The sequence below is a fragment of the Coccinella septempunctata genome, chromosome 3 (assembly GCF_907165205.1).
Source record: "Coccinella septempunctata chromosome 3, icCocSept1.1, whole genome shotgun sequence".
Taxonomy (NCBI): Eukaryota; Metazoa; Arthropoda; class Insecta; order Coleoptera; family Coccinellidae; genus Coccinella; species Coccinella septempunctata.
Genome location: NC_058191.1, coordinates 8,451,698 through 8,740,055, shown reverse-complemented (window position 1 = coordinate 8,740,055; position 288,358 = coordinate 8,451,698). Strand labels below are relative to the sequence as shown.

The window sequence follows — 288,358 nt, the reverse complement described above, 5'->3', positions numbered from 1 at the left end:
CCGCGTATTAATAACAATCACTGCCACCTGGTATTTGGCATGAAATAGACTGCACTAACAAGTGTTACCAGGCGCATGGGTAGAGTGGTGGCAAGAAACGGTGTTTCTGTAGTATCACCCCATGCGCTCACTGGGTTCGAAACCCAGCCGGACCACCTCAAAAAATTATTCAGCTACAATTATAGTCGGAATGATGATTGAGGATGGACTGGGGATCAGTGGTAGTATCTACCGCTGTGGATTGATCACAAAGTAATAATAATAGTCTTAATTAGGGAAAAAAATATACTTGAGGCGGAGTCTAGCATGAGCTACTTCACTCAACCTCCGACTAGTTACAAAAATAAATGAGATTGAAAAAATTAAGAACACAAATGAAAAAACAAAAAAAAAATAACAATTACGGAAAAATGAAAAAATACGAAATATACAATAAACTGAAAATGAACATGTGTACCAGAAAACAGAGAAAAAAAACTGAAAATGAACATGTGTACCAGAAAAAAAGAGAAAAGAGAAAAATTAAGAACACAAATGAAAAAACAAAAAAAAATAACAATTACAGAAAAATGAAAATATACGAAATATACAATAAACTGAAAATGAACATGTGTACCAAAAAAAGAGAAAAAAAAACTGAAAATGAACATGTGTACCAGAAAAAAAGAGAAAAAAAAAGTATGTACGCGATACCGCAGCATGCTGTAATTTGTAATAATAACCTGGCGAAAGTGTGTGTAAGTAATTGACAAAATTGATCAACTTCATCACACACGCCCTAAAAGAACCAAACTAACACCATGGATTAGGCCTACAGGGGACACCATGTAAAAATAAAACGCACCTAGCAATCTACCTCATAGGTGGTGTGGAAAAGATTGCACTTAATAAATCTTATTTTTGAATTTCAATATGAAATTCTTCATCCGTCATCGACTTCGAAAAATAAAAGATATGGTTTAGAATAGACTATGCCTCGACTTTCTTTTTCGGGGGTTGTTATTTATGTATGGATAACTGCCAACACTGGTATTGCCAGGTGAAATCTGCTATTTCAATCTTGCAGTTTGACATTTTTTAGAGTTCACGTATAGTTTCGACGTGGGAGCTTGTTTACAATACACTGCTTCACAAAGGTTAAGGGAGTTCAGAAATTTTGGGAATGTGTAAAAGTATCTTTTTTTTCAGCAATTTCCTTGAAAATGACAAATCTAAATATTAATTCACTTATCTAACTCATTATTTTGCCTTTTTTTTGGTACAGGAAAAACGTGTTTATTTCGATCTCAAGAATCTACTGTTGAAACATTTTTACAACTCGAAGACTAACGGCCGGTTTCATAATCAAATTTAAAGTCACTTTGAGTTTAAAGCTTCTTTCAATGTCATTTTTAGTTGGGTTAAAAGAAGCTTTAAAATTAAAGCGACTTTAGGTTTGATTATGAAACCGGCCGTAACCCCTTATATTCAAAGGTTCCTTCTGTGTACGTTTATTGAAAAAACAAATTGAGAAATGACCAAAAATATAATTCAATAAAATAAAAATACCATACAAACAGTCTCTTCCGCGTATTAATAACAATCACTGCCACCTGGTAATTGGTCAAATAGACTGCACTAACAAGTGTTACCAGGCGCATGGGTAGAGTGGTGGCAAGAAACGGTGTTTCTGTAGTATCACCTCATGCGCTCACTGGGTTCGAAACCCAGCCGGACCACCTCAAAAAATTATTCAGCTACAATTATAGTCGGAATGATGATTGAGGATGGTCTGGGGATCAGTGGTAGTATCTACCGCTGTGGATTGATCACAAAGTAATAATAATAGTCTTAATAAGGGAAAAAAAATATACTTGAGGCGGAGTCTAGCATGAGCTACTTCACTCTACCTCCGACTAGTTACAAAAATAAATGAGATTAAAAAAATTAAGAACACAAATGAAAAAACAAAAAAAACAATAACAATTACGGAAAAATGAAAAAATACGAAATATACAATAAACTGAAAATGAACATGTGTACCAGAAAACAGAGAAAAAAAAACTGAAGATGAACATGTGTACCAGAAAAAAAGAGAAAAGAGAAAAATTAAGAACACAAATGAAAAAACAAAAAAAAAATAACAATTACAGAAAAATGAAAATATACGAAATATACAATAAACTGAAAATGAACATGTGTACCAAAAAAAGAGAAAAAAAACTGAAAATGAACATGTGTACCAGAAAAAAAGAGAAAAAAAAAGTATGTACGCGATACCGCAGCATGCTGTAATTTTTAATAATAACCTGGCGAAAGTGTGTGTAAGTAATTGACAAAATTGATCAACTTCTTCACACACGCCCTAAAAGAACCAAACTAACACCATGGATTAGGCCTACAGGGGACACCATGTAAAAATAAAACGCACCTAGCAATCTACCTCATAGGTGGTGTGGAAAAGATTGCACTTAATAAATCTTATTTTTGAATTTCAATATGAAATTCTTCATCCGTCATCGACTTCGAAAAATAAAAGATATGGTTTAGAATAGACTATGCCTCGACTTTCTTTTTCGGGGGTTGTTATTTATGTATGGATAACTGCCAACACTGGTATTGCCAGGTGAAATCTGCTATTTCAATCTTGCAGTTACGTGGGAGCTTGTTTACAATACACTGCTTCACAAAGGTTAAGGGAGTTCAGAAATTTTGGGAATGTGTAAAAGTATCTTTTTTTTCAGGATTTTCCTTGAAAATGAGAAATCTAAATATTAATTCACTTATCTAACTCATTATTTTGCTTTTTTTTTGGTTCAGGAAAAACGTGTTTATTTCGATCTCAAGAATCTACTGTTGAAACATTTGTACAACTCGAAGACTAACGGCCGGTTTCATAATCAAATTTAAAGTCACTTTGAGTTTAAAGCTTCTTTCAATGTCATTTTTAGTTGGGTTAAAAGAAGCTTTAAAATTAAAGCGACTTTAGCTTTGATTATGAAACCGGCCGTAACCTCTTATATTCAAAGGTTCCTTCTGTGTACGTTTATTGAAAAAACAAATTGAGAAATGACCAATAATATAATTCAATAAAATAAAAATACCATACAAACAGTCTCTTCCGCGTATTAATAACAATCACTGCCACCTGGTATTTGGCATGAAATAGACTGCACTAACAAGTGTTACCAGGCGCATGGGTAGAGCGGTGGCAAGAAACGGAGTTTCTGTAGTGTCACCCCATGCGCTCACTGGGTTCGAAACCCAGCCGGACCACCTCAAAAAATTATTCAGCTACAATTATAGTCGGATTGATGATTGGGGATGGTCCGGGGATCAGTGGTAGTATCTACCGCAAAGGATTGATCACAAAGTAATAATAATAGTCTTCTCCGACTAGTTACAAAAATAAATGAGATTAAAAAAATTAAGAACACAAATGAAAAAACAAAAAAACAATTACAATTACGGAAAAATGAAAAAATACGAAATATACAATAAACTGAAAATGAACATGTGTACCAGAAACAGAGAAAAAAATTTGAAAATGAACATGTGTACCAGAAAAAAAAAGAAAAGAGAAAAATTAAGAACACAAATGAAAAAAACAAAAAAAAATAACAATTACAGAAAAATGAAAATATACGAAATATACAATAAACTGAAAATGAACATGTGTACCAGAAAAAAAGAGAAAAAAAAAGTATGTACGCGATACCGCAGCATGCTGTAATTTGTAATAATAACCTGGCGAAAGTGTGTGTAAGTAATTGACAAAATTGATCAACTTCATCACACACGCCCTAAAAGAACCAAACTAACACCATGGATTAGGCCTACAGGGGACACCATGTAAAAATAAAACGCACCTAGCAATCTACCTCATAGGTGGTGTGGAAAAGATTGCACTTAATAAATCTTATTTTTGAATTTCAATATGAAATTCTTCATCCGTCATCGACTTCGAAAAATAAAAGATATGGTTTAGAATAGACTATGCCTCGACTTTCTTTTTCGGGGGTTGTTATTTATGTATGGATAACTGCCAACACTGGTATTGCCAGGTGAAATCTGCTATTTCAATCTTGCAGTTTGACATTTTTTAGAGTTCACGTATAGTTTCGACGTGGGAGCTTGTTTACAATACACTGCTTCACAAAGGTTAAGGGAGTTCAGAAATTTTGGGAATGTGTAAAAGTATCTTTTTTTTCAGCAATTTCCTTGAAAATGACAAATCTAAATATTAATTCACTTATCTAACTCATTATTTTGCCTTTTTTTTGGTACAGGAAAAACGTGTTTATTTCGATCTCAAGAATCTACTGTTGAAACATTTTTACAACTCGAAGACTAACGGCCGGTTTCATAATCAAATTTAAAGTCACTTTGAGTTTAAAGCTTCTTTCAATGTCATTTTTAGTTGGGTTAAAAGAAGCTTTAAAATTAAAGCGACTTTAGGTTTGATTATGAAACCGGCCGTAACCCCTTATATTCAAAGGTTCCTTCTGTGTACGTTTATTGAAAAAACAAATTGAGAAATGACCAAAAATATAATTCAATAAAATAAAAATACCATACAAACAGTCTCTTCCGCGTATTAATAACAATCACTGCCACCTGGTATTTGGCATGAAATAGACTGCACTAACAAGTGTTACCAGGCGCATGGGTAGAGTGGTGGCAAGAAACGGTGTTTCTGTAGTATCACCTCATGCGCTCACTGGGTTCGAAACCCAGCCGGACCACCTCAAAAAATTATTCAGCTACAATTATAGTCGGAATGATGATTGAGGATGGTCTGGGGATCAGTGGTAGTATCTACCGCTGTGGATTGATCACAAAGTAATAATAATAGTCTTAATAAGGGAAAAAAAATATACTTGAGGCGGAGTCTAGCATGAGCTACTTCACTCTACCTCCGACTAGTTACAAAAATAAATGAGATTAAAAAAATTAAGAACACAAATGAAAAAACAAAAAAAACAATAACAATTACGGAAAAATGAAAAAATACGAAATATACAATAAACTGAAAATGAACATGTGTACCAGAAAACAGAGAAAAAAAAACTGAAGATGAACATGTGTACCAGAAAAAAAGAGAAAAGAGAAAAATTAAGAACACAAATGAAAAAACAAAAAAAAAATAACAATTACAGAAAAATGAAAATATACGAAATATACAATAAACTGAAAATGAACATGTGTACCAAAAAAAGAGAAAAAAAACTGAAAATGAACATGTGTACCAGAAAAAAAGAGAAAAAAAAAGTATGTACGCGATACCGCAGCATGCTGTAATTTTTAATAATAACCTGGCGAAAGTGTGTGTAAGTAATTGACAAAATTGATCAACTTCTTCACACACGCCCTAAAAGAACCAAACTAACACCATGGATTAGGCCTACAGGGGACACCATGTAAAAATAAAACGCACCTAGCAATCTACCTCATAGGTGGTGTGGAAAAGATTGCACTTAATAAATCTTATTTTTGAATTTCAATATGAAATTCTTCATCCGTCATCGACTTCGAAAAATAAAAGATATGGTTTAGAATAGACTATGCCTCGACTTTCTTTTTCGGGGGTTGTTATTTATGTATGGATAACTGCCAACACTGGTATTGCCAGGTGAAATCTGCTATTTCAATCTTGCAGTTACGTGGGAGCTTGTTTACAATACACTGCTTCACAAAGGTTAAGGGAGTTCAGAAATTTTGGGAATGTGTAAAAGTATCTTTTTTTTCAGGATTTTCCTTGAAAATGAGAAATCTAAATATTAATTCACTTATCTAACTCATTATTTTGCTTTTTTTTTGGTTCAGGAAAAACGTGTTTATTTCGATCTCAAGAATCTACTGTTGAAACATTTGTACAACTCGAAGACTAACGGCCGGTTTCATAATCAAATTTAAAGTCACTTTGAGTTTAAAGCTTCTTTCAATGTCATTTTTAGTTGGGTTAAAAGAAGCTTTAAAATTAAAGCGACTTTAGGTTTGATTATGAAACCGGCCGTAACCTCTTATATTCGAAGGTTCCTTCTGTGTACGTTTATTGAAAAAACAAATTGAGAAATGACCAAAAATATAATTCAATAAAATAAAAATACCATACAAACAGTCTCTTCCGCGTATTAATAACAATCACTGCCACCTGGTATTTGGCATGAAATAGACTGCACTAACAAGTGTTACCAGGCGCATGGGTAGAGTGGTGGCAAGAAACGGTGTTTCTGTAGTATCACCCCATGCGCTCACTGGGTTCGAAACCCAGCCGGACCACCTCAAAAAATTATTCAGCTACAATTATAGTCGGAATGATGATTGAGGATGGTCTGGGGATCAGTGGTAGTATCTACCGCTGTGGATTGATCACAAAGTAATAATAATAGTCTTAATTAGGGAAAAAAATATACTTGAGGCGGAGTCTAGCATGAGCTACTTCACTCAACCTCCGACTAGTTACAAAAATAAATGAGATTGAAAAAATTAAGAACACAAATGAAAAAACAAAAAAAAAATAACAATTACGGAAAAATGAAAAAATACGAAATATACAATAAACTGAAAATGAACATGTGTACCAGAAAACAGAGAAAAAAAACTGAAAATGAACATGTGTACCAGAAAAAAAGAGAAAAGAGAAAAATTAAGAACACAAATGAAAAAACAAAAAAAAATAACAATTACAGAAAAATGAAAATATACGAAATATACAATAAACTGAAAATGAACATGTGTACCAAAAAAAGAGAAAAAAAAACTGAAAATGAACATGTGTACCAGAAAAAAAGAGAAAAAAAAAGGATGTACGCGATACCGCAGCATGCTGTAATTTGTAATAATAACCTGGCGAAAGTGTGTGTAAGTAATTGACAAAATTGATCAACTTCATCACACACGCCCTAAAAGAACCAAACTAACACCATGGATTAGGCCTACAGGGGACACCATGTAAAAATAAAACGCACCTAGCAATCTACCTCATAGGTGGTGTGGAAAAGATTGCACTTAATAAATCTTATTTTTGAATTTCAATATGAAATTCTTCATCCGTCATCGACTTCGAAAAATAAAAGATATGGTTTAGAATAGACTATGCCTCGACTTTCTTTTTCGGGGGTTGTTATTTATGTATGGATAACTGCCAACACTGGTATTGCCAGGTGAAATCTGCTATTTCAATCTTGCAGTTTGACATTTTTTAGAGTTCACGTATAGTTTCGACGTGGGAGCTTGTTTACAATACACTGCTTCACAAAGGTTAAGGGAGTTCAGAAATTTTGGGAATGTGTAAAAGTATCTTTTTTTTCAGCAATTTCCTTGAAAATGACAAATCTAAATATTAATTCACTTATCTAACTCATTATTTTGCCTTTTTTTTGGTACAGGAAAAACGTGTTTATTTCGATCTCAAGAATCTACTGTTGAAACATTTTTACAACTCGAAGACTAACGGCCGGTTTCATAATCAAATTTAAAGTCACTTTGAGTTTAAAGCTTCTTTCAATGTCATTTTTAGTTGGGTTAAAAGAAGCTTTAAAATTAAAGCGACTTTAGGTTTGATTATGAAACCGGCCGTAACCCCTTATATTCAAAGGTTCCTTCTGTGTACGTTTATTGAAAAAACAAATTGAGAAATGACCAAAAATATAATTCAATAAAATAAAAATACCATACAAACAGTCTCTTCCGCGTATTAATAACAATCACTGCCACCTGGTATTTGGCATGAAATAGACTGCACTAACAAGTGTTACCAGGCGCATGGGTAGAGTGGTGGCAAGAAACGGTGTTTCTGTAGTATCACCTCATGCGCTCACTGGGTTCGAAACCCAGCCGGACCACCTCAAAAAATTATTCAGCTACAATTATAGTCGGAATGATGATTGAGGATGGTCTGGGGATCAGTGGTAGTATCTACCGCTGTGGATTGATCACAAAGTAATAATAATAGTCTTAATAAGGGAAAAAAAATATACTTGAGGCGGAGTCTAGCATGAGCTACTTCACTCTACCTCCGACTAGTTACAAAAATAAATGAGATTAAAAAAATTAAGAACACAAATGAAAAAACAAAAAAAACAATAACAATTACGGAAAAATGAAAAAATACGAAATATACAATAAACTGAAAATGAACATGTGTACCAGAAAACAGAGAAAAAAAAACTGAAGATGAACATGTGTACCAGAAAAAAAGAGAAAAGAGAAAAATTAAGAACACAAATGAAAAAACAAAAAAAAAATAACAATTACAGAAAAATGAAAATATACGAAATATACAATAAACTGAAAATGAACATGTGTACCAAAAAAAGAGAAAAAAAACTGAAAATGAACATGTGTACCAAAAAAAAAGAGAAAAAAAAAGTATGTACGCGATACCGCAGCATGCTGTAATTTGTAATAATAACCTGGCGAAAGTGTGTGTAAGTAATTGACAAAATTGATCAACTTCATCACACACGCCCTAAAAGAACCAAACTAACACCATGGATTAGGCCTACAGGGGACACCATGTAAAAATAAAACGCACCTAGCAATCTACCTCATAGGTGGTGTGGAAAAGATTGCACTTAATAAATCTTATTTTTGAATTTCAATATGAAATTCTTCATCCGTCATCGACTTCGAAAAATAAAAGATATGGTTTAGAATAGACTATGCCTCGACTTTCTTTTTCGGGGGTTGTTATTTATGTATGGATAACTGCCAACACTGGTATTGCCAGGTGAAATCTGCTATTTCAATCTTGCAGTTTGACATTTTTTAGAGTTCACGTATAGTTTCGACGTGGGAGCTTGTTTACAATACACTGCTTCACAAAGGTTAAGGGAGTTCAGAAATTTTGGGAATGTGTAAAAGTATCTTTTTTTTCAGCAATTTCCTTGAAAATGACAAATCTAAATATTAATTCACTTATCTAACTCATTATTTTGCCTTTTTTTTGGTACAGGAAAAACGTGTTTATTTCGATCTCAAGAATCCACTGTTGAAACATTTTTACAACTCGAAGACTAACGGCCGGTTTCATAATCAAATTTAAAGTCACTTTGAGTTTAAAGCTTCTTTCAATGTCATTTTTAGTTGGGTTAAAAGAAGCTTTAAAATTAAAGCGACTTTAGGTTTGATTATGAAACCGGCCGTAACACCTTATATTCAAAGGTTCCTTCTGTGTACGTTTATTGAAAAAACAAATTGAGAAATGACCAATAATATAATTCAATAAAATAAAAATACCATACAAACAGTCTCTTCCGCGTATTAATAACAATCACTGCCACCTGGTATTTGGCATGAAATAGACTGCACTAACAAGTGTTACCAGGCGCATGGGTAGAGCGGTGGCAAGAAACGGAGTTTCTGTAGTGTCAACCCATGCGCTCACTGGGTTCGAAACCCAGCCGGACCACCTCAAAAAATTATTCAGCTACAATTATAGTCGGATTGATGATTGAGGATGGTCTGGGGATCAGTGGTAGTATCTACCGCAGTGGATTGATCACAAAGTAATAATAATAGTCTTACTAAGGGAAAAAAAATATACTTGAGGCGGAGTCTAGCATGAGCTACTTCACTCTACCTCCGACTAGTTACAAAAATAAATGAGATTAAAAATGAAAAAACAAAAAAAACAATAACAATTACGGAAAAATGAAAAAATACGAAATATACAATAAACTGAAAATGAACATGTGTACCAGAAAACAGAGAAAAAAAACTGAAAATGAACATGTGTACCAGAAAAAAAGGGAAAAGAGAAAAATTAAGAACACAAATGAAAAAACAAAAAAAAATAACAATTACAGAAAAATGAAAATATACGAAATATACAATGAACTGAAAATGAACATGTGTACCAAAAAAAGAAAAAAAAACTGAAAATGAACATGTGTACCAGAAAAAAAGAGAAAAAAAAGTATGTACGCGATACCGCAGCATGCTGTAATTTGTAATAATAACCTGGCGAAAGTGTGTGTAAGTAATTGACAAAATTGATCAACTTCTTCACACACGCCCTAAAAGAACCAAACTAACACCATGGATTAGGCCTACAGGGGACACCATGTAAAAATTAAACGCACCTAGCAATCTACCTCATAGGTGGTGTGGAAAAGATTGCACTTAATAAATCTTATTTTTGAATTTCAATATGAAATTCTTCATCCGTCATCGACTTCGAAAAATAAAAGATATGGTTTAGAATAGACTATGCCTCGACTTTCTTTTTCGGGGGTTGTTATTTATGTATGGATAACTGCCAACACCGGTATTGCCAGGTGAAATCTGCTATTTCAATCTTGCAGTTTGACATTTTTTAGAGTTCACGTATAGTTTCGACGTGGGAGCTTGTTTACAATACACTGCTTCACAAAGGTTAAGGGAGTTCAGAAATTTTGGGAATGTGTAAAAGTATCTTTTTTTTCAGCAATTTCCTTGAAAATGAGAAATCTAAATATTAATTCACTTATCTAACTCATTATTTTGCTTTTTTTTTGGTACAGGAAAAACGTGTTTATTTCGATCTCAAGAATCTACTGTTGAAACATTTGTACAACTCGAAGACTAACGGCCGGTTTCATAATCAAATTTAAAGTCACTTTGAGTTTAAAGCTTCTTTCAATGTCATTTTTAGTTGGGTTAAAAGAAGCTTTAAAATTAAAGCGACTTTAGGTTTGATTATGAAACCGGCCGTAACACCTTATATTCAAAGGTTCCTTCTGTGTACGTTTATTGAAAAAACAAATTGAGAAATGACCAAAAATATAATTCAATAAAATAAAAATACCATACAAACAGTCTCTTCCGCGTATTAATAACAATCACTGCCACCTGGTATTTGGCATGAAATAGACTGCACTAACAAGTGTTACCAGGCGCATGGGTAGAGTGGTGGCAAGAAACGGTGTTTCTGTAGTATCACCTCATGCGCTCACTGGGTTCGAAACCCAGCCGGACCACCTCAAAAAATTATTCAGCTACAATTATAGTCGGAATGATGATTGAGGATGGTCTGGGGATCAGTGGTAGTATCTACCGCTGTGGATTGATCACAAAGTAATAATAATAGTCTTAATAAGGGAAAAAAAATATACTTGAGGCGGAGTCTAGCATGAGCTACTTCACTCTACCTCCGACTAGTTACAAAAATAAATGAGATTAAAAAAATTAAGAACACAAATGAAAAAACAAAAAAAACAATAACAATTACGGAAAAATGAAAAAATACGAAATATACAATAAACTGAAAATGAACATGTGTACCAGAAACAGAGAAAAAAATTTGAAAATGAACATGTGTACCAGAAAAAAAAAGAAAAGAGAAAAATTAAGAACACAAATGAAAAAACAAAAAAAATAACAATTACAGAAAAATTAAAATATACGAAATATACAATAAACTGAAAATGAACATGTGTACCAATAAAAGAGAAAAAAAAACTGAAAATGAACATGTGTACCAGAAAAAAAGAGAAAAAAAAAGTATGTACGCGATACCGCAGCATGCTGTAATTTGTAATAATAACCTGGCGAAAGTGTGTGTAAGTAATTGACAAAATTGATCAACTTCATCACACACGCCCTAAAAGAACCAAACTAACACCATGGATTAGGCCTACAGGGGACACCATGTAAAAATAAAACGCACCTAGCAATCTACCTCATAGGTGGTGTGGAAAAGATTGCACTTAATAAATCTTATTTTTGAATTTCAATATGAAATTCTTCATCCGTCATCGACTTCGAAAAATAAAAGATATGGTTTAGAATAGACTATGCCTCGACTTTCTTTTTCGGGGGTTGTTATTTATGTATGGATAACTGCCAACACTGGTATTGCCAGGTGAAATCTGCTATTTCAATCTTGCAGTTTGACATTTTTTAGAGTTCACGTATAGTTTCGACGTGGGAGCTTGTTTACAATACACTGCTTCACAAAGGTTAAGGGAGTTCGGAAATTTTGGGAATGTGTAAAAGTATCTTTTTTTTCAGCAATTTCCTTGAAAATGACAAATCTAAATATTAATTCACTTATCTAACTCATTATTTTGCCTTTTTTTTGGTACAGGAAAAACGTGTTTATTTCGATCTCAAGAATCTACTGTTGAAACATTTGTACAACTCGAAGACTAACGGCCGGTTTCATAATCAAATTTAAAGTCACTTTGAGTTTAAAGCTTCTTTCAATGTCATTTTTAGTTGGGTTAAAAGAAGCTTTAAAATTAAAGCGACTTTAGGTTTGATTATGAAACCGGCCGTAACCCCTTATATTCAAAGGTTCCTTCTGTGTACGTTTATTGAAAAAACAAATTGAGAAATGACCAAAAATATAATTCAATAAAATAAAAATACCATACAAACAGTCTCTTCCGCGTATTAATAACAATCACTGCCACCTGGTATTTGGCATGAAATAGACTGCACTAACAAGTGTTACCAGGCGCATGGGTAGAGTGGTGGCAAGAAACGGTGTTTCTGTAGTATCACCCCATGCGCTCACTGGGTTCGAAACCCAGCCGGACCACCTCAAAAAATTATTCAGCTACAATTATAGTCGGAATGATGATTGAGGATGGTCTGGGGATCAATGGTAGTATCTACCGCTGTGGATTGATCACAAAGTAATAATAATAGTCTTAATTAGGGAAAAAAATATACTTGAGGCGGAGTCTAGCATGAGCTACTTCACTCAACCTCCGACTAGTTACAAAAATAAATGAGATTAAAAAAAATTAAGAACACAAATGAAAAAACAAAACAAAAATAACAATTACGGAAAAATGAAAAAATACGAAATATACAATAAACTGAAAATGAACATGTGTACCAGAAAACAGAGAAAAAAAAACTGAAGATGAACATGTGTACCAGAAAAAAAGAGAAAAGAGAAAAATTAAGAACACAAATGAAAAAACAAAAAAAAAAATAACAATTACAGAAAAATGAAAATATACGAAATATACAATAAACTGAAAATGAACATGTGTACCAAAAAAAGAGAAAAAAAACTGAAAATGAACATGTGTACCAGAAAAAAAGAGAAAAAAAAAGAATGTACGCGATACCGCAGCATGCTGTAATTTGTAATAATAACCTGGCGAAAGTGTGTGTAAGTAATTGACAAAATTGATCAACTTCTTCACACACGCCCTAAAAGAACCAAACTAACACCATGGATTAGGCCTACAGGGGACACCATGTAAAAATAAAACGCACCTAGCAATCTACCTCATAGGTGGTGTGGAAAAGATTGCACTTAATAAATCTTATTTTTGAATTTCAATATGAAATTCTTCATCCGTCATCGACTTCGAAAAATAAAAGATATGGTTTAGAATAGACTATGCCTCGACTTTCTTTTTCGGGGGTTGTTATTTATGTATGGATAACTGCCAACACTGGTATTGCCAGGTGAAATCTGCTATTTCAATCTTGCAGTTACGTGGGAGCTTGTTTACAATACACTGCTTCACAAAGGTTAAGGGAGTTCAGAAATTTTGGGAATGTGTAAAAGTATCTTTTTTTTCAGGATTTTCCTTGAAAATGAGAAATCTAAATATTAATTCACTTATCTAACTCATTATTTTGCTTTTTTTTTGGTTCAGGAAAAACGTGTTTATTTCGATCTCAAGAATCTACTGTTGAAACATTTGTACAACTCGAAGACTAACGGCCGGTTTCATAATCAAATTTAAAGTCACTTTGAGTTTAAAGCTTCTTTCAATGTCATTTTTAGTTGGGTTAAAAGAAGCTTTAAAATTAAAGCGACTTTAGGTTTGATTATGAAACCGGCCGTAACCTCTTATATTCGAAGGTTCCTTCTGTGTACGTTTATTGAAAAAACAAATTGAGAAATGACCAATAATATAATTCAATAAAATGAAAATACCATACAAACAGTCTCTTCCGCGTATTAATAACAATCACTGCCACCTGGTATTTGGCATGAAATAGACTGCACTAACAAGTGTTACCAGGCGCATGGGTAGAGCGGTGGCAAGAATCGGAGTTTCTGTAGTGTCACCCCATGCGCTCACTGGGTTCGAAACCCAGCCGGACCACCTCAAAAAATTATTCAGCTACAATTATAGTCGGATTGATGATTGAGGATGGTCTGGGGATCAGTGGTAGTATCTACCGCAGTGGATTGATCACAAAGTAATAATAATAGTCTTAATAAGGGAAAAAAAATATACTTGAGGCGGAGTCTAGCATGAGCTACTTCACTCTACCTCCGACTAGTTACAAAAATAAACGAGATTAAAAAAATTAAGAACACAAATAAAAAAACAAAAAAAACAATAACAATTACGGAAAAATGAAAAAATACGAAATATACAATAAACTGAAAATGAACATGTGTACCAGAAACAGAGAAAAAAATTTGAAAATGAACATGTGTACCAGAAAAAAAAAGAAAAGAGAAAAATTAAGAACACAAATGAAAAAACAAAAAAAAATAACAATTACAGAAAAATTAAAATATACGAAATATACAATAAACTGAAAATGAACATGTGTACCAAAAAAAGAGAAAAAAAAACTGAAAATGAACATGTGTACCAAAAAAAAAGAGAAAAAAAAAGTATGTACGCGATACCGCAGCATGCTGTAATTTGTAATAATAACCTGGCGAAAGTGTGTGTAAGTAATTGACAAAATTGATCAACTTCATCACACACGCCCTAAAAGAACCAAACTAACACCATGGATTAGGCCTACAGGGGACACCATGTAAAAATAAAACGCACCTAGCAATCTACCTCATAGGTGGTGTGGAAAAGATTGCACTTAATAAATCTTATTTTTGAATTTCAATATGAAATTCTTCATCCGTCATCGACTTCGAAAAATAAAAGATATGGTTTAGAATAGACTATGCCTCGACTTTCTTTTTCGGGGGTTGTTATTTATGTATGGATAACTGCCAACACTGGTATTGCCAGGTGAAATCTGCTATTTCAATCTTGCAGTTTGACATTTTTTAGAGTTCACGTATAGTTTCGACGTGGGAGCTTGTTTACAATACACTGCTTCACAAAGGTTAAGGGAGTTCAGAAATTTTGGGAATGTGTAAAAGTATCTTTTTTTTCAGCAATTTCCTTGAAAATGACAAATCTAAATATTAATTCACTTATCTAACTCATTATTTTGCCTTTTTTTTGGTACAGGAAAAACGTGTTTATTTCGATCTCAAGAATCCACTGTTGAAACATTTTTACAACTCGAAGACTAACGGCCGGTTTCATAATCAAATTTAAAGTCACTTTGAGTTTAAAGCTTCTTTCAATGTCATTTTTAGTTGGGTTAAAAGAAGCTTTAAAATTAAAGCGACTTTAGGTTTGATTATGAAACCGGCCGTAACACCTTATATTCAAAGGTTCCTTCTGTGTACGTTTATTGAAAAAACAAATTGAGAAATGACCAATAATATAATTCAATAAAATAAAAATACCATACAAACAGTCTCTTCCGCGTATTAATAACAATCACTGCCACCTGGTATTTGGCATGAAATAGACTGCACTAACAAGTGTTACCAGGCGCATGGGTAGAGCGGTGGCAAGAAACGGAGTTTCTGTAGTGTCAACCCATGCGCTCACTGGGTTCGAAACCCAGCCGGACCACCTCAAAAAATTATTCAGCTACAATTATAGTCGGATTGATGATTGAGGATGGTCTGGGGATCAGTGGTAGTATCTACCGCAGTGGATTGATCACAAAGTAATAATAATAGTCTTACTAAGGGAAAAAAAATATACTTGAGGCGGAGTCTAGCATGAGCTACTTCACTCTACCTCCGACTAGTTACAAAAATAAATGAGATTAAAAATGAAAAAACAAAAAAAACAATAACAATTACGGAAAAATGAAAAAATACGAAATATACAATAAACTGAAAATGAACATGTGTACCAGAAAACAGAGAAAAAAAACTGAAAATGAACATGTGTACCAGAAAAAAAGGGAAAAGAGAAAAATTAAGAACACAAATGAAAAAACAAAAAAAAATAACAATTACAGAAAAATGAAAATATACGAAATATACAATGAACTGAAAATGAACATGTGTACCAAAAAAAGAAAAAAAAACTGAAAATGAACATGTGTACCAGAAAAAAAGAGAAAAAAAAGTATGTACGCGATACCGCAGCATGCTGTAATTTGTAATAATAACCTGGCGAAAGTGTGTGTAAGTAATTGACAAAATTGATCAACTTCTTCACACACGCCCTAAAAGAACCAAACTAACACCATGGATTAGGCCTACAGGGGACACCATGTAAAAATTAAACGCACCTAGCAATCTACCTCATAGGTGGTGTGGAAAAGATTGCACTTAATAAATCTTATTTTTGAATTTCAATATGAAATTCTTCATCCGTCATCGACTTCGAAAAATAAAAGATATGGTTTAGAATAGACTATGCCTCGACTTTCTTTTTCGGGGGTTGTTATTTATGTATGGATAACTGCCAACACCGGTATTGCCAGGTGAAATCTGCTATTTCAATCTTGCAGTTTGACATTTTTTAGAGTTCACGTATAGTTTCGACGTGGGAGCTTGTTTACAATACACTGCTTCACAAAGGTTAAGGGAGTTCAGAAATTTTGGGAATGTGTAAAAGTATCTTTTTTTTCAGCAATTTCCTTGAAAATGAGAAATCTAAATATTAATTCACTTATCTAACTCATTATTTTGCTTTTTTTTTGGTACAGGAAAAACGTGTTTATTTCGATCTCAAGAATCTACTGTTGAAACATTTGTACAACTCGAAGACTAACGGCCGGTTTCATAATCAAATTTAAAGTCACTTTGAGTTTAAAGCTTCTTTCAATGTCATTTTTAGTTGGGTTAAAAGAAGCTTTAAAATTAAAGCGACTTTAGGTTTGATTATGAAACCGGCCGTAACACCTTATATTCAAAGGTTCCTTCTGTGTACGTTTATTGAAAAAACAAATTGAGAAATGACCAAAAATATAATTCAATAAAATAAAAATACCATACAAACAGTCTCTTCCGCGTATTAATAACAATCACTGCCACCTGGTATTTGGCATGAAATAGACTGCACTAACAAGTGTTACCAGGCGCATGGGTAGAGTGGTGGCAAGAAACGGTGTTTCTGTAGTATCACCTCATGCGCTCACTGGGTTCGAAACCCAGCCGGACCACCTCAAAAAATTATTCAGCTACAATTATAGTCGGAATGATGATTGAGGATGGTCTGGGGATCAGTGGTAGTATCTACCGCTGTGGATTGATCACAAAGTAATAATAATAGTCTTAATAAGGGAAAAAAAATATACTTGAGGCGGAGTCTAGCATGAGCTACTTCACTCTACCTCCGACTAGTTACAAAAATAAATGAGATTAAAAAAATTAAGAACACAAATGAAAAAACAAAAAAAACAATAACAATTACGGAAAAATGAAAAAATACGAAATATACAATAAACTGAAAATGAACATGTGTACCAGAAACAGAGAAAAAAATTTGAAAATGAACATGTGTACCAGAAAAAAAAAGAAAAGAGAAAAATTAAGAACACAAATGAAAAAACAAAAAAAAATAACAATTACAGAAAAATGAAAATATACGAAATATACAATAAACTGAAAATGAACATGTGTACCAAAAAAAGAGAAAAAAAAACTGAAAATGAACATGTGTACCAGAAAAAAAGAGAAAAAAAAAGTATGTACGCGATACCGCAGCATGCTGTAATTTGTAATAATAACCTGGCGAAAGTGTGTGTAAGTAATTGACAAAATTGATCAACTTCATCACACACGCCCTAAAAGAACCAAACTAACACCATGGATTAGGCCTACAGGGGACACCATGTAAAAATTAAACGCACCTAGCAATCTACCTCATAGGTGGTGTGGAAAAGATTGCACTTAATAAATCTTATTTTTGAATTTCAATATGAAATTCTTCATCCGTCATCGACTTCGAAAAATAAAAGATATGGTTTAGAATAGACTATGCCTCGACTTTCTTTTTCGGGGGTTGTTATTTATGTATGGATAACTGCCAACACCGGTATTGCCAGGTGAAATCTGCTATTTCAATCTTGCAGTTTGACATTTTTTAGAGTTCACGTATAGTTTCGACGTGGGAGCTTGTTTACAATACACTGCTTCACAAAGGTTAAGGGAGTTCGGAAATTTTGGGAATGTGTAAAAGTATCTTTTTTTTCAGCAATTTCCTTGAAAATGACAAATCTAAATATTAATTCACTTATCTAACTCATTATTTTGCCTTTTTTTTGGTACAGGAAAAACGTGTTTATTTCGATCTCAAGAATCTACTGTTGAAACATTTGTACAACTCGAAGACTAACGGCCGGTTTCATAATCAAATTTAAAGTCACTTTGAGTTTAAAGCTTCTTTCAATGTCATTTTTAGTTGGGTTAAAAGAAGCTTTAAAATTAAAGCGACTTTAGGTTTGATTATGAAACCGGCCGTAACCCCTTATATTCAAAGGTTCCTTCTGTGTACGTTTATTGAAAAAACAAATTGAGAAATGACCAAAAATATAATTCAATAAAATAAAAATACCATACAAACAGTCTCTTCCGCGTATTAATAACAATCACTGCCACCTGGTATTTGGCATGAAATAGACTGCACTAACAAGTGTTACCAGGCGCATGGGTAGAGTGGTGGCAAGAAACGGTGTTTCTGTAGTATCACCCCATGCGCTCACTGGGTTCGAAACCCAGCCGGACCACCTCAAAAAATTATTCAGCTACAATTATAGTCGGAATGATGATTGAGGATGGTCTGGGGATCAATGGTAGTATCTACCGCTGTGGATTGATCACAAAGTAATAATAATAGTCTTAATTAGGGAAAAAAAATATACTTGAGGCGGAGTCTAGCATGAGCTACTTCACTCAACCTCCGACTAGTTACAAAAATAAATGAGATTAAAAAAAATTAAGAACACAAATGAAAAAACAAAACAAAAATAACAATTACGGAAAAATGAAAAAATACGAAATATACAATAAACTGAAAATGAACATGTGTACCAGAAAACAGAGAAAAAAAAACTGAAGATGAACATGTGTACCAGAAAAAAAGAGAAAAGAGAAAAATTAAGAACACAAATGAAAAAACAAAAAAAAAATAACAATTACAGAAAAATGAAAATATACGAAATATACAATACACTGAAAATGAACATGTGTACCAAAAAAAGAGAAAAAAAACTGAAAATGAACATGTGTACCAGAAAAAAAGAGAAAAAAAAAGTATGTACGCGATACCGCAGCATGCTGTAATTTTTAATAATAACCTGGCGAAAGTGTGTGTAAGTAATTGACAAAATTGATCAACTTCTTCACACACGCCCTAAAAGAACCAAACTAACACCATGGATTAGGCCTACAGGGGACACCATGTAAAAATAAAACGCACCTAGCAATCTACCTCATAGGTGGTGTGGAAAAGATTGCACTTAATAAATCTTATTTTTGAATTTCAATATGAAATTCTTCATCCGTCATCGACTTCGAAAAATAAAAGATATGGTTTAGAACAGACTATGCCTCGACTTTCTTTTTCGGGGGTTGTTATTTATGTATGGATAACTGCCAACACTGGTATTGCCAGGTGAAATCTGCTATTTCAATCTTGCAGTTACGTGGGAGCTTGTTTACAATACACTGCTTCACAAAGGTTAAGGGAGTTCAGAAATTTTGGGAATGTGTAAAAGTATCTTTTTTTTCAGGATTTTCCTTGAAAATGAGAAATCTAAATATTAATTCACTTATCTAACTCATTATTTTGCTTTTTTTTTGGTTCAGGAAAAACGTGTTTATTTCGATCTCAAGAATCTACTGTTGAAACATTTGTACAACTCGAAGACTAACGGCCGGTTTCATAATCAAATTTAAAGTCACTTTGAGTTTAAAGCTTCTTTCAATGTCATTTTTAGTTGGGTTAAAAGAAGCTTTAAAATTAAAGCGACTTTAGGTTTGATTATGAAACCGGCCGTAACCTCTTATATTCGAAGGTTCCTTCTGTGTACGTTTATTGAAAAAACAAATTGAGAAATGACCAATAATATAATTCAATAAAATGAAAATACCATACAAACAGTCTCTTCCGCGTATTAATAACAATCACTGCCACCTGGTATTTGGCATGAAATAGACTGCACTAACAAGTGTTACCAGGCGCATGGGTAGAGCGGTGGCAAGAAACGGAGTTTCTGTAGTGTCACCCCATGCGCTCACTGGGTTCGAAACCCAGCCGGACCACCTCAAAAAATTATTCAGCTACAATTATAGTCGGATTGATGATTGAGGATGGTCTGGGGATCAGTGGTAGTATCTACCGCAGTGGATTGATCACAAAGTAATAATAATAGTCTTAATAAGGGAAAAAAAATATACTTGAGGCGGAGTCTAGCATGAGCTACTTCACTCTACCTCCGACTAGTTACAAAAATAAACGAGATTAAAAAAATTAAGAACACAAATGAAAAAACAAAAAAAACAATAACAATTACGGAAAAATGAAAAAATACGAAATATACAATAAACTGAAAATGAACATGTGTACCAGAAACAGAGAAAAAAATTTGAAAATGAACATGTGTACCAGAAAAAAAAAGAAAAGAGAAAAATTAAGAACACAAATGAAAAAACAAAAAAAAATAACAATTACAGAAAAATTAAAATATACGAAATATACAATAAACTGAAAATGAACATGTGTACCAAAAAAAGAGAAAAAAAAACTGAAAATGAACATGTGTACCAGAAAAAAAGAGAAAAAAAAAGTATGTACGCGATACCGCAGCATGCTGTAATTTGTAATAATAACCTGGCGAAAGTGTGTGTAAGTAATTGACAAAATTGATCAACTTCATCACACACGCCCTAAAAGAACCAAACTAACACCATGGATTAGGCCTACAGGGGACACCATGTAAAAATAAAACGCACCTAGCAATCTACCTCATAGGTGGTGTGGAAAAGATTGCACTTAATAAATCTTATTTTTGAATTTCAATATGAAATTCTTCATCCGTCATCGACTTCGAAAAATAAAAGATATGGTTTAGAATAGACTATGCCTCGACTTTCTTTTTCGGGGGTTGTTATTTATGTATGGATAACTGCCAACACTGGTATTGCCAGGTGAAATCTGCTATTTCAATCTTGCAGTTTGACATTTTTTAGAGTTCACGTATAGTTTCGACGTGGGAGCTTGTTTACAATACACTGCTTCACAAAGGTTAAGGGAGTTCAGAAATTTTGGGAATGTGTAAAAGTATCTTTTTTTTCAGCAATTTCCTTGAAAATGACAAATCTAAATATTAATTCACTTATCTAACTCATTATTTTGCCTTTTTTTTGGTACAGGAAAAACGTGTTTATTTCGATCTCAAGAATCCACTGTTGAAACATTTTTACAACTCGAAGACTAACGGCCGGTTTCATAATCAAATTTAAAGTCACTTTGAGTTTAAAGCTTCTTTCAATGTCATTTTTAGTTGGGTTAAAAGAAGCTTTAAAATTAAAGCGACTTTAGGTTTGATTATGAAACCGGCCGTAACACCTTATATTCAAAGGTTCCTTCTGTGTACGTTTATTGAAAAAACAAATTGAGAAATGACCAATAATATAATTCAATAAAATAAAAATACCATACAAACAGTCTCTTCCGCGTATTAATAACAATCACTGCCACCTGGTATTTGGCATGAAATAGACTGCACTAACAAGTGTTACCAGGCGCATGGGTAGAGCGGTGGCAAGAAACGGAGTTTCTGTAGTGTCAACCCATGCGCTCACTGGGTTCGAAACCCAGCCGGACCACCTCAAAAAATTATTCAGCTACAATTATAGTCGGATTGATGATTGAGGATGGTCTGGGGATCAGTGGTAGTATCTACCGCAGTGGATTGATCACAAAGTAATAATAATAGTCTTAATAAGGGAAAAAAAATATACTTGAGGCGGAGTCTAGCATGAGCTACTTCACTCTACCTCCGACTAGTTACAAAAATAAATGAGATTAAAAATGAAAAAACAAAAAAAACAATAACAATTACGGAAAAATGAAAAAATACGAAATATACAATAAACTGAAAATGAACATGTGTACCAGAAAACAGAGAAAAAAAACTGAAAATGAACATGTGTACCAGAAAAAAAGGGAAAAGAGAAAAATTAAGAACACAAATGAAAAAACAAAAAAAAAATAACAATTACAGAAAAATGAAAATATACGAAATATACAATGAACTGAAAATGAACATGTGTACCAAAAAAAGAAAAAAAAACTGAAAATGAACATGTGTACCAGAAAAAAAGAGAAAAAAAAGTATGTACGCGATACCGCAGCATGCTGTAATTTGTAATAATAACCTGGCGAAAGTGTGTGTAAGTAATTGACAAAATTGATCAACTTCTTCACACACGCCCTAAAAGAACCAAACTAACACCATGGATTAGGCCTACAGGGGACACCATGTAAAAATTAAACGCACCTAGCAATCTACCTCATAGGTGGTGTGGAAAAGATTGCACTTAATAAATCTTATTTTTGAATTTCAATATGAAATTCTTCATCCGTCATCGACTTCGAAAAATAAAAGATATGGTTTAGAATAGACTATGCCTCGACTTTCTTTTTCGGGGGTTGTTATTTATGTATGGATAACTGCCAACACCGGTATTGCCAGGTGAAATCTGCTATTTCAATATTGCAGTTTGACATTTTTTAGAGTTCACGTATAGTTTCGACGTGGGAGCTTGTTTACAATACACTGCTTCACAAAGGTTAAGGGAGTTCAGAAATTTTGGGAATGTGTAAAAGTATCTTTTTTTTCAGCAATTTCCTTGAAAATGAGAAATCTAAATATTAATTCACTTATCTAACTCATTATTTTTTTTTTTTGGTACAGGAAAAACGTGTTTATTTCGATCTCAAGAATCTACTGTTGAAACATTTGTACAACTCGAAGACTAACGGCCGGTTTCATAATCAAATTTAAAGTCACTTTGAGTTTAAAGCTTCTTTCAATGTCATTTTTAGTTGGGTTAAAAGAAGCTTTAAAATTAAAGCGACTTTAGGTTTGATTATGAAACCGGCCGTAACACCTTATATTCAAAGGTTCCTTCTGTGTACGTTTATTGAAAAAACAAATTGAGAAATGACCAATAATATAATTCAATAAAATAAAAATACCATACAAACAGTCTCTTCCGCGTATTAATAACAATCACTGCCACCTGGTATTTGGCATGAAATAGACTGCACTAACAAGTGTTACCAGGCGCATGGGTAGAGCGGTGGCAAGAAACGGAGTTTCTGTAGTGTCACCCCATGCGCTCACTGGGTTCGAAACCCAGCCGGACCACCTCAAAAAATTATTCAGCTACAATTATAGTCGGATTGATGATTGAGGATGATCTGGGGATCAGTGGTAGTATCTACCGCAGTGGATTGATCACAAAGTAATAATAATAGTCTTAATAAGGGAAAAAAAATATACTTGAGGCGGAGTCTAGCATGAGCTACTTCACTCTACCTCCGACTAGTTACAAAAATAAATGAGATTAAAAAAATTAAGAACACAAATGAAAAAACAAAAAAAACAATAACAATTACGGAAAAATGAAAAAATACGAAATATACAATAAACTGAAAATGAACATGTGTACCAGAAACAGAGAAAAAAATTTGAAAATGAACATGTGTACCAGAAAAAAAAAGAAAAGAGAAAAATTAAGAACACAAATGAAAAAACAAAAAAAAATGACAATTACAGAAAAATGAAAATATACGAAATATACAATAAACTGAAAATGAACATGTGTACCAAAAAAAGAGAAAAAAAAACTGAAAATGAAGATGTGTACCAGAAAAAAAGAAAAAAAAAGTATGTACGCGATACCGCAGCATGCTGTAATTTGTAATAATAACCTGGCGAAAGTGTGTGTAAGTAATTGACAAAATTGATCAACTTCATCACACACGCCCTAGAAGAACCAAACTAACACCATGGATTAGGCCTACAGGGGACACCATGTAAAAATAAAACGCACCTAGCAATCTACCTCATAGGTGGTGTGGAAAAGATTGCACTTAATAAATCTTATTTTTGAATTTCAATATGAAATTCTTTATCTGTCATCGACTTCGAAAAGTAAAAGATATGGTTTAGAATAGACTATGCCTCGACTTTCTTTTTCGGGGGTTGTTATAATGGGCGCCCGCAGAAATTTTGCTCAGGGGGGGCAAAATATCATCTACGATTAGTTTTACTGAAAGAAAAATTTCTCTAACGGTGTCTATCAGAATCTCAGGGGGGGCAAAATATCATCTACGATTAGTTTTACTGAAAGAAAAATTTCTCTAACGGTGTCTATCAGAATCTCAGGGGGGGCCGTGGCCCCCCCTGGCCCCCCCCCGCGGGCGCCCATGTTGTTATTTATGTATGGATAACTGCCAACACTGGTATTGCCAGGTGAAATCTGCTATTTCAATCTTGCAGTTTGACATTTTTTAGAGTTCACGTATAGTTTCGACGTGGGAGCTTGTTTACAATACACTGCTTCACAAAGGTTAAGGGAGTTCAGAAATTTTGGGAATGTGTAAAAGTATCTTTTTTTTCAGCAATTTCCTTGAAAATGACAAATCTAAATATTAATTCACTTATCTAACTCATTATTTTGCCTTTTTTTTGGTACAGGAAAAACGTGTTTATTTCGATCTCAAGAATCTACTGTTGAAACATTTGTACAACTCGAAGACTAACGGCCGGTTTCATAATCAAATTTAAAGTCACTTTGAGTTTAAAGCTTCTTTCAATGTCATTTTTAGTTGGGTTAAAAGAAGATAAAATTAAAGCGACTTTAGGTTTGATTATGAAACCGGCCGTAACCTCTTATATTCAAAGGTTCCTTCTGTGTACGTTTATTGAAAAAACAAATTGAGAAATGACCAATAATATAATTCAATAAAATAAAAATACCATACAAACAGTCTCTTCCGCGTATTAATAACAATCACTGCCACCTGGTATTTGGCATGAAATAGACTGCACTAACAAGTGTTACCAGGCGCATGGGTAGAGCGGTGGCAAGAAACGGAGTTTCTGTAGTGTCACCCCATGCGCTCACTGGGTTCGAAACCCAGCCGGACCACCTCAAAAAATTATTCAGCTACAATTATAGTCGGATTGATGATTGAGGATGGTCTGGGGATCAGTGGTAGTATCTACCGCAGTGGATTGATCACAAAGTAATAATAATAGTCTTAATAAGGGAAAAAAAATATACTTGAGGCGGAGTCTAGCATGAGCTACTTCACTCTACCTCCGACTAGTTACAAAAATAAATGAGATTAAAAAAATTAAGAACACAAATGAAAAACAAAAAAAACAATAACAAGTACGGAAAAATGAAAAAATACGAAATATACAATAAACTGAAAATGAACATGTGTACCAGAAACAGAGAAAAAAATTTGAAAATGAACATGTGTACCAGAAAAAAAAAGAAAAGAGAAAAATTAAGAACACAAATGAAAAAACAAAAAAAAATAACAATTACAGAAAAATGAAAATATACGAAATATACAATAAACTGAAACTGAACATGTGTACCAAAAAAAGAGAAAAAAAAACTGAAAATGAAGATGTGTACCAGAAAAAAAGAAAAAAAAAGTATGTACGCGATACCGCAGCATGCTGTAATTTGTAATAATAACCTGGCGAAAGTGTGTGTAAGTAATTGACAAAATTGATCAACTTCATCACACACGCCCTAGAAGAACCAAACTAACACCATGGATTAGGCCTACAGGGGACACCATGTAAAAATAAAACGCACCTAGCAATCTACCTCATAGGTGGTGTGGAAAAGATTGCACTTAATAAATCTTATTTTTGAATTTCAATATGAAATTCTTTATCTGTCATCGACTTCGAAAAGTAAAAGATATGGTTTAGAATAGACTATGCCTCGACTTTCTTTTTCGGGGGTTGTTATAATGGGCGCCCGCAGAAATTTTGCTCAGGGGGGGCAAAATATCATCTACGATTAGTTTTACTGAAAGAAAAATTTCTCTAACGGTGTCTATCAGAATCTCAGGGGGGGCAAAATATCATCTACGATTAGTTTTACTGAAAGAAAAATTTCTCTAACGGTGTCTATCAGAATCTCAGGGGGGGCCGTGGCCCCCCCTGGCCCCCCCCTGCGGGCGCCCATGTTGTTATTTATGTATGGATAACTGCCAACACTGGTATTGCCAGGTGAAATCTGCTATTTCAATCTTGCAGTTTGACATTTTTTAGAGTTCACGTATAGTTTCGACGTGGGAGCTTGTTTACAATACACTGCTTCACAAAGGTTAAGGGAGTTCAGAAATTTTGGGAATGTGTAAAAGTATCTTTTTTTTCAGCAATTTCCTTGAAAATGACAAATCTAAATATTAATTCACTTATCTAACTCATTATTTTGCCTTTTTTTTGGTACAGGAAAAACGTGTTTATTTCGATCTCAAGAATCTACTGTTGAAACATTTGTACAACTCGAAGACTAACGGCCGGTTTCATAATCAAATTTAAAGTCACTTTGAGTTTAAAGCTTCTTTCAATGTCATTTTTAGTTGGGTTAAAAGAAGATAAAATTAAAGCGACTTTAGGTTTGATTATGAAACCGGCCGTAACCTCTTATATTCAAAGGTTCCTTCTGTGTACGTTTATTGAAAAAACAAATTGAGAAATGACCAATAATATAATTCAATAAAATAAAAATACCATACAAACAGTCTCTTCCGCGTATTAATAACAATCACTGCCACCTGGTATTTGGCATGAAATAGACTGCACTAACAAGTGTTACCAGGCGCATGGGTAGAGCGGTGGCAAGAAACGGAGTTTCTGTAGTGTCACCCCATGCGCTCACTGGGTTCGAAACCCAGCCGGACCACCTCAAAAAATTATTCAGCTACAATTATAGTCGGATTGATGATTGAGGATGGTCTGGGGATCAGTGGTAGTATCTACCGCAGTGGATTGATCACAAAGTAATAATAATAGTCTTAATAAGGGAAAAAAAATATACTTGAGGCGGAGTCTAGCATGAGCTACTTCACTCTACCTCCGACTAGTTACAAAAATAAATGAGATTAAAAAAATTAAGAACACAAATGAAAAACAAAAAAAACAATAACAAGTACGGAAAAATGAAAAAATACGAAATATACAATAAACTGAAAATGAACATGTGTACCAGAAACAGAGAAAAAAATTTGAAAATGAACATGTGTACCAGAAAAAAAAAGAAAAGAGAAAAATTAAGAACACAAATGAAAAAACAAAAAAAAATAACAATTACAGAAAAATGAAAATATACGAAATATACAATAAACTGAAACTGAACATGTGTACCAAAAAAAGAGAAAAAAAAACTGAAAATGAACATGTGTACCAGAAAAAAAGAGAAAAAAAAAGTATGTACGCGATACCGCAGCATGCTGTAATTTGTAATAATAACCTGGCGAAAGTGTGTGTAAGTAATTGACAAAATTGATCAACTTCATCACACACGCCCTAAAAGAACCAAACTAACACCATGGATTAGGCCTACAGGGGACACCATGTAAAAATAAAACGCACCTAGCAATCTACCTCATAGGTGGTGTGGAAAAGATTGCACTTAATAAATCTTATTTTTAAATTTCAATATGAAATTCTTTATCTGTCATCGACTTCGAAAAGTAAAAGATATGGTTTAGAATAGACTATGCCTCGACCTTCTTTTTCGGGGGTTGTTATTTATGTATGGATAACTGCCAACACTGATATTGCCAGGTGAAATCTGCTATTTCAATATTGCAGTTTGACATTTTTTTGGGTTCACGTATAGTTTCGACGTGGGAGCTTGTTTACAATACACTGCTTCACAAAGGTTAAGGGAGTTCAGAAATTTTGGGAATGTGTAAAAGTATCTTTTTTTTCAGCAATTTCCTTGAAAATGACAAATCTAAATATTAATTCACTTATCTAACTCATTATTTTGCCTTTTTTTTGGTACAGGAAAAACGTGTTTATTTCGATCTCAAGAATCTACTGTTGAAACATTTGTACAACTCGAAGACTAACGGCCGGTTTCATAATCAAATTTAAAGTCACTTTGAGTTTAAAGCTTCTTTCAATGTCATTTTTAGTTGGGTTAAAAGAAGCTTTAAAATTAAAGCGACTTTAGGTTTGATTATGAAACCGGCCGTAACCTCTTATATTCAAATGTTCCTTCTGTGTACGTTTATTGAAAAAACAAATTGAGAAATGACCAATAATATAATTCAATAAAATAAAAATACCATACAAACAGTCTCTTCCGCGTATTAATAACAATCACTGCCACCTGGTATTTGGCATGAAATAGACTGCACTAACAAGTGTTACCAGGCGCATGGGTAGAGCGGTGGCAAGAAACGGAGTTTCTGTAGTGTCACCCCCATGCGCTCACTGGGTTCGAAACCCAGCCGGACCACCTCAAAAAATTATTCAGCTACAATTATAGTCGGATTGATGATTGAGGATGGTCTGGGGATCAGTGGTAGTATCTACCGCAGTGGATTGATCACAAAGTAATAATAATAGTCTTAATAAGGGAAAAAAAATATACTTGAGGCGGAGTCTAGCATGAGCTACTTCACTCTACCTCCGACTAGTTACAAAAATAAATGAGATTAAAAAAATTAAGAACACAAATGAAAAAACAAAAAAAACAATAACAATTACGGAAAAATGAAAAAATACGAAATATACAATAAACTGAAAATGAACATGTGTACCAGAAAACAGAGAAAAAAAACTGAAAATGAACATGTGTATCAGAAAAAAAAAGAAAAGAGAAAAATTAAGAACACAAATGAAAAAACAAAAAAAAATAACAATTACAGAAAAATGAAAATATACGAAATATACAATAAACTGAAAATGAACATGTGTACCAAAAAAAGAGAAAAAAAAACTGAAAATGAACATGTGTACCAGAAAAAAAGAGAAAAAAAAAGTATGTACGCGATACCGCAGCATGCTGTAATTTGTAATAATAACCTGGCGAAAGTGTGTGTAAGTAATTGACAAAATTGATCAACTTCATCACACACGCCCTAAAAGAACCAAACTAACACCATGGATTAGGCCTACAGGGGACACCATGTAAAAATAAAACGCACCTAGCAATCTACCTCATAGGTGGTGTGGAAAAGATTGCACTTAATAAATCTTATTTTTGAATTTCAATATGAAATTCTTCATCCGTCATCGACTTCGAAAAATAAAAGATATGGTTTAGAATAGACTATGCCTCGACTTTCTTTTTCGGGGGTTGTTATTTATGTATGGATAACTGCCAACACTGGTATTGCCAGGTGAAATCTGCTATTTCAATCTTGCAGTTTGACATTTTTTAGAGTTCACGTATAGTTTCGACGTGGGAGCTTGTTTACAATACACTGCTTCACAAAGGTTAAGGGAGTTCAGAAATTTTGGGAATGTGTAAAAGTATCTTTTTTTTCAGCAATTTCCTTGAAAATGACAAATCTAAATATTAATTCACTTATCTAACTCATTATTTTGCCTTTTTTTTTGTACAGGAAAAACGTGTTTATTTCGATCTCAAGAATCTACTGTTGAAACATTTTTACAACTCGAAGACTAACGGCCGGTTTCATAATCAAATTTAAAGTCACTTTGAGTTTAAAGCTTCTTTCAATGTCATTTTTAGTTGGGTTAAAAGAAGCTTTAAAATTAAAGCGACTTTAGGTTTGATTATGAAACCGGCCGTAACCCCTTATATTCAAAGGTTCCTTCTGTGTACGTTTATTGAAAAAACAAATTGAGAAATGACCAAAAATATAATTCAATAAAATAAAAATACCATACAAACAGTCTCTTCCGCGTATTAATAACAATCACTGCCACCTGGTATTTGGCATGAAATAGACTGCACTAACAAGTGTTACCAGGCGCATGGGTAGAGTGGTGGCAAGAAACGGTGTTTCTGTAGTATCACCTCATGCGCTCACTGGGTTCGAAACCCAGCCGGACCACCTCAAAAAATTATTCAGCTACAATTATAGTCGGAATGATGATTGAGGATGGTCTGGGGATCAGTGGTAGTATCTACCGCTGTGGATTGATCACAAAGTAATAATAATAGTCTTAATTAGGGAAAAAAATATACTTGAGGCGGAGTCTAGCATGAGCTACTTTACTCAACCTCCGACTAGTTACAAAAATAAATGAGATTAAAAAAATTAAGAACACAAATGAAAAAACAAAAAAAAATAACAATTACGGAAAAATGAAAAAATACGAAATATACAATAAACTGAAAATGAATATGTGTACCAGAAAACAGAGAAAAAAAACTGAAAATGAACATGTGTACCAGAAAAAAAGAAAAAAGAGAAAAATTAAGAACACAAATGAAAAAACAAAAAAAAATAACAATTACAGAAAAATGAAAATATACGAAATATACAATAAACTGAAAATGAACATGTGTACCAAAAAAAGAGAAAAAAAAACTGAAAATGAACATGTGTACCAGAAAAAAAGAGAAAAAAAAAGTATGTACGCGATACCGCAGCATGCTGTAATTTGTAATAATAACCTGGCGAAAGTGTGTGTAAGTAATTGACAAAATTGATCAACTTCTTCACACACGCCCTAAAAGAACCAAACTAACACCATGGATTAGGCCTACAGGGGACACCATGTAAAAATAAAACGCACCTAGCAATCTACCTCATAGGTGGTGTGGAAAAGATTGCACTTAATAAATCTTATTTTTGAATTTCAATATGAAATTCTTTATCTGTCATCGACTTCGAAAAGTAAAAGATATGGTTTAGAATAGACTATGCCTCGACTTTCTTTTTCGGGGGTTGTTATTTATGTATGGATAACTGCCAACACTGGTATTGCCAGGTGAAATCTGCTATTTCAATCTTGCAGTTTGACATTTTTTGGAGTTCACGTATAGTTTCGACGTGGGAGCTTGTTTACAATACACTGCTTCACAAAGGTTAAGGGAGTTCAGAAATTTTGGGAATGTGTAAAAGTATCTTTTTTTTCAGCAATTTCCTTGAAAATGACAAATCTAAATATTAATTCACTTATCTAACTCATTATTTTGCCTTTTTTTTGGTACAGGAAAAACGTGTTTATTTCGATCTCAAGAATCTACTGTTGAAACATTTGTACAACTCGAAGACTAACGGCCGGTTTCATAATCAAATTTAAAGTCACTTTGAGTTTAAAGCTTCTTTCAATGTCATTTTTAGTTGGGTTAAAAGAAGCTTTAAAATTAAAGCGACTTTAGGTTTGATTATGAAACCGGCCGTAACCTCTTATATTCAAAGGTTCCTTCTGTGTACGTTTATTGAAAAAACAAATTGAGAAATGACCAATAATATAATTCAATAAAATAAAAATACCATACAAACAGTCTCTTCCGCGTATTAATAACAATCACTGCCACCTGGTATTTGGCATGAAATAGACTGCACTAACAAGTGTTACCAGGCGCATGGGTAGAGCGGTGGCAAGAAACGGAGTTTCTGTAGTGTCACCCCATGCGCTCACTGGGTTCGAAACCCAGCCGGACCACCTCAAAAAATTATTCAGCTACAATTATAGTCGGATTGATGATTGAGGATGGTCTGGGGATCAGTGGTAGTATCTACCGCAGTGGATTGATCACAAAGTAATAATAATAGTCTTAATAAGGGAAAAAAAATATACTTGAGGCGGAGTCTAGCATGAGCTACTTCACTCTACCTCCGACTAGTTACAAAAATAAATGAGATTAAAAAAATTAAGAACACAAATGAAAAACAAAAAAAACAATAACAAGTACGGAAAAATGAAAAAATACGAAATATACAATAAACTGAAAATGAACATGTGTACCAGAAACAGAGAAAAAAATTTGAAAATGAACATGTGTACCAGAAAAAAAAAGAAAAGAGAAAAATTAAGAACACAAATGAAAAAACAAAAAAAAATAACAATTACAGAAAAATGAAAATATACGAAATATACAATAAACTGAAACTGAACATGTGTACCAAAAAAAGAGAAAAAAAAACTGAAAATGAACATGTGTACCAGAAAAAAAGAGAAAAAAAAAGTATGTACGCGATACCGCAGCATGCTGTAATTTGTAATAATAACCTGGCGAAAGTGTGTGTAAGTAATTGACAAAATTGATCAACTTCATCACACACGCCCTAAAAGAACCAAACTAACACCATGGATTAGGCCTACAGGGGACACCATGTAAAAATAAAACGCACCTAGCAATCTACCTCATAGGTGGTGTGGAAAAGATTGCACTTAATAAATCTTATTTTTAAATTTCAATATGAAATTCTTTATCTGTCATCGACTTCGAAAAGTAAAAGATATGGTTTAGAATAGACTATGCCTCGACCTTCTTTTTCGGGGGTTGTTATTTATGTATGGATAACTGCCAACACTGATATTGCCAGGTGAAATCTGCTATTTCAATATTGCAGTTTGACATTTTTTTGGGTTCACGTATAGTTTCGACGTGGGAGCTTGTTTACAATACACTGCTTCACAAAGGTTAAGGGAGTTCAGAAATTTTGGGAATGTGTAAAAGTATCTTTTTTTTCAGCAATTTCCTTGAAAATGACAAATCTAAATATTAATTCACTTATCTAACTCATTATTTTGCCTTTTTTTTGGTACAGGAAAAACGTGTTTATTTCGATCTCAAGAATCTACTGTTGAAACATTTGTACAACTCGAAGACTAACGGCCGGTTTCATAATCAAATTTAAAGTCACTTTGAGTTTAAAGCTTCTTTCAATGTCATTTTTAGTTGGGTTAAAAGAAGCTTTAAAATTAAAGCGACTTTAGGTTTGATTATGAAACCGGCCGTAACCTCTTATATTCAAATGTTCCTTCTGTGTACGTTTATTGAAAAAACAAATTGAGAAATGACCAATAATATAATTCAATAAAATAAAAATACCATACAAACAGTCTCTTCCGCGTATTAATAACAATCACTGCCACCTGGTATTTGGCATGAAATAGACTGCACTAACAAGTGTTACCAGGCGCATGGGTAGAGCGGTGGCAAGAAACGGAGTTTCTGTAGTGTCACCCCCATGCGCTCACTGGGTTCGAAACCCAGCCGGACCACCTCAAAAAATTATTCAGCTACAATTATAGTCGGATTGATGATTGAGGATGGTCTGGGGATCAGTGGTAGTATCTACCGCAGTGGATTGATCACAAAGTAATAATAATAGTCTTAATAAGGGAAAAAAAATATACTTGAGGCGGAGTCTAGCATGAGCTACTTCACTCTACCTCCGACTAGTTACAAAAATAAATGAGATTAAAAAAATTAAGAACACAAATGAAAAAACAAAAAAAACAATAACAATTACGGAAAAATGAAAAAATACGAAATATACAATAAACTGAAAATGAACATGTGTACCAGAAAACAGAGAAAAAAAACTGAAAATGAACATGTGTATCAGAAAAAAAAAGAAAAGAGAAAAATTAAGAACACAAATGAAAAAACAAAAAAAAATAACAATTACAGAAAAATGAAAATATACGAAATATACAATAAACTGAAAATGAACATGTGTACCAAAAAAAGAGAAAAAAAAACTGAAAATGAACATGTGTACCAGAAAAAAAGAGAAAAAAAAAGTATGTACGCGATACCGCAGCATGCTGTAATTTGTAATAATAACCTGGCGAAAGTGTGTGTAAGTAATTGACAAAATTGATCAACTTCATCACACACGCCCTAAAAGAACCAAACTAACACCATGGATTAGGCCTACAGGGGACACCATGTAAAAATAAAACGCACCTAGCAATCTACCTCATAGGTGGTGTGGAAAAGATTGCACTTAATAAATCTTATTTTTGAATTTCAATATGAAATTCTTCATCCGTCATCGACTTCGAAAAATAAAAGATATGGTTTAGAATAGACTATGCCTCGACTTTCTTTTTCGGGGGTTGTTATTTATGTATGGATAACTGCCAACACTGGTATTGCCAGGTGAAATCTGCTATTTCAATCTTGCAGTTTGACATTTTTTAGAGTTCACGTATAGTTTCGACGTGGGAGCTTGTTTACAATACACTGCTTCACAAAGGTTAAGGGAGTTCAGAAATTTTGGGAATGTGTAAAAGTATCTTTTTTTTCAGCAATTTCCTTGAAAATGACAAATCTAAATATTAATTCACTTATCTAACTCATTATTTTGCCTTTTTTTTTGTACAGGAAAAACGTGTTTATTTCGATCTCAAGAATCTACTGTTGAAACATTTTTACAACTCGAAGACTAACGGCCGGTTTCATAATCAAATTTAAAGTCACTTTGAGTTTAAAGCTTCTTTCAATGTCATTTTTAGTTGGGTTAAAAGAAGCTTTAAAATTAAAGCGACTTTAGGTTTGATTATGAAACCGGCCGTAACCCCTTATATTCAAAGGTTCCTTCTGTGTACGTTTATTGAAAAAACAAATTGAGAAATGACCAAAAATATAATTCAATAAAATAAAAATACCATACAAACAGTCTCTTCCGCGTATTAATAACAATCACTGCCACCTGGTATTTGGCATGAAATAGACTGCACTAACAAGTGTTACCAGGCGCATGGGTAGAGTGGTGGCAAGAAACGGTGTTTCTGTAGTATCACCTCATGCGCTCACTGGGTTCGAAACCCAGCCGGACCACCTCAAAAAATTATTCAGCTACAATTATAGTCGGAATGATGATTGAGGATGGTCTGGGGATCAGTGGTAGTATCTACCGCTGTGGATTGATCACAAAGTAATAATAATAGTCTTAATTAGGGAAAAAAATATACTTGAGGCGGAGTCTAGCATGAGCTACTTTACTCAACCTCCGACTAGTTACAAAAATAAATGAGATTAAAAAAATTAAGAACACAAATGAAAAAACAAAAAAAAATAACAATTACGGAAAAATGAAAAAATACGAAATATACAATAAACTGAAAATGAATATGTGTACCAGAAAACAGAGAAAAAAAACTGAAAATGAACATGTGTACCAGAAAAAAAGAAAAAAGAGAAAAATTAAGAACACAAATGAAAAAACAAAAAAAAATAACAATTACAGAAAAATGAAAATATACGAAATATACAATAAACTGAAAATGAACATGTGTACCAAAAAAAGAGAAAAAAAAACTGAAAATGAACATGTGTACCAGAAAAAAAGAGAAAAAAAAAGTATGTACGCGATACCGCAGCATGCTGTAATTTGTAATAATAACCTGGCGAAAGTGTGTGTAAGTAATTGACAAAATTGATCAACTTCTTCACACACGCCCTAAAAGAACCAAACTAACACCATGGATTAGGCCTACAGGGGACACCATGTAAAAATAAAACGCACCTAGCAATCTACCTCATAGGTGGTGTGGAAAAGATTGCACTTAATAAATCTTATTTTTGAATTTCAATATGAAATTCTTTATCTGTCATCGACTTCGAAAAGTAAAAGATATGGTTTAGAATAGACTATGCCTCGACTTTCTTTTTCGGGGGTTGTTATTTATGTATGGATAACTGCCAACACTGGTATTGCCAGGTGAAATCTGCTATTTCAATCTTGCAGTTTGACATTTTTTGGAGTTCACGTATAGTTTCGACGTGGGAGCTTGTTTACAATACACTGCTTCACAAAGGTTAAGGGAGTTCAGAAATTTTGGGAATGTGTAAAAGTATCTTTTTTTTCAGCAATTTCCTTGAAAATGACAAATCTAAATATTAATTCACTTATCTAACTCATTATTTTGCCTTTTTTTTGGTACAGGAAAAACGTGTTTATTTCGATCTCAAGAATCTACTGTTGAAACATTTGTACAACTCGAAGACTAACGGCCGGTTTCATAATCAAATTTAAAGTCACTTTGAGTTTAAAGCTTCTTTCAATGTCATTTTTAGTTGGGTTAAAAGAAGCTTTAAAATTAAAGCGACTTTAGGTTTGATTATGAAACCGGCCGTAACCTCTTATATTCAAAGGTTCCTTCTGTGTACGTTTATTGAAAAAACAAATTGAGAAATGACCAATAATATAATTCAATAAAATAAAAATACCATACAAACAGTCTCTTCCGCGTATTAATAACAATCACTGCCACCTGGTATTTGGCATGAAATAGACTGCACTAACAAGTGTTACCAGGCGCATGGGTAGAGCGGTGGCAAGAAACGGAGTTTCTGTAGTGTCACCCCATGCGCTCACTGGGTTCGAAACCCAGCCGGACCACCTCAAAAAATTATTCAGCTACAATTATAGTCGGATTGATGATTGAGGATGGTCTGGGGATCAGTGGTAGTATCTACCGCAGTGGATTGATCACAAAGTAATAATAATAGTCTTAATAAGGGGAAAAAATATACTTGAGGCGGAGTCTAGCATGAGCTACTTCACTCTACCTCCGACTAGTTACAAAAATAAATGAGATTAAAAAAATTAAGAACACAAATGAAAAACAAAAAAAACAATAACAAGTACGGAAAAATGAAAAAATACGAAATATACAATAAACTGAAAATGAACATGTGTACCAGAAACAGAGAAAAAAATTTGAAAATGAACATGTGTACCAGAAAAAAAAAAGAAAAGAGAAAAATTAAGAACACAAATGAAAAAACAAAAAAAAATAACAATTACAGAAAAATGAAAATATACGAAATATACAATAAACTGAAAATGAACATGTGTACCAAAAAAAGAGAAAAAAAAACTGAAAATGAACATGTGTACCAGAAAAAAAGAGAAAAAAAAAGTATGTACGCGATACCGCAGCATGCTGTAATTTGTAATAATAACCTGGCGAAAGTGTGTGTAAGTAATTGACAAAATTGATCAACTTCTTCACACACGCCCTAAAAGAACCAAACTAACACCATGGATTAGGCCTACAGGGGACACCATGTAAAAATAAAACGCACCTAGCAATCTACCTCATAGGTGGTGTGGAAAAGATTGCACTTAATAAATCTTATTTTTGAATTTCAATATGAAATTCTTTATCTGTCATCGACTTCGAAAAGTAAAAGATATGGTTTAGAATAGACTATGCCTCGACTTTCTTTTTCGGGGGTTGTTATTTATGTATGGATAACTGCCAACACTGGTATTGCCAGGTGAAATCTGCTATTTCAATCTTGCAGTTTGACATTTTTTGGAGTTCACGTATAGTTTCGACGTGGGAGCTTGTTTACAATACACTGCTTCACAAAGGTTAAGGGAGTTCAGAAATTTTGGGAATGTGTAAAAGTATCTTTTTTTTCAGCAATTTCCTTGAAAATGACAAATCTAAATATTAATTCACTTATCTAACTCATTATTTTGCCTTTTTTTTGGTACAGGAAAAACGTGTTTATTTCGATCTCAAGAATCTACTGTTGAAACATTTGTACAACTCGAAGACTAACGGCCGGTTTCATAATCAAATTTAAAGTCACTTTGAGTTTAAAGCTTCTTTCAATGTCATTTTTAGTTGGGTTAAAAGAAGCTTTAAAATTAAAGCGACTTTAGGTTTGATTATGAAACCGGCCGTAACCTCTTATATTCAAAGGTTCCTTCTGTGTACGTTTATTGAAAAAACAAATTGAGAAATGACCAATAATATAATTCAATAAAATAAAAATACCATACAAACAGTCTCTTCCGCGTATTAATAACAATCACTGCCACCTGGTATTTGGCATGAAATAGACTGCACTAACAAGTGTTACCAGGCGCATGGGTAGAGCGGTGGCAAGAAACGGAGTTTCTGTAGTGTCACCCCATGCGCTCACTGGGTTCGAAACCCAGCCGGACCACCTCAAAAAATTATTCAGCTACAATTATAGTCGGATTGATGATTGAGGATGGTCTGGGGATCAGTGGTAGTATCTACCGCAGTGGATTGATCACAAAGTAATAATAATAGTCTTAATAAGGGGAAAAAATATACTTGAGGCGGAGTCTAGCATGAGCTACTTCACTCTACCTCCGACTAGTTACAAAAATAAATGAGATTAAAAAAATTAAGAACACAAATGAAAAACAAAAAAAACAATAACAAGTACGGAAAAATGAAAAAATACGAAATATACAATAAACTGAAAATGAACATGTGTACCAGAAACAGAGAAAAAAATTTGAAAATGAACATGTGTACCAGAAAAAAAAAAGAAAAGAGAAAAATTAAGAACACAAATGAAAAAACAAAAAAAAATAACAATTACAGATAAATGAAAATATACGAAATATACAATAAACTGAAACTGAACATGTGTACCAAAAAAAGAGAAAAAAAAACTGAAAATGAACATGTGTACCAGAAAAAAAGAGAAAAAAAAAGTATGTACGCGATACCGCAGCATGCTGTAATTTGTAATAATAACCTGGCGAAAGTGTGTGTAAGTAATTGACAAAATTGATCAACTTCATCACACACGCCCTAAAAGAACCAAACTAACACCATGGATTAGGCCTACAGGGGACACCATGTAAAAATAAAACGCACCTAGCAATCTACCTCATAGGTGGTGTGGAAAAGATTGCACTTAATAAATCTTATTTTTGAATTTCAATATGAAATTCTTTATCTGTCATCGACTTCGAAAAGTAAAAGATATGGTTTAGAATAGACTATGCCTCGACCTTCTTTTTCGGGGGTTGTTATTTATGTATGGATAACTGCCAACACTGGTATTGCCAGGTGAAATCTGCTATTTCAATATTGCAGTTTGACATTTTTTAGAGTTCACGTATAGTTTCGACGTGGGAGCTTGTTTACAATACACTGCTTCACAAAGGTTAAGGGAGTTCAGAAATTTTGGGAATGTGTAAAAGTATCTTTTTTTTCAGCAATTTCCTTGAAAATGACAAATCTAAATATTAATTCACTTATCTAACTCATTATTTTGCCTTTTTTTTGGTACAGGAAAAACGTGTTCATTTCGATCTCAAGAATCTACTGTTGAAATATTTGTACAACTCGAAGACTAACGGCCGGTTTTATAATCAAATTTAAAGTCACTTTGAGTTTAAAGCTTCTTTCAATGTCATTTTTAGTTGGGTTAAAAGAAGCTTTAAAATTAAAGCGACTTTAGGTTTGATTATGAAACCGGCCGTAACCCCTTATATTCAAAGGTTCCTTCTGTGTACGCGTATTGAAAAAACAAATTGAGAAATGACCAAAAATATAATTCAATAAAATAAAAATACCATGCAAACAGTCTCTTCCGCGTATTAATAACAATCACTGCCACCTGGTATTTGGCATGAAATAGACTGCACTAACAAGTGTTACCAGGCGCATGGGTAGAGCGGTGGCAAGAAACGGAGTTTCTGTAGTGTCACCCCATGCGCTCACTGGGTTCGAAACCCAGCCGGACCACCTCAAAAAATTATTCAGCTACAATTATAGTCGGATTGATGATTGAGGATGGTCTGGGGATCAGTGGTAGTATCTACCGCAGTGGATTGATCACAAAGTAATAATAATAGTCTTAATAAGGGAAAAAAATATACTTGAGGCGGAGTCTAGCATGAGCTACTTCACTCTACCTCCGACTAGTTACAAAAATGAATGAGATTAAAAAAAATTAAGAACACTGTGATGTATTTCGATTTGATAAAAACAAGTGGCTAGCTCGGTGTCTCATTTAATACTGAATTCACAATATGTACAAACATCTGTTATATACATTACATCTCCCTTTTCAACAAAATAAAATTCAATTTAGAATTATAAGAATTTCCCTAAATTTTTTACATCTATATTATCAATTATATTAAAATTATAATAATTTACATTATAATAATTGCCTAAATAGGTTGTCTTATTTTCCTACCATATCTTAAATTATAAATAGTAGTTCTGCGTGAATTTTCTATGTCCTTTGTATTTGAAGTACAAGTATTATTAACTTCATTTTCTTCATCCTCAATATCAATGTCAGATCTATATCTATAACTGTTCACAAAGTATGGTTTTATATGATATCTGTTTCTCCTAATTATAGAATTGGTACTTGCTATTTTAACTAAATAAGATCTTAAATTAATTCTCCTAATTACAATTCCTTTTACCCAAATATTATTCATTTTTATATATATTTTTTCATTTTTATTTAAAATTCTTAAAGTTTTTGACATCCTGTCGTGATATGTCTTCTGTTTGTTTTGTCTTTTCACTAAGAGATTTCTCTGTCGCTTAAAATTTATATTTCTATGATATAACAATTCATTTTTAACAGGTAAAATTGTCCTAGTTTTCCTATTAAAAAACAATTCACTAGGTGAAGGTATGTTTACATCTATTGGAGTATTTCTATAGTCCAATAAAGCTAATTCTAATTCTGTATCTGATTCTGAATTTTTCTTTATTATATTCTTAACAGTTTGAATGGTTCTCTCTACCATACCATTAGAGCGTGGATAATTTGGACTAGAAGTTATATTTTCAAATTGCCAACTTTTTGCAAAACTCTGAAATTCAAAACTGGAGAATTGTGTACCATTATCAGACATGAATATTTGCGGTATGCCTAATCTACTAAATATACATTTCAAATTTTTAATAACAATTTCTGAAGAAATAGAATTCAATTTACAAATTTCAACATATTTTGAAAAATAGTCAATAACAATCATATATTTTTTGCCATCAATTTCAAACAAATCACAACCTACTTTTTGCCATGGATATTCGGGAATGGGATGCGGTATGAGTGACTCTTTGAAGTTATTTCTAGAATACTTTTGACAAATGTCACATGATAATACTACATTTTCTATGTCACGAAACATATTTGGCCAATAAAGCAGTTCTTTTGCTTTTAAATTACACTTAACAATGCCCATGTGGCTTAAATGGATCAGATTCAACATTTCTCTTCTCAATGATTCTGGTACAACCAAGCAATTTCCTTTATAAATTATGTCATCAATAATAACCAATTCTGACCTTACATTGTAATATAATTTTGATAAAGAATTACATTTAACCCGAGAATTCGGCCATCCTTCCTTAATATATTGACTAATAACTTGAAGAGTTGAATCTTTTTTAGTTTCCTCTTTGAACTTTTCTAAGTATTGTGGTGAAATTGGAAAAAACTTTTTCAAATAATTAACTTGTGCTTCATACTCATTTTCAAAAATGTTTGTATCGTCCTTTTGCATATTGATTCGACTCAAGGCATCAGATATATACATTTCCTTTCCAGGCCTGAACTGAACATCCAAATCATACATCTGAACATCCAAAAGCATTCTTTGTAAACGCATCGGACAATCAATTAATGCTTTCTTGAAAATATGAATCAGCGGTTTGTGATCGGTTTCTACAATCACTTTTCTACCATAAATATATTGATGAAATTTCTTTACCCCATACACTATTGCTAACATCTCTTTTTCAATTTGAGCATAGCATTTTTGCGCATTATTTAAAGACCTCGATGCATATGCTATAGGCTTGCTTTCTTGTAATAGTACCGCTCCCAAACCATCTTTTGAAGCATCCACAGATAACACCAACATTTTCTGTGGATCATAAAATTTTAATATTGTTTGCGATGACAAAATTTTCTTTAATTGATCAAAAACTTCCTTTTGTTTCCAACCCCATTCAAAAATTGTATTCTTTTTTAATAAATCCCTCAAAGGGGCAGTTATTTCTGCCACATTCGGAATAAATTTATGCAAATAATTAATAATACCGAGAAATCTTTGCAATTCTTTCACATTCGTTGGTTCTGGATAATTTTTTATTACTGAAATTTTACTTTCATCTGGCTCTATACCATTACTCGTTATTTTATGACCCAAGTAATTCACCTCCGAAACTGAAAATTTACACTTTTCTTTATTAAATTTAATATTATTTTCACGCGCCCTTTTTAGAACGTCGACCAGCCTTTCGTCATGTTCTCTTTGATTTTCACCCCAGACCAGAATATCATCTATATATATGCTGACACCTTGAATTCCTTCAAAACATTGTGAAATTTTTCTCTGAAAAATTTCTGCTGAACATACCAAACCAAAAGGTAATCTTTTAAACCTGTACCTGCCAAATGGAGTGTTGAAAGTACATAATTTCGAACTATATTCATCTAATTCAATATTTCAAAATCCATTATTCGTATCCAACACAGAAAAAACTTTAGCATTATTTAAATTAGCAACAATATCTGTAAAAGTGGGAATTGAAAAATGTTCTCGTTTAATTGCTCTATTCAAATCAGTGGGATCAATACATATTCTGAAATCTCCATTAGGCCTGTCTACAATTACTAGGGAGTTAACCCACTCAGTTGGCTCGAATTCTCTAGCTATAATGTTTTGTTTTTCCAAATTATCTAATTTATTTTTCAATCTCACCAAAATCCCTTGGGGAAAGCGTCTAGCTGCATGGATGCAAGGTTTAACAGTTTCATCTACCTTAATTCTATATTGACCTGGTAAACACCCAATTCCATCAAAAACATCATGAAAATCAAGCATATACCTCTTGGTGTCACTCATTTCCGCTACCATTCTCGCAATATCCAAGTCTTCTATTGAGGTTTTTCCAATTATTGGACGGCCATATCCTTTAGCTATAAAAAATTTTACATTAAATTCGTTATTTCTATAAAAAACTGGGGCTGTAATATATCCTATTATTTCGATTTGATTTCCTGTATATTCTATCAATTTGGTATCATCTCTCATTATTAATTCGGATTTGAAAACTGCATTGTACGAACTGAATGGAATAACATTAACATCAGCGCCAGTATCTACTTTGAAATTTACTATTTCATTATTTATTTTTAAATCGACTGTCCAATTTGATTTTGTAGATGAAGTACTATTTTCCACTGAACCTATATAAAGTTCTTCTTTTCTTGCAATATTATTAACACTTTTACTTTTACAAAATGAAGCAAAATGATTATACAAACCACACTTTCGACAAATTTTTCCGAATGCTTTACAATTTCCCCTGAAATGAATAGTACCACATTTCGTACAATGAAATTCATTATTATTATTTCTTTGTTGTTGAAAATTATTACTATTAAATGACTTGAAACTTATCTGTTTTCTTTGACGACTCCTGGGATGTTGTTGTCCTTGTCCATTAGATACTTCATTCTGTCTCCTTGTGTTCGGCGCCTGCTTCTTCATACCCATGTGAAAATTTTTTGTCTCACTTCCATTAATTCTTGATTATCTCTTCCTCATGCTCGGACCAGGATTTGAACATAAAATTTCCAATTGTTTATTCGTTATCTCTGCAGATTTACATATTTCCACCGCCTTTATCAAGTCCAGATTTTTTGTTCTCAAGAGTCTGTCCTTGACGTTTTTATCTTTGATGCCTAAGACCAATCTGTCCTTTATGAGAGAATCTGTTAATTTTTCGAATTCACAATTTTTACTTAATTGTTTCAACTGAGTTACATATTCATCCACAGTTTCCGATTCTTCCATATCTCTGGTGAAAAATATGTACCTTTCATATGTAACATTAACACTTGGTATGAAGTATGCCTCAAATTTTTCTAGAATATTCTTCAATTTCATTTTTTCTTTTTCATTTCCAAACTCGAAGGTATTGTATATTTTGAGGGCTTTATCACCGATGCAATTCAACAGCAAGGCGGCTTTATATTCTTCGGATTCACTTTCTGCTTTTGTAGCTTGAATGAAAATTTTGAATTTCTGTAGAAAGAATTTCCATTTCACTGCTGGATCTTCTTCTAACTTCATTTCGGATGGTGGCTTGGCTGACATGGATACGTACAACGAATTTTCTTCTGATTTCATCTCGGATGGTGTCTTTGTCATTATTACAATTATAATTCAATATTATTTTTCCACGAAAGGATTTCAATTTTCCACACACGCCTATGTTCGCTTCGACTGCGCCATGTGATGTATTTCGATTTGATAAAAACAAGTGGCTAGCTCGGTGTCTCATTTAATACTGAATTCACAATATGTACAAACATCTGTTATATACATTACAAACACAAATGAAAAAACAAAACAAAAATAACAATTACGGAAAAATGAAAAAATACGAAATATACAATAAACTGAAAATGAACATGTGTACCAGAAAACAGAGAAAAAAAAACTGAAAATGAACATGTGTACCAGAAAAAAGGAGAAAGGAGAAAAATTAAGAACACAAATGAAAAAACAAAAAAAAATAACAATTACGGAAAAATGAAAATATACGAAATATACAATAAACTGAAAATGAACATGTGTACCAAAAAAAGAGAAAAAAAAACTGAAAATGAACATGTGTACCAGAAAAAAACAGAAAAAAAAAAGTATGTACGCGATACCGCAGCATGCTGTAATTTGTAATAATAACCTGGCGAAAGTGTGTGTAAGTAATTGACAAAATTGATCAACTTCATCACACACGCCCTAAAAGAACCAAACTAACACCATGGATTAGGCCTACAGGGGACACCATGTAAAAATAAAAAGCACCTAGCAATCTACCTCATAGGTGGTGTGGAAAAGATTGCACTTAATAAATCTTATTTTTGAATTTCAATATGAAATTCTTCATCCGTCATCGACTTCGAAAAATAAAAGATATGGTTTAGAATAGACTATGCCTCGACTTTCTTTTTCGGGGGTTGTTATAATGGGCGCCCGCAGAAATTTTGCTCAGGGGGGGCAAAATATCATCTACGATTAGTTTTACTGAAAGAAAAATTTCTCTAACGGTGTCTATCAGAATCTCAGGGGGGGCAAAATATCATCTACGATTAGTTTTACTGAAAGAAAAATTTCTCTAACGGTGTCTATCAGAATCTCAGGGGGGGCCGTGGCCCCCCCTGGCCCCCCCCCGCGGGCGCCCATGTTGTTATTTATGTATGGATAACTGCCAACACTGGTATTGCCAGGTGAAATCTGCTATTTCAATCTTGCAGTTTGACATTTTTTAGAGTTCACGTATAGTTTCGACGTGGGAGCTTGTTTACAATACACTGCTTCACAAAGGTTAAGGGAGTTCAGAAATTTTGGGAATGTGTAAAAGTATCTTTTTTTTCAGCAATTTCCTTGAAAATGACAAATCTAAATATTAATTCACTTATCTAACTCATTATTTTGCCTTTTTTTTGGTACAGGAAAAACGTGTTTATTTCGATCTCAAGAATCTACTGTTGAAACATTTGTACAACTCGAAGACTAACGGCCGGTTTCATAATCAAATTTAAAGTCACTTTGAGTTTAAAGCTTCTTTCAATGTCATTTTTAGTTGGGTTAAAAGAAGATAAAATTAAAGCGACTTTAGGTTTGATTATGAAACCGGCCGTAACCTCTTATATTCAAAGGTTCCTTCTGTGTACGTTTATTGAAAAAACAAATTGAGAAATGACCAATAATATAATTCAATAAAATAAAAATACCATACAAACAGTCTCTTCCGCGTATTAATAACAATCACTGCCACCTGGTATTTGGCATGAAATAGACTGCACTAACAAGTGTTACCAGGCGCATGGGTAGAGCGGTGGCAAGAAACGGAGTTTCTGTAGTGTCACCCCATGCGCTCACTGGGTTCGAAACCCAGCCGGACCACCTCAAAAAATTATTCAGCTACAATTATAGTCGGATTGATGATTGAGGATGGTCTGGGGATCAGTGGTAGTATCTACCGCAGTGGATTGATCACAAAGTAATAATAATAGTCTTAATAAGGGAAAAAAAATATACTTGAGGCGGAGTCTAGCATGAGCTACTTCACTCTACCTCCGACTAGTTACAAAAATAAATGAGATTAAAAAAATTAAGAACACAAATGAAAAACAAAAAAAACAATAACAAGTACGGAAAAATGAAAAAATACGAAATATACAATAAACTGAAAATGAACATGTGTACCAGAAACAGAGAAAAAAATTTGAAAATGAACATGTGTACCAGAAAAAAAAAGAAAAGAGAAAAATTAAGAACACAAATGAAAAAACAAAAAAAAATAACAATTACAGAAAAATGAAAATATACGAAATATACAATAAACTGAAACTGAACATGTGTACCAAAAAAAGAGAAAAAAAAACTGAAAATGAACATGTGTACCAGAAAAAAAGAGAAAAAAAAAGTATGTACGCGATACCGCAGCATGCTGTAATTTGTAATAATAACCTGGCGAAAGTGTGTGTAAGTAATTGACAAAATTGATCAACTTCATCACACACGCCCTAAAAGAACCAAACTAACACCATGGATTAGGCCTACAGGGGACACCATGTAAAAATAAAACGCACCTAGCAATCTACCTCATAGGTGGTGTGGAAAAGATTGCACTTAATAAATCTTATTTTTAAATTTCAATATGAAATTCTTTATCTGTCATCGACTTCGAAAAGTAAAAGATATGGTTTAGAATAGACTATGCCTCGACCTTCTTTTTCGCGGGTTGTTATTTATGTATGGATAACTGCCAACACTGGTATTGCCAGGTGAAATCTGCTATTTCAATATTGCAGTTTGACATTTTTTTGGGTTCACGTATAGTTTCGACGTGGGAGCTTGTTTACAATACACTGCTTCACAAAGGTTAAGGGAGTTCAGAAATTTTGGGAATGTGTAAAAGTATCTTTTTTTTCAGCAATTTCCTTGAAAATGACAAATCTAAATATTAATTCACTTATCTAACTCATTATTTTGCCTTTTTTTTGGTACAGGAAAAACGTGTTTATTTCGATCTCAAGAATCTACTGTTGAAACATTTGTACAACTCGAAGACTAACGGCCGGTTTCATAATCAAATTTAAAGTCACTTTGAGTTTAAAGCTTCTTTCAATGTCATTTTTAGTTGGGTTAAAAGAAGCTTTAAAATTAAAGCGACTTTAGGTTTGATTATGAAACCGGCCGTAACCTCTTATATTCAAAGGTTCCTTCTGTGTACGTTTATTGAAAAAACAAATTGAGAAATGACCAATAATATAATTCAATAAAATAAAAATACCATACAAACAGTCTCTTCCGCGTATTAATAACAATCACTGCCACCTGGTATTTGGCATGAAATAGACTGCACTAACAAGTGTTACCAGGCGCATGGGTAGAGCGGTGGCAAGAAACGGAGTTTCTGTAGTGTCACCCCATGCGCTCACTGGGTTCGAAACCCAGCCGGACCACCTCAAAAAATTATTCAGCTACAATTATAGTCGGATTGATGATTGAGGATGGTCTGGGGATCAGTGGTAGTATCTACCGCAGTGGATTGATCACAAAGTAATAATAATAGTCTTAATAAGGGAAAAAAAATATACTTGAGGCGGAGTCTAGCATGAGCTACTTCACTCTACCTCCGACTAGTTACAAAAATAAATGAGATTAAAAAAATTAAGAACACAAATGAAAAAACAAAAAAAACAATAACAATTACGGAAAAATGAAAAAATACGAAATATACAATAAACTGAAAATGAACATGTGTACCAGAAAACAGAGAAAAAAAACTGAAAATGAACATGTGTATCAGAAAAAAAAAGAAAAGAGAAAAATTAAGAACACAAATGAAAAAACAAAAAAAAATAACAATTACAGAAAAATGAAAATATACGAAATATACAATAAACTGAAAATGAACATGTGTACCAAAAAAAGAGAAAAAAAAACTGAAAATGAACATGTGTACCAGAAAAAAAGAGAAAAAAAAAGTATGTACGCGATACCGCAGCATGCTGTAATTTGTAATAATAACCTGGCGAAAGTGTGTGTAAGTAATTGACAAAATTGATCAACTTCATCACACACGCCCTAAAAGAACCAAACTAACACCATGGATTAGGCCTACAGGGGACACCATGTAAAAATAAAACGCACCTAGCAATCTACCTCATAGGTGGTGTGGAAAAGATTGCACTTAATAAATCTTATTTTTGAATTTCAATATGAAATTCTTCATCCGTCATCGACTTCGAAAAATAAAAGATATGGTTTAGAATAGACTATGCCTCGACTTTCTTTTTCGGGGGTTGTTATTTATGTATGGATAACTGCCAACACTGGTATTGCCAGGTGAAATCTGCTATTTCAATCTTGCAGTTTGACATTTTTTAGAGTTCACGTATAGTTTCGACGTAGGAGCTTGTTTACAATACACTGCTTCACAAAGGTTAAGGGAGTTCAGAAATTTTGGGAATGTGTAAAAGTATCTTTTTTTTCAGCAATTTCCTTGAAAATGACAAATCTAAATATTAATTCACTTATCTAACTCATTATTTTGCCTTTTTTTTGGTACAGGAAAAACGTGTTTATTTCGATCTCAAGAATCTACTGTTGAAACATTTTTACAACTCGAAGACTAACGGCCGGTTTCATAATCAAATTTAAAGTCACTTTGAGTTTAAAGCTTCTTTCAATGTCATTTTTAGTTGGGTTAAAAGAAGCTTTAAAATTAAAGCGACTTTAGGTTTGATTATGAAACCGGCCGTAACCCCTTATATTCAAAGGTTCCTTCTGTGTACGTTTATTGAAAAAACAAATTGAGAAATGACCAAAAATATAATTCAATAAAATAAAAATACCATACAAACAGTCTCTTCCGCGTATTAATAACAATCACTGCCACCTGGTATGTGGCATGAAATAGACTGCACTAACAAGTGTTACCAGGCGCATGGGTAGAGTGGTGGCAAGAAACGGTGTTTCTGTAGTATCACCTCATGCGCTCACTGGGTTCGAAACCCAGCCGGACCACCTCAAAAAATTATTCAGCTACAATTATAGTCGGAATGATGATTGAGGATGGTCTGGGGATCAGTGGTAGTATCTACCGCTGTGGATTGATCACAAAGTAATAATAATAGTCTTAATTAGGGAAAAAAATATACTTGAGGCGGAGTCTAGCATGAGGTACTTCACTCTACCTCCGACTAGTTACAAAAATAAATGAGATTAAAAAAATTAAGAACACAAATGAAAAAACAAAAAAAAACAATAACAATTACGGAAAAATGAAAAAATACGAAATATACAATAAACTGAAAATGAACATGTGTACCAGAAACAGAGAAAAAAATTTGAAAATGAACATGTGTACCAGAAAAAAAAAGAAAAGAGAAAAATTAAGAACACAAATGAAAAAACAAAAAAAAATAACAATTACAGAAAAATGAAAATATACGAAATATACAATAAACTGAAAATGAACATGTGTACCAAAAAAAGAGAAAAAAAAACTGAAAATGAACATGTGTATCAGAAAAAAAGAGAAAAAAAAAGTATGTACGCGATACCGCAGCATGCTGTAATTTGTAATAATAACCTGGCGAAAGTGTGTGTAAGTAATTGACAAAATTGATCAACTTCATCACACACGCCCTAAAAGAACCAAACTAACACCATGGATTAGGCCTACAGGGGACACCATGTAAAAATAAAACGCACCTAGCAATCTACCTCATAGGTGGTGTGGAAAAGATTGCACTTAATAAATCTTATTTTTGAATTTCAATATGAAATTCTTCATCCGTCATCGACTTCGAAAAATAAAAGATATGGTTTAGAATAGACTATGCCTCGACTTTCTTTTTCGGGGGTTGTTATTTATGTATGGATAACTGCCAACACTGGTATTGCCAGGTGAAATCTGCTATTTCAATCTTGCAGTTTGACATTTTTTAGAGTTCACGTATAGTTTCGACGTGGGAGCTTGTTTACAATACACTGCTTCACAAAGGTTAAGGGAGTTCAGAAATTTTGGGAATGTGTAAAAGTATCTTTTTTTTCAGCAATTTCCTTGAAAATGACAAATCTAAATATTAATTCACTTATCTAACTCATTATTTTGCCTTTTTTTTGGTACAGGAAAAACGTGTTTATTTCGATCTCAAGAATCTACTGTTGAAACATTTGTACAACTCGAAGACTAACGGCCGGTTTCATAATCAAATTTAAAGTCACTTTGAGTTTAAAGCTTCTTTCAATGTCATTTTTAGTTGGGTTAAAAGAAGCTTTAAAATTAAAGCGACTTTAGGTTTGATTATGAAACCGGCCGTAACCCCTTATATTCAAAGGTTCCTTCTGTGTACGTTTATTGAAAAAACAAATTGAGAAATGACCAAAAATTTAATTCAATAAAATAAAAATACCATACAAACAGTCTCTTCCGCGTATTAATAACAATCACTGCCACCTGGTATTTGGCATGAAATAGACTGCACTAACAAGTGTTACCAGGCGCATGGGTAGAGTGGTGGCAAGAAACGGTGTTTCTGTAGTATCACCCCATGCGCTCACTGGGTTCGAAACCCAGCCGGACCACCTCAAAAAATTATTCAGCTACAATTATAGTCGGAATGATGATTGAGGATGGTCTGGGGATCAGTGGTTGTATCTACCGCAGTGGATTGATCACAAAGTAATAATAATAGTGTAACCAGTCCGGCCCTTGCGGTCGGACCTTTCGAGAACCAGGGCGGTCGCTTCCTCCTAGAAGAATCGCGAAAGGTTCGCGAAGGTACCTGAATGTTTCCGGCGCCTATATAAGCCCAGCGGAGGAGCAGGTAGGGAAGTGAAGTACAAGTACAATAACAGTGCAAGCGACTAGTGGAAATAAACAAGAGTGGAAATAAATAGTAGTGTGATAGTTAGTTTGTGAGTTATAAGTGTATTGAGTGTAAATAAATAATTTTAATCAGTCGGACGTTTTAATCAGGCGAAGAAAACGTTACATTGGTGTCAAGTGTGCGGTTCAACATCGCTCGAATTAAATAAATAATTTTGGATATTTGGAGTTCATGCCAGTGACCACAAGACTGCAGAACGCGATGGAGACTGAAGCGGTAATGGACTTTTTGAGAAAACTAAATGAGAAAATGGACGAGAATTCTTGTAAGTTGAATGAACAAATGGTCCAAAATGAAGAAAATTCTCGAAAATTGAATGAGAAAATGGACGAGAACTCTTGTAAATTGAATGAGAAAATGGACCAGATTAAGGAAAATTGTAATGATGTGGTGAGTCAACTTACAGATAAATTGGATAAGAAACTGGAAGCCATAAATGAAAAATTTTATAAAGTAGACGAGAAGTTCGATATAGTAAACGAAAAATTTGACGAAGTTTATGAAAGAGTTGATGAAAAGTTTGACAAGGTTAACGACAAGTTTGAAGAAATGGCAGGAATAATTGAACATCATTCCAAGTTGATAGATTCCTTGAAAAGAATGTCAAACAGAACAGATATTCTGGCTTCAACACCCTACAGCACAGCGAAAGCGGAAAATGACGGCGAAGGTAGTAGAATGAAGATCAAGCCTCCAACGTTTGATGGAAAAATACCCTGGTCGACATATCAGAAACAGTTTGAAGCTGCTGCGCTGGCGAACAATTGGAACGAAAACGAAAAAGCCACGGCATTAATTATAGCTCTACGAGGAGAGGCACTCAACATTTTGCAGACGATCCCGGAGAGTCAACAAGCCTGTTACGAAGTTCTTACATCGAAACTTCAGATGAGATATGGTGATGCTCATCTACAACAAGTATACCATGCACAAATAAAGAACCGAGTGCAGAAAACAGGGGAAAATCTCCAGGAGTTTGAAGCTGATGTGGCGAGATTAGTCAGGCTGGCTTATCCATCTGCTCCAGACAGTTTCCTGGAACAGCTATCAATCCAGACATTCGTGGATGGGATAAAGGATAGTGAAATACAACAAGCCCTGAGACTAGCACGCCCTAGAACCATTGATGATGCCTTAGCCCAGGCTTTAGAAATTGAGGCAGCAAAGCAAGCGTCACATAGAGGACACCTTCGTGTAAGACAAGTCCAAGAAACAGACCGATCTATTCAGGACATTGTCAGAGAAGAAATCCGCAGAATATCACAAGTTAGGAAAAAGGATGCTGTGTGCTGGAACTGCAACAAAAGTGGGCATTTTAAGCGAAACTGTCCAGAATTGGAAAAAGAGTCTCAGCAGGGAAACTAAAAGGGGTCGTTGATAAGGGGCATAAATCGACCCAAGACAAAAATGCCCCCGAAGTGATAATCCGAGGAATAATGTCTAAGGATTTATCAAGCATAGTTATCCCAGGAAAGATAAATGATAGAAGTGTGAAAATACTGGTAGACACTGGCTCGACTAAAACCATTGTGCGTCCAGAAATTGCTGAAGGATTCAAGATTCGCCCAGTTAGGATCAAACTTCGAACTGCATCTGGACAGGAAATACCGACTTATGGATCGATCGTCTCCACTATTGAATTGGGAAACACAACAGTTAGCCACGAAGTTCTGGTAGCTGGAATCACGGAAGAAGTTATTCTGGGATTGGACCTTGTTAAGAAGCTTGGATGCCAATTGGATATGAAGAGTGATGTACTTCGGCTAGGAAGTGAAGAGATTCCATTCAATGATGTGGACGACAAGATATATCGGATTCGACTGACCGAGGACATCACGTTGCCGGGCCGAACTGAAGGCATAGTGACTGGTAGATGTGAGGATGTAACGAGGAGTGGCTGCGTGAGAGTAATTGAGCCCTCTGACGATACAACCTTAGCTAAAGGACTATTACTTGGGAAGACCTTGGTAAGGGTAAGAGACAACATTCCCATCCGATTGCTCAATGTCAACATGTTTCCAGTCACCCTGAAGAAGGATACCTTGATTGGACGTGGTGTACCTGTGTACCATATTTCGGGTGGGATAAGTACTGCAGAAGTCTCAAAATCGCAAAGCAATTCTGAAGAACTGGTGTCCCTCCTCACTTCAAAATGTCAAGAGCTCGACCGATACCAACTACTCGAAGTGAGAAAATTGGTTCAAACGTTCTCCGACGTTTTTGCTACGGACGGAAAAGCAGGGAAGACTGATGTTGTGCAGCATAAAATCAATACTGGTGATGCACAACCTATCCGACAGCATCCTAGACGTCTTCCTCTGGCAAAAAGAGAAGAAGCTGAAAGGATTATTGAAGACATGGCGAGAGAAGGTGTAATCGAACCGTCAGATAGCCCCTGGACATCGCCCGTAGTATTAGTGAAGAAGAAGGATGGAACTACTAGATTCTGCGTAGACTATAGGCAGCTCAATCAGGCCACGAAAAAGGACAGCTATCCCTTACCGAGAATTGATGATACCCTGGATACACTCTCGGGATCACGTTGGTTTTCCACCTTGGATCTGAAGAGTGGATATTGGCAGGTTGGCTTGGATCCAAAAGACAAAGAAAAGACTGCCTTCAGTATTGGAACGGGTCTGTGGCAGTTTAAAGTTATGCCTTTCGGTCTATGCAATGCTCCTGCCACATTTGAACGTCTGATGGAGACAATATTGAGAGGGCTCTCCTGGAAAACTTGTCTGGTGTATCTGGATGATGTGATAGTAGTGGGAAAATCATTTCAAGATCACTTACGCAACCTATCCGAGGTTTTCCAGCGACTTCGTGATGCCAACCTAAAGCTAAGTCCTAAAAAATGTAATCTGTTTCGAACAGAAGTGAAATATTTAGGACACGTAGTTTCACGTAGAGGTGTCAAGGTTGATCCGGATAAGATCAAGGCAGTGCAGGAATTGCCTATACCGAAAGACAAGAGTGAGTTGCGGAGTTTCTTAGGCCTTTGCACTTATTATAGAAGATTTGTATCTGGTTTTGCCAACGTTGCCAAGCCGCTGACGAAATTGACGGAAGATGGACAGGAGTACATATGGTCCGATGATTGCACTGAAGCCTTCGAACGATTGAAAAAGGCTCTGGTCACAGCTCCAGTTCTGAGTTACGCAAGGGCTGAAGGTAAATTTGTGCTCGACACCGACGCCAGTAATACAGCCATTGGCGGCGTTCTATCGCAAGTCCAGGATGGACAGGAAAGAGTCATCGGGTACTTCAGCTTTGGGCACAGACTGGGCATTCTTAGATACCCACAATGATGTCAACTCAGCAGTAGAATCATTCTACAATACCCTTTTCAATATTTTCAACGAGTGTGTTCCCCTCAAGCAAAATTTCAATAGCAAATATCCTGCCTGGTACACCAAAGAAATAATTAACCTCATCAAAGAGAAAAGTAGAGTATTCAAAAAACTGAAAACTTACAACAACGATTCTTTGAAAGCCCGGTTTAAATCACTGAGAAGTTTGGTAAAGAGCAAGGTTGCGGCTGCCTATGAAGATTATAAGCGCAAGTCTGAAAATTCTATAAAAAGTGATCCATCTGCGTTTTGGAGTTATTTCCACAATAAAAAGAGAACCTCGAGAATTCCGGGAATATTGCGTTTGAACGATGTCGAATACAACAATCCTCCTGAGATAGTTAATGCTTTTGCTGATTTTTTTTGTAGAGCATATACTGATCGATCAGCTGGTGATCCTTCCCAACATTCGTATCCTATCTCAGATAACAGTCAAATTATTTCACTGAGGTCCTTTGATGAATATGAGGTCCTGTACTGCCTGAGGGCGCTCAAGCCTAATTTTACCAGTGGCTTTGATGGTATACCAGCTTTTATTCTGAGGGACTGTGCTCATGTGTTTTCCAGGCCTCTGCAGACAATCTATAATTTGGCTTTGAAGAGTAGTTGCTTCCCAGATATATGGAAAACTTCCGTGATATGTCCAGTTTTTAAATCCGGAAAAATAAATGACATCTCGAATTACAGACCTATTACTCTTCTATCCAACTTTGCAAAGATATTCGAGATGTGTATATATAACAGAATCTTTCCCCTTGTCAGGAACCTCATATCGGATAGACAACATGGTTTTATTAACAAAAGATCTACGTCTACTAATTTAGCAATGTTTACACAATTTGTTTGTGAGGCTGTGGACAATCAGTTGCAAGAGGATGCTATATACACCGACTTTTCGAAGGCCTTTGACAGAGTAGATCACACAATTCTATTGCAGAAGCTGGAAGGCTTTGGCTTCGACCGTCAGTTGCTCCTGCTGTTTCTTTCTTACCTCACCAATCGTATTTTATATGTGGAATTTAGAGGTCATAAATCTCGTTCCTTCCCTGCACTCAGCGGCGTTCCTCAGGGCAGTAATTTGGCACCCCTACTATTCCTAATTTTTATAAATGATATTGGTGACCAATTGCGCTGTTACTTTTTGTTGTTTGCGGATGACTTCAAGCTTTTCAGGACTATATCATCTTTGAATGACTGTAGGTTACTCCAACAAGATCTGGATGTGCTGGACCAATGGTGCACTGTAAATAAACTACCACTAAATATTAATAAGTGCAAAACCATGAGCTACACTCTAAAGAGCACATTGGTTGAACATGTCTACACTATAAGCCAGGTAGTATTGGAAAGAGTGCAGCAGATTAGGGATTTGGGAGTTGAGTTTGACCATAAATTAACATTTCTTCACCATTATAACTCTATCACAACAGCTGCAAAGCGAATGCTTGGCCTCATTTTTAGGGCGTGTCGTGATTTTGAGGATCCCAACTGTTTTACTGTCCTCTTCAATTCGTTTGTTCGCTCCAGGCTTGAGTATGGATGTATTGTCTGGGGTCCAATATACAACGTTCACGTCGATCGACTGGAATCTGTTCAGAGGCAATTATTAAAGTTCTTGGCATTTAGGTTGGATGGAGTTTACCCTCCTCGGGGTTTTGACCATAACACGCTTCTGAATAGGTTCTCGTTTTTGTCTTTAGAGAACAGAAGGATCTACTGCCAATGTCTTGTCCTCTTCAAGCTGCTCAATTTCTATATGGATTGCCCTGATTTGCTGGCCAAGCTAAATTTTCGTATTCCGCGCAATGGTAGTAGACTTCAGCAGGTGATGTACCTTCCTAAACCCAGGACTAATATGATGATTAAATCACCTCTATATGCTATATGTCGACAATTCAATGGTATATGTGCTGATGTTGATGTTTTCAATGATAGTGTGCGTGCCTTTAAGCTAAAACTGAGGGAATTGCTGCATCTTGGGCAGATGCATCATTAGCCTGTAAATTTTTAATTTTTTTTTTTTTTTGTAAATGTAACTCTGTTGTATTAGTTATATCAACCTTGTACTTGTATGGTCTTTATAATTGGGAGAACCTCCTGTTTAGACGAATAAACCTTTTTTTTTTTTTTTTTTTTTTTTTTTTTTTTTTTCAGCAAGGTGTTGTCCAAACCAGAACGAAATTATTGCGTGACCAGGAGAGAACTTTTAGCAGTCATCAAGTCCGTAGAACATTTCTACAAATATTTGTACGGAAGGAAATTCTTACTAAGAACGGACCATGCTGCTTTAAAATGGCTCCTGAGTTTCAAGAACCCGGAAGGACAAGTGGCTAGATGGATTGAGAGGCTGCAAGAGTATGACTTTGACACTGAACACAGAGCGGGGACTAGCCATCGCAATGCAGACGCGTTATCAAGAAGACCTTGTCCCGAGAATTGCAGCCATTGTTCGCGCCTGGAAGAAAAGATCGATTTAAGGCGGACCGCCGTAATCGAAGACGACTGGCTACCTGAAGAAATTCAAAGAGCACAAGAGGAAGATAACGACTTGAAAGTAATCCTGAGTTGGAAGAAGAGCGGTAGACGACCTACTTGGGAAGAAGTATCCAGACTGAGCCAGAATATAAAGTCGTATTGGGCACAATGGGAAATGCTGAAGATTGATGGAGGTCTTCTGAAACGTTGTTGGGAAAATGAAGATGGAACTGAGCAGAGACTTCAGTTGATTGTGCCGAAGAGCCGTATGACAGACATTCTGACCAGACTACATAATGGAACTTCAGGTGGACATTTCGGGATAACCAAGACATTGGAAAAAGTCAGGCAGCGATTCTATTGGCCAAATTGTAAGAGGGACGTTAAAGATTGGTGTAGAAGATGCAAGGTTTGCGCTGCTGCTAACGGACCTTATGGTAGAGGAAAAGCACCAATGAAGCAATATAACGTCGGATCCCCCATGGAACGAGTAGCTATCGACATCGCTGGCCCCTTTCCCGAAACAGACCATGGAAACAAGTACATTTTGGTAGCGATGGACTATTTCACGAAATGGGTGGAAGCCTACGGTATTCCTAATCAAGAGGCAAGTACGGTAGCTGATAAATTGGTCAGAGAATTCTTCTGCAGATTTGGAATACCTCTGGAGCTGCATTGTGATCAAGGCCGAAATTTTGAATCGAAGTTATTCCAAGAAGTATGCAGCAAATTGGGAATTCACAAAACAAGGACTACACCTCTTCATCCACAATCAGACGGCATGGTCGAACGAATGAATCGGACCATGGGAAAACATCTAGCCAAAGTAGTTTCTGATCACCAGCGGGATTGGGATGAATATTTACATCTATTCACCATGGCATATAGATCTTCGGTTCAAGAATCTACCAAGGAAACTCCATCCAGTATAATGTTCGGCCGAGAAATAAGACTGCCTTGCGACTTAGAGTTTGGATGTAAGCCTGGAGAAGACGTAGCTGGGGAGGACTACGTTAGTAAATTAAGGAACAAGCTGGATTACATTCATGACAAGGTACGCAATCAAATGCAGCAAGCAAGTGACCGAATGAAAATGCGCTACGACATCAAGGCTACTGAAGGTGGATTCACCACTGGAGATCTGGTGTGGCTACATAATCCACAAAGGAGGAAAGGTTTTTCACCAAAGCTGCAGAGACAGTGGGAGGGACCGTATGAAATAATCAAGAGGATAAATGATGTAGTTTACCGGATAAGGAAGCTCCCCAGAGGAAAACCAAAGGTTGTCCATTTCAACCGATTAGCCCCGTACGCGCAGGACAAAGAAGAAGTACGTCTTGTGGAAGCCCCGATGCAAGGTAGTAGCGATTACCAGAAGTTTATGGATCGTTATGGTAAGACACGCGTTGCACGGTTCGGCGCTACACAGGAAGTACATCAAGATCTCTTTACCGTGTCTGAGGAATACTCTCTCGCTCATTGCGTAGCGGAGGACCTTCGTATGAGCAAAGGAATAGCCAGAGTATTCAGAAATAAATTTGGACGTCAGGAACAACTATTGCGACAACAGCCAAGAATCGGAAAAGTTTTGAAATTGAAGGCTGAAGGTCGGTTCATTTATTACCTAGTCACCAAGCGACATTTCTATCAGAAGACAACCTATCAGAATCTATGGACGGCACTGCATAGCTTGAAAGAAGACCTTCAACGCTTTGGAGTTAGGAAATTAGCTGTTCCCAAGCTCGGTTGTGGATTGGACCAGCTGAATTGGCGAGTTGTGCGAAGCATGCTGGAGGTGGTATTTCAGGGGACTGGTATACGGATCCTGGTGTGCAGTTTCAACCCAAAGCAGGCCAGGGAGCCTGGAAAAACTGTGGAGTGCTACTTTCATCAGAATGGCTACTGTAGGAATGGTGATGACTGCAAGTTTCGCCACGGTCCTCGGAGAAATTCACTAAATCTGTTCTGGGACAGAACAGGCTTAAGGAGGGGACAGTGTAACCAGTCCGGCCCTTGCGGTCGGACCTTTCGAGAACCAGGGCGGTCGCTTCCTTCTAGAAGAATCGCGAAAGGTTCGCGGAGGTACCTGAATGTTTCCGGCGCCTATATAAGCCCAGCGGAGGAGCAGGTAGGGAAGTGAAGTACAAGTACAATAACAGTGCAAGCGACTAGTGGAAATAAACAAGAGTGGAAATAAATAGTAGTGTGATAGTTAGTTTGTGAGTTATAAGTGTATTGAGTGTAAATAAATAATTTTAATCAGTCGGACGTTTTAATCAGGCGAAGAAAACGTTACAATAGTCTTAATTAGGGAAAAAAAATATACTGGAGGCGGAGTCTAGCATGAGCTACTTCACTCTACCTCCGACTAGTTACAAAAATAAATGAGATTAAAAAAAATTACGAACACAAATGAGAAAACAAAAAAAAAATAACAATTACGGAAAAATGAAAAAATACGATATATACAATAAACTGAAAATGAACATGTGTACCAGAAAACAGAGAAAAAAAACTGAAAATGAACAGGTGTACCAGAAAAAAAGAGAGAAGAGAAAAATTAGGAACACAAATGAAAAAGCAAAAAAAAATAACAATTACAGAAAAATGAAAATATACGAAATATACAATAAACTGAAAATGAACATGTATACCAAAAAAAGAGAAAAAAAAACTGAAAATGAACATGTGTATCAGAAAAAAGAGAAAAAAAAAAGTATGTACGCGATACCGCAGCATGCTGTAATTTGTAATAATAACCTGGCGAAAGTGTGTGTAAGTAATTGACAAAATTGATCAACTTCATCACACACGCCCTAAAAGAACCAAACTAACACCATGGATTAGTCCTACAGGGGACACCATGTAAAAATAAAACGCACCTAGCAATCTACCTCATAGGTGGTGTGGAAAAGATTGCACTTAATAAATCTTATTTTTGAATTTCAATATGAAATTCTTTATCCGTCATCGATTTCGAAAAATAAAAGATATGGTTTAGAATAGACTATGCCTCGACTTTCTTTTTCGGGGGTTGTTATTTATGTATGGATAACTGCCAACACTGGTATTGCCAGGTGAAATCTGCTATTTCAATCTTGCAATTTGACATTTTTTAGAGTTCACGTATAGTTTCGACGTGGGAGCTTGTTTACAATACACTGCTTCACAAAGGTTAAGGGAGTTCAGAAATTTTGGGAATGTGTAAAAGTATCTTTTTTTCAGCAATTTCCTTGAAAATGAGAAATCTAAATATTAATTCACTTATCTAACTCATTATTTTGCCTTTTTTTTGGTACAGGAAAAACGTGTTTATTTCGATCTCAAGAATCTACTGTTGAAATATTTGTACAACTCGAAGACTAACGGCCGGTTTCATAATCAAATTTAAAGTCACTTTGAGTTTAAAGCTTCTTTCAATGTCATTTTTAGTTGTTTTAAAAGAAGCTTTAAAATTAAAGCGACTTTAGGTTTGATTATGAAACCGGCCGTAACCCCTTATATTCAAAGGTTCCTTCTGTGTACGTTTATTGAAAAAACAAATTGAGAAATGACCAAAAATATAATTCAATAAAATAAAAATACCATACAAACAGTCCCTTCCGCGTATTAATAACAATCACTGCCACCTGGTATTTGGCATGAAATAGACTGCACTAACAAGTGTTACCAGGCGCATGGGTAGAGCGGTGGCAAGAAACGGAGTTTCTGTAGTGTCACCCCATGCGCTCACTGGGTTCGAAACCCAGCCGGACCACCTCAAAAAATTATTCAGCTACAATTATAGTCGGATTGATGATTGAGGATGGTCTGGGGATCAGTGGTAGTATATACCGCAGTGGATTGATCACAAAGTAATAATAATAGTCTTAATAAGGGAAAAAAATATACTTGAGGCGGAGTCTAGCATGAGCTACTTCACTCTACCTCCGACTAGTTACAAAAATAAATGAGATTAAAAAAATTAAGAACACAAATGAAAAAACAAAAAAAACAATAACAATTACGGAAAAATGAAAAAATACGAAATATACAATAAACTGAAAATGAACATGTGTACCAGAAACAGAGAAAAAAATTTGAAAATGAACATGTGTACCAGAAAAAAAAAGAAAAGAGAAAAATTAAGGACACAAATGAAAAAACAAAAAAAAATAACAATTACAGAAAAATGAAAATATACGAAATATACAATAAAATGAAAATGAACATGTGTACCAAAAAAAGAGAAAAAAAAACTGAAAATGAAGATGTGTACCAGAAAAAAAGAAAAAAAAAGTATGTACGCGATACCGCAGCATGCTGTAATTTGTAATAATAACCTGGCGAAAGTGTGTGTAAGTAATTGACAAAATTGATCAACTTCATCACACACGCCCTAAAAGAACCAAACTAACACCATGGATTAGGCCTACAGGGGACACCATGTAAAAATAAAACGCACCTAGCAATCTACCTCATAGGTGGTGTGGAAAAGATTGCACTTAATAAATCTTATTTTTGAATTTCAATATGAAATTCTTCATCCGTCATCGACTTCGAAAAATAAAAGATATGGTTTAGAATAGACTATGCCTCGACTTTCTTTTTCGGGGGTTGTTATTTATGTATGGATAACTGCCAACACTGGTATTGCCAGGTGAAATCTGCTATTTCAATCTTGCAGTTTGACATTTTTTAGAGTTCACGTATAGTTTCGACGTGGGAGCTTGTTTACAATACACTGCTTCACAAAGGTTAAGGGAGTTCAGAAATTTTGGGAATGTGTAAAAGTATCTTTTTTTCAGCAATTTCCGTGAAAATGAGAAATCTAAATATTAATTCACTTATCTAACTCATTATTTTGCCTTTTTTTTGGTACAGGAAAAACGTGTTTATTTCGATCTCAAGAATCTACTGTTGAAATATTTGTACAACTCGAAGACTAACGGCCGGTTTCATAATCAAATTTAAAGTCACTTTGAGTTTAAAGCTTCTTTCAATGTCATTTTTAGTTGGGTTAAAAGAAGCTTTAAAATTAAAGCGACTTTAGGTTTGATTATGAAACCGGCCGTAACCCCTTATATTCAAAGGTTCCTTCTGTGTACGTTTATTGAAAAAACAAATTGAGAAATGACCAAAAATATAATTCAATAAAATAAAAATACCATACAAACAGTCCCTTCCGCGTATTAATAACAATCACTGCCACCTGGTATTTGGCATGAAATAGACTGCACTAACAAGTGTTACCAGGCGCATGGGTAGAGCGGTGGCAAGAAACGGAGTTTCTGTAGTGTCACCCCATGCGCTCACTGGGTTCGAAACCCAGCCGGACCACCTCAAAAAATTATTCAGCTACAATTATAGTCGGATTGATGATTGAGGATGGTCTGGGGATCAGTGGTAGTATATACCGCAGTGGATTGATCACAAAGTAATAATAATAGTCTTAATAAGGGAAAAAAATATACTTGAGGCGGAGTCTAGCATGAGCTACTTCACTCTACCTCCGACTAGTTACAAAAATAAATGAGATTAAAAAAATTAAGAACACAAATGAAAAAACAAAAAAAACAATAACAATTACGGAAAAATGAAAAAATACGAAATATACAATAAACTGAAAATGAACATGTGTACCAGAAACAGAGAAAAAAAAATGAAAATGAACAGGTGTACCAGAAAAAAAGAGAGAAGAGAAAAATTAGGAACACAAATGAAAAAACAAAAAAAAATAACAATTACAGAAAAATGAAAATATACGAAATATACAATAAACTGAAAATGAACATGTATACCAAAAAAAGAGAAAAAAAAACTGAAAATGAACATGTGTATCAGAAAAAAAGAGAAAAAAAAAAGTATGTACGCGATACCGCAGCATGCTGTAATTTGTAATAATAACCTGGCGAAAGTGTGTGTAAGTAATTGACAAAATTGATCAACTTCATCACACACGCCCTAAAAGAACCAAACTAACACCATGGATTAGTCCTACAGGGGACACCATGTAAAAATAAAACGCACCTAGCAATCTACCTCATAGGTGGTGTGGAAAAGATTGCACTTAATAAATCTTATTTTTGAATTTCAATATGGAATTCTTTATCCGTCATCGATTTCGAAAAATAAAAGATATGGTTTAAAATAGACTATGCCTCGACTTTCTTTTTCGGGGGTTGTTATTTATGTATGGATAACTGCCAACACTGGTATTGCCAGGTGAAATCTGCTATTTCAATCTTGCAGTTTGACATTTTTTAGAGTTCACGTATAGTTTCGACGTGGGAGCTTGTTTACAATACACTGCTTCACAAAGGTTAAGGGAGTTCAGAAATTTTGGGAATGTGTAAAAGTATCTTTTTTTCAGCAATTTCCTTGAAAATGAGAAATCTAAATATTAATTCACTTATCTAACTCATTATTTTGCCTTTTTTTTGGTACAGGAAAAACGTGTTTATTTCGATCTCAAGAATCTACTGTTCAAATATTTGTACAATTCGAAGACTAACGGCCGGTTTCATAATCAAATTTAAAGTCACTTTGAGTTTAAAGCTTCTTTCAATGTCATTTTTAGTTGGGTTAAAAGAAGCTTTAAAATTAAAGCGACTTTAGGTTTGATTATGAAACCGGCCGTAACCCCTTATATTCAAAGGTTCCTTCTGTGTACGTTTATTGAAAAAACAAATTGAGAAATGACCAAAAATATAATTCAATAAAATAAAAATACCATACAAACAGTCCCTTCCGCGTATTAATAACAATCGTTTTTCCGTACCACATTTTATGAATAATGCATAATTTAATTTTTGATCATCACTCCCTATTATTTTCGAATAGTCAATATTTGAAATAAAAACGATTGAAAATAAGTATTATGAAATCATTGAATGAATAAATTAGTATGTTCGAATATTTATTGATTATCTTGCGAGTAAAATTGATAAAAAATCATGTAAAATACTCACTGTGATATCACACTTAGTTTGCAAAACGTATAGTTTTTTACGTATACTTCAAAAACTTTAACACTTTCACAATTAGAATGTCACTTATCCAAACACAATGATAACACTAAATTTTTCTGAATCCGTTCGCAGCTCACCCTCTCACACGGCCTACTATCAAAACACTGTTCAAATATAAGAGACATCACAACAAAGTCGCGCAGTAAGGCCTGGCGTATTCAGGTAGTTTCCGTCCAGAGGCCAATCGAGGGTAGTTCACAGTTGTAAATAAGACCGTTTGACCAATAAAATATCAGGTTTAAGCAAAATAAACCGATTTGGTTTGTTTGTTTGCATTCTCTTATATTTGAACAGAGTATAACATATTTATGTCCAAATATCGGCAATTTGGTTGAGTTCCGGCAAAAACCCTCTTTGCAATGACACATTTTTATTGCCCCTAGCCCGACGGCGACGCACGTTTGTATTTAGTGAAATGTGCAAACAAAGAGCAATAAAACGAATGCAGATTTCAGAACAGACCCAAGATTCGTTTGAAGAAGAAATGCCGAAGTATGGAAAAACCTTCAATTTGTACCAGTTAACATTGGGGCACAATAGGCCACTCCAACAAAACAATTAAATATGGCCGCTGGGGACGTGCAGGTCGCAAAACAAAGGATAACAGGAATTCACACTCGTAATCTACCACACAAAACAACTAAAATATGCCTATATTGTTTGAAAATCAATAAAATATCTGCGATGGTATTGATTCCAAGCCTCTGTGAAGACTTAGAAATCGGTTTGTTTACTCGGTCCACAAGGCTCAGCAGGCAATCAGCTAACCGTGACAGATAAAGAAGAACTATTATCACGTACACCTCACAGCTAAACAGCTTCATGAAAAAAGGATAAAACACGCCAAATATTAAATTAGGTCCTCTATCTCTCCACTTTTTTCCAATAAAATAGGAAATCAATGCGATACGATATTAGACAAAAAAAAAACTGATATCTTTCCGTACGGGAAGCGGGTATTTGTGTGATGAATAGCTTATTTATTTGAATCAGGATCGATACCGTATTCATAAAAACCTCCTCTGAAATATTTTGGTAAAATTTTTATTACATTCAGAGGGTTTTTTTCAGTTAACCTTGAGAGATAGACAAACGCTCTCGCGGACTTTTTTGTAGAACTGTTGAAGAGCCACATTTTTGTCATACATTGTATCAATGTTAGTCATATGGTTTTCGCAGCGTACGCAACAAAAGCTTGAAAATTGCAAATTTTCTTACATTTTTGGAATTTTTGTAGATGTCTGAATTTTTTTCAGTGAAAAATATAGCATATGCCACCCGCGAATGATAAAGCATTCTGAGAGTGAAAAAATTTATGAAATCGGTCCAGTAGTTTTTGAATTTACTAACAAAAAATTAATTTTTCCCCTTTAAAGTATAAAATTTCCAAGAAAAATATTTTCCAGTGGACTAAATTGTGATTCTAAACCATCCTCGAATTCATTGGAATATACACAAAAAATTTCATCAAAATCGGCCCAGCCGTTTTGGAGTTGTATGACAAAGCCACGAACAGAAAAATTATATATATATTAAGATAAGATAAGATTAAGAAGATTAAGAAGATTTGAATAATTCGAAAATTCGAATAAATTCGAATATTCGAAAAAAGCATGAAACGAATATTCGAATTGACTCATCCCGAAAATTCTGAGCCCTAGTCTGTAGCCGGTTTCTCACTGACGTCTACTACGGCAGCATCATTATTTGATGCGGGATACGGCTTTATCTTCAACCTACGATATCTTCTAAAGTATTGATCTGAATCAAATTATGTAGAGGGCAATTTTGTTTTTTATTAAATAATTGTGATGAATAGCGTATTTATTTGAATCAGGATCGATACCGTATTCATAAAAACATCCTCTGAAATAAGGCAATATTTTGGTAAAATTTTATTACATTTAAAGGGTTTTTTTCAGTTAACCTTGAGAGATAGACATATGCTCTCGCGGACTTCTTTGTAGAACTGTTGAAGAGCCACATTTTTGTCATACATTGTATCAATGTAAGTCATCAGGTTTTCGCAGCGTACGCAACAATAGCTTGAAAATTGCAAATTTTCGTACATTTTTGGAATTTTTGTAGATGTCTGGATTTTTTTCAGTGAAAAATATAGCATATGCCACTCGGGAATGATGAAGCATTCTGAGAGTGAAAAAATTTCTGAAATCGGTCCAGTAGTTTTTGAATTAACTAACAAAAATATAAAATTTTCCCCTTTAAAGTATAAAATTTCCAAGAAAAATATTTTCCAGTGAACTAAATTAAGATTCTAAACCATCCTCGAGTTCACTGGAATATACACAAAAAATTTCATCAAAATCGGCCCAGCCGTTTAGGAGTTGTGTGACAAAGCCACGAACAGAAGAATTATATATAATTCAATAAAATGAAAATACCATACAAACAGTCTCTTTCGCGTATTAATAACAATCACTACCACTTGGTATTTGGCATAAAATAGACTGCACTAACAAGTGTTACCAGGCGCATGAGTAGAGCGGTGGCAAGAAACAGAGTTTCTGTAGTGTCACCCCATGCGCTCACTTGGTTCGAAACCCAGCCGGACCACCTCAAAAAATTATTCAGCTACAATTAGAGTCGGATTGATGATTGAGGATGGTCTGGGGATCAGTGGTAGTATCTACCGCAGTGGATTGATCACAAAGTAATAATAATAGTCTTAATTAGGGAAAAAAATATACTTGAGGCGGAGTCTAGCATGAGCTACTTCACTCAACCTCCGACTAATTACAAAAATAAATGAAATTAAAAAAAATTATGAACACAAATGAAAAAACAAAAAAAAATAACAATTTCAGAAAAATGAAAAAAAAGGAATATGCAATAAACTGAAAATGAACATGTGTACCAGAAAACAGACAAAAAAAAACTGAAAATGAACATGTGTACCAAAAAAAAAGAGAAAAGGGAAAAATTAAAAACACAAATGAAAAAACAAAAAAAAATAACAATTACAGAAAAATGAAAAAATACGAAATATACAATAAACTGAAAATGAACATGTGTACCAGAAAAAAGAGAAAAAAAAACTGAAAATGAACAAGTGTACCAGAAAAAAAGAGAAAAAAAAAAGTATATACGCGATACCGCAGCATGCTGTAATTTGTAATAATAACCTGGCGAAAGTGTGTGTGAGTAATTGACAAAATTGGTCAGTTTCATCACACACGCCCTAAAAGAACCAAACTAACACCATGGATTAGGCCTACAGGGGACACCATGTAAAAATAAAACGCACCTAGCAATCTACCTCATAGGTGGTGTGGAAAAGATTGCACTTAATAAATCTTTTTTTTTGAATTTCAATATGAAATTCTTTATCCGTCATCGACTTCGAAAAATAAAAGATATGGTTTAGAATAGACTATGCCTCGACTTTCTTTTTCGGGGGTTGTTATTTATGTATAGATAACTGCCAACACTGGTATTGCCAGGTGAAATCTGCCATTTCAATCTTGCAGTTTGACATTTTTTAGAGTTTACGTATAGTTTCGACGTGGGAGCTTGTTTACAATACACTGCTTCACAAAGGTTAAGGGAGTTCAGAAATTTTGGGAATGTGTAAAAGTATCTTTTTTTTCAGCAATACCCTTGAAAATGAGAAATCTAAATATTAATTCACTTATCTAACTCATTATTTTGCCTTTTTTTTGGTATAGGAAAAACGTGTTTATTTCGATCTCAAGAATCTACTGTTGAAATATTTGTACAACTCGAAGACTAACGGCCGGTTTCATAATAAAATTTGAAGTCACTTTGAGTTTAAAGCTTCTTTCAATGTCATTTTTAGTTGGGTTAAAAGAAGCTTTAAAATTAAAGCGACTTTAGGTTTGATTATGAAACCGGCCGTAACCCCTTATATTCAAAGGTTCCTTCTGTGTACGTTTATTGAAAAAACAAATTGAGAAATGACCAAAAATATAATTCAATAAAATAAAAATACCATACAAACAATCTCTTCCGCGTATTACTAACTATCACTGCCACTTGGTATTTGGCAAAAAATAGACTGCACTAACAAGTGTTACCAGGCGCATGGGTAGAGCGGTGGCAAGAAACGGAGTTTCTGTAGTGTCACCTCATGCGCTCACTGGGTTCGAAACCCAGCCTGACCACCTCAAAAAATTATTCAGCTACAATTATGATCGGATTGATGATTGAGGATGGTCTGGAGATCAGTGGTAGTATCTACCGCTGTTGATTGATCACAAAGTAATAATAATAGTCTTAATTAGGAAAAAAAATAAACTTGAGGCGGAGTCTAGCATGAGCTACTTCACTCAACCTCCGACTAGTTACAAAAATAAATGAAATTAAAAAGAATTAAGAACACAAATGAAAAAACAAAAAAAAATAACAATTACAGAAGAATGAAAAAATACGAAATATACAATAGACTGAAAATGAACACGTGTACCAGAAAACAGAGAAAAAAAAACTGAAAATGAACATGTGTACCAGAAAAAAAGAGAAAAGAGAAAAATTAAGAACACAAATGAAAAAACAAAAAAAAATAACAATTACAGAAAAATGAAAAAATACGAAATTTACAATAAACTGAAAATGAACATGTGTACCAGAAAAAAGAGAAAAAAAAACTGAAAATGAACAAGTATACCAGAAAAAAAAAGAAAAATAAGTATGTACGCGATACCGCAGCATGCTGTAATTTGTAATAATAACCTGGCGAAAGTGTGTGTAAGTAATTCAGAAAATTGTTCAACTTCATCACACACGCCCTAAAAGAACCAAACTAACACCATGGATTAGGCCTACAGGGGACACCATGTGAAAATAAAACGCACCTAGCAATCTACCTCGTAGGTGGTGTGGAAAAGATTGCACTTAATGAATCTTTTTTTTTGAATTTCAATATGAAATTCTTTATCCGTCATCGACTTCGAAAAATAAAAGATATGGTTTAGAATAGACTATGCCTCGACTTTCTTTTTCGGGTGTTGTTATTTATGTATTGATAACTGCCAACACTGGTATTGCCAGGTGAAATCTGCCATTTCAATCATGCAGTTTGACATTTTTCAGAGTTCACGTATAGTTTCGACGTGGCAGCTTGTTTACAATACACTGCTTCACAAAGGTTAAGGGAGTTCAGAAATTTTGGGAATGTGTAAAAGTATCTTTTTTTTCAACAATATCCTTGAAAATGAGAAATCTAAATATTAATTCACTTATCTAACTCATTATTTTGCCTTTTTTTTGGTACAGGAAAAACGTGTTTATTTCGATCTCAAGAATCTACTGTTCAAATATTTGTACAACTCGAAGACTAACGGCCGGTTTCATAATCAAATTTAAAGTCACTTTGAGTTTACAGCTTCTTTCAATGTCATTTTAAGTTGGGTTGAAGGAAGCTTTAAAATTAAAGCGACTTTAGGTTTGATTATGAAACCGGCCGTAACCCCTTATATTCAAATGTTCCTTCTGTGTACGTTTATTGAAAAAACAAATTGGGAAATGACCAAAAATATAATTCAATAAAATGAAAATACCATACAAACAGTCTCTTCCGCCCATTAATAACAATCACTGCCACCTGGTATTTTGCATAAAATAGACTGCACTAACAAGTGTTACCAGGCGCATGAGTAGAGCGGTGGCAAAGTGTCACCCCATGCGCTCACTGGGTTCGAAACCCAGCCGGACCACCTCAAAAAATTATTCAGCTACAATGGGGGCTACCGTTTTTTTGCTCACCAGTTGGCGCCTTTGTAGAGTGAGGTCCTGATAGTCAAGTGTTACCAGGCGCAAGGGAAGAGCGGTGGCAAGAAACGGAGTTTCTGTAGTGTCACCCTATGCGCTCACTGGGTTCGAAACCCAGCCGGACCACCTCAAAAAATTATTCAGCTACAATTATAATCGGATTGATGATTGAGGATGGTCTGGAGATCAGTGGTTGTATCTACCGCTGTGTATTGATCACGAAGTAATAATAATAGTCTCAATTAGGGAAAAAAAATATACTTGAGGCGGAGTCTAGCATGAGCTACTCCACTCAACCTCCGACTAGTTACAAAAATAAATGAAATTAAAAAAAATTAAGAACACAGATGAAAAAATAAGAAAAAATAACAATTACAGAAAAATGAAAAAATACGAAATATAAAATAAACTGAAAAAGAACATGTGTACCTGAAAAAACAGAAAAAAACACTGAAAATGAACATGAACATGTGTACCAGAAAAAAAGAGAAAAAAAAAGTATGTACGCGATACCGCAGCATGCTGTAATTTGTAATAATAACCTGGCGAAAGTGTGTGTAAGTAATTGACAAAATTGGTCAACTTCATCACACACGCCCTAAAAGAACCAAACTAACACCATGGATTAGGCCTACAGGGGATACCATGTAAAAATAAAACGCACCTAGCAATCTACCTCGTAGGTGGTGTGGAAAAGATTGCACTCCATAAATCTTTTTTTTTGAATTTCAATATGAAATTCTTTATCCGTCATCGACTTCGAAAAATAAAAGATATGGTTTAGAATAGACTATGCCTCGACTTTCTTTTTCGGGTGTTGTTATTTATGTATTGATTTTTTTTGGTACAGGAAAAACGTGTTTATTTCGATCTCAAGAATCTACTGTTCAAATATTTGTACAACTCGAAGACTAACGGCCGGTTTCATAATCAAATTTAAAGTCACTTTGAGTTTACAGCTTCTTTCAATGTCATTTTAAGTTGGGTTGAAGGAAGCTTTAAAATTAAAGCGACTTTAGGTTTGATTATGAAACCGGCCGTAACCCCTTATATTCAAATGTTCCTTCTGTGTACGTTAATTGAAAAAACAAATTGGGAAATGACCAAAAATATAATTCAATAAAATGAAAATACCATACAAACAGTCTCTTCCGCCCATTAATAACAATCACTGCCACCTGGTATTTTGCATAAAATAGACTGCACTAACAAGTGTTACCAGGCGCATGAGTAGAGCGGTGGCAAAGTGTCACCCCATGCGCTCACTGGGTTCGAAACCCAGCCGGACCACCTCAAAAAATTATTCAGCTACAATGGGGGCTACCGTTTTTTTGCTCACCAGTTGGCGCCTTTGTAGAGTGAGGTCCTGATAGTCAAGTGTTACCAGGCGCAAGGGAAGAGCGGTGGCAAGAAACGGAGTTTCTGTAGTGTCACCCTATGCGCTCACTGGGTTCGAAACCCAGCCGGACCACCTCAAAAAATTATTCAGCTACAATTATAATCGGATTGATGATTGAGGATGGTCTGGAGATCAGTGGTTGTATCTACCGCTGTGTATTGATCACGAAGTAATAATTATAGTCTCAATTAGGGAAAAAAATATACTTGAGGCGGAGTCTAGCATGAGCTACTCCACTCAACCCCTGAAAAGTTACAAAAATAAATGAAATGAAAAAAAAATGAAGAACACAAATAATAATAATAATAATAATCTCGAGGAACAAACCAGGAGACAGTGGAAGCTGAAAGATATCAAGACCATACCTATTGTTATTCCATCTACAGGCCTGATACCGAAGAAACTACTGGAGAACTTGAGGAAGCTTCAGTTGGACGAAAATATCTATAGAGTCATACAGAAGGCGGTACTGCTCGAAACGGCGAGAACTGTACGCAAGTACATGGGGAATGCAGAGGAACACTGTCTGCGCCGACAGGAAGTGCAGGTGGAGCAGGAATCCAACCTACAGCAGGGAGGCGAGAAGCGACCCGGACCCGACCACCACCACGAGCCCGAAAACCTGGAAAGGGCTTAATCCTTTTGATATCTGAGATATCTGGGATAAGTGAATTTTCCTCTGGAGAGGAGTGTGAAAGCCGCAAGGCTAAAGTCATAATATTTATTCACCATAAATTATTTGCAATATAAATGAAAAGAGAGCAAAATGCATGAATAAATAGATGATATCACAGAAGCTCCGGCTCAGGAAGCCTTCGCTTGTACGTGATGTTGTAGAAAATTCGCCCCTGATGATGAGTGAACAAATGATTCACGCAATTTATCCAAAAAATAGTTATACTACTATTATACTTGAAATGAATACCGATTTTTCTTTTCGTTTATTTATGTAATCGTTTGGTATACTTTTTTTCATGTTTTTTTTCGTATATATAACTTTCATTTTTTTTATCCACACCGCCATCTGTGGTTAATGAAGTCGTGTAGTCTCTCCCTTCCTTAGGATATAATCCATTTTTCACACCTCTTTCTGAACAATTCGACATTGTTTATCCATAAGATGTCAGCAGGAAGCTGATTGAAGAGTTTCGGCGCAAGATAGTCACAGTGACGCTGTCCTATAGTTTCTGCACACCTAGGTATGCTCAAGGAAACCATCTTAGTTCGGGTATTGTGACAGTGTATAATGGGCTCAAAATCAATTCTGGACTTTTTAATATTCACCAGCATACTCAAGGAGAATAGTTGTCTCACATCGAATATTCCGGAATCCCCATGCAACCTAGCGTTAGAGAAGGTGAGTGGTTTACTATAGATTACCCGTAGAATCCATCTTTGAATCAACACTCAATTCCTCCAAGTGAGTATCACTAACACCCCCCCAACCCACAATTCCATATGTCAGCTGCGATTGGACCAACTCAAAGTAGAGCAGTTTAAGGTGTTTCAAATCTAGGTATTCCTTCAAATATTTTATTTTATACAGCACTCCTCTCAATTTATTCACTATATTTTTTATTTGTAGGTCCCACCTCATATGTCGGTCAATGATCACACCCAAATATTTGACCGATTCTGCTTCCAACATGCGAGAGTCAGTTCCGGGCGACAAACACCCTATGGATGGCAGTCCACTGGAGTATGAGCAAAAGGATAAGTATTTCGTTTTTTTCTAGGTTGAGGGTGAGCGTGTTGTAACTGAACCAATCCTCTAGAATTGCAAGGTCAGCCTCGGTTTCTGATTTCAAAGTTTCCCACGAGTCGGACTCACATAGTAGTGCAATATCGTCCGCAAAACTAATAACTTTCTCTTTGATTCCGAGATTCAATAAGCTGTTAATATATATTGTAAATAACAGTGGCCCAAGTACAGTACCCTGTGGTACTCCATAGCTCACATACCTGGGTCCACTCAGCTCACCACCGATATCCACCCTCTGCTCTCGATCAGTCAGATAACTTCTAAGTAAATCATATACTTTCCCTCTCAAACCATAGTTGTCCTACTTCTTTATTAGTTTCTTATGATCGACAGTATCGAAAGCCTCAGAGAGGTCAACGAAGACGCATAAGGATGGTTTACACTTGTCTAGTGAACTGTAGATGTGTCAAGTGATAGAGCGCATCTTTCGTTGATTTTTCTCCATGAATCCATATTGACGCTGTGAAATAATCTTATATTTGAGACAGAAATCTGTCATTCTCTTTTTCAATATTTTTTTATGATTTTTGCAATGTTTGATATTAGAGAGATTGGTCTATAGTTCTTCATTTCCAGTTTATTTCCACTCTTGAACAGAGGTTTCACAATACCAATTTTCAGCCTCTTCGGAAAGTACCCCTCACTAAAACAACAGTTTATCAAGTGGGCCAGAGGGATTTTTACCTCATCAGATATGTTCTTTAAGGTTTCCGATCTTTTGTTATCATGGCCGGGGGATTTTTTTTGTTTTAGTTGCATTATTGTCTTATGCACTTCTTCGATGTCCGTATGCATTAAGCACATGGAGTTCTGCAAAGTCTTATCATTCTCTTTATAGTTTTCAGCGATTTTGATTTTTTTTTGCGTTTTTTTGGCCTAGTGAGCTATAATAATTATTGAAGTTGTCCGAAATTTCCGAAATAATGTACCATCCATCGATCTAATTTTGTCAATTTTTGTTTAAGGCCTGGACCGTGTACATATATAATCCACGCCATCCCAAAGAGCCTTGGACTGGTTGACGTTATCTCTTATCAATTTTGTGCAAAAGTTCTTTTCGCGACATTTATTAGTTTAGTTAATTTATTTTTATATTTCACATATTCCATCCTCAAAGGTGAATTGCTGGGATCCATCTGTACGGCTCTATATAATCGTTTTTTTTTCGTTTAGTAACCATTTTTTCCTTTTAATGTTATATTTTTTCAATCTTACGTTTCTTGTATTTTCGGCTATATGTTTGTTAATTTTCTTAATGAACTCATCAGTCATAGCATCTATATTTTGTGAACAATAGAATTCTTCCCATTTTTCCATTCCCAATGCTGGATAAACAATACCGGGTGTCCCAGAGCTTTTAGGCCAGCAGATATCTCAGTTATATATATATATATCGGTTTTAAAACGTTTTTCTTCGTTGTCCGATGCCTAACTTCCATTCTCGACGGTTGTTCCACTGGTCTTCTCTCAGATCTCGGGCACTCATGGCTTTCCCGATTTCTTCCTTCCAAGTTTTCTTCGGTCTTCCAGGCTTTCTACGGTGTGTTGGTGTCCACATCATTGCAATCTTGGGCAGTCTAGTTCCTTCCATTCTTTGAACGTGACCGTACCATATGAGCTGTCTTCGTTCTATATCGGTCATTATCGAGCCATCTATTCCCATCTGTTGTCTCACGTCGTCGTTTCTCACTCTATCTCTACGAGATATACCCAGTGATCTTCGAAATACGTCCATTTCAGCAGCTTCAAGTTTTCTTCGATTGTGTTGTGTTATTCTCCACGTCTCTGCTCCATAAATCAAGCTACTCTTGATGAATGATTCGTAGATATTATATTTACGTTTCTTTCCGATGCTGTTACTCCAGAGCACACCATTTAGACATCCTATAGTTCTTTTAGCCTGTGTAACTCTCTTCTGTATTTCTTTATCATCCTTTCCAGACGTGTCGAATTCCACCCCGAGATAGGTGTATACGCTGCAGCATGCTACTTCACCTTCGTCTAGTTGGATGTTAGACTGCTCTGCTCCTATAGGAAGATATTTCGTTTTTTCTGTATTGAGTTCCAATCCCCAGTGCCTATACTCCTCTTGTAGTTTTCTGGCCATGTATTGCAAGTCATCTTTATCGTTTGCTATGACGACTTGATCGTCAGCAAATTGTAGGGTGTAAAGGCACGTTTCACCGATATCGATGCCCATTCCGCCACATTTCCTTTTCCATTGGTATAATGCCCGCGCTACATAGATCTTGAATAATGTAGGCGATATACAGCATCCTTGGCGAAGACCCTTATCTACCAGGAACTTTTCTGATAACCTGCTACCGACCTTTATTCTTGATGACGTGCCCTCATACAGATTTTTTAGAGCTCTTATGAGGGTATGGTTGAGATTGGTTTCCTCTAAAACTCGCCATAGTTTTTTCACTGGGATAGTATCGTAGGCTTTTTTCAGATCTATGAACATTAGGTGAGTTTCCTGACCAACGGCGGTTCTCTTCTCTATAATTTGTTTTAAACAAAAATGTTATCAGTGCATGTTCTTCCAGCCCGAAATCCAGATTGTTCTTCCTCTTCTAAGTTCTTATATTCTTCCTCTATCATGTCACGGATGAGTCTTCCATACAAACGGCTCAGAGTACTGGTTACGGATATTCCTCTGTAGTTCGAACAATCCAGTTTGTTTCCTTTCTTATGGACAGACGAAATATATGCCTCCTTCCATTCCTCAGGAACCGGCTCGCCATTCAAGTACTGATTAATACACCATGTAAGTTGTTCAAATAGTTGTTCCGACCCACACTTGATGAGTTCAGCTGGGATTCCTTCTGGACCTGCTGCACGACCATTCTTCAATTTTTGCGCCGCATTCTTCACTTGCTCAACTGAAACTGTTATTTCGTCACCCTCTACGAGAACCCCCAGTGGAGAATTCAACAAATATTGTTCTCTGTTCTCAGTCAACAACCCTCTATAGTAGTCGAGCCATTTTTCCGTTGGTATAATTTGAATATTTGTCTTATTTTTTGCGTCAGATTTCCGGTTCCCGATGAATTTCCATGATTCGGAGGACTTTTTTCCACCCAGATATGTGTTGATCTCACTACACTTTTGGTCCCACATCTCTCTCTCGGCTTTATTTCTCAATCTTCTGGTTGTTCTCTTTATTTCCAAATATTGATCTCTGTCTTCCTGGTCCTTTGTATTTAACCATCTTTGATATAATTTCTTCTTCTGACGCACCAATTCTTCGATTTCCTCGTTCCACCATAAGTTCTTACTGTCTCGTTTTGTTTTGGTCCCGATTGCTTCCTCTGCAGCCTTTTTCATACCTTCTACTATGTTTCTATAAACTAGTTCTACGGGTTGCTGGTCCACTGTCTGCAGAAGTTTTTCATCCAATCTATTCTGGTATAATCTTCGAGTACTTTCATTTGTCAGACTGTTGACATTATATTCCTTATTTGTTGGAACGTTTTCTTCTTTGCTGTTGTCTGAGAGTTTCTGGGATCTATAAGGTATTATCATCTTTGCTCTGACTAGATAATGATCCGAACCGCATGTGACGCCTCGATACGATCTCACATCGTGTATTATAAAACTTGTGTTCTGTCTGGTTATCACATAGTCGATGACTGATCTCAAATTCCTTGTATGTTGTATCCATGTATATGTATGTATATCTTTATGTCTGAAGTAGCCGTTTGTTATTCTCAATTGATGTTGTTGACATATTTCAATGAGTCTCTCTCCGTTGTCGTTTGTATTCACTTCTCCGAAAGGACCTACAACGGCATCGTTAATTCTTCGTCCTACTCTACTATTTAGATCACCTAGTAGAAGAATCTCTCTTGTTTTTCCAATTTTCATAATCTCGTCGCTAACTTGTTCAAAAAACACATCCTTTTTCATTTGCGGTTCATCATCTGATATTGCGTATATTCCAAGGATCGCGATGGGATTTTGATTTATTGTGATATTGACCCTAATTATATTTTCGTTGATTGTCTCGAAATCCGTTATTTTGTTTTTATGTCTTTTGTGTATCATGATGGAAACACCTCTTTTTGCCCTTTCATGTTTTGGAACTCCAGTAAATATATGAACATAATTTTCGAAGAGTTCCGAGCCCGTACCCTTTTTCTTTGTTTCCGTTAATGCCGCTATTTCAACACCCAAGCTGAGGAGTTCTTTCGTCACTTCTTCCATCTTTCCTCTGATTCCCTGGACATTCCAAGTACCCACATTCAAAATCCTTTTCCGTAGCTTATGTCGTTGACCATGTAATCCATCCTTTCCGAGGCAATTGTTAGGCTTTTTAGTAAGTTGAGGTTTTACAAGTGACAGGGAACTAACCTGACGCCTTAACCCCCAACCGGGAGGGCCAGAATGTTTGTTCGAGGTTTTTTCCTCTAGATTAGTTGCCTTGCAGGGCTATGGAGACTAATCCTCCCCTTTTGGTTCAATACTAACCCTCGAGACCCGGGTTGCCACTTCCGCCGGATCAACCTTACCGAAGAACTTGTTCACCGCCGTTGTGGTCTTCGTCCGTCTCCCTGGACAAGGGGGCTGCGTTATACCCCGCAGTACTAGGTCCCCAGCAGAACTTAGCCTCCGACTGAATGAGTCGGGCCCACCCCCGCGACTTGGACGCGCCTGCTGAGATTTATCTAAGTGGGATCAGAGAATGTGTCTCTGGTTCCCCTTAGATCGGGTTAATCATCGTGTATGTTGCCACGACGAAAGGCAGATATCTCAGTTACCTGCTGAAAAAAAAAATTGAAAAAAATACTTGTCGTAGGAGACCATACGCTCTTTCATGCAGCATAGCAAAATCCACCCCCTGACAAACAACCCCCGAGAAACCACCCCTAACTTTTGTTTTTCAAATGGCACCCCCATGTTTGTTTGGCTTCAACTGACAGCTCTTTTTAATTCTCAATCAATGATATATCATAATATAGTTGTAAAGATAGTCACTCGATAAAATTGAATTCGTTAGTGGGTACTGTTAATTGGACTGATCGAATTAGTCCACATTGTAGAGACAAGAAAAAGTGGATGTTGAAAAAAAAGAGTCAATAAAATGTTAGAACTTTTTGTTTATTATAATTTATGTTATAAAACATTTTCTTTAGTATAATGTTGCAGTAACAATACAGCTGAGCGTATAAATTCGTATTTCATTTGTATTTTTATTTTCCATAATTCTGCATGCCATTCTAGCTACCATGATACATCATTGAATGAGAAATGAAAAAAACTTTAACTTGAAGCACAACAAACATGGGGGTGCCATTTGAAAAACAAAAGTTAGGGGTGGTTTCTCGGGGGTTGTTTGTCAGGGGGTGGATTTTGCTATGCTGCATGAAAGAGCGTATGGTCTCCTACGACAAGTATTTTTTTCAATTTTTTTTTTCCGCAGGTAACTGAGATATTTGCTGGCCTAAAAGCTCTGGGACACCCGGTATATTGTCTGCAACCATCATCCACTTTAGACGTATCTGCCGACTTTCGACTCAAATCCACTGTCAAATCTATTGGATAGTGGTCCGTAGTGGTTTTCTTACGTGAAAGTGATCAATGCAAGTTTGACACTGTGGTCGAGTGACCTCATTGATATATGATTCATAACCAAACGCGCTCAAGATGTTCTTATACTCCTCGCTGACATCCGAATCAAACAATAAATCTATGTTTATATCTCCCGTTATTATATGCATGCCACTTCCTTTTACAGTTTGTATATACTCTTGTAGGTCTACGTTGGAGATCTTTATATAGCTGAAAGGGTTATTTGTTGTGATTCAATCTCCGTAGAGACTTCTCATAACTTAAGATCTCCTAGGTTTCTCACTTCATGGGTGAAATGGATGTCATCTTTGATATATACTATAACCCCATCATTCCTGTTTAATACGCCTTCATTATATAATGTGGTAAAACCATCAATCTTCAGTACGTGCAAGTCATGTACGAGATATGTTTCAGATAGAACAATAATCTGAAACTCCTACTTCCTATGTTCAACTGCAGGATGTTAAGTGGTGTTCGTTTCTGTGGTGCAAAGTTTTTTAAATCAGTTATAATCTTTGCTAGAATTGGTTTGTTATGATATTCTCTTATAAATGGATCCATTTGAAAGGAACAACCACAAGGGATAAGTTAGAGACTATAGAATATACAACATACAAAAACATATACACATGGGTAGAAAATTTAATTATATGTTTTTTTTTTCCTTTTTTTTTTCAATCTTCTATTTAATAATTTGACAATGGGAGGGACAGACAAAAGGTTATGTGTAGAGTGAACTCCGCCGACTACTTCAGGAGACCCTTCTGCGAGTTAGAACGCAAACGTGTACTGGACTATCTTCTGTAGTTTGTTTAATAGTTACTGTATCAGTTACCGGTGTATTACGCAGTGGAGCGAGTTCCGAAATCTCTGCCCTCGCCTCAATCTGATGAACTCGAGTCTGCTCCTGGATGTTTTCTAGCCGCACTATTAGGGCTTGGGTCGGGGTCGCCGGCGTACTGTCAGACTTGGCGTTTTCTCACCGGAATTCTTGCAGTTCGTGAATTGAAAACTCTCTATTGTTGACAACTAGTTTACCTCCTTTAATGTAGCAAGTCTTACCCTTCTTTCTTTCCTCAATCAAAAATTTCTTCAGCACCTGATACTCGCCTCGCTGCTGCTCCGTTAAATCGTCTGCAATCGCAACACCAGTTCCTCTGAGTTTTTTTGCGCTTCTAGGAACCTCAATCTTTTTCAGGTACGAAACGAACTCAATCCTAACCGGCCGGTTTGATTTCCTGCCTAAACAAAAGAAATCATTTATGTCTTCACCGTGAATTTCAATCCCCAGCAGTTTATTGAGCTCAAACAAATACCGAATCAATATCCTCATTCGACGCAGTCCACCCAAAAACAATAATGTCATTTCCCCTAGACCTCCTCTCAAATTGCTCAATTTTTTCCTTCAGAAGTGCATTTTCCGACTCGAGCTGACGAAAAACGGTGCTTCAGATCCTCGAGCTCCAGTAATATGTTAGATTCGGAAGCTTGGATACTATTTTTTAATTCGGTCTTAACAGTATCAATTTTTCCCAGTATATGTTGAACCGCTTTCTCATCCATAGCACTTAATTATTTTTTCTTAAAAGTTGCTTCGTGATTAATTAAACCGTAGTTATGAAACTACCTAACACAAGAAAGGATATCAGGAGGACAAACTTCACTTCCCTGGGCCCTTAAGGAAGACTCAGGACAGATAAGGCAGGCCACGGAACGGAGGAATCGGGGAATTCGATGCGATTACATAACATTGCTGTATCCCGTTACCGGGAATAAATCTACAAAAAGAAGAAAAAAAGAAAGAAAAAATCGAACAGACTTGTAATTTCTTAGTGCTAGTTGCGACTGTGTGCCCTCCTGTGACTAAAGAGACCCAACCGTGACCTGCAGATCCTTTCACACTCAGGGCATGGATAGTCACCAACCAGATCTGGCCGCCGCTGTATCCTTCTCGATTCTCCATTATAACTGTGTATCAAAGACCTCCACTGTGACCTGTCTAACGCTAGTTGTTCCCAGTTATGATTGGCATTAACTGATTTTAGGGATTGATGTAGTGTATCCTTAAACCGCTTATACTGGCCTCCTGGTTTCCGGGCTCCCTCATTGAATTCGCCATATAGAGCCATTTTGGTGAGTCTTGTGTCTTGCATCCTCAGAATGTGGCCGCTCCATCTGAGTCGGGCCCTCGTTACTTGAGTCTCAATTGTTGTACAACTCTGATGTGCATTATCTGTCTTAGATGACGTTGTTGCGTTTGTTCAAGCTGTTTAATATGTCGCCTGTAGGGCGTCCAGCTTTCGCTTCCGTAAAGAAGCGTTGGGAGGACCACTGCTCTGTAAACAGCTGTCTTGGTCTTCAGATTGAGGTCGTGATTTTGAAACACTCTGTCCTTCAGCTTCCGGAATGCCCGTGATGCCGAATTGATACGGTTGTGTATTTCCGTGTCAAGGTTAGCCCTAGTATTTATGAAGCTTCCCAAGTATTTGAACTGCTCGACCTGTTCTAGAGTTTCATTGTCCAGGCTTATATCTGTTTGAAGGCTTTCTGGCGGACTTACCAGGATTTTGGTCTTGTCAATATTGAGTCTAAGGCCTAAAGCTTCATATATATGTTTATAGGTGTCCATCATTATCTGTAGATCCTCTGAGCTGCTAGCGATGAGTGAACAGTCGTCTGCATATTGAAGTTCCGTGATAAACTTGGTACGGGTTTTTGCTCTGAGGCGCTTCAGGTTAAACAGGCCTCCATCAAATCTGAATCTTAATCCCAACACCTCTTACGGGCATGCTCATGTCAGCAATTATCGATACAGCTATGGCGAAAATATTGAACAGTAAAGGTGCTATGATATGAAAGGTCAAATTATCGCAATTGCTTTCCGAGAATGAATCACGCAAGAAATGTGTTAAATCGTAGTCCACCTGGCAGCGTATGCCGTTCACCGATACCGACGAGAAAAGAAGCGATATTAAACGAACAAAAACATTGACTTCTCAGCGAGATCGACCGGACAAATTAATCTTCAAACACATACCCATGTACTCAAAGAATTATTCCTTCAAAACTCAAAGTCAAAATCAACCAATAACCCACTGCAACTTTATATTTAATCGGAGCGATAAAGAATACGTGTTCACACATCAACATCAACAACAGAACAACAAATGAAAAAACAAAAAAAATAAAAAATTACAGGAAAATGAAAAATTACGAAATATATGTACAATGAACTGAAAATGAAGGTATGTACCAAAAAAAGGAGAAAAAAAAACTGAAAATGAACTTGTGTACCAGAAAAAAGAGAAAAAACAAATGTATGCGATACCGCAGCATGCTGTAATTTGTAATAATAACCTGGCGAAAGTGTGTGTAAGTAATTGACAAAATTGGTCAACTTCACCACATACGCCCTAAAAGAACCAAACTAACACCATGGATTAGGCCTACAGGGGACACCATGTAAAAATAAAACACACCTAGCAATCTACCTCATAGGTGGTGTGGAAAAGATTGCACTTAATAAATCTTTTTTTTTTCAATATGAAATTCTTTATCCGTCATCGACTTCGAAAAATAAAAGATATAGTTTAGAATAGACTATGCCTCGACTTTCTATTTCGGGGGTTCTTATTTATGTATTGATAACTGAGTAGTCTAACGTCAGATAGAATATACACTGAACTCTTGTGATGAAAACGTTTTTGGAATAAGTATTCGATATACATTTTTGTGAAATTCTATTATATAGCTAATTTAAGCAATGTTTTGTAATTTTAAAATAAAAGTCTTTCTTCCATCGCTCATTTTTTATTTATCTACATTACAAGAGACGATTGCTCTGAAATTGCTAGAAACATAGAACGAAAATTTTTTCACTTTTTCATGATGTACGAAATAGACAATTTCTAAATGAAACTCCCATCTACTCAATGATGAAAACATATCCTTTCAATGAAACAAAATCCTCATTATCTGTTTTAAAGCCACGGTAGATTCTTTTTAGATGCCGCAGGTTTAGAACTGGAAGGTCTCGGTACTTCAGAAACGGTGGTTGCCTTGCAGGTGAATTCGACTCCCTTTTTTTCATCCTTTTTAACTTCTTCTTTAATTTCTTCCTTCTCGGTCCGTTTCACCGTAGGCGTTTCGTTTTTATTCGTGGTCTGTTGGTTTTTGCTACCGACGGATGTTGTGACTTTTACTGAGGGTTCAGTCGTGCCTTCCATCGTAATGACAGTGTCAGATTTCTTATTGACAGAGGTCGTGGGTGTTGGTGTTCTGGACGTTGCAGGTGTTACCGAGGGAGATTTTGAGGGTATTGGACTAAGGGAAGGTTTCTGGCTTGTCGTAATTTTGAGTGAATTATTGATTGGATCTGCTTTCTTATCCGGATCAGGTTTGATCTGCAAGTGTGCTGCTGCAGCTGCTGATTCCATTTGACCCAATTTGATTACCTCAGAAAGTGGCGGGAACTTCCTCGCTGAAAAGTAAAAATTTGTTTAGAATGGTGAGAAATATTTGAAGATGAAAGGACTAGTTGTCACTTTATATTCACCATCGTTGATATAATAGTTTATTACTCAGAAATTCTTGAATAGAGAGTATAATCATATTGAAACGCTATAGGGAACGATTTGTCATTTTGTCAAAATGACCGTTCGTTGCCGTGGGACACACAAAGTGTTTTGTCCACGACTACCCTATATCCGTACCTTACGGATGAGCTTTCAGAAGCATTATGATAGTCATATTACAACCCTTGTATAATAGGTGTTAAATAATGAATCATTATTCAACAGGTTGAAGTCTATCAAACGATTTGAAATGAATGTCATAAAATTCACGGATGAGCTTTCAGAAGCATTATGATAGTCATATTACAACCCGTGTATAACAGGTGTTTAATAATGAATCATTATTGGTTGATGTCTATCAAACGATTTGAAATAAATGTTATAAAATTTTTTATCCAATAAATCTCGTCCGGGATTCGCACCCGGGACCACCGTGTGGATGGCAAGGACTTTCACCACACACCGACCTGGCGATGTGGGACTTAACCGAATAGATCCATATGATGTGTTTTCTATGATGTTTCTTATTCGATTTAGTTTGATAGATTGAAAAAAATTTGAAACGTCTGTTTGAAAAAAATTTCGTCTCATAAATTGTAATTGTTCTTGAATTCATCACGGAATTCGAAAGTGATGAAGAAATGTTGTGTACACCACCGGAAATAAGAGATATTTCAAAAATTACAACATTGAATCCATTTCCGGAAAAATCAAGCAATCTCTATCTAAAAGTGTTTAACAATTTCATGAACTGGAGAGCAGCGAATAAAATCCAATCGTTTTCTGAGGCAGTTTTATTGACATATTTCGCGAAATTATCAGCTAACTAGTAACCATCCACATTATGGTTCCATTATTCCATGCTGAAGACTACTCTCAACATAAATGAAGGCATCAAAATCGAAAATTATAAAAACTTGTAATGAACCCCAGTTTTCTGAGGAAAATTGGAGTTCATTTTAGTGCATTCCTTTCGTTTTACATTTTCCGCCTTTAAAAATATTTGATTCTCAGATATTCCGTGCGTTCATTCCGATAGGCAGAGTAAGTGTAAAAAAATGTTTTTCTTACATGCCGTTGAAGATTTCGACGTTTTTCTGATGTTGATATGCGATAAACCAGAGCTGACGACGTTTTTCATTCTTGTCGCATTCTGGAATTTTCAGATTTTTAACGTGTGGGGGGATTTGCCTATAAAAGCAAATTTTCCCCACGACGGTGACTTTTTGCTCTTTTACTTCAGTCTTTCACGTGGTGACTTCTACTTTTGATTCTGTTACTTCAGTCGTTTTTACTTCAGTTAATTTTATGCTTCGCACTTTCTACGATTCGCCGTTTAAGAATAATTTTGTGTTGCATCAGTGATATTGAAAATTGATTTTTAGTTTTTTTTCTTCCCTTTGATTTTCGCGAGTGCCTGAAACAAAGGAGGTAGGTCCCCGCCTTTACCGTTCAGTTTCTTTGTTGGACCTACACCGGTTACTTCTTTGACTTTGACACTGCTGTACTGTATCGCTTTCTGTTATATTTTATTGTTCTTTACCCTGTTTTGCGAGTCTGACTTTTCCCTTCGCTATCAGTCATGGTGCGTAAGCCCTTGGGGTACTGAAGGGAAAGTCCCGTCAACCCCCTGTCCGCGTTATAAGTGTTGAATCCGAAATCTCTTCTTTTCTATCAGTCATGGCGCGCTATAGCTCTTGGGGTAGAGAATAAAAGATACCGCTCGTCGTCAGTGAAATCCCGAAGTTGCGCTAAAATAGACCTTTTCTTCGCTATCAGTCATGGTGCGTTATAGCCCTTGGGGTAGCGAATAAAAGTCTCGAGTAGATCCGCCCTGGTTGTGTTTCATTTCTGGAGAAATACAATTACATCCCGATACCGTATAGCAAGTCCTTAGTATTCATTCCGTCAGTTCTGGTTGGCGCATTTTATTGAACCTTTGATTTTTCACTGCACCCGGTGTAAACTTTATAAAGTGCTCGTGACCGGATGGAATTTCCCGAATTTATGTTCGCTTATAGATTCTCTCATATTTCATACCTGCACATGTCTCCCTTGTACATATAATCAGTTTCCGAAGGTGTGAATAAACTTTTACATAATTTGATTTTGACTACTTCGTTATCGCTACCACCCTAGATAACAGCGAACTCTGTCTCCGACTAGCAGCTACTCTGGTAGGTTTGCTATTCTTCCTAGTGAAAAGAATAGCTGGCGCTCGAGATAAGTTTTCTCCGAGGTAACCACGTTACAAGCTGCGTTCACTTTAGGAAAGGAAATCAGAAGGTTTTCGGCCGAAAAAAGCTGGAGTGTTTTCTTGCCAAGAAATTAAAAAAATTATTTCTGAAGCATGGGATGAAAAGTATCTTGCAATGAAGGTAAAAAACTGGCCCTATTGAAGGAGCCGTTCCATTTATATTCATGAAATATCATTCTTTTTATTAGGTTACAATGATAATGGGTGCATGCCGAGCAAATGAATTGTATAACATGAAAATACAAAACCTAAAAGACATTGGATCAGCTTTCTTGGTGCATGTGCCTAATACCAAAACAAAAATCAGTAGGAAATTCACTCTAAATGAGGATTTTTACCCGATTTGTAAAAAAAAAACATAGACCTGCGTCCAGCACATGTAACTTCTGATGTATTTTTTCTTAACTATCAAAATGGAAAATGCACTTCACAAAGGATTGGTACAAACAAATTCACGAAAATGGGAAAGCAAATAGCTGAGTTTCTGAAGCTGCCAAATTGCAATGAATATTCTGGACATAGCTTTCGCAGATCTTCGGCAACCATACTTGTCGATGCTGGTGGAGACATAACAACACTGAAGCGACACGGGGGCTGGAAATCCACGATGGTTGCCGAAGGATATATAGAAGATTCAATGAAGAACAAATTAGACACAGCCCAGAAAATATCAACCTTGATACAAGAAGCAACAACTGAATTCCAAATTGGAAATCTAAATCTAAGATTCTAAGATTTATGCAACTTATATACGCCCTATTCTTGAGTTCGCCGGACCAGCTTGGTTTCCCAATCTCAAGTCCAATATTGAACAATTGGAGGGAGTTCAGAGATGGGCGACTCCTATACCGTAAGGTGCACTGCACCCTAGTTATGAGGAAAGAATAAAAATTTATGGAATAACATCCTTCCAGGATCGCCGTCTGAGGGGTGACCTGATCGCGACCTTCAGAATACTGAATATGACCTTCGGCACCGATTTATCAGCCTTCTTCGTTTACAATAGAAATAACTTGAGGGGCCACGAGTATAAGTTGAGTGAGGCGAACTTCAAAACAACCCCTCGGCAGCATTTTTTATCAAATCGAGTATTCTCCATCTGGAACAACTTACCCGCTGATGTTGTGGAGGCAGCAAATGTGAATGCGTTCAAGAACAGACTGGACCGACATAGAAGCCATTCGACCGTAACCTGACTGATCTTAATTTTTGTTTTTTTTTTGACTGAATCACTATTTATTTTCCATTGTTCAATTCTTGTTTACGTTTTGTTTCGCATACTTTTGATTTTTCTTTTTCTATTTTGAGCTTATACAGGCTTTGCATCAGCTCTAAACATCATTGTAATAATAATAAATAGGAACGACCGACCAAAACTTCGATTTATCTATAAATTCAATGCCTTCCTTCATTTTCGATAATTGTTCTGTTAATATTAATATAAATAAAGAAATGCAAAATTATATATTTCATTTTTGTCAGTGTGAAAGAAAGGAATGGAATTGAAGTCAAGTGAAATACCTAGTTGACGTTTACGTGAGTATGCAGTTTTCAGTGAACACAGAAAATGTTGAGTCAACGCTTTTGATAACTATTTTTATTGTTGAAAATGCAGATTATTACTAATTTTTTCGAGGAAGTCGTGGACAAAGTATAGTATTCTACTCGCACAAAATAACAATTTTTCACTCGGGTGAATTGCGACACTCACCTGCGGCTCGTGTCGCAAACTTCACAGCAATCATTTTGTGCTCGTTGAATAATATACTATTTTATTGAATCGGGGTGTGTTAAAGTTTTTGATTTTAATAAATTGATAACTGTATTTTGCGGGATAAGGACAAACTCTCAAAAGATCTTAAAGTATATTCAGCAACGTTTCGCAAACTCTCGTTTGCTTCATCAGGCCTAAAATCATTATAAAATGTCATACAAAACACTTACAGTAAAGTATAAATAAATACCTCTATACTATAAATAAGACATTCAGATGTAAAAACTTCAAAAAATCGACGGCATCAACTGTATATTCCACGTCAAATCACAAAAAAACAGCTTAAAATACTAAAAGTTTGGCTCAAATTCATTTGGAAAATTCCAGAATATTTACATCTAAAATAAATCACAGGAAAACATAACCTGAAAACACAACAGAACAAACCAATACAGTAAAACAATATCAAGGTTGTCAAACACAGAATTATCTTCATTTTCTTTCAATGAAATACCGTACATTAATTAGTTTCCACCAAGCTCGCACAGCACTATAAATGCACATATTTGGTCAAGACAGAATTGTAAAGTTTGCTTAAATGTTCAGTATCAGATCTAAAATTAACAGTGTTGTTAATGTTAATATGTATCATTTCTAAAATGTTCCTTCTTCTAAAATGTTGTTCATTGTCTAATATTTTTACATTCGAAAAATCGAACCTGTGATCGTCTTTGAAAAAATGTGAACACAAGGCTGTCCTTTCTCTATTTTTCACATCTCTGACATCGTATGCATGTTGTTTAATCCTATTTTGTAAATACTGTCTCGTCTGTCCTATATACATTTTATCACAATCCAAACATGGAATCCCATATATCACTCCTGATCTATGATCTTTATTTATTGGATCTTTTATTTTGCTGTATAACGACCCAACTGTTTTCATGTTGTAAAACATCAGCTCACTATTTTCCGTTTTAAGGGTTCTTTTGATTTTTTGGGACAGTTCTGGGACATACGGAAATTTGAAGTAAGCTTTACTCATTGTGGTTGTATTGACAGTTTTGTCATTGTTTCGTTTACGTAGAAGTTCTGAAACAATTCTATCAACGAAAGGTTTGGGGTATTTATTATCTCGTAATATGTGTTTCACTTTTTTTATGTTTAGGTCATGATACACGGGGCTGCTCAAGTTGATTGCTCTGTGAAGTAAGTTGTTAATAGCACTGATCTTATAGCTGGTAGCATGGTTTGATAAATAGTTAAGTATGATACCTGAGCTGGTGGGTTTAGTATACCAATTCGTTATAATTTTTTGTTCTTCCGTACGGTGTAAGCAGACGTCCAAAAAGGGTAAAGAACCTCCAGCTTCAACTTCAAACGTGAACTGTATCTTGTCATGGTAGCTATTGAAAATTTTTACCGTTTCATCAATCATGTCAAATGGTAAAGCCATGACAGAGTCATCAACATAGAACTTGACAAAAGGCACAGGAAAGGGTAGTTGGGACACAACTGTTATCACCAAGTCATTCATTACAAATTTTCCAAAAATGGGACTCGCAATGCCACCCATAGTTGTTCCCTCAATTTGTAGGTACGTTTCTCCATTGAACATAAAATAACTGGATTCAAACAGAAAGTCAACCAACATCAGGAAAGTTTTTCTATCCAGGCATGTATAGGCTGATATTGTCTGCCAATTCTTTTTAATGATCTGTACAGTGAGGGCATGTGTGATATTAGTGAACAAAGAAGTGACGTTTTTGATTTTTATACTTTCGCAGCTAATCAGAAAATGCCTGTTCTTGTTGTGTAGTTAAGTGAGGAATTAGAAGTGAGAGGGACAATATAAAGTTTTGTATTATACAATACCGGCTGTCCGAAATGTTAAGAAAAAACTCGATTAAATGAACTGTGCATGATTAGGAGATCGAAGTGTTTATCTGTGATAAATGGAAAAGATTTCAGTGAAACAATCACGAAACATGAAAGAATTTTTTCTAAACATTTAATTTTTTCATTACAGGCATATAACTCGATATATTTTATTGGAAGAAGTGTAATTTTCAATAAATTAATAGAAATGTATGCTGATCTGGAGGATCACATACATCCAAATTCGGCTCCTCCATTGGAAATGCGATATCCAGGATCGGCAGAAGAATTTGGAATATCGAAAAATGGACAGGCTCACCAGAATACAAAGGAGGTCTGAAATTCAGGTAGGTACTTTACATATACAGGGTGTGACGTAATGAATGGATAATGTAGTGCCTGCGGGTAGAGGACCTCATGGCGGTTCAGAAAAATATTTTGTGTTCAGTAAAAGTCCCTTGGTTTTCGAGATATTGGAGATTTTCGAGAATTCAAGAAAATCACACCCTTCGCCACTCGTTTTGCAGGCAAAACTCCAACTGAAGGAGTTTTTTCAAACTGTTTTTTGGATAGTATTCCTGGATATATGCGCTATCGAATGTAAATTATTATTTTTGGGGTGCATGAATAGTCATAAAAAAAAGATCTAACTCAAATTTTCCATTTTGCTTATTTTTTTTCCCAAGTTCAACCCAGTGTGGTGTGAAAAATAATATGGTTACCTGAGTGCCAAAGCAAGAGGAAACATGCCTGTTTCACTGAGATTCTGAAATAGTACAACTCGCTCTATTTCCAGCATTAAATACGAAATTAATTTATATTACAATAAGTCAAGGCTGAGTTTGCTGTAAGCGTTTTTCTTTAATTTTTAGCAACTGAAATGAGACTTGCAAGCAGAATAAAGCAATTATTCATAAGAAGTTGTAAAGTATCTAGTAGAGCTCCTGATGCCCACTTTGAACACTTTTTGTAAAACTCGATTCAATTAAACGATATTTTAAAATTCTCTCGTATTCTTTCATTATTGAGTTTTTAAGCGAATTTCAAATAACGAAATGAATTTTTGTAATTAAGAAAAAAAGCTAAAAATTAATTTTTATTAAATTGAGTCAAGACCTTCGTCACAAAACTGCTGAAATTTAATTCATAACTTGAAAATATTAATTTCACAAAGTTGGGGTTCAATAATTAAAAAACGAGAAAAAATAACAATTATAAAATATCGTTTCATTGAATAAAGTTTCACAAATGATGTTTAAATTGGCCACCATGAGTTCTGATACAACATGCTTTATAGTCTACACTTTCTAATGAATCATAGCTTTATTGCATATCAACAATTTTAAAATGAGTATCATTTCATTGAAATAAATTTCACAAAAGTGCTCTAAGAGGCCACCATGAGCTTCAATACATGCTCTATACCTTTTTATAGCTGATTGCTTTATTCTGCTTGCATTTCTCATTTTAGCTGCTAAAAATTTTAGAAACAGTGTTCACATTAAACAAGGCCTCAACTGATCTCAATAGGAATTTATTTTGTATTAAATGCTGAAAATACAGAGAGTTATACCATTTCGGAATCTCAATGAAACAGGCATGATTTTTTTCTTGCATTGGCTCTCAGGTAACCATATTATTTTTTACACCGCGCTAGGTTGAACCTATGATAAAAATAAGCAAAACGGAAAAGTTGAGCTAGATCTTTTTTTCATGAATAACTATTTATGCACCTCAAAAATAAATTACATTCGATAGAGCATCTATCCAGGAATACTATCCAAAAAACAGTTTGAAAAAATTCCTTCATTTGGAGTCTCGCCTGCAAAACGAGTGGCGAAGGGTGTAAGTCTCTCGAATTTTCAAAAATCTCCAATATTTCGAAAACCAAGGCACTTTTACTGAACGTAAAATATATTTTTTCTACAAGCGTGCGCGTTCAACCTTTTTCCCGCACGCATTCCAAGTTGCAAAGAGTCACTTTCCCAAAACGTGCGGGAAAAACGCCTGCTATTTCAAATGCGTGCGGGAATGGATTAGCAGGGGTTTTTCCCGCACGCAAATATTATAGAGTAAATTAAATTCTATCATGTTTCTATGCATAGAACGTCAACGATGAGAAACCCATAGTAATGACATGCAGAATTACGTCTGTCATTATATATGAATTAATCAAATGAGATATGATCTGTTTCGTGAAATGGATATATTTATATATTTCAAGCGCTTGTAGAAAAAATATTGTTCCTAACTCTTGCGGAAAGTGTCTTGCCCGCACTCAACTGCTTACCCGAACTCTGCTTCGCATCGTTCGGGCAACGGCAGTTTCGTGCGGGCAAGTATCACTTTCCGCACTTGATAGGAAAATAACTATTTTCTACAAGCTTGCGCGTTCAACCTTTTTCCCGCACGCATTCCAAGTTGCAAAGAGTCACTTTCACAAAAGGTGCGGGAAAAACTCCTGCTATTTCTTTCCCGCACGCATTTGCGTGCGGGAATAGTTTAGCAGGGGTTTTTCCCGCACGCAAATATTATAGAGTAAATTAAATTCTGTCATGTTTCTATTATATTATTATGCACAGAACGTCAACGATGAGAAACCCATAGTAACGACATGCAGAATTACGTCTGTCATTATATATGAATTAATCAAATGAGATATGATCTGTTTCGTGAAATGCATACATTTATATATTTCAAGCGCTAGTAGAAAAAATATTGTTCCTAACTCTTGCGGAAAGTGTCACTTTCCGCACTTGATAGGAAAATAACTATTTCCGAACTGCCATAGAGTCCTCTACACGCAGGCTCCATATTATCCATTCATTACTCCACACCCTTTATGTACAAACCTAAAGAGTGTTCTAAAGATAAGACGAAATTTCCAAAATGTTTTTGCGAGGATGGACAATATTTTGAATATCTTGTTCAGGATTAATTGAATAAAATATGAATAATTATTATAATTTTGTCTTGTTCTGCTCCTCACAAAAAAGGACTGCCCAAATATGCATGCAGGGTAATCCAAAACTTAACCTAAGTAAATTTTATTAGTTATCAAGAATTCAAGGTCAAATTCTGCTATTTCATTCGGCTGTTTTCACATCGGTGGTTGTCCCATTAATAATGTTGAATCTGATCTCACGTGACCGACAACAAAAAGTTCATTGGGTAATATAAAAGCTTATTGGGTAACATAATATAGAAAAAACAGCTGCACTTATTGGTTTTATTGCATCCCCAGAATTACAGAACACTCTGTATAATTGTGAATGAATTCAGTAGTGCGTGAAAATTTTTCCACTGTATGAACTGTTGAATTTAATTCAATAGTCTGAGGGACCTGTTCCTAATAGTCAAATAATGAGCCGCATGATGGAAATCATATTGCTGGTTCATAGGAACTCAAGGCTCACATTTATGATCAATATTTGATTGCAAAGAAGAAGAGCTTTCCGTATAAATAGAAACAGTGTTAATATGAGACTAAATTTAAAACATCAACGAAGCATGCTTGTATATATTATAATTACATTGGTGGTGATGCTGTATAAACATACTTAAATTTGAAACATTTCGACGGATGCCACTGGCTTATGGATTTATTTATGTCAGATTCGAAGTTCCTGTTATGAATTTCACATCTATTCTGTTCCGCATTTCTTGTATGAAACATTTTGTGTCGGTCGACATCAAGAAAGTTTTTGATTCTCTTGTGCTATTTTCTGTTTGGTAAGAAGAAAATTATTCCTTATTCAAATAGATCCGATTAAATTTTACAAAATATATGGTTCCAAGTTTGTTTTTCGCGGCAAATCGTATGCGAATATGGTAATATTTTCCACTCAAATGGACCGACATCCGTTGATAGGTTATTAGAATGGGTTATTACAAATAAACAAAATAACTATACCTTCTCAAGTTCAGATTGGCGTTAATCAGAATCAAAATGACATAAGTCAAAATCAAATTGGCAACATCAATTTCAAACTGTCATTAATCAGAAGCAAATTGGCAATAATCAATTTCAAACTGGCATTTATCGATCTTAAATTGACAATAAACAAAATAAAATTGCACCTGTAAAAATTGAACATCAAAGTTCGAATGGAGCTGAATCAGTTGATCACACAGATCAATATACCTTCCCAGCTCTTTTTTACTGTCTCTTTCGTTCCAAAAATTATAAGTTTTTCTGGTTGAAACACTTTGAAAGTATTAGGTATACTAAGGCCTGTTTGTTCAGTGCAGGATTTAAGTTAATCCTAGATTAATTTTGACATTTCCGTTCAATTCTGTCCATTAATCTAGGATCAGCTTAAATCTCGGCTTAATCCTGCTCTGAACAACCGGGCCTAAGTGTATTTTGAGGCTCCCAAATCTTAGCATATATAGTTTGCGAAATGAAATAAACAATATTCAAACAACAGTGAACAGTAATAGACGTTGATTCTGAAACACAATAAGGAGCTGAAATCGTCTCTTTTTATGATAACTCATTGAGAAAACGCACGATAGTGGTTATCTTCTGTTTCGACTTGGAATTTGCAAAGATTAGAGAAAATTTTTCATAACAATATTGGGAAGCCAACTTTCCGAATTGGTTATAAATGTTTGAGAAAATTTTGTTTTCCCGAATGGTTTTAATTAATTACGATATTTATTGTGTATATTATTCACTGAAAATTTTTCATTTAAATTTTTTATTCCAATAGAGAATTCAAATTCAGAACTCCCAATTTGAATTTGTGTAAGTATTGTCAATTTGCAATTGATTAATGCCAAATTGAAATTGATTATTGCCAATTTGCTTCTGATCAATGCCAGTGTGAAATTGATGTTGCCAATTTGATTTTGACTAATTTTTTTTTGATTCTGATTAGCGCCAATTCGAACTTGAAAATATATAGAGTCTTTTGTTCACATGGTACTTTATGTGACTATTTATGGGCATAATTCAATTTCATTCTTTCAACAACCGTTCGTTAGATTTTTCTGCATTTCCTCACATAAAAATTTATAACTGAAAACTGTTGTTCAACACCATCTTGAGGGTACGTACATGGAATGTATTCATGCAAAAATAAACGTGAATTTCCGTGAATTATTATAATCAGTAACTGAGCCAAAAGGAAAATGTTAATTTTGTTGATGAGAGTATGTTTCCAGAAGGCATCAAATACAGGGTCTTCATAAATGGTTGTAATATCGCAGTGGGCATTAATTTTGAAACTCTAAATTGACGATTCAGTTTGTCAATTCGGTTCCAAATTCATGATGAGCATAAAAACTTTTTAAATGTTAAATGATGGTAGGTTTAATCTATCGCTATTTACTGAGCGGTAAACAACGTGAATCTATTCCAGCCCTCCAAAACGCATATTAATTGTGTGGGCACTGTTTATCTTCGTTAGATGCATTCCTGAATGAAAATGCAAAGGTCTGGAAGTAATGGGTTGAAACGATTTGTAACTTTATTGGTCGCTGGCTAATTGGAGTGAAACATTCGATGAATTATGTAATTTATTCAGTAGCGGCACGATAAGCGGCAGAAAGATTAAAACTGATATATCTGTGCGGGAAAGATGGTAGTTTTAACTCAGAACGTTCGGTGTGAAGTGTAACATGTGGTGTGACTTGAAGTAGTACCAGTTAACTTCTTATATCGGAACCAGAGATATACATCAACGATGCGCAATTGCGCAAACAGCACTGAAGACGTGGATGCTAATTTTTCGGCGCATTGAAACAATCGTTAACACTGTACCCTATATGTAGTCCAAACCTACACAAAGGGACGTTCCTGGAACCTGGAACTATGTTGTGCAATCAATTCGCAGACCGAAGTGCACTACGGCACGAAAGCTAAGCAGATGACATCTCTGTTACCATTCGTGATGAAATTTAATTCTATCACGGAATTCGAAGTCGGCAAAATTTCTTGCAAGCTGCAAACTATCACTTCGGCAAGGAATTTCATGCCGGCTATAGATAACGTGCAATGCTCATGTTGTGGTCAGTTACATGTCTAAGACCCGTTTGCACCAAACATACTTAGCGTTAAGTGTCCCTTAAAATGAACTCATAACTTAAATTACGTTGCACCAACTGTCAAGTGACATTTAAATGTCCAAAGATAACCTTAAATTTAAGTGCTCCTGTAATGACCACCTAAATATTTGAGTGTGGGATTCTAACCTAGAATAATTTGTTGAACTGGTTGCAGAACTTCATTTTTGATGGATTTTGAAAATTGAATGAATTCATTATTGAATATCAAGCCTTTTCTTTTGCCTTTATTGTTATGCCATCAGTCTTTCAATTTTCAATTATGTGTCACAAATCATACTATAGTTAGCAACAAACTCTTTTCTTCTGTTGAGAAGTTGAGTGCCCTTTGTAGATTACCACCACTTGCTTGGCAATCATTAATCGTATTCGTACTAACAAGGACAATAAGGACATTTTCTTCACGTTCCTCTTCAACATTAATAAAACAAATTCACACAAGACCTTACAAAGAAAGTGTTGTACTTATATAACTTAGGTACCCTTTATTTGACAATCCTTATCATTATCAATAATAATACTAACTCAACAACAAAAAGTTGTTACTCTTTGATAATAATATAATAATTTACTTGAAACTGACCGACAGGACAATTAAGTTAGGTTAATGAAATGACAACGATCATCGGTAACCGGCCAACCAATGAAATAGCTTTATTGGACTAGGATGAAGTTGCACCAAAATAAAAAACAGAAATATCACTAGATATAAAAACATAAGGGCCCCTTACTTGAGATTCTGTTAAACTACAGTCATGCAACTGGGAATAAAATTAAGCGTCCATTAACTTTAAACGACACTTAAGTTAAGTACTCGTTTTAAGGGGTTTTGGTGCAAACGGGCCTAACTCATTTGAGTATTTTGTCCGAAGTTAATTGAAAATGGTGCCAACTTTTGTGCCGAAGTGTATTTCGTCCCACGAATTGATTACGAATGCAGCTTAAGGCATAGGGTTCACGATGAAGTTTATTATTATATTTTCCTACAATAGACAGAGAAAATACCACCTTATTTGTTTTACTTTGATAAACCCAAACAATTCACCAGAACTGTTCGAAGGTAGAAATGTAGATGGTTTGACGAGAACATCGCCAATTTCCCAACAGAAAATCAGCAAAATTGTGTAGTGTGTTTTATACCTATAGCGAAATCATCATTTACTTATTCTATTTCTTGTGAATGGTTCCATTTAGAATATTTACAGGTGAAAAATGTAGTACTGATTGGTCCGAAAGTAAGATTACAAACTATGCGTTCAAGTTTCTCTAGTAGCTTTATTTGATATTGCAAGCCGCAGCCGCCCCTGTATTTATATGTTGGCTGAACTAGGAAGTTTCTGAATGAAATGTGTTAATTCAAGGTGTTGAGGTGCTAGCGTGGGTTTCGTATCTGTTTTTAACTCGTTTTTATATACTCGCTTTCGTTCCTGTTCGATAAAAATTCATGAATCCGATATTCGAGTATTCGCTTATTTTTGATTGGACTGAAGTTTGTCGGGTATTTTTATTGTTGAAATAATATGAAGTGTCGGGTTAGAAATTGATGATCAGTTCGAATTCAGTAGATAAGAGGTGGATGAAAAGAATTTATTTTCATTTTATCTAAAATTTAGGATGTTGTCTTGCAGACGATAAGTTCGTGATGAATCAGTCAAAAAATAAATGGGAGTCTGATCCGATTCGATTAGGGTTAAATTGTAATGGATTTTGCATTAATAGGCGGGATGAATTTTAGGATTCTGGTTGAATTTTATTCGTAGGCATAGTGGAAGATCTTGGATTTTTTTGTTGAGTTCAGTCAAGCGACAGAGATGTGGGAGGTTCAATACATCAATATGACTTTATTTCATCGGAAATAAGCTAACAAGTGATATGAAAGATAATCCACTTATTCGCGTTGATAAACCTTAATAATTATCATTATTAAGGTGGACGCAATTCATATATAAATTCAATCAAGATAATAAGTAAATGATATCCCTATTATCAGGGCTAACTGGGCTTCAATCTTGAGGCGAAGCCCTTTGGGGTCACAAGTCATTCTTCCTATCATTCAATGTTTTTTGATTCTGATGATTTCATTCGGAATGCCACAGAAAAAAACGTGTCAGATTAATGTAAAGGGAGATACCTTGGCCGGACCCTGTAGAGTACCTCTCCCAAGTTAGATCTGCTTATGGGGGGGTTGTCTAGGACAGCAAAAATCAAACGATCATTGTACATACTGGAGCGTGTCAGATCAAGATACAAGGTGTATTTGAAAGTGAGGCTTTTTTTTCAACAGAAGGTAGAACTGGTCAAAATAAAGCGTTTCGCCAAAACTCACCTATACAAAAGTCAAAAAATTGAAAATGATTACTGAAAAGATCCTAATACGATCCTAGACCGTTTGTTAGCTGAATTATCGCAAAGCAGTGGGAAAAAACTTATCCCCTGATTCGACCATGTGATTTCGTTTAGAATATTGGCTCGTTCGATATTTACGTGGTAATGAAAATGGAAACTTAGGATTGCCGAATTGACAATATAAAAAATGAACATACACAAATAATGATACTTGGAGACTTCAATATTGACGTGCTAAAAGAAACAAGAAAGAAGAATGAATGGCTGAATCTTCTCAGCACCTATAACATTAAGCAGAATATTTTTGAACCTACCAGAATTACGTCAACAACTGCATCTTCGATTGATGCTATATACACCCGACTTGAAGTCCCCTTTTCCACTGAGGTACTTCATACACACATATCAGACCACAGTGCACAAATGATATCGCTCAGACAAGCTAGATCAATTCCCAAATTCAGTTATAGAAGAATTTACTCCCCAGAAAATTTGAAGAAGTTCAAAGCAAGTTTGAGAGATCAAGACTGGTTGGAACTGTACAAAATGGAAACACATAAAGTAGATGAACAGTTGGATCTTTTTTATAAAATATATAATGAACATCTAAATATGGCCTGTCCTAATGTGAAAATACCAACGAAATGTAAACAAAAGAAAATCATCAGAGATCCACATATTATGCACCTTAAAAATCAGCTAGATGTACTACTTCTGCTCAGCATGAAAGATGATAAACTCAAAGAAAAATATAAAGAAGTGAAGAAACAATATGATCAGCTATTGATAAAACAAAAATCTAAATTATATGAGGAAATGATTCAGAAGTCAGACAACAAGAATAAAACTGTGTGGACAATAATTAATTCCCTGAAGAATGGAAATAATGATACCAAATTTCCCATGGAGGGTTCCCCTGAGGTTGCGGATAAACTAAACGATTTCTTTGTCAATGCAGCATCGAACTTGATAAACACTAAGGGAAATAAGCAAGAAAGACATGGCACCACACCAGAGAACCAACACACCACAGAAATGTCAACTGTTTCAATTACTGAAGAACAACTTATGTTAATAATAAAATCGTTAAAAAACCAGCAAACAAGAGGATATGATGGAATATCTAATAACATTGTTAGAGAAACGAGGGATGAAATATTAAAACCACTGAACTTCATAGTGAATAACTCCTTGAGGCATGGAATATTTCCAGAAGCTTTGAAGATTGCTATAGTCAAGCCTATCCATAAGAAAGGAGATATAAATGATTATAAGAACTACAGACCTATAAGTATTTTGTCATCTTTCTCCAAGATTTTTGAGCTGGCATTCTGTAACCAACTTGTCCAATACTTTATAGAGAATAACTTGTTTTCCAAGAATCAGCATGGTTTTCTAAAAGGAAAATCCATACAGACAGCTGTGTTTCAGTTTCTCTTGAGGATAGTGGATGCTTTTGAGGAAGGAGACTTAGCGTTGGGATTGTTCTTAGATCTTGCCAAGGCCTTTGATAGTTTGAGTGTCGACATTTTATTGAAGAAGTTGGAGAAGTATGGTATTGCTGGCCCAGCGATGGAATGGATCCGGTCATATTTCAGAGGAAGAACACAACTTGTGGAAATTTCTACCAACAATGGTTATGTAAGATCTCAACCACTCGAATTGAAATTAGGAGTTCCGCAGGGAAGTATTGCTGGTCCTATTTTTTTCATTATTTATATTAATGATTTCATACAGAATTCACAATGTTACACAAATGAAGTGAATACAGTAAATTATGCAGATGACTCAAACCTCCTGCTGATAAAGTCCTTGTGGCCAGAGCTGAGGCAGCTGCTTGAGGATGTATTCCTGCAAGCTGAGATGTGGTTCGACCAAAATAACCTCATTTTGAATAAAATTAAAACAGGTATTGTACTGTTTCATCCTGTAAATTCTGGAATACAACCACCAGAGAGTATCTCGTTACAAAATCAAGAATACGCAGTATCAAGATGTGTTAAATTCCTTGGCCTCCATGTAGATGAGGAACTGAGCTGGCACTCACACATACAGCAACTTTGTAATAAGGCTAGTTCTTCAGTTTATGCTCTAAGGATTCTCTCAAGGTATGTTGACTCCACAACACTAAGAACTGCATATTATGGAACAATTGAGTCACAGCTTAGATTCGGAATAACCTTTTACGGCAGTGGTAATGTTTCATCTCTATTTGTCCTGCAGAAAAAGGCACTCAGAATAATGTGTAAACTGAGTTATAGGGAATCATGTCGCGGTTATTTCAGACGAAAAGGAATCTTGACGATCTATGGGATATATATTCAGGAATGCCTCCTATTTTTTCATAAGAACCAAGAATTGTTCAGCAAGTATAGGAACCTTAAGGAAAGATATAATACAAGAACCTCATCATATAACCTTCCTAAATATAGATTGACGACAAGTCAAAATCAAATGCAATACAGATGCCTAAAACTTTTCAATAGTCTACCTGGGGTAATACAGAGGGAAAACAACTTCAACTTGTTCAAGAAGAAGATTTTCAAGCTTCTACTGAGTCTGGAACCTTACTGTCTTGATGATTTCATCAATTAAAACTGCTTATTTGACACTATTTCATTTCATTTGCTATCAGTATTTATTATTGTAACCATTGATTTGAAATAAAGACTGTTTGTTGTTGTTGTTGTTGTTGTTCTCATTTTTTTTTAGTAACTTATACGATTTTATTAAATGGCTCACACTTTTTCAAAATAACTAACATCAGCACATTTCAAGAAACTGCCTCGATTTTCTACTTTTTTTTTCACCATAAATGGCACGATAAAACGATTATGATTCTCTCAAAAGTGACCTGATGCATCTAATCCGATGAACTTGATACTGAACCATTTATTGTCCAGCCTCATGTTTATGTTTTGTTTCGTTTTTGCGATGCTGGAGTCACCTTCCACAATCCCGTACTTGAAATTAAATGAAGTTTTGTCGAACTTTTAGGGGTTTCATCTCAGCCGTCTTGGATATTTTATAGGGACAATTTTTGGTTGTTAAACGACTTTTTTTGATGAGTTATACCTCACTTTTGAAATCACCAATATATGTGGTTATTTACATGTATAAGCGTATAAACATATTCTCTTAATCTGACAACCAATAAACTTGCAAAAAAAAAAGTCAGCAAGCCGATAAATAAAAATTGGCCATAAAGGTCACAAAAATCAGGTTTTTTGAATTATCTCCTCTCCTGTGCTTCATTAAAAAAATTGTAGACCATAACGTTTTCTACAAATATTGTTCGAAGCAATTTTTCATACGTTTAGACGTTTTTGAGATATATGGCGATGAATGAATGAGTACATTAGACTAGGTTTCTACATTGATCTTGGCCTTTCGCATGTGTGGCTAATTGTCTGAGCTCCTGACACTCCTCACCCTCTAGACCGAAAACGGTTAAAAGTATGTAAAATTGCTTCAGACAAAAGTTGTAAAGCATTTTATTATCTACAACTTTCATAATAAATACAGAAACGATTAGAGATACAGGAAGGGAGATATTTCAAAAAAATTCTTTGTAATCATCTTCAAGCTGTCAGATTGAGAAAACCCCGCCTTAGTAGTGTGTCAGATTAATGGGTCAACACATCTGCAACACCGAGATTTACCATCTGTATGAAAATCTGACACGCTAGGAGTCAAGTAAAGATTTTTTTTACATTTTCAAAGGTCCGCTGTGACCTTGTGTCACTTCGGAATTGTCACCCCCCAAACAACAAACTTCCGTCTAAATGACATCTCATTTATGTCAAAAGGGATCTAAAATGATCTTGCTCTGAATTATGATCAAAATTAGATTATCTAAATAAGACGTTTTCTATGAATGATGTTTTTGAAATATCTTTCAGATGCCTAGTCTTATGCCTGGCAAAATTCTTATGTCCCTAAAATATCTGAAAATAGATTAGTTTCCAAATATACATCTGAAAAACGTTTATCTTATATCTAATTGTATTAATCGCGAAAGAATCACTGAGCAGACAACTAATAGATATGATATACCATACCAATATTAGACATCAATATCTGACTTTATTAAGACATCTAGATTACATATGGAGAACATCTAACTGAAATGGTCGAAAACCAGTGACCAGATGAATATCTTTCATATATATCATTTTGTATGGTCTAGGAACATTAGAATTCAAATTGTACCAAATATGTCGATTAATATTTTCAAAGAAGATCATATATTGAAAAAACATTTATTGGATATCTTAATTTTATAATCATGATGAAATTAATTTTGAGACGGGAAATAGATATCATATACTATATCGATATGACACATCAATATCTGACTTTGTTTAGACGCCTAGGTTACATATATAAAACATTTTTGAGTAAAATGGTCGAAAAACACTGAACAAATAAATTTCTTCTAGATTTGTCATTGCTAGATCGTCTTTAAACTTCACGATTCCAAGTGTTCCAAATAATAATAAGAAGTCAATGTCATCTATTGAAGTGACTTCCGAAATTAATTTATTCATAAACCATATTTCTACGATAGTCAAAAAATTTTGGACTAATCAACATCTTCCTAGTGTATTTTTCAAATTCATATTGTGTTTTATCATCTAAGTATCAATGTTAAGAAGCACATGTAAGTATTCGTATTCTTACTGATGGGGATGTTTTTCTAGGAGACTTAGTATCAGGATATTGAAATTCGTTAAAATTTTCATATGATAAAACTGATTGGACAATTTTTTTAATATAAATCGAAAATCGAGTATGAATATTGGTACCTATTTCACTTATTTCAGAAACAATAATGGTGAAGAATGATTGACTCCTAAATTCAATATGTTAAATATGAATTTCGAACGAAATTATTGATTAACCCAAGATACTTTTGAGAGTCTTGAGGAAAAAGGATATTTTTCCGAGTTTGCAGAAAATAGGTGTTTGGTTGAAGGATCGAGAGATATGCGATGAGAAGGACTAGACACGAACTACGATCGGGTTGGATCGCTTGGTGGCGAACTCGCAATTCGCAAGAAGCCGCGAACCGGCCATGGGCCAATAGAGTTTAAGTTCATAGTGCATAGCCATTTGAACTTGAACATTCAACATTTCCGTTAGTATACAACCCTTCTTTGTAAGAAGGTCAAGTCGGCTAGTGATTGTGTTCGTTTTTTGATTAGTGATTTGTGCTGAAATAATTGAACAAGGTGAGTGCAATTTCTACTTAGGGTAGTTACAGCAGGTAATCCCTTCACACATTAATCAAATTGCTTGAACATAGGAAAATACTATTTACTTCGATATGGTATTAGTTTGGATTTGTGCTCTCTGTTGAAAATGATATCCAGTTATCGTTTTCAAATACTTACCTGAATTTTTGGCTACAATAAATTGAAATATAGGTAGATTTAAAATAGAAATATCTTTCATAGATCAATCGTCTAATAAAGTCTATTAAATGATATTCTTTAGATAACCATTGACAAGTCAATACTATTTTGTTAGATAGGTACTATTAATGGTATATATTATATCTAAAATGCGGTCCTCTGAGGAATATCAATCGGAAATTTGACGAATAATCGAATATACACAGAGCTTGAAATCTTCGAGGAAATGTTTAGATGTTTTTTAGATCATTTAGGAATTCGAATATTTTTTCGTATTTCGATGTTCGAATTGAAAATTTTGTATCAATTAATCCATAGGAGCTCATTATACGGCAGCGTTTTCTATTTCTATGTAAAATTTACTTGGTGAAGACGGTTATCTGAAAAAGTCTATTGATAGACATCTTCTAGACATCGATTCAGAAGTGAATTTTGAATCACTTCACTCAGGAAACTCTTGCTGAATAATGTAACCCTTATTATAAGTACTAACAAAACAGGATTCAATCTGAAATTTGACGAATAATTGAATATACGGAGTTTGAAATCTTCGAGAAAATGTTCAGATGTTTTTTAGATCATTTAAGAATTCGGATATTTTTTCGTATTTCGATGTTCGAATTGAAAATTTTATATCAATTAATCCATAGGAGTTCATTACCGCAGCGTTTTCTATTTCTATGTAAAATTTATTTGGTGAAGAGGGTTATCTGAAAAAGTCTATTGATAGACATCTTCAGACATCGATTCAGAAGTGAATTTTGAATCACTTCACTCAACACTTGCTGAATAATGTAACCCTTATTATTATAAGTAGTTACTTACAAAACAGGATTCAATCTGAAATTTGACGAATAATTGAATATACGGAGTTTGAAATCTTCGAGGAAATGTTTAGATGTTTTTTAGATCATTTAGGAATTCGAATGTTTTTTCTTATTTCGATGTTCGAATTGAAAATTCTGTATCAATTAATCCATAGGAGTTCATTAGAGCAGCGTTTTTTATTTATAAAAAATACTCAGGGTATCTAAAGAGTACGGAAATTGAATCCTATTGATTTATAATTTGTATCTCCAGGTTCTGGTTCATCGCTTTCTTTTGTTCAAAAGAATATTTTTTTGCATATTTTCTCAACTTGTAATTGATATTCAATCAAAAAACATTTAGCCATTTGTAATTTATGTTGCTTCCAGAGGCTGTATATGTTCTCTTCGAAAGTGAAACGCCAGCAGACTTAAATGATGCTGTCATAAAACGGGCCATTCAAGACTGGTTACGACTAGCCAATCAACGGTACGAATATGAGAGGAATAAAAACAAATAGTACAATAATCTCATCTATTTATATTATGTTTTTTCCAATTTTATGAATTTGTGTTATGTTTTTGAATTATATTTATTTTTGTTTTTTTTTTTTATTATAAATATATTTATTCATCAGAACCTGTTTTTTCTCTTCCAACTCCCATACGAACTGTCAACCATTCCGTATAAATATGAACTCGCCCATCACTAATCTGTAGATTTTCAAGTGGTCAAATTTTATGGATATGATTCGAAGATGTGGATCTTGAATCTACGGAACGTCCATTTTCTTTCACATGGACCCTTTTTCGAAACATATCTTGTGAAATAAATATGTCTAGTTAAGAGGCCATTAATATCACGTTTTTTAAATTAACCTAATATAATTCTAAAGTTGACAACAATTAGAGGACAAAAACTGTATATACAATACAGGGTCATTCTAGAAATATCTAACAAACGTTCATCTTTGATCATCTAAAATAGAAGAATACTAACACCATCTTTTTCAATAAATAATCTTTCCTCTAATAGACATCCGATTTCTTCAACGATAAAGACAATGCTCCAAAGTCTAAAGAAGATCTTTGGTGCTACATGATTTAGATGTCCTGATGGCCATGTTTTTCAGATCATCTATATATTATCAGATTGTTGATCGAAGAAAAATGTCAAAAATCTAATTATATATAAACGATATCGAATGATTTTAATAAAGTACATCCTCAAACGTCTATTATATATCAAACAAAATACCAAATCAGGATAATCTCGAGAATATCAGAAATCGTACTTGTTATAGAGATCATTAGAATTACGTCGAATAGACTTCTAAAGAAGTGATACTTTTCAACATAAATCTCGCGGACATTTTTCCGTCGAATCTAGGTTAGAGATTCGATACTTTCTGATGTTTTATAGATCATCTAAAAGTCTATGAGCTATGGTTTATAAAATGTTTTAAAGATGTATGTGTGTTGTTTGGGCCTCTTGAAAAAAAGCTTCCTTTGGGTCAACACGCTCGAGTATGTACCTACACCTGAGGTTTTTTTTACAACTTTGAAAACGTGCAGACGCTTTCCCCACCACTGAAAGTGCATGTATAATAAAACTTTTTTTCAAATGCAATGAACTTTCTCTCCCAAATAATTTTAGATCTCCGCACCTTCCGGTTATACATCTACTACATTTTTCATTTCAAATAAAATAAGATATATACCCAGTATATATTTGCATCGTAAGATAGCTGAATTGTTGATATTCTCGTTATATTAATAGATATTATAACACTATGTGTTGTTTGTATCTAAAATGTATAGGTGTTTATGAGAAGATCATCAATTTGGATGAATCGAATCCAAAAAAACTCAAGATTTTCAAATAACGACTTATTTTTCAGTACTTTGGTCGATTGTGTACGTAGAAAAAGAGGGGAGTCAAATAAATAAACCCCATACCTTAAAATAGAAATTATCAAGGGAAAAAAGTCATTTGGAATTGTTTGACTTCGCGACATGCGAATTGTCAGCACAGAACTATGATCAGTGCACTATAAACGTCTAATACGCCATCTCGGTGAATCACCCTGTATATAACAGACATTTGAGATTACTCAACAAAAGGTAAAAATTAAGAGAAATTATAAGTGATCCATATCAATTCTTGAGTAGTGTATATGAGTACTCACCTCTCTTCTGTTTGCCTTCTCCATCTTGAGATCGTCTTCTCAAACTCTGTCTCTTCTGTCTTGCTTTCTCCTCCACATCCACTGATCCTATCTGATCGTCTGTTAGAGTTTTGTTCTTCACAATTTCGTTCCAATTCTTAGACTTCCTCTTTATAGTCTTCTTTGCTATCACTTTAGCCAGCTGGCCGAATACATCTTTGGTGTCTTTTCCTGCATCAAAAGATAAATCTATGAGAAAACGGATTACCACCTTTCCATTTAGGGATTCAGCTTCCGACACCGTCATTAATAATTCATGTCAATCTTACTGACAACCCTGAGATTTTTTTAAACATCCTCAGTGCATCGTAGTAAAGATGAAACCCACGTGGAAACCCCCCCCTTGAAAAGGAAAGTTTACTCCATTCACTTGCATTTTAGCACTCGGTTGGCCATGGAAATTTGTAACATTTCACTCTGTATAGTAGGAAATTGTGACACTTGTCAAAACATTTTTGGGTTTTAAATCAACGCTATGTTGCCCGTTCTACGTAAAAGTTTCTGTTTACATATTTTATCACAATGTCGAATCTCTTCGGAAAATATGTGACGAACATAATTGAAGTTTATACAAACTGATTGAAGGCATACCAAATCCAGTTATTTCCATGGAAAATACAAGAGATCAGTATAATATCATAATATGCACCAGCTTGGGGAGAGTTAATGTTCGTTATCTTATTTGGCAAAAGTTTGAATACGTTACATCAGTTGTAGATTTCAAAAATATTAACCCGAAGATGAAATGCATATGATGCAGTGCTTTGGAATTGGTATCTCCCGAAAGAATTAACAAATAATTACAAGAATGTTAAATTCTTCAACAAAAATCATCTTGCATCAATATAAGTGAAAGGAATTGAAGGAAGTTTCAAGTCAAGATGAACTTCACCTTTGAACAAAAATTTCACAAGAATAAACAATTAACAGGACAACTGGCGCGTATTTGTGGCTGTTCATCTTAATACATTGATATAATAATAATAATTAGGTATTTATTGGTACCTTAAGACATTTACAATATATAGGACAAGTCAAATGAAAAATAGAAAAATTAATTTTCGGAACTTATCAACTTATTCTACGATGACATTCATCAAAAAGCCTGTAGTAAGTAAACTTTTCGCATTAATTCACTCAAACATAAAATTCCCAAATGCCACCACTTTTTTGAGTCTCCCAATAGAAGGAAATTCTTTATCATCCTCTTCATTCTCAATCTTTCTGATTGTGGTAGCATTCAGCTAAAATATAAGTCGTTTAGATTCAGATAAATCATTATACAGGGTGTACCAAGTTCGAGTGCCTGAGCTAAAATATTCTTGAAGCGTGAGCACTTTCAGTTATACAGAGATTGGAAATAAATTTTTCAAAAATTTTTTTTTCTATTTTTTCGTTTCTGATATGATAGAGTATTCAATTTGGAATATATTTCTGTTCAAATCATATCAGGAAAGAAAAAGTAAAAAAAAATTTTTTTTTTCAATTTACATTCATTCCCTCTATAACTGAAAGTGCTTATAGGCTTCAAGAATATTTAAGTCTCAATTTCAGCTCAGTTGATAATGTCGAATAATATCATGATTCAAATTTTCAGATTTCAAGAAGTCCAGTTCTCCAGAAACGTCTAAAAGGCCCTCGAACTTGGTACACCTTGTATAAATTCTCTTACATTTTGGAATATCAGGGTATAAATATTTGAATGAGCAGACCTGAATTCTAAATAGCACTTCCTGAAACAATGTCTCTTTTTTCAATTACCTTGGGCATTTTTGTAATAAAAATTGAAGTTAGTTGTGGCAACGGCATTATGACATTAACGACATTTCATGAGTGCCAACCTTACTCCGTTCTAGTTACAAAAACTTGAGAAAATAATTTCATGGCCAACCGACTGCTAAAATAAATGTGAATGGAGTATACATCTAATATTTTTCAAGAGAAACACCTCTAATGAACTAAGTAGCATATGAAGTGGGACAGCTGAAAATTTGCCTAAAGAAGTTTGACTGGGTACAATTTCGACGTCACTTTGATTATGTTTGATTTTTACCCCGAGATGCAAAGCCTTATCTTTCGCCTATATGCCATTGGCAAGGAATATTTTTTTGCGATTTCTTCTTACTGTAGATGGTATGAATGTAAATCAGCCAATTTTTTTTAGATACAAACAGTCACCGTTCGCCAAAAACCTTTTAAATTTCTCAACACTCTTTGTACTGAAAGTGAAAAGACCCTTGCTTGCAGAAAATTTCTTCTCATTTTCATTAGTTGAACTTAAAACTACTTAATAAACTTAATTGCATGCATGTCTAACAAACTTACCGAATGTCTCCATACTTTTCGCTAAACCACCCATCAGACCAATCTGGAAATCTTTGAGAATTCTTCTTTCCATCAGCTTGCATTTCTTGCCAGCCACTAAATATAAATATTGAATTTGATTTTCTTAAGAAAAAAACATTCGTAATACTCACATAGAACTTCGTCTGAAGCAATTTTCGGTGTTGTCATTCCATTTTGACGCAAGATATCAATAAGCTCGTATCTTAAAGATGAAATATCCTGACGAATTTCCATCACGTCGTCCTCGGTTACACCAAAGTCCTCACGGTTTCTTTGTTCGGCAGTGACATATCTTCTGATAAGGAGCTTCATCACCAAATTATATCTTTCTTTACATCTCTCCATAGATTTGTTCTGAGGAAAACATATGATTTTAGAATCGCAAAAATTTAATATCCTCAGCAAAAAAACCGGACAAACAAAATGTTCACCGAATTCATTTTGAAATAATTTTTGAAGGTGTGCATCGATTTTGATCATTTTGTTGTCTATTTGTAGCCCATCTCAACAAGTTCATCACCTGATATCGAGTCTACAGGAATTTCAATTGAATTTGATGATATATAGGGTAGAACTGAAACTAGCAATTTCCTCTAAATTTCTGAACACCCTGTGGAGGTAATTAGTGACGCAATAATGGGTCTTTAAGTGAGTTTTTGAAGCCTGATCTTCTATTAACATTTTCTTGTTTAATTCACGCCAACAGCTCTTTCCTGAAAGGAAATACGATTTTTCAAACAAAACTACGCAATTTATAACATTGACGATAACACATAAAGAATATTCGGATAAAATAAAGAAAAATAAACACATTCTTATATTCTAATATTGAGTATTGCCTCCACGTGCTCTTATCACTGAGCATGCATGTTATAAATTGCATAGTTCCTCTTGAAGAATCGTATTTCCTTAAGTGATTGAACAGAATTATGTTAAGAAAATATCAGGCCTCAAAAATTCATTTGAAGACCCATCATTACGTCACTAATTACCTCCACAAGGTGTTATGAAATTTAGAGGAAATTGCAACTCTCATTTCTACCCTGTACACCATCAAATTCAATTGAAATTTCTGCAGACTCGACATCAGGTGTTAAACTAGATGAAATCTTCTGCAAATGGATAACAAAATGTTTAAAATCGATGCACACCTTAAAAAATTATTTCAAAATGAATTTCGTGAAAAAAAATGTTTGTCCTGTTTTTGTCCAGGAGTGTATATAAAAATCTTGTAATACTTTTACTATTACCCCATATGATTCATACACGAGTTCTTAAACAGAAACAGTGATTTTTTTTTTCTTTTGTTGTGTAAGCATAAATCTTCAGCAGCTTCACCTACTATAAAACTTTTAGACTTCTCCTTATTGCGACATTTTCCAAGGAAGTTCTTCGGCTGAGGCATGAGATTGAACGGGGGTGGAAGGTCATCGTCGTCTTCGAAATAACTCATCCACAATTTACTTCTGGCGAATTTCCATTCAGTGTCAGCCCTTTCCTGTAAATTGAAGAAGATATCAATTTGAGAGAGTGCCGCTGAGACGCGAATGCACTGGGTGCAAAGCATATCCTCTTAAGGGTTGAAATAATATGTGACATCGGGAGTTTTGTCAAAAGTCGTTAACTACAATTTTTATCTAACTCCCTTCCAGGAATATACGGAGTGTATCATTGCTCATTGGAAATATTTCAACCACATAGAATCCAGACCTCAAAATATGGAGATTCAACCCAAACCTCCTAGAATCTAGAACATGTGTCCCCTTTCTGAGTTTCAAGGTGTTATTTTCGAAAATATTTAAACTAGTTCCCCTCTTCTGAAAGTAATTAATTCGCTCCCTCCAACTTGATTGATTTTTCAGGAACACCCTGTAGGTTTCTGGACCAAACAATGTTATAATACTACAAGATCGCAAAGTTGATAGTGGTAAAATATTTTTTTAAAACCTCGCTTGAAGAAATATCAGGAAAAATGTTGCCTTCCGTTTTCACCATTTTTTTTTCGTAACAATCCCAATCAAACAAAAACCATTGAAATCTTGTTCAAGGGACATTGTAATCTAAGGTATGGCATACTATTGAAACTGCCATCAAATCAGCTAGCCAACGACGCAAAGATACACTGCGCATGCCATTTGAAATAAGATCAAGATAAAAATATCGTTCAAAACGAGAATAATTAAAAAAATTGATTTTTTCAAAATCTATTTTATTAAAAATGGTTATTGTTTGGTCATCATTATAGAAATTTCCACAAATTATAGTTCAATAAATTCAAGGGAAAACCCATATTTTCGACTCCCATATCAATTCTACTGAATAATTTAAGATGAGCAAATCGAATATTTTCTGGGTAAAAATTGAATCTGGAAGATCTTAGGAAATGTTTTTTCAACTTCAACCCAGTTAGTAAACAAATAAAAATATTCAAAAACATGATAATTTTTTAAACATGCATAAATGTGCAAAATTCAAGAACGAGCTCTACAGTATAATAGGGGTCTATGTTCTCCAGATTTTTTCAAGTAATGTCGCTTCGGTCAACTAAGTATGTTTCCGCCTTAACCCTCTACTTCAAAAGTGATTCTCCAGACACAGAATCACGCTTCTATTTTTGAGGAGTGAAAACGACAGTATTCAACATATTGTACTGAAGAAAAACATTTGTCAGTATAATTTTGAAAACATAAACATAGACATAGACTATGGAGGTACATGTTGAAGATATAATTTTAAGACTAGAGATACTCAATATAATCGAGAGAAGAAATGTGAAATTTAATATTGAAATTCACTCACCGAAATTATTTGGTAAGAGTTCGACATCATAGCGATCAACATATTCAGAAGCACAATGACATTGATTACCGAATAAGATCCAAACATGAGCAGGGCCCAGAATCTTGTGAATCCCTTTATGCCAGTAAGATCAAAAGACACAAGATCCACTAAACCAAAACTCGCCCAAAAGAGCGATTGTGATGTTTCGAATAAGCTGAAACATATTCATGTGTTGAATAAAATTGCAATAGTATAAATTTCAATGAATTTACTTCGCATATCTTCGCCAGATAGTACAAGCTTTGTCCTGGTTTTCAAAGTCTGGTAGTCCATTGGGAAGATGATAACATTTATCCTTTTCCAATTCTGCATAGTACCACAGCAGCTGATTTAACCCTGTCAAAAATTAAAATATAAAAATTCATATGAAAAAAATATTGTCATCGATAAAAAAGTTGAAGGAATTTTGATGATTTTCCTTACCGGCTTGAGAATCATAATTGACAAGAAGAATGTGTCCCTCAGTTTATTCAGTTGAAATTATTTGAATCAGAGAATAGAGTTATTGGATATTTATTATTGTGGTGAGAGTGAGTCTTGTAAGAGTGGAGGAATTGTTTTTCCGAATTCTGCTCAATTGAAGAGTTTTCGTGTCAGAACCTTTCCCTCTGTTCTATTATACGAATTTAACATATCTTGCACAAAATGCGTTCATTAGTTCAGGTAATATTTTTCAAAAATTTATGTACTTAGGTAAATAAAATGAAAGAAGCACTGATGTGAACCAGGACATTTTGCGCTCATGTAAATTCACAACCGTAGAGGTTTTTTACTGGTCCATCGTTGTTTTGTAGTATCGAATTATATTAAAGTAGTTGACAACAAGAAATAATACAATTTGATGAAAGATAGTTTAACGCCGAAAGGCCATGAAAGATAAGTTTAGATTTCTGCCAGTCCGATTTATTTTGAAATAATAGTAATAATACAATCTCAATGACAAATCAAAATTTATATTCTTGTAACTCAATATGAGTTCTTAGTTAGGTAGTGGTACTTGAAAGCCGTAGGTTTGTTTAAATTCGAGGAGGTTCTCTCGATGTTTTCTTGATATTCCATTAGCTCGTCATATAACTTCTTCTGAACTGAATATAGATAGGCAGGTTTATGTTAAAGCTCATATACATAGAGTCCACTTAAGAATTAAAAACAACAAAGTGTTTGTATCACTGGCAGCGAGAAGGATTATAAATCTTAGTTTGCAGAATCGAAATTTGGCATACCACGAGGAAGTGTTTTAAGCCCTCTTTTGTCCATCTGAAACTAGAGCAGAATAGGCTTTCAAACAGTTAAAATCTTGGTTCGCTGCTTACAAGTTGATGATTAATGATGAACTAAGATAATTTCATTCATCTGTTAAATGTAAAAATGAAAATATTCAAATTGATGCATTAAATTAAACTTGAATAGTCAACAAAATATTTGGGAATTTACATAATATACAGGGCGAGTCGGGAGGAACGGACCAAACTCCAGGTGTGTATTATGCACCTAAAAATAGTTTCAAAACACCCATATGTTCTTATACGATTCTCATTTGTTTTCAAAATATAGCTTAGTTACAAACAAACAAAATTTCCTATATTAACATGATTTTATCAGAGTGCTGTTTCAAGAAATGTTCAAAAATACCTCCATTAGCATCTACACACACGTCTGCGACCGGCTCTTGTTGCTTTTTTAAGTTATTAATGTCTTTCTTTGACAAGCATTTCTAATGCGTCGTATTAGGACCTCTCGATTGTGGACTTTCACTTCAAACACTACATTTTTAAGCCAGCCCCACAAACAATAGTCCAGTGGTGTGAGGTCTGGAGATCTTGGAGGTTAACTAATAGGACCACCGGGACTAATCCTTTGTCCTGGAAACTCTTCGTCGAAATATTGCTTAACCTGACGAGTGAAAGTGCGGGAGCTCCATGGTGCTGATAATACATTTGCATACTGATGTTTAGAGGAACTTCCTCTAATGATGCTTTCAATGCATTTCGCAAGAAAAATAAGTAGTTCTCTCCTGTAAGACGATTTTCTTAAATATGCGGGCCAATTCAACATCCATCGACCGTACCACACCACACCTTAACCGAAAACTTGTGCTGGAAATTAAACTGCTCCACAAGAGTTAAGGATATCGTATCCAATCATTTTTAAAAGTATGTAATCTTCGAGAAAATCGCTGTGAAATCATTTAAAACTCAATATCAACTTGAATCGATCCAATAAAAATCAGTATGAGACATTTCGTCAATCTGGTCGCCCTTTTTTCTGAAGTTTGTTCTTTGAATATGCTTCATGAATGTTCTTATTTTGAAATGAAGTTAGTTTATCAACGGCTTTGATTTGAAACGAGTTTTCTGAAAATGCCAAGACGTAAATTAACAAACGCTGAGGCTAATAGGGCTATCGGAATGCTACAGGGTGGCCGAACTCAGGTTGTTGTAGCGGAAAGGCTCCAAGTCAGCCAAGGTGTGATATCATGACTTTGGAATAGGTTCAGGGAGACAGGTTCCCTGTTGGAAAGACCAAGACAAGGCTTGGTGGGCGACGAAAAACAACACCTGCTCAGGATCGTTTCATCGCCGTTTCGGCGAGAAGAAACCCTACATCTACGTGTAGAATGCTACAGAATACTCTTCAAAATGCAGATGGGGTCCAAATTTCCATCGAAACCACCAGACGACGTTTGAGAGAGGTGAATCTAGGTTCTAGACGTCCATTAAGAGGAGTTCCATTAACGCGTGACCATAAGCGTCAAAGACTGGAATGGGCAAGGCAACATATCAATTGGAACGATCAATGGCGTAGTGTCCTTTTCACTGATGAATCCAGATATGGACGATTTTCAGATTTTCGAAGAATAAGGGTATGGACAATCCCACGCTTACCCCGTAATCATCGCTATGTCCAAGAAGTCCATCCATTCCGAGGGGGTAGTGCTATGGTATGTGCCGGGTCAACAGACCTACACATTTGTCCTCGGAATATGACCGCCTTACACTATAGGGAGCATATTATTGACAATGTTGTGCCAAATTTTCACGCTGCTATTGGTGAAACTTTTCAATATCTAGACGATAACGCTAACCGCACCGTGCAGCCATAGAATCCTTAAATGATCTGAGAGAGCTTCTGCCCCGTTTATGGAAGCAAATTCCTCAAGAAATGTTCAACAACTTCGTGTGTAGGATTCAAAAAAGATGTCAAGCTGTTATTGAAGCCCGTAGAGGCCATACATTGTATTGATAGTCTTAAAATGCTTGAATTCTGTGGGAATAAAATTTCGTTATTTTACTCAATTTTTCTTAACCACCCTGTATACGCTGCAGACCTACAGGCTAAAATTAATTTGCAACTTGAAATCATATTAATATGAATTTTTCATCACAAAAATCTTATTTTAACTATATTGTTCTGCAATTTAAGTCAATATCCCTAACTCATGTGGAGCAGTTTGGTTTCGACTGCTGCGTGTGGATTTTCGTCTGACCATACATGAGAGTTGTGAGTTTTATTGCGTCAAACACACTGACACTAACAAATGTCAGAACAACAAAACGGACCAAACAATCGATAACTACAGCAATCGTGATAAGAAGGGGTAAACTATTTAAAACATTTTAATTACGCTATATTTTGAAAACAAATGAGAATCGTATAAAAATATATGGGTTTTCCGAAATTATTTTCATGTGTATAATACACACCTGGAGTTTGGTCCGTTCCTCCCGACTCATCCTGTATATCAATACTTCAAGTGGACTATGGTCATATTGAATTATTTATCAGGAAAGATCTGTAAAATTGGATATGGCATTCGTTTATTGTCAAATTATTTGAATTAAGAGACTTTGAACATAGTATATCACGCAAACTTTGAGACAGTTCTAAAATTTGGTATTATATGCTGGGCTTCTAGTAGTTCGGAGGTATCTGTGGAAAAAATAAAGAGTTAATCTCCTAAGGCTCGGTTGTTCAATTCTGGTTTAAGCCGAGATTCAAGTTAATCCTGGATTAACGTGATAGATTTGAACGGAAATGTCAAAATTAATCCAGGATTAACTTTAATCACGAATTGAACAACCGGGCCTAACTGATTTATCCATTTTTGTGTTCTGAATTACAGAATTAAATGGTTCTCAATCCAAAGACGGTCCTTGACTGAATTTCTGGGGGGAGGCGGGGTTAATAATTGAATGAAAAATTAAAATTTTAAATTAAGATTTCGAGTAACACCCTGTAAGCATCTCTAGGTAGCATTCGCAGTCCTATACACATGGGCCTTTTCTTCTTAAAATTGTACAAGTAATCTCTCATTTACATTTCATTATTATATCATTTTTTTTATATATAAAATTTAAAAATTAAATTCGTTGTGATTCTCTCGGTAGGGGGTCAATAACCCTCTTTACCCTCCTCCCTCCATAGGACCGCCTTTGACCGAATCTGAATATTTTTTTCTTTACTCAAATTAAGGTGGATTTTGAATTTCAAATTTACATATAACTTTTATGGGCAGTTATGAAAAGTTTAAAATTGAAAACATCCTGTCCTTCGATAATGAAGGTTGAAAAACGAATCAAACATGAATAATTGAGTATATCCTAAGTAACTCCTATCTACATCTAAAAGATTTAACCTTCTCAATGAGAGCCAATTAAATATCGGCAGTAAATCACTAATTTCTACCAAACGTTTTATTGATTGATGGCATGATAAGATGAATAGTTCGCTTCAGCATTCCATTTATCCGTCTCGTTTTTAAAAATCCGCTCGAAACCCACGCTAATCTCAAAACCCTTCAGTTTGACCCTGACGAGGAACGAATAGACAAGTCTTCCAGAATGAGGATAGATCCAGCATCCCCCAGATTAATGGATGTGAATAAATGATGAAGCATAACAAAATAAAGTACTTGTTATAGCTCACAGCTCTTCCGACCTAAAATATTCCCCAAGAAATAAATGATGTTTGTAGTTTTTAAAATTTCTGTAAGGGGAAAATGAGCACTCTCGGCTCGGTGAAAAATTAGTGGAAATCCCGAATTCACCCTACCGAAGAAAACGATTGATGTAAAAAACGAGCACGAAAAGTTCGGTGAAGTGAAAAATTCGTTCAGTCAACTCTTTACAGAGTGGAGCAACAAACTTTTGAAGGGGAGATTGTTTAATTATGTGAAATTTTCAGGCAGTTTTTATGGGCAGGTGAAATCTAGAGAGAAGAGAGAGAAAATCACTTCAATGATTCGAATCAAATGGCTAGTGACCGAGGTCTTCCTGCCAGTGACATACAGTGTTTTGTTAAAGTAAAAAACTTAATTTCAAATATGTGTATAAATTTTATAAGTACTAGAATAATAAAAAAAATCATTCCAGTGTCAGTAGCTGTTCAAAAAGTGAGAGTGCTGGTAATTTGGTCTTTGGTGTACCTTCTCTGTCGTAATGGTAAATCAGTGATTCCATGATATCCTTGTTTGTTTGCTTCCTGATGAATTTCTTGTTTAATTTATACAATCTCGATAATATTGGTTCTACTTCCATTGTCTCGTATAGCAGTTGGTTAGGAGGATTGTGCAACGGGTTGTTGGGGTGTCTCAGTTTGGTTATCTTTCTCCGATTTCTGAATTGTTGAGAGTTGTTTTTGACCTATTCGATAAAATTGGATGTGCGTATTCTAGTAATGTTCTGCATATCATTTTGTAAATCGTGCTAGCAGTCGTGATATTAATTCCAGAGTTCTTATAGTTGAGTGACCTGAAATGTCCGGCTCGTGTGATGACTGCTAAATAGCACAGACACAGAAAATTCTGTGTCTTTGTGTGGTTTTTGAAGCTCAGTGAAATCTACTGGTATAAATCTTTGAAGTATACCCAATGAAATGAAAATTATTGGTCTTAGAAGGAATGATTTCTTCCAGTGACCATTCCTCAATCAACAACCAAAAATTATAGATGGTGAGGATCGCCGAAGTTCCAACAGACCACGCCAAATACAAGGTCAAATAGCCTGTACAAGTTGCAGAAAACGGCTTGTTTGTCTATTATGGAGCGTCACGCTACTGGTCGTCCACCGACATGCAAGTTATCCTGGACCTGCCTACTCTTCACCTCTTCCTAGAATGTAGGGTACCCAGATAATCCCTTCTTATGTAGATAGTCATAATCATAGATAGGTGTTGGTCACTAAACCCAGAGCAGATCTGGAATGCTGGACTGATCATAGGCTGATAATCTCGAGAATGAAGATCTCAATGCACCCAAAATACGAACGCAAGCTAAAGTTACTAAGAGAGCGCCTTCAAAACTCCAAACTACAAAGCCTTCTACAACAGAAAGATTCACACCTGCCGCAAAGCTAGTCTAACACCACTGGATTATAACGACGACTTTGAGAGTCATTGACTCCGCTTCAAATCATCTTTTTCAAATACAGCCAAAGAATTACTGGGCACAGAACACTCCCGAAAATCCCCAGACTGGTTCATTCATTCATTGCTGTATCCCGTTACCGGAAATAAATCTACAAAAAAAACATAAAAAAAGAACAGACTTATAATTTCTAGGGGCTAATTGCGACTGTGTGCCCTCCTGTGACTGAAGAGACCGAACCGTGACCTACAGATCCTTCCATACTCCGGGCATGGATAGTCACCAACCAGATCTGGCCACCGCTGAATTCTTCTCGAGTCTTCATTATAATTGTGCACCATAGATCTCCACTGTGACCTGTCTAACGCTATAAGGTGCGTTCGGCCAGTAGACTCTATCAGCACTTTTTGTTCCGAGTCGTTCGGGCACGCAGTTTCAGAACAAAAAGTGACAATAGTTGTCGTTCGTTCTAGACGGAGTAGAGTTTTCGGAATCAACTCTATGAGCCCCAGCTCCCAAGGTGGGGCGCGAAAGGAGTTTGTGTAGAAGCAGGGTTATGAAACGAGACAAACCATAAAAAAACAACTTATAAACAAACTATTCATAAAACTGTAGAATTTCCGTTTAATCCACACTAAGAATTATCTATTCATATACATTTTCGAACAAATTGCATTCAAATTCAAATTTTTCCCATGATTTTTGTGGTTGACATTTGTCATTCGTTCATTCAAAAATTGCCAATTTGTGCAGGCTCCATTAGCCCTAGCTGATCTGTGATAAAACTCTAGTTCTACTCGCTATGTACCGGTGTTTACTGGCCGAAAGTAGTCATAGTTGTTCCCAGTTATGATTGGCTAATGCCAAAATCAATTAATATTGATTTTAGGGATTGATGTAGTGTATCCTTAAACCGCTTATACTGGCCTCCTGGTTTCCGGGCTCCCTCTGCCAATTCGCCATACAGAGCGATTTTTTATTTTGGGCAGTCTTGTATCTTGCATCCTCAGATTTGGCCGCTCCATCTGAGTCGGGCCCTCGTTAATTGAGTCTCAATTGTTGTACAACTCGCGCGTTGCAAGACTTCTGCATTTGAAACTTTGTGGAACCATCTGATGCATTATCTGTCTTAGATGACGTTGTTGCGTTTGTTCAAGCTGTTTAATATGTCGCCTGTAGGGCGTCCAGCTTTCGCTTCCGTAAAGAAGCGTTGGGAGGACGACTGCTTTGTAAACAGCTGTCTTGGTCTTCAGATTGAGATCGTGATTTTGAAACACTCTGTCCTTTAGCTTCCAGAATGCCCGTGATGCCGAATTGATACGGTTGTGTATTTCCGTGTCTAGGTTAGCCGACAGCGAAACTCACATCGCACCCCTTTTGGTGGCAAAACACAAAGCAATGAAAACAGTAATAAACAAGCCTGTTGATGTTGCAGCCCAAAACAGTCTTATAAATATGAAATGCGAGGTCCGTCAAGAAATAAAAAAAATCAAGGATAGATGGTGAAGAGAGGAAGCTAGGGAAATACAAGCCTACTACCATGAGTACAGGCGTTTTCTCGTAGCTCTTAGAACTGTATATGGTCTAAGCAGAAGAGCTAACTGGATGCTCATGGAACTGTCCTAAATAATGATAGATGGAAGAATCATCACTTTCAGGTCTTGAATCAAAATAACAACTCGGATTTATCCATTTTAGACTGGCTCCCCGCGTGTATTCCGATGACATCGCTTGATGACGAAATCGCAATTTCGGAAATCATAAGTGCGATAAAAAATATGACAAATAATAAGTCACTTGGTATAGACGACCTTCCAGCGGAGATAGTCAAGGCCCTGGATGAAGACATTGTCAATAGTCTGCTAACATTATTCCGCAAGATCTGGGAACAAGGAAATGTGCCACAAGACTTCAGAAACGCTTTAGTTATCAACCTCTATAATAGTCTATAAGAACAAAAGACGATACGTCAAATTGCAACAATTACAGGGGCATATCGTTGCTTAGTGTAGCCGGTGCTCTCGAAGATTATGGCTAATCGTCTGATTCCACTCTCAGAAAAGCTATTACCCGAATCCCAGTGCGGCTTTCGACCCAATCGAGGTACGGTGGTACTAATTTTCATACTGCGACAACTGCAAGAGAAGGCTCGTGAACAACAATCAAGGATCTATACAGCCTATATCGATTTGACTAAGGCCTTCAACTCGGCGAACCGGAGAGCGCTATGGAAAATCATGGGATGCCTTGGAGTACCCGAAAAATTCTTAGCAGTGTATAAAAGCCTTCATACCAACAACACCGCTAGAATACAGCATAATGGCTCTACAACCGACCATTTCTTAACCAACTCTGGAATAAAATAAGACTGCGTGTTAGCGCCTTTACTGTTCAATATTTTCGCCATAGCTGTCTCGATAATTGCTGACATGGGTATACCTGTAACAGGTGTTGGAATAAAATTCAGATTTGTAGGAGGCCTGACACAAGATGCAAGACACAAGATTCCCCAAAATACCTCTGTACGACTCATAACTGGGAATGGAATAATAAGCGTTAGACAGAACACAGTGAAGGTTCTTGGTCCACAGTTATAATGGAGACTGGAGAAGAATACAGCGGCGGCCAGATCTGGTTTGTGACTATCCATGCACGGAGTGTGGAAGGATCTGTAGGTCACGGTTGGGTCTCTTCAGTCACTGGAGGTCACACAGTCGCAAGTAGCCCCAAGAAATTATAAGTTTGATCGCACCGATAGTTTTGTTTTTGACTCTTTTTGTAGATTCATTCTCGGTAACGGGATACAGCAATGAATGAATGAATGAAGTGAGTCTCCTATAATGTTCTCCTCTCCTTTTCCAATCTTGGCGTTAAAATCGCCCATAACAATAGTTATTTCGTGGCCCTTCGTCAACGCCAGAACCTATTCTCAATGATTATAAATGCTCCATATTTGTTCGTTATCACATTCTGAGGTTGGCGCATATGATTGTAGAATGTTAAAATTTGTTGTAGAATATGGAAGCTTCATCTCTTCAATTCTGTCCAGATAATAAACTATATTTTCAACAGATTTTGCACGATTATAAATAATAATCTATATAATATTACATATTAAATAGAATATTAGTCCGTAGAACGATGTGTACAAGGTAAAAAATTACTACCTAATTGTTAAGAACAGACCATAGTCCATTGTCTGAAATTGTCATGAATTGAAAACAAGTGTGGACTACCATCTGTATGAGGCAGTATAGGGATTTCTAATACATCATCAACATGTTGTAGCTGTCATCCTGCCTCTAATAAAGAACGTTACCTATATTATTAGGTATTAGGTACTGCAATAACCCTCTGTACAGTCTTCTGAATAGAACACCCAGTATCACGTCATCTTTCACGGCGGCATCTCGCCCTTCTGCCGTCATACATCAAACCATCGTTGCTGATGAAATTATACCATTCGGACATCCAATGTCGTCATTTTCCGCACTATTTCAATAGTGCAACAAAAATCTATCTTACATAATCGCTGTCAGTTGTCAGTTGTAGCATTTATCTAGGTACTTGGCAGTGATAAAATGTGTCTAACATTTTCGTCAACATTTCTTACCGTCTAACGGTCCTTCGAGTAGTTACTTCTTCGACATTGAAAGACTTTATTTTGGAACGTAAAAGTCATCACTGCCAAAAGCATATTCTTTCGGCCAACCATAGGTCCTATAACCTTCGTATGAAGGTTTGTCTTCAATTTACAAAACTGTATGGAGATCATGTGATTGTCGACTGTCATTACTGTCAATAGGGTTTGCTTATTTTATTCATATCAATTCTCAATTTATCTCATTCCCGGTATAAACTCACCGTGAATGTTTGATATTTAGTTCAAGCTAAAATAACAATAACAATAACAAAACCATCAATATCTGTAAGAAAATTTTCACTTGTTTTTTTTCTGGAAATGTACATTGATATATAACCGACAAAATTATACTCTTTCTTCCGAACTTTTCCACTGACGTTTTATCACTATACAATCCACATCTACCATTTTCAGATAATGAATTTTCCAACTATTGATTCGCATACGTACGTCGTAAGTATATTAGTCCTGAAGTGGATATCATACAAAACTAACAAATAAGGTAAACAGATGAAATATCTATCCGGTAGACAGCCTTTGTTTCAATAAATTAATTGGATTATTTCACAGATGTGATATTATTAGGCGATAATGGCAATTCTCTTAGTTGTTTTTGAGTTGAGCGATCATCTCGAAGAAGATTCATTTCTTCATAGACCAGCAAGGTAAGTGAAACACTAGTTAATTCATTCATTTGTGAAGTAGTCTTCATGTTGATCCTTCAACCATTAATCGTGTTATCTTTTTTTTTTTTGAAAAAAAAGTATTGATAAAGGCTTACACGGCCGGATACTATGGTCGGAATTCTCAGAAGCATCGCAGTCTAAAGAGTATCTCACAGGGTGTGTACTCAAAATTTACAAATTGAGAAGATATATGGGTATACCCGAGATACCCCACCCGAGGTACGACAATAATGTAACCGTCGCTCAACGGTCCATTTCCTCAATCCACATTGGTTTCACGTTCGTTTTCTAGATGAATGCTAGCCAAGTACTCTGTTCTACATAAGATTCTCTCCTCATTTGTCTGACTTAATTTTTATGTTTGAATAATACGATGGCTTATATATTCAACTTCGGAACTTTTTAGTGTAAACAATACCTTTCGTGTTCTTCTAGATATTTCTTATTGAATAGGTAATAGGGTTCAGCACTATATCTGAAAAATTTCACTCACCACATCCAAAAGCGAATAGCACCAAGGTATAAATGAAGAAAAATTTCACGATGTCGATAATCATCCTGCCCAAAGAAATTTGAAGTGGTCCTAAGTGAGGATTGACGCTGAAGATATGTACAAGCTTAAGAAAACTGAAAAAAATAGTTCATGTTCACCTTAATCTTCTTTGATTATCGCATTCAATATAGAAGTAAATTTGGTACAACCAGAATTAAACGGATTCTAAATGAAATAGGATGTTCCTATTCCATGAAGAGATATCTGATATTGCTCTGTGTTCGACCTCAAAGATCTGTTAATCTAATCAGAAAACTTGTCCATTAATTCAAAGAATGTTCTAGAAATTCGAGAAAGACACTAGTCAGTTTTTCTTATGACTCACAAGTTGCGAGCTAACAATCGAGCTAATTTCAGATTTTTACTGAATTCTAACCAGTATAGAAAAAGGGTATATATGTTACGGCTAAAGATAGGTGTGAACATAAAGGTAAGATTAGCCGGCTAAACTTAGGTTTAGCTTCGGGTATTTGTTAATGTTAATTTCTTCTATCTTTAGCCGGCTAAACTTAAGTTTAACCACATCCATCGGCTAAAAATGTAGTAGCTAGTAAGAAAGAAGAAAAGTATTGGCAAGGCTTGAGGGGCGCAAATTTTCGGCAATTAAAAAAATGTAAAGAAATAGTAATATAATCAAACTATTCATGCAGTGCATTTTCTGTATGAATTACACATATTTTTAATATCAGAAAAGCATTCTGTTGAGCAGTAGAGAAATTGAGAATGAACATATGTTTGTTTCTACTGTGTCTCAACACATTCTTTTCAGCAAATCTAAAAATCTAAACGCTTGATGACAAAATTCGAGACGAACATGCTATTTTGAGTTTAAGGGAAAACTGTAGAGTTAATGGTTATCTTTAATCTTGTTATTACTCATAATTTGAAAAGGGAATTGAATGAGCAAAAAGAGGGAATGAACACAAGAATCACGCCGCGAACTTCTTCATCAAAATACCAAAGGTCAAATTCTCTAGAAATATAAGTAGCAGTACCCAATCTTATTTGTAGCTAACTGGACTATTTGGCTGATAAGCTTTATGAGCTTTATGATGACTGCACATAAATCCTCAGGAATTATTCATCAAGGGTGGCGACATGCCGTATTTTGGAATCCGTATGTTCAATGACTTGAGAAGAAATATGTAACAAAATCAGCTGGAAAAAGTGTTTTCAACTATTTTCCTGTTCATAGTTTTTTCTTCTTTTCTTGCAAAAGTTAAAGAGTTGGAAAGAAATTGCAACATTATAGAAACTATACTCCATTCACAATTTATTTAAGCAGTTAGTTTTTGTAACTAGAACAGAGTAAGGTTGGCACTCATGAAATGTAGTTAATGTCATAACGCCGTTGCCACAACTTATATCAATTTTTATTACGAAAATGCCGAATGTGATTGAAAAAAGAGACAGAGTTTCAGAAAGTGCTATTTAGAATTCAGGTCCGCTCATTCAAATAGTTATACCCTGATATTCTAAAATCCACAATACGTCAGACGGTAGCGAACATATTCAATGTAAGAGAATTTATATAATGTTTCATCTGAATCTAAACGACTTAAATTTCAGTTGAATATTTCCAAAATCAGAAAGATTTTGAATGAAGAGGATGACAAAGAATTTCCTTCTATTGGGAGACCCAAAAAAGTGGTGGCATCTGAAATTTAATGTTTAATGTTTAATGCGAAATGTTTACTACAGGATTTTCGATTAATGTCATCGTAGAATAAGTTCCCGAAAATTGATTTTCTATTTTTCATTTGACTTGTCCTATACATTGTAAATATCTTAAGGTACCAATAAATACATTTTTAGCCTTTTCGTTTTGGGTAATGTGTACATTAGCCGGCGAAAGATGAAATTACCTGACGCAGATGAATACTTTATCAAACTTTAGTCGGTCCTCGAATATAAACCTAAGTTTAGCCGGCTAATCTTAAGTTTATGCTCACACCTATCTTTAGCCGTAATATGTTACGGCTAAAGATAGGTGTGAGCATAAACTGAACGGTGTATATGTACACCGTTCAATAAATAATAATTATAACAATACCATACCACACGAATGGTTCTTAATGTTCTTACAGATTTACTTTTTATTATTATATTTTTGGAAAACGCCATGCAGACCTGGCGCACCAGTATACAAAAAATGAAAGCAGCAGATGGATCCATCACAACTGGACCTATCCCAATAAGACGCGGAATTTTCCAAGAAGACTCGCTGAGCCAACTACGGTTCTACATAGCCTTGAATTTCTTGACTTTCTTGACTCATACATTGAATTCTACTGACTACGCATTTGCTATCAAGATTCAAGAGCAGCGGTATAGCTATGAAGAAGCCGAATCAACTCCTTTACATCAACGATTTGAAATTCCTTGCGTCTTCTAAACCAAATGCAACAGATGCTGAAAATGGTAGAAGAATTCTCCAAAGATATCAATATGAAGTTTGGACTGAAAAAATGTTGTAGAAGTTTTCATAGCTCCAGTGATGCTGATGCAAACACAGGCTAGCACATATATTAATTTATTAATCCATGTCCTAGCCTCTGTATTCTATGGAGGACTTTCTTCATACTGTTCTGACTTGCCTTGGCATGTCGAAATCGCATAAGGTTCTCTAGAATTTTCCTCATACTAAGGTCTACCAACTAGGTAAAGAAAAAACTTTATAACAGGAACCGTTAACAGCCGTTCATTGAAATTACAAGTTTCCCCTACTTTTTGAGCATAGTTCGAAATGCAGAAAAGACTTCTGAAATTATGTAAAGCATAGATAGGACACGCTCGTCTTGTCGCCTCCGCTAAAATACACTGCGCAAAAAAATTAACGCACATTATGGAAATTTCAAATTTATTCTACAACTGAAGGTGTTCTCAATGATAATTATTTTGATCAGAATTATGCATGCATATGTTATCCACTTTCAACGGTTTTCTTCAATACAGATGTTTTTTCCCAGCAGGAATAAAAAAAGATGATATTATCATATTTCGAATGTATTGGCTCCATTCTAAAATCAGTTGTTCTCGATCAATTCTAGTGATCAATAGTTTTTCTTTCGTTTGATTTTCTACGCTCGATCGCTATGCAACGCGAAACACGCAATTTGACCCAACCGGAATGTGCCCAAGCGGTAGTTTTGCGAGAAGAAGGGTGGACATACACAAGAATTGCAGAAAGGTTTGGAGTTTCCCATACAAGTGTGTCCAAAATGCTGCAGCGATTCAGGGAGACAGGTATGAATGTCCGAAGACCAGGACAGGGTAGACCACGGGTAAAAACTGCCATTCAAGAACGTTGAGACAACGGTTTGCAACCGCTCGCCTCCTTCAAATTCAGCTTGAGCAAACTCATGAGGTGCAAATTAGCACTCAGACAATAAGAAATCGCCTCAGAGAATATGATTAAAGGCCTCGTGTCGCGGCAAGAGGCCCAGCTCTTACCCCAGCCCATCGAAGGGCGCGTTTGGATTTTGCGAGAGAGCATATCCATTCGGAAGAGGCCGATTGGGAAAGAGTTCTCTTCACAGATGAGTCTAGATTCTGTCTCTACCATTGTGATCAATGGGGTCAATGATGAAGCTCATTTCTCAATGGGGTAAGTATTTTTTTCAAACATAATAATACAAAAATTTACTATTTTCCTTTTTAGAAATCAAGCATCCGCTTCAGCTTCACAGAGAGGCTATCGACACTGCTGACTTTATACTATTCTTGGATGAGTTATTTGATCCGTTGAATGTATCCAGAGCTGTTTGGGAGCAGGCGATACAAATTTTCAACAGTATTTCATTTTATTGCCCTCGAAAGAAAAGATCCATTGTGGTGCCCACTTTGAAGAATATAGTGACAACATTGAACGCATTCCTTTACCTTACTCAAAAACTGTTCAATGATTATCACTTTAAATATATTCTCACTGGGGCTTTCAATCAAGATTGTTTAGTAAACTTTTTTGGGTACCTTAGAGCACATGGAGTAAGGAATACTAACCCAAATGTTGAACACTTTATGTCATCATTCAAAACTTTAGTTATTAATAATTTCATGTCGGTGCATTCCTGGTGATCTAACTGTGAGGAAGATAAAACAGGGAGTCGTTGTTTAGAGACTTTGAAATCTTTCCTGCAGGAAAATATAAAATCCACATAGGTCTTTGGGCAACTAATTTTTTCTTTTCCAAATTATTCATGCATTCTAAGCTTTGGCATGCTGTTTTTGATTTCTATTGCCGACTCCCAACAAACATTGTGTCCTTTTTGGATAATGTTGAAGATTTCTGAACATATAATAATTTCAACCTCATTTCCTATGAACAATATTATTACTGTTTATTATAATTATTGTCTTACGAAGATATGTGACCCTATTGACATTTTACCTCTGCTCATATATTCATTGCCATAATTATAGCTTATGTATTTCCATATTTTTTTTTCCTGTGCTGGGTATATCAATATATTATGTATATTTTTCATGACAAGTTTTATTTCTCCTTAAAATTCGCCCTAATAATCCATATTATACTATCGACGTCTAAAATACCAGTGAATGGGCTAATTTAAATTTCGCGCCATGCGATTGCAGTTTCCAGTTATACCGACATTTCTCCCGGTTAGTTGGGTGGCAACCGCATGGGGGCGCTGAGGGCGGGATAAACTGTATTTTGCATCGTAGAACGTGAGTGTCAGATCTATCACAGCCGTTAAAGACGGCTATGGATCTATTCACAGCCGTCTATAGAGAAAGCCTGGAACACAATCTGACAACGCAGCAGATTGGCCAACTTGGTGGGCCGACTTTAGTTTAGTACGTAGCGCTGTATGCTTGCGTTTCCGAATCCTATAAACGTTATTAAATGGTTATTGAAATGTTTTTTTGATGGAAAACTTGAAAGAATATAGTATGATGCTCTACTTATTCAATAAATTTAATTCATAGCGGAGATAATAGTTTGCACAAGAATTGAATTCGGAAAATATTCCTGAAATGATTTTCAAATCAAACGAAAGGATTTTCATTTTATTATAGGCAAATGATATTTGTTTTTCAATTTATAGTTCAGCAAGAACCACGGGAGTGTAGGGGTTTCTCTTGCCATAAAATTGTGTAAACGAAGATATAAAACCGATCATGAAATACTTGAAGGAGCTAGTGAACGGGACATGTATATAGGAATGTGAACATATTGCAGAAATGAATCGATATATTGGGTTGAACAAGTTCAATTGCACATTTTTCACAATCAACTCAATAAACTATCAACAATCAACTGAACAAAATATACTCAAACATAACATCATTTTTAAATACAATACAACATACTCAAACATAACATATTCTATTCTTAAGCATAACATTATATTCTCAAACATGAAATAATTATTAATTAGATCATCAAAATCTTATTTATCGGAATTTGAAAAAGCCTCGATTTCATCATTGTTCCTACTTAAAATTGTATTCCTTCTAGACTGTGGATCTGTTCTTTTTTTATAAACTGGTTTTGAAAGATAAGCTTGACAATTTGGAAACATTTTTGGAACCGCGTTTTCTGTTAATTTTGGACATCTTAATGATATGAGTTTGAATGAACCATCCGGCTGTAAATGCTTATCATGTCTGATTATATCGGACTCTTCAAAATGTTTTTCACAAACCCCACTATGAACGGTGGGAACGAAATTTTTTCGAGGGATATATTTGAGCCATAAAAGCTTTCTTTCTTCATTTTAAGGGAAACCAAAGCAACTCACATAACCGTCTTTCCGGGTTAAGAAATAATTATTTTTACAAGAAGGTACACAACATTGATTGAACCATGATTGAAAATGGCTTCTTCACGGAAGTTCATAAGGCAATGTGCTTACGGTTAAAAAGGTAATCCAATACAAAATGCACTATAACACTACTTACACTCTTCACTATAATGTATCACAAAACGAAAAAACTGAAAAGCCACAAGATTTTACAAGTTTTTATTTTTTTCAAAAACTTCACGCCGACGCGGTTATTCACCAACTAAACTTACGAATTACAAGCGTCATGCGTATCAAGGACATGATAGAGTCGGCCCTACTGCGACGTTGCATTTTAATCGTGAACCAGGCTCTCCTTAAAGACGGCTATGGATCTATTCTACTCTGTAATCTGGATTGTGATCGACGTTCCCTTGTATACAGACGTCCACATGAAAGATATGCTCAGTGCAATTTCCTGAATACTACTGGTTTCGGGGAAAGATCGATTGTGGTATGGGGTGGAATATTTTTGACTGCTCGCACAGACCTAGTGGTCGTTGATAATGGAGCTATGAATGCTGATAAGTATATAAGGAACATTCTTGAAGAGCATGTAGTGCCATTCGCCCCATACATTGGTGAAAATATCATTTTTATGGACGATAATGCCAGACCCCATCGTGCGCGCATCGTTCAGGAGTACCTTGAAGAGGTTGAAGTCTCTAGAATGGAATGGCCAGCAAGAAGTCCATATCTCAATCCGATTGAGCAGGTTTGGGACAACCTCAATAGAAGGCTGAGAAGTTCAGAAAAGCATCCAGCTACTCTTAATGACTGGGAAGGATTAGATCAGAACATTTTAAGATCACTCATTTTGAGTATGAACCGTCGTTGCCGAGCTGTAATTAACGCAAGGGGTGGAAATACCAAGTATTAAATCACTTATCAGCATTTCAGTATTTTGAAAATTGTTCATTTCTCTTCTTTCACATAAGATTCGGTGAAATCCTGAATTTTTCTTCCATTTAATGTGTCTTGTTTCGTTGAAAACCTTCCCGAGAGAACATAAAAAATAAGTTATAAAGTCAATGTAGAGTTAACTTTCATTAAAATTGAGATTTTCAGAATGTGCGTTAATTTTTTTTGCGCAGTGTATATTTTCACCAGTTGTTTCATACTGTATGCACTGGCAACAAAACCCGTACTAAAGTTTTTGAAATATGATACTAAGAAATCTCAACAAATATAAATTTCAAATTTTCCGAAATTTCATAATCTCACCTAAATATCATTCCAGCTGCGAAAGCACCTTCGGATATCAACATTGGCTCAAAAATGTCCCATTGTTCCCTGGGGTACCAGGGATTCAATCCTGCTCGCTCTTCCCTCTACAGTGAGAAAAACGTCGTAAAAAATTTAAAATTTAAATTCAGTTAAATTTCCTCTTACCCAAGTGATGAAGCAAGCCGACATCCTAACTGCCAACCAAATAACATAAAAAAAGTTGGTAATGAAGTCCAGTATGTTCCACAAATCGGACACATACTCCAATAATCCATCTTTGTACAAAGCGCTTATTTCACTCCATATTATACCTGCAAATCCATACAGAGACATCAATACCTAGAAAAAATCAGTTGAATTATATTCACACATTCACGACGTAGACTAGAACCGACTACTAGAATTTTTGGAAGAATTTGCTACAAATTCGAACCAAGAGATTTTGGACACTAATCTACTTTCATAAAACACATAATAGATCAATTTTTTTTTTCAGTTTAATTATTGATTTACATCAAAGTATCGGCCATCAATTAATCTTTTATACAACAAAGTTTTCCAATTATACCTATGAATTCAAAAGTATTTTAATGAAATCATTCTTTTATCTTTCATGTTGTTCAAAACTGGCTTCTTGCAGAAATTTTCTTCTACTCTTTTCTTGACTTCTGATTTTTTCTCTATTCACCTTCACTTATCTATTATGCATAGTCTGGAAGAAAATTATCCCCAGTGAAGGCAATAGTATTTTTATTAAAAAAATTGAACTGAGCCTGCTTCATAGGCTATCATTATGAGACATTGATATTATCAGCAGATCGAGTGGCGATATATGGGAATCATCAAACATAGAGAGGATAGAAAAACGCTTCTTGATTGTCCAATGTTATTATCAAAAAGGTGAAAATATGATTGCCATAAATCGTGTGCCCAATTTTCCATCGAAATAAGAAAATATCGTGTCAATTGGCAATATGTAACCGGGATATATTGGTTTCGTGCTCAAGATTCGAACATGATTACTGATCTTTTTTTTTCTATGCTGCTCTCTCTCCAAATGTGGCCAAAACCAAAAAAAAAATTCAATAAATGTAATATAACAACAGATTCTCTTCACTTCATTGGATTCCCAATAAAGACTTCCACATCCAACAACTAATACAACTACTGCAAAGAGATCTTGCTCTGCTCTGTCGCAATCATAAGTATTTCCTGTTTTTTTTTTTTTTTGACAAGAATGGGCAGCAAAGTTTTCGCGATTTGACATCTTAATCCTTTTGGTTAGGAGGATATTTGAAGTCATAGGTTTATGCCCTACACTCTACATGTTCAACCGTGTATGCAATAACGTTATGAAGAATTTTGCCAAAAAGGCAAACATTTCCAACATTCATTTCACTTCATTCATTCGAAGGAGATTAAACGCTATATAGACCAAAATTTGCCTTAAGATTCCTTTTCAATATTGAAAACACTGAAATAAGTGGTGAAAATTAATGATTTTTTGATTGTAGACGAATTGATTGATGCAACCGATATTTCTTAAAAATTCCACATTCGTGAACCTAAATGATTAATCATTAATCAAATGCAGAGATAAATGAAACAGGTGAATACTCGTACTCTCATAATGAAATAACCATTCGATTGCAAGATTAAAAATTACCCTTCACCCTCAATTCTTCCATCCCGAAAGTTGGTTATGATAAATTCGTTTATTTAGGAAGAAGCTATAAGCCTGTTCATGATGGTCGTGCAATTTATGCTAATGTTGAAAATAATTACCGGGCAGTTCTTTAGCAGAGCCAGTTGAAAACTCATTTGTAAGGAATTGTTCGCTCGCAAACCTCAGTTTTCATAACGGGGGTTCAAATGAATGCACTATGTAAAATGCTGTAGGTATTACAAACACAAGGTGATTCACCACGTTGGCCTATTTGACTTTTATGGAGAACTACTCACAATTTCGTGGTGAAAATTTGCATGTTCGGGTTTTCGATTTTCCGGAAGCAGTATACTACTCTTCTTACGTAGAATCCACTTAATAAATGAAAATTGTAGGTTGTAATCTGAAAATCTTTTTAGTTCTGAATAATTCGATTTTCCCAACTTAAAATCCTATCACGTCACTTGTGTGATCTTCCGCCTTCACAATTTTTTTTATAAGAATCCCAATAAATTCATAAACCGTTGAGTTTTTACCCAAGGTGTGGTACACTGTTGTAATTGCCATAAAATGAGCTTTCTTTCGATGCGAAGATATACTATGTTTTATATTTGAAATAAGATAGTAGTAGGTTGTTTCCGGTACAACTGGAAATTGCAAAGGTGAGAAAATATTTTAGAAGGAATGTTCATGTTCATGTTCAAAATCCCAAAATGCCAATGTTCAGCTCATTATTATGTTATATATTAGTTCTCCATAAACGTCTTATAGGCCATCGCGTTGAATCACCCTGTACAACATCGATTATTTTCCCCTGTCAAATCTGAAATTTGAAATGATGAATCTTTTTTTGTACGAAATTAAAATTAAATGAAAGTCATATTAATTATACAGGGTGTTCTACAAGCTCTATAACAAACTTTGACAGATGGTAGCTGTCCTTATCCTGAATTTTTTTTCCCATGAACATATATCTATCCGATTCGTTTTTGTTTAGAAGATACAAGCATTTGAAAAATCATATTTTCATGTTCAAATCATAATAATCAATGGAAATTTTGGGACTATAAAGATTGTTCAAAGTGTCCACCTTCGGCTTGAAAGCAAGATTCATATCGACGAACTAAAGATGCCCTTACTCGTCGGCTTAGATTTGGGTCGTTTCGTATTTGGTTTGCTACATCTTGAATTCTATCAAGTAATTGTTAATGAGATTAGATTTCAACATGATTAACAAGCTGCTTCATATGAACCCATAAATAAAAACGTAAGGGATTTAGACAAGGTGAACGAGATGGCCATTGTATTGGTCCTCCTTGACTTGCACATTTATTCGGGAAATGTTCATTCAGCCAATTGACTACTTGTCTCTCTTTATGTGGTGGTGCACCATCGTGCTGATACCACATATTTCCAACAATTTTGAACTTGAAGTTATCAATGAAGTCAAAAAGGTTGTGCTACAAAAAATGTGTATACAAATCTGCATTTATAAAATGAAAAACTGATACGTTTCTGAAATCGTCTTTTTCTTCTTCTTCTTCTTCTACGTACATCGTCTTTGTCTAGTGGCTTATGGATTTTGCAGTGCCCATACATGTTAATTATGGTTATTTTTGATATCATCTTCAGTGAAACAAGTGTCAAATGAATTATTTGAAGAACGTCAATTACCATATCAACCAATATTTTCTGTCAGCCTACTTAAAAAAAACATGAAAAAAAAAATTTCAAATGCTTGTAACTCCTAAACGAAAGTGAATCGGACCTATGTTGATAGGGAAAAAAAATGGTCAAAAGAAGCACATCTACCTTCTGTCAAAGTTTGTTATAGAGCTTGTATAGGTCGTATATGTATAGGTCGATTCCAAATTAGACGTAAACTTTGCAGGAGGTTTTAGTATGACTCATTTGCCTTCGTTTTGGCCATATTTATTGATAACCGAAAATCAACAGATTCCGAGTTATAAATACTCGCCCAAACATTTAATTTTTGGGGCACCTGAACATGCACCTCGCGAAATAATCTTGAATTTTCATCTGATCAATACCGACAGTTATGCCGGTTTACAATTCCCATAAGGTAAAATGGATACTGGTCCGAAAAACAAACATCGAACGTGTAGTTTTGATTATCCTTTCTCCTAGTACTAAAGATCGGATCCATTGCTATATGACCTGAGACAGCCACGTCCCTCACCTCGTCTCTTTTATTCACCCTCTTTTTGTTTCCGTTTTTCGCGCCGACTCGTTATTTCCACCCTTTCTTCTGCGGAATACACTATTTCAATTCTACTTAAAATTTAAAATTGCTTTGACACACTTGCAACGTTTTTGAAAATTCACGATATACAAAAAGTAAATCAAAAAAATGGTTCGTCTACTTTTGTGGACAAAAAATTAATACTCTTTTGGATAAGAAATTGAACAACATAACTACTAAATACTTTGAAATGTGTCGGATACGAATAATATTCTCGAGATAAATTTCACATAGTCTCTTTCACTATTTTCGCTGTTATTTCATTATGATGGATATTTTGAAGCGAAACTTCAGGGTCAGATAGTACTCGATACGATCTTCAGAATTAGTTATCGCAATACCCCTCATCCCTATTCAAAATCAAGGGGTTGTGCTCACCCTCGTTATGGGGTTGAAGTTACGGGGATGAAAACAGCGAAAAAATTGACGTCTCCGAGCGATTTTTCACATTTTCATTTTAAATTCGGAAAATCGAGGTGTTTAATTTTCGTTGGACCACTCTATCAATATCTTCGCAAATTTCCAGCTGCATACTTACCTCGAGAAATTAAGATGCTTCAGAGGCACAACTCATATTCGAAATAGAGGAAAACCAAGTGTTTGAGAACTTATGTTTTTGACACTTTGATACCCGTATGCGAATTATTTTCGTTAGGATTTTCTTGCGACTCGTTAGGCTCTAAATTGCATTATTACCTATAACATATATGATGACTCCATATTCTGCCAGTCCAGGCCAAGCACCACGCTCCCTCTTCTTCCATTCCTGCACCAAAGCTCTCATCCACTCGTTTCCGAAAAGTTCCAAAAACAAAATCTCCACCCTCTGTGAGGCGGCACCAAGCAACACTTCAAAAATACGTATGTTCTTTTCATGGGAATTCAATGAGATAACCTAATAATACTCACTCAAAAAAAACGCGTATGAACTTGAATTACAAATGAACTTCACGAATGGTTTATTCATGAACGATCCCATCGTTGAGTCGGGGGCGAAAATATAAACGGTACAATAAACTGGGAACATGGCACCGAGCTTGGCTACTTGAATTGCTTGTCCTACCAACTTTTTCCTTCGGAAACCTGGGAGACCTTCGTACCAAATTGCTGCCAATAATTGCTGAACGTTAGGATGAGCAACGAACTGTAAAAAAAAGTAAAAATTTTCGAAACATATACTATTTTTATTTCAATAATTTTTTGTAACTTCATTTGTTATTCTTATTATAGGTAAACGAAACAGTAATTTAATGTAAGTAGTTGTTCGAATTATAATAGTCCAGTAAACGACGGTGAAATATTTGAATACCTAAACCCTAAACTTATTAATTCTGCATCGATTTGAATGAAAATTTAGAAGTGACCCTATTTCGATGAGTGCTGTTATTTTTTAGGGATGAAAATGACCCGTATTTATATAGAAAAAACTAAAATATTACTTGGAAGAAGTCATTTCAAGCTTCACAATAATGTATCACTCTTCACATGCCTATCAAACTGTCATAGGGATAGAGAGTGGCAACGCTTCCGTAACCTATGAATATGATGGTGAAATTTGGCAAAATTTATACCCCAAGATTCGGTTAACATATTTAAATACTTTATTGAAACAGGTGATAAGCCAGGCGCCTGTTTTACTGAATTACTTTGCAACTTTTTGAATGAATCGCATTACACAACACTTGGGAAAGCATTATTTTTCATAATGAGCATATTTCTGCTTAACGAGCAAAATCAACGAAAATAATTTTCACTCATTTATTATATTTAGATTACCCAGCTAAGAGAAAATAATACATATTACGTAGTTATGTACCGGTAGATTCGGGTGACTTGGGACAGTCCTGTAACTTGGGACAATTACCCCCCATGCAGATTTCTTTGTTTCTTACCATTTATGAGTGAAGGGACAAACTTATAAGATTGTGTAGCGTCTTTTCGGCTAGTTTAACGATTAAGTCCTGTTGAGTTTGCCGTGTCCAGAGCGTTTGGATTGACAGGAAAAATTTACGAATTCGGGAGAGTAAAAGCGCGTTTCTTATGGCACTTTTTACTACTACTTTCTAGAGTCCTATACATGTGTTTCACTTTTTGCATGTGTAAATTTTTTTCTGGATACGTGGGATATTGGTATTTTAGATATGTCATGAAACAAGGTTGTTTACAAATCAAACGGCAACACGGATCTCATTCATTTATTTTGTTGTTTCATAGAGTGACTTGGGACACTGCCGAATAGATACAAGCGGCTCATTGGCAGCATGACATATGCCGACTTTTCGCAGGATATTATTATTTACGTTATTTCCACAAAGAAATCAGCAAATAATTAGAGAAATCAAAGTTTCCTTGTTTTGTTTAGTTTTTTTACATTTAAGTTGCAATATATTTACTTTCGCTGTAATAGGGCTTTATCATTTAATTTCCTTACCGAATTCCAACTATATAATCACAAATTCTAATTTTTCAATACTATTCACTGTCCCAAGTCACCTATTTCATTAGGGAAATCAATAGATTTTAACTTGTGTCCTAAGCCTCCCAAATCGGTGGGTGACTTGGAACAAGTATATTTTATTTTTTTTCAAAATTTATATCCGAATTCTTAAGTATGGTATATATCCTTATCAATAGTCTGAGACATAAAGCATATTCGAACCTCTTTTTCAGATAAACATAGGTCACCGTTTTGAAAATATGACAAGTTGAATTCAACAATCGTCCCAACTCACCTGAATCTACGGTACCTACATATATTGTAGGATAAATTAAGCGAAGACCTCATATTCAGCTGAAGAAAAGAACAAGAAAATTTTGGTATGTATAGTGTGGGGATGGGCTCTATGCAGAATACCTGATATAGCAATCTATTTTACTCTCCTTCGTTTTACCGGTAAAGCTTGTAATGTCGTGTAGTTCTTTTGAAATCACTGACGTCTAGAAGAAAGTTTATTGCAGTTTTCACAGAGTGTCATTGAAATTATCTTTTTTCTGACTGACGATAGTCAGCTTATAACTTCAACAGTAAAAAGATCACTTTCAATTGAATGGGGAAATTCATCATGAAAACTTCAAAAGTTTATATCTCAATCTGAATAGATTCTAGAATGAACTGAAAACAACTAATTCATTGTAAAGCAAAGATCCTGAATTTTCAATTTTCGCTATTTTATCGTTTCTGCATCAGTTTTTGGTAATTCGATAATCGAAAGAATTTTTTCAAACCATAAAAATTTTTCTTCTCTTGGAACAAGTTTTTATTTCAAACGCGGATATTTAAGAGTGTCAAAACTCCTTAATATGTAAATTTATTGTTTATAGGTACTTCTGTAAATTTCTGCACAATTAACTTTCAAATGAGCTCATTCTTAAGCTCTTCTCAATTACTTCCAAAAATATTTTAGGTGTCTTCCCCGAGTTTTCCTGCTATTTCTCTTAGTTCGGGAATTCATATCGGTATCATTGTTCGTTTTTCAATGGGCTACAACTTTTTTCAATACAAATTTACCGACCAAACGTTTAGTTTTTGGGGAAATCCTCCTGAACTGTGTTTTTTTCCGATGAAAAAATCTCAGATTCTAATCGCCAATACATCGAAGAGTGTTGATTAATCGAAAAAACAAATTCATATCATTATTCTTTGCTCAAAATTAATTCCTTTATCTATCCCTTTCTTGGACTTATTGTGACCGAAAATTTTTTCACCACCGCGAAGGACAGGGAACCAACCTAAAAAGAAAGGGTTACTTTTGTTGCTCGTGCTATTCTCCGTTATCTATCAAAACTTTAAGTAAATCCATTATTGTTCTGATTATTCAAAGAGTTGCGAACCGATAACATTCATTTACTGGACAATTAAAATCTGCATAATTTTTTTTGTTTACATTCCCTTTTTAATCCCGTTTGCAACAGCCGAGAATTCTCTAGAGAATTTACTCGTGAATTCCTGTGCCGTGAATTCTTTACAGTTGAATACGCACTTTTGGTAGAATACACTGTTCAGTTGCATACAAAATAATCTCTGCCGTTTTCTAGCCAAAATTTTGTAAGGAATTCTCCAGAGGATTTTCGGCTGTTACAAACGGGCTTTATGTGATGTAAATAATAAGCAAAATTGTTATACTGAAAACTTCTTTTTTCAAAGTAAAAAGTTGAATTTGGTAAATATTATAATTTTTGAAACAAAATCGGAATATTTTAATTGAAAATAACTAGGTGCATGTTTGGATGTGCAGTTTCGGCAAATTTTAATGTTTTGAAAACCCCTTACAGTAACCACTTTGATAGGTCCCTTTAAGTGTTGGCTGAGGATAAGATATCCAAAATTCACACTTTTAGACTTGTCGATTACGACCTTAAGCAGAAAGCCCAGAAAATTTGTTTCTACCAAATGTCGACATCTAGGTATGAGTATAGCTGGCTGGAAAAACCTACCTGTTTCTGTTTATATTTTATGGCGAGTTTAAGCCTTTCGAGAGTCTGATGGTCCCCTGGATCCCACGTTTCACCGGTTGGGTCATAGTTTAGCATAACTTCTAACTCGTAAGAGCTCCTCACATGGTGCAGTAGTGCTGTGGCGAATGTTTGTACCTTACCTCTCATTTCCTGAAAATTGAAAAAACGAGCCAATAAATGTTTTATTCTAGTTACTAAAATAAATTCCTTACATTATATTCAGCTCTAAATTCGGTTTCCATTCTGCTCAGCCTTCTAAGATCCCATGACAGCTGAAACGCTGTAAGTATAGGATCGTTGGATGAAAGTGCGATCAAAGAAGGTGCTGTTAATGCTCTGTAAGCATTTATTCTAGATTGAGAGTGTTGCAATGAATCCGCACTGCTAGAAGCTACGCATTCGTCACAGCCACACCTACAAATTACAAAACTGTTTTACAATACTGTTTTAGTGTTTGGTGAACGTAACATGTGAAATTTTATTGCAAACTAAATATAAAATATGTAAGATTAACGATTAGCCATTTACATGGTGGGAAAGGAGCGTATATCAAGGCACGGTAGCAATACCATCACCAATTCAAGATTTTTTGAGGAAAACAATATCAGAATACATTTCGAGTATTCAATTGAATAAAAGAATAGAGAATAATCGTAATATTTCAGGGAGTTCTCAGTGGAAGAATCGAAACAAAAAAAGAATTGTCAATATATATCAAAAACTTCAAAACGCAAAAAAAAGTTCAGTTAGCTACTGAAAATTACAAATTTTCAGAATTGCTACATGTAGCACAAAAACTGTGACTTATAGAGCAGATATGTTTATATATTACCTATATGTTTATGGCAGTTAACAACCTTAGAAGGAGTTTTTTTGAATTTCGATCTGAGTTTAAGTTAAGCAGAGTTAATAACCGTATGGTGAAATTGGCTATAAGAGACATTGCAAAAACTAAAAAAATGGAACAACCTCTCAACATCGTGTAAGCACTCAAAAAGCATACTATTCAATATAGTTGAAAATTTTTCAATAAGAAAAAATATGTTTTCTTCAAGAACAAAAAAAATTTTTTTGTCACTTCAATAAAAATATTCTCATTAAGAGATTACTACCTTACGTCGTGAGGCATCGGCAAAGTAGCCCCTCTATCAAGAAGGATCTTGATAATCTCAAAATTATTCTTATGAGCTGCCAAAATTAGAGGTGTTATGTCTGCAGTGAAAGTTGATGAGCATCTGTCCACCCTCTCCCAACTCTGAAATGATCCAATGAGACATCCATGGTTATATCATAATATTAGAAAAAAATTCTCACATAAGGTTCTCCCGGAATGTGATGTTTCTCCTCATATAGAAGAAGGACTTCCACTGCTTCAACATACTCCTCTTTGATGGCGTGTAGGAGACCATCCTGTAAATAACGGAGATTTTCTGAGGTGATTAAAAAAAAAGGAAAGTACCTACTGACATAAAGTCATCAGGAGCTTTTGCGCACTTGTTCAAATTCAAAACGAAAGCGATGAAAAATCCATATATTGAACATCCTATTTCGAATGGCACTCCCAGTATATTTTTGTATCGTTAGGTAGCTGATTTGATAGCCACTTACAATAGTGTCCGTTGTAGATATTTTGAAAAAAATTGGAAAAAGGAGTCACACTTTTTGAAATATTTCTGCTGAAGAGCGTTTTCCTAAGAATCTTCAGCAATTTCATATATTCTATTACCTAGAAATATCACACTGTTTGCTCGTTGAACCTACAATGTACAGGGTGTTTACGAGAGAATGAGCAAAATGAATTAATCGAGTTCATCAAAACTCAAGATTTTCCAATTACAATCTTCATTTTTCATTAATCCATTATTCTACGTAGAAACAGAGGGAAGTTCGATTGAAACATTAGATAATATAGGTTGTAATTAACAAATCTTGAGTTCTGATGAATTCGATTTGTCCAACTTAAGATTTTATCATATCACACAGCTTCATTTATTATACGGAATAAACTTAAACTATATTTGGCGTGAACATTTTAAAAAAATATTTCGTGAATATTGAAAGCAGATTCTGGCTACAGTGACTCTATCTCGTTAGAGTCATTTCTGGCCTAATTCGAACCGCAAATCAATTCATTTTGGCGAAGATTGAACTAGTGACGTCGATAATACAGAATATATTTTGAAAATATTTTCGAACACGGTTCAATGCCAAAATACAGCTTTATATTCGTTGTTGGAACATAAATAATACTTTAACAGTTGATGAAATTTTGACATTTTTTGAGTTACGCTTGCATTGTGAACACCATACCAATCACGACAACGTTGCATAGAGTTACAACTTACTTTCTATTGTGAATGAGCCCTAAAAATTTCAAGTGTAATTCGAAAATTACAGACATTCGGCTACAGCGGTACCGCTCATATTCCGAGCGATTCACCTGAACCGAACTTCAAATTTCAATGTCATTTTCCGATTCAAAATAATGGAGTGAATTTCACATTGAGCTTATTGCACTTAAATTTTCACATTTTCAAGAGAAATATTTAATTATAAGCTACATAGTATATTTTAAAGGTGGAAAACTAAGGAGAACTATAAAACTTAACTCACTTTTACAGAGATTCCTTTCTCGAGAAGCACTTTTATCAAATCGATATTTTCGTTCTCGATGGCACTTATTAATGCTGATCTATTAAGAGCATCTACACAGTTGATGTCGAATTCTTCTTTGAATTCCTTGTATTCGTCGATTATCCTATGGAAAAACGGATTTATAAAACTCATATTGAAATTATTGAAAAAATTAAAAAGGGAACCTACTCAGTTCTGTTCTGGAAAAGTTAATGGTGAGTTTATATAGATCATCTAAGGACTAATACCTAGGAAGCAAACACGAGGATGCCATCTGCCAATTAGATTGGACCCTTTCGTAGGTATAAGTTGGTAGTAACTCTGCATAAACTCACCATAAAATAAGTATCTCAAATATCAAATGAGTAAATATTTTATAGAATTATCATCCCTTACATCACAGAAGTAAATGAAAATTTTGCTCAAAAAATATTTCAGTTCAACTCAAAATAAAATGAAATCTTTCATACAAGCTTTGTGAAATCAGGAATTTTCTTGTTGTAAAAAAATAAGTATCCATCATGAACTTATTGATCCAGTTATTCGTTGAAATTGAAAAAAAAACAAATAATTATAATAAATATAAAGGGTTCGGATAGAGTATGGAACCAATAAATATCTTTAAAACGAAAAAGACCATATTTACAAATCGTTGTAGGCAAGTATGAGGATAATGCATCGGATGCAACTTTCGCTTTCATCAGAAATAATCTCAATTTTTTTCATTTGAATGTTTCAGCCTGCATATATTTGTAAGCTTCGAAAAAAAATATCAATAAATCATTCTACATTCCCCTTCAGACGTCGATTATACCACGATTACCATAACCACCCATCATCAATATTTCAATACTTTATTCTTTTTCACTTAAATCTCTTATACCTAATTAGTTTGAAAACAGTTACCTACTAGATGTTTCAGAGAATCCTGTCGGGGTGTTTTCAGAAGGAATGACATTCTTACAATGGTAGGTTTGTACATTTAGAGGGTATTATTGTTTTTTTGTAAAAACAATAATACCTCAAAAATACCAATGGCACTTATAGGATAAATGATTTTTTTTCCAGTCCATAAATATTCAATGACTGAAGAAAGCACTTTATAAATGATCATAAAACTATTAAACTGCTTGCCGAGAATGATAAGGACTATGAATGACTTTAGAATTTTCAAAATATCCATTTTTTAGAATATAGTTAAATGTGAGCCATACACAATATGTTAATTCAAAAGTTATTGCGAAAAATTGTTGTACTAAAGTTTCTAATGTTGATGTTATCATTTGTTATTTTGACTTGTTTCCCCTTCTTTGTATGCCATGTGACTGTCGATGATTTGGGAAATAAAACAGTCTTCTATTCTATGCTATTCTGTTATTTTTTATTTGTAACTGAATTTTAGTAATACAAAGAATTATCTAAAAACACGATGTTCTTCTCAACGGTCAAAATCGGATATATCTTAAATTTAGCTATTCTGTGACTTCATTTTTCATTGCTACAAGTTGATCATCCTGATTTTCACTAGAATGGATTACTTAACCACTACAGGTAGCAAAGTAAAGAAATGGGACATCCTGTGGTATAATGCCGATCAAGTTGAACGAATTTCGAAAACTTTTGAAAAGTAATAATGTCAATATCAGGACTATAAAAATTCAAAATGCATAGAATGTTATAAAAAAATAAATAATAAATGAGGGAATAATAACAAACAAAATACTACAATATGAAAATAATAAAACACAAAATTAAATATGTTCACATTATTCTTAGACACATAATCTTGATCAATATACCTAGTAGTTATTTATACAACAAGTAAGTTAAAAGAATATTTATTTATGAGAAGAAAATTGAATCCACTTGTTGTATACAAAATTTCATTTCATTTTCATCAAAATTCAAATGATAACAATTTCCAGAGAATTATGAAATGACATGAAAGATGCTTCGGTTAATTATTGCTATATAGGGCATTATTTGATACATAGCATCAAGAACAAGATGACGTTTTTCCACTCATTTTCATGTTATTTTATTACAGTTACAGTTGTGAATTAAAAATTTTTTATTTCACTGAATGGATAAACATCAACTTACCCATGTTGCTATGAGTTGAATATTTTCGTCTTTGAACTTCAAAATGGAATAAAAAAAATGAATTGATACTCATTGTTCCTAAACTGAATACCTGAATACCTTGTACAACAAATCACTCATGCACTTTAGATTGAACAGATAATTCTGAAAACATCGTAATTCTTTAATCGATTGGCTTTTTTCGACACTTATTTCATATCATTTTCCGAAATTAATTTCAAATTTAACTCAACTGACCATTGAAATAAATTGATATGCGTATGTTAACTCCACTTTTTCTCAATAAAAAATCGCCATCTATTAATTTTTTATGAGGAGTTTTTCTCAATCATAAATCATGAATAGTGAGAGCGAAAAACTTATAACATACCTTCTGACTGTGGCTACATCTCCCCTTTCAGCGTGGAGTAGAAAAGTTTTTTCTATTTCTGATAACGGTTTATCCGGCAGATCTCTCAAGGCATTATAATCAGCTTCACTAGATTTCTGTTCACTACAATTCAGTAAATTTTGACGAGATTCGGTCGTTTCCATGTTTGATTTTTATTGTCGGTCTCGATATTTTGATATCGTTTTCTATCAGGTCCCGAACATTATTGAAACGAATTAGTGTTTTTCCCATGGGTAAGCTGTACGGATTATAATAGATGTAGGGACGGATCAGCCACATGACGCACCTGATTTTCCACCCTTCATGCTTCACATATATGTTCCAGCTCAAAATTCAGTGATGTATGAAGCATTAATTTCCTTGAAAAATAAAATTTTGGTTGAAAAAAATAATTCATTTTTTCGTTCACTTCTTGTTTCTTTTGTCAATGGTTCTATACCCTAATCTTCACATCAGTCAAAAACTATATCGTTGAGGGTATACGTCCATATTTATTGGTCCAGCTTTGAGTCATGGTTTATTATGTAATGTTTTTCATAACCTGTACATCCATTTTGAAGAATTTGCTTTAGCCACGAAACGATTTGATGCAGAGGAAGTAATAAGGTATGATTTTTATTCAAATGGCTGAAAAAAGTCAATATAATATGAGATTATTGGCTAGATTACGAAAAGTCACATTGCAGCTTCAAACTTTTCGATAAACCGAAATGAAGAATGTGACAACTTGTACAGTGGCAAAAAACATATTGATGACGAATAATATCACGGAGAACTCAGGATGGATTCGACTCCATAATAAAATTTTTCGGAAATCGTTTTTTGCCTCTATTTTTTTTTTCGAATGTTTCCATTAATTCATCAAAAATTTTGTGAACCTAGGCAGTTGAGAGTTTTTTATCGAGTAGTGATGAGAAACATTTTTTACTAATTTCAGGACCTCAATTCTGAATAGTTCTTAAGACTATTTTTTGCTTGTCTCTTTTATTCTATTGGGCCTATGGCCATTTTTTCGATGTCTCCTTAATCCATTGACAGGAAAAATCTCCATGCTAACTATTCGAGATTATCTGACAAATGTCAGCAGCTTCCTTTTCTCATCTTGCGAGGACTGAGACTGTGGAATACTTTATTTTTTCTCAAAATGTTTCTTGATTTTCTTAATAAGCAGTTATAATATTTTAATTGTGTTGATCTACTAGGTAAAAGCATTCGAGATAGCAAAGTGAAAAAATTTTATAACTAATGGAAATCGCTGAACACTGTCCTGTGTTCTGATACTTGTAAGTCTTCTTCGACCTCCATAAAACAAATTCAATTATGGTTTCTTCACGAAGGGTAATCTAATAAATTGCATTATTTCAATGTCCCATTTCCGAGGGGGTTACCGTATCACCTAATTCGAAATGTTTATTGTTCTGTTTACATTTATTAACATATTCGAACTAAAAATTCCCAAGATTTTAATTTGACAATTTGAAACCAATAGACGTCAATAAATGTACCAATTTATAAGGATACCTATATAATTCCTACAAAATCTCAGATAATTTTCAACTCTTGTGATTGTTTGGAATGAATTCATTCTTATCCAACACTCAGGATAAGAAATTCAAATGAAGTTCACCAAATGAGACGAAGTTTGTGACGTCTCTATGTCTTTGGTTGGGTTAATGAATTTCAATAGACAAGTGTATTATGTCTGTCATAATGTTTAATAAGGAATATTTTTTTTTACTGACGTCCTTGTATTTGGTACGATGAAGAAATAAAGTCGATTGTAATATCTGGCATTCCCTATGTTCGGAGTTGAATTCTCGTTAACTGTATACATGTCATAAATTGTTAAGTAATGATATGTCAATAAAAAAATATTTTTTTGGTGAAGTATGATGAGTAGTGAACTGAAAAATCTTTTAAATGAGGTCTCATATGACATAGGATAATATTTAAAAAGATATCAATAACGCCAACACCAAAGACGAAATCAATTTAAAATTTTTATCGAAAGCTGGGTAATAGAAAATCTAAATTGATTTGTTACTAGATCTTCCCAAAAATTCAATTGAAAATGAATGTGTCAACACTAAAGTACATATTATCCAAACAATTTTCGTTGTGGTAGGAATTCAGCGTTCCTTCAAACTAAGATCTAACGATGTAAGCAATCTAACTGGCATATGGCGATCACGTGTGGTGGTTTCAAAAAGATCAAATGTGCACGTGGCAATTATCGTCAGTACGCAGCCCTGAGGAGAACCAATAAGCTCGAAAACTGCTCTGTAATCTTCAACTCAAATTTTCACCTAAATTACAGTCTATTAGAGGTAAAATAGGTAATATAAATAACCGTTCACCTGTATTACACTTTATACGAATTAGATAGAGATATATAAATAACCAATTGGGTTATGTATATGTGTACTTTATCTAGGCTTTATGCGAAAATGATTGTGTGGTGGGCATTTTCATAGACATGAAAAACTAGAATAGGGTTATAATATACCAGCTTGCAAATATCTTTCCATGTTTTTCAGAAGGGAATTGGCAAAACCTAGCATTACTTCTATTCGCAACATGTTCGGTTTAATCTTTTCGAACTTCTTTGATAAACAAAAACATGAAGGATGGTGGTGACATTACCATAATTAATTATAGTCTTTCAAAGCGTTCCTTTTTTTCCCACCGAAATAATGGGGACAGTTTAGTTAATCCAATATTCTAAATTCAATAATGTTATTATGTGTAACTTTGTATCCATTTGTGGTAACTTAAGACGAAAGATTCAGTTATGCTACTATTAGTTCTGAAACAATATTCGTATTGCGGATGTGTTCGAACGTCAGTTGATCTTTATCGTCAATAATTCAGTAACTCGTTATGGAGAAAAACGAGTACGAGGTGAGTTAAAATTAGATAGAAATAATTATTGGAAAATATTCAAAAAAGATTTTGTACTATTTTCAAGTGGATGTTCAGTTATCTCAAATTATTATTAATTATGAAGATATTGAAAGTTTATAGGTCTTTCTAGATTAAAGATTTCTGTCGTTGCGTTAACATTCACCGAAGATACATAGTGGGAAATGAGAAAAAATATAAATTTCATTCAGCTCTGATTTCCGCGACATAAAATAATTCAGAACTCAGAAAGAATGAGTTGACCAGCCAGCAAGCGGCACAAATTTTCTTTTGATGTTAACCTCCTCGCAAAAACTGTCGAGTATTAAATAATTGTTGGAATAAATCTTTCTTGCTACGTGAAGGGAAAAGCTATATCCGAAATGAGCCCTCTATTGAAAATAACATTTGTGGTGCTGCTACTTTTGTCAACTCTTCACTCGAATCCTAAGTGTCACAAACAGATTCCAATTATTATAAGTGTACGCAGAGTTCCCATTGCCGAAGGCTCGATATGAGAATGTATTTCAGGAACTCCTGAAAAATTTTGTATATTGCGTGGACGTGGAATAAAAAAGGGAATTCTATATTTTGCCCTTCATTAGTGAAACATAAAAAATTGTTGAACAACAAATTTTCATCATGTTTATCGTATATAAAGGGTTTCTCAATGGCCATCTTGGTAAAGCGATAGCTGCCATATTTGGAATGAATACATAATATTTTGTCTGATATCTTAACATGTCAGTTAGATACGACACAACAATGTTTAGGTAGAAATTATGAAAATTTATTATCAAAATCATTGCTCTTCTCTCCTAAGTCCTAACGTTCATTGTGTGCGTTGAGTCATGTTCATGGCCCTGCCTCAGAGTCCTCAATACAATAATGAAAAAATTGGAGATGACCGGTGATCGATGGAGGAGTGCCTCTACGTCAAAGAGACGCAAGAAAAATTTGCTGTTTGGTGTGGATTGTGGTCGCATCCCCACGCACTATGAATGGTGACCGATATTGGACAACGATAGCAAATTTTTCATTCTTTTCGTTTATATAGCCCGTGTTAAAGTCTTCCTCACTGCTTAATTGTTTAATCATAATATCAGTAGGTAGTTTCGCTGATTTCGATACTCCATTCAGATTTATTTTAGCAGTCGGTTGGCCATGAAATATGAATTTATCTTCGGGTTAATATTTTTGAAATCTACAACTGATGCAACGTATTCAAACTTTTGCCAAAGAAGATATCGAACATTAACTCTCCTCAAGCTAATGCATATTATGATGTTATACTGATCTCTTGTATTTTCCGTGCATATAACTGGATTTGGTATGCCTTCAATCAATTTGTATAAACTTCAATTATGTTCGTCACATATTTTCCGAAGAGATTCGACATTGTGATAAAATACGTAATAACAGAAACTTTTACGTAGAACGGGCAACATAGCGTTGATTTAAAACCCAAAAATGTTTTGACAAGCTTCATAACCCCACATTTTCGTACTATACAGAGTGAAATGTGTCAAATTTCCATGGCCAACCGAGTGCTAAAATAAAAGTGAATGGAGTATACTTGTTTAGAGTCTATAGCTCCAATACAATTAACAAATCTAAATTTCCAATCATAGTTTTCTAATTATTACAACAATTCTAGATTACAAGTTATATTTTCTGAATAACTCTTTACTAATCTGAATTTCAAGTATCATTTTCTGAATCACCTGCATATGAAAAAGGTGTATTAATTTGTAATAAAGACTTCGTTTTCATTGAGAAAAGAAGAAGGAATATTGAGTCCGCTTACCACAAATTCTCATAAATTTTTATGATCAGAGTATTAGGTACATTAAGGCTTGAAACCATGAGATGGTGGGGTGGCCAAATGCAATATTTAGGTACTCGAATTGAGGCGTTGCAAAATGGCGTGTGCGCCGGTACAAACTCTTACCCAACTGTTGCACAAGATTCATCACTGAAATTTTTTGAATATGAATAGAAGTCTTTCGTCGATGGTTTTTGGGTTGATTTAGTAAAGCACTCTTGTCATTATAATTCATACTATTAAAATCATATTTATTTTTGATACACTATTTCAGAATTCGTGTACTCGAGTATAGGGTACAAAATATGTTGTCTTCGGTAGCCAATCAGTTAAAGAATATTATAGTCTATATAGAATCGGGCAAAAACAGAATAGAGAAAACTTATAGATATGGTAAACTAGCTGTACTAGCCGGCTTTGTAGGACGAATTTTTTCCGTAGAAATTTATCGAATAAGTGACATTCTCTTCGAAGATAAACCACACTACACAAATGTCACTTTATACGACTAAATCATTTAGGACCAACTGGAATAACATTCCGACTGTAGATGAATGATAGTCTAAATAGTGATTGAAACCCTTATTTTTGTTCCTCAACATAATAGGAATTGTGATTTGGTACTCTCAGTCGAAATCTCTAAACATCACCATTTTGGAAAAAATTGGCCTCAAAATTCTAAGATTAGATTTTTCACAAAAAAAGGAATATAGGATGTCTCCAGGACATTCAGAATGGAGCCCAATCATTGTCCTTGTTATGTAGTATTCAAAGAACTACGAAAAATATTTCGTGCTAAAACTTCCCCCACATATTTCAGTACAAATGCACGAATTTCAATAGAAAACAAATGATTTTTGCTATTAAAGGATTATGATTTTCCGCTGCCATCAATTCTGCGGTGAACTCGAACGTAATCCAACCTCCTCGATTTTTACATGCATATTGTCTGAAATTGAACTGAGATGTAGATCAAAGATTATAGAGTAGGAAGATGGGAAACGACCCTACTAATCTAGTACTAAAAACCGACTACACTTTGGGCCTGTGTTTCACATACTGAGAAATTAGATGGCGCTGAAATCGTAATGTCAAACAGTAAAATTACAGTTGTCTGCTTTGTAATTTAAGGGCGCGAATTTCGAATTTCATTCCTTGTATTGGATTCGAATATCGACTTAGTCGAGACCAGAAAAAAACATCCTGAGCGACAAAACAGTAGCAGGGCTTTGTTTCGTGATCAGGATGTTTTTTTTATGTAAACATTGTTTTGAATCAATTAATAATAATGAAATACTCTGTTAGATTCGCTATATTTTTATTCGAAATTTATAAAAAAATATGACAGAATTGAAGATTTTACAGGGTATATTCAAAGGTGAGGTTTTTTTTGACATGTACAACTGGTGAGAATAATTGTGTCGAAATTCTCACTTTTGAAAACACCTGTATACAAATAATACAGCTTTGAATAAAGGATACAAAAGTACATATTGAATATTATATATCAAAGTTCTTATTTCTATGCAATAAATTTTTTTGAGGCAATAGAATGTGTTGAATTTGTACAATCTTTATCAGAAATCTAAATGAACAATTAATCGATATAGGTACCATATATTTTGCATTCCAAGGAGTTGATTGTTAATTTCAGTGTTCGGATCTTTCTATCACTTCTGGGGAAAGACTTGGAAGTACTCTACAGAGTGTGTGAACTTCTTTCAGGTACACTCGAAAGAATATCTGAAAAAGGGGAAGTTCTTGTAATCTACTTTCATAATAAAACAATTAATTCAATATATTGCATAAATTTTCTCATATATAAGATGATAATTCGTTCAATTATTTTTGTCACAGATATCTAGGATGACTTACCATCAGTATTTGTCGTAACACTTTCAATCTGCTTGCTTTCCATTTAATGTGACCCCTCCATGAACGGAATGCTTCCTGCATATAAAAAAGATATGCATTCAATATATGATAAAGGAGTAATGAATTCAGTTATGCATTGCAGATATCTAGAAAGACTTACCATCAGTATTCGATGTATCAGTTTCAAACTGCTCGACCTCCATCGCATGTGGTTCCTTTGGTGACCCTTTCGTGCATGGGATGCTTCCTGCATACAGCAACTTGCGTGGATGAAAAGATTCAAATTGACATTAAGTAAAATGCAAAGATTATAGATTATAGAACCTAACTCTATAATCTTTGGTAGAATGTTCACTGCACATAGTGTAGCTTTTACTCAAGTCAATGTCTTGACGCCCGGAAAATTCTATCCATTTCAGAACACTGAAAATAAAAATCAATCAACATCCGAGTCACATGGTACCAGTTTCAATACTTACGATTCCATTTTCTTTGGTAAATTCAAAAAACTTATATTCGGAGAATCCCAAACGGCAGTTTCAACAGTTCTTCACCATACAATATTTTCCATACGACATTTTGGGCAAAATCTTTGATTTTGAAGTTTTCACTATATACACAAATAACATTGAAATAAGGTGACTAGAAAGAGCGAGTTGAACGAGCGGTACGAAAATCAAAACGTAAACAAAACGGCCATGTTGAAATATCTCCATAAAATGCCAAATGGCCCTTGAATAAATATTTTAACCAGTCTTAGTATTTTAATACACAACGGAACCACCAGGCGGCGCTCACGCAAGTGTAGTCGCTTCGTTTCCCATCTTCCTTCTCTATAATCTTTGATGTAGATATGCAATTGTCATCCTCTGGGTTCTGATATGGGGGGAATTGAACCGTATCTCGTTGTATACTAGATGGCGCTCTATTACTTGATAATACTCAGAAGCTACTACTAGTATTTAATTAGGATCTCTCCGGGGAAGATTGTGTTGCTCTGACGAGGTAAAATGAGACCGAAACAATGGTAGTCGTGTACTCTTCTTCGGTGGAACGTTCCGCTTTTCATTGTTCTGACTATGACAAATTTGCTAGTTCGATTCAGATCGTAATACTTCTAGATATTCATATCAGCGGGTGGTATGCACCTAAATTAATCGTTATTAATGTAAATGCCAATTAAGTCATTACCCCTTCATTATGATTGAGGACAACCAAATGCAAGCTAAGCCAGAACCAAGTTCTATATTCTTTTCAGGAAGATGTAGAAGGGTGTCCAATTACTCGAACGAGTATAGCAATGCCTAATCTTCCTAAACTTTTGACAGTGGAGGAAAAGAAGTTCCTACTTGCAGTTGAAAGAGGCGATATGGCGAACGTAAAAAGGTAAGAAGTTTTATATCGTTTGCGTTTCGATATTGCTCAATTAAATGATATGATATTCAAATAAATATATACAGAATGAGCAAAATTCGTTGTCTACTGAGAGGATCTCGAGAACTATAGCAGCCAGAAGAAAACGGATGACACATTCTCGAACTCTTTTTTCATGACTAATCCAAATCTGAAAACAGAATCGGCCTATCATTTTTAGATTTCGAGTTATGGACAAAAATTGAGATTTTGACAATTTCGGAAAAGTTCTAATAACTTTTTCGTCTTTGAAGTTACAGATCTGAAACTTGAACCTTCTGAGGCACTTTCATACGTAGAATCTTCTGGCAAATGATTTTTTTCCAATTCAAAAATAACAAATTCAATGAATGTTTGCATTTAAAAAAATGAAAGTTCACCTAATGATTAGAAATGAAAAAATATATTGAGCTCATCCGTGGATTCTACGCAAAAAAGAGCCTGTAGAAAGTTCAAGTTTCAGATTTGTAACTTCAAAGACAAAAAAGTTATGAGAGCTTTGGGAAATTGTCAAACTCGAAAACGAAGTATCGTAGGAGGCTGCGGTTTTCACCATTCTTTGTTTCTCCGAAAAAGAGCTCGGAAATGTGTCATCCGTTTTCTTCTAGCTGCTATAGTTCTCACGATTTTAAATAGCATAAAGCAACAAGAAACATAAGGTAAATTTTACACAAAAATTATCATTTTCAATATGTATAATCGTACTATTTCAACTATCACTATCACTACTATCATAAACCGATATTTAAATGAAAAATTTTGTGGCTGGCGTTCGTCGAACCTTCTTACGAATAACCGTTATCTCCAGTAGGTAATTGTGGGATTATAATATTATATCGTTCAATATTTGTGCGAAATGGGTGTGTTTCACATTTTTATATATTCTAACTTTTTATATTTGAGAGAGATTTTTTTCTTTTTGCCATCGAAGGAAACCCAGCGAAAATGAGTTGAATCAGAAGTGTCACCTGTGAGACGAATCACAAGTGTCATCTGTGTGCGAAGCATAAGTGTTACCTATGTGACTTGATCGGGTGCCAGCTATTCTTTAAGAAAGGGGAAAATAGCAAACCCACAGACAAACAGAGTTCGGGATTATCTAAGGTAGTAGCGTTAACAAGTACCTAGTCCAAAACCAAGATTATTATCATTCTAATTACCGTAAACGACGAAAGAAATTCTCAACTGATGACCAAGCTCAAAATGAGTATTAGAAATTAGACACAGAAATTATCAAATCAAAATCAAGAAGTACAGGGTGGGCAAAATTCGTTGTCTACTAAGGGGATCTCGAGAACTATAACAGCTAGAAGAAAACGAACGACACGTTCTCGAGCTCTTTTTTCCTGACTAATCCAAAACTGAAAACAGATCCAGCCTAACGTTCATAGATTTTGAGTTATGAACGAAAATTGAGAAATTGTCATTTCTAATGAAGCTGAATAACTCGCTTATTTGAGCTCGTATTCGAAATCTGTTGTTACATTCTATAGGCACTTTTTTATGAGGAATTCGAATATGATATCAATAAATTTTTTGATCAAGTCATTTTCGAGACTCGACAAGGATTTCTGATTTTTCAAATGTAAACTTTAGTTGAAAGTTCTTTCATCTTGCTGCAATTTTTTTGCAGATTTCAAAAATATATCATATGTCGCCATTCACATGAATATAACGTAAAAAAAAAAATTAATACTTTTTCCAGCTTTTCGATTCACTGTTGAATTTTCAGTAGGCTGGCGTATCCATACCGACCGTTGAAAATGCATTGTGGTTCGGGAACTCCACATAATTCCATGTGAACTCAACCTTCTGCGATAGAAATCACCGACTGACGAATAATTATTTCTTTTATATATCGATATCGAGATCGATATCCTTTTAAAGAGAGTAAAAAGACTTTCGTCTGATTATTAAAGAAAAAAATTTATTCAATTATCGTTTTTCTATTTATAAAAGAAACTTCAAGAGTCGGTAATATTATAAATAAAATACGATAGCTATCTATAATTATAATTTTTAAAGAAGTAAGATGATGAAAAATAGGTACTTCTGTCAACGGTAGTGTTCGAATTGTGATCCATCGTAAGATAAGCATGCCAAACATCGCGAGAACAAACGATTGCAAATTAATCATCGAAATATTTATTCACCAATCCCTGATTTCAATCATAGAGGTTCAGGTTCTCAAAATATAATGCATATTCAACGGTTGCTATGGTAACCCAGCCCACTTATAATTCAACAGATAATCGAAAGGCAGGAAAAAGGATTGAATTTTTTTCTCGTGTAACATTCATGTGAATAGCAACAACATATGATACATTTTTGAAATCAGCAAAAAAAACTGCAGCAAGATGAGAGAACTTTTAACTATAGTTTACATTTGAAAAATTAAAAATCCCTTTCCTATCTCGAAATTGACTGGATTGAAAAATTTCTTAATATCATATTTGAATTCCTCATAAAAAAGTGTCTGTAGAATGTAACAACGGATTTCGAATACGAATTCAAATAATCGAGTTATTCAGCTTCATTGAAAATGACAATTTCTCAATTTTCGTTCATAACTCAAAATCTATGACCGTTAGGCTAGATCTGTTTTCTGATTTGAAATAGTAAGGAAAAAAGAGCTCGAGAATGTGTCATCCGTTTTCTTCTAGCTGCTATAGTTCTCGAGATCCCTTCAGTAGACAACGAATTTTGCCCACCCTGTACAGTGAAATGAATGCATAAAAGTAGCTTCAAATTAAAAAATCTATACAGGGTGTTCTCAAAGGTGATCCTTTTTTTTGACAGGTAATTGAACTCCTCAAAATAAGTCATGGTACCAAAAATCGTTTTTATAAAATATTCACCAGGGCTGAGTATTTCGTAACCAAAGTTACTTGAAAATCTGAGAAATTGTCGCACCGGATCTGCATGCCTGCTCAAGGTATAGTTTCGGTAGTGCTTCGGATGCAGTGCCACAGAATGTGACTGAAGCTCAGTAATTGCATATGGATAGTCACATTCTGCAGTCACAGCATCCATCCGACGCACTACCGAAACCATACCTTTATGCGTATGCTTGTGCCGGCGAAAGGTCGGTATACTGGAAACCGTCAGAGTCAGCGTATGATTTTCGTAAATTTTCGGAGTGTCGCAAAGTAGTTGAAAAATGCCTCACGTTCACTCAAACAATGAACTTGTTGACATGATTTTAATTTATGGTGAATCCAAACAGAGTGTCAGTGCGGCGTGCAGGTTGTACTGAAGACGATTTCCGTTAAGAAGTCACCCAACTCCTCGGATGTTCATAAACTTGGTGCAGAAATGTAGGGATACTGGACGTTTGCATGAATCTCGGGGAGCAAATGTTGGCATGCCTGTTACATCGCAAATGGCCGAAATCGAGGAGCAGATTCTGGACATAGTTGAGGAACTACCTACAACAAGTACTAGATCCACAGCCAGTGTCGTCGGAGTGAGCCACAGTAGAGTTTGGAAGACACTAAGACAAGAGCAATTGTACCCCTACCATTTCCAGAAAGTTCAAGCACTTCCATCCTCGAAGAATAGAATTCTGCCTGTGGCTTTTAAATCACCCATATCTAACAACATCCATACTGTTCACTGAAGAAACCACTTTCACAAGAAATGGTGATGATTCCACGATACCCATGTATGGTCTACAGAAAATCCTCACGCTATCAGAAGAACATATTTTCAGCAAAGGTTTTCCTTGAATGTCTGGATCATACTCCTGTGTGGAATGCTTATTGGGCCAGTTTTTCTACCACCACAAATGTCAGGTGAAGACTTTCTCCGTTTTCTCCTGAACAATTTGCCAGGGTTACTAGAAAATGTTCCTCTCAATATTGAATGTGGTTATTACTGGAGCACCACCACACTTTCGAAGAAACGTTCGAAATTATTTAAATAATGTGTTCCCGAATAGGTAAATAGGACGTGGTGAATTCATTTCTTGGCCTGCACGCTCCCCTGTGATTTCTTCCTTCGGGATCATTTGAAAACATTAGTGTACAGTGACGATGAGGTGGATAGTGCCTTATTTTTTCTATACGGCCTTTCCATTGAGGTATTTTTCCTATGCTTAGTTTAAACTTTCATAATTATACCTTTCAGAAAAAATCATCGAATAAATTTCAAAAAGAATATACAAATTTGCTATCAATTCTTGTACCGAGTACAGATCGCAAAGGAATCCGAGCACTCTATTCATTTGATAAAAACATTCTGACTGAATCCATATGGCATCGTGATCCATCAAAGGTGATATATCCCGGCCGGTTCATGGCAACGGTGGGTGTTACACCGCCAAGCGTTACCAGCGTTCGAGTTTTGAATGAAGCTCAAAGACTTCGAGAGCTTCTGGTGGTTTTTCTCGGCTTACCAGAGAACCAGGCGACAGAAGACTGCTTCGTTTGAAGAAATAAGTAAAAAGGATCGATACAGGTCTAGGACGGGGTAGGTTACTTTGGTGTATCTGTGGCAACCGTTGGTGTAACACGGCCAAGCGTTACCAGCAGAAAGACGAGATCTTCTGATGATTGGTCTTGGCGAAAAACCAGGCGATAGAAATCTGCAGGAAATGAAATAAATAACACTCAGGCCCGGTACTTTCACCTTCGAATAAATTTTATTCAACGAATAATGACGTACCGACATTCGATCTATGACAAATAAACTCTTCTAATTAAGTTTCAATGACAGATTTATTCGATGAATAACACTGTCTGAAAGTGAAAAGACTGCATTTTTACTAATCTTACGAATAAGACTTAATAAATGCGAATAAATTTATTTATTCGCACGTGAAAGTACCGGGCCTCAGTGTCGCTACAGGGAAGGAAGTTTCAATTAAACGGATTTTGAATTTTATTTTTCAAGAATTCTGGACAATATATCTCAAATAGAACTGATTTTCTTCAGAATATCCTAATTAGAACTGAGATCTCCATTAGACAGGGTTGCTTTGTTTCTTCTGTAAAATCGAAGAAAATGTATATCTAATTCTGATTTTTACTGCTACAAAACCTGTACCTACTGAAGTTTTGCATTCTTCAAAGTCGACTTCTGGCTAGGCAGACAGATTTGGCCGAGGGCCAGTTTCGCCAGCAAAAGCTACATACATATGCTTTGACGAAGAAATAGTTGATGAATAAATATAATATTATTTCTGGAAGTTTGTATGAAAATTTCGTTATTCACACTATTCCTCTCATCCTTTTCCACTTTGAAAGAATCACCTATTATTTAAAATTGTTTTTCTTTGGGAACTAGTTAGACTTCAAAAGAGAAACGCCGTAAGTTACACAGGATATGATACTCTTTGAAGTTCTCATAACGAATTTAATTTAATCTTATTGTGAGTATGTTCTCATTTCAAGTGCCCTGAAAATAAACTCAGACAATGTGGATAGAGATTATGTTTTTATAGCTAATCTTCTTCCTGAAAATATGTATATCTCTTCACTCGAAAAGAACAGAATTTAACACGAGTTTTTTTTCAAACAACAGGATGTTGCAACAAGCTCAGAGAAAGGAGAATCTTGATATAAATTGTGTGGATAGTTTAGGCAGGGGTGCCCTAACAATATCAATAGATCAAGAGAATCTGGAAATGGTGGAACTACTAATAATTATGGGTGTTCAAACTAAAGACGCACTCCTGCATGCTATCAACGTGGAGTTCGTGGAAGCAGTGGAGCTGTTATTAGAACATGAAGAGTTAATTCATACGGAAGGGGAGCCCTATGTGAGTTTTGAATTCCATTTTATACCAACAGACAGACAAATGTTTCAGATACATAAAATATTCGCCCTAAAACGCGTCCTCTTCAAGAATGTAAAATTTAGGATTTATATTTCATTCTTCGAAACACCTGACAGAAGAAATTGAACCAAAGAGTAATCCTTGTTCACAATTCAAATGAGTTCGAAATTTCAAGATTGAAATACGCTTTTTTAGAGTTTGTAGGGTAGCCGTTCGAACAGAAACCAATTTAAAATTCTCATATCACATATCTCATATCACAAAGACTTATTTATTTGATCAGGATTGATTTTTTGAAAAATGTTAATCAAAATCTATATTATTGTGAAAAACGTTCAAATAAAATATTTGGAATATAAATACAATTTATATTCCTTACTATAAAACAGGGTGTTGAATCTCAACTTGCGAAAAGTCCTATATTTTTTAATACGCGCCTGGATTGTTTGATCGGTTCAGAGATCAATCGATTGACCAATGGAAACGTATTCCACGTTCCGAAACATCAATTGATCGTACTGAGTGTTTCAAAAATTCAACAGTAGATTCTTGAGTTCAAAAGAAACACCTTTTTCCTATAGTCCTATACAGTTTTTTCCGATTCGGTCCTGTTAAAAAGATATAGCCATTTAAAGTTCTCATAATGAGCTGTTCCACCCCTGCAAAAACAGATTTTCCTTCAGAATAACTAGCTAAATCTGGGATACTACACATCTGTGGATCTTTTAAACAGAGTTGTATTGAGCCAAACTACCCAATTTTTCAAATTTCACAGATACTTTTTGAACATCAAATTACTCAAAAACGGCGCATTATACGAGAAAATATAAAGAATACTTTTATTTAACAAAACGTTGAAATATTCATTAGATAGCGTTCAACTTAGTTTCAAGAGTTGTGTTCTTTGAATATTTGGTTTTTTGATGGTACGTTATGGTCGTAATGAGAGAACTAGAAGACATGGGTGACATCTTGTGTTTAAAAAGGATTCATCAAATAAATGAAAAACCATATATTCCGACATTCATTTCATTTGATAAAACCGTTTGTGAGATATTAATGAAAATATCATTTTTTAAGGTTTTTCAAGAGCCTGTATCTTTCAAATCGAGCCGTTTCGGAAAAAATGGTAAAGAAAAAAAGTGTTTCTTTTGGACAAACGAATCTACTGTTGAAATATTTCTACGAGTCAAAGACTCATATACAGGGTGAGCCTTCGACTGGTACAAATATTTTAACAGTAGATTCGTTTGTCCAAAAGAAACACTTTTTTCTCATACCATTTTTCCCGATTCGGCCCTGATAAAAAGATATAGTCATTTTAAATTTTCATATTGAGTTGTGTCACCCATGGAAAAACAAAATTACCTTCAGAATAACTAGCTAAATCTGTGACACTACACATTTGTGGATCTTTTAAACAGAGTTGTATTAAGCAAAATTACCCAATTTTCTTGAATTTCAACACAGATACATTTCAATTTTTGAACATCAAATTACCCGAAAACGGCGCATTATACGAGAAAATATGAACAATACAAAACGTTGAAATATTCATTAGATAGTGTCCAACTTATTTTCAAGAGGTGGGTTTTTTGAATGTCTATCGATAACCTCACTAAATCATATTCTTTTATAATTTCGATCTATTAGTTTATTAATTTCATACTTTCAACTTCTAATTGTCAACTTTAGAAAGTAGTTCCATTAATTCTCCTCGAATTTTTTTTCAGAGTTGGCAGACAGTAGACAGTAACACTGCATCCTTTACTCCTGATATAACGCCCCTAATTTTAGCTGCTCACAGAAATAACTACGAAATATTAAAAATTCTTTTAGACCGCGGAGCAACCCTTCCCATGCCTCATGATATCAAGTAAGTGCCCACATTTTAACAATTGTTTCGAGAACATGACTCCATTCACAGCAAACCTGTGTTATCACTTATTTCATTTATAAAGTGTTACCTTCAACCACCTGAAGAATCTATGTGATAGCGTAATAATGGCAAAAAACCTCTCATTTGACATTCTAACTGAAAATCATATTATTATTCCATTCCTCCTGTTTAATTATGGATTTTCATCGAGTATCGGCTAGTCAATAAAATTTCCAAAAACGGTATGAGTGTTTCTGGAAACATACACATGGGTGAAGGTTAATTTTTCTTCTTCGAAATGCCCGAAGGACATATTTTCGAATTTTGGAGAGCTTCGTTTCTAATTCACAAGTTGTAGAACGGGGTCCTTCAAATCGAGTTCCCTTGGTAGGAATAAACTGGCCAAAGACTCACAGGATTGAATTTTATCCATTTTTAGCACATGAGAAATATGTCTCGAAACGTTATGACGTTTCCAAACCTCGCAAAGGTGGTTTCAAAGTGAGATGATTTACTTGTCGTAACTGGTTACCAAAAGAAAAACGTCAATAAGTTTTAAGTGTCACTAAAAATTATAAGAAACTATTTCTTTAGTTTAGCTCGAGAAAATATTCATTATCATCTCTTTCTGGCTAGGGAGGCTAGGCCAACAAGTCGATTTAGAATTTCTTCTATGTGAACACTTTCTAGATGAATACGACAGCAATGAAATTCTCGATTCCTAAATAAATATTTTCTGATAATATTCCTTATTTTTTCAGATGTGGCTGTGATGAATGCATAACTTTATCCCAACAAGATTCCTTAAGGCAGGCCCTATCTCGTCTGAATGAATATAAAGCTCTTGCAAGTCCTTCCCTAATAGCACTCACATCCAGTGACCCCATTTTAACAGCTTTTCAGCTGTCGTGGGAACTCAGAAGTCTGGCCTTCGCAGAACCGGTGAATGAATATTTTTTTTTTATTTATGCCTCTCAATTATATCACGAGTTATTTTTATTATCATTATGGAAAGTGTGCAGAAGATTAAAAAAACTGTAAAGTTTCAGTTGATTCTCGTCGAAAAATATACCATTTATATAGGGAATGAATTTTCAATGAAACACAACTATTTTATATTGGCCCCACTTCAACAAAGAAATAGGATAATGAAATTTTCTCAAAATAATCCTTATTCGCGACCAAGCGAGTGTAGTTTTCTTGCGGATATCAATAGTAGAAAGTAATCCTGGACAATTGAGGGACATTGAGAACAAGAGTAAATTTTCCCGAAAATACAAAAAAGTGGAGAAAAATCATTTATAATGGGACATACATCAAGTGTTGAAAATGCTCTCTGCAAAGGGAAATATTCCATTCGAGCATTTTTTGTTCAGAGCTCAATTCTGATGTACTTGTAAAAAAAGTGAAACTGGAAAAACCTACACCTCCCAAAACAAAGATCGAGAAAAGCTCAGGAAAACTAATAATTTCGTTTAAGCCCTAGGTTCCAAAGGTTAATTGTGGATTTTGAATAAAATTTAGAGATTGAGTAAAAATTTAGGGAAAAATTTTCTTACAAAATTATATGACCCTTCTACGCCTTAGTAGAATATGTTTCAGAATATTTTGAGGGGGCTCTAATCAAATTCAAGAATCTTTTGGGATGTGGAGAGGGTACTTTGATTTGAGAAAAAGTCATGAGTAAAATACTGCACAATATTTTTATTTTGAGAATATTCAGTTTCTGGTTTGCCTTCTCCTCCAAAATTCGATTTGTGAATCAATACAAATGCCACAGCTATTTGCGTGGATAAAAAATTTACAAACATATTATTCCCAGGAGTGTAAGTCTGAATACCTAGATCTACGCCGTCAATGCCAACAATTCGCTGTGGACCTCCTGCACCAATCTAGGAGCTCTCAAGAACTAGCTATCATTTTGAATCATGATCCTGACGATCCTACACCTTATAAAGAAGGAGATCATATGAGACTTTCCCGATTGGAGCTCGCCATACAGTACAAGCAAAAAAAGGTTTGATAAATTCTTAATAAATTGTCACCATATGGTAAGGAATCCGGATAATTCCACAGACTTTTTTAAAGGAATATACAGGGTCTTTCACGAGGAACCTCACCCATATTCATACGGGAAACTACTGAACGTATTTTCATGAAATTCAGCACTTATGAGTATTTCACGATGCTGATGAAATCTAAAATATTTTCAAGGCATGAGCACCTCCGGTTTTTCCGGAAATGACGTCAACTTCCGTTTTTCAAATTAGAACACCATTTTTTTATTGCAGAAATAGATTCCTTAGAAAATTTCAAGTTATTTTGATGTAACATTTTTCAGTTTTGATTGGAAAATTCTCTCTGAGCGGGAAAATTCGAAAAAAAAATCGAAAATAGAGCTCCGCTGAAACAAGAATAACTTCGAGGTTTTTGGATGGAAAATTTTCATTTTTGGGATTTTTCAAGATGTAAGATTGATGTATCCACTTTAAAAATCGAAATCGCGATTCATGATACAGGGGGTGAAAAAATCGCTTTCAAAGTTAGGGATGACAAAATCGTGAAAAATCAATTTTTTCAAATTAGAACCCCATTTGTTTATGGCAGATATTGAATCTACGTTAAAAAATAATGTGAGTGTATGCATCACACCCTTGCCCTAAAATGGATATTTTCTGAGTTATTCACAAAAAACTGTTTTTCGTCTTGAATTTTCAGCTATTTCTTTTCCCTTCACGCCAAAAAGATGAAATTTTCAGGAACTGTTATTTGAACCCTGCTGTAGATTTTTCACCCCTTCTTGAAACCGACTTCAAGTTACTATTAGGAGAATCATGGCAAACTCTCGCAGTTATAACTAGAGAAGATGCTCAAAGTTTTGACGAAAGTTTTGATGAAGTAGAATGAGATTTAAATAATCTTCATTGGTAAAATTAGGCATAGTTATCGATTTTATAACTAAATACGAATTATCACCAAATTAATATTAAACACAAAATGCTACTGAATAAAGGGGAATTTGGCAGATGTAATTAATGACATCTATCATTAAAAAAAAAGAATGTAAAACATGGTAAGTTTTTGCATATGTTTCATAAGGAATTATTTATTTCTCACTGGAGAGAAAACCGATGGCCGATTAGTTGAAATAAAGAGGTTTCCGATACAAATTCGAATCAAAATTCGCCATCTATTTAGGAACAACCTGTAACTTTTTTCTCTTGCATATTAGGGTAGTAAAATCTAAAACATGGTTTAAGTAACAGTTCCTGAAAATTTCATCTTTTTGGCGTGAAGGGAAAAGAAATAGCTGAAAATTCAAGACGAAAAACAGTTTTTTGTGAATAACTCAAAAAATATCCACTTTAGGGCAAGGGTGTGATGCATACACTCACATTATTTTTTAACGTAGATTCAATATCTGCCATAAAAAATGAGGTTCTACTTTGAAAAATTTGATTTTTCACGATTTTGTCATCCCTAACTTTGAAAGCGATTTTTTCACCCCCTGTATCATGAATCGCGATTTCGATTTTTAAAGTGGATACATCAATCTTACATCTTGAAAAATCCCAAAAATGGAAATTTTCCATCCAAAAACCTCGAAGTTATTCTTGTTTCAGCGGAGCTCTATTTTCGATTTTTTTTTCGAATTTTCCCGCTCAGAGAAAATTTTCCAACCAAAACTGAAAAATGTTACATCAAAATAACTCGAAATTTTCTAAGGAATCTATTTCTGCAATAAAAAAATGGTGTTCTGATTTGAAAAACGGAATTTGACGTCATTTCCGGAAAAACCGGAGGTGCTCATGCCTTGAAAATATTTTAGATTTCATCAGCATCGTGAAATACTCATAAGTGCTGAATTTCATGAAAATACGTTCAGTAGTTTCCCGTATAAATATGGGTGAGGTTCCTCGTGAAAGACCCTGTAGATGTCGTTAAAATAACTCATTCCACCAAAAATATATAAAAAACCTATAAAAACATTCAAGATGTCATCCTGCTGGAACCTTATGTCATCCAGATCGTGTTCTTCATCAAGTTTTTAGAATTTAGGCTAGAAAAAGGTTACCAACATCGAAACTTCACGCTGAGAAGTTACTGTGACGGTGAAATTTTCCTCTGCGAAAAAAGGACTCTGATATTGAGACAGAGCACACCAAAGTGTGATTTTAATGAGTAGAGTGGACATTCATGTAGGTGACTAGGATAAACTGCAGCCCAGTAACTAAAAACTACAGACTCTGAGGCTCGGTTGTTCAATTCAGGTTTAAGCCGATATTTAAGTTGATCCTGGATTAACGTGACATATTTGAACGGAAATGTCAAAATTAATCCAGGATTAACTTTAATCACGAATTGAACAACCGGGCCTAAGGAACACAAAGAGCCCTTCCGCACCTATCTGTCCCCACCACAACCCGAAACCCATCAAACGGCTATGTCGCACCCTGTATTTTGTACTTCGTGCCCAGATGCACCAATGTATTCATCATTTTACAATTCCTCTCCATTTCAGTTTGTTTCACATCCGAACATTCAGCAATTGTTGGCAGCAATCTGGTACGAAGGAGTTCCAGGATTCAGGAGGAAAAGCTCCCTTCAAAAAATAGGGATTATCGTCAAGGTTGCCCTACTCTTTCCCTTTTACTGCATGTTGTACATCGTTGCACCCACCACCGAAACCGGCAAGCTGATGAGGAAACCGTTCATGAAATTCTTGATACATGCGTCCTCCTATTTGTTTTTTCTACGTAAGTGTTTTTGAGACCGTATGATTATTATTGAATTTTCCAATGAGATTGATGCCCATTGACGCTGATTTTTTGGTACGGAATAGTCTATTTTTAGATCTAAGTTTATTAGAAAAGAGTGATTCACATAAATCCAGTACAAAATATTCATTCGTTATCGTTTTGACTAAATGTCAGCAATTTTCGAATTTTTTGGGTTTCACTCATTCATGAAAAATTTACAGGGTAGGTTTATGTTCCAAATACGTCGGTTAAGTTCATTAATGGAAGCATTCGAATGCTTGAATTGATGGGGCCTATGCTGATGAAAATCCATAATTAGACTGAAAATTGAATTTCATTATTTCCACTCACACGTGGTTTGTTATCACAATTTTTTCTTAAGATGAGACACATTGAGATGTCCCTAAGCAAGAAAAAATTCTTTTCCTTTATATATTTGTTTATTGGAACACACACACGATGGGTACTCTCTCCCTCATTATAGCTCTGTTTCATGTTGCTTTACGGAGAAAGAACTACTTCGCTAATTCCCCATTGAAAATAGATTGATGATATCACTTGCAACATGTTTTGTCCCTACGTGTATTCTATTCTTCTTCCTTGAATCCTTGATCATTCAAAAAGCAGGTTTCTATTTTCAATTGTAGTCCATTAACTTTTATTTCAGCACTCGGCTGGCCATGAAATTAAATGAAAGTTTTTGCCCATCAACAATAACTGTATTTTTTTCCCTTCCATATTGTGATCATGCGATTAATAAATTAACTGAACAATGTATCTGCACTGTTCTGTTTGAGTTCTTCTTTTTAAATAATAAATTGAAAATATTTTTATCGTCGGGTATTAAACATCTGAAAATCCACATCATTTAGTCGTCATGAAATTAACTGAGTTTCGACAGTATTTCAAATAATGGACTTTAAGTTTACAAATAACATGTTATCCCATCTTCAACAAGTCTAGAACTTCTAGAAGAAGACTATACATTATGTTTAAAATAGTGTGGCTCCTTTTGTGTTTTTGCAATGTTTTTCAAGATATTTGAATAATGTAATAAGTAACCATTGTAGACCTTCTGGAAAAAAAACGTAGGAATCTGTGAAAAATTCTTTCTCGGCTCTTGTAAACTTTCAACAGATTTAATGTACATAGAACATATCATTGGAAATACCACAATTCACAGAAATATGAAGAGTTATCCTGACCTGAATGAAGTTAAATCGGTTTTCAAAGTTCGCATATTTTTTATCGAACACTCCTTAGAACTCATTCGCATTCCATATAATTTAATCATTCATTTTTGTTATTTTATCTCCACAGTAATTCTTATTTTGGTTTCTCAAAGAGCTGAAGACTTCTTCATCGAAATTTTTGGAACAGAAAGCTGGAAAGAAAGCGTTGTTACAAAATATGAAAGGCAAAGAGGTAATCCACCGATGCTCCTCGAGTATGTAGTCCTTATCTACGTCATAGGTATGTTAATATATTCAGTGTGCGTAATAATAAATAAACCACCAATTGCTTATCAGGTTTCATATTTGAAGAAGCACATGAGATGTATTCTGAAGGATTTTCCCATTATATCAGAAATTTGTGGAATATTATTGATTTCAGCAGAAATTTCCTATATACTGCTGTTTTCTTCTTGAGAGTGGCTGCTTATTTAGAACAAAATTCACAAATTACTCAAAACCCAGGTACGGCATATCTAAGAAGAGAAGAATGGGCTGCTTTCGACTTTCAGTTAGTAGCAGAGGGATTATTTGCGGCAGCAAACATATTCAGGTGAATAACTCTTTGATCAATTTCACAAGGTGGTCTATACTTACCACTGAGACGGAATAGCAGAGTTTCTATTTGACTAAATGTTATATACGAAGATATAGGAACCTTTTTTGCAACAGGATAATGACTTCGTATTAAGACGGAAAAATTGAATATTTTTTTGAAATTTAAATTAGGTGCCCTATGAACTATGTCCTCAGGCAATATGACTTGGGATTTATGAGCCATTATTCACTGAGTTATTTAATAACTTTATGGTCAAAACCTTAGACAGAGGCTCTGAAATAGTAATATTTAAATGTCAAAAGTTGGTTTTGCGAGTAGTGAGATATTCAAATTAATACAGATATGATTGAAAATTAGTTGATGTTTTAAAAAAATATTATTAAAATTCGAATTTAATAAGTTCAATTTCATATCTATAATAGAAAAAATGTTGATCAAAAAACTCCATCGAGGGTATAATCATCCTCAGCAATTGAAGCTCTATCCATTTCTGGCACAAACGGTTAGGAATGCCGTTTAAAAAACTCAACTACCCTTTACCCCTCATAGAGGGTGTATGTCAAACTCCTCAATTTTACATGAAAAGTTGAGCCATTCAAAACAAAAATTCACCTTTTCGGGAATTTTTCTACAGAGTAGCAAGTATCGTTGATGTGAATTTTGTGCGTTGCGTTACCTACTTTTCTCACCCAATATCTTTTAAAAAACTAACTAGGTTTTCGAAAAAAAAATCTTCTGCAGATGGCGGCAAGAGTATGTTTTTTCAGCCGATAAATAAAGAAAAAGAACGATACAATGTTGGAGAAGTTAAAATACCTAAGATCAATTTTTGATAACTATTTATTATCCCTGTATTAAAATACCTAACTCATAAATTCCACAACTATCTTTAAAACGAAAGGTTGATCTTTTTTATAGTTGTATCATTTACCATTCATGTTTCGGATATGATTTTATGATTGAGCACATGATAAGGACAGTATCAGAAAATTAATGGAGTCAGCAATATAAAATTCACTTCATTCTTAAATGAAAAACGTGAAATGAAAACAATTTTTCATTATGTATAACTTCAGGAAATTAATATTTTTTTATTGGTTTGCATGTTTTTAATGAGCAGCTGATGTAGTCATTCTAGTATCTATGACACTTGATTTCATAACTGTTTTTCAAAGGTTTGCAATCATATTTCGATAACATTCTCAACGCAGTGAGATGGGCGATTTAATTTTCCATAACATCAATCATTTTCATAGTGCTATGAGCTATGTACAGAAATTAAGATTGAAATAATGAATTATTGGAAAATATTGAATTGAATTCAACTATCGAGTAATTATTCCTACTTTTCAACTGAATCTGTTTCTAGCTATTTCTAAATGATGGTGTATATTTCTGTAATTGAAGTAACATTCGCTGTAGCTTCAATCATTTTCTGAACCAAGTGAAGGTATCAATTCCTCTTTGTTCTAAATATGAAGTATTGATTATTTTGTTCTTCTAATAGATTTTGTATACGTTTTTCTGTACCATAAGAAAATGTCCTCTGCAACGCTACTTTCTGTCCTATCTGTGATATAGGTATTGTTCTAATAACTTCTCATTCCAGTGCATTGAAACTTGTCCACCTTTTCTCTATTAATCCACACCTTGGACCCCTGCAGATTTCGCTTGGAAGAATGGTGATTGATATTGTGAAGTTCTTCTTCATATACAGCTTGGTGCTTTTCGCGTTCGCTTGTGGTAAGACTCGAAAACATCGATTTTGATTATTGCATGACAAGTCATTTATATTCTAGGACTGAATCAGCTTTTATGGTATTTCTCGGATCTGGAGAGACAAAAATGTTTTCATCTCCCTAATGGGAATGCGGATTTCGCAAATTTTGCTGACTCGTGCATGAAATGGAGAAGATTTGCCAAGTGAGCAAATTACTTTAAATTTTCATCCTATTACAGAAAGTGATAAACTGAAAATTATGATATATTTCTACAATGAGTATACAGGGATAGATACGTGCATTTTTCAAAGTCATATTTCCATTCACACAATATTAGGAGTAAATCGATTCTGGTTCATTACATATTTTCAGATCTTGAACTCAACTACAGAGTAAACAGGGTATGTCAACATCAGTGCTGGATCCATCAATAATCGATAACTCTTAGGAATTTTGCACTAAGAGAATGATTCAAGCTCAGGGGGAATCGAGTTCAAATTATTTTTAACTTTATAGTGTGGTCCGAAAGTGATGAAACACGATACCACCCTGCGTTTTCGAATAAGAATATCCAATTCTCATATCATATTCTGAATCTACAACAAATTTTGATTTCGAAATACTGCACTTGGTATAATAATATAGGAATGCCTTTTTGACGAAGGCCACTTTTTCCGATAAATTTCATGATTATGACGGCTTTAACTAGAGATTATATCTTGGCAACCGTTCAAGATTAATGTTTGGTTCCTTTTATTGAATTTCCGAAGAGTTTTTAAGTCTTCTGCAGTTTTTGGGCCACTCTACAATTGGTCTAACATTGTTCGAAAATTACCTTTAAAAAAGCGAGTTAGTCTATTTTTTCTAAGGGAATCCTCTGACCTTCTTTTATCTGTTGGATTCCCTAGTAAATAATCCTCATTTTTACGAAAACATTTTAAGCTTAAAAACTTAACAACTATAATTGTTAACATTTTTTTAAATTTCATTTTCGAAAAATCGCAGTGTATTTCGGACCACCTATTGAGTGATACGAAAAACTGACTAATACAGTCATTCAATTCATAAAATCAAGCGTTTCTCTCCAATGGTTTCCAAGATATCATATTTAGTTGAGACCATCATAACCATATTATGGAATTTGTCGTGAAAAGTAGCCTACGTCGAAAAAGCACACAGGTGGGTAAATTATGTCAATTGGGGTATCTAGAAATCTGAATTTCATGTAGATTCAGAATATAATATAAAAATTGGGTATTCTCTTTTGAAAAAGCAGGGTAGTATCATGTTTCAACACTTTAGGACAAGCCTATAAGGTCAAAAATGATTTGAGCTTATGCGCTAAGTAGACTCGATTGTCTCGATTGCGCATTGCGCCAAAGTTTAATCATTCTCCTAGCTAAATATTTTCTCAAAGTTATCGGCCGATCTAGAATTGTCGACTTACCCTGTATGTATAGCTTTGGAATTGTTATAGTTAGGTAATTCTTGTTGGGAGTAAAGTAGCAATCAGTGACGGAATGAAAAATGCTGCGATTTTCATGAGCAGTTTTATTTTAGTGAAATTTGGAATTAGTGTGAAATCAATAGTTCCAATTTCGCAACGAATATTTAATACAAGATTCTTTGAAGAATTTGATGTTATTATTTTATACTATCATGTGTTATTATTTAGAATTTTCTTGTTATCTTTCAAAAGCTCTTTAAGGAGTTTGTGCAAGTTTGAAGGTCGAGTTGTGTTCTGGTTAGGCCTTGTTAACATGTCTATACACCACCTTTTTATTATTGTGTTACATTTTCATTATATACATACAGATATTGCGATTTCCTCATGCGCAACACATGGAATATCATGCTGGGAGATTAAAAATCAAATTCGTTTTTATTATTCTTAGATTATATTATCATAACACCACAATATGAAAAAAAAAACACTTATTATTATAACTTTTTATTCTTCAGTTAAATCGATCAACAAGATTTCAAGTTTTCCTCCTACGTCCGTCTTTTGATTAGATCGTTTTATCTGATTGAAAAATTGGTGACGACTGTTTATTTTCTGTGGAAGAATTACGTAACTATGAAACTATGACTAGTTGAGTTTATTGGTGTTCAACTTCAAGAGTGAAACAACTTAAATCTGATGATTATATTTTTGTAGTTGTTTCATTTCATTCATGAAACGGATTGAGGCGGAAACACATTATTAAAACGCGACGCGAGTTGACGCATCTGGAACGGGTGAATTGTACGCGCGTGGCGTCGCGTCGGGTGTTCATAGTATGATTCTGGTCTATAGAACGTTTCATCGGATCGCGTCGCGTTTTAATAATGTGTTTCCGCAATCACTCAGTGACACTTCATGTGATGGTGTTAGACTTCCTTTGCATCAATATTAGTTTTGTTCGTGAGACCAGCGAGACGAAACTTATAAGTTACAGTCTTGTCTAGAGTATCGCCTGTAGGCCCTAGTCCCGTCTCGAGTCTTATATAGTAGACTCCTTAAACTCTACTAGTATCGTGGTGCATAACTATTTTTGAAAAAGAAATTTTTACTCAGTATAACGCAAAATCTAGTGAAATTGGTGGTTTAATTGTCCAATCATACGCCTTCGGATAAGAGCAAGAAGGTTAATTATAATCTAACCTGAAATGTTCTTTATTGATTACTCGTGTCGAGAAATGTAGAAACAAGTTAAACAAACTCAAATTACAACGAACACTCCTTTGCGAACCACCTTGTAAAAAAAATTGATGTCAATTAATTTCGATCAAGATTGTAGAAGTTCGACCAGGCTGCATTGAAACCCCAATTTCTTCAGAGAACCAGCAGTAGTTGATTTGATATTAATAGAAATTTTTTATTCGACCCTATTATAGAGAAAATAAATAATGGATAGAAATCATAGTAACATTTTACAACCACTAAGGAGTCGTGATCCCACAATGCAAAGTCACTTCTAGAAGAAGATACATACTAAAAATTAAAAAAATTGTAACGAAAGCCATTTTTCATTCAATTAGTGCTCGGTCTTTTATCTGTTAATCTTGTAAACTATACATTTCACCTTCTTTATATTTCAGTGTTTTCGAATCGTCACAATCCCTATTTTGGGCTAGTTTCGGTCTGGTTGACCTATCCAGCTTCGAATTGACAGGAATCAAAACCTACACAAGATTTTGGGGCCTTCTGATGTTTGGATCGTATTCCGTTATAAACGTTATCGTACTACTGAATCTCCTCATAGCCATGATGTCAAACTCATATGCCATCATAGAGGTAATTTACAATCAAACTGAAATTTTCTAGGTTTGAAAATGTATATCATGTTACACCATGGTTTGTTTTAAATCGATACCTATTCAGTTAATTTCTGAATCATTATTACATATATTATTGTTGTTTTCAATTAATGTAAAGATTGTATTTCATATGGTATTGAACAAACTTTTACTAATTTGAGAATTTTTTTCGAAACAATAACCGTAGAACTTTAAAAACATTCAGGCAACGAACGCATCAGGTAGTTAAAAATGTTTGAAAATTCTTTTACCATTTCTAATACAATGATTCGATTAAAATACAGGGTGTCCCAGAAACCGACGTCAATTCGGCACAAGGTGATTGCTCAATTCATTTCTGACCAGAATATCAAAATTTGGTTTTTGTGAAAGTATCTTGATTTTCGAGATATTGGACGTTTTGTGAAAAAATAGAAAAAAAAATTGTGCGAGTAATTTTTTTTTCTGAGCACACCATATACAGGGTGTTCCTGAATTGAACGTACAAACGAAAAGGGGAGATTCCGTAAGTGAGTTTAAGAAAAAAAAGTTCCATAAACATGGGCTCGCAAGCGTTTCGTTTTCGAGATACAGAGTGTTGAAGTTTAAATTTTTTTCAAGTTTTTTTCTCATAGTATCTACACTTCACAAGATATTCAACTGAAATTTGGCATAGATATTACATTTTAGAGTTCTCACCACGTGACATGGCCATTTCGATAGAAGATCTACATTGTGATATTTTTTCTGGAACACTGCCACCTGTTCTTCTGCAGAACTTTTTTTTGGTGAACAACTGTTAATTTGAAAAAATGTAAGAAGAAGCTTTGTTCTCATACTAAACTTTTCGGTCTCTTGTAGTTTTGTCGTATCTACCAACGAAGTGTAGATACTATGAGAAAAAAACTTGATAAAAATTCAAACTTCAACACTCTGTATCTCGAAAACGAAATGTTTGCGACCCCATGTTTATGGGACTTTTTTTTCTTAAACTCATTTGAGGAATCTCCCCTTTTCGTTTGTACGTTCAATTTAGGAACAGCCTGTATATAGTAACCGTGGGATAATTTTTGATCATGTTGAATAGGCTCATTCATCCTTAATATTCGATTAGAAAAAAAAACAACCAAAATATCAACATTTGTAGCCGTGGTACTGAAAACAGTCAATGAGTTGATGATTTCCACGAATTTCACAAAACTGTTAATATCTCGAAAAAGAAGACAATGAATTGAGAAATCACCATGTGCCGGATTGACGTCGGATTCTGGGACACCATGTATATAAATATAATATACATATTTAGATAGAATTAGATAGATTGTAAAAAGTAAATAAATAATATTTGAGAGTTACCTGTATCGAATTTCCTTTGAAGAGTTCTCTCCATTTTCGAAGCAGTTTTCAGATTTATTCAGGTTTTTCAGTTTCCAGAAATTCACACATCATTAAAAGTGAAGTTCTGAGAAGGGTACCACATGAAATACAATCTTTTGCATTAGTTCAAAAATATAAAATGAGAATTCATTGCCTTAATCGAAAAATTTATTTTGAAAAATCCCATTTTTCGTGCCTCACTGGTGGGCTTAAGCCTATTGCGCCGATCGAGTTTTCGATAATCAGTCAACCATCCCCGGTCTGCCCTACTCAAAGATTGTTTAATTTTATAGATTAACTCGACATGTTTCGCCTCATTGGCATCATCAGGAAAAGTATTAAAAGTTTCTGTATTATTACATAAACAAATATTCAATTACGACATACGACATTTGAAACAACTCGTCACAAACCAAAAAGTTTTAATCTTCTAGAACACCTTATGATGCCGATGGGGCAAAACTTGTCGGCTAAATCTATAAAATAAAGCAATCTATGAATAAAATCTCGTTTATTACATCATATTTTCCACATGGATATATCAATAATATAGATAGGAACCTACCTACTAGTGTTTATCACCATGCAGAGAAAATTCTAATTTCATTTTATATGCTTAAAGGAACACTCAGATACTGAATGGAAATTTGCCAGAACTAAACTTTGGCTGAGTTATTTCGAAGAAAGTGCAACACTGCCACCACCTTTTAACCTAATACCTACCTCGAAATTATTCTTGAAATTATTAGGTTTGAGGAGGAAGGATAAACTAAGAAAGCTATCTTCCAAGGTAATAAAGATCACGCAAACATCGATAACCCATTTCGAAACTGATAATGCTGTTACAGAGACGAAACAGGGAGGAAAAAGAACGCGACTATAAATATTCGGCAGTAATGAGAGCCCTAGTATGGCGATATGTGGCGACAAAACATAGAAAAGTAGAGGAAAATCCAGTTACTGAAGATGATGTAAATGAACTCAAAAGTGATATATCTTCGTTTAGATATGAAATACTGGAAGTTTTGCATAGAAACGGTATGGATACATCGTCAGCTGATAGAAAAGAAAAAGGTGAGTACTATTTCTATTGAAAATAATTGTTGCAGCAAAGCGTACACAAACCAAAATTAATAGAACCAACCACACATAAAATTTCGTCGCTCGTACGGTTCACGCATGTAACTTTTACCCAATTGGAGTTGACTTTGTCTGTCGTTGTTTCCTGGGGATCCCGAGGAACTGTTGGAATTTTGGTAGTACCAATCCCCAAGAAAATTCTGTGTTTAACGTTGTTTTTCTTGCATGCCGTTGAAGATTTCGACGTTTTTCTGATGTTGAAATGCGATAAACCGGAGCTGACGACGTTTTTCACTCTTGTCGCATTCTGGAATTTTCAGATTTCAACGTGTGGCGGGATTTGCCTATAAAAGCAGATTTTCCCCCGCGACGGTCACTTTTTGATTTCTGCTCTTTCACTTTGACTCTTTTACGCTCCGTACTTTTCTGCGATTAGACTTTAATTGTGTGCACGACAAGCTGTTCAACAATTTTAGAAATAATTTTGTGTTGCGAGGATTAGTGCTCTTAGGAATTAATTTTTAGTTTTCGTTTGTTTTCCGCGAGTGCCTGAAATAAAGGAGGTAGGTCCCCGTCTTTACCGTTCAGTTTCTTAATTAGACCTACACCGGTTACTTCTTTGACACTGCTGTACTGTTTCGCTTTCTGTTATATTTTATCGTACTTTACCCTGTTTCGCGAGTCTGATTTTTCCCTTCGCTATCAGTCATGGTGCGTAAGCCCTTGGGGTACTGAAGGGAAAGTCCCGTCAACCCCCTGTTCGCGTTCCGCGTCATAAGTGTTGAATCCGAAATCTCTTCTTTTCTATCAGTCATGGCGCGTAAGCCCTTGGGGGAGAGAATAAGAGATACCGCTCGTCGTCAGTGAAATCCCGTAGTTGCGCTAAAAATAGACCTTTTCTTCGCTATCAGTCATGGAGCGTTAGCCCTTGGGGTAACGAGTAAAAGTCTCGAGTAGATCCGCCCTGGTTGTGTTTCTTTCATTTCTGGAGAAATACAATTACATCCCGACACCGTATATCAAGTCATTTCACTTCGCGAGATCATCCTTAGTATCCATTTCGTCAGTTCTGGTTGGCGCATTTTATTGAACAACCTTTGATTTTTCACTGTACCCGGTATAAACTTTGCAAAGTGCTCGTGACCGGATAGAATTTGCAGAATGTATGTTTGCTGATCGATTCACTCATATTTCATACCTACACATATTTCCGTTGTACATATAATCAGTTTCCGAAGGTGTGAATAAACTAGTACATAATTTGATTTTGACAACTTCGTTATCTCTACCACCCTAGATAACAGCGAACTCTGTCTCCGACTAGCAACTACTCTGGTAGGTTTGCTATTCTTCCTAGTGAAAAGAATAGCTGGCGCTCGGGATAAATTTCTCCGAGGTGACCACGTTAAAATATTGTTGCTGAAGTTACCCAAAAACTTGATTCTTCCTCACAATCACAATCTTTTAAAAAAGCGAGAAATTTTTATATAGATTTGCTACTGTTTCAAAGAGTATCACATGTTTTTCTTTATCAAGCTTAAAAATTGTCGTTTTTGATGGGATTGATTTTCTTGAAGCTATTCTGGGAAAAAGGAATAAAGTATGGGAACGGAGATTAATGAAAGACTTCAAAGTGGGTCCAATAGCTACAGAAGACGAGGAAGAACTGCTTCATACCCCTCCTCAGAATGAAACTGCAACTGCAAGGTATCTATGAATTCATATTTTATACTTCTTCTAATTCAAATTTTGAACATTTCAGATTTCGGAGGATAGCCAAGTTAGCTATTTTGAATTCAGGAATGAACAAATGGCGACAAGTTATAAGAGGTGCCTGCATAGCGTAAGTTGCAAGATTTCAGAGAAGAATTGAATCATGACTAATTTTCCTTGAAGATCGCAAATTGGACATTGCCACAATCGACAGTCCTTCAAAAAGCAACAAAATTTACAACAGGCAATACTAGCGGCACAAAAGTTTGCCGAAAAGAGTCCAGAGGCATCCAGATCAGTGACACCTATAAACCTGCCTGATACGACTGCATTGAACATATTCAACATAATGAAAGACTTCGATGGTATCAATTCGAATCTGTCAAGTCCGTTTATTTCACAAGAACCTTTGTTACACCAACTAGATCCAGACTTAATCAATCTCAGCAGCAACCAAACTTCCCCAATTACCCAAAACGCAGGGTCACCATCTTTCAAACATATTTTAGGAAAAGATTTTTCTTCAGTGAGCACTATAGAAGTACCAATAAACTGTGGACCAAATTCTAGTATCGCATCAAAACAAACAAATAAAGAATCTACCAGCGCAACAGAAGAGTCAGAAAATGCAGAAAAGATCAAAAGTTCTGCTTATGATGAACAATTAGAAATCAAAGATGTCATGCAACATTCAACTCTGATATTCTCCTCTGGCCTAGTTCAACCTGAGACAACTTCACAAGAAAATCCTGAAGGAAATTCAAAGTACCCTGAATTTCAAGTAACAGGAACAGATGGGAGACACATAGATATCAGAAGCCCAATATTACCACGAAAATTCAATCATGATACTTTCGAGAACTTCACACCTGGAAGTAATGATGATCCCGAAGAAATTGGGATATCAACTACCACATTAGATAGAACTTCAGATTCTGATGGAGGATCTAAATTGAAGAATGCAGAAAATAATCTGAGGGAAAATTCCTCAGATCCGAATTTTCCCAAAGTTGGACAACTCGATTCAACAAATTCGTCAGGAATCAATTCAAAAAGTATCCCTTCACTGAGTTTACCTCTTCAACATCAAGGAGCACCATCAGCACAAAGCGAATCCGAGAAGGAGAAAATGTATTCAATTATAACAGAAGAAGACGTCAACATATCAACAAATGATAAGGCAAAACATACTGAGGAAAATATTGCAGAGCTTTCGAGAGTGAAAGGCCCAACTGTTACTTTTTCACCCATCTTAGAAGATGAACAAGGTGAATCATCTGAACTAGCAAAGCCAATAGCTGCTGATGAAGCAGATGTCCTTTCAAAAACGCCACTGAAATCCAGCTTGAAGGCACAGCGTCGAGAGGTCCCGGTAAGTTCAAAATGGCATTAAACCTTCCTTATGATCATAAAAAAATATCACATTTGAGAGCCATGATCTAGCTACCCTCATTTTATTTAAATTTTACAAAGCGCACCCCCCACAAATTGTCATTGAAATTTCGATGTCATTTAATTTGGAAAACAACTTGGTATTTTCTCTTATTAATAACAATAAAAACATTTACATTTCCTGTAGTATGAATTTTAACTAAAATCCCTATAATGCAATTCAAAAAGCAAGTGGAAAATTGATACTTATGGCCTCCCTGCTCACCAGATCTAACGCCAATGATCTATCGGAATAATTGAATTTATGGAAAATACTTCACTTATTTTTCAGATTGCTACCACATTATCACCAAACGTGCCTACAAGTCCATCAATTTCGAGCGATGGAAAGTCACCCTTGGCCTCGAGAAACATCCACAGAGTGCCAAAGAAATATCAACCAAAATTTGGATGGTTGTAAAAAACCAATACATCAACGAAAATAAGATGAATAAAATACATAATATTAAGAATATAATTTTTACACGAATTGATCTAAAAGATTAACGTAATACCTACATAACAATATTCTTTGACTTTGAAGAAAATGAATCGAATCCGGTTTTGTGTAATAATTTGTACTTATCATCAGAAATTACATTACAATAAACATAAGCATTTTTAAATATCTCTTCATTTTCATGTTCGTCTATTTCTACCCAGTCAACCAGAAATGTCACAGTAAGTCGTAGAAAGGATTTTGATGATCACTGAAGTGCTTCTTGTTCCCTAACCAGCTAACAATCCTAACTGTTGCGGACATTAAAACCAAAGATTATAAAGTAAAATAACTCGATAGTTTTTGACTAAAACGTTCGTAAGGAGACCTGACCAACCAGTGGCGCAGGCGGCGCAGCCAAGATTCTGTTTGGGGGGAGCTGTAGGTACATCGATAATGAGATTTAGCGAAAGCTTCAATCTTTGTACTAGGAAAAAATTTTAATTGTTTTTATCTTTGGGGGGGGGGCTGTAGCCTCAAATCCCCCCCCCCTAGCTGCACCTGTTCCACTAACAATGGGATTCTGGGTAGGTATTCCTCAACGCAGGTGGAATTCGTGTCCTCTGGTGACTCGGTTGGTATAAGAGAACTTGACCGGTACCATTGAGTATTAAAGTTTAATACTCAATGCCGGTACTCAAGAGGGGAAGTTTTGTTTGTTTCTGGAGCGAGTTGAGCCAAAATTCAATAATTTAATAGTCGTCAGTGTAAAAATTAAAAACGAGGTGAAAAATATTCGGAGAATTGTGTTTTTGAGAATTTTTGGGATTAATTAAGAGTTTTCAAGAGAATATATGATTGGTGGTTTTAATTTTGAGTATATATATAATCAAAATTAAATCAATATCAATGATTGGAGAATTTTCGGATGAAGGAACTCTGAGAAATTTCAATGCCAAGGATCAGAGGCGTACTGGAGGCCGCCACAGACACCGCAGCACGGTGGTCCCTGCATCAAAGGGGCCCCCAAGCCAAACAAAAAAGCCGTAGATAGGTCTCCTGATGTATAATCGGTTGTACTTGCCGATCCGCCATTTTTTCTATAAATTCAATGAACAAACCATATAAATTCTAAAGTATCTCCATAACCTATAGTTGGGGAGCTTCTGTGCTAAATCGGGATTTACTCTAGCGTCGTGGAGACCTAGTGGATTTTGAAGATTAGATGGTAGAAAGAAAAAAAGGTTCAATGATGTAGGTATGATAATAAAGTCTCTGATAATAATAAATTCATGTTAATCTGACAGTTTTCGTGGTATTGATGGCCATACGGAAGAGTTGAAAATGGTAAAAAAAAAAAATTTCGAGTGTCAGATTTTTAGAGGCTATGTTAATTGGACCCAGAGGAAGCTACATTTCATTTTCATTTGACTGACAATTCGGACATGACACAAGGTACCAGCGATTCTTTGAAAATGCAAAAGAAATCGTCAGTGGCGGATTTGCCATAGAGGCTGAGTAGGCTGAAGCCTAGGGCGGCAGATTTTAGGAGGCGGCAAATTTGGGGACAATTTTTTTTTAACCCATTATAGAAACTGAAATACTTGTATTTCAAATCAATTTTAATATCTATCTACATCTAATTTTCCCGACATATAAAAAAAAACTGAACAAGTAGTGCATCATTATTTTGCCCTGCATGATTATTATTTTCCTGTTTCCCACTTATTTCGGCCGCATTGGACTCTTAACTGAATGTTCGTGAGGGTGAAAAATTTTTGGTGATTCTGAATCGTTGGGATGTGTTTTTTCGGTTCCTACGAAAACACAATTCAAGAAATGTTTGTCCAAATTTCGATATAGCAGTTCGTACCTATGGCTCTATGTATACACCATCGACAAATGGTTCGGGCGAGAGAAGCTTTTTTTGCTTGAAAAAGGTGAAAAGTTAGGTACCTAAGAACCACATTAAGGCAAGAAAAGCTGAACGCCTTGGTTTTTTTGTGTATAGAGTCAGAACTAATGAACAAAATTTCATATGACGATGACATAGCAGAAAGATATTTCAACAGCGGGTTTCATAAAACTTTGATTTTGCGATCAACGATTTGACAGTCACTTGATTTCTAAAACGAAATCACTGAAACCTTTTCATTTTTGAATATATTGAACAAGTAGCAATTGAGAATAATTTATTGGACCTATAAACATCATAATTTGATGCGAGAATGATATTCTACATGATCTTGACTGTGATTTCGTGCTAAAATTCACGGAATAAAAAAATAATCATGATGATAGCGTGAGTGGTAGAGGCTGGAATCATTTCTGAACTAGAATTTATCTAGTAAGCGGATGTAATTATTTTGATATGACAACTGACTAGTTCGAATTAACTTTGATTCAGTTACAATTACTACAAAAGACCTTATTTGTTAAGAATGGATCAAGCTCTCCAAAATCAATTTTTTTTTATTGTGAAATATGGATATGGAAAAAAGTTTCTTGCGGAACAATGTTTAGGGGTGGCTTTCAATAGCTAGCACTTTCAATCATAGAGGAACAGCACCGAAAACTTCCCCGCATAAAATATATGCCTAATTTCATTCTAGTCAGTTTTTCGATTCTCAAGAAAAAAATCAAATATTGATTTTCGGGTGCCACCTTTAGGGAGCTGTAACTAAGCAGGGGGCTCAGAAAAAAAATTTTACATTGAAGATCCACCCTACTTTTTGACAAAGAATTTAATTTTTCGCAACAGGTCCTATGCACCATGTATATATTTATATTTGCTGTTTGTTGTCGTCTTTGCAACTTGTTTTTATAGTTGCTGAACTAAATGCTGAACTTGAACTAAATAATTATGGTAAGGGCGGCAAAATTTGAATAGCCTGCTGGCGGAATATATGTGAATCCGCCACTGGAAATCGTTACTTGTACATAGTCGAGCGTGACTGATTTTCAATATTTTCATAAAGATGGTTAATCTGGGTTTTGCAGACGTTTCGACCTACGGATACTCAAACAAACGTGTTTGATGTTTAAGTATCCGTGGTGTCGACCTATCAACCTGACACTAATCAGGGGGGGAGGTTTCTCAATCTGACAGTTTTAAGATGATAACAAAACATTTTTTTAAATATCCCCCTTCCTGTACCTCTAATCGTTTTTTATTCATTATGAAAGTTGTAGATAATAAAATTCTCTACAACTTCTGTCTGAAGCAATTTCTCATACCCTTAACTATTTTAGAGCTAGAGGGTGATAAGGGCGAGGAGGTTAGCAACACATATATCTCAAAAACGTCCGCAGACGTATAAAAAATTGCATCGGCCAAAATTCTAAGAAAATGTTATGCTCTACAACTTTCATGATAATGCGAAAACAATTTGAAACCCAGGAGAGGAGATTATTTAAAAAAATCTTATTTTTGTGACCTTTATGGCCAATTTTTATTGTTTCGGCTTGCTGAAACTGTCAGCGATTATACTTTTTCCGTTATTCTTGAATCATTAGTATCACTATAAGAAAAAAAGGCACAACGCTCGAGAATGTACACGTGACTTTTTTTGCAAGTTTGGCGCCCTCCCACACATTTTCTTCTTTTTTACTATTCTGACAGGCTGTCCTAGACAATTTCCCCTATATGCAATACTAATTTTTGGTAGAGGGTAGAGGTACTCTACAGGATTCAAGGTATCTCCCCTTACATTATTCTAATATGCTCTAGTAAATCCCAAATTTCCCTCTTGGGCTCCCAACTACAATTAAAGTACAGATTATTAGTGTTCTCTGGTTATAAGTATGTGCTGACATTCAAAATAATTATAATTAGCACCAAATTGAATAATTTTCTGTCTTCTGTACTTGTGCACAATGAATTCATATGATAATTTAAATTCACTGACTCGCTGGTTGAGGAATCGGAAGATTAGTCCTTTTATTGACATCATAAGAAAAAGAAAAGAGGTCTATGAATGAAATGTTGACATACGCCAACTGAAACATAAGTAGATAATTATTTACTATTTACCATAATAATATCAAAAATTATATATAACTCAGAACCAAAGATCAACAGGAAATGAATGAAACATACGTATAATTTAAATTTATTGGTAATGCAAGGTTCCAAATTGAAGGCCTCTTCTATATCTTCCCTTCATGTTGAGTCATATAATTAAAAATAATACATAAAATATCTACAAGAAATCTATTTATTATTTTTCAGTTCCACAATGAATCACTAGGATGGAATTAAAGGTTTGGGTTGAAGGGATACAACGAATAGTATGTGGTGTTACTGAAGCGACAACCTGCCAAGATGTGGTTTTTGCTCTAGCTCATGCTACTGGTAAATCTGGTAGATTCAGTCTTATAGAAAGATGGAGAAATAACGAAAGGCTTTTGGCGCCGTCAGAACATCCTCTAAAGGTGCCTAAAGAATTTGCAATAAATATCATTCATTTACCTCATAATCGTCATATTTTTAGATTTTGAACAAATGGGGAGAATATTCGAATGACGTGCAATTTATACTTCAATGGAATGAGAAATCTACAACTAAGCTCAAAGGCTCCCAACATAATACAAGTACACCACAAGTTTTGAATCTAAGTACCAGTTCTGATGATAGTAAAGAACGTTCAAAGCAATATTCTTTCAAGTGAGTTCTTACTGAAGATATCTTCACAAAAGTTCTTCATGAAAACCATGTTTCAGCTCGAGTCATCACTCTAGTTCAGATAACATAGGTATAGTTAAAGGTATCCAACAAGTTAAACCGCCCAGCATAGATGTTAAAAATACGTATACCCCTTCACCTCAAAGTTCTCCCAGGAGAAGCAATCATTCTGAATCAGAGAAGTCTGGTTCACCTAGTCATCGAATTGCTCCTCCTTACAAAGATCCTCCAGCACCTCCCCCTTACAGAGATCCTCCCCCACCTGCTTCTACTGTAAATCTAGAGAAACAAAGAACGAACATATTACAGGTCAGTTAATAGGTCTGCTTGGTTTGCAATTATGACAGTTCTGGGTTGATTCAAAACACAGTGATATATTTTAAGAGAACTAACACATAGCTTCCCAAGTCACTGCTGATATACTATTTTGAAACTGTCCTAAATGCTTTTTTTATGACTATGAAACCTCTATGCTAATCCTACTGCTTTTTAGAATTCTAGTAAATCTTCGAATAAATATAAAGATGATAGTTACAAGTTACAAGAATCTGTGTTATATAATGCTCAGTATAGAGAACTGATAACACTCATCAATTACCAGAGGGAGAGACTGACAAATCAGCAAGCTGATCTTACTAAGGTAAGGAAAAATACTATCAATTTCGGTTCAAGGACTTTTTTGTGCTTTTTTTCCCATTTTTTTCATATTTTCATTGCCATTAATACAGAATTAACAAGAATCCTTCTTGACAAGGACAAACTGCTGGGAAACTTATAAGGTTGTTAGGCTTTACATTTTGGAAAACTAAGTTTTTCAAGAAAAATCTATTTCAGAAGACTTGAATTCAAAATCTGTAAAATGAATTTCTATGTATCTGTGTAATCTCTTGTCAATACTATACAGCTCGCAATTTCTAAGTTATTAGCTAAACTTCGACAGGATAATGTGGATTCATGGTGTTAAGAAGTCCATTTTATCTACTTCGCTATTTTGAATCTATCGATGAACCGTGATTGATTTTGGTGAGAATTGAATTGGCCATTTTCGAGTTTTTTCAAATTTACTCGAAATTCAGGTCCCTTTTCAAACATTTTTTTGTTGTTAGGTAAGAGGATTTTTCAAAAGAATTTCGGTTCAGGTTATGAGGGAGGAATTGACTTTTAGCTGTTATTTGTTTCCACGACGAAAAACTCTACATTTCCTTGGTAGATTTCTTCATTTTAGAAGATGCTCAAATTGGTATATTTCTGTTATTTTGATCACTCAATGGTATGCCACCTTACAAAGTGTTGAAGAGAGCTGTGGTAGTTGTTTGTTCACATTAAGAAAGGAGAAATTTTTGGTGTTTTAATAAAAGTTTTGTGACTGTTAGAGGCAAGCATGAAGGCCTACCGAGCAGCCTAATGCAAACCGCTCTCAGGATTATCGAAAAGTGGTGCGAGGTAGAGGGGCTAACTCTCAATCTCTCGAAGACACCAGTGATTACTTTCACAAGAAAAAGGAATCTCGACTTCAGAGCGCCGGTCCTGAACAGCCAGTCTCTGAAGTTTTTCAATGAGTGCAAATATCTACAGTCCCTGGCCAGTTTATTAGACGCACTGAGGATTTTTTTTATATTTACTGGTATTGCCTGAGGAAAAAGCAGAATATTTGAATTTCATTTCCACAGAATGTCAGTTTTATCTACGACTCTCATTAAATTGTTCTATTTGGCATTTATTTTTGATGTTGTAGTATCTGTACTAAAGTATGAGTCAGTACTATGTCGTCCAGTGGACGTCTTGCATTCTGCAGGTTCGCATGTTATTTTGATAATCCACATATAGAATCATCATCCTCGAATGCAGCAAACCGAACAATTCTGCATTGATAGTATGAAGCTCTCTTAGCTACACAGGGTGGCTCAGCAAAATATTAGAATTTCATGTTTAATCATCAATAAATCAATATTTTTTATTGAATATGATATATTATATGTGAAAACCATTTACAGATGAAGTATATATAACATATACATTCAATTTAATAATTCAATATTCAAAAACCAATAACCTAATAACAAATTTCAAAGCGTGTTTAATTGAGATTTTGCATCGAATCAATGCGTCTAATAATATGGCCAGGGACTGTGGGTGTTATCCTGGACAGCCGACTCAACTGGAGAAAACACATAGAAAAGACTCTTTCTAGAGCCAAGACTCTTCGGAAAGACATACCGAAAATGGTACTGTGGCTATACACAGCAGTAGTACGTCCTATTGTCACCTATGCGTCCCTAGCATGGTGGACAAAAACCGAAGACTTCACCACACGCAGCCGGCTGCAGAAACAGCCTGTGTTGGTGTTACAGAAGCTATGCATACAGCTCCTACAGCAGCGCTTGAGGTCATACTTGATCTGCCTCCCCTACACCTACATGTGAGGAAATGTAGCCTGCTAGAAGCAATACGAATATCTTTAACGGGAATCTCCTATCCGGAAACTGGGTTGGACATATGAGGATATTAAGCGTTTTCGGAAACTTACTCGGATTCATTCGATGTCTTACCTTTTGTTGCTTTTGTTTACCTAACCCGAACATCCAACCCGTGTTCGATAAGTACGGTACTGCTAACTCGATCACTGACTCGGGTTGATTTACCGTAACCCAGTGAACTCTAAAAGAACTCTAACGGCATCTAGATGCAAGCAAACTGAGGAAGACTGAAAAGGAAGATGTAGAGCAATCTATCTCTGTCTGCGCTCTGTCAATTGGTTTATAACGATGTAAACAAAAACAACCCGGGGCGTTCAAGTGAGACGACTGCTACGTCCGCCGTCTGATGTTCTTATTCGATTGGTTGCTCTACATCTTCCGTCTCAATGAGACACACTTTACGTCGTATTTCGGTACCTAGGAGGCCCTTCCAGTTCTTTTAGAGTTCACTGCCGTAACCCGACACAAAAGCAGGGTTGTTCGAATCGCTAGAGTCATTGCATGCGCACTGCAGTTTAAGTTTTGCATCTGAAAAACGCGGAAATAAACCTTTCTACTCTACACTTAATAATTTTATATATTTTATGCGTAATTGTTCAAAAATCTGGGTGTTGAGATTTTTGGCAATTACTTAAAAGTGGACTGTTACCAAATGATTGAGTTGGAGATGGTAAAATAAAATCTTTATTGTATATCAAACACGTCACATAATAAATAGACACTCGCATGAAGTAAAATTATATACAACATCTAAACAGAGTGAACCTATTTACAAGTATTGAGAAGTTATTGAGAGAATTTGAAAGAAATGTTTCAATGAGAAAATCAACGTTGTATTTGCTTGAGAGAAAGAGCAGGTTGAGTGAATTTCATGTATCGAGTAACAAGATCAATTATTATGTATTTGATAAGAATTGAGAGAATTGAGATAGATTTGCATCAAAACGTGTTTATGTATTTTGAGTTGCATAATAATTGAGCTTGATAGTTATGAATTGATGTGAGTGTTATCATGCAAGCACAACGTTTACAGTGATAGAGTTTACGATTTCATAAACTGTCTCGCTATCAGAAAAACAGAAGGTTGCAGTGACAACTTGAGAAGTTAGAGATATGTAATGTATTGAGACAGGTGTAATGAGACAGAATGAGAGAGAGAGATGATTACCAACGCTTACAGGAATAGCAAATCTATTAGAAAAGCAGAAGGTGTTTTATGAGAGTACATAAATTGAGGTGAGTTGTGTTACAAATGTAATGTAGAGAGATGATTACCAACGCTTACAGGAATAGCAAATCTATTAGAAAAGCAGAAGGTGTTGTATGAGAGTACATAAATTGAGGTGAGTTATGTTACAAATGCAATGTAGAGAAATGAAATATTGTAAACGTAGAAAGAATTAATGAATAGTATTCATAATTGAGATGAAACAAGAAGAGCAGTTCATAACGTTAGAGAATAGAAATAAAGTATCATAAGTTTCAGGTAATAGAGACATGCAAAAGTTTATAATAAATTATACTTATTGAGTTGAAATCAGGTTGGACCTCCTCGAGCATTATCACAAACCAGTCTGTCCAAGAGAGTTAATTGAGTGTATTCCTTTGTTCGGAGTGCTGAGTGTAGTGAGATGGATTTCGATCTGGTCTATGAGAAGCCTTCGAAGTGTCCAACTTGAGCGTAGAGGTACCTGAAACTTAAGAGGCCTGAGAAGTCTGATCGTAAGAGGTGTAAAGATAATCTGAGGTGACATATATACAAAATGAGAGTGAATACAAGTATATGAGCTTCTAATAGAGTGGTGTGAAATGTGAACTTGGTGCTAAAATTAGAGAAATTAGAATGTGAGTGTTTTCGAGATGATGTGATTTTAAACGAATGGAATATCGATGCTTTTTGAGAGGGTTGAAGCAGTTAGGTACATTGAGCACGTGGTTGATTGAGAGATTCGGGGAAAATTGAGAAAATATACATGCAGACATGATATAGAGATGTAGAACAGAATATTTCAAATGTAATTTTGAGAAAATGCATAGCGATGGAGTGAATGTTGAGAGGAAAATTATGTAGAATGATATTCTAACGTGACACATGCAAAAATGATTACATTTTTTGTTGAGTGAAAAAAATACTGTACCTTTTTGAGATGTTGATCGATTGATTAGTATAATATAAAATAATATTATTAGATTTGAGCTGATTGAAAAAAGTTGAGAGTGCACTAAAAATCACGTTAAGAATTTAGACCAAGTTCCAATTCACTTGAGCGAACGAAGAATCTAAAGAGAATGAATTAAATTGAGCAGATTCAACAGGTTCCACCGGTTTTTTTTGAACAGCTGATTGACAGCGATTTAAAGGTTACGTTCACAGAAGCATGTAACGATAAACGCAGTCACTGAGTTGATTGAGATGTGCACTGAGTGTAGAGATGGGTTAAAAATTACTCCAATTTTTAACATTCCGGCCGCCATAATTAACGTAGTTGATTATAATCGAGTGAATCTTCGTGAATTATTCGTTGTGAGGAAATTGAGGCAATCCATCACTCCAGTGTCTGAGCTACTCAATCCACCCATAACTGGAGCGAAAAGACTGCTTTCAATCCTCAGAGTCCACCAGGATTGGTAATATGCATAACTTTGCAACGGGTCGACGTAGAGTTGTAGTGGGAGTCTTTAAGGTGACTACTCTTGTCAGTCCGTCATGCCCAGGGTGCATATCGAGAACTCTTGCCAAAGGCCACTTGCAGGGAGGTGTACGTTCATCTGTAATTAGAACTAAAGAACCAACCTTTACGTCATTGCGAGGATGGTGCCATTTTGAGATGGATAGCTGGCGTTGCAAATATTGTGATGACCATTGTGTCCAAAACTGTTGAGTTCGTTGTTGAACAAATTGCCATCTTGAGAGTCGAGAGGTGGAGAGATGTTCAAGAGATGGTTCTGGAACAGCTGTTAATGGAGCGCCTATGAGGAGATGTCCAGGTGTGAGAGCTACGCAATCGTCAGGGTCGTCACTGAGCGGTTCGAGCGGTCTTGAGTTGAGAATAGCTTCGATTTGAGAAGTTAGAGTCATTATTTCTTCTAATGTGAAGGATACATCCTTGACAGTTCGAATGAAGTGGTGCTTGAATGACTTGACGACAGCCTCCCATTTTCCACCCATATGAGGAGCTGCTGGGGGGTTGAAACACCATGTAGTGCCTTCATTGAGGAGTAGATTGGAGAGGGTCTGATTTTGACTGGAAGCCTTGGTGAAAAGTTCCTTGAGAGCGGTGTCTGCGCCGATGAAGGTGGTTCCACAGTCCGAGTATAGAGTGTGACATATTCCTCGTCTTGCTGTGAACCTGCGAAAGGCAGCGAGAAAGGAATCAGTTGAATAATCGCTTACAACTTCGAGATGAACTGCTGAGGAGGCAAAGCAGACGAAGACACAAACCCAGCCTTTGTGTGTTTTGGAACCCCTTCCTTTCCATGTCTTGAGAGTGAGTGGACCAGCATAATCTACACCGGTGTGGAGGAATGGACGAGATGGCTGCACTCGAGATGCTGGTAGCTGTCCCATGAGTTGTTGAGCGCGAACACCACGGTGCCTTGCACACAGAACACATTTCAGTATATGGGATTTAACTGGGGCTCTTCCTCCAATGATCCAATACTTTTGACGTATCGTGGCTAGAGTGAGTTGAGTGCCTCCATGTAGAGTTTTTCGGTGAGTTTCATCTATAACCAAAGAAGTAAATTGAGAGTGTCGAGGAAGAATAATTGGATGCTTGCTATCTGGGTCGAGTTGAGAATGGGAAATTCGTCCGCCTACACGAATTACACCATTGTTGTCGAGGAATGCAGTAAGTCTACTGAATACATGAGAAGAGTGAAGTGGAGTCTGTGATTGAAGAGCCTTGAGTTCATGTGGAAAGTAGACTTTTTGAGTTGCCTTTATCCAAAAAATTCGAGATGCTTCCAAGTCAGTTGAAGTCAGGTGTGTGAGGTGTGCTGGATCCAGCTTGCGTTGGAGTCGTGCGAGAACCTTTGAACAAATAGAGGTAATTCTCAACAATTTATTCAAATTGGAATACCTGTAGATGAGATCCCATGAGTAGTCTGACGTAGTGGAGGTGAGTATGGAGATGGCTGGTCTTGCTTCTGATTCATGGTCGGTTGTCGGTGCCGGCTGACGATTAGGCCATGAATCTTCTGACTTGGAAAGCCATGGTGGTCCCGTCCACCATAGCGAGTGGTTGCGAAGTTGAGATGAAGTTAACCCTCGTGATGCACAGTCAGCAGGATTGTCTTTGCCGGAAATATACCTCCAATGGGCCCTTGGAGTTAGATCTTGGATTGTTGCAACTCTGTTCCGTACAAAGTCCTTCCAACGTGAAGGGTGAGTGTTGATCCAAGCTAGAGTGATTGAGGAGTCCGTCCATAGAGTGGTTGAGTGAATGTTGAGAGCTAAAACATTATGCGCATAATTAACGAGTCGAGAGAGAAGAAGAGCAGCTGATAATTCGAGTCTCGGGATTGTGAGTGGTTTTAAAGGCGATACTTTGGTTTTGGAGCAAAGCATTGTAACTTTGCATTCCTTGGACGGAGTTCGAACGAGAAGGTAGAGAACGGCTGAAATGGCGAGTTGAGATGCATCAGAGAAGCCGTGGAGTTGAATGAAAGAACCCTCTTGAGTGTTAATCCATCTTGGAATTGTGATGCTGGCCAGCTTGGAGAGATCTTCACTGATGTCGTACCATTTCTGTTGGAGTAGTTGAGGTAGAGGTTCGTCCCATGATAACTTTTGGAGCCATAATTCCTGCAACAACATTTTAGCCCTAATCGTAACAGGGGAGACTAAACCGAGTGGATCAAATATTTTAGCAATATGAGATAGAACTGATCGCTTGGAGATCAAAGACCCAGATAGATTGGAGCTGACTTTAAAAGTGAAATAGTCTTCTTGAGGGTACCAGATTAGACCTAACACTTTAGTTGAGTGAGAACCTTCATCGAATGAGATTGGAGTTGGTGTTGATTCTTCCTCTTGAATGACGTGAGAGAGACTTGAGACGTTTGACTGCCATTTTGCTAGCGGAAGGCCGGCCGCCATGCAAAGGTTCTGGAGTTGTTTGGCAATTTCGAGAAGTTGATGTTCAGTATCTGCTCCACCACAAATATCATCAACATAACGACCTTTCGTTAGTGGAGGAATGGCTAGTGGAAAGTTGTGACCCTCATCTTGAGAAGTTGGAGAAGAACTCTGATTGCCAAAAATTGAGCTGATCTAGTTCCGTATGTGACTGTTGTGAGATGGTGTGAAACATTGGAGATTGAATTGGAAGGCGTTCCTGTTCTTGACACACAGGGCCTAGGATTAGCCAGCCGAAGATTGAGAGTTGCGCGATTGGAGATGATGGAGGGCCGTTTTTCATCTGAGGAAGAACAACTGAGCCATATACATCAGCACCCAAAATGATGTCGATGGCTCTTGAGATGTGGTATTCTGGATCAGCTAACTTGAGATGCTGGAGATGTAGAGATTGCTGAAAACATGTATAGAAGGAAGGCAAATTAGAGAAAGATGATGAAAGAATGTGAGCATCAATATTTATGGTTTGATGGTCATACGTCGACTTGAGAGTGAGGGCGAGAGATCCTTGTGTCTTAGAAGTCTTTCCATGAATTCCCACAATTACAACATGCGACTTCCTTCTAGAGATGTTGAGTTTTCTGGCTAGATCTTGAGAGATGAAGGTCAGCTCGGATCCACTGTCGATGAGTAGTCGAACCGTGTGTGATCCTGTTGAGGTGATGAGATGGGCGATGGCAGTGGCGAGGAGAGTGTTGAGTCGTGGTTGAGGTAGCTGGAGAAAAATAATTCAACGCTTCTTCGAACTATTTTGAAGGCTTTAGAGCTGAGTTGCTAGAACTCACCTCCCTTTGAGCAGATTTTTGAGATGTGAGAGCGTATTGTGGAAGCACTCGAGGGGGTACCGGTGGAACTTTGCAGTGTGGTTTACTGCTGAGAGGAGCATCATGTAGAAGTGTATGATGACGACTTCCACAGATTTTGCAGATCTTTGTCGTTCTGCAAGAGTGGCGATGATGTCTACCGAGGCAGTTGGAGCAGAGGATGCGAAGTAACACCACATCAGCTTTTTCCTGAGGTGAGCGCTTGGAGAAGCGAGGGCAATCTGCAACGAAGTGGTCGCGTCCACAATCATCGCAGGTGTAGCCGGGCATAGAAGAGACTTTTGAGATTGGAGTGTTCGAGGAGGCCGGTTTGCTTGAGATGAGTGGAGGAGAAGGTTTAATTGGAGCAGTAACCTTTTGAGCGATTGTGTGCACTGTTGTGCGAGAGCGAGATGATTCTTGAGGTGACTGTCTCTGGTTGGACTCAGTCCATTCTAGAGCTCTGGAGCGAGATTGGAGGAACTCCATCAACTGAGCGAAGGAGGGAAATTCGTTATTAGAGGAGATGAGAGTTTCCCAATGAGTGCGAGAGGCGTGATCCATACGATTGATGATATGGAACACCAAAAGATTATTGTTCTGCTCTAGATCTTCACCTAGAGCTTTCAAACTTTGGAGAGGATTGACGATGCTGTCAATAAATTGACGAAGAGATGAGGCGGTAGAATTTTTCTGATTCGCCAATGAGAATGAGAGAAGTTTTGAGTATTGAGAAGAGAGGAGCAGCCTTTTATTTTCATATTTATCCATAAGCTTCTTCCAAGCTATGGGGAACGAGACTTCCGTTAAGGGAAGACTGGAGATGGTGTCGAGAGGTTCGTGAGAGAGACATGTTCGAAGGTAATGCAACCTTTCAATGTCAGAGATTGAGGTGCTATTGATGACGAGTGATTGAAAAAGGTCTCGGAAGGCAGGCCATTTTGAGAAGTCGCCTGAGAAGGTGGGAATTGAGATGTCAGGCAATCGAGGACGAGTTTGAGAAGGCTGAGGGGCTTGAGCAGAAGTGGATGGCTGTGAATCCACAGGATTGAGTGACATATTGAGTTGTATCAATTTCGAGATGGCTGATTGGTATAGAGAGTATTCCTCGAAGAAGACTGAGGATGCGAAGTATTCGTGGTCGAGACAAGACTCAGGCCACGCTGACTCAAAATACGAGTGAGTCTTTGAGAAGCTCTTATGAAGGTCTTGCAGCTGTTCTTGAGTGTGTGACAGGTCTTGCACAGTCCATGTTGAGATGTTGGACAGCTTGGAGAAGATGTCCTTCATGAGTTGCAATCTACTCATTTGAGTGGTGACTTTCAATTTGAGGTTGGTGGGAAGACCAGCCGAGCGAGTTTGAGGTCCCACATCAGGCTGCGAAGATGTGGAAGATCTGGATGATCGAGTAGGAGGGACCTGGAGTTGAGCGTCATCCTCTTTTGGAGATGGAGAAGATCTTCCCGACTTTTGAGACATGACCTTTTGAGAAGAATGTGATATGAATGAATGATTATTCCAACTCAACCATCCGGCTCGAAGGACCAAATGTTCAAAAATCTGGGTGTTGAGATTTTTGGCAATTACTTAAAAGTGGACTGTTACCAAATGATTGAGTTGGAGATGGTAAAATAAAATCTTTATTGTATATCAAACACGTCACATAATAAATAGACACTCGCATGAAGTAAAATTATATACAACATCTAAACAGAGTGAACCTATTTACAAGTATTGAGAAGTTATTGAGAGAATTTGAAAGAAATGTTTCAATGAGAAAATCAACGTTGTATTTGCTTGAGAGAAAGAGCAGGTTGAGTGAATTTCATGTATCGAGTAACAAGATCAATTATTATGTATTTGATAAGAATTGAGAGAATTGAGATAGATTTGCATCAAAACGTGTTTATGTATTTTGAGTTGCATAATAATTGAGCTTGATAGTTATGAATTGATGTGAGTGTTATCATGCAAGCACAACGTTTACAGTGATAGAGTTTACGATTTCATAAACTGTCTCGCTATCAGAAAAACAGAAGGTTGCAGTGACAACTTGAGAAGTTAGAGATATGTAATGTATTGAGACAGGTGTAATGAGACAGAATGAGAGAGAGAGATGATTACCAACGCTTACAGGAATAGCAAATCTATTAGAAAAGCAGAAGGTGTTTTATGAGAGTACATAAATTGAGGTGAGTTGTGTTACAAATGTAATGTAGAGAGATGATTACCAACGCTTACAGGAATAGCAAATCTATTAGAAAAGCAGAAGGTGTTGTATGAGAGTACATAAATTGAGGTGAGTTATGTTACAAATGCAATGTAGAGAAATGAAATATTGTAAACGTAGAAAGAATTAATGAATAGTATTCATAATTGAGATGAAACAAGAAGAGCAGTTCATAACGTTAGAGAATAGAAATAAAGTATCATAAGTTTCAGGTAATAGAGACATGCAAAAGTTTATAATAAATTATACTTATTGAGTTGAAATCAGGTTGGACCTCATCGAGCGTTATCACAAACCAGTCTGTCCAAGAGAGTTAATTGAGTGTATTCCTTTGTTCGGAGTGCTGAGTGTAGTGAGATGGATTTCGATCTGGTCTATGAGAAGCCTTCGAAGTGTCCAACTTGAGCGTAGAGGTACCTGAAACTTAAGAGGCCTGAGAAGTCTGATCGTAAGAGGTGTAAAGATAATCTGAGGTGACATATATACAAAATGAGAGTGAATACAAGTATATGAGCTTCTAATAGAGTGGTGTGAAATGTGAACTTGGTGCTAAAATTAGAGAAATTAGAATGTGAGTGTTTTCGAGATGATGTGATTTTAAACGAATGGAATATCGATGCTTTTTGAGAGGGTTGAAGCAGTTAGGTACATTGAGCACGTGGTTGATTGAGAGATTCGGGGAAAATTGAGAAAATATACATGCAGACATGATATAGAGATGTAGAACAGAATATTTCAAATGTAATTTTGAGAAAATGCATAGCGATGGAGTGAATGTTGAGAGGAAAATTATGTAGAATGATATTCTAACGTGACACATGCAAAAATGATTACATTTTTTGTTGAGTGAAAAAAATACTGTACCTTTTTGAGATGTTGATCGATTGATTAGTATAATATAAAATAATATTATTAGATTTGAGCTGATTGAAAAAAGTTGAGAGTGCACTAAAAATCACGTTAAGAATTTAGACCAAGTTCCAATTCACTTGAGCGAACGAAGAATCTAAAGAGAATGAATTAAATTGAGCAGATTCAACAGGTTCCACCGGTTTTTTTTGAACAGCTGATTGACAGCGATTTAAAGGTTACGTTCACAGAAGCATGTAACGATAAACGCAGTCACTGAGTTGATTGAGATGTGCACTGAGTGTAGAGATGGGTTAAAAATTACTCCAATTTTTAACAGTAATAATTATGGAAAGAGAACAGAATTCGGCACAATGTGACATGTGTTATTTCATTAGCTAATGCTACTATACCTTCAATTTTCCTCTTGCTCACTTGAATGGCACATCACAAATAATAAAATATATGACAAACGCCAACAAATTCAAGCAAAGCTAGATAAACTCCAAGTATTACGTTGAAACAGAGACCCAGAGAAATTAATCTGAGACCCTCTGAGAATAAAATCATCAAATATTTGGTTATGTTATTCTTACGACTAACAATTTCGAAAACGTCTATTGAATCAACTGGACTCAAACCTCTTGGCAAAACCATCGTATGTTATGACAATCATCTTCAATTTCGAAGCGCCCTTTGAAACGGTCATAGCTGACCGTCCTAGTGCAATAAGTTTCATAAATCGTTTGGACAAAAAGTCATCCATGTGGTTTACTGATGGATCAAAATCAGAAATCTGTAAAGCCCTGGGAAGTGAACCCTCTATTTTACAGACCGAGGCACTGGCTATTTACGTATGCACTCAGGAGTGTCTTAAAATGAACCTCAAAAGGGTGTATATCTATATCACCACGGACAGCTAGGCGACGCTTAGTTCCCTGGAATCATACTCCCAGAGATCTCTGCTGAAATGGGAGTGCACAATACCATAAAGCAACTGGCCAGAGACAGCAAAGTTACTCTTCTATGGGCAACAGGGCATTGTGGTGTTGAAAGCCGATAAACTTGCAAAAGGATCATCAAGGTTAACACCTGCTGGACCTGAGCCTTTCTGTAGGCTTGGAAAATACCAATGTAAGGCAACGGTCCATCAATGGGTATGGAACAACAGAATAATCCTCTGGAGAAACACTTCTTGACTTACTCAGTCAAAGAAATTCGTGATGATTTCACCGACCTATACCAGAAAACTGCTAAAGCTATCACGAGCTGAGCTTCGGGTGATGGTGGGACTGCTGACAGGGCACTGTCCGTACAAATATCATTTGTACCGTATGGGATAGTCAGCAGATGAGATTTGTAGGCTCTGTGGATCAGAACCAGAAATAGCTGAGCACATGGTATACAAGTGTCCAGACCTGGCGGATCTAAGAACCACTTGCATGAGGAAACTGGTCCTGGATACCCACGAGGTAACGGCCAAGTCCCCTAAGGATGTTGTCGGTTTTATCAACACCATTGACGACCTCCTTGGGTTCCTATGAATGAGTAGATGTACATGGTCGCAGTTCCCGAAAGGCTAATAGGATCAAATAATAATAATAGTAATAAAAGTTTTCATAAACTCATGAAGCACCATGCTTCTGGCGCTTTTAAATCCTCTGGGTAAAGAGGCATTGAATCTATTGATCTTCAGATCCACCTTGAAGATAGATCTACTTTTAATCTTGTTAACATTTCACATATAATAAAACAAATTAATTTCAGTATGATGCTGAAATAGTATTTTGGGAATCAAAAGAAAGAGAAAAACAGCGGCAATTAGAATATATTGCTCAGGAACTCATTGCGATTACCAATACTAGTAAAATAAACCAAGAGCAAGTAAGTTTTTCACATTTTTCTAAAACTTTATCTACAAAGAATTTTTCTCAGATACAAGCTCTCAGCTCTCTAGAGGAAGAAAATGAAATAGTCAAGCAGCAAGAAAAAACATTGATGTCGGAAATTACTTTGTTGAGGTCCAAATTGGCGAATTGTGAAACGGAACTTTTGCAATGTAAAAATAAAATGAGGTAAAATTATTACAGATATTCGATAAGATCAAATCTTTATTGAATAATCGAATTTCAGACTGCTGATGGATGAGTATCAGATGGAACAGAGGATGCAGATGAGAAAATCTGAATCCAGGAAACAATTTGAGAAAACTTTACTTGCTGAAATGGAAAGACTCGAAAAAGACATCGATTTAGCCAAACAAAGTACAGAGTTACATCACTTGACTGCTGAAACGTTGAAGAAAGAGGTAATTATTTGTTTAAATCTATACCAGTTCTTTTCGATAAAAAAAAATGTGCTGTTGAAATTGTTTTTTCCATGTGGTTCTCGAGATATTTTACAAAATGTATCAAATGGACCAGCCCAACACTTTTCATTTGGGATTTAATGGCTCAAATATAAGGTGCTATACATGTAACGAGTTGGACGAATTTTTGCAAAATTTCCTTTTGTTTCCGAAATAATCGAAAATGAAAAAAAAAATTTTGTCATCTCGAAAATCTGTGCTGACTTATACTTCAAATATCTTCAACGAAATTCACCGAATTTTCCGGGAAATCGCGAAAATGAAGAAAGTTAGCCTAGCTCTTTTGTTTTTTTCGAATTAAAACATTGTGCTACTTTGTGTACTAAGTTGCGCTTTTGAAATTTTCACGCAAATCTTTCGAATTCTCCTCAAAATGAAGATTCCGGGATTAAGCCCAGCACTTTCGTTTTTCTTTCTTGAAAATCGTTTATACAAAGGTTGATTCACCTCGATGGTCTATTAATCATTTATGGAGAACTAATCATAATTTTGTGCTGAAAATTTGCATGTTGGGATTTTTTACTTTGAACTTTTTTCCTAAGATATTTTCATAGATCTCCGGCATACCGGAAACAATCGCTTCCTATTTAAAAAGGCACACCCTGTACCTATCTATCTTGTGACCAACTTGATCATCTGCTCATAAACACCCTATACATTTTACTTGCAGCAAACAGTGTTAAAATACTAAATAATAGAGAAATTTAAAATGGTAAAGATCTCTTTGAAAAAATCCTGCTTACCAGAGATATTCCAAAAAATGTGATCTCCTGTTTTCTCCATTTTTTTCATAAGAATCCAAATAACTCGTAAACCGTTGAGTTTATACCCAAGGTGTGGAACACTGTTGCAATTGTCATGAATTCAACTATCTAACGATGCCTGGGTGTGCCATCTGAAATAAGAAAGTTGTAGGCTGTTTTCGGTTTAACCGGAAGTTGCAGCGGTCTGAAAATATTTTAGGCACACCAACATGGAACTTTACACTTTTCCTTCAAATGATGGAAATTAGAAAAATTAGTAGATTATTGGAAAATCAGGCTTGAAACACAGTCTCACTATCACCCATTTCAGTTAAACAATTCTCTTTACATGGGCCGGTTGATTAACCAAAGGTAATTTTTTTGTCGAAATTATGATTTCCAAAATATAAAGTTTCATTTTGACAATACTTTCACTACATATCGCATTATATAACCATTGTATAAAGATCAGAAGTATGTGGTCTTTATACAATGATATAACTTTTCACTCACTCCTTGTATAGTCTCATCATACTTATAAACAAAACTTAAATTGGTATAATAGGTAGCTGCTCTGGAAGCTGCAATCGTTGAAAAAAAGCGGCAAGTCGAACATTTAGTTGATGAGATGAAAGAAGCTAACCTTGAAAGTCTAATCGCTGTTCCTTCTGAAGATATAAGACAAATTGTTGAAGGACCATCTAAGGCGGGTAGTACAAGGAAAATGATAGGATCTCCAAGACAGCTGGAGAACGCAGTACCTACAAATAAAAATCCACATGGTGTATGGGTTTGAAAACCTGATGTTAATCTTACACATATCGCTCAAAATTCAGAAAAAATCTTTGGGATCACGTTTTAGGAAAAGACGTTTTTATATTTTCATTCACACAAAATATGAGCATTCAGCAGTGATTATTTAGTTTTCAAGAACAAATATTCTCTTCAATTGCTTCCTGCATATCACGCATACCAAAAAATATTTTATCGGGACACAAACAGCTATAAAAAAAATTTTATCTAAATAATTTTGCACTCTTTAAATTGAAAAATTTGGTCTTTGAGAAATAACTTCTAGTTATTCTTCGCTAAACTCAAATTCAATAGAAGTGATTAGATCTATTCCTACACAAAGCTCTGACGTAATAAAATCGTTCGTTGCCGGTTGCTGTTGGTTAACTTGGGGCAGGCAAAACGTTTCTAAGAACCAGTGTTTATAAAATTTTGTCTGCCCTACAGTAACTTAACGAATTTGACAATTCGTTAAAAATCTAACCATCACATAGTTGTCAATCGCATTATTGTTAACCAAGAGGATATAAAAAGGAGGATCAATTCAGTTCAGAGACTTTCGGGAGGGTGATGACGTATGGGGTGGTCAGATAAAGCCTAATTTTATGATAACTAAACCGATGTGCGCTAGTGTGACGTAGGCTGTGGCAACACTCCTGTGTCTCCGAGTAAATCCGATCTCTTTTCTCGCCTCCTTTCAATTTCCTCTTGTTTATAATAATGGTTTTTGCCATCAGTATATCTGCAAGTTGATTTAATGTAAATTCACAAAATTTATTTTATACTTCTTCAGTTATCACAATATACATTAGTTTGATGTGATATTTGTCTACGTGAATAAATGAGTCAAAGAAATAGGATTTAACCTATTCTTATTATTTTAATTGTATTAAAATTGGATATATATTCATAGAATACCTAGATATATATAGATGATATATAACTGCAACAGTTTTATGTATATTTATTATTTGTTGAAATGACTCGACAAAATATATTTTCTGTTTAAAAAAATTGAAATACTGTGCAATACGTTATCACAATTCGGAGAACATTTAGCGTTAATCAAATCAAAGAGTGTTTATACAGGGATTGAGTGTAAATGCGGCCCCATTTAAAACCTTTTTTGCCACTGCGTAAAAAAAAGTTTCGTACGAAAGTTTTATGATTTTATATCAATTAAAAAATAAATTTAATCTTACAGGGTGTTTCAGAAAGTCTGGCCATGACTTTAATTTTTTATCGTATATTTTGATTTTGCATACAATTCTGAATATCCTATGTATGATGTTAAAAAAGTGGGTTCACACCCAGTATAAACTTTTTTTTAGAGTGGCACAAAAGTAAAGTTGAGAGGCATTTATAATCAATCGTCCTGCAAATGTGTTAGAGCCGTCACTAAATTTCAGAAACTCCGATATTTTTATTTTTATGACCCACTTATAGAATAATGATTTTAATATAATGTATTTTGATTTGATTTCAAACAAATATAAGTCTGAAGTTTCATTTAAAACTATCACAGCATATAAGAATAAGCCATGTTATTTGTAAGTAAGTTATTGATGTTATTTATTGTTAGGTGATTGGATTTTTAAATTTCAAAAATGTATCAACTTTTGTCTGGAACACTAGTATGGAGAATTTTTTTCACACTGCCATTGTTTGCTGCATATTCTTGAAAAATATATTGAGAGTTTCAACGAGAAATTTGTCTCATTCAATTTTTTTTTCTCCCAAATCTATAGTGAATGATTATTATTAGGCTTTTTAGATCCAGGTTGGCATGCAACTTCATACCATCCAACTGGAGGAGAAAATTTAAAATTTCTCCTCCTATTCTCTATGGCGAGTCTATTCCACTTGTGGACGAAGCTAAATATCTGGGTATTACCCTGGATAAGAAGCTTCACTGGAACTGCCTTGTGAATATAGTCATCCACAACTCCAGGCACCTTCTATCAGCCTGTCAAAGGATTTGTGGAAAAACTCGGGGAATAGCGCCTAAGCAGCACGGTGATAAGAACAATAATCACCTACGGCTGCATCGCCTGGTGGTCCTACACAGAACACATTCAAATCTAAAACATACGTTCGAGACTTTGGACAACGGCATTCCGTTCTACTCCAACTTTATCCATGGAGATGCTACTGAACCTCCCTCCCCTTCACATTCTTTTCCAGGGAGAGGCAAGACTAGCAATTCACAGGCTCCACCACCTTACCGTAAATGAGCCTGACAAACTAATTTTCGGACTCAATCGGCTCGTAGCCCAACTGGAGACGGACGAGGTGATGGGCATGAGAACTGACCAAATAATCACCAGAACCAGCACAGTCAGAACTATCAGTTCTCTGATTCCAAGTAGAAACTAATGAGTCTGTCACAAGCATTGAACTCTAAAAGAACTGGAATGGCATCTCGGTGCAGGCAATCTGAGGAAGACTGAAAGGGAAGATGTAGAGCAATATATCTCTCTCTGCGCTCTTTCAATTGGTTTATAACGATGTAAACAAAAACAACCTGGGGCGTTGAAATGAGACGACTGCTGCGTCCGACGTCTGATGCGGTTATTCAATTGGTTGCCGAACTATTAGAAAGAGATGGGTTGCTCTACATCTTCCGTCTCAGTTGGACACACTCTTCGTCGTATTTCGGTACCTAAGAGGCCCTTCCAGTTCTTTTAGAGTTCAATGGTCTCAAGGAATTCTATTTACAAGGACCTTGTTGGTTCACTGATGGCTCCAGAACCAAAGAGACGGAGTCTACAGTCGTAGACCACTGACAAAACTCAGTGCTAGCATTGAGTATTAAACCCACTGTGGGTTTAATACTCAATGGTGCTAGTCTGGGCAGGTCGGCGACAGCATTCCTCCGGAAATCTTCGCCATTGATCTATGCGCCAATCACCATCCTTGACTTGGGTTGGAAGGGTAGGTCAATGAAAATCCTAACGGATAGTCAAGCAATTCAGCACGCAGCTTCTCGAATGCAGATCTAAGCTGGCCAAATTGGGAAGTCGCAACAGACTGCATCTTATTAGAGTTCCTGGACACTCAGTCTTCAGCGCTTATTGGCCCGGAATAACCAACTATAGGAATTTCTAATTCCTTAATCAGGGAACCGAACAACAGCTGGATAAGGCAAATGGTCCTGAAATACTGGCGTAACCGTACTGGACTGCGTCACTCTCACAGGGCCATTTCAATATCTCCTAGTCCATACACCAGTCGATGGCTAGGATTTTCTAGAACCAATCTGAGATCTATAATGGCGGTCTTCACGGGACATTGCAGGCTCAGAGCTCACTTACAAACTAAGCATCGTCAATGAATCGCTCTGCAGGCTCTGCCTAGATGAGGACGAAACGATTGCGCACATTCACTGTGCCCAGCGGCAGACAGGGTCAGACTTGGAGTTTTTGGCTCTCCCAAGCTGAATCTAGAGGAACTCGAGAATTACCTCCCCTTTAACATCTTCTCATTTCTGAGTATGATGGGATTAGAGGGAGAGGTTTAGCTGTATGGGCTTTTGTCTGTGTACTACAATAGACCGCTTTAGCCGCGATGGTAGGTTTGGTTGATCCGACCAACACACCCAGCAATCTGTTAATAGTTAATAATTTTAAAATTGTTGTAAACAATAACAATAAGAAAAACGCCGACGTGAAGTTAGGAGGTTTTTGGCACTTCTTCAAATTTATAGTAAGGGGGTTCGTCCATCAACTCGGCTCGTCTGAAGCCACTTGGCAACAAGAAAAACATAGTTTCTGCGCTTACGTCTTTTTTTAATTCCTAATGAACCTAGATACCACGTACACTAAATTTTTTAAGGTCAGTTGCGTTCCAATGCCCTTAAGTGTTTCCTGGATAGTGGAAGGGTACGAAAACGAAAGCTCGTTTTACTGTAGTGAACCGCGGGGCGCAGTATTCCAGGCGCGTAGCGTCTCTCCTCTGTTTCTGAGTCATATCTTGCCCTGCAAATTGACAAAGTGAAACCTCTTATTTATACCATTACTTGGTTTGCACACATGCGACGTCTGCAAAATTTGTTTTCAGGTAGCAAATAGATGAGTGGAACGAAGATGTATGAACAAAACCAGACGCGAAATAAAGAGAACAAATATTTCTCCTCAACGAATTACGTGACTGAATTAGTGCAAGTGCAACTGAGCACCGGTTACTGGCTTTCATTTCAATTGGGCGCGGCTTAGAAAGTTCAAGCGAGGAAAATTGTTCTACAATTCTTTGTCTAACTGATTTGCTTTCAACTTTCCTCTCCATTGAACTCAATAATAATAATATTCTTTAATGTTCCTCTCATGGGATAATTGCTTACCCTAGATTACCCTTTACCAGACTCCAAGACCTATGTAGGAGACGGCTGTGGTTCGTATCTCTCAGTGGGCGGGGTTTAGTGAAAAACATCTGTCCCTTGTCAAATTTGAATTTTTCCAAATTGAATCTTTCTTGAATTTTTTGATCAATTTCGATTAAAATAGTGTCGATTTTTCGAATATAGATGTGTAGATGATAAAGTAATTACGATCAAAGATTCTCTTTGTCACATTCCACTGAGTTTTCACTGATAATTCAGTCATGAGCATTCAGAATATCATTCTCGCATCCAATTATAATCTATATACAACCATTCAATGACTCTCATTTGATACTTCTTCAGTATTGAGAAATGCAAGGGTTTCAGTGATTTTGTTTTTGAAATCGAGTGACTGTAGTATCGTTGATTGGGCAATCAAAGTTTTGTAAAACCCGCGGTTGATCACGTCCTTTTTTTGGTATTTCTGTGCTTTTACTAAGGAACAATAATATTTTGTTCTACGCTACAATGTAAAATGGAATATGGGCTTTATAACTCAATGATCAAATGGTATAGAATCGAATAGTATTTTTTAACGGAATAACTGTCAAATTAACGAAAACTTTCTCGTATTACCGATACAAAATGGGGCCAGACGATTTCATTATACCTTCAACCTAGTAGTGCCATTGTAGAGGGTTCACATTGGTGAAAATAATTTGGAGATGTTCCCACCATTTCCCTATGTTTTCAATTCAACGTCATTTGCCTAATGTTTTTGTACAAAATTTCAAACAGATTCATGATATATTCCTTTGTAAACTTTATATGTGCACTCCCATCAGTGAAACACCCTGTAATAAGTGTATTAGGGATGATAGTGTTTGACATCGCACTTTCACCAGGTGATAAATGATTACCATCTTTCTCTTTGAATGTATCAATTATTATGGTAGAATTGTTAATTCTAAAGGTGTAAATTATGATGAAATAGCAAAATAAGAATAGACGAATAAAAACACTTTTTTATTATACAATAAAAAATTGCATAGTAAAAAATTTAAAATATTACCTGCTAAACTATTCTTAACAATAAACTGACAAATATATTAAAACAAAGAACACTTCGACAACGGTTCCTCAGAGGAGTTATGTTTTCTCTTCTTTCTCCTTGTTGTACTTTTCTAACTCCCTAAGGAACTGTGCCTTAGGTTTCATAACATTGGGCCGATCACCACGACACTTAGGGCAATACCATTTTCCTTTGGGTTTTGTTGTGAGAGACACACATGAAAAATGGAACCACTCTATAGGGCAAAGATCATTGTCGCACATAATCATTTCACCATAAGAAATTTGATCGCATAAACAATAAGTTGGTTCATCAGGATCAATAATAGGTTCTTCTTCTTTGGAAGAATGATCTTCCCTCTGAGTCTGAGTATTTTGCCTAGACTTCCTTTTCTTCTTTTTCCCAGTATTTGTCTTTCTTTGAGATGAATTTGGTACAGACTGAATCTGACTTTTTGATGGCGTTTCAACCATAGGCTCTACCTGGTTATTTTCAGTATAAGTATCATTCCTTCCCCCTCGACGTGACCTTTTATTGGATCTTTCCACTAATGGGGCTGAATTAGTCATACTACTGGAAGAAGTTGGTAGTGGAACATCTCTATTTTCATTTGAACTTTGATCCTCTCTGGTAACATCTGCAATGAAAGGGTAAGTTGTAGAGTATTATGTGCTAATATAATAATAATATAACATTGCTACATTGCTATAAAAACTAAATTTACATATTGCAGTTATGTGAAAAGAATTGATTGAATTATGTAGTGAATATTCTGCTACATATTAATTTGATAAAATATCAATAGAAAATCAAAGTATCTAACAACTGACCCAAATTTCTTAAATCCATGTTCAAAGATCGACACCTCAGCTCAATCTTGTCATTCATGGTTTGAACCACGGACATCTTTTCGTCACCTATTTCTTGAGCTGCACTCAGAGCTATTTGCATTCTAAGATAACATTTTTGTTTTTGTTTTGGATTTTCATCTGCCTGTTTTTTCCAATGTTTAGCTTCCTTGACTTTAGCTATAAAAAAATAGTTTTATCATACGAATTCGTGGAGTACATGTATTTAATAATCTAATAGATGCTCACCTATAAAACAAACATGTAATTCCCTAATTCTAGACACAAGCCTTTGCACTTCATTTGGAAAATTTTCAACGGAATCTAAATAATTTTCCACGTAAGTAGCAGCATTAAGTGCCTCTGAAGATGGTTGATTTATCATTGTTGAATACTTTCCTCAAAAATACATCTCTCCTAAATAAAAGAAAGTTCTTACAGATGGTACAAAACGAAAGGATAGCAACACACTACAGATGATTTCACAAATCACATTTGACTCGTAAACAAACGAATTAGCTTATAAAAAAAATCTGTGCGCGTGCGTGCATCAACTTGAATCATAGATATAATAATATCAGGTCTATGACTCAGGTGAACTACTAATTTTCTGCAACTGTGACAAGACAACGACATGTGAATGTTAGAATTGTCAGAAATCTACTGTCAAATGCGAGATGTCTGATATTTGCCGTCTCAAAAACAAATTAGAATTGTAGATAATAAATATTGTGAAGGATTCATCATCTAACGGAAATATATAGGGAAAGAAAAAACTAAAATATCCAGCATAAGTTAGCATGACATCATCAGTAATGGAACAATTTCTAAATACGGTTAGGGCACATACATCAAATGGATCCCTCAGAGAATTGGTGGACTATTGTTCGAAATCAGAAGAATTAATCCAGAAGAATGTTAGTCAAGTGGACACCGTTTTGGCTTCTTTAGATTTTCAACAGCATACGATTCCAGTTGTTCATCTTCTTCTTGCAAAATACGAATATACACCTCTTGCTGAGGACAGTCGATTGACACAAATGAGGGAATTTATCAGCGAGTGTAACGGAGAACATATTCGTTTAGTTCCTGGTGTATTTGCAGATTTGTGCCATCACTTCACAAAGTATTTAATTGCAATCAAACAGCCCATGTTGGGAATTTCTTACTTGCGTAAAGCTATTTATAAGTTACGTTTAAATGATTCACAACTGACATCAATACATGCTGATGTATGTCAATTATGTTTAGTAGCAAAATGTATGAAACCAGCACTGGAATTTTTGGATGTTGATATTACAAATATCTGTGTCGAAGTTACTAGTCCAACTTGTGGATCTGTTTTTGATGCCAAATATTTTCTGTTATATTATTATTATGGTGGTATGATATATTTGTCACTGAAGAATCTAGACAGAGCTCTATATTTCTTCGAGGTAGCTATTACTACTCCCGCGCATGCAGTTTCCCATATCATGTTGGAATCTTATAAGAAATATATACTTGTTTCTTTGTTACTTTATGGACGGGAACAGCCTATACCGAAATATGCTTCGCATGTAGTTACTAGATTCATGAAGCCTTTGTCTCAGGCCTATATCTCTCTTGCAGCTGCATTTGAAATGAATAATAGTTCTGAGTTGAGGAACGTGATTGCTAAGAATTCAGAAATATTCACACGAGATTTTAATATGGGTCTTATAAAACAAGTTAAACAAATGTTGTATAAAAAAAATATTCAAAGATTAACTAAGACATTCTTAACCTTAAGCTTGTTTGATGTAGCTAACCGTGTTGGCTTATCTGGTATTCAAGAAGCTGAGCAATATGTTTTACAAATGATTGAAGAAAAACAGATATATGCTACCATCAATCAGAAGGATGGAATGGTTGTATTCTTAGATAAACCAGAAATACTTGGAGGTCCAGAAGTACTAAAAGAATTAGAAGAGGAATTAGCTGTTTGTATGGAATTGAATAAACAAATTTTAAGTATGGATTCTGAGATTCAGGTGAATCCACAATATGTCAGGAAATCAACTGGTGTTCAAGACGAAGATCAACCAAGCAAAAGTACCTATGCAATGTGATAAACTTTAGTGTGCTATGAGTTGATACCAAAAAGCACAATTTATTTTTCCTGAATCCATTCTCGTTGCTTCAAATTGTGTACTGAATGTAAAAATAAATTTCTATTATCAAAAACAAAACAGTTTCACTGAGATTCTGATCAATCACCTACCATTTGATGAACATTTAGAATTTGTTATCAGTTATCGAGAATGCTTCTATTGAGCCCTCCTTATCGCCACCAACAATGGCGGCTCTTCTAAAGATTTGTCATTCATAAAAATGATAAAACTTTAGAGCTCAAAACATGAAAAAATTGCAAATGCTCTACAAGTTTATTATTTTCATATTTTCAATCTGTCTTCATTTCATAACATAAAAAAGCAGATTCTCGGAATATAAATATTTTGTAATATATTATTAATTAAGTATTTACATTCCAAGCGCAGACTATAATTTAAAATATTGTCGTTTCAAAATTGGTTAACTTGACTCTCGAAAACATCTTCAGAAGTTGAGATGTATCTCATATTTGATGGAAGTGAGTGTGATTCTCTAAATTTTAGCGCGTAATTTTTTCAAATTAATTAAATAATTTTTTTTAATTGTTTCACTCACCTTCACTTGTTTCCATTTATTAACGAACGTCAAAGTTGGGCAAATTCCCAGAAAGATGTGCAAAGTAATGTTACTTCCAACATTGGTTTTTCGCAAAAACCAAAAAATAAACGTTATTCCAGGGCATTTCTTCGTCTAATGAGACCGAAAGTGTTAGTGATTTTTTCGAATCATTCGTTTCCATACTAGAGGTAGGGTCCGGTAAAATTAAGATTCAATAAGAATTTCATTACTACGTAGAAGGAAGGGCCAAGCGAAGGCATTATTTTCAATGCCGACTTATAAGTCGGGATTGAAAAGAAGGGTCGAGGAATTATAAAATAATTCAACAAGGTTGTCTCTGAGTAGGAATTTTCCGAATTTTCACCCGAACCGGTGGTGTATCAATAAGATGAAACTTTCAGAAAATATACTTCTCCAGATTTGATTTCGAATGCTATTAGTAAAAATCTCTTGCTTAGGGGACTTGGGGTTGATTTCACCTTTGAAGTAGAAATTTTCCGAATTTCCACCTGAAGACGGTCGTGTATTTAGATGAAACTTTCAGAAAATATACTCCTTGAGATTTGCTATCGAATGCTACAAGTCAAAATCTCTTGCATAGGGGACTTGGTTGTTGATTTCATCTTTGAAGCCAAAATAGTAGGAATTTTTCAAATTTCAACCCGAAGACGGTCGTGTATCAAGATGAAACTTTCAGGAAATATACTCCTTGAGATTTGCTATTGTATGCTACTAGTCAAAATCTCTTGCCTAGAGCACTTGGTAATGATTTCACCTTTGCTATTTTTGCAAAGATGATAAATAACCCTCAAGTCCCCTAGGCAAGAGATTTTGACTAGAAGCATTCTATCGCAAATCTCAAGCAGTATGTTCTCTAAAACTCTCATATACTTTATGGATTCTGGTTCGTTTGAAATGGAGGGTGCAGTAAATAAAAATACACTACTCTAGAGTAGTGTATTTTTCAACGTTCTGTGGAATGCCTCCCTGTTGTTTATTCTAACCTCACTGCAAATAACCTCAAATTTAAAATTTTTTCTTCTAGCCTATGCAGAGACAACTCTGGCCTAAGTAAGCACATTCTAGAGATATGGAAGAGCCATTTAGGTAATTGAGGATATTCGTGAGAGCAGGAATATTCGCATTAACATAATTTTTCTAGAATTTTGCATCCAGTGAAGTATTACAAGGAACATTTTTTGTGTGGCGTAAGACCTGATGGTAGGAAACTTGATAAATTTCGTCCTGTTGTTCTGAATGCTGGCTCCATACAAACAGCGGATGGATCAGCCTTTGCTAAAGTAGGAGACACCAGTGTTATGTGCGGAATAAAGGCTGTAAATACAAAGTCATTATTTTTTATTGATATGTTAGTCTTGGTTTGGAAAAACTGGGCCTTGATTTCATTAGCTTCACAACATAACTATAATGCTTAGTTCAGTAGGTGCAATTCTGGGCTAACATTAAAATTCCATGCTTTATCGAACCAGATCGCCTAAGAGCAATTATATTTTTAGGAATTGTGTACTCCTAAACCAGAAAATAGTAAGGAAGGTTTTCTGATTCCCAATATTGAGTTATCACCACTTTGTTCCCCCAAATTCAAACCAGGTCCTCCAAGTGAAGAGGCACAGATTGCTACACAACTCCTGGCTGATATAATCAAGAGTTCCAAGTGCTTGAATCCAGAAGAACTTTGTTTATTTCCTGAAAAGTTAGCTTGGTGTTTATTTGCTGATTTGGAATGTATCAGTTATGATGGTTCTTTAATTGACGCTTGTGTAATTGCATTAATAACGGCTTTAAAAACTGGTGAGTGCAGAAATTTTATATTATTATCCTTACTAAATGTTATTCTATTCAGTAAGGTTACCAATGGTGGATTATGATCCTGCTACTGGTAATAAAATTGTGAAAGAAGAAGAAAAGAGATGTTTAAATATTGTCAGTACCCCAATTTGTTCAACGTTTTCTATTTTTGAAGAGTGAGTAAATTTTTCATTCCACTGAACTTGATAAAATTGAATATGTAATTATTTAAGGAAGATGACCTTATTTGATCCCACTCATGAAGAAGAATCAATTAGTTCCTGCACATTGAACATCGTGATCAAAGATGATCAAATTTGCTCCGTTCACAAACCTGGAGGCGCACCAATATGTGATGATGATCTATTGAATTGTATAGAAAAAAGTAAAGAAAGAGCCAAAGAAATTTGTGAATTAATAGATAAAGCTATGCAAACATTTAAAACAACATAACTACTTTAATAAAATGTTATTGTATGAAAATTGTATATGTATGCTTTTGTTTACAAATGAACCTATTTTGATTAAAATCATCCAACATATTACAAAGGGCTGATTCCATAATAAAATTCCAAAAGCAACTTTGGCTGAACAGGCTTTCAATGGTTTTGAACATACCTGAGATGTTCAAAACTATTTGACAACAGTCTGTTAACTAAATAACATTCAACTAGGGATGAAAATAATAACAAAAAGTAATACAAATAAATAGCCAACAGGGCCATTAAAAAACAATCCCATTAGTACTTGACTGTAACGCCACCTTCCGAACCAGTTTAGAATCTAAGCCATCTTGGACCCTAGCTAAACCCACACACGTTTTTTCATGAAAATTGTCACAGGCTTTTGAGATACAATCTTAAAACTCGACTGCAACGCCACCCTTCGGGCTCGATTATAAATCGAAACCATCCGGGCCCTCGCCCAAACCACAGTATAGACACCAACCAGTAGTTGCACTCTAGATCAAATGAACTGAATTATTTACTCCTCCGAGAACACGCGCATCATTTCGGCGCGCATGAGAAAATGCGCGGCAATTTTAAAGGGAATTATTTTACGAGAAGAATTATGAGCATTGAGGCGAATGTAAAAATAATATTATTTGATAATTATCACTTCTCAAGTATTATTTCGAAATTTTTCATGATTTTCTATTTGAAATGATTATCGTCAGGGGAAACTGATGCATTTTTAGTGCATATGTCCTAAAGTGAATGCGATTGTTGTGAATCAGTGTTTTTTCAGATAATTTTATGTTAATTCTCGGCTAGAAAGGTTTTTTCCTTTAGTTTCAGAGGATTCATTTTTCTAGATTTCTTATTTCCATGGTAATCAACCACCTTCTGTCACAAAGCTGCTGTGATCTGTATTCAATATAGAGCCTTTAGGTTCATCTACTGAATAGGTAATGCATATTTTGAAAATGTGCGAAGGTTTGCTCTGAAAAGTAATTAACTTGTTCATTTAGTTCATTGTTGAAACTGCTGTGACAACACATGAAAAAACTATACTGTGTTCCCTATAAATTAGAATGTTATCGTCTACTTACAATATGAAGTCAACATATTCTAGACTGATGAAATGAAAATGCAGAATGAAAAGTTCAAAATAATGAATAAAATTTTATTAATACATACATATAATACAAAAAACACGAGAAACAAATAATATATCTATAAATGTAAAATTTTTATAATTTTTTTTTCTTTTTTGTTTGTTTTTTGTGCAATGAAGTTTCTATTGCAAAATTTAAGTGTGTAAAAAATTCTTAATCTAACATACAAACTTAATAAGTAATTCCAAGGAAATTTCTCACAAGGATTGGTGAAATCCAATAATTTGATCCAATGAGATATTGTAAAATAAATGGGTTTTTATTGACATCTCGTCAACACACACAATGCAATCCTTTGCTGCATCGTCCATATTCCTTGTCTTTAATGAAATGGCCTGAAATATGTGCTCATTTAAGCCAACAGAGAAATCCCAATTTGTGGTTATTCTACAAAGTGTTGCCTTGTGTGGCAAAAAAAATGTTTTTTGTAGAAATTGGTACACTTTGGGTCCCAAAAAGTATATTGTTAGTGCAAATTGTTTAAAAGCGACTGAATACCTATAGCCATGAGGTTTCCTTTTTCGAAGCTTCAATTGGGAGATCATAAAATCTGCCAGGGTCGAATTGAAATTTTTTCTACAAAATCGGATGAAATCTTCATCACTTATATCTACAGATTTCTTCTCTGGAGTTGCAACTAATTTTCGTTTCAAATTCTTCACCACTGATTGTAACTTTCTTTTCCTCGGAGTGGCTGAAGACAAACTAGGAGATGTTTGTGTTTCTTCTGGTTTCTTTTCTATGAATACAGATAAATATGCATAAGATATAATAGTTCAAATAAATAAGTAACGTTGAAGTCCTTACCTGGTGTAGTATATATGTTGGGGTTTATAGAAATCTCACGGCATTCATCTACGGTCTCATTATTTTCAATATCCATTGAAGATGTTGAAGCAGAAGTTGAAGCATTTACATTCACCCCTAATTATAAAAATAAATATTAATTATAACAAATAAAATCTTAATTTTCTTCAATATATACCTTTCTCACCAATGCCTTCTTTGAATAAATCTGGAAAAGAATCCTTTTTTAATCTACTTCCAGATAGCATTTTTTTAGAAAAATGCTCACTACATATTCTTTTTTTGTGGAGAAGTTCTGGTCTTTTCAGAATCCATTCTTGCCTTCCCATTTTTGGAAGCCAAATCATTTGCCTGAAAATGATAGGAAAAATTAAATAAGATACCATTCACGTGCATGTACGAAGTATAGCAGTTTAACTAAAATATTACCAAAAATTTACCAACATTAACACGTGCTTATTCAATAACTCACCTGAAAGTCCCAACAAACATTTATCGTCGGTAAATCGTCGGCTGTGTGCTGTTACTGCTGGCGAAGTGCGTACTGCTGTTACACATCATCGGACCTTTGAAGATCCGAGGACATGGTTTACGCTGCTGAAGATGTGGCGAAACATGAGCATCTAGCCAGCGTCGGCAAAACGCTGCTGTTAGATGAGCAACTTCTTGGCGGTTTATATTCATCGGATCGGTTGCGGTTAGATGCATCTTCAGCGCGTTTTACCCTTAACATATGGTCAAGCTGTACTATTTAAATTTCGCGGGATTTTGCATAAGAGCTTCCAGACAATCTAATTTCCGTAATTCCGTATCGAAGCATTATTTCATTCAGACGGCGTACGCGTGCACGTGTGAGGGGTTCATTTGTTTCGAAGATAAAAGAGTTTTTAAGAGTAGGCTATTTGACCAAATTTTTCTTTCTGAAAACTTCCTTGTTGTGTTGTGTTGTATTAACATAGTAACAGTGATGTCCCAGGGCAGGTGAGTACAAGAAATCAAAATAAAATGGAGAGTATTTCTATCTCTAATAAACGTCGGAGTAGGCGTCAGGAATATCATCAGGTGAAAGAGAGAGTTCTCGAAATATTAGGTCCAATCATCTTATCCATCATCTTATTCTAGAGAAAAAATTGTACAATTTGAAAGACTATATCTATATGTACAAATATTTTTCAGTTGTCCAAATTTGGCCTCAACGGGGGTAAGGACGTAGCAGAGACAACACGCAAAGTAATCTAACTCATAATAAGCCATGAATCAGGAATTTCCCTGAATTGGTCAGGTAGGAATTAATAATAAAAATGGATTAGAAGCAATGGCAAATATTGTTGAGCTTAATCACGGTGAGTTTTCATGTTGTATTGGTCGAAAATGTTGACATTTTTGGTAATTATGGAGAACATGCCACCATCGGATAAATCAGATGAAAAATTCAGTACTTACTAATTTTGGGGCGTAGATTGCGAATCCAAAGTCGAAATCCCGTGCAAATGCCTAGTTTTTGAGAAAAAAAATAAAAATTGTCACTTCATTCGCGTGCCTTCATTTCCTTATATTTGCCGTAAAAATCCATTCTTTCTTGATTTCAGCCAAGTATATCGTGTGAAGATTCATTTTCAATCATAATTCATGCATTTCCATCCGTTTTTTTACCATTAATTCGGTAAAAACGAGATGTTGACGTTTGCCCACGAAATCGGCCATTAGGGTTATGATGACAGCGAGTGGAGCGTAGTTGCCAGACCGAAAATTTTTCGGATCAGCCAAGAAACCACGGGGAAGTGTGTGCCACCCAGAGATATAACTCTGGGGACACTTTTGCCTGGATAGGAGAATGGAAAAAAGGAATAATTGTGAGAAGGAAAAAGAAGGTTAGGTTAGGTTACGTTAGAACTTTTTCTATCACATACTTGAGGTGAGTACAGCTGAAAAAGTCATCCAGAAAAGACCACGGGGAGGTGTGGGCCTGGATAGGAGAATGGAAAAAAGGAATGATTGTGAGAAGGTTAGGTAATAATTGAGGCGAGTACAGCTCTCTCTAAATGATGAGGAAGCAAATAATTGAATAGTTCAAATCTGCGGTTTAATTCCTGTAATAATTTTATTTTTCGTTTCTTTTTCATTATTCAAGCTTCCCCTGTTCATATTTGTTCGTAACCTCACCTAACCTTCTCACAATCATTCCTTTTTTCCATTCTCCTATCCAGGCCCACACCTCCCCGTGGTCTTTTCTGGATGACTTTTTCAGCTGTACTCACCTCAAGTATGTGCTAGAAAAAGTTCTAACGTAACCTTACCCAACCTTCTTTTTCCCTCTCAAAATCATTCCTTTTTTCCATTCTCCTATGCAGACAAAGGTGGCCCCAGAGATATATCTCTGGGTGGCACACACTTCCCCGTGGTTTCTTGGCTGATCCGAAAAATTTTCGGTCTGGCAACTACGCTCCACTCGCTTTCATCATAACCCTAATGGCCGATTTCGTGGGCAAACGTAAACATCTCGTTTTTACCGAATTAATGGTAAAAAAACGGATGGAAATGCATGAATTATGATTGAAAATGAATCTTTACACGAAATACTTGGCTGAAATCAAGAACGAATGCATTTTTACGGCAAATATAAAGAAATGAAGGGACGTGAATGAAGTTACCATTTTTATTTTTTTTCTTAAAAACTAGGCATTTGCACGGGATTTCGGCTTCGGATTCGCAATCTACGCCCCCTAATTAGTAAGTACTGAATTTTTCATCCGTATTTCTTGATGGTGGCATGTTCTCCATAATTACCACATTTTTGAATGTAAGGATGTAACTTAAATTGAATACATATTTTGCATGTTGACTATATTCAATTAATTTATACACATATAAGATGATATTCTATATAAAATTCAATAATTTATTTTATACAAATAATGAAATTCTATTATCCAGGATCTGTAAGGATAAATCCTATAACAAAAAGTGAATCATGTAATGAATTGGCTTCGCAATGCCGGTGACATAGAGCAGGGGGCAGAATGAAAAGAGCGGAGGAAAAAGAAGCAGGCAATAATGAGCAGTGAATAAATATATACTTTTTTTTTCAAGTAAGCTTTTTATGTGTTTTTTCAACCTACAAAGTATTTATATATGTATATTATTATATGAGCGTTATATTTTGGTTGTTTGAATATATGAAGGTTCTTTTCAATTGGCTGTATAAATTGCCCTAATCACAATATAAGTGTTGCAAGGTTTCAAAAAATGTTTGAAGAATATCTCCTTGAACATGAGAAATGATTCCGAGATTTCATAAGAAACGTTCAAAGATCAGAAATTATTGATCAAATATAATTCATATTTACTTTTTTTTGGATTTGCCAATTTCTACCAACGATTCTCAAATTTTCAGGATCACCTTAGCATATTTACTTGGCATTTCTTTCTAACTCTAGTACGAATTCAGTTTCAGCAACGTTTAGTTGATATAAGTGTCTCCTAAAAGTTGATGTAACAGAAATCGTACATGAGTAGTAAGAAATGTCAAGTAAATATGCTTAGGTGTCCATTAAAATTTAGGGATCGTTGGTGAGAACGAGCATTAGTATTGCAGGTATGTATATATTATACCGACGTTGTACCGATCAATTGGAACAGCGTATTCCCAGCATTGTCTAGACGTTAAACCGACGTGGTGCCGATCAATTGTAAAAGCATTCTTCCAATATTTTGTAGAAGCTGATCCGACGTCGTAACGATTAATTTGAGGAGCGTATTTGAAGCATTGTCTAGACGCTGAACCGATGTGTTTTTGCACAGTCGAATCGTCACCGGTTCAGCGGTGTTCAGACTCTGCAACATGTCGGCTCATAGTCCGTCGGGCGGCTGTCGGCCGATGTGACACTATTTGCAGTATACCGACTCTAACATCGCAGCACTAACCCAACGTTGGGCCGAGTTAAAAATGTTTGCTGGGGTGTCTCCTGGTATGAGAAAAAAAATAAGTTTAGGATTCTTAACACTACTGTTTTTGCAATTATACACGCTGCAATAATTCACCATTTTGCACAAATATATTTACTTGGGCTGAAGGACCTAGGTCGATGGCCATAAAATAAACTTTTTTTTCTCTCTCTCTATTTACTTCACACGATTATAATTGCTACAATTTACCAGAGACTGTCTCTAATGTTCACCTTTACTTCTGCTTAACTTTCAAATTTCAAATGCTCGAATTCGAAATGCTGCTCAACAATTTGAGGTTAGGAGCACGGAAATGATGCGCGAGTCATAAATGGAGTAACAGAAACCAGGGAGTGCGACTACTGGTTGGTGTCTATACTGTGCCCAAACCCATAGTTCCTCTTTGCCCATACACAGGATTTCATCAAATTCGTCCCAACCATTTGAGAAACAACTTGACCGCAACGCCACCTTTCGGCGTCAGTTGTAAATCTAAACCGTCTGAGGCCTTTGCTCCTTCTAAATGCAATTTACAAATTAACCTCAGCGTGATCATGGTCTGAATGATGCATGATAGAGTGTTCACGGCTGGTCCTCCGGATTTGAATGTAGTTACGTAGGTATACAACTTAGGTTAATAATGAAACTGCAATATTATGAAACTTATTATATTTGAAAATTAAATAATTCTTCATTATAAAGATTTCAGTGTTGTTTTTGGGAGCCGAGAATGTACTTATGGGATAATTGAAATTATCCCCAATTTATTCGTGAAAAATGATCGATTTACGTATTGAAAATATTTGATAATGTGTTAACTTATTTACAAAATTATAATACTTAACATTTTGCCGTTGTTTACATTATTACAAAATACTACAATACCCCACCTATATTACAATCCATTTTTTGCTAGCATTTTATTGTTTATAATACAAGTTATCATGTACAATATTCATCACAAACATTCAATACAAATGTAACAGTAAAGCTACATTCACAATCAATTCACGGGCCGAAGTGCACTTCGGCACGGAAGCTTAGCAGATGGCGTTCTCTGTTACCATTCACAATGAAATTCAAGACAAAATTTCTTGCAAGTTGCAAACTATCACTTCGGCAAGGAATTTCGTGCCGGCTATGGATGATGCTGATGCTTATGTTTTGATCAGTTACATTTTTGATTCATTTGAGTATTTGGTTCCAAGATTATTGCGAATGGTAAATTTCGTGCCGAAGTGCACTTCGGCCCGCGAATTGATTGTGAATGCAGCTTAAAGAAGATTGTAGTATTTACACACATGAAATCATTTAGATGAATTTTATTTTTGTACCTTGAAATTTAAGATTATGATCTATATGAATCATATTCAAATTCAGTATTATCCAACAATAATTCTTAGATAAGTAAATGAAATATCTTAGGCCCGAAAATATTGCAATAAATCAAAAATGTTATCCCAGTAAGTTTTAGTGTTTCAAATTAATGTTACGTTCAAATCACATCAGGAGTTTTGTACAGTCAGGTTTCACAAAAATAATGGGCAACCTAAAAATTCCGTCTCAAAGGATGTTTAGTAAAGAACTGAAAACAATTTCAAAATTTTTTTTAATGAAATTTCCAATAAAAAATTGGTTAAACTAAAAACCATGACCCCCAAAAGTACAAAAAAAAATTAAAATGCCTATATGAGGTCATTTCGAAGGTAATTTACAATATATACAAGACATTGAAAAAATAAAAAGAAGTCTGTTCTGGTATAAATAAAATGAGAAATATACACCTAAAATAGAAAATATTCAACCAGCCAATAATAATGTGATCAAAGTTGTGACGTTCAATAAAATGAAAATAAATTAAGTATATTCAACTAATATATACAAATTGTAAGAAGTGTTTTTTTGCGTCAATTCTTTCGGTTACTTTTTAATTGCCGCATAAAACTATGAGATCTGAAAAAAATTATTTTAATAACTAATTAAATTTGCCAATTTCATTGATCGATGTAATACTCAGTACATACACTAATGTGGGAATTTTTTTCCTGAAAACAAAACTAATCAATAGATACTAAATCATTCTTGTGTAATTTCTGATCTAGCATAGTATTGAATGAGTCTATTTAAAAATATTTGTTCCTTCAAACAAATTTGAATAATTATAGTTTTCAAATCGAAACATTCGAAAAAAATTAATAAACAATTTACTCCCAAAAATTTTTGACCTATAAATATGCATATGAAAACATGTTAAATTGATTAGAAGAACTTAGTTTCAGTTTGAATACTTTTAACAACAATAACAATATACTCTTCCCTGTACTGGTATTTTACAGCATGAGACTCTTACATAACCTCCAATTACAAAACTAAATATAAATTATGATTATTAATGAATCAAAAATTATGATATTGGTAATAGTTGTAATACCAATAATTTTTAAAGACCTATGGACTGACAATAGAAGCAGGCTGATTTTGGCACATTTATTTTAGGAAAGATTGAGAATCTGATTTTTTTTTTGTAATGGTGCAATTGAGGATCAGATAGAATAATATTAACTCGGTACCAAGAAAAATTATTAAATTCATGTAAATGATGAATTCCAACTAATTCTGAATAAGCATTTTCCTGTATTGTCAAAAAATAACAGAAATTGCACTAAAATGATTTCATCATTTTGAAATAATAATGGATAACAAGTATACGACAAAATATCACCATGCTCCTATTAGATTATTTTTTTATCTTGAATGAAGAACATTAAAAACAGCCATATTTAATATGAACATTGTTCTTAGATACATAGTCCGCTTCTTTGGGTTGAATTAAGAATTAACAATATTTACGGAGTCGAAATTTCTTGAATATATTGAACAATTTAATCAATATATAACATTTGTGAACTTCATAGAAAAATTAATCAAATACTATCTCTGATTAACACTATGAATAGCCCAATTCATATGCAAAAAAAATATGAAAAAAATATTTTCCAATTTCCCATTTTCGTTTCTGAAAATAAGGATTATTGAAATTAATAATAGTTTTTTCATTAAAAAACTTCACTGTTTCACCAATGAACTTATTCATTCAGTTTGAGTATAGGAACAGCATTTTTGAAATAATTTTTTTTCCATTCTGTAATCAGAAAAATATAAGGCAGTGCTATGTTAATGAAATGAAATGATGAGAACCAGATGAGTATTATAAAACTATCAACATGATTTATTGAGGATCTGTGGAGGTGTTACTTCGTCTTCTCAGCTTTCCCCCTACGCTGGTAACATTTTGCTGTTGGTTAAGACATAACTGTTGATATTGTTGAAGCTGCACTTGCTTCTGTAGCTGCTGATTCAGAGTGTTCGTATTGATGGTTACTTGACTCGTATCTAGGATTGATCCAAAATTACTAACTTGACTTGACTACTAATAACTGAGAAAAAAACTAAATGATACTTCAATATTCATTCACTGAAGTTAATCTCTTCATAATTTTGAAGCATGCATTAAATTTACTATATTGAATAATTTGTTAGTTTTCTGCAATATCAAATTTCAAATCTGTCAACTGACTTGTGTTAGGAGAAGAGGTAGCCATCTTGATTGTGATTGGCGTTCTTTGGATAGTTCTTGCAGTCAGATTTTGTTGAAGGTTTGCTTGCTGTAACCTTTGACCTTGAAGTGAAGTTATCAGTTGAAATGGCTGACCTTGGCTGAGAGAAACCGTCGCTGGTACACCCTGTCTGATACCTTGCTGATTCAGGTTCTTCATGCCACTAACTAATTGCGCTGTAGAGTATAAGAAATTTTAAATTATGGACATCCTAAATGAAGCTAAGCATTTCATCATTCAGATAATTCAGAAAGATACCACAGGCTAATATTAATATCAACTAATGTTACCAGCTGAATAGAATTTGCCAACATTCAGACTATTCCATCGATAATAACCATGGTTTTGGTCTTATTTGACCTCATCAGAGCAACACAATTCTCACCTCGACCTAAAACTTTTACGAATTTATTGACCTTGATTAGATGTCAGTAGGCGATCTAAAATTATAACCTAGAGCCATTTGAAGGAAGCGGATCCCACTCAACCCCCCTCAATAAAGATTGCTGCTTCTTTCTCATTTGTTTTAACCGCATTTCGGGGTTAGCATATATGAGAGTCGAAGCAGCGCTTTCCATTACCTACCAGATAAAGCTGGGTTATCTTTATAAAGCGCCTGCTGTCATATAATAAGAGTCCATCAACTCGTAGACGTTTTTTCATCGAAGTGAGAGTTGTATTGTTCTATGAAAAATAAGACCGATACCATGGTCAGCATCTACTCTTCCTCGATGGAATAATCTTACTGTTGGCACTCTGAATTGATGGTGGAAGTGCGATTCAGATGGCAGCATTAGTTCATATGTGCCGATGGAGTCCGTCTGAATTACCCGATACTATTCCGTTGAATCAATCTTAAAATTAATAATTCTAGCCGAAGGAGATATTTATTTCGTTTTCTGCTAATCATTTTCATACAATGAATTTGATACATGCATCAAAAATCGTACTAGAAAGATTATGTATGATGTACCTGACAATTAAATTATTATTCATAGATAAAGTGAAAGCTTTGATTCACTAGTTGATAGTTAAAAAGAGGCTACAGTGTACTGCGACCTTATGGTCTATTGTGCCCCCATCAGAGCTGATCCCACCACTGCTGCGAATGTGCCGATCATTAATCTATGTTCCAAGATGAATATTAATGGGCAGAATCAAATCGCTGAATTCGTTACAACTTTGGAATATCAACTTTGACAAAAACGCGACATTTATGTTAGTTTTTGAAGTGTGATATAATTTGCAATTTCAATGAGTTCCAAAGAATGTGATTGTACGGATGATGTCGAAAAACCGCAGGAAACCGAAAAACCACCCAAAAAACCATCGAAACTACTTAAATTTCCAAAAGTTGGGGAAAAGCAGAAAGAAATTTTGTATCACTACAAGGGTAGTGCCTTCAAGTTTGGCACAGCAGCGTGTATTTTGATAATTTATGCGACAGATTGGAAAGCGGTCCTGCAATATGTGCCTTATATAAACGAGCCTTACAAAACCAAGTAGTGAATGAAGGATATTATAAGAGAATTAACTTAATAGAATATTGTACTTTTAATTAATGATTCATATTATGGGAAATTGTTCTTGTTAGGTTCACCAATAAGAATAAATTTTGTTTTGAATGATAACACGGGTCAACACCAAATGTGATTTTGACTGCAAAGCATAAAATTTCGATAGTTTAGATCCTAATTAGACGAAAAAAAAAATATTGCATGAAAAAGTTTGCTTCTGTGTTTAGGAGACTGATTCAACGATATCATTTACAATAACTACAAGCAACATGTAGAGCCCATGGCTTGTCTTGATTCCAAACAGGAAAGTTAAAATATACTCCATAGGCTTCAGAGAGAACGTGAAATGTCTTTTATTCGTATTTCTCGTCACGAATTATAATAAATTGACCACATAAAAAACAAAATGCATCAGCATCATATATACACTTTCTTGACGACATTTGAAGTTTGTCTGGGCTTGTAAATAACACCTTATCGTTGTTTATGACTCGAGTGCCCACTAGTGACACTTTGTAAGGGTAAACACCCCACTCTCATCGCGCAGTTTTTGAATTATTAAAAATTATAAAAAAAATGAAGAATGAGTATTGATACTATAACTATCACAAAAGCAAACTTTATACAAAAAAAAGGTATTTTCTTTTCGTTTTTGTGCATAATTAACCGGAAAATCCTAGTATTTAGGACAAAGAACGAAAAATTTTTTGTAGAGTCGTGTAATTATTATTCACGACAGTACCAATAATAAGGAGAGATAAATAATGATGACTATAAGCAATTGAGGGTTGGATACTAAAATCTAAAGTATAAGACAGCTATTATTTTAGTCAGTGGCGGCTCATGGGCCTAAGAAGCATGGGTTCACAAAATAAAAAAAGCTATTGATTTTATTGAATAAGGAAGGTACATATATTTACATAATTGTTCACTACTCTGTACAGTGTTTGAACATAAAATCTATTTCCTTCTTTGCAGCAAACTTAAGTAAGTCGTTCGTAAGTCTTTCTTCATTCATCGAACTTCTTAAGAAGGTCTTAATTCTCTTCAACGTTGAAAAACTTCTATCTGCTTCAGCTGTCGACATCGGATGTGTCACAGTTAAGATGTTTTTAGACATCTCAGTCACAGTATTTGGAGACGGAAAAAGTGGCAGAAATATCAGTTCTAGGTTATTTTAAATGATAAATTTCAACGAATTGAGAGCACCGCTAAGATTTCTGGAATCAGGTCTTTTGTAAATAATCTCTAATTCCACTAATTTGGTGTTCAACCTGATTTGATAAAAAAATGTATCTGCGTCCACTGTTGCATCTAAATGCTGCATTGGAAAACGGTTTTCATACTGTTCAAATTTGTCTGCACAAAAAAGTAATGCTGCATTCACATGCTTCGTAAATGAAAATCCTTCTTTCACTTGCATTATGACAGTATCACATATCTCTTTTGCAGTCACAGTTTTGGTAATAAATATGTATTTTCATTTAAACGGCGTTTTTCAGTTTGTATGGTAAGTTCGGTAATTTTACTCTCCACTGTATTCAACGTGTCTTCATTCATTCTTTTTGAATACATTCTTCGAAACAAGTTACGGCCGAGTGAGTCTGTGAAAGGTCTGTCCCAGTTTAGTTGCTGATGTAAAATATCAGAATGTTGTCACAGCCTATGGAATACTGTTAACCAAAACACAAATTTAGAATATTGCAACATCTGACGTGATTGTTTGCCACAGTTTGTATCAGGTGCTCAAAAACCGTACTAACAGTTGTGCTTTTGAAATTCCATCTAGTAGCAGAAGCGCGAGGAACATAGCTCAACTGGGGTTTGAATAAAAACGATTGCAAATAACGTATAGTTGAAGGGTCTACGATGCTTATTGTACAAGATAAAGAGGGCTTTATTCATTTGGTCCATATTTTCTACAAGCCATATGGGGTCAGGTGTATTGTGTGTAATTTTACGGTCTGTGAGGACCGTGCGATTCCAGTAGAGCTTATAATGATCATTTCCAATACAGTATCTGGACGGTAATTGTAGTAAGGAACGTCTTTTGACATTAGAAGTTGGTATTTTATAGCCAATTCTTGGTGTAGAATCTTGGCAACGGCATCATGTCTATTCTTGTACTCCGTGCCAGCGAACTTCTGGCATTCCCCGATGATATGCTGGATAGTTTCATGTGTCGCTCAACCATAACTACAGCTATTTCTTCAGTAGATTTTTCTGCAACTTCGTAGTATAACAATGTGCTATGAGGAAGATGGTGCAGTGCCTCATAAATAAATATAGAAAATTACAAGTATTGAAGAAAATTTAATTACTCATATTATTCAATTTCATCAACACTTTTCAGTCATTTCATTTGTTTTTCATCATTTCCATCTATAAGCAAAGATATAGCATTCATAGGAAGCACCATTTTCGAGAAAAATTCATTTCAAGATGTCTCTTTTGTAGATTGTATATTGGCACATTTCGCCTGGCTTGAGAATTGTTTTTGTACATGTTATATAATCAATATCCCATTTTGTACAATTCGGTGATGGGTTTATGAAACAAAATACAAAACATAAATTAACTTGTCACTGGCACTTAATGAACTTCTTCCACTACTCCGTATTTGATGTAATAGTTTGGCTTCTGTTAAGTTTTTTTCCTTTTCCTTATCTCATTCTGAACCATGTCCCACCAGGTTTGCTGGGGCCTTTATCTCCTAGTTTTGAATCTACTTTTGCGTCCCACGTTTCATTTATCCCACTGGCATTTCCTCCTCCATACGACGCAAGTTTCCCTTCCATCCCAACTGTCTCTCACCCACAAACTGTTCCAATGATTCCACTCCCGATTCTTTCTTTGCATCTTCATTTATTCTCCTTTCCATCCTTGTAATCCTCTTCTCTCCTCTTGGGAACTTTCGTGTAGTATTTCACGTTTCACATCCGTACAAGACAGGCCTGAATATAGACTTAAATACAGACATTTTAGGTTCTCTCTGATTTAGGATCTTCTGAGGAATTTTTTGTTCATCGCTTAATACAATCTGCTGTATTTTCTATGTTCATCCCAAAATATAAACTTGAAACATCTAACCTTATCAACTTCTTCTGCATCGATTTCCACTCTTCACTCATCCTCCTGCTTGTACAAGTATATGGAGCATTTTACTCAGGCTTGCCGAGGTATTACGCACCACTGACTTGATCTCAGTGATTCGCTGCAATTCGTTTCAAAAAGGCACAAATATCCCATAAAATGATAATTTTTCATCAGTTTAAACAAATTAATTCAGATGCATAACATCCGCAGATAATTAAATCAACGAATGTTACGATCTTAATTGAACTAATAAACTATCATCGCTCGAAGTATTACCAGAAATTTCATTTCGTCGACAAAGAGTAGATGCTGACCATGGTTTCGGTCTTTTTTGACCTCGTCAGAGCAACAAAACTCATTCGTCAACGAAATGCTATGAATTGCCGGCCCCCCTTATTCCATGTCAGCAACGGGTATGATGTATAAATACATCGTACCGACATCCGACAGAGAAACGGGAACCAACCCAATTCAATTTCCTAACTCTCAGAGCGAAGATAGCAGTATGCATCCATATGCTTTAATCCCATATTGCAGATGTCGTTTATTACGACAATAAAGCAAGGGAAAAAGCGCGGAAAGGTTCGGATCATGGCAGTAACCGATCTGTCGAGGACATGGAAAATAAGAAATGGATCACGCCTTCATAGTAAGGCAGGTAAATATGCATATGAAGGAATATTTAAATTCATTCGATAAATATGCATATGGATGCATTCTGCTATCTTCGCTCTGAGAGTTAGGAAATTGATTTGGGTTGGTTCCCGTTTCTCTGTCGGATGTCGGTACGATGTATTTATACATCATACCTGTTGCTGACATGGAATGAGGGGAGCCGACAATTCATAGCATTTCGTTGACGAATGAGTTTTGTTGCTCTGACGAGGTCAAATAAGACCGAAACCATGGTCAGCATTAACTCTTTGTCGACGAAATGAAATTTCTGGTAATACTTCGAGCGATGGTAGTCTGTTAGTTCGATTTAGATCGTAACATTCGTTGATTTAATTATCTGCGGATGTTATGCATCTTAATTAATTTGTTTATAATTTTCCTGCCTCACTATGAAGGCGTGACCCATTTCTTATTTTCATCAGTTTCTTGAGGAAATTCACTTCAAACATGCTACTTCAAAAACGGAGCGTTTCCGGATAAAGATTATTATGATTATTATTTTCGACGTCAAATATACCATTAAATTGTTTAAAAATAATTTCCGGACAACCTGTACATGTACCAATCAGTTGATCACCCAGTATGCAATATGAGGTTATAAACTTATTTTAATTGATCAGTCATCCTATCATCGCCTTTGCAATCAGTACTATCTATGCATGTTGATCGTAAGCTCAAACTCATCAAGTTACAAACTAACATTAACCCAGATAGAGTGAAAAAAAAATAAAAAAATTGAATATATTTACCCAAGCTCGTTAAACCAGCAGCGTTGGCCAATACAACCGTCGGTCCCGTATTCACAACACCTGTACCGTTATTGGACTGAGACATCGTGCTAGTCGCCGAAGAAGACGTAACTGGCACTGACACCAGAAGACCTGTCGGGTGACCCTGTAAGTTTCCGGCCGAAGAAAGTGATATCGGCTGGGAGAAACCTGGTAACTGAACTTGAACATTCTGTAGACCCGTCAAACTCTGCAACTGCGACAGCTTCAAACTTTGAACGTTTATGGTGTTGGTCGTCTGCTGGGGACTGGACATCGGAGACTGAACGGTGTTTATTTTAGGTGATTGCACCACGAATTGTTGAGGCTTGTTGGGGTTCTGGAGGAAAGATTGCGATGTCCCCTGCGAGGAGTTTGATGAGCTAGAACTGGCCAATTTTTCAAGAAGGAGCGAGTTGGCATTCGAACTGACAATGTCTGGTCTATCTGCTGCTGGGGTACCGACCAAAAGTGCAGATAAAGCGGTCTGTTTGTTCGACTCATTTGAAGTAGAGACAACGCGCTGATTTATCTGGAAAAAAGTGTTAAATGATTTTCAATTCGTTATTCCTACGGAGGATCGCCCACACGCCTCTTTTATTTTTCTTGTAGAAAAAAATTCATTGCAAAGGATTTTTCCTAGTTAAAGTAATAATGATTTTTTCACTGGCGAACTCAACAATTACTGCAGGAAGCCCCATATAGATATGGAATGAGATTTTTGCATCATACAGGGTGTGCCATCCATAACTTTCCACCCCGAATTTTGAGCTTTGGGATGGAATAACGAAAAAACGCTCAGACAGGTCAAATGAAAAGGGGGGGACAAATAAGGGTATTCAAATGAGTTCAAATTGACATCACTACCCCTCTACACACAACCCCTAACAGCTCTCAACATCAACATCTCTATTCAAAATAATTGCTATAATTGGTAGCGGCTAGAGGGGTAGTGATATCGAATTCATTTTTTGACCCGTCCAAGCGTTTTTTCCATCTCAAAGATCCAAATTCGGCGTGTAAAAGTTATTGATGGAATACTGAGTCACTCTGTATAATAATAAAGCGATGAAAAAAAAAACACTCATGCAGGAAATTGAATTGCCTTTCCCCTATTCAAAAATGAGAGCTGTTCGGGGTTGCAGCTAGAGGAGTAGTGATATCAAACTCATTTGAACACCCTTCTTTGTCCCCTTTCAACAAAATTTGACCTGTCTGAGAGTTTTTTCGTTATTCCATCCCAAAGCTCAAAATTTGGAAAGTTATGGATGACCCACCCTGCATACACTGAGAAGGAGAAGTATCATCGGTTACATGTGGTTTTCAATGGTGAGTTTTTCTTGACAGAAGGTAGAACAAAATAAACAATTTCACCAAAAATCCAACTATAAAATATTGAAAATGGCGGAACTATCATCCCCTCACTTCAATGCAATTCCAATTCTAACTAAGCGACTAGAAGGAGACGACGGCCGCGGAAATACACGTGACATTCATAGTTGGGGAGCCGTCGATGCTGAATCGGTATTTACTCGGGCGTAGTGGAGACCTAGTGGATTTTGAAGTTTAGATGGTAAAACGAAAAAAAAATCTATGATATATGAACTTTCAGCGGTGTTTTCAAAGATGTAAAAAATCGTTAAGTGCACATACTCGAGCGTGTCAGATAAAGATACTGTATAAATATGCTTTACGTATTTCTGGTAATAATTTTATGTCAATCTGACAGTTTGCGTAGTGGGGTTGGCCGTACGGAAGAGTTGAAAATGATTGTAGAAACCAAGTCTAATGAACATTCATCGCCATATATCTCAAAAACGTTCAAACGTAGAAAAAATTGCTTCGGACGAAATTTGTAGAAAAGGGAGATGAGAGGAGGTAATTCAAAAACAATGATGATTTTATGGCCACTTTATCATTGTTTCGGCTTGCTGAAACTGGCAGATTATGTTCTTTCCGTTATTCTTGAACCATTAGCTTCAAAATAAAAAGAAGCCACAACACCCGAGAATGTTTTTTTTGTAAATTTGGCGCCCTCCCACATATTTTCATCATGTTTAAATTGCCAGACTAAAGGAAATTTTCAACATGTAATTAACCACTTATATCTTAATCTGACACACTCGAATATGTACAATGATCGTTTCTTTAACTATCTTGACAGGCTGTCCAAAACAATTCCCCCTATATACAGGTCTAATTTTGGTGGGGATACTCTACAGCACATATTACAGAGAATAGATGGGACACCTCTTAACCCCCACCACAATTGATGTTTTTAGTGAGGATCGCAACCGCTTGGTGGCGCTACATTCGCAGTTAGTTTATTTTTCAGCCGCTAGGTGCGATTCAAGCATGGCAGCAGTTCAGAAGTTGAGAGGTTACGTTCGTTCTTTTCTGTTAAAAAATGTTGTATTATTAGTGGACGTTGTAGGTATTAGTGATTTGTAAGCTAATTTATACCTTTTAAAAATGATAAAAATGAACAATGTACCTGGATGTATGGACCGAGTAAGCCAAAGACATCGTTTCCCCAAAGCCAATCCAAGTATTTTTAAAACTTGGTTAGAAGTTATTAATCCACAAAATTGGCCAGAATTATCCGATGAACAGATTTACAATAGATATTACGTGTGTCATCCACATTTTACCAAGCTGGACATACAAGAACCACAATCTGACTCGATGATGAATAAGAAAAAAATCCAAAAAGGTTAGTAACAATTTTTTTCATTTTTCATTGATTTTTGAAAATAAGGAAATCAATTTTCCTCATCAAATTTTCAGATGATCAATTGTTACATAGAATATTTTTTGTTTTAGGGGTTAGAAAGTCAATTTTGACGAGGTTGCAGTACACTAGGATTTCACAACTAACTGCGAAAGAAAAAATAATGTACTCAATGTTGAAAGAGTACAATGCTAGGATGAGTCAGCTTAAATACCAAAATAAATGTCTCAGGTAACAATTAGCTTATGCAAAAAAAATTATTTCATCTCGTGGATTTCAAACGCTTTCTTTGCATATCTCTGAACCAACTTATAATTTCATCTTATGTCAATTGAGGAATCAGACAGTCAAGGTAAACATAAAAAAATAATTATTATTCATTTATATTGATGGTTTCACTTTGTGGGAAAACAATATTTGTTTATTTATATACCTGCAATGTACAATGTATACCGATTGTATATTTTTCTTATAATTATTATTCTGAATTCGTTGAAAGTACGTGAGTAGATGTCTGTCTACTTGAAAAAACCTGTACATATATTTTAAATATTATTCTGAATTTTTAATGGAGTAATTTCACTTAAATTCTTTGAAAGTTCATAATTGTTCATTCATATTGATGGTTTCACTTAGTAGGAAAACAATATGTTTGTTTTATTTATATACCTGATAATGTTCAATGTATAACTATTTTATATATTTCTTGTAAATATTATTCTGAATTTGTTGAAAGTACATAATATTTTCACTTTGTGGGAAAACAATGTTTGTTTAATTGAAAATTCACGAATATGTAAGTAATGATTATTATTATGTAAATAAACATTATTATTATGATTATTAATATTATTTCCTTAGCAGCATCCTTTCCTTTAAAATAGTTCAAGCTTTCTTGAACTAAATATTTCGCGGACCCAGTAGTGCGAACGGTTTTGAAATTTCGCGCCTTTTCTCGCTAATACAGACTCCTGTATTGTTGATAATACAGTTTCCTTAGGTTGCTTGTAGTACGGATCGCATCCGCTATAGAAAAGCGCCAAACAATATTTCATCTCGTAGAAGGCCAGTGTCCCATCTATTCTCTGTAATCTGTGCTCTGCAGGGTCCAAGGTATCTACCCTTTTATTAATATGACACGCTCGGGTAAATCCCGAATTTCCCTCTTGGGCTCCCCAACTATCAATTCATTCACGATACATACTGAATAATAGTTGAAACAAGGCTACCATTTTCAAGCAAGGTAAGAATGTGACAACTTTGAACAAATGTTGAGAATAATTTAGACCAATTATATTGCCGAGTTTTTGAACTGATTCTAAAAATTTTTTAGGCTGGTATCTCTAGTTTGTTCTGTTAATGAATGACATGAAATTGAAAAATATTCATGATGGAGCAAATTGTTTTTGAGAGGAAGTTTCACGCTATAAATAATAGTTTTGAGATGAAAATACTCACCACTTGTTGCTTAACTGGAACTGCAGTATAACTGAAGCTCTCGTTACTGTTCACAGATGTAAGTGTTATAGTTTGTTGTCCACTATTCAAATTGTTCAATTCCGCCAAACGATTGTTATTCATAACCAAGTTTCCAGCGTGACCTATCACTCGGGCGTTCGATGGTAAGTTCATAACTGTCATTTTTCGCGGCGTCAAAAGTTTCTGTTGAGTGTTTGATTGTATTTGTTGAGATAGTAAAGAAGAGTTATTTATTGCATTGACCACAACCGCGTTAGCCTCACTGTTTATATTACTTGCAGGTCCACTATTCAGTAAGTTTATTATTGTGTTGTTAGCATTAGTAGTTGCTTTCTGCTGTTGTTGTTGCTGCTGCTGATGCTGCTGTAATTGACGCTGTTGTTCCTGCTGCTTCGCATGAGCTGAAAAGTGTCCAAGTAGAATATTGGGGACAATATATTATATTTTTTGCTTGATATTTACCCGCTGCTTGGAACTCCTGACCGAAATTCATCAGTTTTATTGCGAGAGCGTTGATTTCTAACTGTTGATTAGTGAGGGTCTGTGTTGATGGTTTACTCGCTGTAGAACTAGACTGCAAGTGACTCTGCTGCAAAAATAATGAAACAGCTTCGCAAGATGGGACAATCAAAGGTGTCAATGTTATCATTAACTTAGAAAACTTTTCCTCCAAATATTTGGCATACCTATTTCACTACAACTATCAGTTGTTGTTAAAATTTCCAACTCTCATATAAATATGAAAAATTTCTTACTGATACACAGTCGTGAATTTTACACAGACTGACACATTGGTCAGAGTTTCATTTCCTAGGAGAACAGTCCCAATCTTCGCTCAGCGTTCAAAATTTCGTGAACATCAAACAAGAAAACATATGAAGTTTTCTTTCAACATTCAATGGAGGAGTTCCCTACATGTTGGCCAACCTAGAAAAAGGTCTAAAAGGTCTACCAACGTGGAATGATTGCTTTCTAACGAAACCTACTTCATTCTTTCCGCAATGATCAAATATATTTATGAAATTCTACCGAGCTTTCTAGAGTTTACTGTTAAAGAGAAAAAAAGATTTTCATAACCTCGATTGCTGATTGGTTGAAATTTATGTTGGTATTACTACTTCTTGTGACAATTGACATATTTCATTGGCAAATGTCATTTTTACAAAATACAAGAAAACAAGAATGCGTTCAAGCAAAGATTGTGCACATAACCAAAACTTTGCCCATAACTTAACAGTATACTTTTTCCTTCTTGACATTTGCCAACGAAACATGTCAATTGTCACAGAAGTAGTAATACCAACATAAATTTCAACCAATCAGCAATCGAGGTTATGAAAATATTTTTTCTCTTTAACAGTAAACTCTAGAAAGCTCGGTAGAATTTCATAAATATATTTGATCATTGCGGAAAGAATGAAGTAGGTTTCGTTAGGAAGCAGTCATTCCCTGTTGGTAGACCTTTTAGACCTTTTTCTAGGTTGGCCAACATGTAGGGAACTCCTCCATTCAGTATACGCATTCCGATTCGGATAGTGGTATAAAAATTTTTCTGCAGCTTGAAACGCATTATAGTTTGCTTTTTAATTTCCGTTTACGATTTAGTTTGTATTTTAAACATCGCATTTTGAGAACTTAAAGTAGGAGCTGTGTCTAGGCGTCCCTGTAAAGAGCTTGGATTTGGAGCAGACGCTTTGGACAATGGACATCGACTGGATGACCTTTTAGTAAGTGATCACTGTTGGCAACAATTTAACATTGTCAATGGTCGAATTTTTACCTAAAATTTGGTCGTGGAAATGCGACCGTAGTTATTTATTTTATTTATATTCGCGAAATTGGGGGAATTGGCCCAAAATAGGTAATTCATGAACTGGCCAGCTAATTGAATTTTTAGTAAAAAAATGGTATTCGCCAATTGTTTCTGGAAATGAGGCACACTTGTTTGAAAGCTTTGCGAAGATACTATTTACAGCAAACAATTCGACTTATCCAAAAACCTCTGAAAAAGAATTTTACTTATCTCTGACAAATTTAGACGAAATAATAGCAAAAATTTAACGGCATGGAGGAAATTATTGTCTATTAGAGCAAAAATATGTTTTGTATGTATATTGTAATTGAATGATCTGCAACTTACCAATACGGGAGTACTAGAAGTACTAGTATGAACTTGATTTTGAACGATATTCACTCCACCAGATACGATTCCATTGATAATATGATTGGGTAAATTTGCGACCTGTTGATTTTGCTGTTGAGATTGACCAACACTTTGCTGTTGTTGTTTCTGTTGGGCACTTGACTGAGCTGCATTCTGCTGAAATATAAACGAAATGTTCTTTTCAATGAAAAAAAAAACACTATTAATTTCATACAAGGGTCAAGGGTTCATTACTTTCAAAGTTTTTGATGTACAAGGTGACTGACATAGACCGTCCACTATAGGTTTTGTGAACTTTTTTGAGCGTGGCAATGGCCGACAACCCTCAGATCGGAGGCAAGAGATAGGTAAGAGAAAGTCACGTATAATAAACCTCTGCTAACGGTGTTGAAACTTCGAGAATAGCTGTCAATTCATTGACAGCCGTGATAGTCATTCCGAGAAAAACGGACCTAAGGTACAAAGTCAACAGTTCTCGATTGGAGATTTTTTGACAAAAATCGGGTGACGATGTATTCGAATAAATTTATTTATTAGGTTTGTTCGTAGAGTGGTTTGCAACGGTTGTGAACTGTACAGAGCAAGCGCAATTCCATTTTAAAGTAGCGAAAATCCATTTGCGCTTGCTCTGTACATTTCACAACCGTTGTGAACCACTCTACGAACAAGCCTATTATTATTTATTTATTATACATTTTATCCTGATTTTCTCAAGGTACCGCAAGAAGCTCTGTGAGCTTGTACGAGTCGGAGAACCAGGCTATGTAGGCTTTGTTTTTGTATCTTTACGCCACCTTAGGAACAGCACGGTTAATTTTAACCCAACAGTGAATGGTGGCCCGTACCCGTATCGACTAGAGAATTTCTGCCCTAGGCCGGGATCGAACTCAGTACCTTGCCGTTGCGATATTCTGAGCCGACGCTTTAACCATCAATCTACGGACGCTAAATATAAACAGAAAGTAGATTTTAAAAAAAATTTGTAAAATCAGCACAACAACCGATCATCTAACTTCTTGCGTAAATTCGGTGCAATCCTTTTAGTTGGTACATACGAATACGAGGATGTATAGTTAGACCAGTTCCATGCATAAAAAAATATTGCGTTACCAAAGCAACGAACAATACCTCATTATAAGTGTCAGTGTTAAGTTTGAGGTCAAAAAAGTAAACCAGAGTTACGAAATAAATTAAGAGAAAACAGATGTCCATCGAAATTGTGAAAATCAAAATTGGAGTATCGAGCCATCATCAAGTAACTGTATTTAAAAGGGTTAAGAGGTAAGCAGATTTACGAAGATATGCTTAATACCCTAGGTGATCTATGTCCTTCGTATGCGACCGTGAAAAATTGAAAAACTGCAAGCTTCAAAAGAGGTAAATTTTCCATTGAAGATGATGACCGATCGGGAAGGCCAGTTTCTGTGTCAGTCCCCGAAAATATCGATGCAGTTCATGACATGATTTTATCAGACCGTCGAATTGGGCTAAAACGTTCATACGAACGCGTTCATCATATGGTTCACGTCAATTTGGACATGAGAAAAATTGCTGCAAAATGGATTCCCAAATGTTTGAATGTTGATCAAAAGCGTGCAAGGGTAGAAGCACCGCGTTCGATCTGTGCTCAATTTGAAAACAATATAGACTTCTTAAACCGAATTGTTACTATGGATGAGAATTGGGTACACTTCTACGATCCAGAAACAAAGAAACAATCCATGGAATGGCGACTCTGGTTCTACAAGACCTAAGAAGTTTCGGTCCAAAAATCTGCTGGAAAAGTTCTTGCTTCAGTTTTTTGGGATTGCCAAGGAGTAATCATGATTGATTTTTTGGATAAGGGTAGAACAATAACCGGAGATTACTGACCACTCTACGGGATAAAATTAAAGAGAAAATACGAGGAAATCTATCCATAGGTGTTTTGTTTTTGCAGGACAACGCCCATGCACACAAATCTCATGTTGCCATGCAAAAAATTCGTAATTGAGGGTTTGAATTACTAGAACACCCCCCTTATTCACCAGTTTTGGCTGCATCCAACTATCATCGGAGTTTAAAAGGTCGTAAATTTTCTTCCAACGAGGAGGTAATAAAAGCTGTGGAGGTCTGGTTTGCAGAGCAAGAAGAAACATTTTTTTTGAAAGGTCTAGAGATTCTCCGTAATAAATGTATCCAATTGAGAAGAGAATATGTTGAGTAAAAAAATATTTTGATATTGAAATTTTGTTTCGTTCTATAGTAGGCAAAGAATTTTTCAATATATCCTTGTATACCATGAAACAGATGCATAACACAGCAAAACGAAATCACCTAATGATTTAAATTTTAATGCACGCTGGTTACTAGGAAATGTTCAACTACGCATCTTTAGTAGAATGCACCACTATTTCGCCACAATACCTATTTGACAAGGCCTAAATGGAGCGATTAAAACGCCCAATAACTTCCAACGACGGAGCACACCAATAAGCAATCCCACTCCGGACACGCCATATGGACAGATAAAGGCTGATGTTTCTGCTATTTGAGCAATACTAAACTATAGAAAGTAAATTTTAGAGTTGAAATTGATCACTTACTTGTAATTGACCTAGAGAAATCTTGAAGTTTGTGTTACGACCGCCGCGTCGCATGACAACACTCTGTCTACCACTCTTGGTAAATGTTTCCGAAAATTGCTGCAGATACTTGTTGACATGCATACGTGTGCCTAACGTGAATCGACAGGCCACTCCATTCCTCTCATTCTCCTTATGGTCTCTATCAAGGTATAATTCTCCTAGATATTCCGAATTTGAAGGTCTCTGCAGTATCGACAGTTTGATATGGTATACACGCTGTTTGTTCTTATCCTTAGGGGGTAGTTTCGTTTCCAATACATACTCTTCAACTATCTGAGGTAGATAATCATTGGATTCCACGGGAGGTTGATAGGCCTTGAACTCGTTTATAACAACTCCTGCAAATTCAAGTTATCATCAATGATGAATTAATGTGGCCTACACTTAATTCATAACTAAACTAGAGACTGAATTACATAATTTTCACTAGAATAGAATGTTTCGTTATTACAGTAGCATCTTCAGATTGGTTCATACCGGCATCTATCCGAAGAAGCTATTGTGATAGTAGAGTGGTAATAATCTCATCGTTAATAGATAACATATAATCTCGAATGAATGTATCTACACAAAATGAGATGAAACTATAGGAAAAACTGTGTTTTAAAATTTACCCATTTTAATCATTTTAAAAGCTTTTGCTAGTCTGGTTTTGTATAATTATTCCTCTGAATATTAGGTGTAGTACTTTTCGTAGAATAAATCTCCTCCTTCCGGAATGTACTCTCACGCAGTAAAATTGTATACAGAACCTCCTCGAAAAGGCAATGGGAGTTGAAAGATATCAAGACAATTCCTATTGTCATTTCATTTACAGGCCTGATATCGAAGAAACTACCGGTAGATTCGGGTGACTTGGGACAGTCCTGTAACTTGGGACAATTACCTCCCTTGCAGATTTCTTTGTTTCTTACCATTTATGAATGAAAGGATTGTGTAGCGTCTTTTCGGTTAGTTTAATAATTAATTCCTGCTGAGTTTGCCGTCACCAGAGCGTTCGACTTGACAGGAAAAATTAACGAATTCAGGAGAGTACAAGCGCGTTTTTTTATGGCCCTCATAATTTCTAGGGGTCTTCAGGGTAGGCAAAATTCGTTGTCTACTGAAGGGATCTCGAGAACTATAGCAGCTAGAAGAAAACGCATGACACATTCTAGAGCTCTTTTTTCCTTACTATTCCAAAACTAAAAACAGATTCAGCCTAACGGTCATTGATTTTGAGTTATGAACGAAAATTGAGAAATTGTCATTTTCAATGAAGCTGAATAACTTGCTTATTTGAACTCGTATTCGAAATCCGTTGTTACATTCTACAGGCACTTTTTTATGAGGAATTCGAGTATGATATTAAGAAATTTTTCGATCCAGTCATTTTCGAGATACGACAGGGATTTCTGATTTTTCAAATGTGAACTATAGTTGAAAGTTCTTTCATCTTGCTGCAATTTTTTTGCTGATTTCAAAAATGTATCATATGTTGCTATTCACATGAATGTTACACGAGAAAAAAAATTCAATACTTTTTCCTGCTTTTCGATTCTCTGTTGAATTATAAGTAGGCTGGGTTACCATAGCAACCGTTGAAAGAACTTTCAATTATAGTTTACATTTGAAAAATCAGAAATCCCTGTCGTATCTCGAAAATGACTGGATCAAAAAATTTATTGATATCATATTCGAATCCCTCATAAAAAAGTAAAACGTAAAAAATGTAACAACAGATTTCTAATACGAGTTCAAATAAGCGAGTTATTCAGCTTCATTAAAAATGACAATATCTCAATTTTCGTTCATAACTCAAAATCTATAAACGTTAGGCTGGATCTGTTTTCAGTTTTGGATTAGTCAAAAAAAAAAGAGCTCGAGAATGTGCCGTCCGATTTCTTCTAGCTGCTATAGTCGAGATCCCCTCAGTAGACAACGAATTTTGCCCACCCTGTACATGTGTTTCATTTTGTGCATGTAACATTTTTTCTTCTGGATACGTGGGATATTAAACGTCTGTTCCGATATTTCTGAACAGTACTGTCAGTATTTCAGAGACGATGCCTATTGGCCCAGTCGTTCGAGTTCTATTGTTATTCGATTGCGGGCCAGTAAAACCAGCAATATCGAAACAGGCCCTAGATATGTCATGAAACAAGGTTGCTTGCAAATCAAACGGCAACACGGATCTCATTCATTTATTTTGTTGTTTCATGGGGCGATTTGGGACAATTGCAATAGATACAAGCGGCGCATTGTCTGAAGGAAATATGCCGATTTTTCGCAGGATATTATTATTTACGTTACTTCCACAAAGAAATCACCAAAGAATGAAAGAAGTCAAAGTTCTGTTTAGTTTTTTTACATTTGAGTTGCAATATATTTACTTTCGCTGTAATAGGGGTTTATCATTTAATATCCTTACCAAATTTCAACTATATAATCACAAATTCTAATTTTTCAAAACTATACACCGTCCCAAGTCACCTATTTCATTTGAGAGTAGAGAAATCAATAGATTTTAACTTGTGTGACAAGCCTCCAAATCGGTGGGTGACTTGGGACAAGTATATTTCATTTTTTCAAAATTTAATAGTATATCTCCTAATCAATAGTCTGAGTCATTAAGCATATTCGAACCTCTTTTTCAGATAAAAATAGGTCACCGTTTTGAAAATATGACAAGTTGAATTCAACAATCGTCCCAAGTCACCCGAATCTACGGTACTAGAGAATTTGAGGATACTTCAATTAGACGAAAATATCTACCATCTAGTCATGCAGGCAGAATTCGGTACTGCTAAGACGAGAAAAAGATGAAAAAAAAAAAAGGAAGTGCGAGGAGATCAGAAATCCAACCGAAACCAAGAAGCCGAGAAGGAGACAGGACCCGATCAACATCGGGGATTCGAGAAGCACCCCGGACCCCACCACCACCATGAGACCGAAAACTGGAAAAGGGTTCAAAAGAGCCTTTTGATATCTCAGAAATGGGATAAGTGAATGTTACTCGGGAGAGGACTGTGAAAGCCTAATGCTAAAGACATAATAATATCCTGTTAAATTTCGTCCAATAACGCAATGAGGGAACTACAGTAGCGTTTGAAAACTTTTTTCGTTTCTCTTATTACGTCGCGAATATTAAGTTTGCAGAATATACTTGACTACTGTATCGCCTTCACCGGCTGCAATGTAATCAGCTTCTCGCCCATCGAGTAGCTCGGCCGGATATTCGGTAGGTGAAGTAATTTACGCTATTTCTGTCGAAGAAGCGTGTCTGTGTAACAGTCATTTACGTAGCAATTTCCTACTTGTGATACGGCTGCTTGTTGCTTTTTTACAAACAGATTTCTGAAACACTGTCGACTCTAAGGAGAACGGACCCTAACAAAATAAAATATGAAGCAAATGCTTATATTCAATGTCTTCCAAGTAGCTAATATACATCAAGAAATCTAAGCGATATGAAAAACTCCGTGGATAATTTTCAATAGATTTAAAGCGGGTTTCATAAGAATTTGATTGTCCGATCAACGATTCGACATTGACTCGATTTCTAAAACCAAACCACTGAAACCTTTTCATTTCTGAATATATTGAAAAAGTAGCAATTGGGGATAATTGAATGGACGTATGAACATCATAATTTGATGCGAGAATGATATTCTGAATTATCGACTGAAAACAAATTGACGTCTATTAGTCAAGCAAGCGTTGATTCCCCGATCAAGCTTTATGAAACCCGGGATTAGATTTTATTAAATCTAGTAATAAATCCAAAATCCAGTCACTCTTACCTTGAGAAGGCGGGCCAATAGACGGTGAATCCAAATTAGGTACAGGTATGGGTTTGACCTCCTTGATTTCCGATTTTCTCAACTTGGAGCCCGAGTTTGGAGATTTCGATTTCGTTCTAACCCTATTTATATAATCGTATAATTCTAATCCTGCCTTATGAGTGAATTGATCTAATTTCCTTTTCCTATTGACCGTAACCTGGGAAAATTTCCTAGCCATCCTGTGGAATTTATGCATATTCCACATATTCCTACTTTGATTCAGCCTTAATTGCGATAAGCTAATGGTATTGTCAGGATCTAAACATATGTGCGGATTATCAGCAAGCAAAATCTGACTTTCCAGCATGTGTCTCTCCTCCACACTCCACTCATCCTTCTCTTCCGATGTTGAGTTGTTATTTTCAACTATGTTGTTGATGTCAGACATAATACTCTGCAAAAAAATATTCAACTTAGAACTTCAATATCCATAAAGAGGGCGGTACAACATTTACGGTTTTGCAAGAGATTTCATAATAATCAGTTATAAATAATAAGGATAAATTCAGATGCCTACCACCCGCTGATATTAATATCAACAAGTGTTACGATCTGAATTGAACTAGCCAATTTGCCATCGTCAAGGCCCCAAATGAAGTACGCCCCATCGAAGAAAAGCAGATGCCGACCATGGTTTCAGTCTCATTTGACCTCATCAGAGCAACATAGCTTTATTCCCCGATGGAAAACGTTCGGAATTCCCATCGGGGAAAAAAGCTATGTTGGGCTTATGAGGTCAAATGAGAACGAAACCTTGGTCAGCATCTCCTTTTCTTTGCAGGAACGTCCCTCATTCAGTTGTTCCGACGATGGCAAATTGGCTAGTTCAATTCAGATCGTAACACTTGTTGATATTCATATCAGCGGGTTGTATGCATCTGAATTTATCCTTATTATTGTGTTCATTGCCTCCCCGTTTAGGCGTGATCCTTCTTTATTATCAGTTATAAATTTTTGAAATGATATGGAATATTGAAAGCTATGACAACACAAAAACGAGTGATCGTGGGAGGCTACAAGAGAATTTGTCATAATTTCATTTTCTTTTAAGGTTGAGACTTGAAACAAAAACCTTCCTCAGTTATTAGGGAGCACTACATTGTGTTGAAATAAACACAATGTATAGGCTGTCCTACAAATTTTTTCATATGGATTTCATCTTATCTGCAGATTGCATGGTTGCACATTCATTTTGTCTTACAGTCACCGTTCTTGAAATATTTCTATTTTTCGTAAATTCTTCGAAAAACTTGATAACTAACGAAACAACTAACGAAATAAATAAATTTAGAGAAATAAGAGTTTGACAAGAACAACAGAGATAACGAATTTCTTTTCTCACAATTATTTAGAACTCTAATGGGTGTTCAAAATGAAACAGTTCATTGACGACATATTGAAACGTTGAAATTAGGCTTATTTTTCAAATGGTGCATCCTATATTTTATCTTTCTTATACATTGATTTCCTCTGAAAAATTTGCTTCCGTGATCACTATCACTGAAAAATTCGCTCAGTTTCTGAGCATATACAGGGTGAAAACAAGTATATACAGGATGAGCAAAAAGTAACGCATAGAATTAGTTCCGTATTACTACTACGGTTGAATCATTCTCGAAAAGTTTTATCATTCGACGTCTGCTGCAAACTGTCGAGAAGAATCTCTTCGAAACAGCAGAGTCTGATTGTTCAGTTTGCCGCAACAAAAAACCTACAAGTCAAGTAATTTTTCAAACAAATAAACAACAGTTACAGTTTCCTGAAACTTTTTAATGTTTTCACTCCCAATCTCTGAAGCAAAATCAATTAAAAAATCAAATAAACTATTTGCTCCTGCGTAAATTCTTGCACTAATTTGTCAGGAGCAAATCAACTAGGAAAAATTGTTGCCTGACAATGAACTGAAAATAGAGAACGTTGAAATTATAATTTTATGTTTATTTCATTTTTTAATTGATTTTGTTTCAAAGATTGGGAGTGAAAATCCTAAAAAGTTTCAGGAAATGCAGAATCCTTCCAGAATAAATTTCAATCGATATCCAACAGTTCCAAGAGACACAATCCTTGATGTGTATATGACAAGTAATGTAGGAAATTTATAGATTCAAAAGAAGAATATCTGTTCCAAAATATAATAGTACATAAAGACAAAAGCACAAATAACTACAAATATATATTACATTAAAATGATAATAATAATTAATTTAAAGGGAGCAGTTTGGAGTGGTAATGGAATCAACCATATATTCATCATAATCATGACTTAGGGAAAGCACTAGATTCTTCAGACGTCTTTTGAATGATTTGAATTTTGAATCCTGTACTTGCAGAGCCCTAGCATTTAAGATACATTTCAAAGTTATTAGTTCTATGTTTTGTATTGTTCAATAAATTTGATTACATAAGTATGATGACTGGAGTTTTTATTCATGCTTGCTGAACATTTCTTATGTATAAAATGCCATTTAAAGATTGTATACAAGGAAATGTTAAAATTTTATATTTTATGGAAAGAGGTTTGAAAGATTTCAAACGTTGTATTCCAAAATCCAAATGTTTCGTGTTAGGTAAGCGTCCATAGATCCGCATATTACGCAACGCACGAATCACACCAAAAGAATTTCAGAATGCTTTTTATATGGACCATAGAGATTTCAAAAATTTTACTCCGAAAATAGGGATTGCCCACTAAAAAGAAAGGGAATGTAGAAATGCAATCGCCCAGTGTGAGATTAATTTTATTAAATGTGATTATCGAATGTTCATATGAATCGCTATCTGAATCAGTTCCTTCTACGCTTTTTTCATCAAATTCGTGGCCGGTAACACAACGGGAAGACTAGTAGCTCGTAGCCGAAGAGATAGGCGCAGCTCAATTAAAAAAAAATGGGGCAAATCGAATATGGAATGGTCCAGTTGAATATTGAATAATTCATCATCTGTAATAAAATTATTCTCACACTGGACCATTGCATTTTTACAGTCCTCTTCTTTCTCAAAGCGTTCCCTATGTTCGGATTAAATTTTCGATACTGATACGTATCGTACTGCCGGACGCATCGGTCACTTGTAAACAAAAAAAGATTGCCGATCTTGTGGACACACTCCAGTGAGGCCAGGCGCAAATAGAAACGCAGGTTGGTGAGGTGACGCAGTTTTTTCCTGCGCTGCACGTACTATCTGAAGGTCTCGGTCTTTTCTATGTTTTACAAAAACTCACGCTGCGTCACCTCACTAACCTACGTTTCTATTTGCGCCTGGCCTAAGCCTCAAACAGTTCCTTCTTGTTCGCTCAATATGAAAATCCGAAATACAGTAACGTCGACAAGCGACTGATGACAGTTGTGTCGTCAATCCGATGATAGGGTTGCAGTTGACGCGCAACCAGAAATGTATCACTTTTATGCAATCCGTGCGTTGCGTACAATGCAGAACTGACGATGCTTACCTTCAAAGGTAAGCGTACATAGTTCTACAACGTGCGCAACGAACGGATCATATCAAAAGTATTTCAGAATGTTTTGTATGGGAACTCATATATGTCCACTGATCGGCAATCCGCATGACATTATCAGTACTCATCGAAATATCGAAAAAGTTACCCCACAAAGAATGTCGTCGGAAAATAGTGAAAAATGACACCTTCACAAGAATATAGTATTGGAAGATAACGAAAATTTAACTTACCTTTTAGATTAATCAGATGGTTTTTACTGTATTTTATCTACAACTACCTGAGTGAGATACTTACATACCCAATGCAATGCTTGCTCTATTGCTTGTCCAGGTTGTTTGTATATGTTTGTTTTATATATTTGTATTTGTTTGCGAGCTATTTATGAGCTATTTATGTCACTATTGTACACAATTATCGATGATATTTCAATACATCTTGATATTCGCTTTTGTTGAAATTATTAAACGGCTAATGACCTTTGTAGTTGATGCCGATACACAAAATGAAAAATAAAGATAAACCCCCCATCACCCATTATCGCAAGATAGATGAAGATATATTCAAGAGATTAAGATATATTTTTCATGAAAACTGAATATATTCTCAGTTCCTCGATGTAAACCAGTCATGTCAAACTCAATGTCACAGGTGGGCCAAAACCATAAAGACGGTAGATTAAGTGGTCCGCAAAGACTTATCTCAATAAAACGAATTACTGAAAATCCAAAAAAAATACATTTCTTAAATTACAAAAAAGCACACAACATAATCTTGAAAAAAAAAAGAAAATTAATAAAACAGGTATATTTATTGAATTACGAAAAGTACAAACATTAAATTTTTTTACCAGACATTTGACATATTTTGTCCTTTATCATTTTGACTATTTTGGGTATAAACTGCCTTCAAGTGTTCATCCGTTAATCGCGACATTGTGGGAGATTTGTTTTCTCTCATCGAAGAAAATTATTGTTCATTTTGCAGCCAAATTTCCTCGTTTCTCGAAATTGAACTGGCAGATTTACAAATACACACAAATTCAAAGAATTTTGATATACAGGGTTAACGGTTAACGGTTTAAATTTGAAAAAAAAAAGATATGTAACGGAACACGGATAAATTAGCAAAAGAAAGGACAAGTTCGGAACTTCGATGAGTTGTGCGCTATAAAAAAAAATCGCGAATAGATACGTACCTGAAATCCGTATCGCCATATCACGGGTATAAAACCTGCGAGAATTAGAACGATGCGAGCAGGAAAGGTGTGAAAAAACACCAAAACAAATGGCAATGAAAAATCCAAGCAAAACTAATAAACGACGAAGCTCTATGCAGGTGAAGGGAAGCTAGCCCTTTTCCTGGGGTCTCTGGTGGACGAAAGGAATATGGATGACCCCAAAAGCAGTCCTAGAATTATATCTTCGGAAAAATAGGGAATACTCCTTCTGACGAAAACGATGTATTGAAAATGAAATATCTTTGAAACGTCACATTTTGAAATAACTATTTCAAGCGTTTCCCAAAAAAATTATTTCAAGTACTTAAAAATGAAAAATAAAAAATATTCAAAATTTAAAGCGTTTCGTTTCTATTGCACAAGTTGGCAACATCGACTGAAATATGCGTTGATAATAAAGGAAAACAAATACACTATCTTGATGACATAGACAAGGATGGCTGTCTATGAAGTCTGCGACGAACGAGGAAGGTCGTAAAATTTTATGGGATTTTTATGGCCAGTTGCTGTTGAGGCTCGCCAGTGAGTACGCGCCTTATGATGGCTGTAAATCAACAGCTGTTATTTTATAAACAAGCCATTGTTCTTTTTATTTTCTAGAAGGCGCTGTTGCCAAATCGTAAACTAGAAACGAAGCGATTTAAATTTTAAAACCTCATATTTGAAGAATAATTTTGATTTCCGCGGTGCATTTGAAAAAATCATGAATGAAACTCATAATTATTCAGTTTGACAGTTGTATATGCTGTGATAACCCAAATTGAGGAAAATTCCCCATTATCTTCAGTGGTGGTTTTACCTTGTATTGTTATTAGCATTGTTTTATGCTAAATTGGGCGTTTATGAGGACAGAAAAACAATATCGAAAGCAGAATGAAGCTCTTTCTTTGTTTTAAATGATTACAGCGGATTAAAAATGATAATTTCAATTAAACAGATCTTGAATTCATTCATTCAAAGAAAAAATGAACTGATTGATAATAAATTTCCTTCTTCATAACATGAAATTCATTCCCAAATGTACCGTTCAAAATTTAAAAAGGAACCCAAAATTCCAGCAAACTTCTAAAAACTCGAAACTGTTTGCACGAAAATCAATAGCCTTCACCCGCTTCAGATGAGCACTTACATGCAAAATTTCACACCGATACATTCAGAATTACGAACTGTAGCGGACTCACAAATTTTTTTTCATAACTCACAAATTACTTGTTCAATTTCCACAAAGATCAATAAACTTCTCAACACTGTGAATTCGCATAATCCTGCCATAATTCAGCTCGAAAAACTACGACTTTCAGCATGTCCACACACAGAGACAGAAATTTTTTTACAGATCATGAATCTGCATCCTTTGAAACAGATTTTGTGTTAATACCTGAACGAAATTTTTTTCTCTATATGAAAGGGGGAGCATAACAAACGCCTCCTACAAGCTTTGATGGATCTTAGGCTAATTAAGAAGTCAAGACCTCCAAAGAAGCAAAAGCTGTTTTGAAGCCACATGCAGGTATTATTTACAATTCAAGAAAGAGAATATGTAAATCTGTGTAAACAAAACCTTGGTAGTTGTATACCTAATGGGATGTTCTATACATAACACCCGAATATCAAATTCAAAGCCAGCTATAAAAATCAGATCTTAAGGAATCTTTGAATGTCAATATTGAGACAGGATTCATTATGATTCTAGTGCCTACCTTCAGGGTGGGACGAAGCAACACATGATGGATATCACAATTAGAATGGGGGTAGGCCTGTCTATAGTCCCTGATTTCCGCAATAATGCACCCACTGTAGAATAGGTGGCTATAGTGCAATTCAAATACATCTACTAAAGTTGGCGGAAGCTCTTCATTATCTATATGCCTGAGTATGTCATCGTCTTCATAGGGCCACTGCGTTGTCTCTATAATATTGGCAGTGTCATCAGAGCCCAGTTCAGAACGTGGGATGGTTCGAAAAGCCATAGAAAAGCCTTTGTTTCCGGGATATAGATTTAGGATTAGGGTATTCAGTCTTTCCTTAATTACAAGTTTTTCTAACAGAAAAGAGTTGTACTTCAAACCCTGAAAAACAGATCAAAATTAATAATAATAATAATTAATTGCAACATCAAATTTTAAATATATGTAAAATATATCACCCATAAAAAAAGAGTATTCTTAACAGGCTGATTAGATGATAATGCAATGTGTATATTAATCCTGACGTTTAAGACTATACAACTAGTCGATCAGATTTTACTCTAAATAAGATTTCTGATAATTTCTACTTGCTAACAGAGAGATTGAGAAAGTATGAAAATATTGAAAATTAGGCTTGAAAAAGCACATTTCTCCGTGATCAACAGAGAATTTTGCAACAATTTTCAAAACAAAGGTAAATGAACTAGCACCAGTCCTAAATACATTTTTAAAACAATCATTAATAAATCCACTTAAGCATACTGTGAAGTATAATGAAAAAGCGAAGTAAAATTTTAAAATAGTTCTACTTACATTTTTTGATTCTTCAGTACTTCTACTACATTCTTCGTGGTGAATTTCTAGAAGTTTCGAAAATAAACAAAATTCCGATTGTGATGTTTCTGGTTCATTCAAAGTTTCATATGATACAAGAGAAGGCAATGAGGAACGACTTGTTTTGAATTTTTTTATTACTCGCTGCAACAAAGAAATTGAATTAAACCTCAAAACAATACTCGCTGGTTATAATGAATATAAAATGTAGCATAATGAAAAGTGAGTCTCACTGATTTGAATAACACAACTTTTCAGGTATCACAATTGTCATTATGAATACATAATATAACAAGAAAACATAAATAACTGAAACTAAAATACTGGATAAATCAACATACAAAAGTTGAATTTGGTGCCTTTAATTTTTTAAGGGTTTCAATTCAAATCTTACCTCATTCTCCTCACATGATGCCTCCGTATTTTGCATCGTTATAAAAATTATTTGAAACAATTACTTGAGAGTTTCATGTCATATATCTCCAGTAATTCCTTGCTTGTGCTTGTATAATTTTAAAGACCTGAAAAAAATACATTAAATGGAATAGTGCATATACAAAAATATATTCTCATCACAATTTTATCAAAATCTTAGTCACAGGTGATTGATACATTTTTTGGTTTCAAAATGATATTTTGACAAGTGAGCTGTACACAGTATTGTGGGAATATTATTTGTAGGTCAAGATAAACTGAATTTCACTCATAAAATTACTTACCTAAAGTAACTAATATATTATCAATTCATTCATGTTTCACATTTTAAGGATATTAATGAGTGCATTAGATCTTACGATTATAAATAAGGCCGCAAGGGTACGAAACCTAACCCCTTTTGTCATTAAAAAATATATATACAAACCGGTACAAATGGGAAAAATATCAGATAATCGGATAGAAAAATGTCCATGAAATAAAATTAAACGAAGGGCTTAATAATATTAATCTTCCAATTTCGATTCACGACAAAATTTGTAAAAATCCCAGTTTACAAACATACTGGGAGCCCATTGTGGACCTCTATCGGTAGGAAAACCAAAGAAAATGCTGCAAAGTATTCGCGCAAAAATTTGAATTTGCGTAAATAAAAAACTTCATTGCAGAGACAATGTTTCTGCCTCGTTGTTCATTGCCAATGGAATAAATGGTTTTTTTTTCAGGAAAAGGAATTAATTTTTAACTCATTTTTTTGCATGCTGCATGTTTCCACTTACTTACCCAAATCTAGGGTTTGGTTCAGGCTGGGTGGGATACCAGCTACCAGAGACAACCAGCCAGCTACCTTTATGAGAATCATGAGCTAATTATTGAATTATTCACATTTCTGAAGAATACAAATACGTTTAGAATAGACTGTAGAATTCTAGATGACGAAATGATCTTCAAATATACTGATATTGAATATCTTTTGAAACAATAACTATTGAAAGCTTATAGAAGAATACAAATACTTATTATAAAATTTATAATTTATCAGATGATTATAAGCATACGATAAAAGGTAATGGTAATAATGAATAATCGTCTGGATAGGTTAAGGAAGAAAAATGAAATACGGTTTCCAATAACTCGTCAGTCAAAAATGTTCCATACGCGTATTAGAATCAAGGATACGATAGATAGAATAGAATTTTACTGCACTCTGGAAAATGCAAAATTTTGTCTGATAATAGTCAAGTTGCAGGAGAGTCCGTTAAAATTTAATACTTCATCAAAATTTTAATCCTCCATTTTTCCCTTCAAAAATGCCAGTTTTAAATTTTGATGGGGAATCAAATCTTAATGGACTTTCTTGCAACTGGGCCAATGTGATTAGTGATTTGGTTGATAGATTACACATTCGAAATTTTTTCCAACTAATCTTGGGCAGTTATAAGGCAAATAGACCGAGAAGAACTAAGATACATATTTTATCCAATTTCCAATTTCATCCTACGTCTAATTTTTGAGTTAATGTAATGATTGTCTCTGGTTAATGTACCATAGAAATATGGAAGTTTAATTGACAAGCGTCATCTAGTGCTGGATTACTTGAAGAATAAAAGTTTTTTGAAAGAAACCTGTAGGGAAAAATTCCACCTGTCAACCGAAAGTAACCCTAAATTTACAGGTGCAACTAGGATAAACAAAATTAGAGATTTATTGGAATGTATTTGATGATAAGAAAACACATAAATGCAATAGGATGGCACCGAATATTAGCAGCATTTTTAGCAGTTTGGCTGATAATTTTCATAATAACAGCGTTTCCAATGTTAGGAACTCATATGCAATCAACAGATACAAAAACTGCTGAAAGATTAGCTAGAGCTTTAGATGATTTAGATGCTTTGAGAAAACAGAATAAAGAATTAGAGGAGATTTTCAGGGATATTAAACTGGAGTGAGTATATATTTTCAACTCATTGAGAACTTTATCAACCATTACTTATTCTTCAGCAATTCATTCAAGGGTGACCAAAAACAGGCAATAGAAAACTTTCAGTTACGGCTCACCAAAGCTGAACATTCATATGGGCAGAACCAAGGTGCTCTCTTTATAAGTCCTAAGGAAGAACCAAATAGTCAATATGAATTACTTCGCAGAAGGATATCGAGCAATACCAAAGAATTTTGGTATTTTGTACACTCTGGGTTATTAGATTTACAGAAAAAAACTAATGGATTGTCTTCAGATGTAAAAAATACTATAAACCACCTTTTATCATTAGGCTTAGAACATAAAAGGTGAGATGAGTAAGTTTTGAAAGGATACAAAATCTAAACCTGCTGTTTTAGATCATTGCTTCATGATATAGAAAAAATACAAGAGGTTGATGGATATGCAGCTTGGAGGGAAAAAGAAGCGAAGAATTTGAGCGATTTGGTGCAACAGAGGTTTGAATACCTGCAGAATCCTCCAGACTGTGGGAATGCAAAGAAGTTAGTCTGTAGTTTAAATAAGGTAATATGTTTTGAATTGAAATCTTATTTCCCATCATCCAATATTTGAACTTTAAAGGGATGTGGTTATGGATGTCAGCTGCACCATGTAGTTTACTGCTTTATGGTTGCATATGGTACCAAAAGAACACTTATTTTGAAGTCTAAAGGATGGAGATATCATAAGCCTGGTTGGGAAGATATTTTTCAACCTATTTCTAAAAATTGTTTAGATCCTAGTGGGGAGTCTACTAGTAATTGGCCAGGTATTAGCTTTTTTGTAGAATTCATAGACCTGACAATAAGCAGACTGGTTTGAAGTGAGAAGTTCTGAATGTCTGATACACAGTATCAGTTCATATTTTCAATCTTGCAGTATCTACATGTTTATTGAAAATTATTTTTTGGGAATTGTCTTTACCGTGATTTTCCAATTGAACCTTTTCCATGGCACAATTTTCTATTCCAAAAGTTGCATCCCTGATTTTCATTGAAAATGAATAGGATAGATGTTTTATTTAATTCAAAAGCTTCTATGGACAAAAGAACCACTTTCTTATTCAGGGTTGTTCTTTCTAAACCTCACCCAAAGTTATATGCATTCAAAAAAGATATTTTTATATAATTGAGGGATGCGATGTTGGCCATTATTTTATATTTCAAAAATCAAGGTGAAAAATGTGACCTCAATTTTTCCCCTGCTTTAAGGGTTGCAGAGCTGCCATTGAGTTTCCTTTTGAAATACAGTTTTTGTTGAAAACTCGAATTAAAATTCGATCTTTTTTTGTGAATTCTGTGAAATAAATTTCGTCTGGTTACATGGCTTTAGTTCCCGAAAATCTCATTTCTCTAATGTTGAAAGGCAACAAGGTGTGATCAATCAGAATAGGAAATATTTGTGAAAAAGTTCAAAGATCTTTGGGAAACTTCGGAATATCAATGATGACATGATCGAAATCAAATGAAAATACGATGAGAAATTTAAAAATATGATAATTTATTGGGCATGCCATTTGAAAAAATTATTATAAGTTATATACTTCTGGTATGAACGAAACGACAACTCGAAAATATTTAAGATTTTCTCGTCATCCCAGATAATAAATTGAAAATGAATTTTTTTCAAATATTTATCTTCTCTACTCCTCCAGATAATTTTATGTGATGAAAAGAATGTATAGTCAGTCTGGGTGTTGTCATTTAACTCTAAGTAACTCCTATAAAAATCTTCATCATACACAATGTGTATCTGATAAAATTATTTCAAGGCAATGCACAGACTCAAGTGGTCAACCTACCTATTATTGATTCATTAACACCGAGACCACCATTTTTACCTCTCACGATACCAGAAGATTTATCTCCAAGGTTAATGAGGCTGCATGGGGATCCAGTTGTATGGTGGGTGGGACAAATTCTCAAATACCTACTGAAGCCACAAAAGAAAACAGCTTCTATCATCCAAGAAGCTATGAACAATGTCGGATTCAAGCATCCCATTGTTGGGTAAATATAAGCATGCAAATTTTTTGTTTTTATTTTAGTTTTAATCAGGGTGAATTGAATCGATTTGGAATGCTTCTACCCAGATATGAATCCATGGAATAGGTTTCAAGATCCATTTTTGGGAAAGTCTAACAACTGAACATACTCAAAATTAAAAAAAATTTCCCCAGTTTGCTATTTAGAACTAGACGGAAAAGTCAATACAAAAGCTGCCATGAGATCTTGGGTAGCCAACAAATGCAATTTGCGCGGATTTTTTTAAATATTTTTACTTACATACTCTAATTTTATGAAATGTGCGAAAAAGTTATTGTCCAAAAAAAGTGAATCTTCCAACGTGTACAGTGCATCCCATGTTGGGTGGGACAGCCAGGTTTCTCGCTTGTTTTGAGATAGAGCCTTGCGGTTTTCACGTTCCTGTCCTACTTTTTTGTGAAACTCAAGTTGGCCTAATCAGATTTTGCATAACTGTTTCCGTTTATGAGATACAGGGCGATTTTGGAAATTGATACTTTTCAGACCCCCCCTTTATCTCCGAAGTTATTAAACATAATGCTGAGCTAAAAACTACGTCTGATACAGAATTCTCCGTAGAATCCAGTGGCTTACTCAATTGTTTTTTCAGGGTATGGTTTCGAAGATATGACACAAACTTATATTTTTTTCAATGGAACACCCTGTATTATTACTTCGTTGAATTCGTTATTTTTTCCCTTCAAAATGATGTATAATACCATATGGGTAGGATGTTCAGAAATGCTAACACTAAAACATCATATTATGATGATTTTTTTTGTTAGTGGGCCATGGATTTCCCCTATAAAAGATGAATCAATTGGGAAATTTTCATTTGTGATTTTTATTTATAGGAGAGTAACCAAATAAAGATAATACACTCATCACTAACACGAAAAACAAAACGTACGACCTACCTAATAGCAACAAATAAATAATACAATATTTCATAATACAAATTAGATACAGAAGAAATACCCAATAAAATATTCATCATTGATACAAATTTTCAACATTGCATAATATCTTACTAATCAAACTGTTCAAATTGCTATCCATTTTCCTTAATACATAATTGACAAACCTTTTCAATACGCCTGAGTGCATTTAATATTATAAAAGGGCGGTTTTGTAAATCCTGGAAAGCTGCCTCTGTTGATGCACGAAGTTCTTCCGTTCTTCGGGACTGTTGTGTCTTGTGTGTACTTCATGGCGATGACAGCTGAATCAGATTTGTTTTTTTCTCTCCAATGCCTACTTGATAAAACATTGCTCCCAAATGCATGGTGCCCATATTAACAACAAGGATGTTTGTATCATACATGACCTACTACTGTTAATAATCAAAAGTAATAATCCACTTATTGAAACTTGGGAAATTCATGACCAACTAACAAAAAATCACCATTATGTGATGTTTTAGTGTTTTTTAGCGTTTCGTAACCTCCTACCTATATAGGATTATTCATAGTTTTGAAGGAAAAAAATAAAGAATGAAAACCGCAAGGCTCTATCTTTAAACAACAAGCGAGAAACCTGGGTGTCTCACCCAAAATAGGATGCACTGTACTTGTATATACAGGGGACCCATATTGAAAGATCCATTGAAAAAACTCCTTGGAAAGAGCCAGGATCGAAAATGTTTCAAATGAAAAATTCTTAGTCTTCAGAGGGACATATAATGCAGACTTTCAATCTGGGTTTTTTTATAGGAAATATAAATTTCGCTTTGCAGAATATTAATTGAAAAACTTTGGCTTTTCCAAAAAACGAATTGTTCTGCATATATATATTTGTCGCTTTGAAAAAATGCATCAATTCGGACCTTCAGATCATTACAGTCGTGTAGCATCCTAGACTACATTTAATCCAGCGACACAAGAAGTTAGAAAAAGTTATGTTTTTGTAAACTATCAATGCAGGAGTTTCGCTACGTCACCTCACACTATACGTGTCTTACTTTGCGCTTAGTCTTCAAAGAAGATGGAAGATCTTGAAGAGGTTTTTCTACTTCATAATTATTATAACTCAAATGTCATACCAAAAAGCATATGTTCAGAGTTCAAATGAATTCAAGGTGTTCATCCGGAGACACTATAGTCACCATGTTTTATTGTTCTCTAATTAAAATATGTATTAACAAAGTTCAATGAAAATTGCAATAATGAAAAAATAACGATTGTTGCACTTTAACACGAGATTGAAATAATGGCAATTAACAATTTGGTTTTCGTTTCTGTTTCCAGCGTTCACATCAGGAGAACAGACAAAGTTGGTACAGAAGCAGCTCTGCATAGGGTGGATGAATATATGATGTGGGTGGATGAATATTATAACCAGTTGGAACTCAAACAGAAAGTTGACAAAAGAAGGGTCTATCTGGCATCAGACGAGCCTAAAGTGATAAAAGAAGCACAAAATAAATATCCGAGTTATGAAATCATCGGAGATTCTTCAATCGCCAAGACAGCCGCTTTGTCAACGCGTTATTCCGATTCATCATTGATTGGTATAATTTTAGACATCCACATGCTGTCCATGAGTGATTATCTTGTCTGCACATTCTCTTCCCAGGTATGGATGTTGGGTTTATTCATTTCTATATTTTTTTACTAAAGAGTACATGCAGTAGTCATTAACTATTCATTCATTCATTTAACAACTATTTTAAACCTGTTTCTTGAACTAAAACCTTTTGGGACATAGGTATCTCTACTCGTTTGTTCCAAGATTAATACACTACTCAAAAATTGAAGTGTACTTTTTGCACTTGTATCAAATTTTCCGTATGGCTTTACAGGGTGAGCCAAATTCGTTTTTTACTGAGGGGATCTCGGGAAGTATAAGAGCTAGAAGAAAACCGTAGCCTTCTACGATCCTTAGTTTTTGAGTTATCAGCAAAAAATGAGATTTTAACAATTTCGAAAAGTTCTCATAACTTGTTGTCTTTGAAGTTACAGATCTGAAACTTAAACCTTCTACAGTCACTCTTCTACGTAGAATCCACTGACGAGCTCAAAATATTTTTTCATTTTGAATCAATACGCGAACTTTCGTTTTTTTGAATGCAAACTTTTATCTAATAATTTGTCATCTTTGAATTGAAAAAAAAATCAAATATGAAAGTGTCTAAGAAGGTTCAAGTTTCAGATCCGTAACTTCAAAGATAAAAAAGTTATGAGAACTTCTCGAAATCGTCAAAACACACACGGATGAGTCAAAATTTCGTCTGTATGAATCTGATGGACGAATATTGGCGTGGCGAGAATGGGGTCATCGAAATAATGAACATTTTATGACGTCAACGACTCTTGCGGTTGTGGCTTAATGTGTATTTAAGAAGGCAATTGTTTTAATGGGTACAGATCTTATCCTCATTAACGCAACCATGTCAGCGGTAAGTTATCCAGCCAACGGCTGGAAAGGCTTGATAGTCAGCCATGCCACAGCAATTACACCGCTTATCTGACCCACCGCAGACACTACGAAAGCTCGCCAATGATTTGATGGATATTTGGCAAAACATTACTCAAACTTTCACAATGACACAATGCCGATTGAAAAATTATTGTAAGCACTTGAAAATGAAAAATAATAATGGGTACTTAAAATTTAAAGCGTTTAATTTCAATTGCACTAGTTGGCAACATCGACTGAAATATACCTTGATAATAAAGGAAAACAAATACATTATCTTGATGAGATAGACAAAGATGGCTGTCTATGAAGTCTGCGACGAACGAGGAAGGCCGTAAAATTTTATGGGATTTTTATGGCCGGTTGCAGTTGAGGCTGGCCAGTAAGTACGCGCCTGCAAATCAACAGCTGTTACTTTATAAACAAGCTGATCGGACATTGATCTTTTTATTTTCTAGTAGGCGCTGTTGCCAACTCGTAAATTTGAAACTAAGCGATTTAAATTTTAAAACCCCATATTTGAAGAATGATTTTGAATGGTTTCCGCGGTGCATTTGAAAAAATCATGAATGAAACTCATAATTATTCAATTTAAACTTGCATATGCAGTGATAACCCAAATTGAGGAGAATTACCCATTGAAGGAATTCAATCAAGCCCTCAGACTCCATAGGATACAATCTTTATTTTGTTAATTTCTCTGCTATGTTGTTCCTTTGAAGCAGTCTTGCTTACCAATGCCATTTCAGGCAAATCAACCGTCTCTGGACAGCTAACTTAAAACATCAGAACAAATACAAAATAGTCGTTTTTTTCCCTTCATAAATTATTACATGTACGCAAGTTATTCACTTCAATTTTTGAGCAGTGTATCCTTGAACTTTTTCTTATCTCGATTTCAACATTATTTGTCACTCGACCCTTATTGTTATTCAACATTCTGGAGGGGGTTGCCACTCCACTTTGGGGGATTATCATACTCGTACAACCCGAGTTTTCGATCGAAAGATGTTCCTCTCCAACTAAAATTTGAACTATTTTGTCGTTATCTGAAAAAAAATCGTACTTGCGGAAATATCCGACTAGACTGTTTGATGTGAGCCTCGTGTACTTTATTTTCGTCTTTGCAAGAAACGTTTTTGTGTATTTACTCTCGTGTTGTTATAAATACATGGATTTTCGGAATCCAGAATTCTGGTATTGCTTGATTTGTTTTTTCATCTTCAAATTTTATTTTCCAGGTTTGCAGAGTAGCTTACGAAATAATGCAGACATACTACCCTGATGCCTACGACAGATTCAAGTCGTTAGACGATATTTATTACTACGGAGGACAAAATGCTCATAATGTAATAGCGGTTCTTCCACATAAACCGCTCAAGAATGGTGAAATGACGATGTCAGAAGGTGATATTATCGGCGTTGCGGGAAATCATTGGAACGGTTTCAGTAAAGGTCATAATTTAAGGACCAATCAAATTGCTCTCTATCCAAGTTTCAAGGTTAAGAATAAAGTTGAGACAGCCAAATTTCCGACCTACTCAGAGATGAATCAAAACTAGAACAAATAAAACATTTATTGGCCTACTTTCTAGAAAGTGAGTATGAACATTGATTGAGACTTTTAGTTACATTCATTGAGAACCGAACAAATTAAAATTCGAAACGTATCATTTTTCAAGAGTTATTTGACTCTTGTCAATGCACTCTTAACTTCTGAAAGTGGCATTTGCAGCTTTGAATTATTAGTCCATCACTTCTTCTGTGATCTAAAGATGAAGATATACTCATCATAATCAATTGAAAAAAATGAATTTGAAAAAAATTCTACAACGAACTCATTTATAAAGCATACAATTCTCGAATTACATAAGATTTTGGTGTAATATAGTTTTATGGTCTAGGTTTTCACTCAAACAATAACTAGATATGTTTAAAAGATATGCAGTTTGATAGGCCATTTCAATGAACTGTTTTTCAGATTTTTTTAGTTGGAACCACAGTTGAAATTGTATTTATATTTTACCACAAATTTTTAACTATTAAAAAAACTGTGCTTGGATTCCGCAAACATTTGATAATCCATGAAAGTCTCTTCAATTTGGGTAGAGCTGTGTATATATAGTATGAAAAACTACAAAATATCCCATCATCATAGAATCGGTTTTACTTTCGTTTTACGAATAACTGGCAGCCAGGCGCTATGTAACACAGGAGTCTCTTCTATTGATACTAGTTTTATGTTTGTACATCTCCATGGCTTCCATATTCATTCTAGTAACTCTTTATAGGATAATTCAGACAAATACGATCTGCTGATATAAATCTGAACCAATGTACCATCTGTATTGAAATTCCAAACGTCTCATCATTCAGAGTGCCAGGGTAAAACTTTTCCATCGAGGAAGAGTGGATGCTGACCATCTATTTGACCGCTTAAGAACAAGACAACTGTCACCAACGTCTATGACTTGGACCTTCCTTAGTTATAATAATAATAATAATCCAGCGCCATCTGGCAGGTAACGGATCCAAATCAACCCATTCCAATGGCCTTCGATTTAATTATGTCTGAGGGATTGTAGTTAGGAGAACATAGAATCGCTATCATACTAGTAGAAGTGCTGCACATACTCGTGGGGTGGAAGAGCAAGAGCTACAACTGTAGCACAAGATCGGCTAATACGGTTGGCTGCACGACGAATTTTCTTCTTAACAATATCCCGAATCAATGGTCGCATTCAGCGGACGAAACAGTTGCGCAACTGTTACCAAACGCTAGCGGAAACGTTCTGTGAAATATGCGCTACATTCTCAACACGTTCTGGAGCGGACGCCATTTTTGGAAGCGGATTTGATTTGTGCTAGGTAGCGGTAGCGAAAAGGAGCGAAAGTTGTTCTTGCACTGAGTAGTTGTTATTTAGTGTGGAAGATGTACGAATTTGAGTTTGTTGATGAAAATGAAATGGAAATTGATGGTTAGAAATATAGAAGGATGTTGAATTTTCCATTTTTATATACAGGTTGGTAAGTAGATGAACCGCAATGGATACAGAGTACACCTAGTAAGTAATTTTTCACACAAAAAAATTGACTTAACTAGCACAAGTTTAACGAAACTTAAAAAATCCGTTTATTTACGTCTTTCCTTCAGACTTCTCAACCAATCAGCTGATCGTGACAGCTCGTTGGACTGCCTTATCCTATCTCGGCTTGCCAGCGGACGTTCAACATGTTCCCGACCGCTACCGCTACAGATGGGTAGCAGAAGCGCTTTGCGCACCGTCCGCTGAATGCGACCAATAACTCATTCGAGCAAGCTACTTGTGTAGGATAGTTTCTGTTCAAATAATCCGGAATAGGTTGCATAGCTGCAATATGAGGTAAAGAACATCCGCCAGGCACATGACATTAAGTAGGCAGCAGCGGCGTGTAAGATATACTGACTGAAAAACCAACTGCAACACCCAGTAGGAGCTTTTCAAATTTGTTTTGGTAAAACATAGATAGTATAGCAAGGAGTAAATGATTAAAATTTTGAGAAAAGAGAAGAAGGTTTTACAATTTTTTTTATTAAATTTGTTAATATTGTGTTTTTCCAGGGCGGCTATCTATACAATCCCCAACACGTCTTTGCATTGATGCAAGAAGATGGTTTATTTCTTCTTGAGGGATACTATCCCAAGCTACCTGTAATCATGTCTCAGAGGCGTCAAAGTCCGTGGGGGCTGGGGTAAATAAATGGGAGGAATATCGGGGGATCTGAGCGGCCATGGCAAAAGATTCACATGGGTCGCTTCAAAAAAGTTTAAACTAACTCAGGCAACATGAGGTCGAGCATTATCTTGCTGAAATTTCGGATTCTCGAGCCGGTTAAGGTAAGGGTAAACATATGGCTCCACTATTTCTTGAAGGTAACGCAGCGCTGTCATGTTACCCCGAATAAAGATTAAAGGTGACCTACTTGTAAGTGCAATAGCACCCTATACCATAACGTCTACTGTCCGGTGTACATGACGCTCAACATCAAAATGAGGTTCACGTCTTTCTCCCCGACGTCGTCTAACCCTTCTTTGACCATCATGTGCACTCAAGAAGAATCGAGATTCATTAGAAAAGACGACCTGATGCCATTCCACATTCCTGCACCACTGTAATCGTTGCCGGCGATGCTATCCGTAAGAGGTAACACAAGATTGGGTCGATAATGCTGCAGTCCAAAAGACCTTATACGGCGGTAAACCGTTCGGACAGTTACAGGATGGCCTTGTTCTCCTAACCACTCATCAGACAAAGATCGAGTTGTCGCAAATCGGTCTCTAATGGCCATAAGACTTAGACGCCAATGTTGAACTTCATTTGTGCCCCTTCGAAGTCCGGTGCCAACTCTTCTTCGATTTTTGGCATTATCGAACTACGCTTGAAAACATCTTATAATAGTAGTTGGATTTCTGTTCGTACGGTTAGTGATTTCTCGAAATGACAACCCCGCCTCCCGTAGAACCCCTTTCAAATTCACTTAGCTGGCGACAAATTCCGCGTACACGTGCTCTAGGCATTTTAACAACAACTAATCATCGACTTTGGATCTCCTCAAACAGCTGGCTCGTTGTAAAATTTAATAAATTTGCAAAAACGACTACATTGTTTGAATAACAAAAAAATGTTGACATGAAAAAACCCTCACGATTTTTTTCTCCAAATTTTAATCATTTACTGCTTGCTATAATATCTATCTATGTTTTACCAAAAAAAAAATAAAATTCAAACTTCTTTGTCAGTTAGTATATCTTTGGACTCTCAAACATGAAAATGTGAACACGCATATGTTGAGATCCCGTCTGTTCACGGATGAGTCCAGATTCTGCCTGTTTTAATCTGATTGTTGGTGGGGGGCCTGCGATTTAATTCGGTTGAATTAATCTTAGAATTAATTCTAGCCGAATAGACTAATGTAAATACAGTATCTGTATAGCAACAAGAATACATTTACTTAGCCGAAAGATGATATCTATTTCGTTTTTGATTCCTGGCACAGTTTCTGGCGATAAAAGCGAACGTTTTCTATTGCTTCGACTCGCATGCAGGATGACTGCGTAATGCGGTTCAAGCGAAGTAAGAAGAGAATGTATGCGGAAACTACTATCAATGGGAAAAATTTCGACGAATCAAACAATTCAACAAATTTTTCGACCACTAACATCTAATGAAGTTCAATCAATTCGTTTTCCATCCAGGAGAGAGATGTGTTGCTCTGACGAGGTCAAAAAATATCGAATTCATGGTCAGCATGCATATTGATGGAATAGTCTAGAAGTTGGCACTCTGAAGTTCGATTCAGATGGTAACATTGTTTCAAATTGATATTCGCATCTATCTGAGTTATACGATTCAATTCTGTTGAATTAATCTTAGAATTACTTCTAGCCTAAAGGTGATATCTATTTCGTTGTCGTATCGCTTATGTTAGAATTCAGATTTCTATTCTCCCTACCTACCTTTTAATCCGATGTAGGTACTAATGATTGATCTGATCATATGGACGCTGCGATTTTTGACTGAATGCAATGATAGCTCCGCCATCTTGAATGTTTTATATAGGCGATTTTTCATGACATAATTTATTTTGATGATTTCACCCTATATTCCGTGTTTTCATCAAATCCCTTATTAAAATTTCTTTTAGTTTTTTGCAACTTTCTGACTATTATCCCATTGATGAAAGCTGCGATGAATTTCAATATAAGTTGGAATATTTAGAATGAGTGAAGAGTAACGCAAAAAACATATCCGCTATTAAATATTTTGTAGAAGGATGATGCTAGTATAGATCAATTGTTGGTGAGGATGATTTGGTCATTGATTTTTTTCATCAACCAATTTTTCATTATTGGCATGAATGGTTGGAATTGGTTGGATTCAAATATTTACTCTTTCATTTATTTTGAGGTCAATTACATTCACTTCAGGAGTGACTGATTTTTTCCAAGTTTCATATGGAAGTGAGTGACTAATTAGTCGAAAAATATCGCAATTAGTAAATTGAATGAGTATGTAATTGATACTTTCTTTCTTCATCATTCCACGAAAAAGGAATGATTTTAATAGAAATTGTATGTCATTGACCGCAAAATGAATAAAAGATCCCATCAATGACCAAATCATCCTCAGCAGCAGACCGACTATCTATTGTATATCTTGTAAAAAAGGGTTCATTAAAAAAAAATCAACTGCATGACACCATGACAAACTCCTTAATTATACATGAAAATTTGCATAATTAGAAAAAAATGGATATGTTCGAGCATTTCTCTACAAAAAAGGGAATAACGAAGATAAGTTTCCTGAAACTTAACGGAACTACTAAATGTTTCCTGAAGAAAAAATATTCATGTAAGTTCTGAAAACTTTCAAATCGACTCGCTTAGATTTCAGGAAATATAATTTAGTGGAGGTTATATGTATATGGAAACATCACAAAAAAATTTTAATCTCTACATGAATAATATCTTGAATATTGTCCAAGTAATATTAACTGAAAATAAGAATTGCCTCCCTGTTAAGGCAGGATACTTCAAGTTATTAACTGGAAATTCTAGAATATACAGATTGACTCTTATCACTTATCACATCTATTGATGGTGGGAATTCCGGTTGTATCTGAAAAATGAAGCTTCCTTTGTAGGTCATTATGACTCACCGAATTAATTTTCCGATCATATTATGATAACTGAAAAGATTATCAACATAGAAAGCAAGAAAATTCGAGGTTCGCGTAGAAAAAAAGAATTTCATCTCAAATGCCAACAGCTAATGACGAACAAAACCAAAAATTTGCATCTGGAATGATAATTTCAGTTAAGACGCGAATCCAAAAAATTATCAGAAATGTATAGCATCTAGGCTAGTATTGGAAGATGTCTATCTCTTCGAAGAAAACTGAAAAAAGAATAGGGACGGAAGTTTAAACGCCGACATGACTACATAGGTTGAGTCTTTGACTTTTGCGCATATTTTAAAAGTAGATTTTTGAGGACAAAAGAAACACTTTTTTCTCTACTATTTGTTCCGATTCGGCCAAGATGAAAAGATACAGCCATTTTAAGTTTTCATAATGAGTCTTCCTAAGCGCCAAGATATACCATTTCAACCTTTGAAATAAGCTAATGTATTAGGAGACCAAGCATAAACTCATTGTTTCCATGCCATTTTATGGAAGGAGTAGTATTCATAACACAATAAATGAATTACCGCAATTTCGTTGGCGATATATATTGAGCATTCTTCTCTTGATTTCTATTTCATTCTCGATATTCGAATTCAGCTTATAACTACCCATATTAACTTCGCTCTGATATTCATATACAATGAATGAATACAATAATTCATTATCGTTGTTTATAACATTTCGTACAAGAGTACCAGATTGAAGCTTAACCCATTTAACCTTTCATTTTCATATGAATGAATAAGTGAACTTTTTCAGAACACTATAAATAAAAAAAAAAATTCCCGAAATTTCCTTCAGAATAGCAAGCTGAATCTACGACACTACACATCTGTATATGTTATATAATTCTGTAGATATTTCAACAGATTCACATACACCAATTTTTAGAATTCCACAGATATTTTTCATTTTCCAATATCAAATTACTCCAAAACGGCGTATAAACGAGAAAATGTGCCAAAATGTTCGAATACTCATTAGTTAGTGTTAAAATTACTTTTAAGAGTTGGGTTCTTTCAATTTCTGGTATTTTTATGGTAGGCATGGGCCGAAGCCAAATTTTTGGGGGGAAGCATCGAAATTTTTTCAACTTAACTGAAAATCAACAGCCTTCGACTTTTCATCTAAGCCGAATTGCAAAATATGGCGTTTGTTTCGATATGAAAACTTTTCAAGAAAAATTTCTCGTTGACTTGATAGTTTTATCGAATTTGAACCCACAAAATGCAGTGGATAGTAACTCATAAACCTTTAAAACTTCTTTCATGCTTGGCTATGAATTTTTGAGAACGCACGGTACAATTTTTTCCAATTTTGTAGCGACAATTTCCCTAGTTACAAATATGGATGCACTGATTTCACTGTTCGAAAGATCGCTGCAAATTGTTTGTAGAATTCAACATAGTTTTCATTTTTCCCTTTCAACTTCTTCAATTGCTAATCCTCATTTTCAAAGACGAAAGTTATTTTTCAGCAATTAATTCAAGTATTGAATCAAATAATTTGAACAAAAGATATAGCTATAGAAATACTTTTCTAATTGGACTCAAATAGTTTTCTAACAAGTGCGAAAAATGATATTCCGCTTCTAGTCGTTTGGTCAACGGCAGTCGTACGCGGGAAAGACACTTTACTCATGACTCTCGAACATTTTCCTTTTCCCATTTCAGTTTATCACTTTCCCGCACCAGTGCGGAAATGAATTTTTCCTCTAATAGCTGGGGAAAAATTTACTTCCCCGCAACCCGCAATGACACTTTCGAAAAGAAATAAGTACAGGAGAGCAGGTAAAAACACTCGAGTGTGGACAAATTATTTTTTTACTGGTGCGGAAAAATGAAACATCAAAAACTGGAGAGAAGAAAAATAATGAAAAAAAATTCGTAAAAAAAATAATCTCCCCAACTCATACGTTAAGTGTGTTTCCTGCATGCCACTACATGTACAGCTGTAGTTGTGCGTGTTGTGCGTTTCGCGTGCGGGAAAGTATCAATTTCCGCACTTGTCAGGAAAATAACTATACTTCTCACCAAGATACCTATTGATTAGCAGTGTGGCCAATGAGCAGATATAACTACAGAAAGCCTAAAATGAAATTGACATTACGATTGCCCATCCCTCTCCTATATCCTACCTGTCTTACTTTCTAAAGCATTCAACATTTTAGATATTGTTCTTTGCGCTCACTTGTGCAGGAAATTCCGAACGGCCAATCACTCTCATCGGTGATGAGATAATGAGAAATTGTAGGCTATAAATCTGTGGCTGCTGGTAGACTCACACGTGTTTTTTTTCGAACTGTTTGTTATTTTCCAGTATTCTTTTGACTAAGACGATTTTGAGTCTGCTTGATTCGTTCAAAATTCGCTATAAATTTGCAAATTATTTAATTTTTTTCTAAAAAAAATCTTGAAGAGCCAAAGTATGAATAAAAGTTGTACAGGGTGTTTCACGAGCGGTTGGGCAAGCCTAATGGTGAATGCAGAATGAGGCTTATCTAGGCCTTTCAGAAAAGTTTCTTCTTTTGTACCCAAAGGCCATTAGTTTCGTAGATACAGGGGATTTATGGATTTTGGCTTTAAATTTTCGAAATTTAGGCCAAAATCCATAAATCACCCTGTATCTCCAAAACTATTTGCCTAAAGTACAAAAGGAGCAACATTCCTCAAAGGCCTAGATGAACTGCATTCACCACTAGCCTATGACTAACCACTCGTGAAACATCCTGTATATCTTTTTCCAGTTTCTGATTCATTTGAAATGAAAATCTCTTATAATATATTGAACTTTTTATTATCATCATTGACTATCTATAAATATTTTATTACAGAGTCAATGTTATGAACTGATAAAATGAGAATATACTGCCAAATGAAATGTTGATGCGAGAATTTTAATTTTGGTGTACAGTTAATCTCTCAACTGGACAATAATAATTTATATTTATGCCACAGGAATATCCAGAGGATATTTTGTGATTATCCAGGAAAAAGAATAAGTGAACGGAAAAATGTATTATATGAATTGGTTTGTGTTATGTGAATGAAATCTGTTGATTTTGTGTGAACAATTCTATTTTTTCTGACTAAAGAATATGTTATATGTAGATGTGCTTCCATCAGTAGAACTGCCTGTGAATCTCTGTTTTCTTCTTTTTCATTATCATTTTTTTTTACATTAAAATTCTACAAATCTCCTATGAGTTGTTTCCGTAGATATAAGACTTGAACTAAAAACAGATCATATAATTTTCACAAATATGAGTTTTTAAACCACGACACGTGTTTTGCTGCCACAATAGCATCTTCAGGTGGATGAAGGTAAAATTCGATGCTATTGTGGTAGCTGGTAGCGAAACATGTGTCGTGGTGTAAAAACTCAGATTTGTGAAAATTTAATAATCTGTTCAATTATGGATTTTCTTCAAGTATCGGCTACATCAATTCAATATTTGATATAAGACAAATTTTGAACAGTTATCCATTTGACATTTTCTTCTGATATGAACAATTGATTTCAAATTTACCTCATATGTTTGTGAATTTGTAGATATCTATTTCATTCGTTTCATCTGTAAAATTTACAATACTTAGCTGTGAAAACTTCAAACCATATTTAACCACTACCGATATCCTGAGTTTCCTCATTAACTAAGGTTAACTGCTCAAATTATATTTCTCGATTCATCTTCAGTTATGAATGGAATTAAAATATGAATGAAAATGTGCAATACAATAATTTATTGAGAGCTTCTATAATTTTATCTAGTTCCGTAGTTGTGAACAGTAAAAAAATAAGCTGCAATTTTCAAAACGAATCTGCACCAATACTGAATGATAAAACTTATGAAGGGACAAAGTAAAAATGAAATTTCCCTCTATGGCTGTTATTCCTCGTCAAGAATTGGACATTCTTGCTAATGTATGTTTTTAAAGAACTAATGTGTTTAAATTAACGACTCCACTTGTACCTATACTATTATTAGAAATTAGAAATATTGTTTATTAACAAAAATGTTGTGTATTTATGTAATTTTATTTGAGAGGAATATATTTCTATAAAGTGTACAAAGATTTTTATTTACAAGGAGGGGCTTACAATTTTTCGAATGAAAAAATTATATATTACAGCTAAACTGAGTTGATAAATTTATTATAAAAAATTACAAATTCCCTAATTTCAAACTACAGTTAATTAATTAATATAATTAATAAATATACCTATATCTATGAAATATACACATGATGTTGATGAGTTATTCTCAATCAGTTGATCTATACTTCTCACAAAAATCAAGGGATCAAGAAAAATACAAAGTTGTATGTGATTTTCAACAGGATGTAAACTGAAGAATATAGCCTTACAATTATAAAGAAGCAAATTGCATCTGACTTTTTCGAGTACTCTTTATTTTGAGAAGACCTATTATATATGAGTATTTTTCGATGAGATGAGTCTTTGAATGAAAAAGGATTAGATTATTTATCCTGTCGATATCTTAGCAACCTGTACGTTTTGTAGGTTTTCTACAAAAAAAAATGCTTTTTATCATTGCATTGAATTTGAAAAATCAACGAAACAAGGACTTTTCGTTGTGTCTCGACTTGAAAGAGAAGTATATAAAGTTTTTTTTTTCATTTCGATGAAGATGAAGCTTTTCAGAGCGAAAATCTTGCTCCCTTAATTTTTTCAGAAATTCAATCCAGTGTGACGAAGAAACGGCTTACTGGATTTATTTCACACTTGGTAGGGTTTTTGGGGCTATATTGAACTGTAAAAGGCACACTTAACATTAATGTTTCTGAAACTATAGAAAGCAATTTTTGTTGCTTTCTCAAATTAATATAATGAATATAATCTTTTTCCATTCAAAGAACCATATCTCAACGAGAAAGTGCTCGTTTTTAGGTCTTCAAGAGAAGAAATTAATGCTGAATAAACAAGTTATCCGAATATAGTTACATTTTTTTTTTCAAATTGATGTATGTATCTCTTTTTTCTTACAACCTGTTGAAAATCACCTAAAAAAATTTAGATTTTTTTATACATTGATTTTTGTGAGAAGCATAGTACAAATCTGTACAATTTATTCGCTTGAATATCAGCACGTCAATTTCACATTCTTGAAAAATAAAATAGCTTAAATTACAATACTTCGTTTCAGTAAAGAATCACAGCTAGTACTGTTATCTGTTTTTCTACTTCTTCTCAAGTTCACGAATAAACAACCTGATGCTAGCCCAACAATAAACGCCAAAAGAATGGCGATGGAAAAAATTATATAATTTGACGTTGTGACCGATGCAAGGAACTCGTGATGTTTTACATCCTTCATATTCGAATAATCTGATTTTTTCCTATTCTGGATATTCTTTGTTTCAGAATTGACTGTTGTAAAAACTTCTTTATCCATTCGACGGCTGTTCTTGGCACTTCTTCGTTGATTGAAATTTTCTTTTTCTTTCGGTTCTACATAATTACCTACGAAATTGTAGGATGAATGATTCTTGTTTTTTTCACATAAATCTTTAATAGGTTCAGGTGCTCCATTTTCCGTGAAAAAACTCACGAATACGTCATTACTTCTACATTGAATGGGTTCTTCTATGTTCAACACTGAATTCTCTTGTAGAAAATTGAACAGTTCAACCGATTTGCACGTGCATTTCCAACGGTTGAATTCAAGCTGTATCAGTCTGAGTTGCGGGACATCTTGGAACATTTTCCAATCTATAATTTTCAAGTTATTCCTTCGCAAATTAAGATATTTTAGATTTGGAATCCATGCGAAATTATCTTTGTCTATTTTTTCTATTCCGGAATTAGTGAGTACTAAAGTTTCTAAGCTCTGAGATATTATTTTCGGCATCCTTGTGAATAAATTATACGACAAATCGAGCAAAATCAATTTGGAATTAACCTCGAAAGAATCTTCAGGCAATTGTCCCAGAAGGTTTCTCGCAAGATATATTTCCCTCACGTTGCTGAGTTCTTTGAAAGCTTTATTGTCTATGTCGATTATTTTCGATTCGTTCAAATAAAGGACTTGTACAACCTCAACTTTATCGAAGCTAAAGTCATCGTAGGATATAAAATCAATTTCGTTCGAAGATAGATCGATTGTGACCGGATCGTTCTCCAGCCTTTGAAAATTGGGCACGTTCATCAAAGATTTTCCTGAACATTTCACAGCATTCTTTGAACAGACGCATCTGGAAGGACATCCTGCCATGGCTGTGGATAGTAGCATGATGGAGATGAGACCCATGTATTCTAGATATCTGTCCATATTTGGTTTCTGTGGAATTGAATGTTTTTATTAGAAAAGCAGAGAAATAAGAGGTAAGTTTTTCAGTTTTAAAGTTTCAAAAATAAAATATATTCGTTCTCTAGATATGTTTACTCTGTTGAGTGATTTTTTTCACCAAATTATTGAATTATTGAATCCACAGTGACGAATAATGATATACAGGTCTCGAGTGGTGGATACCTCTTAAAATTTTTGTGCTAGGAGTTGACTCTAATCAGCGCATAAGCTGAAATTATTTTTGACTCCATCCATAGGATGGCCCGGAGGTTATCATGCAACCGATCGAGCACTGTTGACTCTCCCTGTATGAATAGGAATTTAATATTCATAACGTTAATACTTATTGCTTATGCAGGGCAAACCATCCACTTGGCGTTTTGGGAGAAATAGCGGTATTTAGAGACATCTATGATAGGTGGTGTAAGGACATAGTAAAATAGCCTACACAGAACACAACAGGTTCTCCGAACTCGTACAAGCTCACAGAGCTTCTGAAGGTATGGTAGGCTACGGAGAATCAGGATAAAATAATAATAATTATAAATAAGCAAAATGCAGAAACTGATTGGCAAACCTTTACATGAAAGAAATCAGAATGAGCCCAACCATGATTACGTCAACATATCTGCGTCGAACTACTGGTTGACTTCCGGAAAGTTGTTTCCCGAGACAGAGGGCTTTATCCTCGCCATCCAGGATCAGGTGATTCCGACAAAAAACTACATGAAATATATCGCCAAGGATCCCTCAGTAAAGGACGGATAGCTGTCGTTATGGCTGTGCGACACATGAAACTATCCGGCACATCACTGGAGGATGTCAGGAGTTCGCAGGCACTGAGTACAAAAATAGTCATGATGCTGTTGCCAAGATTATTCACCAAGAATTGGCAATAAAATACCAACTTCTAAGGTCAAAGAAGGTTCCCTATTATAATTACCATCCTGATGCTGTATTGGAAAATGATTATCACAAGCTCTATTGGGATAGCACGGTTCTCATAGACCGGAAAATATCCCACAATATACCTGACCTCATATTGTTGAGTGAGGAGGAGAACAGAATATTTCATCGACTTGGCGATTGCAAGAGTTATGCAGAAAGCGGTACTGCTGAGAACAGCGAGAACTGTACGCAAGTACATAGGGAATGCAGAGGAACACCGTCTGCTCTGACAGGAAGCGCGGGTGGATCAGATATCCAACCGACAGCAAGGAGCCAAGGAACGACCCGAACCCGACCACCACCACAATCCCGGAAACCTGAAAAGGGCTCGAACAGAGCTTAATCCTTTTGAAATCTTCGCGATATCTAGGATAAGTGAATGTTCCTCTGGAGATGAGTGTTAAAGCCGCAAGGCTGAAGTCATTATAAAAAGATCGTCGGAAAAATAATATTGCAATAAAGTTATTGAAATTCTGATCTTAGTACACTCAACTGGATTTTGCTTGTTGCCTTGAACAAGGGTGTTAGGGGGAAGGATGCGTTTTATATCCTATCCTCTCAAATGCCAACCTCACCTACTCGCGTTGCACCCTGTTCTCACGAACGAGGCTCTGGCGGCCGAACATGAGCGGTATAACTCTGTTTCCCACCTAGCTTTGGCTTGAGCAGGAAATGACATTGCTTAAGTTACGTCTTAGACCTTGTCGTCTCAGGATACCTGTGCCACAAGATAATCTAGTCGAAACCGCCACCAAAGTTGCACTGACAGCGTTACCAGTGGAGCTTTAAAACATCTTCTAACGCAGCTCCTAGAAAAAGATGGATCTGTCGAACAGGACAAAATTTGTATCCGGTGGTAAAATACCCTCCCATTCGGATCTCCGGAGGAGGGTGCCTGAGCGAATGAGTCATCGTACAACCACCAAAGAAAAGCAGCATGGAACGTCAGAACCTTGCTATACAACCCCAAGGTCGACCGACCCTAGAGGCGTACCACCCTAATCGATGAGGAATTGCAACGAACATCCATTGCAATAGTTGCCTTAAGCGAGACACGCTTTTCGGACAAAGATAGCTTGGTAGAACAAGCGTATACTTTTTTCTGAAAAGGCTTGCCTGAAGGGGAAATCAGACAACATGGCGTCTGCTTTGCCATTAGAAACGACTTGGCTGCTAAACTATATAACCGAATATCCAGTTGGCATCTCAGAAACGATAATGAAGATTTGGAAGAACTGGTTGAAGAAAATTATGAAGAAATGGATGAATAACCAGCGGCTGCTGAAATAGACAAGCCAACATCGCCAAATGAAATCAGGGAAATAATTAGAAGTTTGAAGAAGAGGAAAGCTCCCGGAAGCGATAAAATAACGAATGTTATGTTAAAGAAATTACCTAGAAAAGGTATAGCCGCTCTAACAAATATCGCGATAGGAATCATGTGGACAGAACACTAACCAGAAAAATGGAAAACAGCGGAAGTCACAGTATTCAATAAACCATTTAAAGAGAAGAAGTTCCCACAAAACTACAGAACGATAAGTCTACTGTCGGCGTTAGGAAAAGTAGTAGAAAGGATTATCGCCACGAGGCTGAATGAGGAAACCGAAAATCTGAAACTGATACCGCCAGAACAGTTCGGATTCAGAAGAGAGCATTCAACAGAGCAACAATTATTAAGGCTCACAGAGTACATTACAGAGGGATTCCAAAATAAACAAGCCACAGGTCTTGTTTTACTAGACGTCGCCAGAGCTTTCGACAGAGTATGGCATGAAGGATTAATATATAAGATGAGAAGTGCTGGATATTCGATCAAAATATGCAAGTTGATCTGGAATTATCTCAAAAATAGAAGATTTTACGTGAAAGTGGAAGGAGAATGCTCCACAACAAGAGATTTAGAGGCTGGAGTACCCCAAGGGTCAGTGCTTGGGCCACTTCTGTACAACATATACATTCACGATATTCCGAAGAATCCAAGAACCATGCTAACGTTATATGCTGACGACACAGGCATAGCAACTCGACACCGAAACACAGAAGTAATAGAAAGAGTTCTACAAGAAACGATTGACGAAACAAATGACTGGTGCATAAAGTGGAAAATCAAGCTCAATGGACAAAAGAGCCAAGCAATATTATTACAGAAGAGAAGACTGCGACCCACAACGAATCTAGAAGTTGACGGCGAAGAAATCGACTGGAAAAATGAAGCCAAATATTTAGGAATAACGCTTGACAAAGGACTTACTTGAAAAAGTCATATCAAACAAGCAATCGACAAAACGAAAGCAGCGATGAATAGACTATACCCTTTAATAGGAATAAGAAGCCTCATGTCGAAAGAGACAAAATTGAAGATAATCAAAGCCGCTGCTAGGCCTCAACTGACTTATGGATCAGTTGCCTGGGGCTTCGCGGCAAAGAGCCACATCAAAAGAATTCAGGCCACTGAAAACAAGCTGCTACGATGTGCAATAGATGCACCTTGGTTTGTCAGGAATAGACAGATTTATAGGGACCTAAAATGGGAAACCATAACGGAATTCATGAACAGAAAAGCAGAGAAATTATTCGAAACAGCGAAAAACCATCCGAATCAAGAACTCAGGAGACTAGTGGACTACGACCCAGAGGAAGACAAGAGGAGAATGCGAATTTACCGAAGGAGACCAAGAGATCAATTAAAAAGAGATTCAAATAACAATAGAAACTTATTGAAAAAAGTGTTAATCCAATAGAGGATAAACACATAAATCCCAGCACGATAATGTGCGAGAAGAAAACCGACTAAGAGATGAACGGTTTATAGACAAATGCCCGGAACCAAAATTCAAGAAGCAGTTAAGGGTTTTTAGTGGGTCTCGAGCTCAGAAGAGTGAGAAACCCCACACTTGTTCCCCCTCAGGAGAGGGTGGTTCGTCTGATTTGCAGATTTTCCCCCTGCTACACCAAAAAAAAAAAAAACATCTCAGAACGTATAATGACCCTACGATTTGCTGCAGCAAATAACGCATTGCAATATACGCACCCACTTTGAACTCCTCTAACCACTTAAAGGATACTTTCTACGAAAGTATCATTAAGTAAAATCCCAAAACGGGAACTAATTATTCTCCTTGGAGACAGAGTGGGTAGATGCCAAGACGCAAAACTGTGGCCAGGAATAATAGGGAAACACGGCACAGACAGCATCAGTTTGAACGGAGAACGTCTTCTACTGGCTCTTTGTGCAGCACACAATCTGGTGTATAACGAACACCTATTTTATCACAAGAGCCAATTCAAGGGGGACCTGGTGCCACCCGCGCTCAGGGCATTGGCATACTCTCGACTATGTGATCGTGAGAAGAAAAGATCTGAAAGAGGTGTTGGTCACTAATCCCAGAGCAGGGAGCAAACAGATATCGGCCTGGGGGATGGAACAATATTGAGACTCAAGTAACGAGGGCCCGACTCAGATGGAGCTGCCACATTCTGAGGATGCAAGACACAAGACTTCCCAAAATAGCTCTGTACGGCGAATTCACAAAGGGATCTCGAAAACCAGGATTCCAGTATAAGCGGTTCAAAGAAAGACTGAATCAATCCCTGAAATCAGTTAATGCCAATCATAACTTGGAACAACTAGCGTTAGACAGATCACAGTGAAGGTCTTTGGTCTACAGCTATAATGGAGACTATAGAAGAATACAGCGGCGGCCAGATCTGGTTGGTGACTATCCATGCCCAGAGTGTGGAAGGATCTGTAGGTCACGGTTGGGTCTCTTCAGTCACAGAAGGGCGCACAGTCGCAAGTAGCACTAAGAAATTATAAGTTTGATCAAAACGATAGTCTGGTTTTATAGTCTTCTTATAGATTTATTCTCGGTAACGAGATGCAATGAATGAATGAATGAATGAATGAACGAACAATTCTCATAACCAAATCGAATAGTTCGTAAGTTATTCAAGTAAATTGGAAAATTTTACCAGTTTGTCAATGATTTGCTCCGCTTATTTCCATTATGTGCTTTGTTCTATGCTTTCTAATCAACTCAATGTCCGAAAACCTGAATTTTTCATTATATTTTTCCGATATATTCACACCGCTGGAAGGACATAACAATCCACACAATAGGTGGGAAATAAATAGTCAAGAAAATTTCAAAACAATGTTGTTGCACTGAAAGCTTATTAAGCGAGGAGCATTGTGGAGAAATACACTGCTCGACTGCTCGACAATTTATATAGTTGGGGAGCCGAAGATGCTAAATCGAGATTAACTTGAGCGTCTTGGAGACTTAGTGAATTGATTAATCGATTTCAAGAGACAAGAGCTTGATAAAGTAAATGAAGGATATGATCAAAATAACTTTCAATTCTTGGGGAATTGGTACATTTTTTCTATAAACCACGAGTAACTCGCATAAATATCCTATTTGGATAGATATAGAGGGAACTCATATTGATATGAGGCATAAAAAAATACGGGATTCCTTTTGAATTCATTAAGTTTTCGTACCTTGGATTTGTTGAAATTTATGACTTTGCCATGAACATCCTGTAAAATACACACCCAATCAAAATGCTATAAGTAGGTTTTCACTCATTATATATGAAAAATATTTCTTCTGAAGATCTAATTTTGCTGTAGTTATTCGTAATGTAATGTGTAAAATACAAATACAAATCTTTTGACTATGGCACATTGTTGATTTTGCCTTTGAATGGGCTCTCTTAGTTGAATATATGAAATATATCATAGTGACCATATTCCCTTGGTACGAATTTTCAGCTCAATATTACCGCTGTAGTTTTCCCAAAACTTTTAGTGGATGCTGGTTTACGTCAATCACCCTGTATATAATATTATATCGTTATTATTCACGGAATGATACCCGTGGAACTTACTGAGACTATTTCCAACACTCCCAATACTTTTGAGAGGTATATCTACAAATAGAACATATTTTTATTCAGCAAATAGAACAGAAAAGAAATTAGATACTATCGAAATTTCCGAATACGAGATAGATATGTTAAAAACGAAACATCGATGTTTTTGATTGTTTCCAATGATTAAGTTTCAGGAATTACTACAGGAAATGATCAGAATAGTATTAGTACCCAGTGATTTGGGGCGCCGGTTATAAGTGTCTGATAAAATGAAGAAAAATTCAATGAAGTTTCCGCACCTGCTATCTTAAATTGAGACCGATTTCCTAATTGAATGATTCAGAATAGTAGGAAAATTGCGAATTATCCAATACTCAAATATTTTCCTGGAAATATCAGCTTTCATGTGTCCTCTTGTAATAATTCCAATAATTCAATGAAGCATGGTATGTTCCAGAAAGCCTTAAAATTGCCTTAAAACCTTTTTTCAAGAAAGGAGATAGAACCCTTTTTGAAAATATTCGAATTAGTAATGGGATCAAGACTAATAAAATTCTTGATATATAGTTAATAATATACTGAGTACCTAACAGCCAGCATGGATTCATCAGGGACAAGTCAACAAAAACTGCCATGTATCAATTCGTTGGAAAAGTTTTGGAGACACTGGAGGAGAAGGTAGAAGGTAGAGGATATTTGCCCTATTCTTAGATCTCTCGAAGGCTTATGACAGTGTGGATCATGAAATTCTTTTGGAAATTATGTAAAGCTATGGGATAAGAGGACATCAGCCATTATAATGGTTGAGAACATACTTGATGAAACGTGAACAGAGAGGATAACAGATAGAGGAGAAGAAATAAGATCGCACAAAAGCCAAATCTTGGCAGGAATAACTTGAGATATCGATTAAAATTTATTCTGGGAGGATTCTGCATTTCTTAATAAACTTTTTAGGGTTTTCACTCCCAATCTCTGAAACGTTACCACATAAAATTATAATTTCAAAAAGCCACAATTCAGAAGATTTTCAAAAATAGATTTTTCGTCTGATGAAGGAGTCTGATATAGACTCCGAAACGTTACCACATAAAATTATAATTTCAACTTTATTTATTTTCAGTTCATTGTCAGGCAACAAATTTTTCCTAGTTAATTTGCTCCTGACAAATTAGTGCAAGAATTTACGCAGGAGCAAATCATCGATTTCATTTTTAATTGATTTTGTTTCAGAGATTGGGAGTGAAAACCCTAAAAAGTTTATTAAGGAATTACTTGAATTGGAGAACTGATGGTGTTGATTGATGATACCAATGCATTACTGTGGAACGCAAACCTTCAAACATTAGTAAAGAAAATATCTAATATTTTCATCAGAATATAGAAAAATGGCTACATTCGTGAAAACTATAACTCAACACCGGAAAAACGAGTATTTTATACTTCAGAACCCAACACTCAACATAAAATACACCAAAGAGGGTTAGAAATTTTGGTCTTCAAAGAACAACAAAGTTCCTGGGAATGACATAAGATGGACATCTTATCTTACATGGAGAGAACATATAGAAATTACATAAACAACTGCTTAAATTCGGTATGCTATACCATCTTAGTGAGGGACTATTGAAAACAATCTATTTCGCAAACTTTGAATCAAAGATGATGTTGGAATAATTTTTATGGATCAAATGGAAATATTAACAGCATTTTTGTTACTCAGAAAAAAGTAATAAGAATCATCTTTGTAATAGAAGGAGTAGGTGACTTAATCAGACATAAAATTCTTCAAGGATTTAATACACTCTACATGTTTCGAGCTCTTCATTCTTAACTTGTGCTAAGTTAAACTGTCTTTTCAGCTTAGCTTCGATGATTTTTAAACTCCTGAAGATGAGCTCATTTGAAGCTCGAAACATGTAGAGTGTATTAAATCCTTGAAGAATTTTATGTCTGATTAAGTCACCTACTCCTTCTATTATGGATTTCCCAGACATGAGGATATTCTATGTTAATTAAGAATCATCTTTGGACTAAATTTTAGTTAGAGAGCTCGTAAGAGGTTTATTCAGAAAAAATAGGATTCTCACAATCTATGCGAGGGAGTCTGAATTTTCTTTTCCAAAACAAGCACTTTTTCGAAAAAGATTTCAGTCGAAGCAGTTATGAGAGGAGATACCCACTCTATATATACCCTCAACATCACCTCACAATGACTGAAAAGGATTGCCACTATTCTTGCCTGCAGCTGTTCAATAGATTGCCAAATTACATCAGAAGAGAAACAGATATGGGAAAGTTTGAAAAAGTAATACATAAAATGCTACTGAAATTATTGGAGCTTTATGATTTAGGGGAATTTTATAGTAAATTGTAAATTTAAAATTTTTCTTGGCACTATCTTCTTTTTGTTAATTAAAGTGATTAGAAATAAAAATGCTTCCTATTATATTCTCTGAAATCCAGCCTAATCTGCCTGATATTTAGTCTTTGTGTGCTTGTTCCTAGGAAAAAAAGTGCCTCATCATTTTGCCCAAATGTCTGTTATTCTCGAATTTAGATCTGGAAATACCCTCAAACTATTGGGATTCTTCATCTTCAGACTTCAATGAAGAACTGATGGTAAAATTCAATTCTCTCCGTCCTGTCTATCACACTGTTACTAGGAAATAAGCTGGACGGTGTATTGTATGGAGACGACAATCCTGTCCTAATGGCGATTGAACGAAAAGAACTAAGAACTTGAAATTTCCGAGGTAAGTTTAAGTTTCTAATGCGAAATTCCGTTGTAACTGCACTCGAGTCACTCGATTAATATTAGCAGTCCTCTTGATTTCACAGTCACATCTTGATCATCCTCTTCTATTATCTCTTCATACATGCACAAACTACAAAATACTTGTCCGACATTTTCAATGACAGCACAAGAAAATTTTCAATATGTGAAATGCACAAATTCTCGAATCAGAAAAAATACAAAAAAAATCGGTAGAGTCGGGACCACACAGGGGGCCATGACCCGAGAAGGGAATAGAGCCCAAAAAGTGATGAGACCGTCCGAACTGACAAGAACCATCTATGAGAATTAGGTGTCATAATACGACAATAATTTTATTGATGGAATAATTGTGGTTTTTTCATCATTTACAATTCCCTAACGTATAGAATAAAAATTTTTTGTTGTTTTTTGTATCTTTTATTCTATGAGTGAGTTTTGATATTTTTATTTACCACAGTTCACTATTTCATAGATGTTCAAAAGTGACCGAACGTAGAAATTCAATTTTTTTAAAATCGGAGGTACAAAACGCAAAAAGGTTGGGCAAAATCTGAGGACTTGATTAACGTAAACTGGTTGTCCAAAATATACTATTTTTTTATTCCCAGTCCTTGAGACATATGATGAAAAACCTCGAAAACACACAACAATCTATTAGCTCTGGAATGGAGGAATGGATCGTTCCAAAAAGTTCCTTCGGGATTTTGAATCTGAAAGATCCAAGAAGTATTTGGATCTCAGTTAAAATAAGTAACGCCCCTCACTGAGTTCCTCACGAGACGTTGTCGCCTTAGGAAGCATATGGATATGATGAGAATGGGCTTATCAAAAACTGACTATAGTCTACACTCGTTATAATCACAACTGCACCATCTACAGTTCCACCTCCAGCTCCAGAGTTCCAATGAACACCAATATCTGAGAGGTCTTCAAGGAGTGCTCATTCCTCCTATAATTTTCTCGTCCAAAACATTCCTTGTGCCGGCTTGCAATGGTGAGGCATTCTATAATCAGGTGAACAGGAGTTTCCTCCACGAAATTTTGCACAAGTCCTCCTGTCAATATACTTCTCTACTACATAGTTACTTATTATGAATTTAATCTGTCTTTTTTCAGATACTAAAAAACAAATTCAGGGCCTATACATCCCAACTAATAAAGCGTAGGTATTTTATGTTCCTGCTCCCCAACCTAGCCTAAAAATTCAAAGTCCCTAGCTCCTCAGGCGGAACGAACATATAGCTCAATCGTTCGAGACCATTCTTGGATAGAAATTGAATAACTACAGACATTTGGGCAAAAAAATAACGCTGTCGTTCCTAGGTACAAGAGTTCAAAAACGATATTCAATTTATTATATACTGACTTGATGAAAATTCATAATTGAACTAAAAACAGAATTACGACACGTGTTTTGCTATCACAATTAGCATTTTCAGGTGGATAAAGGACGTAAAGGTAAACTGAAAAATGAAAAGCTACCCAAAAAGCTTTTGAAATTTCTCTAGAACCACCTCACTAAAATATGTTCGAATTGTGCCCACCAAATTATAGAAATGATTCATATTATTATTGTTGATAACTTTGATGTTCATGTTTATAACAGTGGCGAATAAGACAATTGGAAATTGAAAGTTTATGATACAGATTGTCCCTTTCTGAAAGAGTTATGCTCACAAATTGGCGATGAAATTATGTAGCAGAATAACTTCTGGAATGCTAGGCAATGTAAGATGAAAATTTGAATATAATATTCTGTTAGAAGTTTAACGCAGATTTTTCTTGTATTTTTGGTAAAAGGTTATATCATTTTCGAGATTGATTGAGAGATAAAGCATTTGTAAACATAAATAATCTGAAAACGAAAAAACGGCTCTGTTTCAAAAAGCTGTGCTATCTGTGAACGAAAGAAATTCTTTTTACAGGAAAATTCCTTCACTATTTAGACTTTTCGATTCTCTGTTCTACTGCATCTCCCCGCTTTGTTTCACTATGTTCAACTTTTGTAGCTTTGCTCGATTTGTAATGAACTCAAATCGAAATAAAATTGAAGATTTTGATCTTTTCTTGTTTTCTTCTTATGATAGGAATCAAGGGTCAAGGAGGATCAATTAATTTTCAAGGGATTTATAATTGGCTCTCAAGTCAATTCATCATTCAACACTATATGCACACTAAATTATTGAACTGATGTTTTCTAAAATTAAACTAATCTATTATTCGAACATAGTGTTTTATCATTTGCCAATCAAATTACTTATGAGATGAGATAATCCAAAAACAATATTGACCAGGTGTATCTTTTTTTAATTATCATCCGAATGATGATAATTTCATGCTATAATTAGGTGGCTTTCTGACGAATTTATATTTTGAAACTGCCTTATTTTGTCTATGGTTTATTGTGGTGATTTTGAAATCAATTATAAAATTTTTAGGTATTCTCTTTCAGAAAGAATTCCAGAGGTTCATTTCCGCATGGCAAGTATCCAAATCGCTTATGATTTTCATCATTGTACCTCTAATCTGATCATTCCGATTATGAATTAGGAAACTATGAGGTTATTAGACGTAAATATAGCGTGCAATCGAAATTCTCAACTCACCTGGGTATGCATATTAAAAATCGGGACGGAACAATTATTTTCACTGATTCAATTCGTACTTCTCCATTACTTCTACCATGTCTTGACTTATCTTATCTTTTGATTGACATTTACCAATGTTTATTTAAAGTGTGAAAAAATATGATCGATTTACTGGATTTACCTTTAGGAACATTCTAAAGTGGCACTTGAGAAAGCCTGGTGAGGAGTAGCGCCAAAATTTGAAAAACGGGACCGTGCTATGATGTGTTTTCTGTTATTGGAAATTATTCATTCCTCTTGGACGACGTCCAGTTGGGATTTTCAGAGGAAAATCCGTGAAATCATGTCGGTTCACGCTTAGTGAATGTAATTTAGTTAAATATGAGTCATTATTGTTCGATATTAGATTTTCATCGAAATAATTTGAAGATACTTACGCCCGTTTTCACCAACAATCCCACAATTTTACGGGCAACGAACATTTATTTTATACTTGGCTACGATTTTGTGGGTACCCTAAATTATAAGGGCCTGCATGGAAGTGTACTATCAATTAAGATTTTTGAAATATCTACGGTGAGCAGAGACAATTTTTTTTTTTTGAAGAAGTGATTAGTATCGGCATAAACGTAATTAATTCAAATAAATTATAGCCGCTGACATAAAATCAACAAATGACACAAATGTTAAGTTCTAAATTGAACTTGCAAGCCACCATCGCTCAAAGTATCAACAGAATCGACGAGGTTATATTTCTGAATTTATTTCGTTTATTATTCACCATTTATGATATCGAAGTTCCAGGCAAACGGTTACTGCCACGAACCCGAAATTTTCCAGTGCCCTCTTTCTAATGGCGTCGCTACCGAGGGGGGTAATGGGTAATAACCCTCCCTCCCCCAGGAAAATACTCACCTGAAAGTTTTTAAGCATATTTCTTTAACAATTGTTTTTACCTGATATTTTTTTCAATTCAACATACTTACATTGTCAATTGCCGCAGTTGCCTCTACATTTGCTGATGGTCATATTTGCACCCGACAAATCCACAATAAGATAAGCTTTGAGGCTAATTGCTGATTTAAGAAAGGCTGATAGGAATTCTTGCATTTCCACCGAGAATGCGAAATAGATTATGATGCAGTATCAAATAGACTTTTGCTTCTTAGAAAAGGAGAATAATAGAATTCATTTCATGAGCTCGATACATGGGGACTAAGGACCTCTATAATCACTTTTTTAACGTTACTTATACTTGTACAGAAAATGTTTTCACTCATTACAGATATTATTCCATATACGGGGTGTAAATGACTAGTTGCGAAAAATTTAAGTGGCGAATTCTTGTCAAAACAAAGTAAGGATCTTTTTTTTAACAGCTTCCACTTCGATACAATCCCCTAAAGATGGCAACTGATGATAAAAAATCTATTCAGTCTACGATGAAGCGCATATCCCTCATTTTTCGAGTTCAGTATGGCCGGCCAAGAAAATTGGTGAATAGAGGAATGTTAATAAGATAAGTCAGTTCAAAATAGTCGGCCAAAGAAATTGATGGCTCAATCATAGAGGGAAGGCATAATTTTTTGTTCATACTACAGCTCCGAGGATAAAAATGAACTATTCAGTCTACGATGAAGTGCATATTCCTCATTTCTCAAGTTCAAAATGCCCGGCGAAGAAAATTGGTGGATACAGGAATTTATAGAAATGTACTCAGAAAAACATCCAACGATGAAAATGAACCCATATTCTTTTTACGATGGAGCGCATGTTCCTCTTTTTTTCCAAAATTTACAATGGCCATTCAAAAAATTGATGGAATGGGTGCATGGGGTAAATAAATTTTCTTGGCCAATTTAAATTTTGATAACAAAAAAGAGGAACATACTTTCCGTGTGAAAAAACTCATATTAGGATATTTATTCATTCCCCATGAAGTTTGGCTCTTTTTAGAGAATGTATGTTACGGCTAAAGATAGGTGTGGGCATAAACTTAAGATTAGCCGGCTAAACTTAGGTTTATATTCGACGACCGGCTAAAGTTCCAAAAAGTATTCATCTGCGCCGGGGAATTTCATCTTTAGCCGGCTAATGTGCACATTGAAATATGTATGCACAATAGCATCGAATGCTATTGTATTGATGTTTTGTTACATAACGGCCATGGGTTTTCAATTAAACATTTAATGAGTTAATGCTCTTCAAATCAAGCCTAAGTTTTTCAAAATCAATTCACATACAGAAATTGGATATACAGTTTTCCACAGGACAATAGGAACGTGGATAGTCCTGTGAAAAACCAGGATATGACCTCACTAGAAAATGACATATAAGATATTAGACATAGAGAATTTTTTTCTGTGAATAAAAGTATATTTTCCCTACCATTCAATAATTGGGTTTATGAAAAAAATTTCTACGAAATAGAAACGATAGTTTCTAATGTTGCAATTTCTTTCCTTTGCAAAAAAAACAAAAAAAAACTATGAACATGAAAATAGTTGGAAACACTTTTTTTAGCTGATTTTGCTAAACATTTCTTCCCAAGTCATTGAACATACGGATTCCAAAATACGGCCTGTCGCCACCTTGATGTATCATCCTGGAGGATTCAAGAGCAGTCAGCGTAAAGCTTATCAGCCAAATAGTCCGGTTAGCTAAAATCAAGATTGGGTACCTACTGCTACTTATATTTCTCCAGAATTTGACCCTTGGTATTTTGATGAAATCGCGGCATCATTCTTGTCTTCATTCTCTCTTTTTGTTCATTCAATTCCCTTGCAAATTTTATGAATTAATAACAAGATGAAAGATAACCATTAACTCTACAGTTTTCCCTCACGCTCAAAATAGAATGTTCGTCTCGAATCTATTAGAAAATCAGAAGATTTTCTAAAAAATAGATTTTTCGTCTGATGAAGGAGTCTGATATAGACTCCGAAACGTTACAGAATTATAATTTCAACGTTATTTATTTTGAGTTCATTGTCAGGCAACAATTTTTTCTAGTTAATTCGCTCCTGACAAATTAGTGCAAGAATTTACGCAGGAGCAAATCGTTGATTTCATTTTTAATTGATTTTGTTTCAGAGATTGGGAGTGAAAACCCTAAAAAGTTTATGAAGAGATGCAGAATCCTCCCAGAATAAATTTCAATCGATTTCCCCTATTTGTTACGACTAAAGATAGGTGTACACATAAACTTAAGATTAGCCGGCTAAACTTAGGTTTAGCATCGGGTATTTGCTAATGTTAGTTTCTTCTATCATTAGCCGGCTAAACTTAAGTGTAACCACAGCCCATCGACTAAAAATGTAGAAGCTAATAGAAAAGAAGGGTGTATTGGCAAGGCTTGAGAGGCGCAAGTTTTTGGTAAATAAAAAAATGTGAAGAAATAGTAATATAATCAAACTATTAATGCATTGCGTTTTTTGTATGAATTTCACATATTTTTAATAGGGGAAAAGCATTCTGTCATACAGTTAGAATGAACATATATTTGTATCTACTGTATCACAAGGTTATCCCATTAGCGAATCTAAAAACCTAAACGCCTGATGACAAAATTCGAGACGAACATTCTATTTTGAGCGTGAGGGAAAACCGTAGAGTTAATGGTTATCTTTCATCTTGTTATTAATTCATAAAATTTGCAAGGGAATTGAATGAACAAAAAGAGAGAATGAAGACAAGAATGATGCCGCGATTTCATCAAAATACCAAGGGTCAAATTCTGGAGAAATATAAGTAGCAGTAGGTACCCAATCTTGATTTTAGCTAACCGGACTATTTGGCTGATAAGCTTTACGCTGACTGCTCTTGAATCCTCCAGGATGATACATCAAGGTGGCGACAGGCCGTATTTTGGAATCCGTATGTTCAATGACTTGGGAAGAAATGTTTAGCAAAATCAGCTAAAAAAAGTGTTTCCAACTATTTTCATGTTCATAGTTTTTTTTTGTTTTTTTTGCAAAGGAAAGAAATTGCAACATTAGAAACTATCGTTTCTATTTCGTAGAAATTTTTTTCATAAACCCAATTATTGAATGGTAGGGAAAATATACTTTTGTTCACAGAAAAAAATTCTCTATGTCTAATATCTTATATGTCATTTTCTAGTGAGGTCATATCCTGGTTTTTCACAGGACTATCCACGTTCCTATTGTCCTGTGGAAAACTGTATATCCAATTTCTGTATGTGAATTGATTTTGAAAAACTTAGGCTTGATTTGAAGAGCATTAACTCATTAAATGTTTAATTGAAAACCCATGGCCGTTATGTAACAAAACATCAATACAATAGCATTCGATGCTATTGTGCATACATATTTCAATGTGCACATTAGCCGTTTCAAATTTTTGTGATATTACACCTTATATGTTGATTTTTAGTTGTTTATTCACTTGATAATTTATAATGTTTTATGCCCAATAAAATTATTTTACAATCTCCACAGATATTTGTTTTACATAGGTACTTCATTCTTGAAAATATGGAAACTAATTGAGAGAATGGGGGGTCAAGATGATACCTGGGATCATCTTAACCATACCACAGGAATCATCTTAAGCACCAGGGTGTATAAGATGATCCTTTTGTAACGTTTTGGAAAATCGAAAATATTTCAAAAAACATTTTGTAACCGACTATTTCGAGTAGGACAATAGAAAGATGGATACTTCTAAAAGGAGTAGACGTTTTCATTCTTGTGCTACCCGAAGAAACTAAGGAATTACATAAATTCTTGCTTAAGGGGATCGTCTTGGGCACCTTTCCCCTACAGGCTGTCCCAAAAACTAGTGAATCAAACGTCATACCACGATAGAGTAGATCAAATACTATCGAATGACCCCAACATTAGTTGAGCGAAAATGTACCGTTTCTGAAAAAACCTAACATAAAGTTGCCGATTTTCGAACTATTTTTTCAATCACAAGGCCAATTTGTGATTAAGAATAGCGTTTTCCTCCCATATACCCCTATATAGAGGCGGTTTATTCTGAGTAATAAAAATCATGTAGAAAAAACAATTGTTTTAATTTACATTTAGGTACTTAGGTTATCGATTAACTACTTAAAATAATTTCAATTATGGGTTTCCCAAAACTAGTGAATCAAACGTCACACCACGATAGAGTAGACCAAATATTATCGAATGACACCAACATTAGTTCAACGAAAATGTGCCGTTTCCAAAATAATCAGAATTTTATAATACCTAAAGTTGCCGATTTTCGAACTATTTTTCTTAATCACAGGGCCAGTTTGTGAAAAAGGATATCGATTTTAAATTATATTGAACTAAGATAACCTAAGTACCTAAATGCAAATTAAAACGATTGTTTTTTGATGATTTTTATTACTCAGAATAAACCGCCTCTATATAGGGGTAATAATATGGGAGAAAAACGCTATCCTTAATCACTAATTGGCCTTGTGATTGAAAAAATAGTTCGAAAATCGGCAACTTTATATAAGGTTTTTTCCGAGGTTTTTTCAGAAACGGTACATTTTCGCTCAGCTCAACTAATGTTGGGGTCATTCGATAATTTTGGTCTACTCTATCGTGGTGTGACGTTGGATTCACTAGTTTTGGGACACCCTGTATATCGAAATGATGCGAGTTAGTTCCTTCGACATCATCTGGATTCAACTTGGAAGTTTGTTTCAAGCCACTCAAAAAGAATTAAATATTGGTAGAGAACGAGGAAGATATTACATAGGATGTTCCCTAGACAGGCGGCAAAAATTCAAGAGGGATTCCTAATCCTGAAACATTTATACTTCATGAAGCCGTGCATATATCGTAAGTAAAGTTCAGCTGATTTCTGGATCCGGCACCCTCGTAATTCTCGATGGACCACTTCAGCAGAGCATCCTCCAAAATGATGCAGTCCCACTTTCGTAGTAGGACTTCACCCTAGGATTTAAATTACTTACTTCTTTCTATCTTGGTATCTGCCATTTTTCTTTCCAATCCAGCAACATTTTAAGTTCTGGGTCACCTTCTTGGTATCGCTTTAGGGATTGCAGCAGCCAGTTCGAATCCACGATTGTTCTGCTAGCGTGCTAGCGATGAGGATTCTCCGACGGTGCGTCACATCTTGCTCTCCTTTGTGCTTGTGTGTTCAAATTCATGTGCATGAGCCAGTACTCGTCTGCTAGGTATCCATATCTCTCAACCCATCAACGAAGGTCTGGACAGCGAATTGTTCCAGGAAGCTATCGAGTGCTATACGGCCAGCCTTAACAACCTTTCTATGTCTGCTTCGAATTCCGGCAAGGTTTCTGCACTCTTCTGATGACGACTCTTGATTTGTGCCTGATACATTTGTTGGAGGTGTACATCACCATATCTCAACTGCAGTTTACTCATCAAAGCTTCGTAATTTCTTTGTTGACTTGGAGGAACAGTCTGAAGGATATGCAGTGCAACAATCAACCATTGGCATTGGCTACTGCTTCAAATTACTTTTGGTATGTGCACCGAGTTGATTTGCCATCAAAGGTTGAAAGGTTGAAGGTTGGATCTAATTCGCCCTGGTTCACCCCTATCTTCCAACAATATTTGCCGAATTTCCTGCTCAGCCGCTCTTCCATGGTTTTCGCATGTTCTTCAGATTTTTTCTCCATTTCTTCTTCTATACCTATCACCTAAACTTTCTTCCATGTTTCCAGCTTAGAGTTATTATTGCTCCTCAACTCATTTTCCATGAATATCAATTTAGCTCCTAAATTATCCTATATTCTATTCGTGTTTTCTTCCCTTTTACCATTTTATTTTTCATTTCTTTAGTATTTTCCTCCATTTTCTTGGTGTTTTCCTCCATTTTATTTTCCATTTTTTTGGCGTTTTCCTCCGATTTTAAGGCTCATTCATTCGAAGGCTTGTTTGAAAAATTCCATACTCGCCTGGTTAAACGGTTCAATTGATCCCACACTTAACACCAGTGTAACGTTCCCGTGGTAAATCAAATTGTCTTCTTTCCAGAACGTCTAATCTATTTACACAACTACTACTCTAATTTATGTAGAAGGACTTACACTAATTTATTTACACAGTCACTAATTTACTTTCACTACCTTGCACATTGTAACTGTTCAGATTTCACTGCTCACTCGTCAGTCTTTAGAACTCTTACTGCCCTAGGGTCCAGCTTGCGGGTGTCTTATATCGATACGCCCCTGTTCGATAATATTCTTGCAGTATCGAGAGCGACAGGAGCGTATTCACGGAATTCGGACGTTGCAAGTAGAATTACACACAAAACGCCACATTGGTCAAGAGAAAAAATTGTTATCGAAAACGCTAAACACATGGTTACATCAAAAAACACTCAAAGGACTATAACTAAACGTTGAAATTTAGCAAATTATCGTTACTCATTTATTTCAAAACGATTTATTATAAGGGGAAAAATATAGAACACTTATAGACATACCCAAGAGAGTTAAAAATATGGCTTTTCTTTATTATTATTATTATAACAATAAAGTTTAGAGCTGAGGCAAAAATCAAAGGTATGCGAAAGAAAACGTAAACAAGAATTGAACAATTGGAAAAATTGGAAAATGAATAGTGATTCAAATAAGAAAAAAGTTTGCCGGTGTGTATTTTATTGGTGAATACTCGTTTGGGTCCGTCTCGTTTGTATCCCGAAGAAATAAATGAATAAAAATAAATAAGTAATCATAAGCAATTTTGAGTGCAATTCACACGACACCTTTGAAAATTTTCACTACCCAGTGGTAGCTTTTATTTGTAATACAGAAAATTTTTCAGTTCCAAAATTCAAACCAGAAATGAAATTTCGAAAATAAATCTCACTCCAGCTATTTTATAGGTGAAATATTCCGAAGATGGCTTATTAATATTTGAGTTGATATCAATAATAGAACATCATTCTGTTCCCTGTTTTCCTGATCTATTCCTAATCTAGAAAGTAGGTCAAATCGATTAAACAGATAATTCGACACAAAAAAAGCATTATATCGAAATCAAATACAAAACAAACGTCGTAAAAATGTAGAAGGAAAAGCAGATAAACTTCCTAAAATATTCTGTGCACTCTTGACGTTCCTGATTTTTTTCATACCTAGACCTCGATTGATAGTACTTTCGGAGAAAATGATTCGTCATATTGTGGATTTCGTTGCAAGTGTACCTAATAGTCACACAATAATCAACTTGATTAGGATATAGTTTATTACTTTTCGAGGTGATAATAGTGGAGGACACGTGCAGATCGAGCCTTGACTTACTCTTGTGATTACCTTCAAGGCTATTAGTCTTGAAGGCGTGCGTAGTAACAAAGAACTTGAGTGTAATACTACCCACGGTTTATAATTTCAAAATTTCAATATCGAGGTTCAAATAGTTATCGAGATATATACTATTCAAAGCCTCGTGGGACACCCTCTATTTCTAGACAATAAATAAACCCTTTTTTTTTTCACTAGTTTCATTATTGACTAGCAATTGATTCCTAGAGATTAGTTAATATCCCTATTTAGTTGGTACATTGAGTAAAGCCCAATATAAAGGGGCGGCACATTCTGGGTGCGGCGAATAATTTGATAAAACGTTACCAATTTTATCACACCAAATTTTTTTTTCTTCAAAAGCGAAAAGACGAACAATATTAATTATTAGAGGGCGGCTATTTGCGCTTGGTCGCCAAACAATTCACATATGTTCTTCTCAAAGTACCGAATAAAAATGCATTTCAACCAGAAACAAGGGGAATACCGCCAGATGGAAAACGATCAAAGATGCCGCATTCTATTATGAATGAACTATATGAATAGTTATTTCTATTCATAAATAACTATCAAAGTCAGCCTGTAAATATCTCCACCGCAGCGGCTCAAAGTCCCTTTTTTGTTTTCTAGCCAGTCGGTCACTTTAATAAACGTCACAGACTGTATAGTTTTTGGGACGATTCAGAAATAATTTTTAAATTCTGTTTGCCAATCTGAATTCGAAATGTTAATTTCTGGGAGGAATTTAAAATACTTGAGAAGCATCAAGAGTACCAATTAACCGTTTACAGTAGTATATTGTTTTTATACGAATTGAGACTGTTGTAGATTTTCATATATTTCTTTATCTGTGTAGTTTCAAATTGAATTATATTGAAGGTCAGTTATATATCTGTATTTTTCATACGTTTCACTGTATCTATTTCACTGTATGATATCGGCGCCGGCGTATTTAGTAGATAAATAACCCACTCTTTTGTATTCTTTCTTTCTTATCTTTTTTTTAGATTCAACATTTACTAAGGCAATATCAATTATATTATAATTTATAACAATTCATAACAACGACTTATCTCTGAATATCTACATTTTGAACATGCTATACGTTATTCCAAAAAGAATGATGTACTTATACTCAATATAGTCCCAGCAAGATGGCAAAATATCATTTTGCGGGGGCGGCGAAATTTTATTTTGCCGGGGCGGCAAAGGTCTGGCGGCGGCCCTGACTCTGCTTTTCCTCGGAGATGGCCTAAGCCCATTGGACAACAAACAATTTGTTGCTGATGTCTACGTCTCCGTTCGTCATTCAGAATAGTTCCTTGCTTATTCAAAAACATAATCCTAGTTAATAAAATACAATTGGGAGCCCAAAGTTATAACTTTTTTCTTGAAGTTTCATGAAGCAGGTAGACGAATGGGTAAGTTTATGACTAAGCCCTTTCAAGAATTTAGCTTCATTTCGAGTAAGTTGTTGCAAAAATTGACAGCTTATTGCATATTTATGATGGTCCTTTAATCGTCAGCGTGACTCTTGTTGATGAACTACGAGTAGAAAGCAAAAAATTTGATAATATATACAATTCTACCACACAATAGTACATGTTTTCATGGAATTTGAAATAATATTGGTAAAATATTCCATGACAGACAGGTAAATATCAAGACCAAAGATTGAAATTATTGAATGTGATTCCTCATGTTCGCTAACTCTGAAAAAAATTGAATTAGAATTAGAATAATCAGTTCTTAGTTCCGTATAAAATCATTTATAAAAAGTCGAGATAATCGCCTTCACTAAGGCTCGGTTGTTCAATTCTGGTTTAAACCGAGATTAAAGTTAATCCTGGATTAACGTGACAGATTTGAACGGAAATGTCAAAATTAATCAGGATTAACTTCAATCACGAATTGAACAACCGGGCGATTTATGAAAAACAGAATTCTATCAACTGTATATATGTTCTCGGTATATACTTCCTAATTTGTAGAGAAATGCCCGAAGACGTTAATTTTTATTTTAACTGTTAATATTGAATTTTTTTCAAATGGCAATCCTAACTTTTTGTGCCAGAAAAGTTTCGAGCCCCTTTTTATATATTTCGAGGTCAATGACATACCCAAATGAGGATAATAATTGATAAATTGTCTCCCAATTACAAAAGTGTCTTTTAATCTTTCAGCAATTACTGAAATACGAAAAAGGCACTGCAAACACATCAATCACTCATTAAGTGTATGTCATTTATAAAAAAGGTTATTTATTTCTGGCCCTAGAGGGTGCAGGACAAACACTTCAATATACTTGAAAAGTTGCGTAATTCAAAATAGAAATGCATAGAAGATACCAAGTTTGGGCGTTAATTTCTACTCATTTACATTAGAGGTGAGAAAATCTAAACGAAAGATCTCATATACCTACTTAATTTAAAAGCTCTGATATCACATAATCAAGTACACTTGAAAACAATTGTGTTCATATTTATTTTTTGGCAAAGTAGTGCCGTAAAAAGTTCTAAAATTCCAACAAATGACATTTAGTTTCCGAAAAATATGTGAAGCGTGCCATAGTTCAAGGTATTTGGAGAATTGCAGTAAGTGAAGATTTATGAGGAGGCCTGGTTTTAGGTTGCAAGAAAGGAAGTGATTTATAATGGTACTATGGTGAAAATATTCGTGGGTGGAAGAAGTTGACGACAAAAGGTGAAAGTCTGTCCAAAAAATTATACGATGTGAGGATTGAAAAAATAGGCATTAGGATTAAGAAGATTTTACTTGCATTGAACAGTCACTTTTGCCAGAATTAATAGTTCAATAGAATTTGGAACTGACATGATATTATATTTCCATCTATTTGATTCCATGAATTTTTATTTCTCTCATTTCTTCATTTTTTGTATTTATTCAATTACTAGAGTTGGACTGTAAGAATTAAAAAAATTGTCTGTATATTCGAAACATTCATCGAGGGACTTCAATGTATTACAAAAAACATATGCAAATGTATGGGGTAAAGGGTCACATATTTACGTTTTCTTTGGACCAAACTGATGGAACCTATCTATGATATTTGTAATTACAGCGAATTATTTCAGTTCTTACAGCCTAATATGGTAAAATGAATATTTCACGTGGAAACCTTTATCTACATTCCTTTAAATAACATTTCAACTCTTCCTCGATATCGGAATATATAGGTAGATAATTTTATGAGATTCATGATCCAAATCCGAAAAAATGTATAAATACAAAAATAAAAATTTCAACTAGATAGTTTTATGTCTGTGATAAAATTTTAAAAATCAGGTCCGCATGACATTGAAGAGCCTTTTTGAAATATGGATTCAATTTCGGGGTTTAGGGTTTAGTGCAGAGCTTTGAGTATCAAACGTTTGATACTTGTTAATCGAATTGTAACAGGGTCGCCGTGGCTGGGAATTAAAGGAACTTTCATCTTGCGGAGTGGTTTCTAAGATATTGTTGAAAAACTAGTTTTTTCGTTAACTTTTCACACTGTCTCCTAGAAATAGAGCGATTTTTATTCATTTAAAATAATCCAGAAATGATCGCTCTTTAGAGACAGCATTCACTTAGAAAACACCTTGTGTATAATAAACATACATTTGAAGGGTACAGGGAAACAAACATCCATGTCAATTTTCCTTTCAGCTGGGAAAAACGCGTCTTTAACTTCCGTTCATATGATTTGAAATATAAGGAATTAAATATTATTGTTCTCGGAATAATTATTATTGATATAATTATACTATACATACAATTAGTGCATTAGGTATATGAAATTACTTAGATTTTTCTTTCCGTGTATTGATCGATATCGTTAGTTCTTTCCCTGTACGGTAAATCTTCGGAGGCGATTTAACGTATGACTCAACTAGTTTCATGCCTGTTTTAATATACCATAAGATACTCCTCTACATTCTGAATTGAATTGTTTGTCTATCTAATTTTCGGACAAAAATTGACATTGATGGTTTTTTTATTTCAGTAATAACCTAATATTTTCATGATAAAGTAGGTCTGGGCTATACTTATAATACTGAATATGTCAGTATCTCAGTATACATTTATAATTTTTTCTTCCATGAATGTGAGTTACTATTTATAACCATTGAAGTAATTTACTTTTCCAGACTTTTTTGTTTGAAATCGGCGTGATTTGATGTGAATACCATTTAGCCTATATAGTCGGCCACAGACACCAGAGAGAAGACGGCGTGCATCAAGCAACATGCAAAAAATTACAATCATCAACGCCCTAGTGTAAGCATGAATGTTGAATGTTCTCCGTCATTCATCTCTCCTGAACCATCCTGAACAGAATTGCATGACGCGCATAAGATGAACGTCCATGTGTGGACAAATTTATGCAAGGCAAGCTTTATAATCATTTGGACTGAAATCATTCATTCATCATTCATCTATGAATCTCAGACAATTCAAAAATAATGTTAAACCTTTGCCAATTGAGGGTTCTTATTACAGTGTAGAAGAAAGAGAGGCGAGAGGCGCAAGAGGAGAAGAAGTGTATATGCCACATTTATGGTTTTCTGAACTTCTTCTTTTTGTCAAAGATCAATGAATGTCACGTACTACTGTCTCGAATAAAAGCAGTGATAATGAAGGGAAAGTAACCAGGAGTTCAGTAGATTTTTGTGGTAAAATTGGTCTCCTTTCAAAAGCCATTCTTTAATCCATTTAATCCTTGGTTTTCTCTCTTGAAGCGATTTTCATTGTTTTCTTCACTAAACAAGCGTACGCCACTGCCATCGGACAATATTCCTCATCTCCCACTGACGACATTTTCGAACTTACCCTTCCCGCACTATTTCCAAAAAGTATAAATACTCTTTGCTACAACTATTATTAGTGTTCTTTCTTACACTATTATTTGTGTCTTTCTTCACCAGTGGCTGAGCACTAAGTGAGAAAGTTGATGGTTGTCATGCTTTGCAAGTTGCATGATGCACGTCTTCTCTGTGTCTATGTTTGGCTTACGACGTCAACTGTTTGAATTGCCAACATTGGTTAAGTGAAATGAATAATAGTAGGTATTATTTTTTTGCGAAGTAGATTTTGTTATTCAAAATTCAAAAAAACTCAATTATGAATGAAAATTCTTGACTCAGTAACCCAAAGTAGTGTGTATATATGAATTAAGATTAGAAATAAAATAATAGTAGGTAGTGTTGGTACATGTCTATATGACATGGTCCCCATGGTCCTGAAAAACATCAAGAATCCTATGGCCCTAAAGGATAAACTTAAGAAATGGGTAATGGAAAAAGGAAGAACATACTATATAATAAATCCATAACAACAGCTATATTAGAAGATATTAAGAAACCATCACAATAATTATAATTAATATGTAGACAACTGTTTCATGGCTCCAGAGATTTTAGTTTTTGTTTTTTTTTGTGTTCACTGCTTTCGCCACTTAGAAGTTAAAAAAAATGGCTACTGAAAAATTTTCAAGATTAATTTAATAAATCATGTACAGGCTCATGCCTCCGTGATAAATGTTTAT

General features: G+C 35.1%; 13 protein-coding genes and 1 long non-coding RNA gene across 18 annotated transcripts; 7 read left to right on the top strand and 7 right to left on the bottom strand.

Moving 5' to 3' along the window:
* Positions 1-81,806: 81,806 nt before the first annotated feature.
* LOC123309465 (transient receptor potential protein-like) lies at positions 81,807-142,471 on the bottom strand. The gene is made up of 18 exons (XM_044892603.1): positions 142,258-142,471; positions 139,764-139,908; positions 138,465-138,560; positions 138,263-138,405; positions 137,363-137,564; positions 137,130-137,300; positions 133,605-133,839; positions 133,392-133,544; positions 128,932-129,077; positions 128,764-128,870; positions 121,673-121,806; positions 110,699-110,822; positions 110,445-110,640; positions 108,988-109,143; positions 107,777-107,999; positions 107,625-107,720; positions 105,261-105,470; positions 81,807-82,490 (listed from the first exon to the last, which is right to left on the bottom strand). The coding sequence occupies exons 1-18, from the start codon at positions 142,419-142,421 to the stop codon at positions 81,991-81,993; spliced, it is 3,201 nt and encodes a 1,066-aa protein (XP_044748538.1). The 5' UTR covers positions 142,422-142,471; the 3' UTR covers positions 81,807-81,990.
* A 7,665-nt stretch (positions 142,472-150,136) lies between these two features.
* LOC123309464 (transient-receptor-potential-like protein) lies at positions 150,137-175,733 on the top strand. The gene is made up of 17 exons (XM_044892602.1): positions 150,137-150,265; positions 155,816-156,053; positions 157,805-157,947; positions 158,712-158,892; positions 159,773-159,967; positions 162,473-162,707; positions 164,031-164,183; positions 164,240-164,495; positions 166,111-166,244; positions 166,301-166,424; positions 169,307-169,502; positions 171,504-171,671; positions 171,730-171,955; positions 173,539-173,668; positions 173,724-173,804; positions 173,858-175,046; positions 175,398-175,733. Exons 1-17 carry the CDS (start codon positions 150,180-150,182, stop codon positions 175,524-175,526), a joined length of 3,864 nt encoding a protein of 1,287 aa, XP_044748537.1. The 5' UTR covers positions 150,137-150,179; the 3' UTR covers positions 175,527-175,733.
* A 3,788-nt stretch (positions 175,734-179,521) lies between these two features.
* LOC123309518 (ras association domain-containing protein 8) lies at positions 179,522-197,340 on the top strand. 2 transcript variants are annotated; one of them, XM_044892676.1, is made up of 9 exons: positions 179,522-179,662; positions 179,776-179,978; positions 180,038-180,210; positions 180,267-180,537; positions 180,722-180,868; positions 193,495-193,611; positions 193,663-193,802; positions 193,861-194,035; positions 195,404-197,340. In XM_044892676.1, the coding sequence occupies exons 2-9, from the start codon at positions 179,796-179,798 to the stop codon at positions 195,632-195,634; spliced, it is 1,437 nt and encodes a 478-aa protein (XP_044748611.1). In that variant the 5' UTR covers positions 179,522-179,662; positions 179,776-179,795; the 3' UTR covers positions 195,635-197,340. The 2 variants fall into 2 exon arrangements, with proteins under 2 accessions (XP_044748611.1, XP_044748610.1); XM_044892675.1 differs by having other exon boundaries at positions 179,551-179,710.
* LOC123309517 lies at positions 187,904-191,811 on the bottom strand. Of its 2 annotated transcripts, XM_044892674.1 has the most exons (3): positions 191,743-191,811; positions 188,631-190,130; positions 187,904-188,560 (listed from the first exon to the last, which is right to left on the bottom strand). In XM_044892674.1, the coding sequence occupies exons 2-3, from the start codon at positions 190,125-190,127 to the stop codon at positions 187,931-187,933; spliced, it is 2,127 nt and encodes a 708-aa protein (XP_044748609.1). In that variant the 5' UTR covers positions 190,128-190,130; positions 191,743-191,811; the 3' UTR covers positions 187,904-187,930. The 2 variants fall into 2 exon arrangements, with proteins under 2 accessions (XP_044748609.1, XP_044748608.1); XM_044892673.1 differs by lacking the exon at positions 191,743-191,811 and having other exon boundaries at positions 188,631-190,274.
* Positions 197,341-200,955: 3,615 nt separating the features above from the next.
* LOC123309521 (inhibitor of growth protein 2-like) lies at positions 200,956-202,391 on the bottom strand. Its single transcript, XM_044892678.1, has 3 exons — positions 202,118-202,391; positions 201,851-202,048; positions 200,956-201,657 (listed from the first exon to the last, which is right to left on the bottom strand). The coding sequence occupies exons 1-3, from the start codon at positions 202,251-202,253 to the stop codon at positions 201,098-201,100; spliced, it is 894 nt and encodes a 297-aa protein (XP_044748613.1). The 5' UTR covers positions 202,254-202,391; the 3' UTR covers positions 200,956-201,097.
* A 121-nt stretch (positions 202,392-202,512) lies between these two features.
* Positions 202,513-204,073, top strand: LOC123309520 (COP9 signalosome complex subunit 3). Its single transcript, XM_044892677.1, has one exon. The coding sequence runs from the start codon at positions 202,669-202,671 to the stop codon at positions 203,956-203,958; it is 1,290 nt and encodes a 429-aa protein (XP_044748612.1). The 5' UTR covers positions 202,513-202,668; the 3' UTR covers positions 203,959-204,073.
* Positions 204,074-205,513: 1,440 nt separating this feature from the next.
* Positions 205,514-206,856, top strand: LOC123309523 (exosome complex component RRP43-like). The gene is made up of 5 exons (XM_044892682.1): positions 205,514-205,666; positions 205,722-205,896; positions 206,077-206,371; positions 206,424-206,544; positions 206,602-206,856. Exons 1-5 carry the CDS (start codon positions 205,650-205,652, stop codon positions 206,819-206,821), a joined length of 828 nt encoding a protein of 275 aa, XP_044748617.1. The 5' UTR covers positions 205,514-205,649; the 3' UTR covers positions 206,822-206,856.
* A 120-nt stretch (positions 206,857-206,976) lies between these two features.
* LOC123309526 lies at positions 206,977-213,723 on the bottom strand. Its single transcript, XR_006537266.1, has 3 exons — positions 213,154-213,723; positions 211,048-211,051; positions 206,977-207,287 (listed from the first exon to the last, which is right to left on the bottom strand). It is a non-coding gene; the product is annotated as an uncharacterized LOC123309526 (long non-coding RNA).
* Positions 207,981-213,100, bottom strand: LOC123309522. 2 transcript variants are annotated; one of them, XM_044892681.1, is made up of 5 exons: positions 212,752-213,100; positions 208,972-209,271; positions 208,794-208,910; positions 208,485-208,725; positions 207,981-208,321 (listed from the first exon to the last, which is right to left on the bottom strand). In XM_044892681.1, the coding sequence occupies exons 2-5, from the start codon at positions 209,177-209,179 to the stop codon at positions 208,309-208,311; spliced, it is 579 nt and encodes a 192-aa protein (XP_044748616.1). In that variant the 5' UTR covers positions 209,180-209,271; positions 212,752-213,100; the 3' UTR covers positions 207,981-208,308. The 2 variants fall into 2 exon arrangements, with proteins under 2 accessions (XP_044748616.1, XP_044748614.1); XM_044892679.1 differs by lacking the exon at positions 212,752-213,100 and having other exon boundaries at positions 207,981-208,725; positions 208,972-209,072; positions 209,123-209,263.
* Positions 213,724-214,178: 455 nt separating the features above from the next.
* Positions 214,179-243,478, bottom strand: LOC123309516 (transcription factor SPT20 homolog). Its single transcript, XM_044892672.1, has 12 exons — positions 243,171-243,478; positions 242,846-242,972; positions 242,431-242,595; positions 241,630-241,998; positions 235,194-235,629; positions 231,370-231,749; positions 228,761-228,940; positions 227,083-227,209; positions 226,600-227,021; positions 222,393-222,942; positions 216,316-216,531; positions 214,179-216,131 (listed from the first exon to the last, which is right to left on the bottom strand). The coding sequence occupies exons 2-12, from the start codon at positions 242,879-242,881 to the stop codon at positions 215,968-215,970; spliced, it is 3,045 nt and encodes a 1,014-aa protein (XP_044748607.1). The 5' UTR covers positions 242,882-242,972; positions 243,171-243,478; the 3' UTR covers positions 214,179-215,967.
* Positions 217,515-217,986, top strand: LOC123309525 (cytochrome b-c1 complex subunit 10). Its single transcript, XM_044892684.1, has one exon. It carries the CDS (start codon positions 217,610-217,612, stop codon positions 217,859-217,861), a length of 252 nt encoding a protein of 83 aa, XP_044748619.1. The 5' UTR covers positions 217,515-217,609; the 3' UTR covers positions 217,862-217,986.
* Positions 224,906-225,634, top strand: LOC123309524. Its single transcript, XM_044892683.1, has 2 exons — positions 224,906-225,123; positions 225,234-225,634. Exons 1-2 carry the CDS (start codon positions 224,913-224,915, stop codon positions 225,374-225,376), a joined length of 354 nt encoding a protein of 117 aa, XP_044748618.1. The 5' UTR covers positions 224,906-224,912; the 3' UTR covers positions 225,377-225,634.
* A 1,047-nt stretch (positions 243,479-244,525) lies between the features above and the next one.
* LOC123309081 (alpha-(1,6)-fucosyltransferase) lies at positions 244,526-261,108 on the top strand. Of its 2 annotated transcripts, none has more exons than XM_044891953.1 (8): positions 244,526-244,834; positions 244,891-245,178; positions 245,230-245,395; positions 245,453-245,639; positions 246,642-246,879; positions 249,141-249,468; positions 251,553-251,909; positions 259,996-261,108. In XM_044891953.1, exons 1-7 carry the CDS (start codon positions 244,599-244,601, stop codon positions 251,871-251,873), a joined length of 1,764 nt encoding a protein of 587 aa, XP_044747888.1. In that variant the 5' UTR covers positions 244,526-244,598; the 3' UTR covers positions 251,874-251,909; positions 259,996-261,108. The 2 variants fall into 2 exon arrangements, with proteins under 2 accessions (XP_044747888.1, XP_044747887.1); XM_044891952.1 differs by having other exon boundaries at positions 259,872-261,108.
* A 68-nt stretch (positions 261,109-261,176) lies between these two features.
* On the bottom strand, positions 261,177-274,770 carry LOC123309082 (slit homolog 3 protein-like). The gene is made up of 2 exons (XM_044891954.1): positions 274,563-274,770; positions 261,177-263,339 (listed from the first exon to the last, which is right to left on the bottom strand). Exons 1-2 carry the CDS (start codon positions 274,572-274,574, stop codon positions 262,182-262,184), a joined length of 1,170 nt encoding a protein of 389 aa, XP_044747889.1. The 5' UTR covers positions 274,575-274,770; the 3' UTR covers positions 261,177-262,181.
* Positions 274,771-288,358: the final 13,588 nt, after the last annotated feature.

Coding starts and splice junctions, on each gene's coding strand:
- LOC123309465 (XM_044892603.1), bottom strand. CDS start 142,421: ATGGAAACGACCGAATCTCGTCAAAATTTACTGAATTGTAGTGAACAG. Junction 137,565..138,262: donor CCGATGCCTCACGACGTAAG/GTAGTAATCTCT, acceptor TGTAATTTGTAG/GTGTGGCTGTGACGAATGCG. Junction 82,491..105,260: donor AGAAGGCAAACAGAAGAGAG/GTGAGTACTCAT, acceptor TTTACTTTTCAG/CGAGGAAGTTCCCGCCACTT.
- LOC123309464 (XM_044892602.1), top strand. CDS start 150,180: ATGCCTAATCTTCCTAAACTTTTGACAGTGGAGGAAAAGAAGTTCCTA. Junction 171,672..171,729: donor TAAGAAAGCTATCTTCCAAG/GTAATAAAGATC, acceptor ATGCTGTTACAG/AGACGAAACAGGGAGGAAAA. Junction 173,669..173,723: donor AATGAAACTGCAACTGCAAG/GTATCTATGAAT, acceptor TGAACATTTCAG/ATTTCGGAGGATAGCCAAGT.
- LOC123309518 (XM_044892676.1), top strand. CDS start 179,796: ATGGAATTAAAGGTTTGGGTTGAAGGGATACAACGAATAGTATGTGGT. Junction 180,211..180,266: donor TCAAAGCAATATTCTTTCAA/GTGAGTTCTTAC, acceptor ACCATGTTTCAG/CTCGAGTCATCACTCTAGTT. Junction 180,538..180,721: donor AAAGAACGAACATATTACAG/GTCAGTTAATAG, acceptor ACTGCTTTTTAG/AATTCTAGTAAATCTTCGAA.
- LOC123309517 (XM_044892674.1), bottom strand. CDS start 190,127: ATGTCTCAAAAGTCGGGAAGATCTTCTCCATCTCCAAAAGAGGATGAC. Junction 188,561..188,630: donor AAAAATCTGCTCAAAGGGAG/GTGAGTTCTAGC, acceptor ATTTTTCTCCAG/CTACCTCAACCACGACTCAA.
- LOC123309521 (XM_044892678.1), bottom strand. CDS start 202,253: ATGATAAATCAACCATCTTCAGAGGCACTTAATGCTGCTACTTACGTG. Junction 202,049..202,117: donor ATTACATGTTTGTTTTATAG/GTGAGCATCTAT, acceptor ATTTTTTTATAG/CTAAAGTCAAGGAAGCTAAA. Junction 201,658..201,850: donor CATGGATTTAAGAAATTTGG/GTCAGTTGTTAG, acceptor CTTTCATTGCAG/ATGTTACCAGAGAGGATCAA.
- LOC123309520 (XM_044892677.1), top strand. CDS start 202,669: ATGACATCATCAGTAATGGAACAATTTCTAAATACGGTTAGGGCACAT.
- LOC123309523 (XM_044892682.1), top strand. Junction 205,897..206,076: donor TTATGTGCGGAATAAAGGCT/GTAAATACAAAG, acceptor TTATATTTTTAG/GAATTGTGTACTCCTAAACC. Junction 206,372..206,423: donor AATAACGGCTTTAAAAACTG/GTGAGTGCAGAA, acceptor TATTCTATTCAG/TAAGGTTACCAATGGTGGAT.
- LOC123309522 (XM_044892679.1), bottom strand. CDS start 209,041: ATGCTATCTGGAAGTAGATTAAAAAAGGATTCTTTTCCAGATTTATTC. Junction 208,911..208,971: donor AGAAGGCATTGGTGAGAAAG/GTATATATTGAA, acceptor TTTTATAATTAG/GGGTGAATGTAAATGCTTCA. Junction 208,726..208,793: donor CAACATATATACTACACCAG/GTAAGGACTTCA, acceptor CTGTATTCATAG/AAAAGAAACCAGAAGAAACA.
- LOC123309525 (XM_044892684.1), top strand. CDS start 217,610: ATGAGTTCCAAAGAATGTGATTGTACGGATGATGTCGAAAAACCGCAG.
- LOC123309524 (XM_044892683.1), top strand. CDS start 224,913: ATGGACCGAGTAAGCCAAAGACATCGTTTCCCCAAAGCCAATCCAAGT. Junction 225,124..225,233: donor TAAGAAAAAAATCCAAAAAG/GTTAGTAACAAT, acceptor TTTTTGTTTTAG/GGGTTAGAAAGTCAATTTTG.
- LOC123309516 (XM_044892672.1), bottom strand. CDS start 242,881: ATGCAAAATACGGAGGCATCATGTGAGGAGAATGAG. Junction 242,596..242,845: donor CATCATGTGAGGAGAATGAG/GTAAGATTTGAA, acceptor TCTTTGTTGCAG/CGAGTAATAAAAAAATTCAA. Junction 227,022..227,082: donor TCAGGAGTTCCAAGCAGCGG/GTAAATATCAAG, acceptor GACACTTTTCAG/CTCATGCGAAGCAGCAGGAA.
- LOC123309081 (XM_044891953.1), top strand. CDS start 244,599: ATGTATTTGATGATAAGAAAACACATAAATGCAATAGGATGGCACCGA. Junction 245,640..246,641: donor GTCTACTAGTAATTGGCCAG/GTATTAGCTTTT, acceptor AATTATTTCAAG/GCAATGCACAGACTCAAGTG. Junction 246,880..249,140: donor TTCAAGCATCCCATTGTTGG/GTAAATATAAGC, acceptor TTCTGTTTCCAG/CGTTCACATCAGGAGAACAG.